The sequence below is a fragment of the Juglans microcarpa x Juglans regia genome, chromosome 3D (assembly GCF_004785595.1).
Source record: "Juglans microcarpa x Juglans regia isolate MS1-56 chromosome 3D, Jm3101_v1.0, whole genome shotgun sequence".
In the NCBI taxonomy this organism is placed as follows: Eukaryota; Viridiplantae; Streptophyta; class Magnoliopsida; order Fagales; family Juglandaceae; genus Juglans; species Juglans microcarpa x Juglans regia.
In genome coordinates, this window is record NC_054598.1 from 6,753,785 (window position 1) to 6,959,044 (window position 205,260).

The 205,260-nt window shown below is 35.8% G+C and overlaps 25 protein-coding genes and 3 pseudogenes across 31 annotated transcripts; 15 read left to right on the top strand and 13 right to left on the bottom strand.

The window, feature by feature from the left end:
* Positions 1 to 8,827: 8,827 nt before the first annotated feature.
* Positions 8,828 to 13,339, top strand: LOC121255329 (coiled-coil domain-containing protein 124). Its single transcript, XM_041155591.1, has 3 exons — positions 8,828 to 9,627; positions 12,649 to 12,768; positions 13,023 to 13,339. The coding sequence occupies exons 1-3, from the start codon at positions 9,070 to 9,072 to the stop codon at positions 13,032 to 13,034; spliced, it is 690 nt and encodes a 229-aa protein (XP_041011525.1). The 5' UTR covers positions 8,828 to 9,069; the 3' UTR covers positions 13,035 to 13,339.
* Positions 13,340 to 14,284: 945 nt separating this feature from the next.
* Positions 14,285 to 17,278, top strand: LOC121256230 (annotated as a pseudogene).
* A 2,505-nt stretch (positions 17,279 to 19,783) lies between these two features.
* Positions 19,784 to 23,690, bottom strand: LOC121256315 (L-ascorbate oxidase homolog). The gene is made up of 8 exons (XM_041157075.1): positions 23,442 to 23,690; positions 23,211 to 23,320; positions 21,709 to 21,979; positions 21,484 to 21,586; positions 21,027 to 21,372; positions 20,501 to 20,866; positions 20,336 to 20,414; positions 19,784 to 20,235 (listed from the first exon to the last, which is right to left on the bottom strand). Exons 1-8 carry the CDS (start codon positions 23,589 to 23,591, stop codon positions 20,023 to 20,025), a joined length of 1,638 nt encoding a protein of 545 aa, XP_041013009.1. The 5' UTR covers positions 23,592 to 23,690; the 3' UTR covers positions 19,784 to 20,022.
* A 2,427-nt stretch (positions 23,691 to 26,117) lies between these two features.
* On the top strand, positions 26,118 to 27,716 carry LOC121255697 (signal recognition particle 43 kDa protein, chloroplastic). Its single transcript, XM_041156182.1, has one exon. It carries the CDS (start codon positions 26,517 to 26,519, stop codon positions 27,615 to 27,617), a length of 1,101 nt encoding a protein of 366 aa, XP_041012116.1. The 5' UTR covers positions 26,118 to 26,516; the 3' UTR covers positions 27,618 to 27,716.
* Positions 27,717 to 35,323: 7,607 nt separating this feature from the next.
* Positions 35,324 to 37,639, top strand: LOC121256575. Its single transcript, XM_041157422.1, has 3 exons — positions 35,324 to 35,948; positions 36,230 to 36,415; positions 37,201 to 37,639. Exons 1-3 carry the CDS (start codon positions 35,493 to 35,495, stop codon positions 37,486 to 37,488), a joined length of 930 nt encoding a protein of 309 aa, XP_041013356.1. The 5' UTR covers positions 35,324 to 35,492; the 3' UTR covers positions 37,489 to 37,639.
* Positions 37,640 to 38,538: 899 nt separating this feature from the next.
* LOC121256576 (phosphoprotein ECPP44-like) lies at positions 38,539 to 39,501 on the bottom strand. The gene is made up of 2 exons (XM_041157423.1): positions 39,262 to 39,501; positions 38,539 to 39,111 (listed from the first exon to the last, which is right to left on the bottom strand). Exons 1-2 carry the CDS (start codon positions 39,469 to 39,471, stop codon positions 38,752 to 38,754), a joined length of 570 nt encoding a protein of 189 aa, XP_041013357.1. The 5' UTR covers positions 39,472 to 39,501; the 3' UTR covers positions 38,539 to 38,751.
* Positions 39,502 to 40,718: 1,217 nt separating this feature from the next.
* On the bottom strand, positions 40,719 to 45,108 carry LOC121253881 (lysine histidine transporter-like 8). 2 transcript variants are annotated; one of them, XM_041153807.1, is made up of 6 exons: positions 44,828 to 45,108; positions 44,604 to 44,737; positions 42,920 to 43,056; positions 41,923 to 42,359; positions 41,675 to 41,806; positions 40,719 to 41,506 (listed from the first exon to the last, which is right to left on the bottom strand). In XM_041153807.1, exons 1-6 carry the CDS (start codon positions 44,933 to 44,935, stop codon positions 41,021 to 41,023), a joined length of 1,434 nt encoding a protein of 477 aa, XP_041009741.1. In that variant the 5' UTR covers positions 44,936 to 45,108; the 3' UTR covers positions 40,719 to 41,020. The 2 variants fall into 2 exon arrangements, with proteins under 2 accessions (XP_041009741.1, XP_041009740.1); XM_041153806.1 differs by having other exon boundaries at positions 44,604 to 45,108.
* A 13,696-nt stretch (positions 45,109 to 58,804) lies between these two features.
* LOC121255882 (lysine histidine transporter-like 8) lies at positions 58,805 to 61,646 on the bottom strand. The gene is made up of 5 exons (XM_041156430.1): positions 61,165 to 61,646; positions 60,895 to 61,031; positions 60,335 to 60,765; positions 59,732 to 59,863; positions 58,805 to 59,625 (listed from the first exon to the last, which is right to left on the bottom strand). Exons 1-5 carry the CDS (start codon positions 61,560 to 61,562, stop codon positions 59,140 to 59,142), a joined length of 1,584 nt encoding a protein of 527 aa, XP_041012364.1. The 5' UTR covers positions 61,563 to 61,646; the 3' UTR covers positions 58,805 to 59,139.
* A 4,047-nt stretch (positions 61,647 to 65,693) lies between these two features.
* Positions 65,694 to 66,450, bottom strand: LOC121255854 (auxin-responsive protein SAUR68-like). The gene has a single exon (XM_041156390.1). It carries the CDS (start codon positions 66,233 to 66,235, stop codon positions 65,780 to 65,782), a length of 456 nt encoding a protein of 151 aa, XP_041012324.1. The 5' UTR covers positions 66,236 to 66,450; the 3' UTR covers positions 65,694 to 65,779.
* Positions 66,451 to 68,252: 1,802 nt separating this feature from the next.
* On the bottom strand, positions 68,253 to 68,663 carry LOC121254355 (auxin-responsive protein SAUR61-like). The gene has a single exon (XM_041154354.1). The coding sequence runs from the start codon at positions 68,661 to 68,663 to the stop codon at positions 68,253 to 68,255; it is 411 nt and encodes a 136-aa protein (XP_041010288.1).
* Positions 68,664 to 69,902: 1,239 nt separating this feature from the next.
* LOC121254361 (auxin-responsive protein SAUR61-like) lies at positions 69,903 to 70,298 on the bottom strand. Its single transcript, XM_041154368.1, has one exon. It carries the CDS (start codon positions 70,296 to 70,298, stop codon positions 69,903 to 69,905), a length of 396 nt encoding a protein of 131 aa, XP_041010302.1.
* A 1,238-nt stretch (positions 70,299 to 71,536) lies between these two features.
* LOC121254362 (auxin-responsive protein SAUR66-like) lies at positions 71,537 to 71,977 on the bottom strand. The gene has a single exon (XM_041154369.1). The coding sequence runs from the start codon at positions 71,975 to 71,977 to the stop codon at positions 71,537 to 71,539; it is 441 nt and encodes a 146-aa protein (XP_041010303.1).
* Positions 71,978 to 73,022: 1,045 nt separating this feature from the next.
* Positions 73,023 to 79,072, bottom strand: LOC121255692 (protein LAZ1-like). Of its 4 annotated transcripts, XM_041156173.1 has the most exons (9): positions 78,997 to 79,072; positions 77,942 to 78,197; positions 77,781 to 77,837; positions 77,313 to 77,421; positions 76,923 to 77,107; positions 76,738 to 76,826; positions 75,421 to 75,682; positions 74,938 to 75,189; positions 73,023 to 74,039 (listed from the first exon to the last, which is right to left on the bottom strand). In XM_041156173.1, exons 2-9 carry the CDS (start codon positions 78,077 to 78,079, stop codon positions 73,683 to 73,685), a joined length of 1,449 nt encoding a protein of 482 aa, XP_041012107.1. In that variant the 5' UTR covers positions 78,080 to 78,197; positions 78,997 to 79,072; the 3' UTR covers positions 73,023 to 73,682. The 4 variants fall into 4 exon arrangements, with proteins under 4 accessions (XP_041012107.1, XP_041012108.1, XP_041012109.1 ...); XM_041156174.1 differs by lacking the exon at positions 78,997 to 79,072 and having other exon boundaries at positions 74,938 to 75,194; positions 75,525 to 75,682; positions 77,942 to 78,990; XM_041156175.1 differs by lacking the exons at positions 74,938 to 75,189; positions 78,997 to 79,072 and having other exon boundaries at positions 77,942 to 78,990.
* Positions 79,073 to 81,104: 2,032 nt separating this feature from the next.
* LOC121254363 lies at positions 81,105 to 84,888 on the bottom strand (annotated as a pseudogene).
* On the top strand, positions 84,834 to 87,529 carry LOC121255582 (SEC1 family transport protein SLY1-like). Its single transcript, XM_041155957.1, has 2 exons — positions 84,834 to 84,959; positions 85,303 to 87,529. The coding sequence occupies exons 1-2, from the start codon at positions 84,929 to 84,931 to the stop codon at positions 87,111 to 87,113; spliced, it is 1,842 nt and encodes a 613-aa protein (XP_041011891.1). The 5' UTR covers positions 84,834 to 84,928; the 3' UTR covers positions 87,114 to 87,529.
* Positions 87,530 to 90,241: 2,712 nt separating this feature from the next.
* LOC121255563 (isocitrate dehydrogenase [NAD] regulatory subunit 1, mitochondrial) lies at positions 90,242 to 97,176 on the top strand. Its single transcript, XM_041155933.1, has 4 exons — positions 90,242 to 90,921; positions 91,289 to 91,528; positions 96,335 to 96,413; positions 96,728 to 97,176. Exons 1-4 carry the CDS (start codon positions 90,421 to 90,423, stop codon positions 97,000 to 97,002), a joined length of 1,095 nt encoding a protein of 364 aa, XP_041011867.1. The 5' UTR covers positions 90,242 to 90,420; the 3' UTR covers positions 97,003 to 97,176.
* A 1,940-nt stretch (positions 97,177 to 99,116) lies between these two features.
* Positions 99,117 to 102,106, top strand: LOC121256401 (cucurbitadienol 11-hydroxylase-like). Its single transcript, XM_041157196.1, has 9 exons — positions 99,117 to 99,410; positions 99,642 to 99,972; positions 100,081 to 100,230; positions 100,333 to 100,581; positions 100,672 to 100,761; positions 100,858 to 100,936; positions 101,033 to 101,139; positions 101,259 to 101,386; positions 101,852 to 102,106. Exons 1-9 carry the CDS (start codon positions 99,208 to 99,210, stop codon positions 101,943 to 101,945), a joined length of 1,431 nt encoding a protein of 476 aa, XP_041013130.1. The 5' UTR covers positions 99,117 to 99,207; the 3' UTR covers positions 101,946 to 102,106.
* Positions 102,107 to 115,827: 13,721 nt separating this feature from the next.
* On the top strand, positions 115,828 to 118,867 carry LOC121256402 (cucurbitadienol 11-hydroxylase-like). Its single transcript, XM_041157197.1, has 9 exons — positions 115,828 to 116,080; positions 116,338 to 116,668; positions 116,761 to 116,910; positions 117,000 to 117,248; positions 117,340 to 117,429; positions 117,791 to 117,869; positions 117,972 to 118,078; positions 118,181 to 118,308; positions 118,774 to 118,867. Exons 1-9 carry the CDS (start codon positions 115,881 to 115,883, stop codon positions 118,865 to 118,867), a joined length of 1,428 nt encoding a protein of 475 aa, XP_041013131.1. The 5' UTR covers positions 115,828 to 115,880.
* Positions 118,868 to 121,827: 2,960 nt separating this feature from the next.
* Positions 121,828 to 124,288, top strand: LOC121254364 (annotated as a pseudogene).
* An 8,811-nt stretch (positions 124,289 to 133,099) lies between these two features.
* On the top strand, positions 133,100 to 135,945 carry LOC121255818 (probable flavin-containing monooxygenase 1). The gene is made up of 5 exons (XM_041156349.1): positions 133,100 to 133,583; positions 134,293 to 134,530; positions 134,611 to 134,786; positions 134,891 to 135,249; positions 135,377 to 135,945. Exons 1-5 carry the CDS (start codon positions 133,146 to 133,148, stop codon positions 135,717 to 135,719), a joined length of 1,554 nt encoding a protein of 517 aa, XP_041012283.1. The 5' UTR covers positions 133,100 to 133,145; the 3' UTR covers positions 135,720 to 135,945.
* Positions 135,946 to 136,616: 671 nt separating this feature from the next.
* On the bottom strand, positions 136,617 to 139,186 carry LOC121255894 (lysM domain-containing GPI-anchored protein 2). The gene is made up of 5 exons (XM_041156444.1): positions 139,069 to 139,186; positions 138,123 to 138,896; positions 137,393 to 137,516; positions 137,104 to 137,294; positions 136,617 to 136,865 (listed from the first exon to the last, which is right to left on the bottom strand). Exons 1-5 carry the CDS (start codon positions 139,073 to 139,075, stop codon positions 136,762 to 136,764), a joined length of 1,200 nt encoding a protein of 399 aa, XP_041012378.1. The 5' UTR covers positions 139,076 to 139,186; the 3' UTR covers positions 136,617 to 136,761.
* Positions 139,187 to 140,216: 1,030 nt separating this feature from the next.
* On the bottom strand, positions 140,217 to 145,337 carry LOC121255727 (glycerol-3-phosphate acyltransferase 9-like). The gene is made up of 12 exons (XM_041156215.1): positions 145,063 to 145,337; positions 144,819 to 144,876; positions 144,556 to 144,674; positions 144,173 to 144,272; positions 142,944 to 143,039; positions 142,726 to 142,822; positions 141,727 to 141,814; positions 141,548 to 141,644; positions 141,359 to 141,444; positions 140,909 to 141,028; positions 140,658 to 140,756; positions 140,217 to 140,423 (listed from the first exon to the last, which is right to left on the bottom strand). Exons 1-12 carry the CDS (start codon positions 145,179 to 145,181, stop codon positions 140,375 to 140,377), a joined length of 1,128 nt encoding a protein of 375 aa, XP_041012149.1. The 5' UTR covers positions 145,182 to 145,337; the 3' UTR covers positions 140,217 to 140,374.
* Positions 145,028 to 159,598, top strand: LOC121255726 (protein HIGH CHLOROPHYLL FLUORESCENCE PHENOTYPE 244, chloroplastic). The gene is made up of 9 exons (XM_041156214.1): positions 145,028 to 145,051; positions 155,462 to 155,660; positions 155,822 to 156,057; positions 156,793 to 156,891; positions 157,712 to 157,906; positions 158,304 to 158,396; positions 158,492 to 158,587; positions 159,010 to 159,150; positions 159,280 to 159,598. Exons 2-9 carry the CDS (start codon positions 155,489 to 155,491, stop codon positions 159,454 to 159,456), a joined length of 1,209 nt encoding a protein of 402 aa, XP_041012148.1. The 5' UTR covers positions 145,028 to 145,051; positions 155,462 to 155,488; the 3' UTR covers positions 159,457 to 159,598.
* LOC121255725 (protein ROOT HAIR SPECIFIC 17-like) lies at positions 149,719 to 155,048 on the top strand. 2 transcript variants are annotated; one of them, XM_041156212.1, is made up of 10 exons: positions 149,719 to 150,238; positions 150,356 to 150,415; positions 150,498 to 150,588; positions 150,747 to 150,826; positions 151,403 to 151,491; positions 151,569 to 151,752; positions 152,493 to 152,674; positions 153,083 to 153,185; positions 153,282 to 153,613; positions 154,020 to 155,048. In XM_041156212.1, the coding sequence occupies exons 1-10, from the start codon at positions 149,864 to 149,866 to the stop codon at positions 154,459 to 154,461; spliced, it is 1,938 nt and encodes a 645-aa protein (XP_041012146.1). In that variant the 5' UTR covers positions 149,719 to 149,863; the 3' UTR covers positions 154,462 to 155,048. The 2 variants fall into 2 exon arrangements, with proteins under 2 accessions (XP_041012146.1, XP_041012147.1); XM_041156213.1 differs by having other exon boundaries at positions 149,724 to 150,238; positions 150,750 to 150,826; positions 154,020 to 155,047.
* Positions 159,599 to 178,370: 18,772 nt separating the features above from the next.
* Positions 178,371 to 185,000, top strand: LOC121254337 (nitrate regulatory gene2 protein-like). Of its 2 annotated transcripts, XR_005938606.1 has the most exons (5): positions 178,371 to 179,984; positions 180,231 to 180,445; positions 180,576 to 180,799; positions 183,220 to 184,446; positions 184,641 to 185,000. XR_005938606.1 is itself a non-coding variant. In XM_041154333.1 (4 exons), the coding sequence occupies exons 1-4, from the start codon at positions 178,697 to 178,699 to the stop codon at positions 183,962 to 183,964; spliced, it is 2,472 nt and encodes an 823-aa protein (XP_041010267.1). In that variant the 5' UTR covers positions 178,371 to 178,696; the 3' UTR covers positions 183,965 to 185,000. The 2 variants fall into 2 exon arrangements, 1 of the variants encoding a protein (XP_041010267.1); XM_041154333.1 differs by having other exon boundaries at positions 183,220 to 185,000.
* Positions 185,001 to 188,091: 3,091 nt separating this feature from the next.
* Positions 188,092 to 193,677, top strand: LOC121256170 (serine/threonine-protein kinase BSK1). Its single transcript, XM_041156839.1, is given in 10 exon segments — positions 188,092 to 188,592; positions 188,595 to 188,692; positions 188,806 to 188,941; positions 189,356 to 189,489; positions 189,602 to 189,707; positions 190,684 to 190,769; positions 191,488 to 191,676; positions 192,584 to 192,766; positions 192,854 to 192,967; positions 193,273 to 193,677. Coding segments are annotated over 10 exon segments (1,521 nt in total). The 5' UTR covers positions 188,092 to 188,372; the 3' UTR covers positions 193,528 to 193,677.
* Positions 193,678 to 196,927: 3,250 nt separating this feature from the next.
* On the bottom strand, positions 196,928 to 197,824 carry LOC121254368. The gene has a single exon (XM_041154373.1). It carries the CDS (start codon positions 197,822 to 197,824, stop codon positions 196,961 to 196,963), a length of 864 nt encoding a protein of 287 aa, XP_041010307.1. The 3' UTR covers positions 196,928 to 196,960.
* Positions 197,825 to 202,919: 5,095 nt separating this feature from the next.
* LOC121254369 lies at positions 202,920 to 203,810 on the top strand. Its single transcript, XM_041154374.1, has one exon. The coding sequence runs from the start codon at positions 202,920 to 202,922 to the stop codon at positions 203,808 to 203,810; it is 891 nt and encodes a 296-aa protein (XP_041010308.1).
* The last annotated feature ends 1,450 nt before the right edge of the window (positions 203,811 to 205,260 follow it).

Sequence of the window (205,260 nt, forward strand, 5' to 3'; positions counted from 1 at the left end):
CTGGAATTAAATACCGGTTTTAATTAGAGTAATAATTACACTCTGTTGACTGATACAAATAATTTAAATACCTTAATCCCCGTGCCGAATTATGGGACCCATTGCACGTGAATAAGGTGGAAAGAATATAGTAAAGAGAATCGGCGCTTGGGAGAGTAGGCGAGGATGAGGACCACCGTGGAACTTCATGCACGTGATGAACCAGACGGCTCAAACCTGCTTTTTATTACCGTAGGTCGTCTGGTCGGATGGACGATGTGTGGACTGTGGAGCATAAACCGGATGAAAAATTCTGATCCTAATCTATTTTTTTATCATTTATTTTCTCATCACCTTCTCATTATTTTATAATGTATCATTATATAATTAAAAATTATTTATTATATTTTATTTATAAATTTATTATTTAATATCACATTATAAAATAATAAAAAAATAATAAAAATTAAGATAATAAGAAACATTACTCTTAAACAGATAGAGCGATAGGATTAGAATTTTCGGTTTCAATGCTATATATCTTACAACAGCCTTAAAAAGTGTCATTTTGCATGTAGAAGTAAATGTAAATAATGACATTATTTTGGGTGGTGGTACCACAGTAGATGAGGAGAGTGAATAGGTCTTTATTGGATTGGATGAGAACAAATGTGTTTCAATGTGGTGTCCACTCAAAGTGAGGCATAGAGCTTTATTTCCCATAGTATATTTATTTGAGCATTCTTTCAGTTATTATTTTCCATCATACTACAAAGTACAACCACACAGCACATAGACAGACTTCATTCTAATTTGACTTGACTGAATCGAATGGGAAATGCACACGAGGCTTCCCAGCGCGGGTTGAAGCCCAATAATAAACCGAGGAAAAGCCTAATTTATACGAGAAGACACGCCACTAACATAGGCCGAATACCCATTAGCCCTATTTAAAAAAAAATAAAAAGTACCCATTAGCCCCAAAATCAACCGACCAGTTACAACATCTTACAAGTTTTAGGTTGCTCGCAAATGCTAGATACACCAGGTGTATACACGGCAAGTTTTGTGCACTTTTTTTTAAAATAAAATATGATTTATTATTAAAAAAATAATTTTTTTTATATAAATTTTATATTTACTTATTTTTTTTAAAAAAGTAGGCAGTGCTCGCATACCTTAAAATTACAGATATTATTTCTCATTATTCAATTTTTTCCTTTTAGTCATGCTTAATATACTATTGCGCATAAATTCTTTTACAGATATGTACACGCACACTCAATAAAAGTTGTCCACATAAAAATCAATTTATAAGACATGTCAAGATATATAAGTTTATACGTATACTTTTATAAAATATGCGTAAGTTAAGCATCTCTCTAGTAGGCTTGCAACCCGATCAGGGAAAATTGGATTTGGGATCGACCCGACCCGGCCGTGAGGCAAACCGACCCGATCAGACCCGTAACTTTCAGGTCGGGTCCTTATCCCCTCTCTCTCTCTCTCTCTCTCTCTAAATATGTGCTAATAAATCTTGAAATATCACATGTAGAAGATTAGCTTAGTCTAGATCCCCACATACCGCAAAAAGTGAAAATCTTATTCACAAATTGTGCACCTCAGTGGGACCGGCACTTCTTACCATCACATGAAGCTAAAAAGTACCTAATGAAGAAATTCATACAGTACTAATCAGGCAGCATATGGTCCATGCCAAAGTGTTTCATATGTACAAAAACAATCTATTTCTTCCGCAAGAACTTGCATAAATTGTTGACTGTTTCTCATACTTTTTCTAACATAAGAGCAGCACTTCACACACTTTACACAAGCAGACATGCATCAAAACTGGCAGAAAGAAAGGGCGTGCAACAACTACAAATTTAGCATATTATTAATGTTATGAATGTTTTCAAAAAAATATTCTGCAGATTCTCAGAAACATCCAAAAAGAGTTTTGGGAAAGCTTGTCAAAATGAAGTCCATGTTGCAGCGGAGTTGTTTAAACAATCTTGAAGGAAGGATGAGCTAGCCGTGAGTGCCATAGTGACTTAGAGGATAGTGTGCTGGAATGAGCTTGAGGAGGTGGCAAAGAAAAAGTGTAAAGGCCATTATTGGTTGTCCTTTGAAGTAGAGTTTTCCTGGTGGTACAATCCTTGACACAGAAACGATCATAAAAGAATTGAAAATAAGCAGTGTTATCTAAACAAAATTGGCGAATTGAGATAAGATTTTTGATAAACAGGAGAACACATAAAAGTTTAGTTAAAATAAAATGAGAGGAGGGAGAGGGAAAAGTGGCAGAACCAATGTGAGAAATTTGTGCTTGAGATCCATCACCAACTTTGAGTTGTTCATCACCATGATGTTCGACAGTCTGTAAATTTAGATTTGCTAACTCACTTGTAACATGGTTTGTATTTGCTGTGTCAGAATACCAGGCACCATCAAAGGATGGAGTAGAAGAACTATAGTTGGCTGAAGGAGGAGCTGAAGCTGTGTATGCTTGATTGAAGCGATAGAGGCATGTAAGAGCAATGTGACCCATTTTGTTACACACTTGGCAGACGGGTCGATTGTCAGTGAAATTGTTGGAAGAAACAGGGAAGGGATTACCTGAGTATCCAGAGGTACTGCGACCACAATTGTTGTGTGTTCAACCTCCACGATTTCTGTTGCCATTATGGCGTCCGCGGAAACCACGATTGTGACCAGAGGAACCTCGAGCAGAGTAGTTTGCTGATGGTTCAGGTGAAGAGAACAGAGCAGCATTGTTTGCATGGTGCTGCAGTCAGGATTCATGCGCATGAAGATGACCAAGTAGTTCCTCAGTGGAGACGGGTTCCATGCGAGCAGTTATAATTGTAACCAAGGCATCATAATCTGGTCCAAGATCAGCTAGAAGATAAGGAGTAAATTCAGAAGAAGATAAGGGATGTCCAACTGCAGCCATGGTATCTGCAAGGAGTTTGGCTCTCTGATAATATACTTGAATAGAATCTGCGCCATTTTTCGACGAGACGAGTTGTAGTTGGTTCTGAATCAACCTAGCTTGAGAAGCTAAGGCATAGGTAAATTCCAGAGATAACCAGACCTGGTGAGCAAAGAAACATCCGATGACTTGCGCAATGATAGTTTCAGAGAGGAAAGAGATAAGTGCAGACATGACAAATTGATCATGTTGAAACCAGACTTCATACTCAGGGTTTGGTTCGTTATTGGTAAGTTTGGTGGGAGGAGGTGGGCGACTGCCGTCTACGTATTTGAGTAAACGTTGTCCACGAAGATAAGGAACAACTTGAGTTTTCTAGATAAGATAGTTATCAGGGGAAAATTTTACTGAGACAATGTGGAAGAATGTGGGTGAAGGGAGGGAGGAAGAAGAAGAAGAAGACATGTTGGACAGCTAGTCCTTTTTACGGCTTTGATGCCATGCTAAAAGTATTCTTTGTATTGTAATTTCCCTTGTCCTTTACACAAAGGTTATACCTCCTTTATATACAAGTATGATAGAATATTCCTTTACTAAAAGAATTGTCTAGATGGCAATATATAGTGCGTAAGTTACAAATGGTGATTTGTGGAGACTGCTCTAGAAGGTGCTGGTGAGTGTGAGTGTGCATGCACGATATCGTTATGAGGAGAATCTTTAGCAGCTGAGGATGAGGACGTAGCACCACTATGGGCAGCGTTGCATGCATGAGTATTGCGTGTTATTCTGACACTTAAGCATATTAATGAATTCAAAATGTTTTCATCAATAAAATATTGAAGTTCAAACGTATCCTCTGAAAAAAAGATCAACTTACCAGACATCAAATTGACATGAATATTCCCATATTGGTTTGACATCGGCAAATAGATCAAGAACTATCATTTTTCCATATGGAATAGAATGTAAAAATGCCTACAGATATTGACAAGTTGAAAGCTGTTAATTATCAAGATTGAACAAAATAAGAAAAATAATAAATATGTGTGCAGCAAAAACCATTAGCAATTAGCTTAGTGCAAATAAAAATATGAGTTGTACCATAAATACATAACACTTAGAGACCAAAAGTTTGAATTAAAACTAAAGAAGTTGGGCAACAAATCGATCTCATAAATGAAGGAGAATAGGATTATTAGATACAATTGCCTAATCATTATATAAAAAACTTGTTGCTCTGGCACCTTACTTCAAATATAATATCAACAATTCAACATGGTGCCTTTTAGGTGGAAGGTTGTTCTCCTATTATTTCCATTAAAACCAAAAGCCCTCTTTACTCTAGTGCAACCACAAAAATGACACCCCTTCTATTCCATACTTAAGGTAGCATATGAAAACTTACTTAAAATTTCTAGGATTAAGGCAGGAAAGAACTCTATAGTCTTTTGGCATGCACGTTGATTACATAGCAAGAGTACCAAAGCTAGTTGTTAATGTCATGTTTCGTACACTCTTGGATCGGATTTTAGTAACTCGGGCCTTTATCCTCGTACTTGCACACTTGAAAAAATAGAGAGAGAGAGAGAGAGAGAGAGAGAGAGAGGCCTTGGTGGAGGCCAGTGAGTCTCTGATGCTTCAGTTAATATTTCTCCTTAATAGTTTGTGCGAGAGCTTAGTCAACTTAGAGAGAGTTCTTAGTACTTGGGGTCGACTTTTATACTGGATTTTTGGGTGGGGACAACCCATACTTTACCTTAGGGAGCTAATGTCACCTTAATTGTTTGCTTAGTCTGAATCATTTAATGTAATGTGGCTCTTACGATGACATCATTAATGTGACGTAACTCCTTGACTTCACTTTAGCCTGCAAATGATCATTGTTAAGTCTCTCCATGCCTGTTGTTAGGAGATCAAGAGTCTCCCGCATCTCTCACCCACCTGCTTGCAAAGGTTCCCAAGGGCTAAGTGTCATTGGGGAGTGTCAAGGTGGCGAGTCTCATCGATCCCTACTTTCTGTCTTTCTCACGTGAGGGTTGCTTATTGGGTTGGCTTTGCTCACAGACTGAGTACTTTGTAAAGGTCCAATGACCCATTTTAGAGGAGTGTTGTTGGGCCTGGCTGAGCTTTCTCCCTCTCACCCTGAGGTCCCTTATAGGCTTGCTACATGGACCAACATGAGGTAAAATCCCCTTACACTAGTAATTATTAGTTGTTAAATTTGTCACCGTCATTAGTGTATCATAGTAAAATAGAATGATGTTGTATTTGGAATTGAATTGTGCCCCGTATAAACCTAAACGCTCAACACTTAAATGCACTAATATCTATAAAACTCAGGTGCATGCTACTCTTATTCAAACACAATTATCACGAAAAAGTCAAATCTCCATTCTCCAAACAATAGTTCTCGTCAAAATGTCTAACTATTGGCACCAGAAATACTATTTATAGTTAAATGGAACATACATAACTCAATTGACCAATTCATTATCAAATACCAAACTTAAACAATTGAGAAAAATGAGAATTTTTATTTGCACAAAAAGAAAATATTAAATGAAATTTCAAATATTGCTTTTATAGATCCCTCGTGAGAGGTTGCGTACATTAGAATCAGTGGTTTCGAGAGCCCCAAGTACCTTAGGAGAAACAACTTTAGGCACAATAGAGAACCTACATAAGTGAGTCCAAACCCATTAAAATTGAAGATGAAAAAAATACTTGAAATTGAAGTTCAAAATTAAAATTGAAGATGGACAAACTGAGAGCTTGAGGATCTAAGCCAAACAATGGCGACGATAAACAGAAAGGGCGAACGATGATAATGAACGGTGGTTAAGGTTTGAGGTGAAGAGAAAATGAAGAGAGAAAGAGATAGAGTAGAACAAAGACGACATATGAAAATGAATAACTGTGACGATGAACAAAGATGACAAATGAAGGCGATGAAAAGGAGTTGTTGTGTGTTTGGTTTGCATTGTTGGTTGTTGTTATGGCATTGTTCATGTACATGGCATATTGCACGCATGATCATGTTTGTAAAGGAAATTAGGTTTTCGTGTACATGCATTCATGTTTATGTGTTTCATGAAAACTAGGTTTTCATGTGTTAAAAGATTTTGGGTGCGTGTGTATCACGTCCCCAAGCTGAGATGGGGTATTATCTCGGTGGAGCTCATTTGGTCACTGGGGAGCGGAATATACTGAGTGACGTCCCATGGGTTGTCGCCGGGCGACAACGGGATCGAACGAGATGGTCTTGTGCCGACTCCGTGGCCCCTTGCTGGCGGGGGCTAGAGGATGCTTGGCCACGAACGCGCTGGACGCGGAACTGGGCATCGCTCGTTGCGTAGTGGGTGCTTGGCCACGAACGCCCTAGGCGCGGAACTGGGCATCGCTACGAAGCCAGGACGTGCGGATGGTCCCTAGGGGAGATTATGGTGCATATGGTTAATGGATTGATGGGCTATTTTCTGGGAAAATAACGTGTGTTGAATAAAAGGATTTGTATGTGATTCATGTTTTAGGAAAATGATGTTTTATTGATTTTGGTCATTTTCTGGAAAAATGACGGATTACTATTTTTGGGCCAAAATGGAATTTTGGCGTGTGTTGGAAAATATCAATTTTCGGGAAAAATGATATTTTGGATTTGATGCATATTTCATCATATGCATGCATGTTGGTTGTATCAATATGTTTTTATCTCGAGGTTGTTTGATTTATACTTACCTGCGGTACCGTTCTATGGTAACGCAGATTTTGATGCAGAGGAGGATGAGGGTGAGCCTGAGGATTCAGCTCCGCCCGAGGAGTGATGATGATCACTCGTTTATGGTTTGAGACTTGTATATATTTTATTTGGGATGACTGTATAACTTTTTAAAGATGCTTTGTTTTGAATATTTGTATTAAAATTATAGTACTTAGTTGACTTGTTAAATTTATCCGCTAAGTTGTTTATTGTATACTGTTGCATGTACACACACTTGGCACTATCGTTGGGATGCGTGACCGTATTGTCATCATCCTGACGTCACGATTCCAGTATTTTTTGTACATGGGAGCGTCACAAGTGGGTTTGAGGAGAAGACACTCATGTCAAATTGTTTTCCTCGGTGATCGGTTTTGATCAATAATAGGGTATAACAAACCCGATATTGGGCTTGATCCGATGAACCCGACTTTGGTCGGGTGGGCCCATGATACCTTTTATGCACAAGCCTACTCTTTAATACAGAAGTACAATCTATTTAAAATAGAGTTATGTGATTGGATATATCTGTGTGTGTGTTTGCTTCTTGTTTCTTAAGCAATGCTATTCCTTATTTTAATTGCTATCATTCTCAGTCACACACAACGATGACTTATATCAAACATTTAAATGCCATCCATTTGAAATCTACCACTTCATCAAATGAGACTGAAAATGATAAGAATTAAGATGAAAAAAGTAGGGGTGTAGTTAGTCCGGCTCAGTCTGATTTTGGACAAATTTGAAAACCGAACTGGTATACACTGGTTTTGAATTTTAAAGAACCAATATTGTACTGGTTACAACCCTAAATAGGTACTTCCGATTTTACCGATTTCAGTCCGATTTTAATGATCTGCTTTAAAAAGAACTATCATAAAAAAATCCTACCATATAAAAAATCTGCCACATAAAAAATTTGCTATAAAAATATAAAATCTATTGTGATAATAATTAATATGCTAGTGGTTAGATATATGCTAGTGATAATATATTATATAATTGTTACATACGCTTTTTATATGAGTGTATATGATCAAATATACAGAAATGTATTTATGAAAAAAATATATTATAATTTATTATGCCATAAAATGTATTTATCCTTGATATATATATATATATATATAGTTCATATTAATAACATATAATCAATTAAATGTTCATGTCTAAGATTTAAAACTTTGTGTTATATTCATTTTATGTTATAAAATTTAAATTTTTAATGTTATATCAAGGTTTATAACATTAGTTATTTTATTATTATGAGTAATAGAATTTTAAAATTTAGTCTTATGTTAATTAGCAATTTAACATATAATATAAAATTATTTTATATATAATTATATATATTATATAAAAATTATATATAATATAAAAATCATATAAAAATATTTTATATAACATATATATATACACAAACCAGTCCGGTCTAGTGCTAGAGGGAACGAGACTGGTTTTAGCCGATTTTTCAAAAGATGAAATAGATACCAGACCGAATCAACAGGTTCAACCTGGTTCACCAATTTACCCCTTTTTATTTCCACCCTTAGAAAAAAGTATGGAAATTTAGCATACTATATTTTTATCTTACTTCTATCACATTATGATGATGTGGTATTATTTATCAACCTTTGAGTTTTATTTTAATAAAAGTAAAGATTGATTTAATGATGATTTTTGAATGATTTAATGGTGATAAAATCATAAGATGAATGCTTTAGTTATAAATATATTTCATAAAAGTAAATTTTTAAAATTGAAATGGCTTGATATGATATGTTAAATTGTAAATATATTTTTATTATAAAATATCTAACGTATCATATAAAGTTATGTTAGGTGCGACTATAATACTTCTCAAATCATAGAAATGACACATCTAACTAGTGGGATGAAAGTGTAATTTGTAAACTTACTCAAAATATATGAATAGTGCTACATCTACGTATAATTTTATGCATAATATTATATATATCGAATATATGTTCCATTTTACCATTTTTTAACTTAAATTATGAATTTCGAATTTCTTTATTATTTCAATAATTGACACATTATTTGGATACGCGAGTAAATAGTAATTTTTTTAAAAATAAAGAGTAAATACTAAAATTATAAATGTAGACAACATTTTTTCAAAGAAGTATCTCTATTATAATCGTAATTGAAATTAGATAAAACCCTTCAACTCCCAACCGGTAAAAGTAAAACGGATGCAATCGGCACCCTTGAACCGCGACCGCCTCTTGTTTTACCAGTCGGTGACCGCTCACATAATACGCGGGCAGCGTTCTCAAGTATCAATCCCCAAAGATCACAATCGATTACCGTTAATCAGAGATTGTTATCCCTGACGACGTCGTAGCTCGGTCGAAACCCCAAAGAGAGCGACGCGATGCCGAAGAAGATGGGCGTCAACAGCAAAGCCGAGGTGGCTAGGGCTCGCAAGAGCGCCACCGAATTTGAGCGCAAGGACCGCGAGGCGCGGGAGAAGGAGGAGCAGTACTGGCGCGAAGCTGAGGGAGCCAAGCCGCGCGCCGCCAAGAAGCGCGAGGAGGAGGCCGAGAAGCGGGCCGAGGCCGCCGCTCGGAAAGCCGAAGCCCGCCGCCTGGCCGAGATGGAGGAGAAGGAGCTCGAGAAGGCCGGTAAGAAGCCCGACAAGAAGGCGAATCGGGTTTCTATCCCAGTTCCCAAGGTGAACGAGGTAGATCTGAGGCGTCGGCGCGAGGAGGAGGAAGCCGAGCTCCAACGGAAGTCTGACGAGGCCAAAAAGCGGCAGAGCCGGACCGCAGCGGAGGAGGAGTACGAAAGGATGGTGCTGGTGACGAATACGAATCGCGACGAATCGCTAATCGAGGCGAGGACCCTGGAGGATGCGATCGCTCAAATGACTGTCGCTGATAGTTTGCCGGTTGATCGCCACCCGGAAAAGCGGCTCAAAGCCTCGTTTAAGGTGCAATTTGTTGAGAATTGTGAATGTTCTGGTGGATTTCGAATATTTTGGAGAGTTGGGATTTTTTTTGTTCTGTTAATTGTGTTGAGCTCGATAAACATATTAGTCACACTGATATATATAACTTTTTGATCGGTAACATCGTTCACACACACACACACACACACACAAACACGTGTATGTGTGTGCTTATATATTATGTTTGAATCTAAATCTGTTATCTTTCCTTGGTGTAATGAAGTTTATCTTACTTTTGAGGGGACGATTGTTGTTATTGTTATTGTCGTTGAGAACTAATTCTTATTCAGAAATGTATTTTGTGCATGGTAGGGGGCTAGATACTTTAGATTATCAAGGGCATGAGTTATCTATTTCAATCGATGGGGTTTTTGTGCCCTGAGATGCAGATGGTAAACTAGATGATGTTAAGTTAGTTTATGTTAATAACTTTGTGTACATTGAGTAGAGTTGAGGAGTAACTATCTTTCTACCTATGTACCTGGGCTTTGCCTATTTCTATGAATATAACTTCTTGATTACCAATAAAAAAAAAGGGTAGAGTTGAGGAGTGATAGATGCTGATTGTAAATTTGGCTAAGATGGTATGTCACAAAGACTGTATTAATAGGAATTGTTAAAGGGAATTGAACTCTCGTGGTATAAATTGCATTTGGTGAATTGGGCTACGGTTTGTACTCCGACACACGAAGGAGGGTTGGGAATTTGGAACTTGTGGGTTTTCAATAAGGCCTTATTGGGTAAGTGGCTGTGGAGATACCAAAAAGAGAGGGGAGCTTTGTGGAGGGTTTTAATAGATCTAAAATATGGTGGATATTGGGGAGGATGGTGCTCGAAAGAGGTGAGTGGATCACATAGGGTAGGGCTTTGGAAACACATAAGAGGATGGACAATCTTCTCTTGATGCATATGCTTTGCATTTGGGGATGGTTCCGGTATAAAATTCTGGCATGAATTATGGTGTAGTGATCGAACCTTAAAGGAAGCTGACCCAGCGATCTACGGTATTGCACGGAGATAGGCGAGGCTTCAATTGCAGACCTTATGGATCTATCTAGTGGTTCCGCTCAATGGAATGCCATCTTCCTTGAAGTTGCACAAGATTGAGAAATTGACACATTTACAGATTTTTTCAATCTTTTGTATACTTGTAGAGTGAATGGGGGAGAGCTGACAAGATCTTTTGGTATCCATCCAAGAAGGGGAGATTCATTGTTTATTTGTTCTACAAGACCCTTATGATGCAAAATACAAATCCATTCCCATGGCAGAACATATGGAAGACTAAGGCCCCCCTAAAAGTTTTTTTATTTTTTTTGTATGGTCAGCTTCATTAGGAAAGATCCTCACCTTAGATAACCTAAGGAAACGCTGAATCATTGTGTTGGATTGGTGCTATATGTGCAAAAAAATAAGAGGAGTCCATGGACCTCCTATTATTGCATGATGTAGTTATGAACTTATGGAATGATTTCTTTGCTAGAGTGGGGCTCCATTGGGTGATGCCACGAAGGGTGGTTGATTTATTGGCAAGTTGGAGAGGCATCCAAGGTAACAAATGGCAACTATGTGAAGATGGTCTTGATTTGTTTATGGTGGTGCATATGGATGGAGAGGAATGGTCGGAGTTTTGAGGATGGCGAATGGACAATGGATGAGCTTAGAATGCTTTTTATTAATACCTTATTCCATTGGTCGATTGTAATAGATTTTACTGGCATGAACGTTCATGATTTCCTTGTATCTTTAGACATTCATGCATAGGTGTTGCTCTTGTATATGTCCTGTGTACTTGAGTATGCCTTTTTTTATAAAGTTCTTACTAATAAAAAAATTGCGATCAAATGGCAAGGATGCGCTGTGGATGAATGGGAATGTTATTAAGTTGGTTAGGGAGTGGTTGATATAAATCATATTTGCATTGTGGGAAGATAGATGAGAATGGTTTATGATAGGGAATTTGTTGATGATCTATGAAATTTTAAAAGTTTTTACTGGCTTATAGAGGATGCCAATCTGATTTAGGAAATTTGATGAAGGCTGGAGATGCCAATTGAAAATATTCCATGGTTTGTAACCTTTATAACCATCTGTTGACTTTTTGCTGTTATTTTCTTGAATTGGCGAGACTGATATAGTGTGAAGCTTAAGGGGAGCTAAAACAGGTAAAGAGAATGATGCACCTTGAAAGCATGAATTAGAGGAGCGACATTCTTCTCTCTTGGTCTCTTTTGCGTGCTTGCACATACACACGTCTTTTAAGTGTGCCGTGCTGATAATTTTTCTCTCTCCTACTGAAAGCTTGCATCCCTAAAAACAAATAATGCCTATCCCCAAGAAAAGAAAATATAATTTCTTTCTTTCTTTCTTTTTTGTGTGCACATGCCCACTCAAAGTTTCATATATTTTATTTTTGTACAGTGTATACACCAAAGGTAAGAATTGAATGTAGCAATTTTGAATTGAATGTAGCAATTGTCTGGATGGGTTTTGGGCATTACAAGATTGGAAATTAGTCTTTCGAAAGCAGGAGATTATCTCTTTGTGATTTATCTCATTGATCATTCTTTTATGGAATTGATGCTGCTGCTGCTGCGGCTGCGGCTGCGGCTGCGGCTGCCGCCACTTCTATGATATAACTGCTACTGTTGATCTCTTCTTATGAAATTGCGCTTTGGAGTTTGTAGTTAGAGGTCCCAACTTCCCTTTATTATTGATGAATTGGATGAAATTATGAAACTAATTTTAGGTGTTTCCGCTTGTATACTTCCTGTATATTTGGGTTATGCCTATCTACTTGCATTAATAAAATCTCTTATTACTTATAAAAAAAAAATTATGAAACTAATTTAACTATTTAAGGGTCACTTGGTGACTGCCAATCTACTTTATTGAGTTGGATGTTCTACTCCAATGCATTTGCTCCTTCCAGTATTACGTGGTCCTATTTTGGCCACCGAAAATTGTCTTCTTCCTCTCGTGAATTCTTTCTGTTACTTGCAGGCCTTTGAGGAAGCTGAGCTCCCCAAGCTGAAGGAAGAGAAACCAGGCCTTACTCACAATCAATACAAGGACATGATATGGAAGCTATGGAAGAAATCTCCAGACAATCCTCTTAACCAGGTGATTCCCAACCAAGGCCTTTAAGGACGATCCAAATGTTTGTAATCTTGTCGTGTTTTTCTTTTATCATAGATTAGGTAGAATGTAGTCTACATTTTTTTGCTTTTACAAGCTTAGTTCTACGTGAAAACTGATCAAGATTCACCTCTATTTTAACATCATATTGTCATGTCTTTCCATAACATACGGTCCGCAGTCTTTTCATAAGTTATTTTTCCTGCTTTTGTAACCATGGTTTTTTTCTGCTCGTGCAGATTGCTGAATGAGTGATCACAGCTGCATCTTCAACCTAAAACAGCAGGCAGGTTTTCATTGGGGCTGGTTGAGGAGAACTGCATTTTGACGAATGGTGGAGCATTAGTAGTTTATATACTATGTGGTTTCTGGTCTATCTATGTCTCTCTTACACAATAAGATAGATTGAGAAAAATAATGGTCGCTGTAAACTCTTAGTCCATTGAATCTGTGGTAATTGGTACAGTTGTCAATAATTTTTCCCCCTTCAAGTAGTTGACTGTTGTATATGCAGAGAAATGGTATTTGACATGAAAATCAGAGAGTTGCTATTTCCTTCAATGCAGAACATGGAATATGCCTGATTGGTTTTTTTGGAGGATGTGTTCTCTTTCTTCCATATGTGGAAGGAAAATGATAAAATTTCAACTCTTTTTATATCTCTATTTCAAATTGTCTGGTATAGATCATAAAACTCTGGGAGTAGGTTTTAGATTAAGCCGATAAATGCCGAGTAATGGCTCTCTTTGATCGGCAAATGCTAATTTCAACGTGGTGGTTGTAAGCATAGAGCCCTGGCCTGCCAAAGGCTGCTGCTTTGTTACTACAAGATCACCCATCAGTTTTCATATCCCCAGCAATATCCCAACAATTCCCTTTTGCTTCTTTATTGGAGGGTAGCTCTTGTTGAAGCGTAAAGATAGAGAGCCCGTATCTCTGGGCCACATTGGTTGGGAAATTTCTCTTTATTAAAAAGATGCGCTACCCATCTTGACACCTCATTTGATACTGTCGGTAGATCTCACGTCCAGCATTAGTTATGGACTGCTTTCTCCTCATTGTCAAATAACATAATGTCAACGCGGTTGAATTTTCTCTCTGAGTAATGCTAGAAACAAATTTTAAATTTTAAATAAATAAGTTTCGTTCAAATTTTTTTATAAAAAAATAGATTCTACTAAAAAATAATAGATGTTTTTTTTTTCACAGTGGAATTCGTTTTTTAACAAAAGGAATGTGTGAGGCTAAGACTTGTCTATTTCAAACTTATATAAATCATTACTATTTTTCTACGTATCTTTGCACCCTAATGCAACAGTACCAGCTAGATTTTGTAACTATTCATGAGTGATGGACCATAGTGGGGATAATCTTGGCCAACTCAACATAGAGGATCATAGTGGCAATTAGCTAGTCCGCATAGGACCTAAGACATTTCTTAAAAGTAAAATACTTTAGTCATAAAAAGATTACACAAAAGTAAACCCATAAATTTATATAGCTTGATGTAGTATGTCTAAATATAAAATTACTTTATTATAAAGTAGATCTAACATATTTCATAAAGCTACATCAGTTTGTAGAATTACTTTGTGTAATCTATTTGTGTATGCAGTAGTTTTCTTTTATAAAATAGGACTATGGAATGTGGCCTTGAATACAGTAATTGCTCTCAACTGCTTCACAAGATCGGTAGTTTTCAAAGTCATTTACTCTTGTTAAATACAAACATTTCGAGTTATTGGAGGAGGTGAAAGGCAGGGGAAACCCCGCGAGTCTATATTATCAGTTGAGCAACTTGTTGCAACTGCTTCCCTCTTTTGGCTGTTTTGGAGTCTTGAAGCTATTAATTTGTCATAAGTACTGACCAACTATCAGTAAATGCTAAAACCGATCAACTAGTGTTGCAGTTTATGAAATAAATTTTATGTTTCATGAAATCAGGTGTGGAAAAAGCACTTGGAAATGAAACATAACTCCTCGGGTCTCCATTGGGATAGTGCCTGTAAGATCAAGCATCCATATGGTTTATGTTGATTGGAATTGACATCCGAATGTCAGCGCTCTTCAGGTCTAAGACAGGGAAGAGGAGGAGGACAATCATTGTAGGCTTGAAATCAAACAACTGCAGTAGAAAGATGCTTCTTCAATTACTCATTTCGGTTGTCAAGAGAGGGGATAATTTGCTGGCTATTCACGTTCAGGCTGTAGATGATGCTTTTGATCCAAACACTTTCCACCTCCATGAAGATCTTTGCAAGTCAAAGCAGGTAAGGTATTCCCATATTTTCTGTGGAATGAAAAAATTATGGAGGCAGGAGATTGGATCAGATTAGTGTCGAACGTTGTTGCTTATTTAGTGGCTTGGCTTATCATGCAGGTGGATTTCCAAGTTAAGGTTTGTATAGGAGACTCGTACATTTCTGAACTAACACATCAAGTAACAGTCAACTGCGCAACGACCCTTGCACTTGGATGCAGCCCTACAGGGTACTGAAACCAATAACCATCTCTCTCTGTCTGTCTCTCTGTGTCTGTGTCTCTCATATGGTTATTTGTTATGCAGGCCCAAACAAGCAGTAGTCACTGCTTGTCTGAAAAGTTTGCCTCCCACTTGCTCTCTTCTGGTTTTGGATAAAATAGGAAGAATCCTAATCCACAGGCAAGGAACTTCCCAACAAGGCTCTTCAAGGGTAGTCCTCCAATCTTCTTCATCATCTCCATCATATCATACTTTCTTTCATCAATAAATTCCCGCCTGGCTTTTTCGAAAGTCGTTAACCGTACCATACCTATCGTCTTTGATGACACAACAAATATACGCTGAAGGACTGAGGAAAGTAAAAAATGCGGCGCAGGTTCCTGACTTTGTCACCCAGCAACTATTTCAGAGATTGGGACTCCTAGAAGTGGAAGGATCTATCACACATTTCACATCAGAAGAGCTTAGTTGCGCAACTAATAACTTTAGCCCTGCAATGGTGATTGGAGAAGGTGGCCAAAGTACTGTGTACAGAGCAAACCTCGAGGATGGTCGTGATGCAGCAGTGAAAGTCCTTAAAAACACACATTGGTCAGCAGATGATCTTCTCCGAGAAGTAGACCTGTTGTCTGGAATAAAACATGACCACATCGTACAGATGATTGGATACTGTAATAACAAGGACATGCATGCAATCGTGTATAGTCTACTAAAGGGAAGCCTTAAGCAGAATTTGAGACAACTCAAGTGGAATGAGAGAATGGGGATCGCAATTGGTGCGGCAAAGGCATTGCAATACCTTCATCATTCTTGCAACCCTTCTATCATTCACAGAGATGTGAAATCATCAAACATTCTCCTCTCTGACCATTGCCAACCACACGTAAGTTCATGCCCAAAGTATCAAACATCCACTAATGCTAATTGGTGATGTTTATCTTTTCATGAGACAGCCTGCTGTTGAAAATTGCCCCCAATGAAACTGAATCTAAGAGTCAAAGTCAGATGATCTGACCTTGTTAATTAATCAGAAATAGTATGTCTAATATTATTTCTTCTATTGATATAACTCGGCAATATATATTAAAATTACCTCAAGTTTCTATTTTGACCTTGTTATTTGTACGAGTCTTCTTGGTATGAAAGGGAAGCATCTTCCCAACATCTGATAACTTACTTTCATGTTTAATTTGTGCCTATGAGATGGTATTATATTACTGCATTTCATCCTGAATATGATTTTATCTCTGCATTCTATGTAAGCTTCCACATCAACTGATTATTTTGGTTTTCATTCTCAGCTATCAGATTTTGGAGGAGCAATGGTACTTCAGAAATCTCAGCAAACCTCAGAAAATGCGAAGTCATTAAATGTTGTTGGCACTTTCGGATACTTGGCTCCCGAGTACGTGATGTATGGGACATTTGATGAGAAGCCAGATGTGTACTCCTTTAGGGTTGTGCTTCTGGAACTCATCACTGGAAAAGAGGCAATTCAGACCAACCAGGAAAACCACGAAAGCTTAGTTCTCTGGGTAATGGAACAGAATACTTGGCTTCGGTAATCCTTAAAAAACCAGATTTCTTAAGATATTGAGCAATTAAATGTGCTGGCTTGACATGTATGCAGGCGAGGTCTTTACTCGGCTGCGGCGTATGCGAACGTCTTATAGACCCTTACCTGCACGAAGACTACAACAAGGAGGACATGGAAGCAATGATGGTTGCAGCACGCCTCTGCCTCTTGGATACATCTTCTAAAAGGCCAATAATGAAAATGGTAACTTTGTTTTACAGAAAAGAATATCCTCTAACTCTTAAGACATTCTCACTTCGCACTCTGAAATATAAAAACTTAAATATCACACTCTCAAACTTATTCTTCATCCATTTTAACGGTAAAAAATTGATCAGGGTACTGTTTGCTAGTTTTTTTTTATAGCTTCAGGGTGTAATGTGCCAATTCTAGAGATGCTGTGTTATTTTGTTTCGCAGATACTGAGGTTATTGGAGGAGCCGGACTACAGGCAAAAGATGCGGAGGGATATAGATGAGTCCCCGCATGAAAACAGTTCGAAAGGTGAAAGAGGCCCGTGGACACATGATGTCAGTCATTGATAAACCTATGGGTGATTGTACAGATTCTCTTGCTTTTTAGCCACTTATTTGTAGGAAAAGTTATCTGAAAAATGCAAGCTCAATGAGCTATCAGTGAACATTTCCCAAACTCTATACAAAGTCCAAACAACTTTTCATAAAAGATTTGGGATTTGGATTACTTAGGCTCCCTTTGAAACTTAATTCAATCTAATTTTAATTTAAATTTAATATTCAAATATCTAATTCTCAAATTATTAAACTCATCACAATTCAAAACTTCTTTACACATTAAACGTATAATTTTTTTCAATTCAATATATCTTTACATGCAGGACCTACACTATTTTTCAATTTTCTATAAATACATCTAAACTCATCTTAACGTTTAAATACATCTAAACTAAACTAATCTTAAGTGGGTTTTATAAAATTCACTTCATCATCTCAACTCACTATTATTTATAAAAAATACAACTCATCTCAACGTCTAACGAAGCCTTAGAGTGAGAGAGAGATACATGCATAAAATGATTCTTACAATGTTTATCAATATTCAACGATTCTTGGGAAATTCACGCAGGCAGCCATAAATTCTGTGTGACCCACTTTATATATCTATTTTTCTTTAACTCTAGACTCTAAAAAATCTATATCCAAAAGAGTTAAATGTACCGTTTCTTAATAATTGTTAAGTTAAATAGCTGCTCATTATGTTTATTAGAAGAACAAGACGTGTAACGGAGAGGGCATATGCTTTTCAGCCTTCTAGTTGTCAAAGCCTGCATATTGGTATTGGGATTCATAATTTGGGTCCCCAGGAATTTAAGACATTGATGAATTATTATTAGCTAAAATCTAAGAATAAAACTAAACTTTTTCTGATTAATTAAATGAATATTTGACAAAGAAACTGAATTTTCAGAATACAATAAAGATTTGTCAGTTTTTAAATAAAAACCTATGAAGCTAATAAAGAGTAATAAACCGATAATTATTCAAGAAACGGTACATTGGACCCATATGCTAAGAGTAGGGACTAGCGAGGAGATCAGAGCGGTTCTCGCCCATTGATTCTCCTGTTATGCCCAAAATCCCAGACCCTCCAAAGGCGAAGTTTTTATACGTTTGAAGCTTTTGCTTTACTTAAAACAGATGAGCTGTTTTCAAGTGAAAGAAACGGGTGGTGGACTGCTCTCGTAACCCAAAAGCTTTGCTGACCAAGAAACTATAATCAAGAGAGAGAAGGGGCGAAATTTGAATAACGCCATTAGCTGTTTTGTTCACAAATGCATGGAACCATCATTAAAAGAGGGGGGAAAGACACTGTGAATAATGCCACCAGCTATTGATTCAAACAGATGCATGCATTTTATGGAAAAAGGTAGTGTTTGAAACTACAGGCCTGATTTTCCGGAAAGCATATAATTAAGCCCTGTAGATTTTCCCATAAATTGAGTTAGAATGTGCTAGAAATATACCAACCATGAAATTCAGAACTATTAAGCCACTTTCCAGTGATGAACCATTTAAGATCTTTCTTCAAGTGTTTATATATAAAGCGGCCATTTTCCAGCAAGAATGCATACATGCGAAAGAACGGTGGCCAAAGCCATTTCTTGGTCGGATTGTCTTAAGAGGGTTTTCCAAGGCCCGGTTGACCATGACATAAATCAGTCATTACTGAATGAATGAATGGCCAAAAACAAAATGCAATTAGGACGAGCAATAGCTGAATTTCGACACCAGATGCTGCTGTTAGGACAGCTAAAGTATGCGCACTTGCCTAGTTTAATGTGTTCCAGTGGATTTTAGCTTAGTGAAAGATTAAAAGAAAAGCAATATGAACAAATTGAGTTAGAATTATTCTGCTAAAACTTTTGATAAAGGTAAAAGTAGAAACTTAATTGACATTGCAATATGCCATAAAGTGAAAGTGGTTGGCCATCTTTTGTATTACTGTCATATCTGTGTTCAAAAAATTGGTTGTTGGAGCTGTAAATCATTTCATGGGGACATGTAAAAGCCAAATTCCTTGCCAAAAGCAGGTCAGAGGCCGGTTGTCTTTTGTCATCTCGTGGGGTTATTTATAAAGTTTCCAGTAAGAGGAAATTATTTCATTAATAAATCAGTGAAAGACATAAGATAAGAAAGGGATGAAAATCTAAGAAAAGTCCAAGAAGGGCTTATTGCAATAAGTAGTGTTACATGTACTTACACTTTTACTTATAAGATTCATTTTGTTAGTTTGCTTTTGAAATTCAAATTTTGAATTTCAAATTTCATGATTTTCAGCATATCATTAACTGACACGTGGATAAGTAAACTTTTTAAAGTTTTTCTTAAGTACATTTAGTATTTTTCTATTGCAATATACTCCACTCCACACCACACCACTCATCAACATGATTGAAAAAATGGTTAGAGGAAATCACAAGAATTTTTATTAAGCAAAAATTAAATTGAAGTATCCAATCAAATGCTAAACAAATTCTAATGCAGAAATTTACTGCTAAAACTTCAAGGTTTACACAACTAAAAACCAAGCATAACTCTTCAAAGCAAAGAATGGGAACCTCGAGTTGAGGTCAATTATATATATATATATACTCGTAACGGCTAATACTCTTATCCTCTCCAGCTTTTATTTTGTTTTTTTTTTAAAGAGGTCTTGTTTGTCTGCCTACAGCCCTGCCACAGAGAAGGGCATTCACTGGAATGGGGTATTCATCTCTGATAGATTTCACTGGTGAGTATACGCGCAGATAAAATTGCTGTCCAAGGTACTGGCGTGCCCAAAACTCAGTTCTCACATTCCACATTCCCACATTATCAAGTGCCATGTAAATAGCAGTCCACGACTTGGGATACACCTGTGCCACCACCAATTTACAGTTCAGTTCCATATTCCAATCCATTGTTTAAATTTGACGACTTTGATGAATGAAACCAGAACAAAAATCACCCACTAACCTGTGTGGTGCAACGTGAAACTGCATCTCTTAGATTGTACTGGTTTCTTCTTGCTGGCGTCCACACTCCTCCATCCATTCTGTTTCACAACATATATCCCGAAATTAGCAATGCACGAGGTACATTGGGAATGCTAAGGTTGAAGGTTTTTGTTCATGTTCTTACCCAACCACCCAGAATGAGTATCCATCGATGTGCCAGCTCTGAACTATGTCCTCATGGTTCTGGAACACGATCTCTACAAAGGCTCTAAAGTCGGCTCCCATGACTGATGTGTCAAGGTACATCTTTTTGCCAGTAGGATTATCGGAGATGCTTCCAACACGAAAAACACCATCAATGTCGAAGTAGTCTGCAATCTTGAGCGGTGTGTCAGCAGGGACAAAAGATACGCTATTGACTGCATATCTTTGCTTGTTATTAACTTGAGCAGCAGAGCTCTCTAGCTTGATACTCCTTGTTATGTTGATTAGACCATAGTGGTATGAGCCCTGTGGGTTTGGTCTTGGTCCACTTGCAGTAAGGTTAGTCCTGAAATACACAGAATTTGGACCATTTCTTAGTTGTTATGATTCATAACTGACTAATATGCCAAGCTGCTAAAAACTCTGGAGTCCTGATAATGTCTTTTGGGTAAGTAACTTTTAACTCCCGAGAATCATGGGAAGAAATTTGAACTCATTAGAAGTACCTGATTGAACGAGCCTGATTAAGAGACCAATCAATTTCGGTGGTTGGTCCACCGGGAATTGGGCCAGAAACTGGACGTTTGGAGTTGCTGTAGTGAAGGGTGGCTGTAGTAGTGAGTACTGGTTTGGTGAACCGGGTTGAGACTGCAACGAAGTAGTCCTGAGCTGGCTGATCTGCTGTGATTAGGACTGAGTAAGATTGACCGGCATGGATGTCAAGCTCTGAATAGGTGGTTTGGATAGTGTGGGTGCCCTCAACTTCAACAAGTTTCATCTTGTGGCCCTGAATTCTGAAGTTGAGTGAATGTTGAAGACCCACATTCGATATCCTGAGTCTGTATGTTTTTCCTGCAATGTTAAGATGAATACACGTCGTTATTGACTATAGACAACCTGTTTGTTACACACAGTACTAAGACTTACGCGACAAAAAAATAGAAAGGGCTTTGGATAAGTTACCTTGTTCAACAGTGAAAGATGTACCATTTGGTCCCTGACCATTGATTAGAATACCATCAGGGAAAGGAAGCCTATGACCACGGTCTAAGATAGCCTTCAATTTCTGAAGTATATAGCAACATAAGAATGTGAATATATATGTTACATGAATGGATAGAATTATGCAACAAGTCTGCAAAACACCATGTAGCTAGCTCATTGAGAATGAAACCATTAATTTCATACCGTGTGATTAGTCTTGTACCAATCTCCAATGAGAAGAGAGTAATCTCCAGCGGGTTCCGGGAATGGGACGGGAATTCTAGGCCTGCTGAGGACTTTGATGGCTCCAAAACCACCAGCTGCCTTGTGGAATGCAAGTGATGGGAAGTAGAAGAAGCTGCCGATCTGATCTTTCATCTGTAGTGTGTAAGTGAAGTTCTTGCCTGGAGGGATGGGGCATGTGGTTCCATACACTCCATCTTGGTAAGAATTCTTCCTTTGCTGAACCCCATTCCTGTCATGTTTTTCCATTCAATTTAGTTTGATACCAACTTATTTCCTACATTTTCAATTCCAAGCTAGAAAACTGAAAAATGCAAATTTTCTTTTTTGGTGGGATCTATTTATTTATTTTTTATTTTTTATTTTGAAACAAGCATCAGATTCATATATTACAGCTAAAATGTTCACAGAGTACCACATTAAACCTTAGATGCTTCCAAAAATACTTTTGAATGGTTCCCTTTGTGCAATTTCATGCGTGTTCTCGGTGTATTTTGGTGGGATCTATTTATTTCTAAAGGACTTGCCCCAACCGAGCTTTCACGCCTAAGAAATGTCCAAATCTAAAGAGTCACTCACGTAAGGCTCAAACATAAAGTGGACCCCATTTGGGTCCTTGTGTTTGATGTTTTCTTTCTTGGAGCTAATTCAACAAATTAGCAATGCTGTGAGTGTATGCCAACTGTAAATTCGGTATAATTAGTTAAACACGACTCTAGAAAATCATTAAAAAAAACTAAAACAAAGAATATATATAAGTGGATGGCAACATTTGTATTTCACCCACACAGGTAGATTACTGGTTGTGATCAACTAATCTAGACCGTATCCATATCAATATTTATACGAGGTCGTATTAATGCTTGATGCAACCAGTTTATTTTATTTTATTTTATTTTTTTTAAAAAATAATTATTTTAATAAACATCAATCTGTCACCAAGAAAGTAGAGTTTGGTACGGGAAAGGAGAAAAACTGGTTACTTTATATGCAGATTATAAAGATTAATCCCGGAGCATTTTTTTTAACATATCGTGATCATCCACGTGGAACGATAATTACGATATTTTATTGGCTATTTTATTGCTTTAGGAATAAATATCGGATTTTATTTTATTTAGTGCTAAGTACGTACGTAGGACAATATTATCCAGGATCTCTAATTTATATTAGATTGGAATAGCAGCTGAATACGTGTTTCGGATACAGAAAAAGGAGGGGACAAAAGTATTCTTGTTTACTCATCAATGTAGTACATTATAAGGAGTTATAAAATGTTGTAAAAAACTGGTTGTTGGTATCTGACTCAGGACCCATATGGTACCCATTAACACTGTAATATAATGTTGTTCATTGGCATCAAGAGCTCATGAAGTACTTGAGAAGAAGCAAAGAGATTCAACACAAAGATTTGCAAAAAGAAAGCGAAATGGAAGAGCAAATAGAGATCGTTTAATTCTGACCATGATAAGAGGAAAGGTTCTGGCAAACTGTTGTGCACATTTATGATCAAGTTGTCATTGGTAACAGCGTATATCTCGGGCCCCGGAAACTGGCCATTTATAAGAATTCCCTGCAACAACGACCCAAAAGATCTATAGATCAGAATCATGACGACGTACGACATGAATTAATACTGATCATTCTCCCTCAGATCAAACGTGATTAATTAAAGCAACCATATATCTACTAACCTGTTGACGAACGCCGAGGGGATATATATCTCCATAGGTAACATTCCAGTTGAAGAACCTGTAAGGATCTTCTGCAGTTACGATGCTGATCAAAGCCAGAAAAATGGCACACAACCGCCATGCAAAAAGTCCTGCTTGTTTTAGCAGCATGTTGCAGCAGCAGAAGCACAAAGCAAGTATGGATGAAGAAGAGAGACACTGATCAGAAAGAGACAGAGATAGACAGAAAGAGAGAGACCAGAGAGAGAGAGAGAGAGAGAGAGAGAGAGAGAGAGGGAGATCGAGTGTTTTGGGTTTAAGAGGAGATCACACCTGATATTATATATATATATATATGGCTGTAGATCAGGTAACTCTTGAGTAAAAGAGTAAGGTTTTATTTATTTAAATCGGGTTACATGCAAAGGGGAGGGAAGCCACAGTGCCAAAAAGGAGGAATAACTATGGCTTATTCCACACAAACCATCAAAAAGAAATGATCAATTTGGCGTCGGTTGGACGTCAGTTCTGGACACCATATTAAAATGTATAACATGGTTTGTTTAGTGGGGTAGAATAAAGCGGTGGGTGGGTCCAACTCTACAAAACTATTCATTTTTTCTCCATTCTCCACCGTGGATTATGTAAACCTGTTAGATCCTAACAAGTGTACAAAACTGGGTTCCCATTTTCTATTTTGATGACAAGAATATCCTTGCTATTTTAGGTGTCACAAGTCTGGGATAGAAACTCCGCACAAACGCGTAGGCTATTAGGTTGATTGCTTCTTTTCAATGATGGGCTGGACAATCGTGTAATACCCGTGATTTCTGACGCGACACACGGCATTCTCATGTGCCTCATTTTCCCGCCTCCCAAACACGGCACTGAAGCTTCCCAGGTGGGGCTCGTCAACGGTGCATGTTGTTTCTCTTGTTGGGTCCACTGAGAATGGAGGGTCGGGATGGGGATGATGGGCTCAATGTACAGATCACATACATAAATGGGAACTGTGAGTTTGAAAATTTAAGTATGGAAAGCTTAAAAAAAGAAAAACAAATTATACGCGGAAACCAACCAAGATTGGCTTCTGGGACAGTCTCATACTTTTTGCCTGTTGCCAGAAGAATATTAATGAATCAGGATTTGTGTTCTTTTTCTTGGAAAGGAAAGGCCGCGTACGTTGAATACTGTAACCTAATCAACTTTGACTTGTTATTACGGGCAAAAGATAAATGCATTTTTTATATCCAAGGATATGATCTTACACATCAATCATCATCATTACATGTTAATTTTTCTATTCTGCTGGCGTAGTATTATTTATTATTTTAAAAAAAATATTGATTTGATTATTAATATACTGTATCTCATTAACATGAATTTGAACAAAAATTCAGATAAATTAATGTAGTATACATTAGAATTCTAAAACGTGTGAATACAGAGTCTAGAGACCGAGTTGGCTGGACTCACTCTTGGCAAGTGTTTTTTTTGTTTTCCTCACAGAAATGCGTAAGGCATGCATGACGGCCGAAAACTAATGGGAAAAATAGCCGTGACGCTTTCGTTTTCCTGTCAATATGATGTGTGAATATGGGACATGTCACATGCAAATATTTCTTGTACAGCTAACATGCAATGATAGCTAATCTTGAGTCTTGACAAATGACAAAGACACAATATCCTTAGATCATCATGAATCAATGGCATTGTCATGCGTATGAGCTTACACTATAATATCACTTTAAATTCCCTGTCGTATGTCCTTCCAATAAACTTAGATAAGTTAAGATCTGTTCCGTTGATGTAAAGGCAACTTGATCATGAGTTACTACTAGTCCGTTTCCACCTTTAATTCGTTTTTTGAAAGAAAAACTCCCCCCCCCCCCCCCCCCCCCCCCCCCCCCCCCCCCCCCCCAAAACTCCAGTTTCTCCATTCTAATTAATTTCTTACTCCACCCTCTTTTAATCCAGGCCAAGACCCCTTTCCCTTTCCTCTCCTACTTTTTCTTTACCTTTTCCTCAAGTTTTGCAAGGCTAGATCTACTGTTTTTCAGTTCGATATGCCTATTCCAATAAAATTGGAATTGTCACGTTTCTAACATTCAACCGATCAACCCAACGATCGGGAGGCCATTTGAAGTATGGCTGCCATCATGCAATGTTGCGCGCAGTACCACACACCACGTACTTCTGTCGGGGATGCTCTTTACCTTTATTATTTTCCTCGTATCAAAAACGCCTTTTGTTTTAAAAAATAAGATAAATTGAAATTAAAGTTAAAAAATTAAATAAAATATTATTAAAATATATTTTTTAATATTATTTTTATTTTGTAATTTGAAAAAGTTGAGTTGATTTTATTTTATATGAAAATTTGAAAAAATTATAATAATGAGATGAAAGGTTTTCAAAATTTTTAAAGTTTTAAATTTTAATCTTAATTGTTCCTCAACTAAATTTTCTACAGTTTTTTTTTTTTCCCATTTTCCTCCCCGTCTTTCATCAGAAGAAAAAAAATGTCACGATCTTCTACATTTTACCTACCATCAATTGCCACGAACCATCCAAGCTGGGCTAGCCCACCCTTTGATCCACTATATTTGTGGGGTGTTTGTAAATACTTTTCAGCCTTTGCCTTCATTTATCTCTCTCTTTTTAAATGCAATGTCACTAATAAGATATTAAAAAAAAAAAAACAAATTGGGCCTGCTAGGCCTATGCTCATCTTACAACGAGGTCAATCTACAAGAAAACAAATGGGAAGGCCCATTCTCATCCCACAGACAAGGCTAAGCAATTGATATCCAAATGGGCTTCGACAATGTTTTACAGACCAACCAGAGAGAGAGCTCATGGCAATTGCCGTTTGGCCAGGAAAAAATAAACAAATAATAAATAACTAAGGGGTGAAAAATAAATAAAAAGAATGGCAGAAACACCACCATCGTCCTGAGAGTGGATGTGGTTCCTTATCCTAAGCCACTCGCTCCCAAGATTACACTTGCACCCACCGATGACAGTTCAGTTCCTTCTCTAACCCACCCATCCCCAGCCACCAAAACCCACAAACACTACACGATCACACCACCTATGGACGCTCTAACCCTCAACCAATCTCTCTCCAGACTCAAACTCCCCACCATCCCTTCTTCATTTCCTTCCCAACAACATATCACCCTCAAACCTAGCTGCTGCACTACTCGTAGCTTCATTGTGTTTGCCGTCCAAAACCAAGATTCCCAGAAAACTCTTGCCAGAAATACCAATGAGGACGAGTCCTACGGCGAAGTCAACAAAATCATTGGTAGCAGAGCATTGGAAGGTGGGACCGGGATGGAGTACTTGATCGAGTGGAAAGACGGCCATTCCCCATCATGGGTCCCCTCCGATTTCATAGCCAAAGATGTGGTGGCCGAGTACGAGACTCCCTGGTGGACCGCTGCAAAGAAAGCGGACGAGGCGGCCTTCCAACGGCTCATCTCCGCCGAGGAAGAACTGCGAGACGTGGACGCAGTGGACCCAGACGGACGCACAGCGCTTATTTTCGTCGCCGGGCTCGGCTCTGAGCCGTGCGTAAAGCTCCTGGCCGAAGCCGGCGCGAACATCGACCATCGCGACAACAGCGGCGGGTTGACGGCTCTTCACATGGCGGCCGGGTACGTTCAGCCCGGCGTGGTGAAGCAGTTACTGGAGCTCGGCGCGGATCCGGAGGTCGAAGACGATAAGAGACGGACGCCGTTGGATTTGGCGAAGGAGATATTGAGGGTGACGCCGAAAGGGAACCCGGTCCAATTTGCTCGGAGATTGGCGCTGGAGAGGGTGATTAAAGTGTTGGAGGAGGCAGTGTTCGAGTACGCGGAGGTTGAGGAGATCATGGAGAAGAGGGGGAAGGGAGATCATGTGGAGTATTTGGTGAAATGGAAGGACGGTGGAGATAACGAGTGGGTCAAAACTGGTCTAATCGGGGAGGACCTGGTGAGGGACTACGAGGCCGGTCTCGAATACGCAGTAGCCGAGGGAGTGGTGGGGAAGAGAGTTGGGGATGATGGGAAAATGGAATATTTGGTGAAATGGACGGATATGGAGGACGCCACGTGGGAACCTGAGGAGAATGTTGATTCTGATCTGATCAAAGAGTTCGAGGACGCCAAGACCCAGGCCCAGGCCCAATTGAGTACGGATGGGCCATGAAAACACTTGGGCCTTTGGGAATTGGGTGTTGTGTTCATTTCTGTTGTAATTTTTTTTCCCTGTACCTCTCTAATTATAAGATTGTGTGGATTATGAGTATGGACAATCCTAATTGGTGTCAGGAGTAATTTTATATATAATTATAAAGTACGTAAATATTATATAATTATTTTAAAAAAAAGTAAAGTTTATTATTAAAGTTTTAATTTTTTTCACGTGAGATTACTTGTTTTATTATATTTTTTAAAGCGATTATGTCCCAGCTGTATAATTAGGATTGCAAATATATTTTTCCGCTGGGTAATTGACTTTTTGTATATGTAGACAAAGACTCACGGGCAAATAACTAAATTCAAACGGCGTGGTCGCATGGGCGCCTAGATCACCATAGACCATGGAATTTTTGAGAGGAAAGATTCTATTATCTCTTAATTATTTTTTGATGTGATGTCAAATACTAATTGATTTTTAAAAATTCATTTAATAATAACAAAAATATGATGATAAATAATAATTCAGATTATATCAAATATATTAACAAAAATGGTATAACAAATGTAAGTAATATACACGAAAAAGAGAAAATAAATATTTGAGACAAATATGTCTTATGAGTAATGTCCGCGTGAGAGGCCCACCATAGAATAAATGCCTGAATTCCTCACTTACCTACAGTAATAGACCTGTACCTTTCCCACTCATTGGGTTGGGGGACACGGGCGTTACTTTATTTTGAATAATGTTAGATGAGTAATGATACACGACTAGTCGAGTGAGTAAGTTATGCATAAATTTTTTTTAAAAAAAATTATTATTTTTTTCTCAAAATGAATCGAATATTTATTTATTTTTTTAATAATTATATTATATTTATACACTTTAAGATTATAAATATTATTTTTTATATTAAATATAGTTATGAGGTGTTATCGTCCATTCTTTAAAAGAAATTATTACTAAAAATTTAATTTTTAATATGTTTATGCTATTTATTCACTTTATTTTAAATATTATTTATCTTTTATTTTTATTTTAAAAATTAAAAATTATTACTTTCATAAATTGGGAAACAATAATATATCTGTCTTGAAAAAAGTAATTGCACTTGGAATAGCCAATACGAGGTGAATCCCAAGGAATCCGCCAGTCCGGTTGTAATTTTGGAAAGAGAGTGAGTCAGGTGGGTCTACATGTCGTCCCTGGATTACTGTGTCCTTGCCTTCATTCTCTCTCCCAATTTCACCCTCGAAAATAAAATCGATGAGAAATTGGTTCCAAATTTTCCAATCAAACCAAAACCCATCTGCCAAGTTTCACCTATGGACTTGTATTTCGCCAATTTTGTGTAATCATATCGTATAGATATTTAAGAGTTGTATTTATTATTATTGTCTAAATATTATAAATAATATTTTTGTACACTTCCATTAATAGAGATGATGAAGAAGCTAAGGTATTATCATGGCGATATCCAGAAAACAGAGTTAAAGCTGACACTACTAAGCGAGAAAATATGGTAATGACAGCTAGCACTTGATTGTCACGTACCTTCTGTTATCTCTATCAATTGCAGGGGACTCTTTGAATTTTGAAAGTCTATCGAATGAATGACTCCATGATTTCCACAAAATTAAAAACAAAAACAAATTTGGAAAAGGAAGCAAAAAGTCTATCAATTACGAGCATGGCATGGGTCCCCAACTGTCAAACTATCCAAACACCAACATTCACGCCGTTGATAGGCAAATGCCATCAAACATGATCTCGTGGACTCTAGTCCGCATTTTGTTCTCGAAAATTACATATGTTAATGCCTTAGGAAAATTACATATGTTAATGACTTATTTTTGCACAACAAACTAGAATAAAGAAAAAAATAATCTCTAGCCTACGATGATAGTCCTACAAATTGCATAGTATCTAAATAGCTACTCCCGGTATTACCCACCCCTCAGAGAGTTTATAAACAATTACAAATCTTTGGGAACGTCGATATGAGGCTATTCATATTTATTCATAAAATAAATAATAAATAAATAAATAAAAATAAATAAAGAGATACACAAATATTTAAGTAGTTTGGCATAATTCATACGTCCATGAGTTGTTTAGATGTGAAATCCATTATGATTTGTGCAAAAATAAGACATTAAAAATTGGCACCGTTTGTGGGATTGACGAAATCTTCTGCACCGAAATTAGGAGAATGATATTCTTCGACTCACAAGATCGTCTTCAAAAAACCAGATAAGATCTCCTCAATTTGACTATTTCCTATTATTTATTCTCTTAACATTGCAACGAATGGAAAAAAAAAAATCACTCGACAGCAACACAACCTCAGTCAAGGAATAGTTGAACGTAGCAACCAAATTACTCTACTCCTTGAGGTTCCACTAGAAAACTAATGGTGGGCATCCCGTGTCCTCATCAGAATTGATCGTTTGGTATCGCAGGCATCTTGTGTCCTTATTGTTGCCAAAACACGGTTACCAACACCCATGTGTCACCAACCTTCACCACACTCAAGAAATATGTTTCAGGTTTGCAAATCTCAACTCGTGATTTAGATTAGTTAAACTAACCTATTTGGTTTTTATCTTGGTACAATTGAGCTCTAGCTCCCACCACAGAGTGTGGTTGCACGTTGTCTCCCACTACAACGAAGCAGTTGAGCTCAATTTTAACATCAACACGGTCAAGGTATCCTCCCACTATGCTTTCATCGCTAGAGTTACGCAGTCAAGACATCCTCTCGCTATGCTTTCATTGCCAGAGTTACGCAATCGAGACATCCCCTCGCCATGCTTTCATCGCTAGAGTTACGTGGTCGAGGCATCCTCCCGCTTTGCTTTCATCGCCAGAGTTACATGGTCGAGGCATCCTCCCGCTTTGCTTTCATCGCCAGAGTTACGCAGTTGAAGCATCCTCCCACTACACTCTTATTGTCGGGATTAGGCGGTCGAGGCATCCTCCGGCTACACTCTGATCGCTGGGGTTACAGGATCGAGGCATCTTCCTGCTACACTCTAATCTTCGAGGTTACGCGGTTGAGGTATCATCCCGTTACACTCTAATCGTCGAGGTTACACGGTCGAAGCATCCTCCTACTACGCTCTCATCGCCATAGTTATGCAGTCGAGACATCCTCTCATTACACTCGCATCCCTAGGGTTACGCGGTCGAGACATCCTCCCATTACACTCGCATTGTAAGGATTACGCGGTTGAGGAGTCCTCTTGCTACACTCGCATCCCCAGGGTTACGTGGTCAAGGCATCCTCCTACTACACTCATATTGTCAGCATTACTTGGTCGAGGCATCCTCCCTCTAAACGCAAGCCAAGTGTCTCCACTCGCCACAACCACCACCAGCGAGTTACCTTAGGAAACGAGCCTCTGAGCTCTACAACCGCCTCACGTAAGTGTCATTCGGGAACGAATCGACGAGCTCAACAACCGCTTAAGATAGATCCAAGGGGTCGATGGACTCCCTGACCACTTAAGCGTGGTTTATTACAAACAAACTTTTACATTTACATCAAAACGGAAACATTAAACATTAAATACCAACAGAAAATCGCGGCATAGGGTATAATCTATTGAAGCCACCAAGAACAAAAAATAATCACCGAGTACGGAAACATGTGCACTTCACTAGCTGTCACATGCAATCATCAATACACTAAATTATCACGCATATGTTCTTACAAACAAACTTCACAGAAACCCATCCTCGAAGGCTCTTACAACAAAGTTCAAAAATTCTTCTTGAGGACCACTCATGGAGATCACTATTGCATTGCATAACAGTGACAAACTATGAACCAGTTTCTAGAATTGTTTTTTTTTTGCAGTTTCTTACAGGTTACCTCATCGTGATTGACTTGAAGATTCTCAAGGACTTCTTGATAAACAAGTCGACCTTAAGAATCGCAGGCATCTGTTAGGGAATAAATTGATTAGGTCCAGCCCTTTAAAAACCTATCACTAATAATAAGGGAAGAGATAAAGCCAAGAGATACGACAATGAAGAGATAAACTAAAAAAAGTTGGTTTAGACTTCTAAAAGGAAAATGTTTCACAAGGCAAGTTGGAGTTTATCACTCTAAGGAAGAAATCAGATCTCTACAAATGAAGAGAGGACTCTTGATAGGCTCAGGATGACTTCTCTACGCCTAGACTAAAGTCTTCCATTGTATTGAATGATATGTGAGGTCATGAGAGATTATAAAATCACCAATCATAATGGATTTTGCCCCAAACAACTCGTGGATGTAGGCTTTTATGCTGAACGACGTAAATTTTTGTATCTCTTTATATTTATTTCTATTTGCTTATTTATTATTATCTTATAGATAAACGTGAAGAGTATCGTATCGAAACTCAAATCACCATTGTAGGCAGGGGATAATTCTTTTCTCCGTTTCGATATGTTTTGCGACTTTAGGCATGAACAACATAATATTATATTACTATAGTTGATGCGTGTTTTGTCGCCGCCACATAAGTTGTGATTCCCTACCTTCCATCTGAAGGTTGGTAGGAGCTGGAAAGCCGCCGATGCCAAAGTCTGTGAAGTCCACTTTTGTCATGCCTAAAGTTTGAGAGTCTGAGTTCCTTAATTGTTTCCTGTCACCTTTTTTCTCGTTTTAAACCATTGCCTTTTCTCTGTTTCTTGCTTTGCTCCTCATAAAAACTACCTGTCATGATCATCTCCCCCTTTTAGGATGACAGGGGGAGGTAGCATTTAATGTGACCATCAGCAACAGGCATCAAGCCCAGCTCTGGGGAAGACAACTCTAAGGTGCATTTAATGTGGTTGATTCCTTGGGGGCTAGCCCTAAGCGGTCTTAATCTCATTTAATGCGCTGAGATCGGGAAATGGGACAAGCTGTTGATTTAGCGTCTTCCCTTCCCTCGGTGGTTGTCGCCTGGGCCCAACTCCTTTGAACTTCTTGAACTCATCCGCTTCTGGCACTATAGGCCTTGTGAAGTGGCACGAGCCCGACCCAAAGCGCATAAATCCCTCTTCCAAAGATAGAAGAAAATTTATGAGAGACAGATATTGTATTTATGATAAAATCAACGACTAAAACCAATAATAGAACGACCAACATATTTAATGAAGATCCTTTTCTAATACGGACTAAAATGTACAAAATCAACAATTAATTCTAAAACAATTACCATTTATACATACTGTAGGCCTGTTACCCGCTCGACGCCCAATGCGGGTGGGCATGCAGTCATCTCAATCCCCACACCCGTTTGGGTTGATGGTCCATTTTCATTTGCTCTACCACTCTTATGGAGGTAGGTGGTCCTATTTGGCTGGACATGAGGGGATATTGACCTATAGGTCATCCAACCACCCTAGATAGAGATCAAGAGAATGATAGAGAGTGAGATAGAGAAAATGACTCATAATTAGGGGTGTAAGTTTACCGGTCCGAATCGAAAAACCTATCGGACCGAATGGTTCCGGTCGATCTGAACCGAATAGATAGCACAAATGGTCCAGTCTAGATGCATTAGTTTGCAAAAGTTCAATTTTCGATCCAGTTTCTGGTTATGTTTTTTTAGACCAGACCATACCAACCGATCTTATCTAGTATTTTATATAGTAGTTGTATAACTTAATTATGTAACTTTCATCTAAACTGCGATCATTGACCATCTGTGTTTAAATATAATACTATATGCAATGCTATATATTGTAGCTACCTAATATCTACAACAAATTAAAATAGTCAGGTACATTAATGTAATATACCTAAGTTACAAGTATGAAATATCTCTGGATCAATTGTTCATTAGCCAGCACCAAATGGATTGACTGGATCGAGAGATAACAGTTTGTGGTTTATTGGTGTTATCGATCCGGTCTTAGGGTGAAGAATAGGTGGGGTGTATCGAAATTTTTGACCTGAACCAAAAAGCCTCCCCATGGACTGACCGAACTTGACTGATTACACCCATACCCACATCTACGAAAACGGAGAGAGTGATCGGTTTCTTATCATATCCACAACCATGCCATGGTCGTGGGTCATTGAGAATGGTTTTTAAAAATGGAGGAAAATATGAAGAAGAAATAAAAAAGAATCCAAGGAATGGATGAAGAAAAAGAAGGGGAGAAGATGAGAAGGGAAGAGATGATCCACCTCAGTTATCTCAAGCAATAAATGGAGCATGAAGTTTGGGTCTTTTCTATATACCTTATATTTTCATCATCCTAACTACACTTATTAATAAGGTTGTGCATCTGGATCCACATCCATATTTTTGAAATCGGGCGAATACCCATCCAAGTAAAATCGATTACAGTCTGACAAGGTATCCGATTTTAGATTCTAAACAAAATTCGGTTTAAACCCAGCACTCATAATCAAACTTTAAACACAGAAATGCAAAAGTTACAATACAAATTGACACTCACATTCAAAACTGAGAGAGAGGAACATACTGATGATAGTGAGAAAATGCTAGTGATTTTATGATGTTAAAGGACGGTGACCTCTCGCCAGTGGTGATTGATTGATAGGGATGCTATTTGATAGGATTTCAGGAACTTGAGAGAAAGATAGAGCAAAGTGTAGAGAGAGAGAGAGAGAGAGAGAGAGAGAGAGAAAGAGATGCGCAACTATACGTGTAGAGGTAGGGCAAGCTGGGGAAGTAATTAGTATTACAAAACGTCGTTTTGTAACTGAAATGATTGTTTTTTATAAAAAGATTTGGTTACAAATAACTGAAGGAATAAACGGCATCTGTAACTGTATCCGAATGGATAATTGTCCGAATTCACTTAGATTTATGGGTTTTGGACTGGATTGAAAAAATATTTGACCTGAATGCACAGTCTTACTTACTAATAATTCTTATTTCAAGAACCCTAATATCAATTAACTTTGAAATATTACGAGAGACTTGAGTTTTGGGTGTTTCTTCCATTGCTCTATATGAGGAGTCAAAGAATAAACTGAGATTCCATTTGAATAGTGAATTGAGATGAGATGAGTTGAGGTGAAAGTTAAAAGTTAAACAAAATATTGTTAAAATATTATTTTTGTAATATTACTATTGTTTTATGATTTGAAAAAATTGAATTGTTTACTATATTTTGTGTGAAAATTTTAAAAAATTATCATAATGAGATGAGATAAAATACTTCTTATATTCAAACAGTCTGAATAATTTGATATCCCGATAATCAATATTGAAAAATGATACTTTGCCCACTCAACTTGTCCCTTCATTTTGATATTTCATGTATTTTAATTTTTTTTTCTTGACTTAATAATTAAAAAAGTGACTATTTGTGTATTGATATTTATATATATAGATTTAAAATATCTTAAAATAATAAAAAACTATAAATTAATAAAATTAATAAAAATAAAAGGATAATTTTTAACTAACGGTAAGTTGCAGTGAGCGGGAGAGTAGCACCGATCATCAGTATTTAAGGAACTCTGAAATGTTTATTAATAGGAAAACTCCAAAGCCACCCTAGTCCTAGGAACGGAAACGAGATACACGAACGAACAAACATTGATCCTCGCAATTTAAAAACTTCCATTTAGAAAGTCTCGTTATTTGCCGTTTTAATAGTAAATATATTAGTTTTATAAAATTTTAAATTTTTATATAAAATATAATATTAAAAAATAATATTTGAAACTCTCTCATCTATCTATCAAACCGCACCTGTATATCTCTTGCACCTTCGTGCTCTGCATTATCTGTCAGACTGCCACTTCCTTTGTTGGATATATAACAAATAAAAATACAGAAAATATAACCCTCAGGCACAAGGTCATATTCCCTATCTTCCTTAATCCTTCACTGTGTCTCTGTGTCCGCGTGTGTTTTTATGGCGATGGCAATGCACGCGAAGTCAGACTCGGAGGTGACGAGCATGGACCAGGGTTTGTCACCGCCGCGCTCTCCTCGGAGGCCCGTCTACTTCGTCCAGAGCCCCTCGAACCACGACGTCGAGAAAATGTCTTACGGTTCGAGCCCCATGGGCTCCCCCCACCACTACTACCACTGCTCGCCGATCCACCACTCTCGCGAGTCCTCCACCTCGCGGTTCTCCGCGTCCCTCAAGAACCCCAGAAACCCATCCGCCTGGAAGAAGATACAGAAAGAGCCAGAGTCTGACGACGACTGCGACGATGACGACCACGAAGGTGGAGTCTTCGAGGGTCCGTGCCGCAAAGTGAGGCTGTACTTCTTCTTCGTTTTTCTCTTCCTGCTGCTTTTCACGATCTTCTCATTGATTCTGTGGGGTGCGAGCAAGAGTTACGAGCCTAAAGTATTCGTTAAGGTAGAGTCCCTTTGTTTTCATTCATTTCCTTCTCTCCCCGGTATTGATCATCCTTTCTGAGTTCAATGGTACAATAGGCTCGACTCAGTTTTTCGGTTCATGGTTGCGTTTACCCCTGAAATCGGGGGATCATATGCCGTTTCGTTGTACAAATTATTCCTTGAATCCCGCAAACATTTAGCTTTTTGCTTGTTTGTTTGCTGCATTGTTGCCTTTTAAATATTACTTAGAGATAAAGCAGATAAAAAGAAGCGTGTCTTTTGGTTTTTGTCTTTGGGCAGAACCTAGTGTTCGAGAACTTCAACATACAGGCGGGGAATGATCACTCAGGGGTTCCAACAGATATGCTGTCGTTGAATTCGACGGTCAAACTCTTGTACAGAAACCCAGCCACGTTCTTCGGCGTCCATGTCACGGCCACCCCTTTCGAACTTCACTATTACCGGCTCCAACTTGCCTCGGGAGAGGTCTGTACAATTTGCATGCTTAATTGCGCTTTTAACCGTGCTAGATTAGGTTTACAAGCTCGGAAAGTCTTTTTTACCCCTTTTTAACATTTCATTCTTATTGTATACATGGGTAGTATGGTCATTTAGAAGGTCTTCTTGGAGTGGGGTCAGACTGTTCTTGGTTTTGTCATGTTGGGAGGTGGGACGCAGCAGAGGAAATTGTATTTGATTGGTACTTTCTTTATTATATTGCCTGGAAAAGCCTGTTGTAAGGCTGCACACGAAACAGAGCCCCAGCCCAGCTGTTTATCAAAAGAACACCAGGGTTAGGGTCCATTATGTTGTATTTACTTGGCTTGTCCTTTAGGGTCTCGTGTTCTTGCCCCCTTGGAAACTTCCTGCGTTTGTCCGCATGGAAAATCAATGGTCTTTAATCCATGATGGGAACTGATGTAGACTAGAACGGTTGGAAGTTGAGTCCTACTTCAGCGAATAAAAAGTAAAATCCAGATGAAGAAAGCATCTTGCCAGGCAACTTTAGGAGAGGAAGGGTTTAGAAGTTTAAACGAGGGGTCATAATCGTGCTAAAAGATATTTATGAACAAGTATCGATTCAACTCATCTCTATCGGCAGTCCTTATTCCCTGATAATTATTAGGGGTCATGTCTTCATTACCCTCTCTAATAGCATAGTGTTTCCATAAGGATATACTGGACATGCTGTTGGTTCGCTCTATTCCCTATTGATAATGTTTTCATCTTTTTTTATTTTTTTATTTTTGGGTGACGGATCGATGAAATAGATGAAAAAGTTCTATCAGCCAAGGAAGAGTCAGCGAGCCGCGGTGACAGTGGTTCTAGGGCATCAAGTGCCACTCTATGGTGGGATTTCGGCAATCCCAAGCGTGAGAGACCACCATGAGAAAGTAGCCATTCCTATGAACTTGACATTTGTGATGAGGTCGAGGGCCTACATTCTGGGTAGACTAGTAAAGTCTAAGTTTTATACAAGAGTCCGATGCTCTGTAACTCTTAGAGGCAGTAAACTGGGCAAACCCCATAATTTGACACATTCATGTGTCTATCATTGAATGGCCTACACCGTCTTGTCTTAGCAATTTATATGAATTGTCTCAGTGAGTAATTACTTCTCAATTTTCAGCCTGTAGATGATTTTTGTCATTCTTATTCGTAAAAATTTGATGTACTAAGTATATTTCAATCTAGGCCTCAGTTTTTTGGATGTTTTTGACTTAAAAAATGGATGATGGGACTCAAGAGCAGATTTTCACTTTGTTTTCCAATGTAAATCTCATTAGTTCTATGTAAGATACATTATCTAAAGTAGGAGCTGCTGGCCACTGATTCTGTGGGAGGCATTTCCCATGAAGTGTCTATCATTTTTTATTGTTGAATCTAGAATCCCTCAGGAAGGTTGGTTTTTGTATGTGATAGTTGGACATCTGGATTCATATTGTTACTGTTATGTAAAATGCATATCACAGTTAGAAATTTGCACCAATTGCAAAGAATCTCGGTTCAGTCATACAATTGGCATAGCTGGAATTTTAGAGGTGGTTATTTTTGTTGTTGATAATTGTCATGACTCATGACATATTTAATTGAAAAATAGGATATCTTTAGGCTTCATTGACGTCTGCAGAACATCGGCTCACTGTGCTAAGGCCTGTATATGCTGATGTCATATATGTTCCTTATTCCTTTGAGGAAGATTGTAGAAGCTTAGAAATACCTACTTAGGAGAGAGGAAACAACTCTTACAAGTCTTTTAGTTTGTTGCTAATGTGATGAACATACTTACTATTCAGTAAAACATCGACACATATTTAAATGCTTGTGCTGTAAATCTTGCGCGGGGTTTAGTGATATTGTTTGCAGCTTCTTAGAATCCAGTTTTATAATTTTCTATTGTAATCAACAGCACATATATATATATATGTATGTATGTATGTATGTAGGTATGTACGTACGTATATATATATCTGTTCCTTCTGTTGTTTTTGTATCTGTGAACACAGAAGGACCCTGTGATTTGATAGCAGTCAACTCAGGCATTAGACTTCAAAGAAGTAGCTTCCCTGACGAGAAGCAGAAACTAAACAAGAGTTCCCGTTCCCATCTCAAATTTTCAGTTGAAGGCTAACCAGATGAAAATTTTAGCCCGCAAAAGAGAGCCTTCATGAGCCATTAAGCAAAACACAACGTCTACAGAGTGCGGAAAAAGAAAACTACATCTAAAAAACCAGAAATCACCAAATCAAGACTCATGCATACATATTTGAAGCAAGCTGCACGGGAAATGCGCTCGAGAAAATTCCTTTCTAGGTTCCATTTTAGTCCTCCTTCTCTTCATTCCTCTGGCACCCAGGCAGCTTCTCCTTAATTTTCTCCAAGATTCCTTTCTTCTCCTTTGGTTCACCTTCAGGGGAATGCTGCTTATTTGCTTCACACCCTTCGGAAGCACCTTCTCCCGGCTTCTTGTGCTGTCCTGGAAGTTTTTCTTTGATTTTCTCTATAAACCCTTTTTTTTCCTCTGGGCGTGTTGCTTGTTCATGTGCTTTTTCATCATTGTCAGCTGGAATGAATGTTTCGTTGTGCTTGGTATCTTCCTCTTCTTTTTGGCCTGATATTTTTTCCTTCAACCCATTCATCTTGTTCTTTTTCTTCTCTCCTCCATCGTCTTCATCGCTAGACTGCACATTTCCGAAGCAAGCCGGATATTCTTAGTTAATAATGATGACAAAATCGACTTGTGCTTATAGAGCAATCTACGGTCGGTTACTTTCTCCTAGTTACGCTATCCTATCGACGGGCTGGCTTAATAATCAAATTATATAGCTTACCGAGCCGGACTTGCTTTCAGACTGGCGGAGCTCTTCCAAGAGATTGGGCTTCTCTTCCTCTTCCATTGGTTCGGCATCTGTCACGGCCACATCCTCTTGAGGTTTCTTGTCTTCTTTCTTTTCTAAAAACATCCCAGTACGATACACTGATTCTCCGGCCGTCTTTGGGGCTGCCTCATCTTCCTGGGCTTTAGAATGCTGATCTGCCATGGTTATAACGTTAGCAATTAAAATGGACAATAAATGATAATGATAATTACTAACACTGCTGGGGTTTTACAGTAGGAAGGTGCTATTTATAGGAGAAGCCAAGGTTAGTCCAACTCAAGTTGAGAGAACATAGCTGATGAGGCATTCTATTTTACTGCGCTGGTTCAATAAAAGAAAGAAAAATATGCTCAAAAGTGCTTGTTAACGCGCTCTAACAATGCATGATTTAGAATCAATGCGAATAATTCGAGACGGACATGACCTTTCCTTTTAAATGTGTGCTGCACGAAAGTTGAAAATGTGTGATGCAGCATTCAAGGCATTGCTTGCAACTGGGTACGGTTTGCATTGAACAGGGCATGCATGGCTCTCCTGTTGGCCATGGGGAAGACAAAAGACAAAGCGAACGGGGGGTCGGTGTAGTCGGTCCACTCTTTCCAAGAGGTTCCCCTCCTCATGGTTGCCAATGGGGGAGGTTCCAAGGTAAGGAACTTGTAAACGTTAAAATGATTTCACTCTGTTTTGTGACTTTTGAGTAACTCAACATTGAGTTACAAAACACGCACGATATATTAGATTTAGACAAATCTTGATTCCTTCGAACTTAGTAGTGATTATATATAAAGAACTTCGAAGGCTCAAGAAACATTTCAGAGCCGTATCAATCAGTAATTTCATGGTAAGAAACCAACAAGCACGTGGATTTACTGTTAGGCCTTTAAAAATCTATGCTACGCTCCTAATTAAACTCGAAGCATCTCCATTTTCATTTAAATTCTGCTCACGTTCTCTGTAATCTGATAGTATGCTTGCATAGTTAGAACTTGGTTATGTTCCGTGTTCTATGGTTCAGCCTATTTCAGCTTCTTATGTTTGCTCTACAATGCATCTTTTTTCGCCAAATAAATGCATGATCTAGAAGCTTGATGCTAAGATGACATGGTCCATCTGATTCCCATATCATAAAACAGAAAAAGATTCATTGAAAGCAATTCTTCTTGTTGGCATAAAATTTGTCAATCATATAATTAATCCAGAACCCTAACAACTATATACTTTTACATGATTTGACATCCTGTTGCTTTATTCAGGATGGTCCAGGCCTTCCCAAGTTCCCATGCATGGTCAACTCACAGATGAAGCAAATGCCGCACTTCCTAGCAATTTTCTTAGCCGTATCACATGGGCTCATAAACATTATTATCGACGGAGATCCTTAGTTTGTAATATCCACAATAAACAGCACCTTCCTAAACAGAGTATCATTTGCCCATCAGATCCATCTGTGACACATGATTTCTCTGTTTCGAAGGCATCTAAAGTCCATACAGCAGCAAATGACACACAACACTTCTGTCACAATGCTATTTCTCTGTCAATATGATTGGCGCAATCCCCGTATCATCCATACCTCATTAATATCATACTGCTATAATCTGATATGAGTTCCCCCAGCATTTTTATCTTTTGCCTTGAGAGAAGAAAAAAAAGGAAAAAGAGAATATGTAAATTACATTCTTTAAATTACATTCAAGATGATCTCTTTTTGTCAAGGCTTGAGGAAATTGGCATTTAAGCCTTTGTCAGCTAAAGTCCAGGCGGCTGCAACAGCTAAAAGAACACTAAAAACAACGCCGAAGCAACCGAGCCCCAAGTTTAGACACCACACGAAACCATTCGGGCGCGGTTTCTTAATGGAAAGCCACATGAAACAGGGATAAGCAAGCGTCAAAGGCAACGTGATACCTCCAATCAGAGGAACTAAGCTTCCCAAGAATGGAAAAGCCACTGCTGCAAAGAAAACCAGCCCTCCAAAGAACAGCCGGATCTCTATGCGAACCCACCTTGGGCAGCGCTGCTTCTTCTTGGATGTGTACCTGGCTTCCAAGTTGTCAAAAGCTGGCATGGCGTAGACTTGGAATGTACATAAGCAGTTCGCCAAAAATAGTATGTAGATTATGCCCATCGTGTACTTCGAGGTGTTGGGTCCGTGGACTTGCGAAAAGGCAGTCAGCAATCCTCCATTATAAGGAACCTGGAATAATTCAGAGTAAACATGCACATTCTCATCAAGTAGGAATACTATTGTTTCTCCCCAACTTGTGGCGAGAACAGAAGGCATGGCTTGTCCATGTCCTACAACGGGGACAAGAGTAGACAAATCTCATGATTCACTAAATTAAAAGAGAAGAAATTTTCTTGCCTTGTTTCCATAAGCCCAAAATCCAGCGATTGCAAGGGGAAGTTGGCACACGGCGATTATTAGATAAGATACTGCCACTCCTTTGCACATTGGCTTATGTGATGAGTGTTTTGGACTCGAAGGCAATGTTCCCTGCAACAGTACATACAAGTTTAATACAACATGGAAATTTGAGGTATTCTTGCCAAGCTCTAAGATTAGATTATGACCGACCTCAAGTTTAATAAAAAAGGTAGGGAATGCTCTACCTGTATCTCAAGAACAAGATTATGACCTCTGAAAGCAAGAGCAATGATCCCAAGAGCATTGAGAATACTGCTTATTTTGCTCATGTCAGAGTTGGCAATCTCTGGGGGACTGTAGGAGACGCCACTGGGCTTTCCCTCGTAGATGGAGAGAACCCAAATCGTAGTAGAATAGAGGACGGCAGTGATGGCCCCGATCAGAGATAGGCCGGTCAGAGAGTTGAGGTTTGGAAACTGGGCTATAAGAATTGCCATGCACGTAAACACCAAGAACCACTCTGCACCGCTCAATGACTTGGCAAGACACGTGGCCTCACCATCACACATGGTTTTGAACAAGAGCTTCAGGGTCCCACCACCAGTTATGATCAGCACGGCACAAGTGCCCCCAGATAAATACATCGTCGGGAATAGGGCGAGCAATTTCCCTAGCTTTGCACCTAAATATATATACATACGCCCATATGTCTTCTTAGTCAAGACGTGTACAATAGGGCTGGATAAAATTCTTCAGGTAAATACATTCGGTTTTCTTGAAAAACTCTTGTATAAAAAACCAATCGAAATAAATTTTTAGCATCTTTTGCCTTATTAATAGATTCTAACATACTTTTCATCAAAATCTATTAATTAATTAAAGCTTTTGTCTTTAGAAAATGTCCAATCTTGTATTAAAATTAGTACTGATGGTTAAGGCACATACTTCGTATCGGCTTGTAAATAGAATTGAGATTTATTATTCATAAGTTATTATTTATTCTTACACTCTATATTTATAACTATTTTATATAGTATATGAGTATTTTTTTTATAGAATATAGAGGTGTTTTTCATAGAACATAAAGTGTGAGATAGTAAATAGTAACTAATGAGAATAATTTCTCAATTGAATAACATCTTGCCAAATTTTGAAAACTTGAAAAGATTGTTAAAATTGCAAGCTTTTATAGATCTTAAAGAAAAGAAAATATTATATAAAACTCGCGGTGTATATACTAACCGAATGCAGCAATAGCAAGTTGGAGGTATCTGCTGTAGCGGACTGATCCAGGGAGTGGTTGGTGGAGGCGGACGAGGAGACATATGGTGTAGAGCTGCCACACGTATGCTAGTAACCAACATGTGACGCCCCATGCCCTGCAGCCGATCAAAATAGAAAACATGAAGATATTAGAGAATTATCTTCGAGATAAAGGCAAAATTGGGACGGAGACTCTTGAAGCGCGCAATTTATGGCCATCATCTTCTTAGCAAGAGTAGTGGACCCCACACAAATACGCACGTACGTAACCGTTATGTAATCGTTTTGAAAAAAATAAATAAAATATAAGATCTACATAAAAAAAATTAATTTTTTAATAATAGATCTCACTTTTTTTCAAAGCGATTACGCGACGTTTATGCACTTTATGGTTATATGTAGAATTACTATGTCTGATATATATAGAGAAATACTTTAGTCATAAAATTTTTTGTATAAAACTAAACTCACAAACTGGTGTGATTTGATGCAGTACGTCATATTGTAAAATTATTTTTATTGTAAAATAGATCTAACGGATCACATAAAAATACATTAATTTGTGAATTTATTTTTATATATTCTCTTTGTATATATAGCACTTCTCATATATATAAGTGCGGTTTGAATATTGAGATGAGATTAGATAATTTTATATGAAAGCTGAATACAATATTAATAGAACATTATTATTTTTTAATTCAAATTTCAATACATAATATAATAAATAATTCAACTTTTTTAAATTTTAAAATAATAATAATATTAAAAAATAATATTTTAAAAATATTTTATCATTTCAACTTAATTCAATTTAACGTACAAACTCAACTCTCTATTATGCATTACTCTAAAGTCTAACCACCATATACAACTCGGAGGACTTGAGAAAGCCGACTGGGTAGCTAGGTGGTCCAGTACGAGGACTTGACTGGGCCGAGTCAAGTGGGAAATTAATATAACACAAAACATTTAATTCCGTAAACATATAATCTGAATCGATGTAAAAATCTGGTAAAGAAAAATGAATACACTCTTCATTCTTTAATTACTTATTTAGATTTGTATTTGAATATTGTTTGAGAAAGAAAATGAGATAGATAAAATGAAATAGTATGAGTACTTGGCCTGGTAATCACCAATAAAATGATCTTGTGCTTCGCACTACACCAGATTTTTGGATGAACTTCGAATCTAGCTAGAAACGTTGAGGGGGTCGATATATATAGACTTCATTAATTAGATCCACGTCTTATGGAGTCAACTGGGAAGCTTCTGGCCTGGAGGCCGGAACGCAGTTTCCAGCAAGTCTCAACAAGTTGATGGATCACCCTTTGTTATTCTCTAAAATGAAATACACATGTTAAAAAAAGCACATTGCCAACCTAGACTTTGAAAGTCTGTCATTAGAGCCACCTCGCAGTCAGCAAATTCATACTCTTGTTTAGAACAGTTTTGGTTTCACTGATATCGATCCATTTCACGTGAAATAAAAGCATTGCCTTTCTATCTCGTCGACCGAGTTTATTAATAATGGCATAAACAAACAAATTTGAGTAGTTGAATCTAACAAATTAAATCATGGGCCGGATTGAAAAGCTTGTATATAGTTTTCCGAAGGAAATCTCTCGCAGAAGGAAAAGAAAAAGGAAAGAAAACTTACCATCCAAGTGTGCCAAATGCAACAGGAAGCAAAAGGGCCTGCATTCCAAACCCAGAGCAGAGTAAATGAAAGGTGACAGAAAAGGTGTTGCCATTCCTGGATTCGGTGATGGGAAGCCAAGCTTCTTGTTCGTTCTGCTCGTAACCTTGCCAATCTTTAGATCCAGTACGAGAAATCTCTCTCGAGACTAGACCATCTGTAATATTGATGTTACTGGTATTTACCTGCAACACCAGATGATCTCCTAGGCTTTTGGTACCATTGGAAGGGTGGATAGGCAATATGTCTGCAGGTCCGTAATTATAATTTGCTTCCAAAACCAGCTCTCCCATGGCTGTCTTTCACTAGCTATTCTGAAGTAATTGGTATAGACTTCAGAAAGCCACGCTCCTAAATATATCTATGCAGGCAACTCAGTTGAACATTTCGAAGAGGGTGTCGCAATTTAAAGCGTTCATGGTTGGTGGGGGAATACAGTGACTGCCTGATCAATGGTGGAGTAGTGTGGTCCCTGTGCCGGGACGGCTCAATACAAATTGAGCTGCAAAACTTAAGTCATCCATTCGTAAAAATATAAATTATTATAAGAAATAATTTTTAATAAAATAAGATTTTATTTAAAATTTTGAAATAAATTTTTTTGAATTTATATTTAATACAACAATAATATAAAATGAAGCTTCAATGCAAATTTTATATCTCAATTTAGCAAGATCTTAAAAAAAATTAAATAATTTATTGTATTAAATATTAGATTTAGTATTACGAGGTCTTGCAAATTAAAAAATATAAAAAATATTTAAAATTTTATTTAATAAAATGGTTTTTAATTTTATTATTTTTTTAAATATTTAAAAAAAATATCTTCTTTTTATTTTTAAAAGCCTTACATAAAGTGAGACTTAAACAATGACCTAAATGGCGTTGCCATTGAGCCGGCTGGCTGTGCCTGTGGAGCAGTCGGTATGTATATATTTCATACCAATTCCAAATTAATTAGAATTTCTAAAAGACTGGAAGAAATTATATATCATGCATGTTGTCTTGGCCTTGGGACATTTGGTGGGTGGTCATGATGCTGAGTAGGTTTGCATGAAAGCGTCTATATGTATATGACTTGGATTATTCGTCAAGAGTGACATCATGGTACTGATATAATCCTGTGACGTAATAAAAGTACTACTGCCCACATGACCTTTATCATTTCCATTTTTTTCTTTCCGTGTATACGGGGCATTAATTTTATTCAATTTTATATATAAAAAAAGGACCACGCAAGATACATGCCGAATATTAAAATTGTATATGATATTTTATTTTGTTATATATAATAATCATTCCATTTTCGAGCATTAATTAGGTTTGTTTATCCGATTCCAGTTTGAAAATTCGGATATACCCAAACTAAAATCCGGATTTTAAATACAGATCAAAACTGATTAGCCTGGTTCAGACTCGGACATAAACCCTGATGAAATTCCAGCTTCCTGGTTCACTTTTTTTTTTTTTTTTATTAAATGTTTCAGACGTACAGCTTATCTCCTAGGTCATGTCCATCGTCTCAAGTGAAAAGCTGAAAACGTTCGATTCTGCAAACTCTCTGCCCCAAGAATATTGGCCTCCTTTAATGACTCTTGAATGCAGAGAGTAAAGTAATAACTCTTGGATCTTAATGGCCTCTCGTAGTAGGTCAGACGATTCAGACCAATTAAAAATCTTTATTTCACTTTCATCCGACCTGTATTGAATAATCTTGATTCCAAACCATTGGATATTGGAATTAAAGACTACAGGCATGATCGTAACCAATGGACCATCACTCTTCATATCATCAGTATTCTGTTTGACAGTGCCCAGATCAAACATAGATCAAACATAAACATCAAGTAAAAAGAAAATGCAATGAGCCTGAATTTATTTTTTATTTTAATTGTTTATGTATTTAATTTTTTAATTTAATAATTAAAAAATATATTTTAATGTATTAGTATATTTTTTTTTACTTTTAAAAATATTTCAATATATTAAAAATATATAAAAAAAAGATAAAAATAAAAAAAATAATTTTGTGCTGGCGAGCACGCCCAGCGATCAAAGCTTAGACGGCATGCTAGCACTACTCTAAACATCAAAGTTCAGCAAATTTTGTGACCATGTGGATATTATTTTAACATAATTAATATTGGTTTTAAAATATATTCAAACTAAAAAGAAAATAAATCAAATTTCGGATTTAAAACCTAGTATCCAAATCGGTTACTCGAATTTTGCAACCTAGGTTCACATCTAGATTTGTTTCGAGCCAGAACCCAAAACCGAAATCCAATTTCCATGCCAAATTGGGCCGGGTTTTGAGTCGATAAAAAATCCGATCTAAATGAATAGCCCTAATAAATATATATGATTAGTTGTAGTTGATAATGATATCTCTTCATATGAATTATTTTATTAATTAAAATGTGATTACAAATTTAAAAGAAAAAAAGAAAAATCCAATTAAATTGGGTTATTGAGTTATATATATATATATACAATAATAATTGAAATGTTCAAGATTAATCTGAGGTTACGTACTTATTTTGGTTTGAACCTCTAGGTAGGAAATTGATAATTAAGGAGATCAGGAAAATAACGATCATGACAGGAATTTAATTAGGAAAATATTATCAATTCCATTGGATTGGGAAAAAAGCTATCACAATATTTGAACACGTGCAGCTTGATCTTCAGGCCGCCGTTGACGTACGTTTGGTAATTAAACTGTGCAAGTCTTCCATCTCCCCTTTAAATCACATTACACTTGCTTTTACTTTTTAAAACTTTTTATTTTTTTTAAATTTTATTTGATTTTATTCTCCTTAAAATAACTGAATTATTATTCTCATTATCTATATAATACACATTTAATAAGAGAAAAAAAATTAAAATATAATATGTGTTGTGTGAGGCTAATGAATATAAGTTTTGTTTTAGATAAAGCATCCAAACTTGGACTTTTTCGGATTCTACAAATGACGTGACACAATCAATATGTATATATAAATTAACTAAGAATAATGCTAGAGCCACAGCTCGGGGCTCTCGTTGGACTCTAATATGTGTTTTTTATGTGTTTTTTTAGTTCTTTTTTTTATATAGATTCTTTTAATAATTTTAAATATTTTGAAAAAAGAAAAAAATTCACAACATCATTAAAAAATATTTCCTTAATTACGAAGTAAAATATAAAATCATAAAAAAATATTTTTTATTTTACTTTGTGATTAAGAAAGTATTTTCTTTAATTTTTTTTTTACTTTTTGATTAAGGAAGTGTTTTTTTAATAATGTTCTAAATTTATTTTATTTTTTAAAATATTTAAAAGTGTTAAAAAATTCTATGTAAAAAATAACTTAAAAAAACACATGAAAAAACACATGTTAGAGCCAGCAGGAGCCCTAAGCGGTGGCTCTAGCATTGTCCATTAACTAAAGCAACATTAAGATCCGTTTAGATAGTGAGATGAGATGAGACGTTCTTAAATGAAAGTAAAATATTGAATAAAATATTATTAGAATATTATTTTTTAATTTTATTATTGTTTTTAGATTTGATAAAGTTGAATTATTTATTATATTTTGTATAAAAATTTAGAAAAACTGTAATGATGAAATGGGTTGAGATAAGATGAGATGAAATGAAACACTTTCACTATCTAAAATGGGCCTAATTTATTCACACATTTTATAGAATTTTTTAATAAAGTAATAATTTTATTTAACACTACTTTTGACTATTACTTTAATTTTTTTTTATATAAAAAAGGTACTACTTTATTTATATAAAGTTGTGAATTTGATGTAAATAGATCGTGATTAATGTCCGCGCGTATCAAGGTTATATACTTTAGAATACGCAACATCAGGGAAGCACGCTAGGCACGTGAAAACCTAGGCACGTGAAAAGAGTCATGCTTGGGTATCACGAAAAGGGGTTGTCTGGTCCACGCGTGCGGTAGAGTGCTTTTCTCTGCAAGAAAAATTGAAAATTATACCACTTTTATCATGAAAATTACAGCATGCATGCAGGTGGGTTTTCTGTACATTAGTTGACATGAGTTGTCTATATATTATAAGATTAGTGCTAGCTACCGCTCAATTTTAACTGCTGGACGTGACGTTAGCATAAATGTAGGTTTTTATTATTTTATTATTTATTTTTTAATATTTTTTAAAAATAAAAAAATACATCAATATATTAAAAATTATTTTCTTAATCATTAAATAAAAAAAAATTAAAAAAAAAATTTGTGAGAGGGCAATGTGAGGAGACAAACTAGCATTTCCCATATTATAAACTCATAACTCAATAAATATTTTGTATTCATATAATATATATCATGTATATATATCCTCTTTCATTAATCTGTCATCAGGTCGGCCATGAATATACGAAAGTCTAAATACTGTACATACACAAATCAGCATGAAGCGCGCATCATGATCACGAACATGATGATGTTTAAATTAAGAATTATGGATTTGCCACCTTTTTTTTTTAGAGAATAATCGGTAGCCACCCACGTAGCAGACCCGTCTCAATTTTATTAATAAGATCTTACTTGATTAGGCAGGTTTGCTAGATCTTGTATATATATACACCTTATTGAAATCAAAATGCCACTTAAGAAAATGCATGCACTCAACATGATTCAACAATCTTTTTATTAATGGCACGTTTGGTTGTTTGCCATTACTTAGAAAAGTACCGAGCAATCGCCTCATGCAAATCATTATATTTTTATTCAATCGATTACTCCAACTTTCTCAGCGACAACACTCATCAACAGGGTCAAAAAAGACACTCCAATATACGTTGCAGTGGTTACTTAAATATATATAATTTGTTTTTAATTTATTTAATTGTTTCATTATTCAACAAAAAATATAAACTATATATAAAGTTGAATACATTAATAAATAAGACTAGTACATATATATACATGGGTCAATGGAAATTACGTCACATCAAGCTTTATATAAGAATAAAAGTATAACTAAAACTTAAAACATGATACTTGATAGTCAAAAGTGCCGAGGAAAACAATAATATGAATTGAGTCACTTTAATGTTGCTTTCTGCTGGTGCATCATATTAATTTGGGAATGTACACATCAATCCACAAGGTACAGAACAAAAAAACATAACGTAAAAAGAAAAGGAATTTGAAGCACGTACGTGTTTGCATGGAAGGTATATTTGCATGCAAGATACATATAAGAGGAAAAGTACTGCATCCTCACTTCCGTAGCTTATCTTCTTCTTCTTCTTCTTCTTCTTTAGATAGCCTCCCTTGATATATATGAACATCGATGGATGGAAATCTTGTTCGAATATTATTAGAGTAGATCATTCTTCAATCCTATTGATCATTTTTTCAAAATACCGGGAACGTATGCATCATTAACCCTATTAATTAAGGTCTCATGCAAATTGCAGACAAGATCACTACGTACTTGAATTGTTCTCTTGGATCACATGATGGCCGGCGACGATATTTAAACATAATGTACAAAGCAAATTAATGCCCGGCCAGAAGCAGACGGCCTGAATTTAATGAGCGACATTAATTAATATATATTCCTTTTGCATTGTCAATGTTAGATAATATGTTAAAACTGATTATACGCAATTGCATGCGTGAATCTGGTCCACTTTTACCTACCTATTTAAAAAACAGACAATTTATAAATTAACAAGCGAATTGGGTTATTTGCAGTTCTAGCCGGCCCGCCATTAATAGTACGATCATCGTGATGATCGATGCACGTGTGTGTGTGTATATATATATATATATATATTGGTGTCAGGTTCATGAAATTAGTGATCAGCTTAACCCTATTGTTCGATCATAAAGCATTTAATTGTTTTTTTCAAATTTGCTACATTAATTAAATCCAATGATACTCCTGATCTCATGATACGTCCAACTTCTACACTAGCTAAATATTAAAACTCATCATGTTGTCTTCCAACTGATCACACAATTAAGTTTATATATATATATATATATATATATATATATTTATTTATATTGTTGACCTTCATATATTTATATAAATTAAACCACATCTACTTTCTCTTTTCACCGACATTAATATATATAGAACTACTACATCTACGTACTACTGTTTCGAATCTCGTACCGTACCGGCTGGTAGGCCAATATTTTTCTTACCGGCCAAACGGTAGGCCAATATTTTTCTTACCGACCGTTTGGCCGGTACATGTATCATATCTGTTTCGTACCGACTTCAATTTCGGCTTATACCGTCCGATATTTCGGCTTTTATTTTTTATTTTTTTATTTTTTAAATTATAAATTTATTTTTTAACCTCTAATTTAGACTAGACTATTTATAATTTATATATATATGTATTTATATATAATTTATTCATATATAGACTATTATTTTAGAATATAATTTATATACTTATTTATATATATAATTTATTTATATATCGACTATTTTAAAATGGTACACAAAATAATATCGATATTAAAATATTTCGTATCGATATTCAAAATATTGCAACGTACTACTGATTCTTACATTGAATTAAAGTGGTATTGCGCTAGCTAGCTTTTTTCCATTCCGCCAAATTAGAAACCTTTTCACGATATTGATCCACGTCCTGCTCTCACTTAATTTTGCACTTTGTTTAGGGGTTAAAATTATTCTCTGTGACGTCCTCATCAACTAAAGATCATGCACTACTCGACTCGTGGATCATGACCAATCGTGCAATATCAATATATAAATTCATGAATTCGAGCAGAATCTCATGAACTTCTTGATCCATTAATGTCTTGACTTTGCCATCGTACGCCGATCTTTGTTTATTGCTTTGGCGCAGCTCACGGGATCAGCTCTGCTGCCCATTGGGAGCACAAGTACGATAACATGATGATCTTTAGGATTATATATCATGATCGATCGATCGATCGATGATGGTCACAACTGTTTGTTGTGGACAGTGAAATAACATCATTTCTATATTTATTATATATTTATATATATTTGCTAGGATTAATATATAATATATACACTTGGTGACTTTAGCATGCATAATATCGTACGGTAGTTATGATTAAATATTGATATATACTCATTCTTTTTTAACATAATTATTAATGCTGGCCTACCCGGCCCCCATTGTTTTCTTTTTTCCCTAGAAAAAACCAGATATATATATAGCTCTTAAATTCACAACGGATGACGTTAGAATACATTGAGTAGTCGTTAATGGAGACTTCATTTCGTATGTAATATTTAATATTTGTAGTAAATTATTTTATTGTTCTAACTTGCAAATTTATATTAGGAAAATCATGACTCGTATAATTATAGATCATGGTGCAAGACGTGCTTGTTCATTTTAAAAAAAGTGAACAAATCTGATACCAACATGAAAAATTTATATTTGAGGACGGCTAGAGACAAATGGATTCCACACACTAATAGTGCTGCCATGTGTCCTTTTTTTTCCTCTTATTTCTCTCTTTTCTTAGGCATCTCCTTTTTTTTTTCTTTATTTATTTATTTTTTAATTTCTTCTTCTTCTTCTTCTTCTTTTTTTTTTTTTTTTTTTTTTTTTTTCTCTTTTTTTCTTCCCTCTCCCCTCCTCTCCCCCTTTCCCTTACGACGGGCCCTCTCCGCTACTCTCCCCTCCCTCTTTGTTGATTCTCGCAAAGAAGCCCCCTCCTCCACCACTCTCCTCACTGCCAGCCCCTAATGGCGGCCCTCCCAAAGCCACCGACGAGATTCTCTACCTAGTATCGTCGCCAACGTCTTTCTGGCGACAACCCAATACCACTGACGACGGATTGTGATTTGACTGTGTGTTTGTGGTAGGCAATGGAGAGGATGGTGGGTGTCGGAGATGGTGGACATCGAGTTTGAGAGTGAGTTTCATTGTGATTTTGAATAGATTGTGATTTGATTGTGGGTTTGTGTTAGACGACGGAGAGGATGGTGGGTGTCGGAGCTAAGGGGGTGGGGAGGGGTTGGAAAAGGGAGAGGGAAATGGGGAGGAGGAGAGAGGCATAGGGAGGGGGAAGAAAAGAGAAGAAAAAAAAAAGAATAAGAAGAAGAAGAAGTGGAGACGTGGCACACATTAATGTGTGGGATCCTTTTGTATTTATAGTATTTTTTTTTATATTTTAATAGTAGATTTCTTTTTTTCTTTTTTCTTTTTTAAATATACAACACTTTAAAATTATATCTAATATTATTCTTTTTGTATTATTATATATAATCCATTTCGAAATTTCTTTTTTTTTTTTAGACACGTCACATTCGGTTACACAAGCAATTGAATTCATTAATGGGGAAAGACGAAGGCTTGTGTGCAAATTAAATGACCACGATCTAAAGCTAATTTTGAAAAGTGTTTTGGAATTGGTTGTTAATGTGGCAGAGAGAAAATAATGCCTGCCAATATGCTATTTGCCAACAATGACCTAACTTAGCAAAAGCTGGTAGGAAAGCGTGTGGTGTGAAGAATATAGGAAGGATTGTGAGGTACACGAAAATTAACCCTTTGTTCTTTGTTTTTTGTTTTATCCTTTCTTTTTCATTTTCTTATAACATCTATATATTCATTTTATGTATAATTTTTTTAATATTTATTTTAAAAGAAAAAGTAAGATATACCGTTTAAAAATCAAATTTTTTTACATAATTTTAAAATTTATCTATTTTTTTTTTAAGGAGTACACAAAAACGGAAGTTACATTTCTCATCTCCCTTGCCAATAGAATTTCAACAGGAAACAAGGCTCCTTTTTATGCGCTGATATCATCTATACGTGAACTATTTGCTGCTAAGCACCCTGATATCATGATCCTCGATCTGCCACGTACAAATGATTACGTGACATGTATATATATATATATATATATATATTTATCGTGAAAAATGATATATGGTGGGTGTCTAAAAATGATATTAGCTAGGAAGCAAAGATATTTGGATGGTGAAGTATACGTACATAACAAAAGGAATATAAGTATATGGCATTACTTTCCTTGGATGTGACATTAATATCGCGTCACTGGATGAGGTCAAATGTAAGAATTGTTTGGATATTATTGGATAGCAAAAGTATGGATTCCATGAGTTATATATACAATGCAGGTACGGTCCATCGATCCGATATTCCAATTTCCAATTATATATCATTTTTATGAATTATCAAAATTATAAATTATGTTCATGACTATAAACTATCAAACTTCGATTATTTTCATTTTAATTGATATTCGATCATCAGGAATGTATTTTTATGTCGCATGCTTTATTTTTTTTAAAATCTTTTTGTACAGATTTTACCAGAGTGAAAATTGTTAAATTTTGACTGTTATAACAAGTGATTGAATTCTCAATTTTATGGTGTCAATTGAAAAATAAATGATAGTCTTTCGGTAAATTTTAATTTCTCCTATATCTCATATTAAAAGCCTCTATTGGCATATGAACATGAATGAAAAGTAATTTCATTTGACACTTTTTTATTCCACTTATGTCCTTGTATGACGAGTGCTATTACGCTTGTGCAGCTGTGTTTTGGTTTATCTATGTTTTAATGTATTTAAATATTTTTAAAAAATAAAAAATAGCAAAATACATTAATACATTTAAAATCACTTCTATAATCATTCGGTAAAAAAAAATAAAAAAAAAAAATTCACGGAGCGGTACATTTGGGACGGCAGAATAGCGTTTTTCTTTGTAAATTGTTTGGTCCCTACAGTGAACTCGTCCCTAGTTGATCGAGTATGGATTCTATTCCTTGTGTTTTTCGTTCTGTCTGGGTTGTTTATTTTGTTCAGGACTGGATTTGGTTCTTGTTTGATTGCCTTCCACATGACATCGAGTTCGTTGTACAGTACGCGTGGTGGGACGTTGTCAGGACGAGGGAATGTTTTAGCCTGTTGATATGAGGGCCAAGGTTCATGGAAACAGCTTCCACCTTGCTAGCCCATCAACCCACCTCACCGACATTGCTAAGGCCCAGCTGTGTCTACCACGCTGTTTATAACGAACAATGGATGTGAAGGAAGCAGCTTTCGGCCCTCATTTCATGGCTTTCTGAACAATAATTCCATTTGCAATCTTTGCTGAAAATAGGCCATAAAAAGTCTATAGTTGACTAAGATTATCACAAATACTGACTAAGATTATTACAGTTTTAATACCAATGTCTTTATGTTGTATGTAATGAACACTTTTTTAATTAATTTGTGTTATTATCTGCTTCTACAGTGAACTTTTATATTTAGGTAAATCTTTTTTTTTTTTCTTTTTTTCAAATTGACAAACGTGCCTTTCCCATTGAGCCACTGCTAATATATCTACTCTCTTTAATAAGTAGATATCTAACTAATGAATAGTAATTTTTGTTGTTTTCCGTTAACTTTTTCATATTTTACCGTTGAATTCCGTTAACTTTTCACTGTGAGCCACAAAGCCACAACACAGATTTTTCCGATAGCATTTCCTCCTATCCAAACTCCTCATAGCATCTACCCTCCCTTGTGAATGCTCGGCAACACCACTTCAAGTAACCACAACCCAGCCACGACAGTCCTAGCGCAGCACCTCTGTCCCACTCCTCACAGCCATTGTCCCCACAGAAAGGCCTGCCCAGACCTCACCGCGATAGCCAGCTATGATGATTTGGAATAGTTGAAGAAATGATACTAAGGATAATATTTTGAGTACGGAATATGTTCTAACCGTTAGTGTCTTTTTTTTTTCACCAAGACATTTTGTCATCAACCAATCAGGAACAGGAGTATAAGGCTAAGCACAGCGAAAATCACCTTCAAGACGCGAGATCTGAAATCCTAGAGCCGCCAATATTATCCTCATGAATCGAGTCTAATTTCAGGAACGAAGCGATGAAGTTCCTAGATCTGGATCAAGGTCAGCCTTCATAGAATCGCGAGGTTCTTCATGCGAATGGGATATCTGAGGTTTTCGTTGGGTTAGATCGGACGAATTCTCACACGATGTCAGATCTGGTGGGGAGAACAAAGGTAGACACGGACGAAAATCGAAGATTTGTGAAAATGAGAGGGTTGTATTAACGAAGGGGCGGAAAATTCTTTTACACGACGTCGTGTATAAAGCACAGGCTCTCTTTGCTATCTATACTGAGCACTCCCAATTGCTTTTATATTATACAAAAAATATAAATAATTTGAAGAATTATTCTAAAAAGAAGTTCTATCCGATTATGTAAAATGAACTGTAAAATACATTTAGCTACAGTATCTCACTATATGTAGCGAGTACTGTTTATCCTGTAAAAAATTTTTTATTGTTGATATTTTATTTACTCCCGCATTTTTATTTATTTTGATTTTTATCATATAAGCAAATTCTTTTTATTGTTCATCATTTAAAACACATATATTTCATTTTCTTCTAAAAAATATATTAGAATTATTTTTTAACCAATTTTTTCATATTTGATTTTCTTTTAAATTTTTATTTGGCTTATATATTTTTGTTTTACGTGTAAAAGACTGAATTATTTTACATTGTATATAAAAATAAATTGCAAATATAAAAAAATATATGGAGATTGTAAATTTATTGGTAGAAATTAAATTTTTAAAAAGAATAAAAAAAGAATATTTAAATGATATAGAAAAAAAATAGATAAGCTGATGGATGACATATTATAAAAATCAGTATGTAAAATAGAAAAAGTGAGTTTTGATAATGTATTTTAAAGAATAAGATAAAGAATTCATTGTGAGTGCTCTTACAATATTATTTACATAATCATAACTCTTGATGTCTAAAATATAATTAGTATGTATTTACTTTATTATTTTCTTTGTATAATATTTACAATATAATTTTACAATCTAATATATTAAATCAAACCGTGTCAATATGTATATTTACTTTTATAAAATCTCTTTATAACTAAAATATTTTCTCCATATAATATTTTTAATATAAAATTATAAGTTAGTGTGGCACTACTCATTACTTTGAAAGAAAAATATATATATAGTATACTATAATTTAATGAATGAATTTATTACAGAAAAATTTTTAGTTCATAAAGATGTATTAATATTTTACGCCGAAGGTAATATATTGGTTGGATGCAGCAAATACCCTGCAGGTAACATTTAAGAATAAATCTACACTCACCAAGGATCCATCCCGAGATGTGTCCTAATGCAAATTTTTTTATTTTTTATTTTTTTTTATAGAAGGAGAGCTCACCGAAAAACCTCTGTTTTTACATCTCAAAGCAGAGCATTTCATCTCGTGCGGTGCCACCAGCCACGATAAGGGAAGCCCAACGACACCGACGCCCCAACCACTCCGTGATCTCCTGCTTCCCAACCACTTTTTTGCCGCCGCATTGCTGCCCTCTCAATGAGTATCCAGTGCGTTCTCTATCTCTCTCTCACGGCTTACTGATCTTTTTTCTCTCTGTGTTTACTCTCTCGTCACACTCTCTCCCTCATATGTTTTTCCCACATCATCGACCACCCAAGACCACCGCCTAGCCCTGGTCCCTCCGCTCGCTGCCTCTCCCTCTGAGCGAGTCTCTCTCTCGTTAGGGGGCTCTCTCTTTGTAAGCTAAAATAAGCTTTGTATTTTCTTTACGTAAAGCTTCGTGCGCAGGAGGAGTCGAAGTTTTATTTTATGATTTTACAATTTTGCCCTTTAGTTAATATTGCAAATATTTTTGTCCTCAAAGTTATAAGCACGATGGGTTTAAACTGTATATTTGAGATTACTCTCGAAAGAAACCCTGCATGTTATGGTTAATTTAAAAAAAAAAAAAACCCAAAAAAACTGGATGTTATGATTAGAGCGTATCCAGTTTACACACATGGGACTCTTTTTTATCTCCGCTGGATATATGATATCTCTCTCCTCTGCCCCTAGTATAAAGTTATTCGTTACTTGGCCTTTGAGAAAATGGAGGAAAAGTGGAATTTCAGATTTCTATTATTTTCCCGTTCTGCTGGTTAGGATTCCAAAACGAGGGTAAGATGATTGCAATTTGAGCCCAAGGGGTTGAGTTAAAAGAAAGTAATTTTGTTTTTACTTTCCTGCATTTTTCAACAACTAAAATGTACCTTCAGTGTGAATGTTTCTCTGATAATTTGTATTATCTACGGAAATGTGACATGGACTTTAGGTTGCTGCAGTATACATAGCTAAATATGAATTCTGCAAGCCAATTGATATGGAATGCAGTTAATATTGTCAGGGTTAAGATAAATTGCATGATTGAATGCCGTCGGCACACTTAGAGCATTCACATTGGTCTATACATATATATATAAAGTCATATTTACATAATATAACCCTAAAATCCTCTACATTGACTTATACATATCCAAATATTTAACTAATTATGAACAGTACTTATCTAAATTTTGATAACTACTATTTATTCTACAAAATATATTTTAATAATTATTTCTCTCTCCTCCCACTCTCTCTCTCACAATCTTTTCTTTTTCTCTCTCCTTCAACAACACAACAAACATTCACATGCACATTCATTTTATTATTATAATATATTATTTTTTTTCATTTTATTATATTTTTAATATAATATATAAAAAAATTATATGTTTTATTATTACATTTGTATTATTAATGTCAAATGTATGTAGTGGATGCTAATTACAAACTATATATAAAAAAATTGTTTTTAGCAAAAAATTAATAATAATAAAATAATAATATTTTTATTATTATTTTGTCTCAAATATACATAAGTCAATATGAAAATTTTGGTTGAATGATAAAGTGGTTATGTAAAAGAGATGATTTTATATATACATATACATAGATCAATACTAATGCTCTAAAAATATTTTATAGAATATGGGTTGGGCTGCTTAGGTTCTCGGCCCACAGAAAGACAGTTGGAATTAGAGACATGCTCACTCTCACACCTAATTATATCTGAGTTGAAAAAGATCTTTGTTATTTGTAAGTTTCATACAGTACATACTATAATTTTTTTTTTAATTTCTTAAAAAATTTTGGTTTTATTTTTTTTAAAATTATTATATTCATCTATTCATCATTTATATATCACATATTTGATAAAAAAAATAATTAAAAAAATAACAAAAAGGATAATATGCGGTATATGAAGTATATGAATAGAATTTTTATTTGACTCAAATCATCCTTACGTTACTTTGGAGTCTGGATCCCATTTGGAGGGAGGTCCCCGAGGCCGGACGCGGCGCTGTAATTGGATTTACACTCTCCAAATAAAAAGATGACACATGTTCAGCCTATACAATACGCTAACTTTGACAAGTCTCAGAAAAAGGTTAATTAAAAAAAAATCAACTAAAACAAACAAGTGACTTGGGAAATCAATTTTGTAGGATAACAAAATTACACAAACACGTATGCTACACATGATGAATTAAGTCTTGAACATAAAATCAACCCTACCCTTTATTAATCCCTACATGACTATATCAAGGCTTGAAGAATTGCACTTCAATTCCGGTTTCGATTATAACATATATTCCGGCTGCTGTCAGAAACCCGCTTAGAGTCATTCCAAGAATACCTAATCCCCAATTAAGACACCACATGAGACTGTACATCTTCGGCTTCTTAATCTTGACCCACATAAAACATGGATAAGCTAAAGTTATTGGTAATGCAATTCCTCCGACTAGGCCCGCTAAGGTGCTCAAGAATGGCGTTGCCACCGCTGCAAAGAAGCACAAGTATCCAACAACTGTTCGGAATCCTGCCCGAAGCCACCACGAGCACGGCTGCTTCTTCCGCTTAACATACCAAGACTCCATAAAATCGAAAAGTGTCATGCCATAGATTTGGAATGAGCTCAAAGAACTAATTATAACAAATAAGCTCGTTAATCCAAGTATAAATCGCGAGGTATCTCTTGTATGGAATGTGTACAAGGCTGTTAGCATGCCTCCATTTGGTGGTATCTGCGAGTGAGATGATCAGAACAAAATGTTAATTTTGAATTTAATACAACACATGAATTATTTTGAAATTCAGATATATTAAATTAGGGAAATAAAAGTAACATACCATTTGACCGTATGCCCAATAACCTCCTATTGTGATGGGGAATATGCACATTGCTACAAGTATATATGCTAATGTGACCCCCTTCCTCATCGGGACCCGTGATGGATGCTTTTCGCTTGAAGGCATGGTGCCCTGCCAGACGAATTAACAACATGCATTAATTAGAACTCAGGCAGGCCAGCCGTGCCGGGGGGGAAAAAGATTTTCCATAAATTCAGGTACATTTATAAAGTCAACATCTTCTGTTTTAAAGATTTATACAGTAATGCAATTTGATCAATGGTCAACTTTTCTTTTTTTTTTCTTTTTCTATAAAATATAGATACTAACGTGGAGAATCATCAAGGTTAAAACCCGAGCAAACATGATAAATTGTTCACATGGGATGTTCTGACACGTAAAACAAAATAAAATATTTTTCAAATCATGACAACCAAATTGCTTGTGCTCCAAGGCACTGGAATTAGTAAAAGTAAGCTTTATCTTATTGTTCATAATTTTTATGGAAAAAAAAAAAAAAAAAACTTTTTTTGTCTTATATGTCCATCAGTAACAGCTAGCTATAGCTATGAATGTATTTTGTCCTATATCTGTATAAGATACCTGTATCTCGAGTATGAGATTATGGCCTCTGAAGGCAAAAGAAACGATCCCCAGTGCGTTTAGGACACCAAAAACCTGAGCAATTTGCGTCTTTTCTTTCACCGGCTTGTAAGAGACACCGGGAAGCCTTCCCTCGGCGACTGACACCACCCATATCAGAGTGCAATACCCGATAGCGGTGATTGCACCTATCAATGACACCCCAGCAACGGAGTTCAAGTTTGGTAGCTGAGACAACACGACTGCGGCGGTTGTAAACACCAAGAACCACTCCACTGATGTCAGTGGCTGATGTGCTGCGCACGTTGCCCCACAGACAATATCGTAGAACATCTTCGATGTGGAGCCTCCGATGATGATCAAGGCAACGCATGTTCCTGCTGATAGATCCATGATTGGAAGTCCTGCTAACAACACCGCTAGCCTGTCACCTGAGAAAACATAAGGTCAGGACGGCAAAATTGATTAATCCTGCTCAATTTAAGACCTTGTCGTTGTTGTGATGAGTTCGTTGTTTAATTAGATTTTGGATTCAGCAGAACTATCGAAAGCATATCTACCAAAAGCTTCGCTGCAAAGTTGCATGTATCTGCTGTAGCGCAGGCCGGTTTCAGTTGATTCATGTAGTTCCACCAGCAAGTAGAGGGTGTAAAGTTGCCATATGAATGCTAAAGTCAAGCTTATGATTCCCCATGTCCTGCAAAAACCAAACAGTACTGAATAATTAACCAGCCTGTTCAACCTTGTCACACTAAATACGTCATATATATATATATATGGAAAACAAAGAAAGTTCCATGTATATATATATATATATATATATAACTTACCACCCTAGAATGGTGAGGGCAACAGGAAGCACTAAGGCTTGAATCCCTATTCCAGAACATAGAGTGTGGAAGGCAGCGTAGTATGCGTTCCCGTTTCTGGACTCGGTGAGTGGAAGCCAAGCATCTCGAGGGTCGAGCCTCGTGAGGTGGAGAGCCCTCCTGATTGGGCTCCCCAAAGGAGTGAATCGTGGAGTTCGAAAGGCTTTTGGGGTTGAGGATTTCGGGGTTTTGTTTGTGATTTCAGTTTGTGCAAGGTCTTCGGTGGAGAGGAATGGCGAACGAGTCAGAGACGGGGAGTGAATCTGTGAGGGAGGAGCTGAGATTGGCGGGGATGAAACAGAAGCAGGCCGTCTAGGTGACGTTGTTGGAGTTGAGCTTATGTCCACAACTTCATCCATTTTCTCTTTGCAAAGTGCGCGCTAGATCTCCTCTTCAGAGTCTAGATGCGTTCCCGGCCTTCTTTGCCCACAAATTCACTGGCTGGAATCAAACTATCAAAAGTGTATTTATAACCCGAGCATGCAGGAAATTCGTATTCAATTCTTTTTGTTATTAAATTGCGACCCCACCTTGAAACATAAGAAAAGGTCGAATATATATCATGATTCTTGGTTCTTATTTCACTCAATATAAATAATTTTTTTTATTATATTAAACATGAGACATTTAAATTATATATATCTTGCTTTTAAAAAGCAATAAATCAACAAGTAAAATGACCAAAGCATGCACTTCGTATTTTTACCAAATAGGTATATATTATTCATTTTACATGAAATATAGAGAAATTAATTAAGGTGCTAAAAATTCATCATATATTCAACAACAGCACACACATTCATGAAAACCATTGGCTTATCATCCATAAAAAGGTATGCCATTAATGATTACCGCTGGCCGTCGCAAGCTAGTCATCTACATCTAGTTTTTGGTCAGATACAAGCCCTTCTGATCTTCTCAACATAGGCCTGTATATCTTTTTTATTTTATTTTTGAATCTTGACTTGGGAGTTTGTTCTTATCTTTTTGCTCTTGACTTGGAAGTTTTCCCTTAATCTTTTTTTCTCGTGACTTGGACCAAATCCTAATTGTCCTGGGACGTACGCAACTAGGAACAGATCGAAAATATACTGGTGATGCCAGTTTATCAGAATTTACAAGATTAGTATGTATTGATAAGCCAGGTGCATTAAGACAGCGCGTAGCAGCATAGGGAACAGCAACGAGATCAGTTCAAGGAATGTAGCTGTAATTTGTTGTGTGTCATCCCACGAGGTCAACAAGATCAGGGTGAAAGGCTTCCCCTGTACGTGTTTTCAGTAAAGATCGATTACAGAAGAATTTCCCATTGAAAAGAGCCGGCCAAAAGGTGCAACCGTCAGATAAACAGGCTTTGTCATGTGGGCAAATTAATTAATATTGATTCATGTATGCAGGTAACCTAACGTGATGCATGCATAAAAGGGTGGATACACCATATAATATCACCTCATCGTCAAGTTCCCTATAGAGGCCATCATGAGATGGGGTTTACATAATTTTATCTTTTTAAATTGCAATTATAAATATTATAAGATTCATTTTATAAAAGAAAATAATCAAGTTAAAACTATTTTATAATTTTATATGAAATGGACGGTATTTTTATAGATATAAAATTAATTTTTAATTAAATGTCATGATTGGTTGTAAAATGAAATATAAATAAGTGTCAGTATATCATTACTATATTTATCGATACGAGTATTAATACTACGTACTACATTTTCATTTCACATATAAAGTGTGACATATTTATATATAATCTTTGGACCAGTATTTATTTATTTTTTAAAAAATCAAAAGTTGATGGACAATATCACTTCATTATAGTGATCAAGATAAAAGTGAGATGTTATTTTCTTATCTATATTTTATTTTAAAAACTTTGATTAGGACAAAATTAAACTTAAGATCATAGTGATCTTTATTGGAGATTCAATGTCAAACAAAAATTTAAATAATGAGAATCTATTTTATGTTATTAATTGTCGTCGTACTAATTTGAATGGGAAGATGATGATCAGTCGCCGGGAGATGACCCGCAAATTCAAGTTCAGTGTGTATGCAATCAAAGATAATTTACATAACACACTCACTCACATATATATAATATATATAAAGCGTATAAGGAATACATAATACGTGTCTTGGCTCTGTTGGCTGAGCTAGCTCTGAGATTTCTCTACATAATTTTCTAATTTCCTTTTGGACTGATTCTACGCAAATAATTTTTTTAAAAAAAAGCAATAAATTAAGGGAATTGGTTGCAATGAATTCCCATTAGGAGGACAAGTAATTGAAGAAGATCAGACGAGCTTCTACGTTCATACACTAGTTAAAGATTAATAATTTGTCTAGAGTAGTACTGCTCAACCTCTTGCCAGATTTGATTAAACAACATCATCCTCGATCATTCCTGTCCTACTCTATTAATATTCTCTCTCTCTCTCTCTCTCTCTCTCTCTCTCTCAAAGTTGTAATTATCTCCAAATCCATTTGACTGGATCGATCCATGCATGGTGTTGTTAACTCGATCGTAACTCACTTGTAAGACATGGCTAGCTATAGTGAGATCGATCATATTGGCCGGTCACTTCATGAGTTTGTGAAATTTGAAGGCGATTTTGCCAGCTTAATTCTAATCCACTACCCAATTAATAGCTAATTTTAAGGGTTAATTTAAGTCTGAAAACGTGAGTACTTTACATTAATATATGTTAAATTCGTGTGATTTTTAGTTTTTTTTTTTTTTTTGTGATACTTTTAAGTTTTATCACTTCTTATCGTGATTGTTATCAAGTATTATAGCCTGTATATATAGGACCCAGTTACTGATCACATAACCTTATGGCACATTGCTTGAGAACAATGGGAAATTTAGAAAAAAATAAAAATAGAGAGAGAGAGAGAGAGAGAGAGAGAGAGAGAGAGAGAGAGAGATTTATAAAGGAAGCCTTGATTGACCAATACTTTAAGTTGAACCACTCATACCAGTCCAACCCAACATTAATCCAAAAAATATACTAAAGATCAGAAAAAATAGAAAAACAAAATCAGAAAAAATGGGAGAAATATTATTCCGGCTACCTAGCAGCTATGGTTGTTCCCATTAGTTGACCGAACAAAGTAAATGTAATTCAAATTGACGAATGATTTGAACCAGTCCTCTCTCACAAATATATATATATATATATATGTTTTACGTGCGTATATACATCATTTTGATTTTGACATTAATTTAATTTATGATTCCATTTATATATAATCAAGTATTCAGCTTTGCAGTCATCCTTCTGAATTTTCCATATTCCCTAGCTAGCTTTTACATAAAACCAATGGGAAACAAAGTCAGCTGGCAAATGATTCGGGTGATCACAAGCCTCTGCATATAATTTTAAGGCTCTCTCTACCTTACACAAACATGGGCGGTTTGTAGCTTTCTTCTCCCAAAGAATATTGCATGAGTCTTACTATCATGAATCTTCAAGCATTATTCGAATCTGTCAAACTCCATGGTCAATTAGTAATGGAACAAGCAATACGCACACGCTAGCTATACGTTCCTAATGTTGTTGTTGTTGTTGTTTATATATATATATATATATATATATATATTTGAAGAAATCCACGTAAGGATCAGTTCTATGCTTACATCTAGATTTAGATCAAGCTAACACAGTATATTTGACCAGCCTCCAGGATTATTTTTTTAATATTCCTGATTACTAATTTTTTGAATCGCAAGTTGCTTGCTTAATTAATGCAATGAAATATATATTATTAATGCTAGTTGCAGCTGCCATGCATATTTCGGACAAGGACTCCTGGCTTTGGTAAACACCAGGCCTTGCTACCGCTGAATACGCTTTTATTTTGCCACCATTCACGGTAAGCAAAACCACGTGATATTGACGGTATATAGGAAAATGACACATCAACCGAATTACCGAAGCATGCATGGTTGTACTTGATAGTTAATTCTTTTTATAATATGGAGTCGGACCCTCCTGGTCGTGTCTCGGATGAGAATCAATGTTCACAATACGAACCGATGCAGTACTCCATTTTACAATGACATCAAAACCTATCTGTGTCGCTAAGTCGGTAATTAGGTGATAATAGGGTTAGCTGATTGCATGACCGCCTTAAAAGTTTAAGCTGATTGAAAGAAGTACTCTTATTTCATTTAAATTTATGTATGACGCGGGGTATGTAACCATACATTGATCATTTCTAACAAGAATAATTGTTTATCCAATGTAATTATTTTGTAATGTTAGTTCTTAATTCGGTTTTTAAATCAGTTCAATGGGATACCTGGATTTCAAAAAAGGGATATTCTCCTATGCAACAATTTTTATCCATGGTCAGCACGGTACCCCTAACTTTTTTGACCTGAATTTTAACCTGTGATCATATCAAGATTTTTTTAGATAGAAGTGATACACCTGATTAATTTTGTGGGTTGTAATCAAATGCAACGAAGATTAAATAATTAATGGTCGAAGAATTTAATAATAGAGTATCATATGTACATGATGTCAGTCAATTGCAGAACAAAATTCAATTTGCTTCAGAAGATGCAGATCTGCAGGATTTGTTGGTTCGATATTGGTAGATGTGGTGGGAGATATGAAGATGATGGACAGCATTCAGTAGCTATGGCTATGGCCAATGCTTTCTCCAGATTTTTGGCTGTATTCTGTTGGATCATTGCAACTACATACTCCACACACGCTGCATCACATGGCAACGTGATAGGCCCATTTCTTGGCAGACCAAATTCTTCTTCTGCCATTCTAAAGAGCTCCTTGAAGATTTCCTTGTTAAGATATTCCAAAGGAAGAACAAAGCGTCTTTCGTCGGCATTGTATACAACGAAATGACCCTTATCAGCCACCGCTGAAGTGTTGCAACTGCCTGCAATCTCACTTCCAGTGGCTTTTGGGAGTGTAATTCTTTTTCCTTTGATGCTAGCCAGCTTTTGCCACTTCCTTGCCATTTTCAGGAGCTTCTTCGCGCTGATCATATTGTCAGTAAGGTGGTAAGGAATACGAGACTGAAGAAGAAAGGAGGTCTGTTGTTGTGCTGGATAGAAGGCAATGGATATTGGCTATTTATTCACAAGGGAAGAGACGGTCCTTTTCTCATGCAGGGATCCATGAGGAGCAATTCCATGTGATAATTAATTTATAGGACTACTTGGAAGGTGGCATGTTTTCCTATGTCCGAAAATTAGAGCATCAAAATGGAGAACAGAGGAGATATCATATCCATTTCTTTCTGCCATGTGATTTAAGAACAAGAGGGACCAAATGCCGGTTGATCTTTTGGCCACAACTCACAAGGGACTTTGTGAGCCACATAAATAAGATTAATTGGCAGGATCGATTAAAGTTAAGGAAGTTGCGCTTGTTTCATTCTGTACAACTATATTAAGGAAAGACAAGGCCTGTTGGACCCAAATGTCCATGAGCTGCCTAGCAAAAGAACTTGTGGTTCATATATCTCTACCTGTGTGATATTTAAGATTATTACAATTAAGAAAGGTGGAAAGAAAAAAAAAAAGGAGAGAGAGACACACCCCCTTGAAATTTACATTTGGGTTTTGTGTTGTCTACAGGCAACGTACTCTGTATACGTCTCTGCTTCTATTTCTTGCAATTAATTAATCAGTGCTCTATACCTGCTGGGTCCTTAGAGTTTTAATGGCACATAGTGGAATAGTTATCAAGGCCAGTAAGGGTTGTGTAACGCCCCAATGGAAGGCCCAAACCACATGGCCTATACTCCAAAAGGACTAGTCAATGATACAATTGGAGCTCCACTAGAACCTTATAAAGAGCAAAAACTTTTCCTTCTCAAGCAATGTGGGATCCCATACACCACCTACCCTTATCCATATCATATGGGGTATCACAATCTACCCCCTTTAAATTCCCAACGTCCTCGTCGGGCCTGTCCATTGTAGGTGGCACGGCTCAAGTCCCACATTTCTGGTTGGGATAGGCTCTGATACCATTTGTAACGCCCCAATGGAAGGCCCAAACCACATGGCCTATACTCTAAAAGGACTAGTCAATGATACAATTGGAGCTCCACTAGAACCTTATAAAGAGCAAGAACTTCTCCTTCCCAAGCAATGTGGGATCCCATACACCACCTACCCTTATCCATATCATATGGGGTATCACAGGTTGTCTGTGGCCTGAATTTGACATGTAAAAAGTAAAAAACAGCCCTATATTCTTGCAGGCCTAGTTAAACTCATGCTGTGACATTTTACCTCCCCTTGACAACTACTTCTCAGGAGAACTTTATAGTGTCCTTATCTGGTTAGTTTCAGTTTTCAGTGATGACAATTTGCTGTGTCATGCAACCAGCTATCCTTGTACAGTTATTTTCTAACCTTATCTTTTACAATTTCAAAATTCTCATTGATCAGGTTCATTCTAAAGGTCATGCAAAGCAGGCTACTAGGTGATGGGAGAAGTTGGTGAGAACACAATGGCAATATTGATTAAACATTTTTTTTCTCTCTTGCAAGAATATACGTACTCTTTTGTGGTCAAATTACAATATAATAGTTTCGGATGTCAGATACTCAGAGTAGATAATGGAATTAGCCCATATCTCCTTCTATAATGCAAAGGTATATGCCGTTTCTAACAGGCAGAACTGGTTTATCCAAGGAAAATATTTTGTACGTTAGTTATTTGGATTTCATGTCATCAGTATCTGATTCACTTTAAAATTAGACGAACATATCATTTATATAAAAACATGATTTGTAACTTAGAAACGTTTATATTTTCCATGTGGCCTTTATTAACTATAATCAGCACCTGCTATTATGGACTCTGAACATATGACCTATGGTGCTTTCTAGACTTTTACAGATCGAAAAGCCTGCTGATTTCGTGGGCTAGAAATGGTAATTACACAATTTCAAGGGAAAGATAACTGAGCATAGAACAGTGGCTGAAAAAATTTCATTGAAGTATCATTATGTACATGTTAATCATTTCCAAAACAGTCACTTTGCTTCAGAAGCTGCAGATTAGCATTTGTTGGTTGGGTGTACATAGATGTGGAGGGAGATATGAAGATGATGGACAGCAACGAGTGGCTATGGCTATGACCAATGCTTTCTCCAGATTTTTGACTATATTCTGTTGGATCATAGCAATTACATACTCCAGAGCAATGTGATGCAGCCCATATCTTGGCAGACCAAATTCTTCTTCTGCTAGTCTAAAGAGCTCCGTGAAGATTTCTTCTTTGAGATATTCCAAAGGAAGCACAAAGCGTCTTTGGTCCGAAGTGTACACAACAAAGTGACCCTTAGCGGCAACCAATGATGCGTTGCAATTATCTGCATCAGCACCTCCAGTGGCTTTTGAGAATGCTATTCTTTTTCTCTTGATATTAGTCAGTTTTTGCCACTTCCTTGCCATTGTGATGAGCTTTTTGGCACTGATCAACTTGTCACTCACGGTGGTTGGAAATCTGAGGCTGAAGAAGAAAGGAGGTCTGTTTTTGTGCTGAGTAAAAGGGAGTGTAGGTTGATTATATATGCACAAGAAAAGAGACAATCTCTTAGGGAGACTTTTTCTGTGCAGATATCCATGGGGAACAAAACCATGTGATACTTAATTTCAGTGTTGTTTGGGAGTTTTGATGTTTTCCTATGGTTGAAATCAGCACATGGAGTGTGATATCTTTTGCTTTCTGTCAGGTGGTTTGAAAACAAGATGGACCAATTGCCCGTTGCTCCTTCCATCACAATTCACAAGGGACTTTGTGGATCACAAAAAACGAAAAAAAAAAACATAAAATTAAATGCCAATCTACTTCTGACGCTTTAATTCATATTTTTCATTCTGTACAACCATGTCTTGGAAGACTAGCCTGTTGGACCCAACATGCCCATGAACTGCCTAACAGAAGAACTTGTGGTTAATTGATCTCTACCTTTGTGATATTTGTCATCACCTGGAATTTTTTATTCAAAAAAGAAAAAAGAAAAAAACAGAACTACACATAGGCCTGCAAGAATATGCATCTGTGTATACGGGTCAACTATACTGTGCTTATCTGGTTGGTTTTCATTTGCAGTAATGTCAATTTGCTGTAGCATCTAACAAGTTATCCTAGTAAAATGATCATCAAATCCCAGATTTTATGTTTTAAAACTAGTCAATGATCAGGTTAAAATTTCCACAAGTCATCCATACAGTTGTTACTTCTCAGTCATCTCCTGAAATTGGAATCTCTTACTGCATATGCAATGCAAGTCTTGTTTATATTCCTTTTTGTTTTGGCATTAAACTCTTGCTGCTCATTGCCATATTCAACCTAAGCAACGAACATACCTCAGCACTCTCGGTGAACTATTGCTGTTTAAATCTATACAACATATCACTTGCCTCTGTTTTCAACGGTTCTGTCTAACATTATTCTCGGGATAAAAGAAATTAAGGAAAGAGAAGAATGAAAATTAGGCTCTTCATTCTTTGGTTATAAGAGGGAAAAAACCAAGAAAATAAAGAGGCAGAGAGAGTAACAGAAGATTCATATTTTTCACATGTCAAAACTGTACCCCTCGAGCTCTATTAAAAATTTCTGTGAAGATGTACACGTAATATATATACACTTTTGTAGATTATTTACAAATTGATCCATATATGAATGATTCAGCAGACAGAAACAAGTAAATTTTGGACTGCATATCCTTGTTGGGAAGCAGAAATTGAGCAGCGTCTTATAGTAATGGAATTAAGCAAAACTTTCTCAAAATCTTTAGCTGCACCGTTTTGGATGAGCAAGAGCACATAATCCATGAAGACTGCATCACATGGCAATGTGATTGGCCCATCACTTGATAGTCCAAACTCTTCTTCTGACTTTTTGAAGAGCTCTAGGAAGATGGGGTGGTTCAGATACCCCAAGGGCACCTTAAAACGCCCCTCATCGGCTGTGTAGAAAACAAAATAGCCTTTTTTTGACACGGTTGAGGCATTGCTGCCGTCCACTTGATGATGTACTCTCTTCCTCCCTACGGCAACTCTCTCCCTCCACTTTCTCGCCATCTTGACGAGCTTCTTGGGGCTGATCATGCTTAAGTACTGTATGTATATATAGATGGAAGATTTTGAGCAAGAAGAGAGGAAATACTGCTTCTGTGTCTATTGAAAGGCAATGATCAAAGGGGCTTACTTTTTATATTCAAAAAGCTGGGAACACTCCTGTTTATGCAGCTATCCTTATGTTGGGATTTCAGAAGGAAAGCATGTGGTTAGTCATGTAGAATAGGTACAGGCAAGATGGGAGTTATCATCCATGTTTCGTTGCCAACGCATCGCGGAGCCAACAATTTGAGGATACTTTCTCACGTTTGCTGTCTGATGTCTTCGGGTTCAAGGACACAGAAGGTCCTACGCAATTTATGAAAAATACTATTCTCACCGCTCATTTCTACCCCTCTATTCTATCATTTTTTTTTTAACTTTTTTTTATTTAATGAATAAGTAAGTATTTCTTTAATAAAAAATAATTCTACGCATCAGTGACAGCACACTAAACATTTTTTTTTTTTTTTTAACCGCAGCACACTCAGTATTATGGGTTGATACGAATAATTTTTTTTAATAATATAATAATTTTTTATTTTTTTAAAAAAAATTAAAAATATATGAATGAAAAAGTTAAAAAAAAAAATCCAATAACTAACTGTTGCTCCCACGGGAGCGGTGGCTGCAGTGCCACTCGTAATTTATATAGCTTTTTTTGGACAAAAGCATTGCTTCTGTTTTATGGCACTTCGTTAATGTTTTGTCCTCTTTCTTTTACAGCACTTAAGCCTTTTTTTCCCCTATATATCTAATTTATTATAATTAGTAATCAAATAAAAGACACATTAAAAAAAATCACAATTAAGTTATAAATATAAGTTAAAAAATCACAATTATGTAGATGTGCGACTAGTATAGCTAATTTGGGGCCCAACCTTCATCTTCCTCTGCCACTGAGGGTACTTGAAGCGTTTTAACAAAAAAAACTCACAAACTGACGTGATTTCATCTAATATGTTAGATCTATTTTATATTATTTTATAATAAAAATAATTTTACAATCTGACAAATCACATCAAGTTACATCAGTTTATAAGATTATTTTTGTGTAATCATTTTGTGACTATAATATTTTCTATTTAATATTGTCCAAAAAATTTACGCGGTTAACAATAAATATTGTGGACCTATTTTATGTATATTTCTCTAAATTTTCGAGTTTTTATCGAAGTAAACATATATATATATATATATGTTCAAAAACCACAAACAAGAAGCTGCTCGCTTGTACATGGATCAGGGGCCAGCGAGCAGCGAGAGATGTTGATGGAGTTGATCAAAGCTTTCTCTAAATCTTTGGTCGCACCCTTTTGGATGAGTAAGACTACGTAGCTCATGAAGACTGAATCGCACGGCAATGTGATAGGTCTCGAACTTGACAGCCCAAACTCTTCTTCAGACATCTTGAAGAGCTCTTGAAAGATGTTGGTGTAGAGATAAGCTAAGGGCATCTCAAAACGCTTCTCATCAATGGTGTAGACAACAAAATGGCCTCTCTCGGCCACAGTGGATGGATTACAAGGGCTTCGATTCATATCAGCATCGTCACTTCTGAGAAAATGAATTCTTTTCCTCCCTATAGAAGATAATTTGCGCCACTTCCTTGCAATTCTTATGAGCTTTTTTGCGCTGATCATCTTCTTTTAATTGCTCCTGGAGCTGGAAAATGGAAGCAGAACTGATTCTTGAAATTCTAAAGCCGAATCCACCTACTGTGTGTTGGGTGGAGAATGGAGGAGGTTTGCTCGTGTGTGTATATATATATATTTATATATATATGTTGAATCCATGTTATACAGGCTAGTTTTTGTGCATGGCGTGATTACTGATGCAGAAGCTAAGAACTATGTGATTCCTTTACATTGGTATAGATGTTTCGCTTAATTTGTGGCGCAGTTATCTAGACCAATGCATGATCATAATGGCTGTAGCGAGAGCGACTTCGAGGAGGGTCTGTCATGTTCAGAATCTGACAAAGTTGACAGCAGAGTTTTGTCTTGATATCAGATGTCTTCCTGGAATGTACCAAAGTTAGAATAAAATTATGGGAGTGTAGATTTGAATGTGCTTGGAAAATGGTACTTGGGATGCCTTTTCTTTGACTGCGCTTGGCCAATAACATTTAAGTTGCGTTTAGATGTTAAAGTGAGTTGAGTTGAAGTGAGTTGAGATGATAAAATATTATTAAAATATTATTTTTTAATATTATTATTATTTTAGAATTTGAAAAAGTTGAATTGTTTATTATATCTTATGTTGAAATTTGAAAAAGTTGTAATGATGAGTTGAAATAAATTGATGATCTAAACGAAGCCTTAGGATTTGGATTTTGTTTTGTTGCTACCTGCTGGATATATCCATTGATTGACAAACTTGTTTCTCTCCTAGTGTTTGTTTATATTTGCAGTCTGACAACATTTGGATAAGTTTAGATCCAACCAAAACAAAGTTCTTAATTAACACACAAGTAATGGGTGCACTTTCAATGCTAGAAATAACTTTTAAGGATAATGACCAAAACCCATGCCTTGGTACTGTACTACTCATAAGTGATTTTGGTGGGTTTTGCTACGTTCAGAATATCCTCACCGTAGTATACAGAATATATGGCTAGAAAGGTAGAAATATAGCAACTGTTATCACTTGTAATGGTAAAATAAAGTGGTGTGTTCTCCATAACAATAATTGAAAACTCAAGTTGATCCTTTGATCCAATCAAATCTACAAATGTACATTGGTTTTGTGTTCGCATTCCTTTTGGAATAAACTTCTTTGGCTCATCGAATTGAGTCCAGGTTGGGCCAGTTGAATGCCGATGATGATCCTGCATGGCAGGGTAATCAAGACTTGAGACCTGTCATTACTTGAAACGGGTAATCAAGATACAAAGGATAACATTGTTTTGGTCTCGTGGTGTAGAAATGGTCACCTTTTTTTTTTCTGCTTCTTTAATTAACACACAGATAAGAAGCTGCATTTTGGTCTAACCACTCCCGTGATACGAAATCACTTATCAGGAGGCCAGATCCCTATCCTATGAAAACTATATCCAACTAACAAGTGAAGAACCTCCATACAACACATTGAAAGCCCATTGTACATCATAAATGTACAAATCACTCTTCCAGCCTGAAAAACATGGCATCTGATTTAAAAAGATCCACATTGCTGATCTCCACGGCATCTTGCGAAGCAAAACATCATGCCCCAATGTATATGTACCAAGTAGCCAGGCTGTGAGCCACACTTCGATGACTGAATGACACAATGATAGATTTATGGTTGATATCTAAGCCATCCTTTTCTTTTCTTTTTACAAGCTGGTACAATTGTTCCTCTTAACTAATCTTTGGTAACCCATCTTCCACCTCTGATCTGATATCCACCATAGCTTTGATCGCTGCTGCTCTCTCCCCCACTTTCGGCACTAGTGTATCCTGATTTTTGGCGGTGCTTCTTTGCTCTTGAGAACCCACTATCACTAATGCTCCCGTATAATAAGGGATCATCTATCCCCCGAATAACCTTCCGTGCAGGTGATGAGGTGGCAATGCAACTGTCATCTTTTGTTCTTCTTCTATCCTTGTCATGCCTCTTAATGTTTTGAGAGATCTTATGTAGCTTCTCACCAAACTTTGTGATCCCCTTCTCCACAGGTTCCACTGCTTGGGTTACTGTGAACTTCAGGTCATTCACAATCTGTGTCAGAGACAAACAACAGATTCAGCAGTGAAGACAAGCAGGCAAATAACACACAATTTATCCAGCATGTGCAAGCATGCAAAAAAAGTTTAACTTGAAAAGGCTACTAAGGAAGAGAAAATCAGGGTAACTAAAAATTATGATCCATCTTCCCCAACGTTTCTTAGTGTCTGCCATATACAAACACAGAAACCAATTAGCTTTTGCTTGCTTGGTTTGGGTAGTGAGAATACCTGATAAGTGTTGAGAATGTTTGTGAATAGTAGTGAAAAAGTAATGAAAAAGTAATAATAAAATATTAAAAAGTAGGTGAAAAGTAATGAATAGTAGAAAAGTAGGTAAAAAGTAATAATAAAGTAAAGAATAGTAGTGAGAGTACCTCAAGTACTCTCACTTGCCAAACACACAGTGTTATCGGTCCAAAGACTGACTGAAAACAGGAGTAGCCCTCCCCTTGTCCCTAAACCCTACCAAGCCCGAGTGAACACAGGATTCAATCCCAAGTTCCTCATGTGACTGCCAATTAGTTTTTCTTTTTCCTCCAAATAACTATCAATCCTTATCTTTTCAAAATCACTTAGTTCCATTCCTTCATGAATGCTGCCCCCCATCACAACCATCAACAAAATCACCTTAACCACTATACTGAATGAAACCACCAAACCACAAACTTCATCTTCTCAACTGACACAGCTATCTTTACAACCAATGCCTTAAACATAAATGATGCCATCGAATAACTACTTAATATCTTGTTAGTTATAATTTACAGTATAACACATACTAAACCTGTCAGAATTTTAAGTTCTTAAGCTCTTATTCATCTGTAATGATTGGATCCAGAAGTGCAGTAGAGCTAAGATTGTACTATTTAGTGAGATTCGAGAAAACCTACATGTCCCCCACCACCAAGAACAACATCCCGAACACTTTCTCTGATAGTCATTCCACTCCTGACCTCAATGTCTGGCTGTGGAAGGTGTAGTTTAGTGGGGCGCTCACTGTCCCTAACCTCATCAGGATCCAAAGGACAGTCAGCAGATGCATAGTCTCCAAGAACTGAAATACTTCCAGTGAAATGGTCTCCCATTAGCGCATAAGGTTTTGCAGGAAATACATATAAGTGAACAATGGAAGCAATGCCCATCTGTGCTGGATGAATATATAGACATGTTAAACTTCAAAATTCTGCTAATAAGTCTATATAACATGTCTGAAATAGGAATCATTTGTATAGACATATTCCTAACCAATCCAATCTACCTCTATACAAATGGTTTCTGGTATAACATGTTAAACCAGACCTACTGCTAGTCTGCTACAATAACTAATATCACTTGCCAAAGAAACAAAGAAGCCTGTGGAAGACACCATCTACCTCTATACAAATGATGAAATCTTGAACACTTGACTTAAACTGTAAAGCTTGAGCTATAGGACTTTTGAACAAACCAAGGGCATAGAGAATAGCAATTGCCACACCTTGCCACCAAGTCAAGAATACAATTGATTTAAATGTCAGAAACTTAGCCAATGGCTTTATGTGCGCCAATGCATCCTTTGTAGCGGTATAAAATTGAACAAGACAGTACAAAGCCCACGACTGACTGAAATTTAGAACCACTGCAATATAAGGGTACCTACAACAACACAGAAATTATGACCGTTAGATATAACTCGAGATTCCTTGTCTTCAACTACAAATTAAGATTTCCAATTCAAGTGAGAGACAAGAATTATCAAGGAATATTAACAAGAGGGTAAATGAAAACTAATAAAGCAGAACATAAAGATCACACACCATCATATACATATTTTTTTACGAGCAAAACATTCAACATAAGTCAATCCTATCGCACTTTTTGCAGCATCAAAAAGCTGCAGAAGCAGTTGAGAACATTGAATTTATGTCGTGCAACGGCCTCTGATTAAATGGCCAACATGGCTCTCAATTACTTTACTACATGAAAAGTTCATTCAAGATAACAAGGCACTTTTTGCTACCACCACCTGGTCGTTAAACTTGGTTACTTTTCCAACTCTATGTCAACCATAATAGTAGGTCTAACAGGCAATATTTATCAAATGTTTATAACAGTACTGAAACAACCGAGGTTAATCATCTCTAAATACAAACTATCTATCTCATATTGGGAACAAGTCTGCTGCTCTTGATCAAACAAGAAATTTCATAAGAAAGCCCAAAATTGAAAGAACCCAGAATACAGAGATGATAGAATTACAAACACCCACTAAACCCACAAATTCATTCGGCAAAAGAGTACACACTATCCACTGATGGTGAAAGGCTGCTTAGCTAACACTCACCCACCCCAAACACCAAAACTGATAAAAAAAAAAAAAAACCCAAAACTTACGCTCATATACATGAGTGCCATCTAAGCTGTCATCTAAAAACGAGATTCCAGAGAAAAAACATGTAACAAAACAATAAGAATTCATGTGATTAACTGCAAAGGCAAGAAAATTAATATATGACGGGTTTTCAAAACTAAGTGAACATTTTTTTCTAGTCCTACTAAGTACAATAGGTAAAAGGGATAGATTCATAATTAGCAAGAAAAGAATTATCATTGGCAAAACGTAAAAACCAATTAACCATGAACAGTTACTACAATGTGAGAAATGATTAGGAACTAATACATTCAGTAACAATGATTCAAGAATATCTTACCCACATCCCCATTTGAATTCTCCTTCACAATATACACTGAATGCTTCAAGGATCACAGCTAAGATAGCACTTAGAGACTTTATCATCATCTGTCAGGGAAAAAATAATTTGATTTTGTTTAAATGACAGGGACTGAAGGACAACTATCAGCAAACAATAAACATCTGAGAGACAGCAAAACATACATACTGAACAATTCCGATTTTGATAATTTGGTAAAACCATTGGCCTAGTCTCCATGGCTTCAAGAAATAGTTCATTGGAAAAGGATGCTTTACAGTTCCTTTTTCAGAACTGTGTTCTAACAGTGGCGTCTTAGAACTTGCACGTCCCTCTCTTTCCATAAACTCAATTGTCCTCTCTTCCCCACCTTAAAAGGAGAAAAGAAAAAATAAAAAAAGATCTAAATAATGACCAAGAATATGAAGATAGAAACTAAGATCTGGACCTGTCAGCAAGAAAAAACACCAAAGCATGGCACTAAGGAATCTAGAATCTAGAATTACCTAACATTCACCAAACTAATGATTAAAAAAAATATATAAATTCTTCATCAAAGTGTTAGAGAGACATACCCAAGCATGCAACAAGGTATCTCCCAAAGCAATACATAGCAAAGGACTCATAGCAATCCCGTAGTATCTCACAATCAACGCTAATCGATGGGTTCACCAACGATACAAGCTGTAAATAAAAACCCAAGTTATAAAAGGTGACAAAATATACATGCAAATAAAGGCAAAGGAACATCATATAAATGCTCAGCACATACCATGTTCAAATGAAATTCCAGGTGTGCCAAAACATAAATAGCTAGTACCAACATCGTAAATTTCACAAATCATTAAAGCTTTAACGAGGGACAGAAAGAGGGCATCTTTTATAAAAACAAGTTTGAGGAAGGCACTGGAGTTCTGAATTCCAGAACTTGAAGAAAGACATATCAATGTTCACTATTAGCAGAAGGAACATTTATTAAGAAATATAACTTCTACCCAGAAATTCATTATAAGATATCATATGGCTTTGTGTAGAGAACTCACCGATTCTATTGCATAACATGGTACCATTAGGATAACTCCAATCAAAAATTTTTGCTCCTGGGAAAACGGGCAAATAAAACCAAGGCAAAAATTCAACCAAGTTACAAACATACATATGGCAGGTAATACAAGAAAGAATTCCAACACTTGTAGAGGCGAACCTCAGGATTCTTGTATGCAGACAGATGCTCGAATAGAAGGTATATTGAAAGGACTAGAGTGACAAGTACAAAGGAGCCGGCAACTAGACTTGCCCATGTAGGCGCTACGTAGCCCAACAGATAAGATGTTGTCTTCATCAGCTATAATGACTTCCAACTGGCCTATATTTTCAGAAATAACCAGCATAATGGAACTATATCGACTTGTCGACTTGCATGAGGTGACATATCGACTGAGCCAAAGCAAACACAAGACCTATCAACATGCACCACGAATGATAAGCATATTCCAGAGTAGGAACGCACAGGTTTAAAGAAAATAATGTATCTTTTCTACATGCATCCATTGCGACCCCACTTTTCATTTTTGTCATTGAAACCCACATTTATCAGCATTCAAAACCACTTTCGACTTATAAAAAACTTGGGATGCCATTGTCAAAAGCTAATTCAGAAGCGCAAAACGGGAGAAAACCACTGTATACATGAAAGTATACAAAGACTCGAGCCCTAACAAGATAGGGAGAGAAGAGAAGAAGCACTCAGAAAACATTCTCAGAAACACTTTCCACTCTTCAAACTCTGGTTTTCAAAAAAAACCAACCACGGACAACAAATTCAAAAGACCAAAGTTCGCACAAAGTAAGCTCATAGATATCGGCTGTTTCTATAAAAAATAAAAATTATACAGTTCAATATTTCTTTGATATAAGCATGCAATCTATTTGAGAGAGACCGAAAAACACGAACATAGAAAATAATCGGAGCCAATTCAGACCAATTTCTAGTTTTGTTTCTTACAAAAAAATAAAAATAAAAAAGGATAAGAATCAGTATCAATCTATTGGATGAGTTAGGTACAAATAAGCAAATGAAAGTGTATCATCGTCCATTGAGAATGAAAATCCTGAAAATTGAAAAACTGTAGTTCATTGTTTTTTCCTACACTTTGCCGACAATTATATAGAGAATTCATAAACCACACAGAGTAAAGAGAAAATCACCAAAGAAATCACTTTTAATTCAAAAGAGAGATGGGCAAAAGAAACAATTACAGGGCTTCGTCGAAGTTTGCTAGAGGGAGAGGGGAGGAAGAAACAATTTCGTTCAAAAGTTCAGAACATATACCCCCAAAAAGATCGGTAAATATGGCATCTAAAACTTCACACGGACGCGGCGCGTGATTCAGCTGATCTGGCACAGTGGACTGACACGTGGCTGCATATATTGGGACAAGCTCAGTGTGAAATATGAAATCTCCTTGTAATTTTTTTAGGACAAATAATTTCTTACTAACTAAAACCCCTTTTATTTTTATAAAATTTTTCAACTCATTTCATTTCATCTAATTATTATAATTATTTTAAATTTTTACACAAAATAATATAAACAATTCAACTTTTTCAAATAAAAAAATAAAAATAATATTAATAAAATATTTTAAAAATATTTTTATTCAAATTTTAAATTTTATTTTAACTTATTTGATCTCATTTACGAAAACAAACGAGGCCTTACTTAATGTAAGGGGATAATCCCTCCCCATCTTTCTATAGGCACAAATAACGAGTCCATAAGGGACCTTAGGAAAAAGGGAGAGGTCTAGGAAAGTCCAACCCGGCACAATGATCCTCCTATAAGAGAAGCCATTGGTCCTCTGCAGGGAGCTCGCCCCATAAGCAAAACCAACCCGAGAAGCAACCCTCGCGTGGAAAAGACAAACGATAGAGACAAATGAGATTCGTTGCCCTGATACATCCCAGTAACGCCTAGCTCTTGGGAACCTATACAGGCAGGTGGACGAATAATACGGAGGACCCTCAATCTCTTAACAGCAAGTCAGTAGTAACCATTCGCAGGTAGAAGTTCAGTTAGGAAGCCAATCGCATTAATGGCGCTGTTCCTCGGACTTTACGCTACATTATTGACGCTACCCCAAGAGCCACGCTGCATTTAAGGATTCTGACCAAACAACAGTCGAGGCGATGTAAGCCCCATAAGACAAGGTACGAGGTGTCCTCACCCAAAACCCTCATATAAAAGCTTACCTCCAGGTATGAAGAACTTTCTCAAATTTTTGGAAGCTCTCGCACAAACTATTAATGAGATATACTAACTTAAGCATCGAATACTCCCGGTCTCCACCAAGGCTCCCTCTCTCTCTGTTTTTTTAAGTGTGCAAGTGTGAAAATCAATACCCAAATTGCTAGAACTTAACTCAAATGTATACGAAACACAACGTTAACAGTTTAGGTTTTTTTAAATTATGATAGTTGTTGGAGTAATGCAATCAATTGATTGTTTTAAATTATATTGTAAGAAGTTCTCGTAATAAGAGGGTAGACATTGAGTGACCTTGATTGTATTGAGTTCTAATCCTACATTTGTATGAATATTATTAGTTGAAGGTTCGTACATTATCCATCATTCATATCACATAATTTGATTTATAAAATTTAAATTTTAAAAGTCATTTATTCAAAAAAATAAAAATACAAATGAGCTTTCAAAAATAAAGAGGAAATTGCACATCTAAAAAATCACAGTACAAAATTGCTTTGAGGTTATAAAAGAAACAAATAAAACAAAATCTGCTTGTCATTTCATGTATAAAACTAGTAATTTTTTCTTTCTTTGTATAAATGGATATTACTCTTATTTACAACCATATATTCTTTAAATTAAAGAAACGTAAAAGAGCCCCCCCAACTGATAAAATATCTCCAAAAAGCCTTTTTTTTATATATAAAAAAAATCAGCTAATCAAAAATTTAATTTCTCTTAATTATTTAATTTCTCAATAAACAGCCTAATGGTTCCTTTATTGATTTCTCTATTTTTTTTTTTTAAATATTTAGCAAAACTTCTCGAAATCATCCAAAAAGTTTTGCATGCTTTTTGTCAAGAAACCTGGAAAATCTTTAAATAATCTTTGTTTTATACAGAAAATCACCCAAACAAGGAGAGTATTTTGCTTCAGAATTTACACACCTGTTGTATAGCTTTCTATTGAATAAACTCCTGAAGAAAGCACGAGTTCAAGGCAAAAAATGGAAAAATATGTAATGTACAATAATTTTCCCAGGAATCTGACTCTCGCAATAATCTATTGTATATCCAGTCAAGGTCCATAGCCATGGCTCCAAGGCTAGTATTTCCAAATTCATATAACTGCACGGAGCTCTCCAGTGAGGAGGGCAAATTTCCGGTGCTGTGTGACAAGATAGAAGGCACTCTAACTGCTTCAACTCTCTCTGCCAAGTCATTACCACTGGATGCCAAGCTCTGCGTAACCGCATTGAGGAGTAGTGTCTGCAGGATTTGTAGAGTATCCCCATGGCTGACAATTAACACTGCGCATCTGCAGAATGAACATTATGCAATCATTTACACATGAGGAACATTTACATTTCCTTTCTTGGAAAGAAAATTAATAAGAACGCCATTTAAAGCTGGGGCAGAATTTGTTACAGTTACACTTAGACGAACGTGGTAATTGCACTGGACTGATTGTTACTCCAGGGATTTTGAAACAGCCATAGCCTACTTATAGCAAGTAGCCTCACAAAAGAGAAGCAGAGCTTCCAGCACAGAGAATAATGGTAGAATTGTTTATCCTGGCAAGTAGGATATTAATAGAATTATTGTAGACAGAATAATAATATCATCGAAAGCAAGCTGCAAACATGAAAGTAATGCAAGTAACGAAATGGTGATAGATATAATAATTACCCCAGAAATTCTGACTCCATAGTTGCCATAGCTTTTGAAAGCCTAGAAGCAACATCATTAACACTTTCCCCACCATCCGGCCGCATGAAGGGATCTTTTTCATCAAGAGCCCATATCTCTTGATACTGTTAGCAAGAGCAAACAGAAGTTTACGAAATCACTAATTGGAAATGGCATAAAAAGTATATACTTTAGCATTGGGTATATTGTGGAGTAAACCCAAATACTGATCCTACTACAGCATTAATGATTCTATACACTATAGTTCCATATTGTTTTTGTTCCTTTTAGCAAGTCATTGCAATTGTATTTATATCAGACCCAAGATCCCTCAATCTGCCATCCTCCCTTTGGCAAAAACTATGTGTCAAGCACCACCAATAGTCACTTACTTTATCATGTGACGTAAGTTCTAGTGAAGGACCAAAGAAGCGTTCTCGAAGATCTTCCATTGCCTGTCCAGCAAAATCTATTCAATCAGCGCAGAGAAAAATATAAGGTGAGGGGTGAAAAAGCTTGCTACGTTTTGAAGAGAAAAATTGGCGATTAGAGCGAGAACAAGTTTCAAATAACTCTTGTTCTTAAACTTGGACCTAGAACCTGCCCAAACCCCATGCCACTACGACGTGAGCAATGCACATGGCCGACATTGTTTTAAAGATATTGCGAGTAAAATTTCTTTGTATCATATAATCTCTTTCATTTATGCTTAACAAATGCTTAGAAACCTTGATATATTACACATATAGGAGGGTGGAATAACCTACCTTACATTGAGGACCTTCAAATGGAAGATTCAACATGGATGCAACAACCTTAGAAGTGTGAATTGTTCTTGAAAAGGGAGAGTAAGAAATGCGGACATTTTCAAGCGGCATGTTATTTGCCTTTAGTGCCTGCAAGATTCAAAATTAAATTTTATTTTATTTTTTTCAAATAACTATAGTGCATAGAATGATACATCAAGGAATGGGCAAAGTGAAGGTGAACAGAGTAAATGCAAAATGCCAATCCCCACCAGAGCTATGTAGAACCATTTCTTTATCTCCATATGTCAATTGGTATGCTAAAGTAAATTGCATTTAACACTCTGACTACCACATTTTTTTTTTAAATGCTCTTATTGCTAGTGTTAACCACCTGTGTCATAACCTAAGGATGTGCTAGTCACATCTGTAAGACACCCTTACAAGATTTAGTTAAATTTAAGAAAACAGCATTTAACATTCTTCTGACCACCAATTTTTTTTATCTACACCCTAAACTATCAAAAATACCAATTGCATCCTAAACAATGGAATTTTGGCAGTCTGTACCTTCAATTAACATTTGAGTTTTATGATTGTGTCATGCGTCTTATTTATTTTTCATCGATATTATCAAATCTTGACTGAGTGTGCGAATAACCAAAATTCGGTGGTTAAGGATGCAATTTTTTTTTTATTTTTTGATTGGCACCGGGTGTTTAGAAACAGCGCCTCGACTAATCTCGGGAGTGCACAGGCCCTCGGCAAGGAGTTTCCCGCAAGTGCACCTCGAGTAATTCAAGGGGAAAGTCCCCCAATCTGATGGCACCTAGAGATTGTTTGCACTCAATGAGATTTGAACCTTAGACCTGGGGGAGCATACCCCCAAGCCCAAGGCCTTTACCACTTGAGCCAACCTCAAGGGGTTAAGGATGCAAATTAATGGTTTTGATAGTTTATGATGCAGTTTGAAAAAATTATGTAGTTTGAGGGTGAAAAATGCAGCTTCCCATTGAAATTAAAACTCTCCACAATTTTTTATATAGCTCAAATAAACTCAGTAGATAATAGTACAAGCTTCAACATCTAAAGGATCTATAGCTATTATAGGATGATAATGATTTCATAAGTTTTATCAACTAGTCAGTAAAGAGACACTCAAATATATAATATATATATATATATTCATATATATATATATTCATATATATATTCATGCACACATCAGCCACTAACAAAAACCCATAGGATAGTTTGGAACCTAACAAATTTAGTAAAAAGGGATTGCAGTCATATTGGATGAAAGGCAGAATGGAGCATGAGATGGATTAAAGATAGACTTCAAACCGAAAATCATGAATCATAAACAACCACCTTTAGAAATAACTCTCCAGCCAATTCCGCTTGCTGAACCCCTTCAGATGCCAATTGAAATTCAGCACGCGTACCATTTTCCTGTTAGTATGCTAGCCACCGGTTAATAACTTGATGTGGACTCCAAATTCTGTGAACAAATGTAATTTCTAAGATCATATCCCCCAAAAATGCGTCCTAAGATCTAGGAACACTGGTGACAAAACCAGTCATAACATAAAGAAATCTACTTTCTTACAAAAGATAAAACTAAATGAACCAAGCCTCATTGTTGACTACAATGAATGAACTAAATGAATGGCTTTTTGGCAGGTTTTGCTGTGTCTATCCGAATATCTCCCAAATATAATTCCTTTTTTCTTTATAGAAAGAGAAAAACAAGATTAACGCTTGAAAACAGCCTTCTCAAGAAAGTTGGGCAATACCAGTTAAAAATCGAATAGCTAATCCCCCATTTATGCGGAATTCATATCTTGTTTTGGACTGGGGAAATTACATATGAAGCTCAGTATACATTATACAAACATCCACAAAATCTGCAATTTTGTTTATTGCAGAATATAACAAGAAATACTTTTTAATAAAAAAAAAAGAACGAAAATTCGAAAGAGACGAACCATGGATGAGACAATAAGGCCTTTCTCGTTTGGAATGCTCTTGCTGTGCCTCAGAACCCAGTATCTGTTGCGCACGTCGCCAAATTCCACAGCTCTCTTCCTATTGTTCCCAAGCTCCGAGTTCCCACTCACAACCTGGTCATCTACGAGTCTGTATAATGAGAAACTGTATTTGAGTATTGAGCGGGGACTGTCTGTGCTGTCAACGAAGATAAAAAAGAAAATACGTATCATTTTAAAAAAAAATATTATTATAATTTTTTTTTTTTTTTTTAACATATAGTTTGTATGAGTCCCATTTTTTTTTTCTCTATTTTTTTTCTTCCTCTAATTTTCTTGATTTATGACGTGGAAAGATATTACTGGATGTTAGAAGGTACTGTAATAAATTCACCGCAGAGGAACATTTTCTTCCTTCTGCAATCTCAGACGCCGAGCCCCTCGAATTGCAGCGCTCAGGAATCCATTTTACTTGCATAGAAAGCTAAAATCAATCGCGCGGAACAGATTTTACATTCATGGCTCTCAATCTTCGTCAAAAGCACACAGGTATCTCTCTCTGGATCCTATTCTTGATTTAGATCTTTGCTCCTTCAAATAAAAGCCTAAATTGTAACTCCAACAATTAATCGAAAACCCATTTTGTTTCTTTGATTTTTAGCCCGTATTCGCCTAATTTCATCTATTATTTCGTATAGCTTAGAATAAAAGAGGAACCCAAATGGGATATATTGGTTAGGATTTTTATTCTCGTAATTAAACAATAACCCATGTATTATCGGTGTGCATCTTCCCTATCAAAAAAAAAAAAAAAAGAAAAGAAAAGAAAAATTGTGTGAGTTTTGTGCGTATATGTTCGTGAATTTGGATATCTATGGCTTTTTGTGTTCAGAATGTATTGCTCGAATGTTGAATCTGAACCAACCAGTGAACGCAACGGGCACCGCAAATGAAGAAGTTTACAAGATCTTAATCTACGATAAGTTTTGCCAAAACATTCTTTCCCCATTGATCCACGTTAAGGACCTTCGGAAACACGGCGTGACCCTCTACTTTCTTATCGATAAGGATAGAAAGCCAGTCCATGGAGTGCCCGCAGTATATTTTGTCCAACCAAATCAAGCCAATATTCAGCGGGTCATTGCTGACGCGTCCCGGTCACTCTATGATAGTTTCCATCTCAATTTCTCCTCCTCTATTCCTCGCCCGCTTCTTGAAGAACTTGCATCTGGGACTTTGAATTCAGATTCGATAAATCAGATTTCGAAGGTGCATGATCAATATTTGGAGTTTGTGACGTTGGAGGATAGCTTGTTTTCATTGGCCCAGAAGTCCAGTTATGTGCAATTAAATCATCCGTCTGCTGGGGATCGTGAGATTGAAGAGATTGTGGAGAGGATTGTTACTGGGTTATTCTGTGTTTTGGCTACCCTAGCCGTGGTTCCGATAATCAGGTGCCCACGTGGTGGGCCGGCTGAAATGGTTGCTTCTGCATTGGATCAGAGACTGCGGGACCATTTGTTGTCAAAGAACAATTTGTTTACAGAAGGTGGGAGTTTTATGAGCTCTTTCCAGAGACCAATTTTGTGTATATTTGATAGGAATTTTGAATTGTCAGTCGGGATACAGCACGATTTTAGGTACCGAGCTCTTGTTCATGATGTTCTTGGATTGAGGCTCAATAGGTTAAGTGTTCAAGGTGAGAAGGGTGGGATGAGGTCATATGAGTTGGATAGTTCAGATCCCTTTTGGGTGGTAAATGGGTCACTTGAATTTCCTGAAGTTGCAGTGGAGATTGAGTCTCAATTGAATAAGTATAAGAAAGATGTTGATGAAGTGAATAAAAGGACTGGTGGGACTGATGGGGCTGAGTTTGATGGGACAGACTTAATGGGGAACACAAAGCATTTGATGAATGCAGTGAACTCACTGCCTGAGTTAACAGAGCGGAAGCAGGTTATAGATAAGCACACCAATATTGCAACTGTTTTGTTGGGTGAGATCAAGGAGAGGTCGCTTGATTCTTATGCGAAAAAGGAGAATGACATGCTGGTCCGAGGGAATATTGATCGGAATGAGCTGCTTGGTGTGCTCAGAGGGAAAGGGACAAAGATGGATAAGCTGCGGTTTGCTGTCATGTATCTGATCTCTTCAGAAAACATTAATCAGTCAGAAGTAGAATCAGTGGAAGTTGCACTTAGAGAGTTCGAGGTTGATACTAGTGCATTTCAGTATGTGAAAAAATTGAAGTCGTTGAATGCCTCAATGGCAACAACAAATTCAGCTAGCAGAAATAACATTGTAGACTGGGCTGAGAAATTCTATGCTGTGACAGCAGGTGTGAAGAATCTGTTATCTAGCGATAGGCAACTGGCATTGACAAGGACAGTGGAACTCTTGATGGACGGGAAACCTAACCCTGAAATTGATAGTTACCTAGTATTTGATCCCCGTGCTCCCAAGTCAAGTTCTGGTGCTAGTCATATAAGAGGACCATTTAAGGAAGCTATTGTCTTCATGATTGGTGGTGGTAATTATGTTGAGTATGGGAGCTTGCAAGAGTTTGCACAGCGTCAGCAACCTGTCAAGCATGTTATATATGGAGCAACAGAAATTCTCACAGGAGTGGAGTTTGTTGAGCAGCTTACACTGCTGGGGCATAAGATGGGATTTGGGAGTAATGCTGCTGCTCCAACTCAGTGATACAGATGTGTGTTATTGGTCGTTAAAGATTGCTGTCTGACAGTTTATGGATATGACACAGGCTATGTACGAAGTTGAGGACATAGTGTGGAGAATTGAATATATATTTGAATCTGGTTGTCTCAGAATTGATGCAGAGATTGTTGTGCAATCCATGTCTTTTTTTTTTTTTTTCCTATTCTGAGGCATTCATGCTAATCTTCAAACGAGACTTGAATCGACTGTCTTTGAGGATCTCGAACTTGAAGTGTATGCCATTTTTTACCTTTCATCATAGCATTTAGGTTTCCACCATTGAAAAGCCATATTTGTGTTTATTAGTATCTGTTTGTTAGAAAATTTTCTGTTTCTACTGTTCTTTGCTGTACTTGAGAACTAAACTTTTGAGAATCATATCAATTCATTCCATGCATTAATATGAGCGCCACCTTATTGTTGATTAACATTTGCCAGTGAAAGGTATTTCACTGTATAGGATAATTTCAATTTGTTTGGAAGATTCATTTCTGCATCCACAACTTTATAAGTTAAATTTGTGGATGGTTGATACTTTCTATAGGCCAGTACGAGTGTAATTTGACCAGAGCTTATACAAGTAGGTCTGGGCCACTTGCTCGTATACAATGTACACATTAATGGTGGTGGGATTGAGCATTCATTTTTTTGGGGTTGAAGACTAGTTTGTGGAGGAGTTAGACATAATTATACCCAATGTTGGCGTTTTTGGTGGCAGATGTAGGCTTTCGATGGTAGTGATGGTATCAGATACGTGAGTGAGAAAGTTATTGAGCTGTTGGTTGGTAATGCTTTGATGGGGATGCGGTGCTTTCTCTGTTTCTCATCGTAAAACTTAAAAGCCAAAAGGTTATTGACTAATCTAGCTTTCAAAACAATCTGCAATAGAATATGTATCTATCTGTTGGCTCTTGAGAGGTAGAGAATATTAGGAAACTGAGTATTTTTTATTAAGAGTTCTGTTCTCACAAAAGTTTGAGAACACAAGGGTTTGTTATGTTTACTTAGGAAGCAGGGGAATACGAAATTTATGCTGGCAAAGAAGGGAAGTGCAGTTTGGTTGCTGGAAATTTAGTTGGAGCTCGAGTTCTTGTAGCTGGTAACTATCATCTGTACGCGCACTTGACACGGTTGGTCGTTCATGCTGAAGTGCCTTCAAAACTTATTCTTTCGTGTTTCCTGCAAGTTTGGACCAAATTGAGGTACTATTCACGAAGATTGTGCCAGGTTGGCTGTTCATCCGACCCGATAAACAGTATTCTTGACCCGACCCGACCCGACCCGACCCGACCAGCCATTTCTTATTAAACGTTTGAATTGTTATCCGATTACCCGACCCGGAAAACGGGTATTCCGACCCAATAAGCTCTGTTTCCGATTGCTCGTCTCCTCAACCAGTTATCAATGAATTATAATTAGAGATTATAACTTTATTAATGTTCACAGGCAACATTATAATTTTTATTATCGTCTTCTTGTGCTGCAAATGGTTCTAAGTTGTGTTTGGAACAGAGACATTCTGTCTGCGATCGATGTTGTAGGCAACCATTCTTTAGCTAGGGTAAGGATGCTTTCTACGTCTCAGAATCATATTGTAGAGTTTTTTACTTCTCAGAATCAGATTGTAGGAAACAACTAGCATGATCCACTCCATTTAGAGAGGTTTTACCTCATTGTAAAACCAAACTTGGAAAAAACCTATCAATATATTAGAAAATATTCAGTATAGTTAATTCCTTCATAAAAAAAAATACTCCAATACCCATAAACCCACGACTAACGAATTCGCAAACTAATCTCTTGCAAGGGAGCAAGATTCTGTTTTCCAACCATCCAAACACCCATAAACCCACGAAAATGTAGCCCTATTTAGCCACCAGAACACCCATGAATAACCAACTGACAAAGCAACGTCCTAAATTATGCAAAGAAGAAAAACTTTAATTTCAAGTCCTAGATCCAAACCAAACGACAATATTTTGTTCTAATAACCAAACGACAAACCATTGACCTTGATTATGAGTTGTGATGGAGAGAGTGAGAGTTGCAAGAGTCAGTTGCGATGGAGAAAGTGAGGCTGCAAGGAGAAGAGCAACTGCTGTGAACCTGCAACTCTACAAGGGAGAGAGTGAGTGTCGAGCAGGAGAAAAAAGAGGAGGGCTGAGAGTCTCAAACGTGATTTGGTGAAAGAAAAAGCGACTGCGTTTTAGACTAAATTGGATAAATGGGTATTACCCATTTAAAAAAGAATCGGGTAACGAGTATTCAATTTTCGTTTCGGAACACAAGCGGAGCGGGTGGGGTCAGGTCGGCGGCCTTTTCGTTCACCCCTACCTACACCTATAGGTTTTTCATAGTGTGTGGTGTTTTTCATAGAATATAAGGGTGTTTTCATAGGACATGAGGTTTGGGATGGTAAACAGTTATTGATAAGAATAATTTTTCTTATCCAAACATGTCCTAAATTCATATCGTGACTATTATTAAGGTTGTAAAAAGTCCAAACTGGGCAACACAAAACATGCATAAGCCTCAGTTTATTGTACCATCCCCGAATTCCACACAAATTACAATATGAAATAATAGATTAGCTTGGGAATGGGGACTGATTCTTTTAATAAAATGGGTTAGAATTTAGATTAAGATTGTGTGTATATATATATATAATGATATAATTCAAACTTTATTTGATACAATTTTAAATTGACTGGTTAGATTAGACTAGGAATTTTTATTACAATTTGTGAATTCGACATTAATTATATAATTTATATTAAAAATTAAAGTTATTCTATTTTTACATCGGTGTATAGAATATACTATTCACATTACTTAAATTATAAAATTTAGTTTTTAAAATTTAAAATTTATCTTTAATAAATTTTTTATACACTGTCTTTATACTGAATTGCAAAAATAATTTTCTTTTAAAAAATAGAATAGCTATAGCAGATTTAATAAAAATAAATTTATTAATTATCTTAATTTTATAAGATACCCGTTAAATTTAGTTTAACAATAAAAATAAAACACAATCGCTAAACATTTCTCATTTCCAAAACTTAATTCAATTTATCAATCCAACCTCTAATTAAGTTCACAAAAAGGAGGGACAGAATCGAAAAAAGTCGTAAAAAGAGGGGCATAACTGCAAAACGGGAAAAGGTACCAAGCTGATCAATCAATCAATCCACGCGCTTCGCCTCTACAACGTCTCGTACCCAGTCTCCAAAAAGTCCAGTGGCTTAACCTAACCCCTGAACATTCACATTAATCTTCCCTTCCGCTACACATGGCCCGCCGAGCCCTCCCTATCCTGAAGCGGCTAACCGCCCCGCGCCCCACATGGAGTCGATCCGTGACCTACATGCCCCGACCGGGCGACGGGGAGCCACGCCCGGTGACGTTGATCCCGGGGGACGGCGTGGGCCCGCTGGTGACGAACGCGGTGGAGCAGGTGATGGAGGCGATGCACGCGCCGGTGTACTTCGAGCGGTACGACGTGCACGGCGACATGAACCGGGTCCCGCAGGAGGTGATCGATTCGATTCGGAAGAACAATGTTTGCTTGAAGGGGGGGCTGAGGACACCGGTCGGCGGTGGAGTGAGCTCGCTCAATGTTCAGCTTCGGAAGGAGCTCGACCTCTACGCCTCGCTTGTGAATTGCTTTAATCTCCCTGGCCTTCCCACACGGCACGAGAACGTGGATATCGTTGTGATTAGGGAGAACACCGAGGGGGAGTACTCGGGGCTCGAGCACGAGGTGGTCCCCGGCGTCGTCGAAAGCCTCAAGGTAAAGTCTAAGAATTAGGACTTTTTAAAATTTATCTGATAGCTAATGGTTCAGAATTTGAATCTCAGATAATTGTTTTTTTTTTTTTTAATAAATTAAGTCTCAGATAATTGTATTTCATAATATGCTTAAATTTTCTATCTTTCACGTTGAAGTTTCATAATACGAGTCATTTGATGAAAAACTATGATATATCTTTGTTTTGAGTTATTTGGCTTGTGTTGGATCATATATTGATTATCAAGGGAATTTTCCATTGTAGTCTTGACACATTGGTTTGTACACATTCGTCAAATAGGGAAAAAAAGTTGTTTTAGTTCATATCCTAGGGACGGTTTTCCTTGCTAAACGATCCTATTTGGCTTAGGTGATAACAAAGTTCTGCTCAGAACGTATTGCAAAATACGCCTTTGAGTATGCATACCTAAACAACAGGAAACAGGTGACGGCTGTCCACAAAGCCAACATTATGAAACTTGCAGATGGTTTGTTTCTAGAGTCTTGCCGGGAGGTTGCTACCAAATATCCCAGTATCAATTACAATGAGATTATTGTGGACAACTGCTGCATGCAACTGGTTTCGAAGCCCGAGCAATTTGATGTTATGGTATGTGACTCGTGAAAACTTCTTCTTTTCAGTTCTAATATGGAAGCTCTCATTTATTTTAGGTGGACTTTTTTTTTTTTATAAGTATTTATTTTAGGTGGACTTCATATTACACGATGAAATTTTTGAGGACCAATGCATTTCTATATTAAACTGACTCTGAAGTATAGTTGTATAAGATGAGGTTTATAAAAAAAATGGTTACCAATGATGTAACAAGGTACAAATACTTTTGTGGTTGATATTAGAGATGGCCTTTCTCTTTGATTTCTCATGGCTGTCAAGTTGATGAGCATGGATAGATATAGGGTTCTAGTTTTAGATGGGCTCTGCCTTTTATATAGTGAAAAACTGTGTGGACATGACCACGATGTGAAGTGTTGGATTGATTTTACTATAGTCACTACTCACATAAAAAAGATGAAAGTTGAGGCCCGGTTTGGATGCACAAAACCATCTCATCTCATCATTACAATTTTTCCAAACTCCCACACAAAATATAATAGACAATTCAACTTTTCCAAATCCCAAAATAAAAATAATATTAAAAAATTATATTCTAACAATATTTTATTCAACTTTCAACAAAACATCTCATCTCGTCTGAACTGCGTAACCAAAGGACGCCTAAGTGTATTCATGGATTGGATTTTTTGAAGTGGTAATCATATTATTTTTTGGTACCGGATTAAAAGAGAAAAAAGTTGGACGAGAGATACAAACCTGTTGAGCTGCATGTATTAACTTTGGCTTGGCTTGTGGAGAATCTCATACAAATCCATATGCTCACAAAAGAAACTATCATCCCTTGTGCCTTAGTTTTTCTTTGTTCTTTTTTCTTTCCAAAGGTAACTAGGGCTGGAGTTTTAAGTTAGGAAGCTGAGCACCAGAAACACTCTAATTGGCTCAACTCCACTGAATATTTTATGTAGGTGTGTTTTTTGTACTGTGAGACCCTTTCAACTTAAATTAAGACGATAGGATATAGAAAAGTGCGAGAGTGGTTGAGCCAGTGAGATTCTGGAGTATACTGTAGTACCGTATAGATGTGCTCTAACGGGGGTGGAAACCTAAAAACAAAAATGCTTGATGATGGAATGCTTAAGATGGACCTAGCTTGAATCGCATTGTTGTGCTCCAGTGCCAAATAATCTGCTTATATTGACTTATTTGGAGAATATGTAAGCTAAGATTTTGTTGGTTTGATGATATCAAAATGTTGTTCTTCTGTAGTTTAACTGATATGTGTTTTACACTTTACACTCAAAATACCCACACCAACAAATTGGATCCCTCCAACCATAGAAAACTGGCAGATAACACTCATCCAGTTCTGTGTGTTACAATGAATGAAAAATGGGTGATGTAGCACAATCTTGACTGTCAGATCTTAACAGAGGGTGTGCGTTGAAACTTTTTGGTTATTGTTGTTATTTTTTTTTAATTTATTTATTTTTTTTTAAGTAAGAAGTAAATTTTATTGATGGGAATGAAATAAGCATAGCCTGTGTACACAGGAGGTATACAAAAGAACACCTAAATACATTCTAGGATCGATAGATTAAAGACAAGAAGTCATGAGCATTGTTTCCATTAAGCACAATGGTTGAAAACCAAAGCAATAATGTGTGTACAAAAAAATTTTGAAGCTCCACCATTGTGTGCTCCCTATCTTCAAAGCACCGCTCATTCATTTCCAACCAAGTACACCACATAATGCACAACAGAAACATCTTCCACACTGCTGCCACTTGAGGACAGCCTTGAATCTCCTTCCAACAAGCCAGTAAATCAACCACCCTCAATGGCGTTACCCAAGTGACATTAACTCTTCTAAAGATCTCATCCCACAACACCCTTGTCACCTCCCAATGCAATAGTAAGTGATCCACTGATTCTCCATGCTTTTTACACAAATAGCTCCAATCCATTACAATGAGCCCTCTCTTCCTCAAGTTGTCCGTGGTCAAAATCTTCCCAAGAGCAGCAGTCCATACGAAGAAAACTACTTTAGAAGGCACACGAGACCTCCAAATATTCTTCCAAGGGAAGGGAACATTACCTTGTGATGCCAATTATTTTGTAATATGTCATGACTGAACACTTCTTGCTGCCATTAGGCCTCCACTGCATCCTATCTCCCCTGTGCTGTAGTGTTTCTTGTGGAGTATATCAACCTGAAAAATTTTGAAACAGTGTGCAATTCCCAATCATGAATATCCCTATTAAATAGGACATTCCACTGGTGAGAACTTTGATAAAATACTCGCAATACAATAGAGAAGAAGCATCCCTGTTAGCTGAAATACAATAGAGAGCTGGAAAGGCCATCAAGTGTGCGATCTCCACACTAAACATTATGCCAAAACCTGATTCTGGTACCCTCTCTAGCCACAAAACGGATATGATTTTCAAAACTCTGCCATCTCCTCCTAATAAATTTCCTTAAGCCCACGCCATACTCCCCTCCCCCCCCCCCCCCCAAAAAAAAAAAAAAAAAACACAAAATGCCCGAAATAATTTCTCAATCCTATTCGCCACCCCTGTAGGTAAAGGAAATAGAGATAAAAAATAGGTGGGGAGGTTAGTTAAAGTGCTCTTAATTGATGTGAGTCGACCCCCTTTCGATAAATACAACAATTTCCAACCAGCTAGCTTTTTTTCTACTTTCTCCACAACCCCATCCCAAATAGCTCTAGCCTTAAAAGTCGCTCCCAACGGGAGGCCCAAATATTTCATAGGCAAAGAAGACACTTTACGATCTAGAAGGTAGCTAGGGTGTTGTGGGATGAGACTTTTCAAAGGGTTGATGTTGCTTGGGTTATGCCTAGGAGGGTGGTGGATTCGTTGGGGGTTGTTGGAGAAAGTTGCAAGGCTGTCATCAAGTGGTTGCAATGTGGAAGATGATTCCGTTGTGCATTATGTGGTGCATTTGGACAGAAAGGAATGCGCGATGCTTCGAAGATAAGGAACGCACAATGGCCGAGTTGAAGAATTTTTTTCTCCACTTTAATGTGCTGGTTTTCCGCTATTGTATTGCATGTGGATAATGTTCATGATTTCTTGTCTTTAATTTATCGCTTTTAGAATGTAATTAGGGGTCTTTGTATACTTCATGTGTACAAGGGCTATGTCTACTTCTTTCATATATATAATATTCATCTCTTACTTATAAAAAAAAAAAAAAAAAAAAAGGCTCGCCAGTCTGTTGATATTGGGCACCATGCTCACCGCAACCATCTTAGACTTACCAAGGTTCACCTTAAGTCCCAACACGGTTCAAAACATAACAAAAGTGCTCGTAAAGTTTGAATCTGGCCATAAACCGCTTCACAAAAAATGACAGTATCATCTGTGAATAAGAGATGTAAGATTATGATAGAGCCATTAGTACCATTACCCACCGAAAATCCAGATAGAAAACCTCCTCCAACAGCATCCTTCACCATCCGGCCAAGTGCCTCCATAACAATAACAAAAAGAAGAGGCGACAATGGATCCCTTTGCCTCAATCCACGAGAACTGTTAAAAAATCCAGCAGGGGTGCCATTAACTAGCACTGAGAAGCGAGCGGTAGAAGCACAATGTCGAATTCATGAAATCCACCTATCACCAAAGCCACACCTCTCGAGCAAGTTTAAAAGAAATTCCCAATTCACTTGATTGTATGCTTTTTCCATGTCAAGCTTGCATAGAATATCTGGAACTCCCTCTCGCAACCTATGATCCAAGCACTTATTGGCAATGAGAACCGAATCAAGGATTTGTCTCTCCCGAACAAATGCATTTTGAGGCGTAGAAATAATTTGGTCCAATATCGGACTTAGCCGATTAGCAAAAACCTTTGAAATGATCTTGTATACTCCACTCACAAGGCTTATGAGGCGAAAATCCTCAATTGTTGTAGCCCCATGTTTCTTCGGTATGAGAGCAATGAACATCGTATTGAGACATTTCTCAAACTTCTTGGAAGAGTGGAATTCGAGGAAAACTTGCATAACATCACATTTCACAATATCCCAACAAGCTTGAAACAATCTCGTTGAAAAGCCATCCAAACCCGGCGCTTTGTCCTTGGCCATACCACGAATGACCTTATAAATCTTGTCTTCTTTAAAAGGTATTTCCAACCAACTCGTACTCTGCGAATCAATAGACTCAAATAACAAATCATTAAGCTTTGGCCTCTAACAAGCCGGTTCTGTGAGGAGGTTCTCGTAATAATGCACAATATGGTTTTCTAATTCAGAGGGGGAATAGAGCACTTGAGTACCTGAGTGAAGTGTCTCAATAGTGTTGATGCACCCATATGAATTAGCCACTTTATGGAAGAACTTCGTACATTTATGTGTGCACAAAAATTTGCGTATCCCAATAATGTGTTTACAAAAAAATTCTGAAGCTCCACCATTTTGTTTGTTTGAGAGTGGAATGTGTCATTATTGGTTGTTTGGGATGCAAAGTGTAAAATGCCTATTAGTTGGAGGATGAAAAGTTTATTTACGCTTTTTTTCCCCCCTCAATCATGTTCTTTCTGCTCTAATTGATGGTTCAATCGCCTTGGGTATTTATTGAATTATCAATACATTCCTTTCTTTCAAGGGTTTTGGCTCATTATTCTCATTACTGTTTGGCCTGCTGGGGACATAACTGAAGTCATATATCTAGCATCCTATATATCTCAAGTGTTTCTTCTTCTACTTCTCAGTTAGTCCAATGACGTTTTGTGTGCATTAAAGCTTTAATTAATAACTCGTCAATCTCCACGTTCTGGCTAACTGATGGAGTCTGGTTTTTGTTTTGTAGGTGACTCCTAATCTTTATGGCAATCTAGTGGCGAACACAGCAGCTGGTATTGCTGGAGGAACTGGTGTCATGCCGGGAGGTACTAACTCTAATCATATTCATAGCCTTACAAGTTCTAGTTTTTGCTGTGCTTTTCTGAGTTATTAGATTTTGGATCTCATAAAGTTAAGATACTAACTTAGCCTCTTCATGGCATGAATCTGATCGAGAGGGGGTGATAATTTTTTTTTTTAAAAAAAAAAAAAAAAAAAAAACCTTCTTTGTGTCTGCTTGAAGCATATATGATCAGAAAAATGAAAAAAAAAGAGAGTAAAAAGACAAAAAAAATCATCTTAACTATTTTTTAATCTTCCGATCATTTCTTGTATCTCATTTGGTCTTTGCTGGCTACAGGCAATGCTGGGGCTGATCATGCTGTGTTTGAGCAAGGTGCTTCAGCGGGAAACGTGGGAAAGGATAAGGTAGTGCAGCAAAATAAGGCCAATCCTGTGGCTTTGCTCCTCTCATCAGCCATGATGCTCAGGCACCTTCAGTTTCCTTCATTTGCTGACCGGCTCGAGACTGCTGTGAAACGTGTAATCTATGAGGGCAAGTACCGTACAAAAGATCTTGGTGGAGACAGCACTACCCAGGAGGTGGTGGATGCTGTCATTGCTAATCTGGACTGATTGATTAGGAATTGCCACCTTATTCTCAGCTATCACCTGTTCCCGTTGATTCCTCCTGACGATTCCCCCGTGGTTCCAGTTCCATATCATTGTTATTATCCTGCTTTTCGGAAGGTGTGATTTTTTTTTTTGAAGTAACATGAGTACACACTAAAATCTTGAGGGTTGTAATAAAGGGGGAAAAAAAAAAAAAAAAACTCATGCGATATATTCTTGTTTTTATTTTCGTTTTACAATTTCTGAATTAGAAAAAAAAAGGGGCATTGTTTCTACTTTCCTACAAATGTTGTCCACTATAACTCAATTTTGTTTGTGTTCTGTAATAACACCTAAGATATTTCACATTGAAATAAAAAGAAGTGTATTTAGCGTTCCTAATCCTTGTTATGTTTTATGTAGCGATAGAGCAGTGTAATATTGGTTTACTCTTGTTTGACAGAATTCAATTGGTACAACTTAAATTTGAGAACAGACCTGAAGAACTCCATGAGTAGGTACTATAACCTGTATCTAATGTTACTAAATAATTAAGATCTTCCCAAATTATTATCCGAATTATGGAAAGAGATACCTCAAATTACGTCAAAATTCTTGAAGAGGCAGTCGTTGTTATGTAAGCCATCCATATTCATGAATTTTGAACACAAACACGCTTGGGTAATGTTCCTGTCCAAAAAAAAAAAAAAAAAAAAGGGAAATGTAGATGAGAATTACTACAAATATAAAAAGATTATACAAAGTAAACTTAAAAACTGACGAAGCATTATAGAATCCGTTAAATTTATTTTATAATAAAAATAATTTTACAATCTACGTACTAAATCAAATTACATAAATTTGAATGTTTACTTCTCTTTTTGAATCCTTTTGTCACTAAACTATTTTTCAACGTACATTCCTCCGTTCCGTTGAGCAAGTGGCTTTCTGGGGCTTTGTTTGACTGTCTGGAAGACGAAAATGTGGTTCAGAGTTGCAATCATAATAATTGAATGTTTGGATTATTCTGATATATTATGATTCGAGGCCACTTTAATGCTTTATCCTCTTGTTCATTCTCTTTAATGTCAGCCACACTTTTGGTAGATATCTTTGAATAAGATATTTTAACACCACCAATCCAATCCAGCTTTCATTGATTTCTTCACAGAGCTCTTTCCTGGTCCCCCATTCATTCATTAATTTTTCCTTTTATGAAGAAAATTCCATTATTTTAGCATTTTTTTTCTTCTAAAGAAAATACAAATCTCTTTTAAACTATCAATCAATCAAAAAAAAAAAGTTCTTTTTATTGATATGTTTATCGTTTCAATGAATAAACCGGTATGATTCTTATACATTAATTAAGAATAATGCTAGCCCACCGCTCTCCGCTATCGCTCGCATTTTTTTTTTTTTTACTTTGTGATTAAGAAAGTATTTTTTTAATATTATAAATTTTTAAAAAAATATATTTAAAATTGTTAAAAAAAGACATAAAAAAAGCAAAAAAAAAAAAAACACCAAAGTAACTAACTAGCAGTGGAGCTACCGGCGGTGGCTATAGTGTCTTATTTTTCTGTAATCTTTTAAGAAAAATGATACTCTCATCACTGATTTTTACTGCTTGGTGTTATTGTTGAAATTTTTTATTTTTATTTTTACTTAATGATTAAGGAAGTATTTTTTGATAATATTATATTTTTTTATTTTTTTTAAATATTTAAAAGTATTAAAAATTACATATAAAAAAACAACAAAATAAAAAAGACCAATTATGTAGCTCCCACTCCCGGGAGTGGGAGCAGTGGACGTAGCATCGTCCAGTAATTAATCATTAAAATCTTTATATCTATATTTATACTCCGACTTATAAATAGTAAAGTTTTTAGTTAATAATCATAACTATTAGTTAGTTTTTTTTTTTTTTTGGTCATTTATCTCCGCATGAGTTTTACTACTTGTAAGTTTAGTATCTCAACATAGTATTTGTTAAGCAAGTTTTTAAGGTTATAAAAAAATAAAGCTCTAGTACTTCGAAAATAAATTTCGTTTTTTATCCCCAGGTATGGCTTCCTGACTCCGGTGGTAAGCTCCGTAAGCCTCCACTTCTTATATCACATCCACTTTCTGGATTTGGGAAAGTGAGCTCTCCATCCGCAAACCGCTCTATAAACGGTAGGAAAAAATCATCAGAAGATCAAAAAAAAAAAAAAAAAGTGATAAAAAATGTGGACAGTTTTTGGATTGTGTGTTGTTGGATTGATTGTAGTATGGTTTACTCACTGGATAAACAAATGGAGAAACCCAAAGTGCAATGGAGTACTCCCTCCTGGTTCCATGGGACCTCCTCTTATCGGAGAATCCCTTCAGTTGATCGTTCCCAGTTATTCTCTAGACCTCCACCCTTTCATCAGAAAGAGAGTTGAAAGGTATCATACGTATAATATATATGCATGCGTATGTTTTTTAATCTATGATCTCTCAACCTTATTTAGAAACGTCCTTTCTCATGTTGACACCGATGATCCCCTAATTTCTCTTCTTTATCTCTTCACCGGGATCAAGACGTTTTCTCACTAATTGGGTGCAAATTTCATTACTCAGATGGCTAATTAGATGAGCCATCAATATGTAATCCACTTTTTTTTTTCTTCTTCCAGATATGGACCCATATTTCGAACAAGCGTGGCTGGTCGGCCTATTATAGTATCAACAGATGTTGAGTTCAACCATTACTTAGCTAAACAAGAAGGCAGGTTGGTTGAACTATGGTACTTGGATTCATTTGCAGAGCTCTTCAACCAAGATGGTGAAAGTAAGACTAATGCCATTGGTCTTGTCCACAAGTACGTAAGAAGTATTACATTGAATCACTTTGGTATTGACAACCTCAAGGAAACGTTGCTTTCTCAAATCGAAGAATATGTTAACAAAACCCTACAAACATGGTCAAGTCTGCCTTCTGTTGAAGTGAAGCATGCCGCCTCAGCCGTAAGTTCCATTTTCTCCCCCATTATACGCTTTTCTTTTATAGCCTAGACTCTGAAGGCATTAATGGTATAATATGTCTTTCGATGGACTGGACATGATTAATTGCAGATGACATTTGATCTCACTGCCAAGCTGTTATTTGGTTATGATGCTGAAAAATCGCCTGTGAAGATGAGTGAGAAGCTTGCAAATACCTTAGATGGTCTTATGTCATTTCCCTTGAATATCCCTGGTACTACGTACCACAAATGTTTGAAGGTAATTCAAAATGATGAGAAAAGGATAAACTTCTTAGGAAGAAGAATTTGTTTGAGATTATTTAGATACGTTTTGTTTTAAACATTCTCGCGTTTCATTCAGGACCAAAAGGAAGCATTGAATATGCTAAGGAACACGGTAAAAGAGAGGATGATTTCACCCGAGAAACGTGGAGGAGATTTCCTTGATCAGGCTGTTGATGACATGAAAAAGGAGAGTTACTTAACAGAAGATTTTCTCGTCTATTTGTTGTTTGGGATCTTATTTGCAAGCTTTGAGTCGGTTTCATCATCATTATCATTGACTCTCAAGTTACTTGCGGAGCATCCTGCTGTTCTACAACAGATGACGGTATGTATACACAAAACATATTCTAGCCGAGCCTGCAATCTTTTCGATGTGCATAGCAATGGTGTAGCACTGATGTTTGGTTTTTATCAGGCCGAGCACGAGGCAATTCTCCAAAACAGAGAGGATCCAAATCCCACACTAAATTGGGATGAGTACAAGTCAATGACTTTGACCCTTGGAGTCAGTTCTACAATCTCAACATGCTCTCTTTTCATGGTATTATGATAGTATCCCAATTTTCTTACAAACGTTCTGGTGTGTGGTAATTGATTGCAGGTGATTAATGAAACTCTTAGGTTGGCAAATGTTGCTCCTGGTTTACTACGAAGAGCATTGAAAGATATAGAATTTAAAGGTATATAATACATATATATTGCTCTTGAGCATATTTTGGGTAAGGTTATATAGGGTTACCAAGTGTAAATGCAAGATTGGCAAAATGCTTACCCAGGATATACAATTCCGGCTGGTTGGACCATCATGCTTGCTAATTCTGCTATCCAACTGAACCCAAACACATACAAGGATCCACTTGCTTTCAATCCAAGGCGTTGGCAGGTGTGTACACGTGTGTTATTATATACACTTCTATTTGTTATATCATTTGCTGTTTGTTGGTGGCAGTCGTATTCTTTGATACCTATTCTTTCTCTTGTTATTTGAATGAATGGAAATAGGACCTCGAGCCACATGTTGTATCTAAGAATTTCATGCCATTCGGAGGAGGAATTAGACAGTGCGCAGGGGCAGAGTATAGCAAAACTTTCATGGCTACCTTTCTGCATGTCTTGGTCACTAAATATAGGTAAAAATGATGCTCCTTGTATTCTATTACTCGTGCCATTGCTGTAACAACTTGTTTGCTGCCATGTTTGTTGTAACATAGTAGTGGTCATCTCTTAAAATCTTTTATTGGAATGCGGTTACAGAAATCAGCCATAAAAGAACGGAAATTATTTTCTTGACCACATATTGTCATGAACTATTTTCAACTTTGCATCCTAAAATTTCATTTTACACCTAAACCATCAATAGGATTCACTATCCGACATCCATTGAAATCTGATCGTTGGTCATGTCATGTGGCCAATTCTCATTTATTTCAACAGTACTTAGATCTTATTTTAGTTTGCAAATTGAAAGTATAGGTCATATAGGATGTAAATTGAGACTTTTTTGTGCTTTAGATTGTGAAGCCAAAAATAAATGAAGGTTTATGGATGCACAATGTAATCAGCCCCTTTTTGTGTTTTCATTTTATTTTTTACAGGTGGACAAAAGTCAAGGGAGGAAAGATTTCTCGAAGTCCTGTTCTAGGATTTGTAGATGGCATCCACATTAATTTCGTGGAGAAACATAGTTAATATTTCCATATTAAAAAAAAAAAAAAAAATCCATTTAAACTTTTTTCTAAACTTGAGGGCCTCAAAAAGAGTAAGACACATAAAACTTGAACTTTGTACGAAATAATTTCATATTCATGGACACGAGGCATTACTATATATTACAAAAAATAATTGGATACTGATACAGATCGAGATGTAATTGGATACTCTCTCTCCCTCCCCTTAGTTTCTGGTTGTTAAGGAAGAAGAAAAGGGTCATATTAAATCTGTCAAGGAAGAAGAAAAGGGTCATAACAGAGCACATAACAAAGGTACCATAGCAGCGCATAACAAAAGCATCACAGCAGGAGGCATCATGCATGCACAGCAGAAATGCATCACAGCAGACATGGTACAAGCACAACAGATAAATAGGGAATCTTCTAGAATTGTAAATATCGTACAGGTGTCAAATAATCCTACCTCCATGTAATTCTGTTAGCTGAAATTCTTGTCTATATATAGCCTGTAAATTCATGCGAGAATGTAAGAAACCAGTGAATGAAAATATAGTTTAGTCTCCTGGGTATTTCGTCGAACGCCTGAAATTCATTCTGGAAATTCATTCCATTATGGTATCCAGAGCTTCTTAAGACCACTGTCTTTTTTTTTTTTTTTTTTTAACACAAGCCAAATGGCCTCGGATGACTCCTCTCTATCTCCACTACACAAAATCCATCTTCCCAACCCATCCCCACAATACTCAACTCTGTGAGTCACTTTGTTACTGTAAAACCCACTATCGACAACTTTCTCTTCTGGAAAGCTCATATGCTTCCCTTTCTAAAGGGCCATCAATTGTTTGATCATGTGGATGGTTCGGTTCCCACACCTCCCACCATGATCAACGGCCAACCCAACACTGAATACAATCAGTGGCTGTTGTTGGACCAACGAATTTTGTTTGTTATAAACTCTTCTTTATCCGAACCTGTCCTCGCACAGGTCCTTGAGTGTGCCACTGCTCGTAAAGTCTCTCTCTACGTTTGGTGCGGCTTGTCAGCCATTATCCTCATCTGATTTTTCAATTTATCTACTTGCAGGACTCGATACTGAGTATGATGCTTTGGTAACTTCTCTAACCCCTCGTGCCGATCCTCTTTCCCCACAACAAATTTATAGTTTTCTTTTAAATCATGAGTCTCGGCTACAACATCAAACCAATACTCTCCTCAATGGTCCTTCATTTGCTGCCCATCTCACTACTTCCAAACCGACGTCACCCTCTCACACTTCTAATCATGGGAGAGGTGCTAGGGGATTTCGTGGTCGACGTGGAGGAGGTCGGACGAATTCTACCTCCTCCTCCATTGGCCAGATAATCGCCCTCATTGTCAAGTTTGTAACAAACCTGGGCACACTGCCCTTTCATGCTATCATAGGTTTAACCACGATTATCAGTCAGCACCTCCCCCTTCATTATCAGCCAATTGTACCACCACGGCTTCCCTTCCTCCTTTATTAATTCTTGGTTTCCCAATACTGCTGCAACTCACCATTTTACTTCTGATTTCAATAACCTCAACTTGGATTCATCATCATATCAGAGCTTCGACCAAGTGAGCATTGGAGATGGCTCAACCATGCCCATACAACACTCTGGTTCAGCACAACTTCACACTCATTCCGGTAATTTTCTTCTTTCTAAACTTTTGCATGTTACTTTAATAACAAAAAATTTGCTATATGTACGTCAGTTTTGTTCTGATAATTCGGTCTATTTTGAATTTTACTCTGATTGTTTTCTTGTGATGGATTTACAAATACAGAGGGTTCTACTTCAAGGCACCGTTAACAATGGTTTGTACGTCTTACCTGCGGAGGCCACTACTTCATCTTTAAAATCGGTGTCTCCCCAAGGTTTCATAGGTGAACGAACCTCCCCTTTTCAATGGCATCTTCGACTAGGACATATGTCTCAATGCATCACGACCTTTGTTATTTGTAGTTTTAATTTACGTACTAGCTCACATGCACCTGTCCATCATTGCATTGCTTGTTTACAAGCTAAAACTCATGCACTCCCACATCTTTTAACTCCTTCAAGGTCCACAAAACTTTTGGAGTGGCTTTTTTTAGATGTGTGGGGTCCAGCCCCAACTTTATCCACAAATAGTTGTAGGTTTTATCTTTCCATTGTTGATGACTACTCTAAATACATTTGGTTTTTTCCCATTCAATCAAAATCGGATGTTTGTCATAGTTTTATTGTTTTTTTGCATTATGTTTGTAATTGATTTTCTTTAAATGTAATGGATGTGCAATCTGACTTGGCAATGAATTCCGACATCTTAAAAAAATTCTTCACTCTTTTGGTATTGTACATCGCATTACATGTTCCTATTCACATGAACAAAATGGAACTATTGAGCCTCGTCACAAGCATATAGTGGAGACTGGCTTATCGCTTTTAGCTCAAGCCTCCATGCCTTCCCAATATTGGTCAGACTTGTTTCAACCATCTATTATTTTAATTAATCGGATGCCTACACCTGTTTTAAAAAATAAATCTCATTTTCAAATCCTTTAAAAAAATCATGACTATACTTTTCTTTTATTGGCCAAATTTATGACCTTATAATAAACACAAAATGAACCTTTGATCCACTCTTGTATTCATGGGCTATAGCCCCGATCACAAGGGGTACAAGTGTCTTTATCTTCCATTGGGCTGGCTCACACGTCTAGGGATGTCATCTTTAATGAAAATCAATTTCCCTTTGCAACCTAGCCTGACTCCTCAATTCCAAACCAACCCACTATTTTACCTATTTTAACTTCCAATAGGCCACCACGCACGTCATCTTTACACCGACCTACTCAAGCCCATCCACACACATCCACCATCACTCCATTCTCTCCTAGTAGAAACTATGCAAATTCGTCCCAGCTTGCACTTGTTAACTCTTGGCCCATCTTTCCACCGAATTCACAAAGCCCACCTACTCTCAATACTCTTACCTCGGTTTCCCTTCCCGATATAGATTCATCCCCAAATTATAACGCCCCAATCCCTAGCTTCCGTTAGTTCAGATGCTCCTGTAACCACATCTTCATCTCTTCCAGCTGAGGTGGTTCCAACTTCCAACTTGCATCCCATGAGCACTCGTGTAAAGGTAAGCTCTCTGAAACCTCTCATTCGCACAGATGGAACTGTGCCATGGCCCACGCGAAAACCTTCTGTAATGCCCCAATAGAATACCTAAACCACATGGCCTATACTCCAAAAGGACTAATCAATTATACAATTTGAGCCCCATTGGAACCTTATAAAAAGCAAGAACTTCTCATTCCCAAGCAATGTGAGATTTCATACACCACCTACCCTTATTCATATCATATGGGGTATCACAATCTACCCCCCTTAAATTTCCGATGTCCTCGTTGGGCCTGTCTATTGTATGTGGTATGGCTCAAGTCTCACATTTCTAGTTGAAATAGTCTCTAATACCATTTGTAATGTCTCAATGGAAGGCCCAAACCACATGGCCTATACTCTAAAATGATTAGTCAATGATACAATTGGAGCCCCATTGGAACCTTATAAAAAGCAAGAACTTCTCATTTCCAAGCAATGTAGGATCTCATACACCACCTACCCTTATTCATATCATATAGGGTATCACACATTCACTCTCACTCACAGTTTCTGTACCTACATCAGTTCCTGATGAACCCATCACCTACACTAAGGCATCTCAGTTTCCTGAATGGCAAGAAGCCATGCAATCCGAATTTCATGCCCTTCTTCACAATCACACATGTGACTTAGTTCCCTCATCAGAATCTTTTAATGTTTTGGGACCCAAATGCATCATCAAAACAAAATGGAATGCTGATGGTACTCTTCATAGGCGTAAAGCACGCCTAGTAGCTAAAACTTTTCACCAACAAGGTAGGGTTGACTACAATGAGACTTTCTCACCTGCAATCAAACTAACCACCATTTAGATCATACTCTCCTTAGCAGTTTCTTTCAATAGGCCACTACAACAGTTAGACATAAAAAATGCATTCTTACATGGTGAACCGGAGGAAGCAGTCTATATGCAACAACCCTAAGATTTTGTTCATTCTGACTTTCCCCTCCATGTGTGTAAATTGAAAAAGGCCATTTATGGCCTAAAACAGGCCTATCGGGCCTAGTTTTCCAAACTCAACACAAAACTTTTTTCCTTTAGTTTTCAAGAGTCGAGATCTTATACTTCTCTCTTTATTTACCGTAATGCATCTCATATTATTTTTGTTTTGATATATGTGGATGACATTATTGTAACTGGTTCTAGCCTTCAGTTAATTTCTGATCTTGGCATGTCATTTCCTGTTAAAGATTTAGGAAAACTTCATTATTTCTTAGAGATTGAGATTTCTAGAAATAATAAAGCTTTGTACTTATGTTAGTCCAAATATGTGTCAAATCTTCTCAAGCGAACAAATATGCACAATGCAAAACCCATCTCAACTCCAATGTCCTCATCTCTTGAACTTTTAGCTTCTGAAGGAAACTCCTTTGAGAATTCTCATCTCTACCATGGTGTAGTTGGTAGCTTGAAATACTTGTCTTTCACTCGTCCTAACATTTCCTTTGCTGTCAACAAAGTTTGTCAATTTATGCATAGTCCAAAAATTTCGTATTGGCAAGCTGTCAAACGTATTCTTCGATATCTTAGACAAACTCCTAACTTTGGTCTTCATTTCTCTCCATCTTCCAAATGAACACTTTAAGCCTTTTCGTTCTGATGATAAAAAATTTCACAGGTGGGTTCTTTGTTTTCTTTGGCTCTCACCTGGTCTCGTGGGGCTCCAAAAAGCAACCCACGATTGGCCGATCTTCCATTGGAGCAGAATATAAAATTGTGGCAAATATCACTTGTAAGTTTCTTTGGATTCAAAATCTATTAATGGAACTTGGCATCTTTTTGGAAAAACCACCAACACTATAGTGTGATAACATGGGAGCAACCTATTTGTCGGTAAATCCAGTTCTATATGCTCGCACCAAACATGTAGAATTAGATTACTACTTTGTCGGGAATCAGGTTGCCGCCAAAACCCTTATTGTTTCGTTTGTTTCCAGCAAAGATCAGCTGGCTGATATCCTCACCAAACCGTTACCTATAGCTTGGTTTCTTTTTCTATGATCAAGCCTCAATGTTTCACACGTGCCGCTTGCATCAAGGGCGTTGTTAAACAAGAAGAAAAATGGCCATATAAAATCTGTCAAGGAAGAAGAAATGGTCATAACAGAGAACATAACAAAGGTACCACATCAGCGCATAACAAAAGCATCACGGCAAAAGGTATCACGCATGCACAGTAGAAATGCATCACAGCAGACACAGTGCAAGCATAGCTGAGAAATAAGAAATCTTCTAGAATTGTAAATATAAGACATGTGTCAAATAATCCTACCTCCATGTAATTTTGTTAGCAGAAATTCTTGTCTATATATAGCCTGTAAATTCATGCGAGAACGTAAGAAACCAATGAATGAAAATATAGTTTTATCTCCTAGGTATTTCGTTGAACGCCAGATATTCATTCTGGAAATTCATTGAATTACCGGTTACCAATGATTTTGGTGTGCTTTATTGCGAGGGTGAGGTGAGGAAGCGTATGTGTTGTAATATTATTCGTCATTACCTAAGTTTTTGTTTGAGTATCCACATCCGGTTCGCTATAAAATTTCTTAAATTTTAACTAAGATACACTATTCCTTAAATTTGATCCTAAATTTTACCTATCTTTAAAAAACTTCCTATATTCAATTCCCTATCTTTTTTCTATTCTATAAAAATAACTTTTCCTATTATTTCTTTATTACTTTTTTCTCTCACTTCCATTTCCATTCTTAACTACTAACTCTTTTGTCTTCTTTTATCTTGTTTTCAAAAATCATATTCTACTATATTTTGTAAACACTTTATACGATTTTTACCCGGATACAATAATACATTTTAAATTAATAAATTATTACAAATAATAATATTTTCTTAAATATGTGCGATTTTCAACGCGATAATATTTTTTAATATATTTTTGTCCGCTTATATAATGGTAATATTTTATTTTTATTGTGTAACGATAACAATTTTTGTCCTTCATTCAATGTTTAATTCTTTTTATCCTTCAGCCAACGGTAACATTTGTTGTATTTTCTCCAACGATAACATTTATTGTCTTTTCTCTAACGGTAACATTTTGTTAGTCATTTCCCTAATGGTAACTTTTTTGTCTTCTCACTAAGGGTAACATTTTTTTGTCCTATTGTAACGGTAACTTTTTCTGTTTTGTATAAATAGGCTTTTTGGTTCGAGTCACATTCTCACATTCTCTTGAACCTAAGTCTGATTTCATCTTAGAAATTTTCAATTTCAGACCTTATCTTCCACTCTCTTCATCAAATGGTTCGTTCATTCTTCCACAAATTGTTGCTTAACTTATCATCTGAAGATGAGATGAAGGTTGCTCTTAATGATGATGAAGGATCAACATCAAGGCATCGTCGCAATCACCAACGTCGTAAGTATATTCAGCGTGATTATATTCGAGGGCATGAATAACTATTTCACGACTATTTTGCAGAATCACCAGTATATCCCTCGAATCACTTTCGAATGAGTCGTCCATTATTTCTTCTTATTCAACATGACGTTGAGGCTTACGAACCCTACTTCATCCAAAGAAAAGATAATGCTGGAAGACTTAGTTTCTTTTCTATGCAAAATATAACCACTGCCATTAAAATGGTTGCATATGGAGTAACTGGTGATTTTATGGATGAATATATACAGATTGGACAAAGTACTGTAATGGAGAGCCTCAAAAAATTTGTGAAGATAATTGTAATTGTTTTTTCTAATGAATATTTGTTGTCTCCAAATGCTAATGATATTGCTCAATTACTGATTGGTAAACAATGTAAATTCTCAGGGATGCTCGGAAGCATTGATTGCATGCATTGAAAGTGAAAAAATTGTCCTGCTGCTTGGAAATGTATATACACCAACCACTGTCGTGAACCAACAATTATTGTAGAAACAAATATTTCGTATGATCTTTGAATATGACAAGCATTTTTTGGATTCGCTGGTTCATTTAATGATATAAATGTGCTAGAGAGATTTTTTATTTTCATGGAACTGGCCCAAGGTCGTGCTCCTCCAGTAATTTACTCAATCAATGTCAATGACACTACGGGGTACTACCTTGTCGATGACATTTATCCAAAGTGGTCAACTTTTGTGAAAACAATTTCATCTCCACAAGGGAATAACAAAAAAACATTTTGCAGCAGCATAAGAATCAGTATGAAATGATGTAGAGCGTGCATTTTGGTCATTCATTAACGATTTGCAATCGTTCGTGGACCTTCACAAATATTCAAGATCAAGGATCTAACAAATGTAATGAAAGCATATGTTATTCTACACAACATGATCATCGAAGACGAGTGTGATGATAATCAGGTTTCGAACATCGAGTTTGATCAAATTGACGAAGATATTCCGAAACTGTAGCGCAATCATACAACCGAACTTATGGACTTTATTCAGCATCATCATAAAATTAAAGACAGCTTGGCACATCATCAGCTCTAAGCAAATCTAATTGAAAATGACAATTCTATTCCCAACAATAGACTAATAACATAATATTTGTGTTATCTTCTAATTAGTAGTGACTATATTCCTCCTTTTTCAATTTTCATTCCCTAAACATGTTTTATTCAAGAACATGCAAATTATTTGCTGTAATATCAGGGGGTAATTTGTAATAGTTTGAGTAGTTGTAATGGCCAATTTCATTTTTCATAATATCTATGTACACAATCCATAAAACAACATCTTTAAAAGCTTCTAGCATAGATGGTTAACCGCGTTAAAAAAATTCTCAATCTCAGTCTCAATGACATCCAACCTCATTCTCAGTCTAAATAATAAATACTACAAATGATAAAAATTGTACTTTCCCTCAATAAAGTAATACATTTAATAAAAAAAAAAAATCAATCTTCTTCAGCATTGCGTCTCACCAGATTTCCCTTTGACGTTGCTCGAAATATATCTAATGTATCCAAGCAAGGTACTTACTTTGTTCATTATCGATCATCATTATTCGCTCCTCTCTCTCCTACCACTCTCTCCTCTGCTTTCTTTCAGGCGAATTCTAGTTTCTCTGCCTCCAACCCCATTCTCTCATCCTCTTGTCGAATTTTATTTCCCTGTCTTTCCCGATCATATTCCATCTTCTCAGCCTTGAGGCGAAAAAACTTTCTCCTGAGAACGTGACTCCTCCAAAAGAGTATACTTTAGCTTTCTCAAAGCAACAATCTCCTCTACTAACCTATCTTGGGCCTTATGTTTTCCTTTCTCAGCTTTTATTTCCATTGGCTACTCTAAGTCGATGACATCATTGTCCAGAACATTCTCCACCTTGAGATCACAAACTGAATCAATAGTAGCCCCCAAATATCGAGTCGAGGTTGGGGACGGGGACATCGTCGACCTTCGCTTTGAACCCTCATTTGTACAACGTTGAATCTATTTGGGTTGATCCTTCAACAGGTGCCAACAATACTCGAACTAAATAGAACTTTTTTCTAGCGATTGATACATGATCTTTGATTTGTCGAACTTGCATTTAAAAAAAAAAGACAAAATTAATGAGAAGGCAAATAACGAAAACATTCATTATAAAAAATAAAATGCAAAAAGCATTTAAAAGTATCATTATTCTACCTTGTCTTGTTTGGTCATGCCACTTTGATTCAACCCTTCAACCTGGGCTAGTTTCGCACTAAATTTGTTGGTCGCATTTTGAATAGACGACCACCGATGTATTACGGACTTCATGCTCCGCTCAGTTGTGATTTCTTTAAACTGATTAAAGTATTAAAAAAAGTTCTCAAAGTTGGGAGTGTTTTTCGTCTATTCCCTGGACAACATCAAGGTTACAATTAAGTTATGCTGAGACAAATAACTTATCTTCTTCGAGGGTGAAGTTCCCACCATTGGCTGATTTCCTTTCGACGAGATGATCATTATGGGGTAGGGGTGGAGAGTCATCAATAGTCATAGTAGAGTGTCCACTTTGACCACTATAAGTGGGGTTGAGTTGAGAATCTTGATTTAGGAGGTTGGTGAAGTACATATGTTCATGGTCTTGTGAGTCCATCTCTAAAAACTTATAGATAGACAACAACTAGTAGACATTAGACACGTAAGAACAAAGTTTGGGATGATTTTGTAAGTCGACTCAGGAATCGAATGGTAACATGTACGAAATTTGGCACCCTCCAATGGCTATAACAACCGGTGTTCACCCCAAACCATCAAATACAATTCACAACGTAGAGCAATTCACAGCACAGAGCAATTCATAGCATAGAGCAATGAAACAACACAGAACATTGAACTGCATAAAGTAATGAAACTGCACAGAGCAATGGAACATCATGGTCGCAATGGAACATCACAAAGCAATGAAAGAGCACATAGCAATTAAACAACAAGTTTGCAATGAAACAACACAGAGTAATGAAACTGCATAGAACAATGAAACAACATGGTTACAATGGAACACCACAAACTAATGAAACAACACAAAGTAATGAAACAGCACAAAGCAATTAAACATCACAACACAATGAAACTGCACAGAGTAATGAAACAGCGCATAGCAATTCACAACACAGAACAATGAAACAACATAGGGCAATGAAACTGTACAGAGTATTAAAACTACACAGATCAATAAAAAACACAAAGCAATGAAACTGCATAGAGCAATGAAATAGCACAGACCAATCCGACATCACTGAGCAATTGAACAACACAGATCAATCCAACAACAGGCGAAAATATCTAGGGTTTTTTTTTCATAATTTGCAATATATAGATCAGTGAAAAATAGCTCCAAATCTAAGCATAAAAAATGGCAATCTCAGCACATGGAGGAATAAATTGCTCAGAAAAATCTAGGGTTTTTTTCTCCTAAATTCCAATTCACAAATCAGTGGAAAATAGTCCCAAATCTAAGCATAGAAAATAATTATCACAACAATGGTGTGAAATACACTGCAACAAAAATCTGAGAAAAGCATTTATTCGAAGGAGATCTGAAAACCTGAAGGAAATATAGGGTTTTTAGTCAAAACGTTGGATCTGAAAATCCAACCTTGGAGGAACCTTATTCTCAGTGAAATGGGATAGAAGCTCGGTGCAAACAACCATGGAGGATCCCGAATAGATGAAATTCCAAAACCGCATGAAGCTGAATCGCCTCAACTCAAAATACTCGAACTTGAGCTCGAGTCCGAACTCAAGATTTTTTTTTATTCTTTGTTCGAACTCAACTCGATAAGCTAAACTTTCAACTCGAGCTCGTCTTACAAACGAGTTCAAGTCGAGTCGAGCTCGAGCTCGAGCTCAATTTGTTTATTTTTTAATTTTTTGAATAAGATTTAATCATTAATAAATAAATAAAATCTAATATTGAATTTATACAACTAACAAGTAGAACATCTATTGAATTATAAAATCTTAAAAAATTTATAAATAATTAATATCTAACTAGTTGATATTTATTCAAAATATTAATATATTATATGCATACATATATTATTAATACATACACTTAATATGATAGCATATATATATATATTTCATATATGGTTCACACATACTAGTATATGAAATTATTAAATTTTATCGACTAATTATTATACAAATTATAAAATATACTTATGAAGTATATTCACTATATAAACATAAGTAATTAGATTACATATTATATATTTAATTATAAAAGTGGTATGTTTTTATTATTAGTTAATACATATATATGTATATGTATATACACATAGGTGTATATATATATATTTATCAATATATGAATGAATTTTAATCGAGTCGAACTAACGAGTCGACTCGAGTATAAACGAGCAGATCTTAACGAGTCTTAGCCGAGTCGAGTCGAGTTTTGTCGGATATGCGTCATTTACAATTCGAGCAGGTATCTGTTTTTACGAACGAGTTTTTTTTTTTTTCACGATTCGAGTTTAACCGAGCAAGCTATCAAACTGACTGGTTCATTTACAGCTCTAAGGGCGATAGTGCCTTGAAAACTAGCTAGTGTGCTGCTGGCACTCATACAATTAATTGTATTTGACCGAAATATTTTTAACCATTTGGGGACAATAGACATATCACTAATACTGTGGATACCATCTCTCTTTTAAAATTGTCAAAACGATCATCGATCGACCTTCCATGCATAACTAATGCATGCATTCATGGACTTTCTAATAAAGTCAAATGCTATTCTTTTAAACGTAGTTTGCGTCTGATTTAATTTAAATCCTCACCTTGATTAAATGTAGGTGTGCAATATTGGACTTAATATCGACTCAAATTTCAACAATAACTAATAAAATCCTTTATTCTTACTGGCAAGCTTGATCGTAATTCTCAATTAACAATCATCTAACCACCTATCATGACCTAATTACTATAATTTTCTCAAATTTTTAAATAAAATATAAAAAAATACAACTTTGAATTTTCAAATTTTAAGATAAAAATTATATTTAAACTATTTTTTAACTTCATAATATTTTTATTCAACTTTTTATTTATTTTTAAAAATTTAATAAAATATCTTAACTCAAATTATTTCACTATTATTTTCAAAATATTTATCTTATTTGATTACCCAAACTAGCCTTGTAAACTAGCTAGTGTGCTGCTGGCCCTCGTACAATTAATTGTGTTTGACCTAAATATTTTCAACCATTTGGAAATGAATAGATCTCTCTCTCTAATACTGTGGATACCATCTCTCTCTCTGAAATCTGAATTGTCAAAAATGTTTTAATCATACTTAAAAACAATCAAAGTCAGTCCTTTCTTTTCTAGATAACACTTTGAATACTCTCTCTCTCAAGAATTGTCAAAAGAGTCGGACTCCTCTTCCATTTAGGCTACGTTTAGATGTTAAATTAAATTGAGTTGAGTTTAGTTAAGATAATAAAATATTATTAGAATATTATTTTTTAATATTATTATTATTTTAAAATTTGAAAAAGTTGAATTATTTATTAAATTTTGTGTTAAAATTTAAAAAAATTATAATGATGAGTTGAGATGAATTTAACTTCCAAACAAAGCCTTAAAGTAGCCTATTTAAGTTTACCCTTTTTGGTTTTTTGTTTTTGGTTTTTTTTTTTTTTTCCTTTTCATATTTTTTTATATATTTAAATATTTTAGAAAAATAAAAAAAATATCTTAATACATTTAAAATTACTTCCTTAATCATTAAGTAAAAAAAAAAATTATCATGCGATCAAATAGAGCAGTATAATTGAGAGGGCAAAGTAATTTTTTCTTTGTCAAAAATGTTTAAATCATAGCTAGAAAATAATCAAAGTCATTACTTTCATTTCTAGATCAACAGAAAATGAAAATATAGTTTAGCTTGTGGAAATATATTATCACAAAGTGACATGGTAATAGATATAGATATAAAGAGATTATATAAAAGTAAACTTATAAAATAACGCGACTTTATATGATCTGTTGATAAAAATAATTTTACAATCTAATATTCAAATACGTACTAATATTTAGGATCAGAAATGGGGTTAATTTTCAAGACTTTGTTGGTAGGATCAGATCTAAATGTTTGAAAAGCAAATGTTTCAGTTTATCAAACTCTTAAAAAGTCCAGCAGAATCTGCATGGGTTGTTATTATCACGAGGACCAAAATGATCGACCTTCCATGCATAATTAATGCTTGCATTCATGGACTTTCTAATAAAGTCAAATTATGCTATTCTTTTAAACGCAGTTTGCGTCTGATTTAATTTAAATCCTCATCTTGATTAAATGTAGGGTGGTGTGTAATAATGAAGTACTTAATATCGCCTCGAATTTCAACAATAACCAATCCAATCCTTTATTCTTATTGGCAAGCTTGCACGTTAACGTTCTCAATTTACAATCATCTAACCACCTATTAATTTTTTTATTTTTGATAATTTTAGGAGCAATTTTGTCCTTTTATGGAAAAGTTGAAATACATTACAATTTCTTGATAGTTTATAGGGTGATTGATCAAGAAATTGATAATTTGGGATTAATTGAAAGTTATGCGATAGTTTGAGAGAGTTTGTGTTTTTCCAAAAGACAATCTTTGTTTCGCTTGGAAGAAATCAAAAGAAATATCAATGTCACAACCAAAAACCTATAATAACCATCTATATTAGGAAAAGTCTTAAACCATGTTTATTCAAATTCTTAAAATATTTGAATTTTTATCAAAACTTAAATTTAGACTCAAAAAATTTTTTACAGTCACAAAAAATCATTTTCTAAACCTCATATATAATATTTTTCACGATCATCACTTGAGTCCATTTCATCTATATATATATCTTGCTCTTGTTTGCCATGCATGCATCTCTAAATTGATCCGCATCGATAATTTTTTATTTTTGTCTTGAAGCACCTCGCTGATTTTATTTTGTATTATAAAAAAAATTACTTATTAAAATATTGGCCCATTTGGATACAGAGATGAGATAAAATCATCTCATCTTATCTAATTTTAACTAATAATCTCACTACTATTCACAAACTATCTCAACTCATCTCATCTCATCTTACAATCCAAACGGGCCCTAAGTCAGCGTCCTAAATTTCGTTTTCCTGACTCCAATATTCGTAATAATTTTCATATGTAGTAAAATATATAAAATTAAAATAATATTAATTCAGTCACCCTATTACTCTTGAATCCAATTTACCCCCCCCCCCCCCCCCCCCACTTCTATATATATGTATCACATGAATCATTGGAGAATGAGATCTGATCTATCAGCAAAGTAGCTACTAATTAAAAGGTGATACAAAATGTGGAAAGTTGGATTATGTGTTGTGGGAGTGATTGTGGTGTGGTTTACTCGATGGATAAACAAATGGAGGAACCCAAAGTGCAATGGAATACTCCCTCCCGGTTCCATGGGACCTCCTCTTATCGGAGAGTCCCTTCAATTGATCATTCCCAGTTACTCTCTAGACCTCCATCCATTCATCAAGAAGAGAGTTCAGAGGTATCATATATATATGCTACTCTTTTATCTATTTATTTAATCCCTTGTAGATAAATTGAGTGATTTAAACTATATATTGACAGCAAATTAGTATAATATATATATATATATATATACACACTCTATAGTGTATATATAGATATATATTTACACTGAAAGTATTGGATAAGCAATTTTACACATGAGATCGGTAATTAGATAGCCAATCATTATGCAATCCTCTGATTTTCTTCTTCTTCTTGTACATGCTTATTCAGATATGGACCCATATTTCGAACAAGCGTGGCAGGCCAGCCTATGGTAGTATCAACAGATGTAGAGTTCAACCATTACTTAGCTAAACAAGAAGGGAGGTTGGTTCACATCTGGTATTTGGATTCATTTGCAGAGATCTTCAACCTAGAAGATGAAAATACTATTTCTAGAGCTGGTCACATTCACAAGTACGCCAGAAGTATTATATTGAATCACTTTGGTACTGACAGCCTCAAGGAAAAGTTGCTTTCTCAAATCGAAGAATTTGTCAACAAAACCCTTCAAACATGGTCAAGTCTGCCTTCTGTCGAAGTGAAACATGCCTCCTCAGTTGTGAGTTCCATTTTCTTCCCCATTATACACCTTCTCTGATAGCTTAGAATCTGAAAACACGCATTAATCGGATATAATTATATGTCTTTCAGATGACATTTGATCTCTTTGCCAAGCAATGTTTCGATTACGATGTTGAAAACTCAGCTGTGAAGATAAGTGAGAAGTTCTTATATACCTTGGACAGTCTAATATCATTTCCCTTGAATATCCCTGGCACTGCGTACCATAAATGCTTGAAGGTAATCAAAGTTATAATTAGAAAATGATAGACTTCTTATTTGAGATGATTTTGATACGTTTGTTTTAAAGATTCTTGGATTCTGTTCAGGACAAAAAAGAAGCATTGAATATGCTAAGGGATATAGTAAAAGAGAGGATGAAGTCGCCCGAGAAATATCGCGGAGATTTCCTTGATCAGATTACTGCTGACATGAATAAGGAGAGTTTCTTGACACAAGATTTTATCATATACTTATTGTATGGGCTATTATTTGCAAGCTTCGAGTCTATTTCTGCATCATTGTCCTTGACTCTCAAGCTACTTGCGGAGCATCCTGCTGTTCTACTACAGCTGACTGTAAGTAGACATAACGAATTCTAAGCCTGCAATCTTTACTTTCAATGTGCACGACAATGGTGTACCGGTACTGATGTTTTGTGTTTATCAGGCTGAGCATGAGGCCATTCTCAAAAATAGAGAGGATCCAAAATCCACGCTCACTTGGCATGAATATAAGTCGATGACTTTTACCTTTCAAGTCAGTCTCATCATGCTCTTTCTCTATGGTTGTTGGATTAAAATCTCTTATAATTTTGTCACCACATTAAATATTAGTAACTACATATTTTCCAATCTAAGGGATTGACCTAAGTGGTGAAGGTCTTGATCTTAAGATATCACTCTCTTTAAGATTCAAGGTTTAACACCTCATATGTGCAAACAGTCTTTTAGGCCACAACTTTGGTAAAAAGTCAGCGATTTAACCAGTTTCGTGTAGGAAAACTTCTGATAGTACGGTACACAAGACCGGAGTTCCCTGACATAAAAACAAAAAAACAAAACAAAAAACATATTCTACATCCTAATTTTCTTATAAACGTGTGGAAAATTGATTGCAGGTGATAAATGAAGCTCTTAGGTTGGGAAATGTTATTCCTGGTTTACTAAGAAGAGCATTGAAAGACATTGAATTCAAAGGTAATATAATACATATATATGTATTAATGCTGTCGACGAGAATATTTTGAATAAGGGTTACAAAGTGTAATTAATGCATGATTGGGGTTAATGGTTATCCAGGATATACAATTCCGGCCGGTTGGACCATCATGCTTGCTAATACTGCTATCCAACTGAACCCAAACACGTACGAGGATCCACTTGCTTTTAATCCATGGCGTTGGCAGGTGGGTATGTGTCATATCTTAATCCAGTTGCTGTTTGTTGGTTGGAATCAGATTGTTTGACATGAGATACTTTCTTTTTATCTTTAAAAATGATGGAAGCAGGATCTGGAACCACAAATTGTATCTAAGAACTTCATGCCTTTCGGAGGAGGAATTAGACAATGTGCAGGGGCAGAGTATTCCAAAACTTTCTTGGCTACCTTTTTACACGTCTTGGTCACCAAATATAGGTAAAAATGCTCCTTCTAATACTCACCCTTCAAACTTTTGAGGAATGATAATATTCATAAACTATTTTATAATTCATTTTGCAATATTTCAATGAGATGTATCCCTTCATAAAAAAAATAAAAAAAAATTACAAGTGCTACAGCTACAAAAATAAATTTATAAATTCACATGATTTCATATGATACGTTAGATCTACTTTATAATAAAAATTTATGATCAAATATATCATATCAAGTCACATCAGTTTATGAGTTTATTTTTATAAAATATTTTCGTGACTAAAGCATTTTTGTAAAAAAAAAATACCAAAGTTTCTTTTATTTAAATTCTATTTTGCAAATTGAAGTTGAAAAATATAGGAAATTTGAAATTTTCTGTAATTTAAAGTGCAAAGAGAAAAATAAATTAATGATAGTTTATGGATGAAAAACGTAATAATCCATTTTATTTTTTATTTTTTATAGGTGGACAAAAGTGAAGGGGGGAAAGATGGCTCGAAATCCTATCCTTTGGTTTGCAGACGGCATCCACATTAATTTCTCATTGCAAAATAATTAAGATTACGTAAAAGTAATTTTAAAAATTGACGTGATTTCATATAATTTATTAAATTTTACTTTATACTAAAAATAATTTTATAATATAATAAATCACATCAAAATAATATTGTTAATAATACTGTTAAGTGAGTTAGAGGTAGAAATATGTGACACGACCCGTTAATCAAACACGAACACGACACGATAAAAACGGATTTGAATTTGGCCTTAACGGGTTCAGGTTAAAACGGGTAAAGCTGTTATGACCAGCTAAGAAAGTTGATTTTACATTTATATCATATTTAGGATTGTAACATTAATATTTTACAATGTGTGTTTATCATATTTGGGATTGTAACTTTAATATTATTACAATATATATTTGTCATATTTGTGTAATTATGTGTTTATCATATTTGGTACTGTTGAAATTTGAATGTCGTATTTTTATTGTTTAGATTGTAATTTTAGACTTGTTGTTAGTTTTTTTTTTTTTTTTTTATACATGTTGTTTATATTTTAATATTTATATAAAACCAATCAAGTCAAATAGATTGAAACGGGTCTGTTCAACATATTAACATAAACGGGTTGAAACGGGTTGGGTCAGCTCAGATCGTGTCATGTCGTATCATATCGTGTCAATCTATTTTGTATTCAGTAACAGGTCGTGTTAAGGTTTGAGATTTTGACACGAATTTTTTAACGGATGTTCAGATTGACTTATTAAGTATAATGTACATGTCTTGACACGACACGAACACGACCTATTTGCACATATTGGTTAGGTGGAAATGTGTAATGTAAGGTTTTTTTTTAGCATTTCTAGTCCTTATGTAATATGATTAAATCTTCTTTATAATTTAAAACATCATATCAAGTCATGTTAATTTATAAATTTATTTTACAATATTTCTTTGTAAACCATGTGTTTTTCATCTTTTGGAGGCTTAATTGCTTCCACGTAAGGTCTAGATGATGGTATCCTTTTGGTTTGCCATTTTTCTTTATTTTGCTGTATTTGGTTTTCTCCCGTCACAGTGGATATTGATACAAATGAATGAAAGTGTTCTCTTTTTGTTTAAAGGAGAGAAAAAAAATGAAAAAGAGAGAGATGCCGACATTAATCAAAGTGATTACTTTCATCTTTAGCGTTGAAAATGAGCATGTTAGCATGTCAAAGATTATGTTTGGTTTTCCCCTTTAATGTCAACTATTGGTGAACTGATTCATAACTTGAAAGATTTAGGTCTCGTTTGGATAGCGATATAAGATAAAATGATTTTAGATAAAAATTAAAAATTAAATAAAATATTATTAAAATATTATTATTATTTTAAGATTTAAAAAAATTAAAGTATTTATTTTATTTTATATGAGAATTTAAAAAAATTATAATAATGAGATGATATGAAATGAGATGAAACCGTTTCTGTATCTAAACGAGACCTTATTATCATTTTTCAAATACTAAATCATTGCTTTGATATCATATTAAGTCATCAATAATTATAAAATCTAAATAACAAGTAGACATGAAAAAAAAAAAAACACTAATTATTAAATTGATATTCTATAAAAATGACTAACTGATTCAAAATCAAGAAAAGAAAATGGTAAAATGGCCCGGGCCCCATGTTTCTTAGCAAAGCTATTTAGGGGACAACATTAAACAATTTGATATCGTACAATAAATGGATGAAAGGTCGTTGTTAAAGGCACATTTGGATTCTCACTTCCGCTACTTCCGTGTCCTCGTTCAACACATGAACTGAACGGTTGTGGTCAAAGGCATAACCGAGGCACTAGAAGCAACCATTTTGTCGCGATCCCTGACAATTTTTTTTTTAATTTTTTTTTACTTAATAATTAAGAAAATATTTTTTTTAATGATATTATAAATTTTTATTTTTTTTAAATGTTTAAGGGTATAAAAAAATGAATGGTAAAAATAAAAAATAAAAAATAAACTTTTTTGACCTTATCGATACCCAACCTCGATAGGTACAGCCGTACAGCACTACTGATCTTACCTTTCAATAAAACTAGAATTATAGTCGGATGTCTTGAGTCGAAATAGCAAGATTGTTGGCCGTTCAAAAAAATAATAAATTTTTAAAATTTCTTTTACATCATTTTTTTAACACTTTCAAATATTTTTAAAAAATAAAAAAATTCATAATATTATTAAATAATATTTTTTTAATCACTGAGTTAAAAAAAAAAAAAAAACTAAAAAAAAAATGGAGCAAAACATGTAGCGGGATCCCAAGCATTGTCCCACATATATATCCTTGATAAAGAAACTGAAATGTTAAGAATTTAAAACTATAAAAATAAAAATAAAAATAAAAAAAACCCAGAAATTGTAAAAGTTTAAAATAATTTTTTAATATTAAAAAAATTAAGAAAAAAGAAAATTGTGTTTTTTTTAAATTAGAACAAGTAATCTGAGAAAGAAGCAAAATTCTGTGCGTTGTCTTTTTTTTTCTTTTTCTTTTGTTTTGAAACAATAGGAGTAAATTAAACAAGCGTAAAATGTTCTCTTACTCAATACTTCGACATTGAGAATGGTGACTGAAATGGGGATTCGTGTTGTTGTCTTTGTATTTTAGGAGTGATTTGATTCGGAGATAACGTCAGATAAATTGAAATAGTTTGTAAATAGTAAAATAAAAATTAAATTATTTATTATATTTTATATAAAAATTTAAAAAAATTATTTTAAAATTTAAAAAATTTATTATATTTTATGTATGAATTTAAAAAAATTATAATAATAAAATAAAATAAGCTAAGGAGAATTTTGACCGCAATAAGGCCCAAGTCTTGCAGTCCAAGTCAATGCTAATCAATAGGAATATTCCAATCAATAATTTTAAATACCCTCTCTCGATTAGTGCTCCCAGGTTCCAAGTGGTTTTCCGTATGCTTTTATTTCAGTTATACTCCATCTCGTTTTTTGTCCCGGGACTTGTCATGGCCGTTGGCAAGGATTTTTATTCCTATTTTTGTTATCTCATTTGCCCCACTACTGCACAAAGTTTTATTCTTGTTAATCCTCTCTGGTCTTTTAAGAACCTTCACTTGCATTATCATTTCATAAGCAGTTTGTTCTCACTCTTATATCTACATCCACCAGCTTCATTGTTTCCATATTCACAAAGACTGATCAGCAATATCCACTGCAGGATTGTGTGTTGTAGCATTGCTTCTAATCTGCATCACTCACTGGTTATTAAAGCGGAGGAGTCCCAAGATTGATGGAATCCTCCCTCCTGGTTCCATGGGCCTCCCTCTCATTGGAGAGACCCTTCAGTTGATAATTCCAAGTTATTCCTTAGATGTTTCCCCTTTCATTAAAAAGAGATTGCAAAGGTACGTGCAGCAAGAAAGTACCATTAATTCCAGTTCTGCTTTAAATGGCAAAAAATGACCATCGTTTGTTATCAATATTGTTCAGATTTGGGCCAGTGTTTCGAACTAGTGTCGCAGGACGGCCTGTTGTGGTTTCAGCGGACCCCGAATTCAACCATTTCGTCTTACAGCAAGAAGGGAAGTTGGTTGAATCATGGTACTTGGATTTGTTTGCAAAGGTCTTTAAACAAGGTGAGAATAGGCCAGATGGTGCCTACACTCACAAGTATATGAGAAACTTAGCTTTGGGCCACTTTGGTGCTGAGAGCCTCAGAACAAGGTTGCTATCTCAGTTGGAAGAACTGGTTACCGACACACTACGAACTTGGTCAAGTCAGGAATCCATAGAAGTGAAACGCGTTGCTGCAGCTGTAAACTTCTTTCTCTTTACTTCCTATGCTAAATTGCACATAGGTTTATAATTTCTACAAATGCAATATGCATGCATGTTGTTCTTTAGCCATGACTAAAACATCTCACTTTGGTCACAAAAAACGGATAGCTCTTCATTTTGGTGCAAAGCAGATGTTTAGTTATGACCCTGAAGAGTCTTCAGTAGACTTACCTGAGAAGTATATCAACTTCTCAAAGGGTCTTCTCTCCTTCCCAGTCAACATTCCCGGTACTGCTTACCATAAATGTTTAGAGGTAATTAAAATTTTGAAACACTCACAGTATTCTACAATTCATGATATATCATATGTGACTATAATTGGACCTCTTAAGCTTATTTAGGACCATGAGAAGGCATTGAACGTCATGCTGGATGTACTAAACAAGAGGCGCGCTTCATCTGAAGAGACGAATCATCGAGACGTGCTTGATCATCTCATCGAAGACATGAAAGTTGAGAGCTTCCTAACCGATGATTTTGTGGTTCAACTAATGTTTGGGCTACTTTTTGTTAGTTTTGATTCACTTTCATCAGCACTAATATTAGCTTTCAAGCTGCTCGCTGAGAACCCAACTGTGTTAGAGGACTTGACTGTACGTGACAGATATATATCTTTTACAAACTTTGAACAGTACCATGCATGTTTACAAAAAAATACATGTTTTTCACATTTGAGTTCAATAATCAGGCTGAGCATGAGGCAATTCTCGAAAGGAAAGCAAATTGGGATTCCCCAATCACATGGGAAGAATACAAATCGATGACTTACACACTATATGTCAGTTACTTCTACAGACCACTCATAATATTCCATATAATGGACGTTGGCATTTACCAAGTTTTTTTACCAGTATTGCAGGTTATAAATGAAACTCTTAGGCTGGGAAGTGTGGCACCCGGACTGATGCGAAGAGCAAAAAAAGATCTCCAAGTGAATGGTAATTAAACATGATCATACAAATAATATATATATATATATATACAGTGTTCCATCGATTCTATCGGAAAGTACATGATTTTAAGTGTAATGAAATGTTTATAAATTTTCTTCTGCCGGATATACAATTCCAGCAGGCTGGACTATCCTGGCTGTTACATCTGCACTTCAATTGAACCCCGAGACATTCGAGGATCCTCTAGCTTTCAACCCATAGCGTTGGAAGGTGCTTGATGATCAATTACTCATAGTGAACATTAACATTGACTGTTTCCATTTATCTCATTCTTTTTATATTTGCAATATCATATAAAAATATAGGACCTCAAGGCAAATGTGGTCTCAAAGCATTTCATGCCTTTTGGTGGGGGAATGAAACAGTGTGCTGGCGCAGAGTACTGCAGGGTGTTCCTTTGCCTTTTCTTCCATGTCTTGGTTACTAAATACAGGTAAAATATACCAGATTTGTGCTTGATATGCATGAAAGTACGTACCAACTGCCGGGACCTAATTTGTGGTGGTGGCATGACAAAGGTACTTGTTCTTATTTTAATACCCTTTTTTGTTTTCTCTCTTTTTTGTTAATTGGTTATAGGTGGACAAAGATTGATGGAGGAGACATTGTCCGGACTCCCATCTTGAAGTTTAGGAAAGCCCTGAGAATAAAGAACTCAGAGAAGCATGCAGCTTGATCAGCAGTACTACTACTGCACTAAATTTACAGCAATCAGATTGCTGATCAAACAAACACATGCAAATTAGTGGTTTTATTCTCAATAAATTATTTAAGCAATATGTATCTTACTTTGAAGAGTCCCTAGCTAGAGGACTCTTTTTATTTTTTTTGACAATGGAGGTGGGGGTTCGAATCAGGTTTTGTATTTGGAGACTAGTCGGGCTATATAGCATCAAGCCATCAGGCTCCCTAGAGGACTTAAAGAGCCGTTTGGTTGTGGGTTTATATGTTTCATATGCTTTTCAATTTCATTTAATTTCATCTGTTATTTATATGTTGTAATTTTTTTGGATATATACATCAATGAAATGTCTATTAAAGTTCTTAATTTGGGCTTAATTCGTTTGTTTGGACTGATAGTAAAGATTCATATGCTTCTTCGTTGACAATCACGAAGATTGAATATCTTATATATAATATATAATTGGCTGTATTCAATTCAGCGAGTCAGTTGGCAGTATTAAATATTGGTCCACGTACGGCCGCCTCCTAATCCGATTGATTTCATGATCTTATCATTTAAATAATAATAATAATAATTACAAAAAAGAAGAACGTGGTTCGAAACACATCATCCAAATACTGGACCACCGCCTTGTCGAAATTGATTTCATCTTATAATTTAGCAACCTTTATCCTACTTTTTTTTCCCTCCTTTCACATTTCTTTGCTAGCTATCAGCCTATCCATCTGGCAAGGGAAGTACTTACATAACAGGAATAATATTTATAGTCATAAAGTATATAAATATCATATATTTATTTTAAAAAAAATATATATATATGAGACCACATAAAGAAATAATTTTTTAATAATTTTTTTTTTAAATAAAAGTCACATATCCAAAAATGACATCTATCTAATTTTATTAAAAAAATTTCACTTATGACTGAGGAATATCACGCAATTCCAAGAGGACTTACAAAAAAACTTCCCAAATAACCAAAGCCCAATTGTCCAAAATCTGAAAAAAAATAAATATAAATAAATAAAAAACAACAACAACCAAAACCAACAAAAGACCCACCAAAACCAGAAAACTATTAACATCTAATATAAGACAATTAAAGCCTGACATACGGTAGTCCAATCTTATCTAGTCAAAGTTAGAGATGGTAAAATGTGATACGACTCGTTAATCTAACACGAACACGACACGATAAAAGCGGATTAAGGTTTAGTCTTAACGGGTTCGGATCAAAACGAATTGACCCATTAAGACACGATTGCTTAACGGTTTGATAACGGATCAACCCGTTATGACCCGTTATGAAAATTAATGTTACAATTATACCCTTATACCTAAAAATAAAATTATTGAAATTTTAATTTTAATATTTTTATTATTTTGATTGTAATTTTAGACTTGTAGTTAGTTTTATATTTTTTTTATAGATATTGAGATTTTAAAATTTATATAAAATTATGTTAAACTTAACTAGATCAAACAAGTTAATTTCGGGTATGTTCAACAGATTTACATAAACGGGTTGACACGACATGACCCGTTATGTTAACAGGTCGTGTTAGGGTTTGAGATTTTGACACGATAAGCTTAACGGGTCGGGTTAGGGTTGACATATATAGTATAATATATATATTTTGACATGACACGAACATGATCCATTAACACGATTTGTCACCCCTGGTCAAAGCACTCTCTTAATCTTGGAGGGAAGAGAAGTATTTCCTAAATATCTGAGAGTGTGATTCCATTTTTCCCTTGTCTTGCTAGAAAATCCGCTGCCTGATTCACCTCCCTAAATTGATGCGAAATGTTAAAATTCATACTTGTGAGTGATTCCTGTAACACCTCCCAAAAGTTCCACAAATACCAGACAGTGCAACACCTTTGCATAACCCAATTGACAACCACAACAGAGTCGCTTTATATCTCAACATTATGGAAACCCAGCGATTTACAAAATCTAACACCTATGGACAAAGCTCTTAACTAGATTCATTATTGGTTCCAAAACCATAGAATTATGAGAAAACATCTATCAAACTACCAGTAGAATCTCGAATGACCTCAGCCCCGCCACAATTTTTAGGATTCCCTCGGCAACTCCCATTAATATTCAATTTAACCCAACCTGCGGCTGGCTTCACCCACTTGATTAACCTCAGAGGTCTCTGTTTTATGGAAACAATGGGCACATCCAACTCATTGAGCAATTTTCGGTCTGTAGAAGACAACCTGGTTATCTTTGAAATATTTTTCGAGACATGGCGTACCCAGAATTTAATCTTCATCCATACCGAATCAATCGAAGAGTGAACCCCTTCATACGGGCTTTACACTGCCGTGCCCATAACCTCCACGTAATAAGGCTCAGAACTAGCCCGTTTAAAACTCCCCTCTATGATGACCGCTTCACACAACTAAACCACGTTGTTACCCGAGCCCACCATGAGCAACACTCCATGCACCGAACCCTCAATCCAAAGCAGCTTTCTTCCAAATTGCCTGCACAAACTCACTAGTGCAGAAAATATGGTCTAAAGTTTCTCTACTCTTAGACTCGCAACAATCACACCAAGATACCAGAGGAATGCCAATCGAACAAATACGACTGTCTACAGGTAAACAATTAAACCTGGCCTTCCACATACAAACAACGTCTTTCCTGGGTAGATGCTTCTGCCAAATCCAGTCTAACCATGGAAGCTTCTCCCTTCTCACTCTAATTATGTCCCAAGCACTAGCCGAAGAGAATAAACCATTACCATTCGGCTTCCATATAATTACATCCGCACCTTCACGTCTCCCGTCTACCTCATGAATAATCTCCCAAGCTTTGACTTGTCCTACCAGATCTTCAAGCAAATCTTCATCCCATTTACCATTCAACCAGCAGTCTTTTATTTGAAGATTAGGATTCTCAATGTTCAACATAGTGACACTCAGCGGACCACTACCCAACCTCTGATCAAACCAAAACGAAGCCGTGCCTTCACGAACCCGCACCTACATGTTATCCACCACTTCGGGAAGGACGTCCAGCAACGATTTTCATAACCTAGACTTCGTGCTCTTCCTTTCACTCAGCACCATGTGACCATTCTTGCCATATTTAGCTTTGAATAATTGGGACCATAAATTATTGGTAGCAAGAAAACGCCAAGCAAACTTCATATGCAATGCTCTCTGAAACTCAGCAAAATCTCTCAGCCCTATCCCACCCTCGATGAAAGAAGTGCACATTTTAGCCCACGCATACCATTTTCTTCTAAGTTGCATTTGATTCACCCAAAAAAATACAAATAAAAAATAGAATTGATCTTAGATAAAGTTATACCAAGCACCTTCAAAACAGCAAGTGGAATCACCATACTTGAAAGCACATGTCGAAGGAGAATGAGACGCCCTCCTTGAGATAACAACTTTAAACACCAACCCACCACCTTCTTTCTTATTTTTGAAACCGAAGGCTCAAGAATTCGAGCTGTAAGTTTAGATGCCTACAAAATTTACATAACTCATCATTTTATCTAGCATTACCAAACACTACAATAAAGTGCAAAGCACCAATAATATAAGCCATTGGAGGATTTGAGTTTAGATTTTAATTCTATAGCTAGATTGAAATGTCAATGTTTCAATTTAAGTCTCACATTATTTAAGAATAACTATTATATTATCTTAACTTCTTATATAAAAATTAAATCAATCCAGTGATTTGAATATAATTTTAAATTTTTAATAAATTATATATATTTATATATAATATATTTATTTATATATTAATATATATAAATAAAATATATATATATATATGGAGTGGGCCCCCCGCCCCGCTAAATCCTCTCCTCGCCTCGCATGGACGGAGCGGGATAGCCTGCCTCTTATCAACCTATCACTTCTCCCAATGAATATCTACTGACACGTGATACCTTCTCCGATTGAATATCTACCGGCATGTGATAGCTGATTAATGGATGGGCCAGGGAGGCGGCCTGCAGACACGATCACTTCTTTCGTAATACATAATTAGGGTTTTCATTTTTGATATTTTTGTTTGTTTATTTTTTTATATTGTGTTTTTTTATTTAAATAAATACACAAAATGATTTTTCCTTTTATGGGGTGTCGACTTCCGAAACAGGATCGGCTTGTCGACTTCCGAAAGCAGCAATCAAAAAATAGGAACAAAAGTCAGTCGGACTGGCGTCGCAATCGCATCATAGTTATTGTTTGTTCCGTGTACGTTTTCATTTTTATTTTTTGGGGTATATTAAAAGGTTGAATATCACGCCGTATCCATAAATGTCAGCTTTCAATTCAACGATATAATCAAATCAGTTCATGTTCGAATATAACAAATGTTTAGCAATATGATGACAGATATGCTAAAAATAGAAAGGTTTCTTTATATTTTGGATAATATTTAGAAATGAAGTTACGCCAAAAGTTCATAAATATTAAAAAAAAATTAAAAATTCTTGATTTGTGGAGCATGGCCCAAGGCTTCGTTGGAGAACCTTATGAGAAAACTATAAGCAAACATTATTTTTCATTGTTTAATCTTGTTTTTATTTTTGTTTTTTGTGAGCACTCGTTCTGCACGTTCTCACGACTAACGAGTTTTTTCCAGTTTGCCGACACAAAAATTAAAGAATAACAGACATTTGTATAATTATTTTTTATAATTTTTAAAGAATTATGTGTTAAAATAAAGATATTTATGTAAAGTAATTTTATTTTTATAACTATATTCTTAATTTAAAATATAATTATATAAAAATTATAAAAAATAATTGTAACTATAATTATATATTAGTTAGTGATAAGATTAGGACCGAGTTCATTCAATCCAGTCCACAGTCCAGAATTTTTCGAACCGGACCAGATCAGATTGGACTGAATGTAAATAAAATATATATATATAATTAATTAAATAATTTTCATCTAACCTAATCCTATCACTAACTAATATATAAGTATACTATATTATAATTATAAATTAAGTATAGACTATATAGTTATACAGTTATACTAATTTTACTAATATATAGCTATACTATATTACTAATAGTCTAATACTTTACACTAATACTATTATATAGTTATACTAATCATGATTCATAATAACTAATCACAATAAGTCTATAACTATATATATTTACTATTTAGTATCAATGTATTAATATATTCTTTAATGTATTACTAATACTATTAAGTATTAAGAGTTATAGTATAAATTATAATATATGTATAATCTATAAATTTATAATTGTATGTTAAGTATGTATTTTTCTCAATTATGCATGTAATATGTATGGATAATTAAATTATTTATGCTTATTGCTTCATTTACAAAATGTTAAAAATTGAATATGGCTCAAATTCAATGGCTCATTATGCATTAACATACTTTAAATTAGTAATAAAGTAATAATTAACATCGTCAATATAATTATAACTAAACTAAATCACTATAGTCTATAACTATAATTATAAATTATAACTAAATCACTATAAGTCTATAAGTCTACTGTATTTATACAGTATTAAATTATTAATATAGTATATAGTAATAATAGTATTAGTAATAATTTATATCAATGTATTATTATATAATATATAGTATTAGTATCACTATATCATTATAATATATATATATATACACACACACTATAAGTTTATATGTAGTAGTAACAGTAACGCTATAGTCTATAATAGTATAATATATAGTATTAGTATATATTAATATATCATAAGAGTTTTAGGATTATAGCATAATGTATGTATAATAGTATAGTATTAATATCACTATAAGTTATAACTATATATACCTAATAGGCTTATAGGCTAATACAATGATTTATTAATCATATTACAAATTTATTGTTTTCTTTTATCATTGTATTTTTCAAGATCAAGTTTTTTTTTTTTTTTAGTATTTTTAGCTAAAAAATTAACAAAATTTGAAGTGGGCTGAAAATAATTGAAATTGGGCAAAAAAAAAAAACCAGATTTAGATGGGCTAAATAGCTCATTTGGGGCATGTCCAGACCGAATGGACCAACCCTGGACCGGACCAAATTGAAATGGATCGAACTAGACCGGTCCTATATATACTCGATCCGGTCCAAGGTGGAAAATCCCTGGACCGAATAGGTCCGGTCCTGTCCATAAAACTGCTTAAGATTGGACCGGACCGATATCACCCCTATTTACGTCTAAATTTTTCATATATCGTAATTAAAATGTAAGGTTGAATTATGGAAACAATCTATATAAGATTTTTTTTTTTTAAAGTTAATATATATGTAGAAGGATTCCCTCCCCCCTCCCCCCCCACCCAAAAAAAAAAGGCCTAGAAGCCACAAATCCGGCCCACTAGGAGAATTCTCTGTATCTAACCTGTAAGAAGGATGGCATAGCAAGGGATGAGACTTGTTAGCCTGAGGTCTCTCGAGTAGTGTCTAGTCATCAAGTGCCCGCCCACACGCCAGGCGTAACATGTGGAGAGTCATTAATCTACTGACAAATTAAGCATAAACGAACTAGAAGAAAGACAGAGTGAAAAGAGAAGGATGGAGAACCATGCTGCATTAATGGCTCTGCCACCCGGACAGCACTTCACATTAATAAAGCCGTCACAAAGCCACGCCATATTAATAGGGCCGTTACAGAGCCACTCCACATTTAAAGATTGTGACAAAATGAATAGCACAAGGAACCCGAACTGCATAGTAGCAGGCATGATTTATTCTTCAAATCTGTGATATAAATAGTTGATCTCAAATACGAGAAAACTCTCTCTAATCTCTAGACTTTCTTACTTATTTACTAAACTCCAAAAACACTTACTTACTTTGACATCAAAGGTTCTCTAGTCCCGAGACCGCCCTCTCAAAGCCGCATTATATTATCCTCTATGCAGGGCACGCTGTAGAAGACCTTAGTTGATGGAATTTAGTCCAAATGTGTGTAAAACACAACGTTAACAATATGTAAATCATAAATTAAGTTTTGTATTTCACTAAATAATGTAAACCATAACTAAGCAAGGTGTCATAGAATTTACCTTTCCCCAGCACCTTCAACCTCGTTCTTCTCAACGAACACCATGCATGCAATGTCAACATTATGTCGTGGGTGCACATGGCCTCACGTGCTGCCTTATCCAATATGATAGTTTGCACGAATCATCCATTTAATTATAGGGGTGGCAATATGTGACATGACCCGTTAACCTAACACGAACACGATACGATAAAAACGGGTTAGGGTTTACTCTTAACGGGTTCGGGTCAAAACAAGTTGACCCGTTAAGACACAATAGCTTAACGGGTCAACCCATTATGACCCGTTATAACTCGTTATGACCCGTTAAGAAAGTTAAAGTTACAATTATACCCTTATACCTAAATATAAAATTGTTGAGATTTTAATTTCGATATTTTTATTGTTTGGATTGTAATTTTAGACTTGTAGTTAGTTTTATATTTTTTATAGATATTGTGATTTTAACATTTATATAAAATTATCCTAAATTTAACTAGATCAAAGAGGTTAATTTTGGGTCTGTTTCAATTCATTTACATAAACAGGTCAAAATGGGTTGACACGACACGACCCGTTATGTTAATGTGTCGTGTTAGGGTTTGAGATTTTGACACGATAAGCTTAACGGGTCGGGTTAGGATTAACCTATATAGTATAATATACATGTCTTGACACGATACGAATATGACCCGTTAACACAATTTGACACCCCTATTTAATCACCATCCTTTTTTATCCCTAATATTCATATAAACAACCGCAACCAAACTAAAGTATCAATTTGACTTGTAATATAACTTCAATGTCATTTAATGCTAACCCTAATTTCCACATCAACATTGTCTCGTACACTTACCAATCGTGTTTATTGATCTAGGATCGGTTACTTTGAACTTGCAACTCATATTAGTTAGAGAATCCTAGGTTAGAATAATTTAGTCATATTATTAAAGAAGAGGGTTGCTAAAGACACATAGGTATCACACACACTAATGTAACACATTATTAGTGTCACGTCTTCCTTTTTTTACTTTTTCTTTTTTGTTTTTTTTTTCACTTTTTCTCCCCCCTCTCCCGTGCCTCTCACATCCTCCCCATTTCGCTCTCTCTTTCTTCCTCTTGGGATGGTTCTCGACCACCACAGACGGCCAAAAAACGTCGACCACGCAAGCCATCAGCTCAGATCCCGACCACCACAGAAGGCCAAAGGATGGCAACCGTCCACCACGCAAGTCGTCGACTCAGTGCTCGGCCACACAGCGGTCAACCACGCATACAATGTGAAAAATGTGCCCCAACGTGCACGGCGAGCTACCGTGAGCTCCATGCAGGCAGTGCCACTTGGACCGACAACATCTTTTACCCATCCTGAGGTAGTTCCCAATCACCATGGCCGACATGGAGAGAGAGTACAGAGAGAGGGCAGGGGTGGTGGGCATGAGAGAGGGGAGAAAAAAAAAAGAGAAAAAAAAGAGGAGAGACATGGTACGCTAATAGTCACATCAATGTGTGAAATGTGTTTGAGAAATTCCTTTGTTTTTACAGTATTTTTTTTTTGGAAAAATCTGATTGTAAGCGATTCTGTGCACTAATACGCGCATCAATTCAATATAATTGGTTAAAAAGTAGATTTTATTGAAAATAGTGCTAATTTAAATTTAAAATATAAAGGTAACAACATTAATACGCAGATTAATATGCAAACTTGTTTGTACATAACAAAACTCTTTTTCCTTTCGAAAATATATATATCTCCGTTTGCTCTGGGGAAAGAAAGACACTAAGCACAAAAGCAATGGAGAGGCTGGTGGCCATCATCGGTGCCGGCACCAGTGGCCTCCTGGCTTGCAAGTACACCTTGTCAAAGGGTTTCCATCCCATCGTTTTCGAAGCCAAAAGCAGCATCGGAGGAGTTTGGATAAAGACCGTGGAAACCACCAAGCTCCAAACTCCGAAATCAGCATATCAGTTCTCAGATTTTCCATGGCCTTCCTCTGTGAAAGAAGATTTTCCTGACCAACATCAAGTTTTGGATTATATTCAATCTTATGCTCGCCATTTTGATTTGCTTCGGCATGTTAAGTTCAACACCAAAGTTGTCAGCATCGAGTATGAAGGCCCTTCCGAGGAAGAGATGCATTCATGGAGCATGTGGAGTAGTGCTGGTGAGCCATTCAGCTCTAAAGGGAAATGGAAAATTGTAGCAGGAGATGCTCTTGGCCTTTCAACTGAGGTTTGTATACATAAATCTATCATGTAAAGTATCAGAGTTTCAGGTTTTTTCATGATTCTATTATATAATTAATTATAGCCCACTTGAACTTGAGGTTGAGGCCGAGATTTAATGGGAACAGAGACCAATTAATTCGATTCTACCATTTTTAACTTGAAAAGTACAGATCTGCTTGTCTTCTAAGGCCAAGCGCAGGTTCTCATTGACATTCACGACAAGGATTGTAACTTGGGACGAACTGTCAATTGATCTGGTCAGGACTCCGACCGAATCTGAAGTCAACCCTATGAATATTTGATTACTAATATCCAAAATAAGTACAAAAACTCACAAATCAAGAGTATGAAATGACGAGGTCACTGCAACGAAATCCATGTATCAATTAGTGACACTCACAATAACAAGTTCTTGGAAACGGATTTCGAAATCTGAATGTTTTGCTTTGGCACTTTTTATTTTCCTAAATTTGAAAGCTCGTTTGTTTTCGCAGGATGATGAATTGAAATTAAAATTAAAAAATTGAATAAAATATTGTTAGAATATATTTTTTAATATTATTTTTATTTTAAAATATGAAAAAATTAAATTGTTTATTTTATTTTGTATTGAAAGTTGAGAAAGTTGTAATGATTAAATGAGATGAGATATTTTCTAAAAATAAATAAAGGGAAACTTGCAATCTATGCGTTCATGATTATGTACTCTTCAGGTGTACCAAGTTGACTTTGTGATCCTCTGCATCGGACGATTCAGTGACATTCCAAACATCCCAGAATTCCCCGACAACCAAGGTCCAGAAGTATTTCATGGGAAGGTAATCCACTCCATGGAGTACGCTGCCATGGATTATCAAAGAGCAGCTGAATTTGTCAAAGGGAAGCAAGTCACTGTTGTGGGGTTGCAAAAATCTGCCTTGGACATTGCTATGGAGTGCTCAATAGCAAATGGTAAGAAGCTTGAGTCTCACTTATTTTACAACCTAAATAAGGTCAAATGGTAAGATTTATTTATCGTGCTTGATCTGCAGGCAGGGAACATCCTTGTACTGTTTTATACAAGACTGAGCATTGGAGTGTCCCTGATTATCTTCCATGGGGTGTGCCTCTTGGTTATTTATATCTCAACCGCTTCTCGGAGTTATTGGTTCATAAGCCTGGAGAAGGCTTCCTGCTAAGTCTCCTGGCAACAATCCTTTCTCCTGTGGTAAATAGCCTTGAACTGATTGCCTTTTGTCTCTCTTTCTCTTCACCTTTATACGCGACTCTCATCATAAGGATGAAGCTCAGAGATCTTCTGTTGTGGAACAGAGATGGGCATTTTCTAAATTCGTTGAAAGCTATATAAAAAAGAAGCTTCGGTTGGCAAAGTTTGGAATGGTACCAAAACATAGCTTCCTTCAAGAAATCAGTTCTTGTCTGATCTCCACAGTGCCAGAGAAGTTCTATGACAAAGTCGAAGAAGGAAGCATCATTCTGAAAAAAGCTACTAACTTCAGCTTCTGCAAGCAGGGTGTTTTGGTTAATGGCGACACACATCCTCTGGCTATTGATTTGGTTATTTTGGCTACTGGATACAGAGGTGATAAAAAACTCAAGGACATATTTGTCTCCTCCACCTTTAAAGACTATATTGCCGGATCCCCTAATACAACAGTTCCCCTCTACAGGTTTGTTCCTTTTTTTAAACTAAACATCATAATTCAATGATAGACAAAACAAGATGTAAATCTAAAACACTCGTGCATTGAGAAGGTAACAATTGAAAATAAGGAAATGATAGTTGCAATGTATCAGGGAATGCATTCATCCAAGAATTCCACAACTAGCAGTAATTGGGTTCTCAGAGAGTGTTTCAAACTTGTATACCTCGGAGATGAGATGCCGATGGCTAGCCGAGCTTCTTGACGGCACATTCAGATTGCCCAGCATCAAAGATATGGAGAAAGATGTGGCAGAGTGGCAAGAATACATGAAGACATACTCGGGGCAATACTACAAGAGATCCTGCATTGGTGCTCTTCATATATGGTACAATGATCAGCTGTGCAATGATATGGGATGGAACCCCAAAAGAAAGAAAGGATTCATTGCTGAGTTGTTTGAGCCTTATGGTCCAATGGACTATGCAGCCTCTTGAAGTGATGAGGTTCCTGAACCCTGAGTTGCCAGTTATCTTGGTTCGTGCGTGCATGCATGCTTTTGGAATCATTGGATTCACTGTCACTGCTGAGAATTTCCATGCTTTTCATGTTTATTCATTCAAAAGAATTCGTGTTTGTGTTTAAAATAAAATCAATAATTTCATCACTTTGGTTGTGGATCAACTGTGGTTGTATTTCTGGTAATAATATGAACAATAAATCCGATTAAGGCTACGCATTTTCTTTGGACATGCCTTTAATCAATCTTAAATGTAATTTCTCCTTAATTCTTTATATTTTCAATTCCCAACTGTTACTTTCTAATTAAATAATTAGTATTTTGACCAATCAAGAGTCCAGACTCATCACTGCAAAGATATTCTTAATTTTTATCTTAATACATCGCAATCGTATGTAATAAATCGATCAGGATCCACTCTAACCTTAGGGGGTACTGTGGTGGTCTTAAAGCAAACCATATAAAACCGGACATCATAGATTTAAAATTTCGCATTCGGATTGAAGATTTTTTTTTTTTTTTTTTTTTTTTTTTTAATTATCCGAGATGCATTGTGTTTGTGCGACCTGTGATTATTTCGGACTTTGTCGGGACATCGGAAATTCGGATGCCGATTAAAAAAAAAAACAAAAGATAAGTATCCTCTCTTTCACTTGAAGTGTATAATCTCGAACTCACAATGACAGTAGTAACGAAACATCATTTTACCAGAATTATGACCAATACTAGCATCCTTAGATATTTATCTAGTATCTGTAATCACGAAAATTGTGACAATCACGAGTTGCTAATTAACACGTATTCAACGCATATTTAAGTAAAACTTAAAGCTAATTTTATTAAAAAATATATTATAAGAGACAACTCTCCAATCGGAAAATACTTCAATTATCTGCTGCCTGATGGAATATGTTTATTCTAATACACCAAAATTCAGCCAAAACAGGTACTCCACATTACAATTGTATGCTTATATACTCGTACAGGAAGTTGATGAAAGCGTAGACAATACATACATCTTACTGAGAAAGATGAAGAGAAAGGAAGATCAATTGAATTGAGATGAGAAGGAAGAAGTTCCATCCCAAACCTTGAAAACCAATCTTCCAAGCAGCAGAAGGAGCTGTTTTGCCAACAATGAAAAGCAAAAGAGTCTTAGTTGAATGTTATAATTCTATACAAGTGGAAAGAATTGCATATGACAAAAAAGAACCGCATGTAAGCATTTCCATTTGACAAGGTTAGCGGATTAAACATGTCAGAATCATGAATTTAACCTAGCCTGCATGGTAGGATCATGCACTAATCTTGGGACAAAAAAAAAAAAAAATAGTGCAACAGAGTTAGAGAATTGCACCAACCTGGACAAATGGACTCTGTGACAAGGGATGTCAAAATGGCTTGGCTAGTGAAACCCGAATAGACGCAGCTTGTTTGGTTACAACCGGAAGATGTTTTGTTACCGATGGATAGACTGTCTGCACCTTCACATTGCATGGCAGGGCATGTAGTCCAGTTGGTTGGTTTGAGTCCAGAAGGCTCGCATTGCAGTCTAACAAGCGAAATAAGAGGAACTTAGAAACTGGAAAATCCACCAAGAAGAGGGGGAAAAACACAACATGATGAAGAACCATTGAGTTTTGAACTTACGTATAGTTGTTGGCTGAGTCACATTTGCACTTCACACAGTTGTAAGCAGTGTAGACATAAGTGCCATTTGCAAGCTGAAGGAAGGGGTAGTCCAAGGAGCTACTGTTTACATTAGATGAACAAGCTGCAAACAAACATTTGAGCATCAGCTTTATTGCAATGACTACAATATCAAATAAAGTTGAGGAAAAATCAATAAAGAAATGAGAGTGAGTGGTAAAGTTTTATTAGTTGGATAAAAAGGAGCATCTCCAGGCAGGAAAAGTTGTTACACACGGAGTTTCCCAAAACATAGAAGTGATTCCGATGAAACCAATCCTCAAAATAGATGGATAAGAAACATCCTCTAAAGATAGTTGAACCCACCCACGTCGTCTTAGGTAACAACAATTTAAGGGCAACAGTAGATAGATGTGTGGACCGTGTCGGCCTACTGAACTGACTATAGTCTAGCTGTACTCACTTCCGTGTACGTATATCCCCCAGCGTGGGCCGTGCGAGTACGACTTCTTAAAATTGGGCTTTTTCTTTATTTATTTATTTTAAAGCACCGATCCGGCGATCCCTACACGGTGAATAAAAGGTACTAATTATCCCTGATTTTTTTAATCTCATAATTTTATGTTCTTTATCCCAGTCATCATTATGTTTGCAGTTTTTTTTTCACAATAATCAACAAATGGTAAATGTATATCTAAAACCTAATCTTTATTTGGTAAAAAAAAGGAACCTGGGAGAGGAATGTCAAGGACTTGGCCGGCCAGAAGCTGCTTGGGATCAGTCATGTTATTGAGTGTCAAAAGTGTAGCCGGAGTGGTCCCGTACTGCTCCGCTATCGCCTCCACCGTGTTTCCTTTATCCACCACCATTCCATAATGTACGACCTTAGCCCCGTTCACTTCATCGCAGCTGCACGGCAGTGGGATCCACAGCTCCTGGCCCGGATTAATCAGGCTCGCATCCGGCAACCTATTGACGTCCGCTATTTGCTGGGACGATACCAGACCCGAGAACACGTTAGCGGCGATATGGTACATGATGTCGCCTTTTTGCACCTTGTATACCGGTTTTCGATTCGACACGCCCGTCCCGTTGGCGCACAGGCAGGTGAAGGGGATTCGGATCTTCTCCTTCGCGGTCACATTTCTGTAGGATGGGGTGGAGGTGGGAAAGTTGTTTGCGCCGAGGACGTTCCGGAACTTCTTCACTTGGAAGAGTGATTGGATGGCGGCGATGTTGGTATTGTTCGGGGACACGTAGTCGATCAGGGCAGTACACGTAGCGCCTGCTTTACTGCACTTGAGTTTCGTCTCTGCCGTCGACGTGGCCGCCAGAGCAGTGACTAAAAGCACGCCCAGAAGCACCTTAGCATAACCCATCTCTCCCTCTCTCTCTCTCTCTCTCCAGCTCTGAGCTTTCTTGTACGGTAGCAGAAAAGAAAGAAGATCACGAGGAGGAAGAGGTGGGGTTTGTCCGGTATTTGTGGTGGGAAAGAGAGAGAGCGCTCCCATCAGAGTAATGCCAAAGAGAAGTTTTGTAGCAGTGTATATTTTGTATTGACTGATTTTAAATTTTTATTTTTTTATTTTAAATTTAAAAAATATGTAGTCTAGATCATGTTATATTATATGCGTAAAATAATTATTCTCAACAGTAATTTTTATCCATATTTATTCCTCCCATAAATGCAGACACTTGTTTGACCGAATTGGAAGACTTGCAAAATTGCAAGTGGGACAAGTCGCCTTTTTGCACTCGGAATTGCGTCACAGACTTGATTACAGACTTGATTCCTACTACGTTCGTTTGACGTGCACTAAGGGTTGGGTTCTAACATCTAAAGTCATGTTGATCCCAAAAACACTGTTTCTGCATCATCTTTTAGACATAATTTTTCATGATTTTATAAGTTGGTCTTAAAAAATTATTTATTATATTCGTAATTATCTTATTACATCCAAAGATAATAAAATGTTCAAATTATCATTTATTGTTTTAAAAAACTTCAAATTAATGTGAAATTCCTACCGGAAGCGTTAGACTTGGAAGTCAGTCAAGATTCAAAAGTGCGACTGAGCTATAGACGTGGTCTTGGCTGGCGCCGGGAGTTGAGGTTGGACGGGAGTGGTAACAATGGAAGTAATTGTGTAAATATAATATGAGAAGGTTGGGTGGGTAGTGCCAGAACAGCCTCGGTCGGTTTTTGACTCGAGTGGAAGAGTAGTGATTGAGACATCACTGCATCATTCATTCCATTGGTTGCGGAAAAAAGAAATGTGAACAATGAATGAAAAATAAATAAAATAAAACCAAAAGGACCACGACCCAAGAAGCATTAAGCATGTGAACACCAGGACTTGATGATTCCTTAATGAATTGGCCTTTCCCATGGCAACGTTTGAAATAGTCGGTCAACGCTTTTGTTTCCTGGAAATTCATTCGCCAACAATTGGCTACTTCTTTCTTTCATGCTGGAAAACAAGCAACTCCTTCTATGCCAATATTTGATGTTATAATCTTCCAAATTGTTAGTATGTTTGATATTCAATAAGCCAACTTGCTAAGTGGAATGTTTGACAATTCTAGATGCTTCACTCCTATTTTCTTTATGATTAGAGATCCAACACAATTGAGGTAATAATGAAATAGCTATATAATTTATGACATTTTCCAAAGAAGCAAAATCAAAGAAACCCTTTCCCTTTGACATTTAAACTCTAGTTTTGACTAGAAGAAGAAAACTTAGAAATTCCATGTAAGAAAGGAAAAAAAGAAATAAAGGTCCAGGTAGAATCAGATGGTGAAAAGTATGTTTGGAAAAAAAAGAACACAAGATATTACTGAGCTTTCTCATCACTTTAAACTCTTAACGCCTCTGGGCTCATCTGTTGGGTGCAACTGCTTTATAGGAAATCGACTTCAGATTAGCAACTCAGCACTAAGAACGAGCTACAAGAATTAATATATATATACATACACACATCATTTCTCCTCCAAACGCCGCAACATTGACTCAGCAAAGCTCTGTTGCCTGCAAAGGCAACAAAAATAATTTTGAAAATGTGATTATCTTCTGGTCTGACCAAAAAAAATGTAATCTCTCAAAGTTTTTTTTTTTTTTTTTTTAAGGATGGGAATGGCTCAGCAACACCATAAGGAAAACATCAAACAAAAAGGTCAAGGCCACTCAGACCAACAAGCTTGCCAGGGAACACTACGATGAGTTCAGTCCTAAGTATCACCTTAATTTGGTCAACAAACTTACTTCTGTTCTCTATGTTTTGGGCTAGGGCGAGAATACTTTAGATATCCATCCCAAGGAACCTTTTTGAGCCCTGCTCTAACAGAGATTATGTCCCTTACCCTGCATAAGAGCATTAATATTTAACAGAAGCTATTAATAAATAAGAGATGGTTCTAACTTCTAACCCCAATCTATGAGATTCCAAAAATACAGAAAAAGTGTGCTGCATGCCATCATTTTAACTCATTCCAACTAAGCAGATGATTGCTTACCTCTCTGCAAACTCAATGGGTGTCTCTCCGGGTTTCAGATTTTGGGGCTCCAGGTACCAAACATCACAAACAACAGCCCAGGATGTCATGAGCTGCAGTAGATGCATCGTGAAGGATTGCCTGCAAAATAACGCACATAGTCCAAGAATTACTCTCTAATTTCATTACAAAAATAAGTAAATATCTGAAACACGAGATAAGGTGAACGCAATACATCTAGATCCTAGCCCCAATATGGAATTTGTGTCATTCTAACATAAAACACAGCATGAATATCGTATGGTTGTTCAGATATTTTTTTATTTGTTAAAAAATAAATAAAGATTCAGATGGCTTGATCTTTGTCAAAACCTTGCTTCAGATAAATGGAGTTCCTCACCACCCTGTCAAAATGGCAGGGATACTTTTATCCACACACACAAACTTAGTGAGCTCTATGCATCTACTTACTTCCGGCTGTTCCAAAAAGCATCAACAAATATTTTGTTGTACTTAATTGCAATTGGACAAACAGTGCAGCCAAGTTCAAATGCACCCTACATTGCATTAAAAAATATGAGTTAGAGAATTAAAGAGGAAACTTAAGAGAACCAAATTAAAGTTTGTATTCTCATCAACAAGAGAAGAAAATACATGTACCTTCTTGAACATAACTGTATAGTGATTATTTACACAAGTTCCCTCTGGAAATATTAGAAGAGGGTTATTGTCAGTTCCCTGGACGTGTTCCCTCAACCTGAGGTATAAAAGTCCAGATAGTCATAACATCGATAATCTTCTGACATAATTAATTTCTACATTTTTTTATTTCAACTTACTTCCTTGCTACTATTTCACGATCCTTTGCCTCTGCACGATTGAACCAGATACATCCTACACTCTCCAATATGGTCTTTTGCAAGAGTCCTACACAGATATAAATAAATAAATAATCCTTCCTTTCCATTCTTTTAAGAATAATTGTGGCTTTCACGCTAAAAAAATTCAAATCGTCCAGTGCGAAGTGTTGACTAAATGCAAATGATATTATAAATATTAAATCTACAGAATATCATAAAGGCCAAAATTTACTTATTTTCGCTTATATTACACTACAACTCAAGATAAGAAATGTGGACAATGCCAAGGACTTAAGAATGCACCTTTTCTAATCAGACAGGTATCCCACTGAACCCATTCATGAAGTTATTCATGATAAATCTTTTTTGATGGGGAACATGATACTAATCCACAAAAGTGGATATATATGTTATTGATGCAGTGGCAAAGCCAGTACTCGTGTGAGAAGACATTTGTAAATACTACAAACGAAAAAGTTGTTATTGTCCATGTACATATTGCAATCAAATCGTGAAACTTAATTACACCCAGGGCGAGTTGGGAAAGCAAATAATTCTTATAAAAACAGATTACCCTAGTGACACAATAACTACATATTTCCAACCAAAATATAAAACAAAATTGTAATCAAATCCCAGAATATTGACTTCCATCAAATTCCACGTTCCAACCAGTTGGAGCATTTTACACATTATTACAATACATGGGAACTTCATTAACGTGCTACAGAGTACAGATCTTTCTATCACCACTGGATCTGCTTAAGAAAAGTAAAGTCCTAATTGAAACTTCTGGATAAAAACTATTCAAGAATAATCAGTAATACTTTGTGAGAAACGCACACTCAGTAACCAGAAATCATTAATGAGACTGTGTTACCTTTTCTTTCGGGGTGGGTGGGTGGGTGGGTGAGATCTTTCTATCATGTCAACTATATAAAGTTATTTTAAGCATGAATATTGGCACTAAACACTTACCAACCCATCCAGGATGCTTCTGCATAATAACGGCAAATGCAGTCATCTGCTCTAAGATGATGAAATCAATCATGGAAGTATGATTGGCTACAAAAACCTGTTAAACCCATAAACAGAAGCAAAAATATTTCAATAACTAAATAAACATGCAAAAGCTTGAAAATTACTAAAATACACTGTTCAAAACACATCAGATGACATCCAAAAGACGGTTATACCTGCTTAGGCCGCATGCTAGGCCGTGGCCCATGGTATTTTACCACCCCCGTCCATGACGCCACAAAGAAGCTGCATATTAATTCCACCAAAGACCTCTGGAAATGCATTGCACAAAACAGAATAAGTTAAATCCAATGCACAACAAGATTTTTAAGAAGCTCGTGGTAGAGAACAAAAAGGCAAGAAGAAGGCACATTGAGGTAGGGCCTTTTATTCAATCTATGTTACAATAAAAATCAAATATCTGTTGCTGCATCCACTCCCTTGAATTCCCCATAGCTAACTCATCAAAAAAGCTCTAAAAATTTATAAAAACAGATCAAAGAATAACGTTATAAATAAGAGAAAACCAATTCTCCCAAAAGAAGAATTGGGGCAGCGGAGACTGAAAACCATAACGCTTTACTGCCTTTGATAAATTAAGCATATCCTGAATGTGCTTGCAGAGTTTCCGTTTGCGGTCTACAGTTCATGGGAAGGAGGAAAACAAAAAAATTTTAGTCCATTGTGCAGATTATCAACAATGTGTGACAACTGGTTTCTGTTTTCCTATTTGATAATTAAGTAAATGTATGGAAAATGGTTCTATACCTATGAAAAAATAGAGTGTCACAGGTTCCTTCCACGGATTTCCATATGAACATGGAATCTTCTGTGTATACAAATAGTTTCTTTGGCCTGACAATAAAGAGCATGGGGGGGGATCCTTCCACAATTTCCACACCATGTTCCATCATGCAATAATATTATAGTGTATCATGATCCCTTCCAAAGAATTCATATGACCGTGGATTCTTTTGTATTCTCCTCTACCTTAATATAATGTGTGTCCTATTAGTAGGTTGCAATGGGTGATTTATCTAACCCTAATCAATCTTTAAATATAACAATGTATAATCTTTCTACTACAAAAGGGTTCTACCGCATAACAATATTACCAACTAGAACGTAGAGTATGTCAAAGAAAATTCAAACAATTGATTTTTACATTACTTTTCATTTGATGAACATATATACAAGAGAGAACTTTAAATTAACATAATACTTAAAGAACTACGCAAGTCACCATAACAAGCTCACGTAAAAGCATTCAAACTCAAAGACAGGCTGTTCAAAGTTGCCATTTCCAATATATGATAAATAGACATAAACAAAAGAACAATTAATTTATTTAAAAGAAGATAAGCAATGATTAGATGAAAATTTAAGAGCAAGTTGCACTTCGCACCTCGAGCTTTTTCCTCAGACTGTCATGACCTTTGAGCAGAAAATGCACCGGAATAAAAGACGACAGGAATATTATCCATCCCACTGTTAATACCATAACCCTGCATATTCAATTGGGACCAAATCACATGCGTAAGGAAAAAAAAAAAAAAAAAAAAAAGCGAACCCCATTAATAGGGCAAACAGAAAAATCCTCCATTGGCATATTATTTATGATCAAATCGCAGACTTTCCCAGAACCCCAGTTGCTTTAAAACACCTTCCCAGCAACTTGTAAAAGTTGTAGCATGCATCTATATTGAGTGAGAAATCCAAGGCCATTTGCGTCACGCATAAGATCAAGCAGCTCCACCATTGAGTACTAGTAGTTATAGTAAGGCTAACCTCCCAGGAAATAGGATCAAATATCGAACTACGACCCCGCAACACCAGAGCGGAAACAAATACACATTCCAGTTCCATGGCTCCGGCGGATTCGACTTGAAACATCGTGTGAATGAATCCTGCCCATTCATTAAAAAGCAATTAAATAAACAAACAAAAATCCAAATCTCTTAACTTACAAAAATGGGTTTAAAAATAATGAAATGTATTGCATAACTGTTTATTAAAAACAAAAAACGAAAACGCACGAAAACATAGCTTACATCGACAATGGCACCAGCAGCCTCAGTTAGGGCAGGGGAAATGTCAAGCAAATCACGCCTGCAAAAGAAAAAAAATTAAATAACGGAACAATTGATCAAATTCGTTTCCGAGAAAATGACTTTTGGAATCTCGCAACAGCCACATTCTTTTTTCTCCATGCTTTCTTTTTCCACTATTGCTAAGCAAACCAAACAAGCCGAGAGAGAGAGAGAGAGAGAGAGAGAGAGAGAGAATTTTATCTACAGGCGGAGCTTGCCGTGAGGCTCTTGGATGGAGGATCCGGAAGGGAGGTAATCCTCGAGGTTGGGTCGATCCAAGTCCAACTCGGAGCTTAACGAGGTTAGCTTCTCACTGCCACTCATCTCTGTATCTGTATGTGTGGAGTTTCTCAATCTGGGTGGCAGCGAATCCTTGGTGCTTTGGTCCTTTTCTTCTGCTTCTGTTTGTACGTACAAGTCATGGTTTTCATTTCTGGTAATTACAGATAATTATGGACCAGAGACTGAGTTCCTTTCCTTCATTAAATTATCTATTTTTCCTTTTATTAATATTATAAAATTCATAAATTATGTCTCATAGTCTGATTTTTGAATAGAAGTTGGCTGTTTGTCATTAATATTGTCCCACCCAACCACCAAGCAAATTGCCCGTACGTGCGGCGGCCGCCTTTATAAACGTTAATCCAGCAGCAACTGCATGTCATCAAAACTTGGATCCTGTCTACTCTGATCTCTGATGGAATCATAATGTACAATGGATATGGAGGAAACTTCCCCACTGTATTCAGCACTAGTTATAATCCTGTTTATTAAAAAAAAAAAAACTTAGATCCTGTCTACCAATGCATCTCCAACTGTCTTCACCAGATTGGTCTGAATTTCGTGCCTACATATCTCCTCAACTCATATAAAACTTCAAGGCAACCAGTCTATTGGCAGTAGGTTGTGGCGCTTCGTACCAACTAACTTCTTTGTCCAAGGTTGTTGAACACCATACTCACTTTTTTTTTTAATCAACGTAACTTTTTATATTACAATTCTGCTACAGGGTGTCTGGCGTTGCATATCTACTGAGAAATCGGTTGACGTTGTACCATTTCAAGTAAATCATGTCAGTTGATATTATTAGGAAAAAAAAAAAACGATTTAAAGCAAATCAAACCAACCATTTCAGAAAGTGACAAAATGAGATCTATAGGCAAATCTTTCACCCAAAAATAAGTTGTTATTTGTAAGTTTTATTTTTTTTTCTTTTTTATTATCTTCTATGATCTAATATTTAAAACTACATGAAGTCAAGACAAGAAACAGCCCCGCAGGCAAGCGCTGCTTTTCCATCCAGACAATAACAAGTTCCTGTAACAATGTTTGGTTGCCAAGAAAACAGAGGGAAATAAAACAATAGTCCGTAATAATCAGTTTGGTTGTCGAGAAAATAGATAAAAATCACAATAAAATATCCTACAAATATGATATCCGATACAACTGTGCATCTCTGCTCGTCGGCTTCGTGTGGGTGTTTTCATATACATGTGGTTGGAAAAAAAATGGATGAAATAAAAACAATGAAATAAAAGAATATTTTCAAAAATATGAAGGTGAAAGATAGAAGGGGAAAGAGAAGATGGAAGTGAGCTCTTGGGAGAAAGGGGGATTTGAGTGGGAAGGTGGAAGACGAAAAAAATTCTGAAATAGAAGAAAAGGGAAAGACAAAGAGAAAAAGAGTAAATTTTTACACGTGAATGGACATGTACTCGGAAGGTTTCCAACCACGGGTGCAAGTAGAATTATTGTTTATATTAAGGGTTGGTTTGATACAGAAATCATTTCAATTCATCTTATCTTATTATTATAATTTTTTAAATTTTTATATAAAATATAATAAATAATTTAACTTTTTTAAATCTTAAAGTAATAATAATATTAAAAAAAATATTTTTATAATATTTATTCAACTCATCTAAAATTATTTCATTTCATTTTACTATCCAAACGAGTCTTAAATTCTATATTTTTTGTCATATTTCTTAATATAATAAATTTTAAATATTTTTTTATATCAATAATTTAGATAAAGTAGATTTATAACAAAAAATAACATTTCTCTCTCATCTTTTTGTTTCCCTTTTTTATAGGAACAACAATATAGATCCAAAATGATCTTGGCCCACTAAAATTGTGTGATGATTTTAAATAATTTGAATTAATATGTAAATAGTAATATTTTATAAATCTCATTAAAATATTTTTAAATGTAAATAAGTTAAAATATGTGTTTAAATAAATTTAACTTTTCATGAAAAATTAAAAAAATAATAAGTATTGTCAATGATCGATTTAAAATGGATTGAACTAATCTTGACAGTCAAACATAACTGAAAGTCCATTATGGCACCAACTGGTTCCATCAACAAGCATTCTCGGTCCAACTTTACTACAACTTATTGCATTGAATCTTAAGATGGGTCTCGGCCCAAATATCTAGCAAGCCCGGATTACATGACATTTTTTTGGAGCTGCAATATCAACAAGGCTGCTGAGTGCTGAGATGTGGGTTTGATTATTTCAAAGACTTCTCTTCAGTTCAGCTCCGACGACAACCGACGATCTTTGCTGAGGATTCGGTTGATTCTGCTTATTTCACGCCCTCTTAAGATGTTGATTTGCCTAAATGTTCGGTTGAGATATATACTCGATCAATGATGTAATAATTCTATACAATCATGTCAATGTTAGTACGCGATTTGGTTTATACCTAACAAGGCTCTTCGAATAAAAACTGTACACCAAGATGATAGTGCTATGCTCCATTTGGCATACAAAGCTCATGAACTGGATTTAAAGAAAAAAAATGTTTATTTCATTGGTTTTGGAGTTTGATAGCTAACAAATCACTGTTCATGAATTAACTAAATAATAGAGTAGTCAGGAATTTTGACCCAAAACGAACAAAATAAAATAAAATAGAGAGGGTCTAAATGTGCTTTCCTTAGGCCGGCAATTCCTGGTTGGCTCCATACCCAGATGATGATTTTCATGATTAATAAATAAACCAAGAAAGCAAGAAGGGAAAATCATTGAAAAAGTCATCTATTATTTAATGCCTCGGACGTTATCTCTGTCCGTCCTTTAAATGAATATGATAATTCACCATGCATGCATGACCTTGTCTCTCCATTCTCATCCATTACGTGACTTCAAAGTTCAAACCCCCAATCTTTACACAATTTCCATAATCAGCTCTCTTTCATTTTCCAAGACACAGAGTGTCACCATCTCTCTCGTTGAAAATTTCTCCTTCTCTCATCTTCTTTCCAACAACCCCCAGGCCCCGGCCACCGCATTAGGTGCATGGCCCAATTTTCTATACTCCACACCTATTCATTGCCCCTCTATCTTCTACAAAATAATTACACAAAAATAATCTTATAAAATTTTATTATAACTCGTCATATTATAAAATAGAGTTAAGTGATCATATATTTAAAATTATATCAATTTATAAAATTATTTTTATATAAAAGCAATGCTAGATATAGTCGTGGTCTCATGGAATACGAAAGCACTATATAATCTTTTTAAAAAAAAATAAATCTATTATTAAAAAATTAATTTTTTTCACGTGAATCTCATATTCATTTATTTAATTTAAAAAGATTAGATGATACTTACACATTTACAATTACAAATATCATTTTTATTTAATTTGTGTAAGTTGACTTGCAATATCTATAGCAAATTAATTTTGGCGGTTAATTGGAAGATAAGATTGGTAATTGTGATTAAGATGGGTATTAAAAGCTGTTATAGTAATGGATGAGCTTAGTTGGTTGCTAAGTTGTTAAGCTCCATAATCCTTGATTAGAAAGGTAATTAACGATGTGGACGATGCGTTACAATGAAAAGAAGATAAAAGTTAAAAACCGTGGGCTCTTTCGAAACGTTTATTGGACGGCTAGCCTCCGAGACAAAAGAGCTGGCGCCTAATCACATTGTAAAAGCGTTATTAACGAGCCCCCCCAAAACGACAAATGGACGTACTAAGCATAAGAACGAACGTCGTTCCACGCGCTCTCTAATTGGACACAATCGTTTTAACGGTGATTTGGGCCTTTACCAGGATGGGTCAGTTAGCGCACGCGCCTTTGTCTGTAGGAGATGGAATGGGGAATAACTGATTTCTTGTCAGAGTTAAAAATTTGGAAAAGGTTACCTAAACACGTGAGATACACGTGAAGCGGGAAAGCGCAACAAAGATCTTTCCCCGGGAAGAGTTTGTGCACATCCACTCAGACCGTCCTTTCCAACACTGTCTTGCTTTTTCTTAATTTCTATTCTATATATGCTATGCATATTAATTATTACATATCTATTTTTAAATTAGTTAAATATTTTTAAAAACTATATAATATATGAGGTACAATTATTATTGAGTAATGTCACTTATTATTTATTATTTTTATTATTTTATAATATAATATTATATAATTAAAAATTATTTATTATTTATAAACTTATCATTTAATGATATATAATGAGATGATAAGAAAAGAGATACTCTTATCTTATTTTAATTATATTAAGTAATATGTGATACATTTATCATTATTATATGATAAAAAAATATGTAATAAATAATTATTTAATAATAATAAATATATAGCATCATATTTAATGAGATAATAATATAACATACAGAATTTTTCATAAAAAAAATGATGAGGCGTAGAATTTTTCATTATCATCTATCTTCACTTGTATATTTGAAAATGGAGAGTGCGAACAAATTTTCGAAAACAATTATTATCTTCACTTGTATCGTAACAGCCAGTCAAAGAGGGCTTGGGTTTCGGACGTGGAGGTTCGAATCGCTTGAATTTAATGACAGGTGTATGTACACGTCAGGTCCGAGTAATCACACCCAAGCGGATCCACCACTAGACTGGGGATTTTTGCTCTTTTTTTAATTTATTAAAATAGTTATGTAATTACGCAGCAGTATTCTTCTTTGAATCGTTCGTGTTATTTTCTGGCGGAAAGCTTATATGGAAACGCGGTCGTCCGCTTCATCGTCACCATCGCACAGAGAAGGCGACCACCGCCATGTCCTCCTTTTCATAGCTCAACCTACCCAATGCTCCCTTCCTTCCAATACTATGACGACGGCGCCGACGACAATAACGGCCATGAAGATGAAGAAGAAGAAGCTGAACCTGGATACTGCTAACAGCAAGAAGGGCCTAGCGAGTCGGAGTGGCCTTCACGGCGTGATCGTCGCGGGCCTCATCCACCAGCTCCGGAGACGCCGTATCCTACACCAACGCCACGTTTTCCCTCTCATCTCTGCTCTCTCTGGTTGCCTCCTCCTCCTCTTCGCTGCCTCCTCCCTTCCCGTTATCCAGCACCAGAGCCACTTCTCGGTACCTATTCTTTTTAACTCTCATTCTGTCGGCCTCTTTATTAATCTCAGACGTCGTATTTTCATTCACTTTTGTGTTCTGCATTTTCTCTGTGCTTGTTTCTTTTTGGGAGCTCAGTTCGGCAATGCGGTCGAGGTTGGATCGGGCTCTGATGCGGGAACGTCGTTTATTGTGCCGGTACGGAAGGTTTCGTCGCCCGTTTCGATTCTGGCTCAATTGGTTTTGTGGTTGATTTGCGTTTGTTGAATTTGTTGTTTAGGCAAGTGGAGGGAGTTTAAGCCGTGACTTGTGGGTGTCGACGCTGTCCAAGCTGTACCACGGTTGCAGTAATGCTAGCGATAAGTTTGCGAGTACGTATCAAAATCCACAATCTTCATTTCCTAAGACGGCAAAATCCGTTTCACTTTTTCGAACATTAATGAGATTTTTTTGGAGTCTCTGATTTTGAACAAATATTTCTCAATTATTTGGAGTGTCTAATTAATAATTTATTTGTGATGTTTGATAGCAGGGGCTGATGCGAAAACGCATCCGAATCGGCACTTGTTGATTGCTACTAGTGGAGGCTTGAATCAACAAAGAACAGGGGTAAGCTTCTTGAGCCGTGCTTTTTTTTTTTCTTTTTTTTTTTTCCCGGTGTGTTTTTCTGTTTTGGAGTAGCTTTTTGTCAATATGTATCGAGCGTATTTGGTCGTCGAATATGGAAACGTAGCCTTTGAGCTGGAATTGATCTCACACCGTGACTCTGGGGGTTATAATCTTTTTTATTTTCTAGGTCACTCTTTCAAAATCGTAGTCAAATCTGTGACCCTGCATTTAACGTGACTCTGCTTAATGTTTTCCAATTATATTCTCTTAAATGCGGATCATGACTTCACTTGGGCAGCTGAATGCAAATAGATGTTAATACCCAGTAACTCAGATAAGAATCTTGTTTTAGTTCGTTATGAGTTTCTTCAACGAATAGCTCAAAATACACGGGATAAAGTAGCCATTTTATTGGTGGGTGTTAATTTGGGTGTTAGTAAAAATAGCTAGACGGGGAACGGTATTTTCTTGTGCCTTTTATAAATGATTCCTGAAAAACGTTGGTCCATGACTTAAGATGGTCTACCCTTACAATGGGCGTGTTGCTGAAATAATTCGATTCCTACCTTGCTGCAGATAACAGATGCGGTTGTTGCAGCTTACATTTTGAATGCTACTCTTGTTGTACCAAAGCTGGATCAGAACTCCTTTTGGAAGGATACCAGGTTTGTTTAATATCTGATTCCTCGAATAGGAAAATTTATTCTCTTTATGTTGTAATGAATTCTGGTGTTTTCTGCAGCAACTTTGCTGAGATCTTTGATGTGGCCCAATTTATCTCATTTCTTTCAAAAGATGTTAAAATCATCAAAGAGCTTCCAACAAACGGAGGGAAAGCCGTGACACCATATACCATGCGCGTTCCAAGGAAATGTAATCCAAAATGCTACGAGAAACGTGTTCTACCTGTCCTTAACAAAAAGCATGTAAGTGTTCAGTTGCTTACAGAAAATTGTGAATCTTATAATCAACTTGAATGTCATTTCCATGCTTTATGTTCTAGATTTTCCTATTTCATGTTATGGTTCCATCATCATGAACATTAGGTATTTTACTTATCAAACAATAATAAACAAAAGAAAAGCATAAACAAAAGATATTATAGTGATTACCTTTGAATCCTTAAATGGAGGGTAATATTTCTTCCTGTGTCATTTGTTTTGCTTTTATAGAGTCCATGGTAAAAGTCTATTTAATAGCCTAAGCCATGGGGCTGATTGTTCTAGTGTTGCAACTACCATGGATGCAAATGTTAAGCACCACTGATTGTTTTGGATGTTCCTCTCCTTCATTTTCAGTTTTTTTTTTTTTTTTTTTTTCATTTTGCATCCTCAGTTAAGATCTAACAGTTGAGAGCATGCAACTTGACCAATTTTTCGTCCATCCTAACAATCAGATCTGAACCAACAGCTGCAAATTGAAAATATAGGTTGTTTACAGTACAAATAGAAAATCAAGCTGTGGTTTGTGGGTGAAAAGTGTAATTCCTCTCAGATTTTATAGTTATGTGATTTTATGTAAGGTGGTTTACTCAATGCTTTGGAAATGTTTGAGGTATGAAATAATATATTGTTATTCTCGAAAGAGTTATTTGATTTGCTGCTGGTCTTGAATGAGTTGTTGGATTCCGCAGTTGATCTTGTTGGTTTCCCTTTTGATGGTGCAGGCTGTCCAGCTCACTAAATTTGATTACAGGCTTTCAAATCGGTTGACTGCTGATTTACAAAAACTTAGATGCAGAGTTAACTACCATGCTCTGAAATTTACTGATTCTATTCTCGAAATGGGTAAAAGGTTGGTCCAGAGGATGAGGATGAAAAGCAAGCATTTCATTGCACTGCATTTGAGGTAAAGTACCAACAATGCTTTTGTTAAATATTTCTTTACTCTTTGAAATAGTACAGTCAGTTACATTGTTAACATGATTTTAGTTGCTAGTTGTCAGACTACCTTGAACAGAGTACAATTTTTAACTGTTTGAGTTCATATTAACTTATCAAAAAAACTGTTCGAGTTCATATCAACAGGTTACTCGAGGAATGAGACTGTTTATTCTCATTTACTTGTAGAAAAGAGCATTGCATTGGTAAAGGTTTCTAGATGAAATATAATATGCGAGTGCACTTTTTTTATGGCAACAAAACCTGGAGTTATGATATTTTAATGGATTGAAATAAAGTTTTCACAATTTTTTTTTTTAGAAAATTGAAGTATATTGGGAAGAGTCGTTAATGCGAATTGGTTTATCATGTCTAGGTTTGAACCAGATATGCTTGCATTTTCTGGATGCTATTTTGGTGGGGGAGAAAATGAAAAAGGAGAACTCGGTACAATACGAAAGAGGTGGAAAAACTTACATGTGAGGCTCCACTAGACCTTAGAAAAGATTATTCAACCTCAACAGCAGGTTAGGACTGTCTGAATATTGAGATGTTTATTTTTGTATGACGTGCAGGCAAGCGACCCTGAAAAAGTACTAAGGCATGGAAGATGCCCACTTACTCCGGAGGAAGTTGGTCTCATGCTAAGAGCATTGGGCTTTGGAAGTGATGTTCATCTATATGTGGCATCAGGTGAAGTATATGGAGGTGAAGAGACATTGGCACCCCTCAAAGCTCTCTTCCCAAATTTTCATTCGAAAGAGACTATAGCTAGCAAGGAGGAGTTGGCATCATTTTCATCATTTTCTTCTCGCATGGCTGCACTAGACTTCATTGTTTGTGATGAAAGCGATGTTTTTGTCACCAACAACAATGGCAATATGGCTAGAATGTTGGCTGGACGAAGGTATGTCATTATTGTTAAGGTGCTTGGAAGCAATCTTAAGAATGACTTTAATACCTCTGGAGTGGTTTTTTTTTTTTTAAAAAAGGTTCAATTAGTTTTAAAAATTGAAATTGTCTTTAGAAATCGCAAGTAATTTTCACAACGATTGAAGTACCACCAGTTTAATAAGGAAAGGTAGTTTTGTGGGTTGAGAGAAAATATATGGTTGAAGTTTCTGTGTATAGGGCCATCTCCTTTCTAACTTTAATAGCATTGAAAACGTTCTGGCTAGGGTCAGTCCAGTTGCTGTTAGAGGTCATTCTTATGGCTGCTTCCAGACACCTTTAATATTTTTTATGAGAAAGGTAATTCAACTCAATCTGTTAACCGGGTATGCATAATAGCATAAACATGCTTGTCTATGCAGAAGATACTTTGGGCACAAACCAACCATTCGTCCAAATGCTAAGAAACTGTACCGCTTGTTCATGACTCGAAATAACATGACATGGGAAGAATTTGCCTCCAGAGTTCGAAGTAATCAGATTGGGTTCATGGGAGAGCCAAATGAGGTGAAGCCTGGTAGGGGTGAATTTCACGAGAATCCAACATCCTGCATATGTGAGAAGTCCAAAGAAAAGGCAGGGGGAGTTTTGTTTCCTCGGAATCAAACCAATAATCTCGATAGAAGTGGTAAGGAGGATAGCATAAATAAGGATAGCAGTGATTTGACAGATGAGCAGTTAACTGAGGATGAGCAAGAACAGTCAGATATGGATTATGCGAATGGAACACTAACAACATCAGATCGCAATCCTTTGCTTAAACACGAGCAATCAGAACTGGAGGAAGAGTTGTTTTCAGACTAAAATCAGGGAGGCTGCATACAATCAATTCCCCCATTGAAAGATTGTAGGCCATACCTAACCCAATTTTTCAAGAGTTTCTTTCGGGTCCTGTTGCTACATTCTTATTTGTTTCATTGGAGTTTCTTTAACCGAGAAGGCAGTGACAACAAAGTACTTTGTACATAAAGCTATGCATTGGCAGTCCACCAGATTGAGTTTCCAGTTTCTGTACATCATTCAGATTTTGATGCTTCTTGTACATAATAAACCGCTAGGATTTGTGGCTTGGGACAGAATCTTTTGCTCTCTTTGAGGGTGGTGGCCGTAAGACAAGGCAGGGGAGGGGGGACATGGAAATAGGGGTGGTTTATGATTTGATTTAGAATGTAGGCTTTTACTTTTTCTCTTTCCTTTTCTTTAGTTTTATTTCTATTTTTAAAACATCTTTTTCCCGTATCTATCTTTTGCAAGATTAAAGCGTTATATTGTCAAACTGTCTGGTTCAGAAATTTTCAAGTAATTGCAACATAAAAGCATATTCTGCATTTGATATCATTCTTTTCGTAGTTTCGTGACTGCACTCAAAATTTTTGATATAAAATTAGGAGACCATAGATAACGGAGTCGGACAACTCTCCCTTTGAGAATAGTCCGCTCAAGTTGATTGATTGTGTATTTTTATTTTTTCATATTTTTTAATATATTTAAATATTTAAAAAAAAAATCAATACACTTAAAATCACTTCTCTAATTACTAAATAAAAAAGTTAATAAAATTCTGTTGGAGCGGTAAATTAGAGAGACACAGTAATTTTATTCTGGATAACGTGGCTTTGGCATCCACGGATTGGTCTGTGACTGTGCTTGACTGACAACACTACTTACTGGAAGTTACAGGTACACGTCATAAAAATCGTAATCCAGTTAGAGACTACGTGGCCACACTGGAGTCTATTGTTCCCCTTTCTTCATCCCCTTTCCACCTCTCCTCTCTTCCTCTCATTGCCAAAGTATCTTTTTAGAGAGAGAGAGAGCTCTAAAGGCAACAATGGCGTTGAGGCTGCCAACACACCTGGCCACACCTGCTAAACTCAATCATCATCATCATCATTACCATCGCCACGGCGGACTGTCATGGCGGCGCACTTTAGCAGCCGACGCTCTCATCTCTTCCTCGGTTTCTTCTTCTTCATCATCGATTTCTCCATCTTCGGCCGCCGGTACTTCGTTTTCTTCCCTAATCTCTCTCTCTCTCTCTCTCTCTCTCGGCGCATGATTTCCTCTCCACTATTGGATGACTCTTTCGGGAGCCAATTTGAAGACTTGCTGATTGTTTATAATAACAGTAACTGTATTTTGTGACTGTTTATTTGTTCAAAAGGAAAATTCAATGTGGTGAAGTGCACTTCTGCTCCGACGGCAGCAGCAGGTGCAGTGAATCTAGGGCCAGGGACGCCAGTGAGGCCGACGAGCATACTAGTTGTTGGTGCCACTGGTACTCTTGGAAGGCAGGTTGTGAGGCGGGCACTTGACGAAGGCTATGATGTCAGATGCCTCGTCAGGCCTAGACCTGCCCCTGCCGACTTTCTTCGTGATTGGGGCGCTACCGTTGTCAATGTACGTCACTCCCTCCTCTCAATCCCGCTTACTCGTTTCTTCTTTCTTGTTGATGTCCAATTATACATATTGGGTTTGTTTGTATTTCCTCGGAAGCATTCATTTTTGCCATGTGTTCTGACGAGGGCATTTGGTAGTAATTTTTTGTTTTGCTTTGTTTTGTTTTGGAGATTGATACGTGCAGATATGATGTCTTTGTTAATTATATCGAATTCTTTTGTGCTGTGGAAACTAGTTTAGTCATGACGAGCTTCTTTATTAGTAAGGTTTTCCCTGAATAATTAGATGAATTTGGCTCTTGCTAATCTTTTTGAGGAGGCTTTCTCTTGAATATGAACCCATCAGCAAAATTCCCTTAAAAAGATGTGATTCTTTTGTTTACCCACGAGGCCACGAATATATTTTACCTCGCGTTGTTTTATCGTTCCACTTGTGGAACCTTGTTAACCGAGGACGCTGGTTAAATTTGCTATCTTACTTTGAGGTATATTCCATAAATTAGTTTTTTTTTTTTCCTTGATAGGTATAGATGCTTCTCGTTGTATTCTATCTATTCACTGCCAGATTTCTGGTTGAAGTCTTCAGTGTGAATTTTCCTGCCTGATTTATGTAAGAACGTGTTTGGAAAAACATTACTTGAGAAGAAGCTTGTTGCTGCGTGTGGGTTGTTGCATGTTGCTCAGTATCTGATATTTGCTCTATCAAGGGACTGAATGTGAAGAATTTACTGAACAGGCAGACCTTAGCAAACCGGAGACCATACCAGCAACATTGGTTGGTATTCATACGATCATCGATTGTGCCACGGGACGTCCAGAGGAGCCCATTAAGACAGTGAGTTTTTTCTTTAATATTGATTTGCTTATGTCATCATGTTTCTCATGACAATCAAATTGGCCTAGATATTTTCATGGAAATTGATGCATCCATTTGACTAGTAAGGCTGCAAGGTTCTTGGATGTATCAATGAAGAAGACTTTCCTCTAGAATTCCTCTGTGCTGCTTAAGCTTTATGTAGTTTTTCAGGTTTCCAGCGCAGCTGTAAAGATACATATCTTTTTTTCTTTTTCTTTTTCTTTTTTTGCCTTTTTTTCCTCTATATTTTTAAAGTTGCTTCCTTGCTCATTTTTTTTAACTGTAAAAATTCTTTAAGGGTATTGTGCCGTGCCATCAGTCCTGTCTTCCAACTGATCAAACTCATGGAGTGACAATGGTTGATAGAGTCCTCCAATTTTTTGTCCGAGTTAGATGATATAATTTAAAGAGATAGACATAGCATATCGACCTGATAGTATTCTCTGATGCCTGTATGGGGATTCCAAGCAATGTGGACCAACATGGACATGTAATTCTGTGTTTTTTCTCTTTGAATTAGACCATTCAACTTGGACAAAAATTGGAGATGATAGTTCAGAAGTGGTCACCGTACATGTATCCCATGGGATATAGTGCCTTCCGGGTATTAGTGAACAGAAAGGGGAACATTTGTGTGATGATTACCTTCCAATAGATCATTCCAAGAGATTTACATATCCATTTTGATCATAGAACTCCTCTCTAAAATTTAAAATGATACTACATGTTGCAATCATGACTTCCCTTTTGATAGTGTTGTATTGTTGCTGGCCTTATCTAATCCCTTTTTTCTGTTTAGGTAGACTGGGAAGGAAAAGTTGCTCTTATACAATGTGCAAAAGCAATGGGAATCCAGAAATATGTATTCTTTTCCATCCACAACTGTGACAAGCATCCTGAAGTTCCACTTATGGAGATAAAGTACTGCACCGAGAAGTTTCTTCAGGACTCAGGCCTAAATCACATCATAATCCGGTTATGTGGTTTCATGCAAGTAATTATCCTAAATGAAATTTCAACAAGCTCTTCCATGATACCATCACTGGCATAGTTAGATTTTTGGTTTACCTCTGTGCTTGATGTTTCTGTTTAGACACTTATTCTTCTGATCATTATCCTGATGTGACAGTCCTTCCTTCCCCTACGTATATATCTTATTCCTCTCAAAAATTATGTTAAAAAAGAACAATTACTAAGTTTATATCTAAGTATTGAACACGCCAAACTGACTGAAGCCAAGGAATTGATTATAGGAAACGGTTGGTTATTACTGTGTGGATTTTTTTTCTTTTTTCCTGTTTACAAGTTTCCTGTGTTTGGCTTCAAATCTTTTTTTTTTCCCCCCTTTTAAAATACCCTACCAAGTGAATGGGTCTCGCCAATTTTTCCAGGGCCTCATCGGGCAGTATGCAGTACCCATACTAGAAGAAAAATCTGTTTGGGGGACGGATGCCCCAACAAGAATTGCTTACATGGACACCCAGGTAACTTTTGCATAAATTATTTACCTGATTTCAAGAAGACCACTTCATAAATAATAACTCCATAGTTCCTAAATATGATTTCATTTATGTTCTAGGATATAGCTCGCTTGACATTTATAGCTTTACGCAATGAGACAATTAACGGGAAGCTTCTCACTTTTGCCGGTCCTCGTGCATGGACAACCCAAGAGGTAAAGAAAAAACTTAACAACTTAACTTTGTTAAAGACCAAAATATTTTTCATAGGGTTATTTCTATTGATATCCATAAACCTTGATCACACTCTTGATATATCTGTTTGATTGCTAAGAAATACATGGGGAGGGAAATGGCAACTAAGAACCTCGTGACAGAATATCATCAGAGTTAGCTTCTCATTTATTTTTGAAGAAATTGTGTTTGACCTGATCTTAATCTTCAGTAACAGCATTGCTTCTCTGCCCTTTGTCAAGGAGTAAATTATTCACAGCATGGCCTCCTAGAGAGAGTAATTGATTAGTGGCTTTGGATACAAGTGAATATCACAATCTTTAATATTATTATTCTATGTTGAACCGATCAAAAAAAAAAAAAAAAAATTATTCTATGTTGAAATGTGCCTTCTGGATCTTAGGTGATAACATTGTGCGAGAGGCTTGCCGGGCAAGATGCGAACGTTACTACAGTCCCTGTCACTGTCTTGAGATTGACTCGCCAGCTGACTCGGTTTTTTGAGTGGACAAATGATGTCGCTGATAGATTGGCATTTTCAGAGGTAATAGATTCTTATATTTACACCTTTAGCATAATCCTTCACTTTGCAACATCTCAATTGAAAGACGCATTTCTTTTGTTAACGCCGCAAGTATGAGATGAGTAATGCCCTTATTTGGTGCATTGGTAGGTCCTTACAAGTGACATTGTTTTCTCTACTCCGATGAACGATACATATCAACTTCTTGGTGTGGAAGCAAAAGATATAGTTACCCTAGAGAAGTATTTGCAAGATTATTTCACAAACATATTGAAAAAGTTGAAAGATCTCAAGGCACAGTCCAAGCAAACTGACATATACTTCTGAATGAAGACCATTTTGTAATTGTAAATGACGCCATGTATTTATTTATTTATTTATTTTACACGGTTGATGATACCTGATAACTTTCCTCTAATAGGAATGAATGTCATCCACCCGCCCCCCGGCCCTCTCTTTTTCTCCCCAATTTCTAATCTTCTGCCTCTCAAACTTGAAATTTGACAGAACTAGGCTGGTAGTATATGGGTCTGATTAAAGTTGAACCAAACTAAAACCCAAGGCAAGAACAGAGTGTTTCACAGGCCTAAGCAAAGCCCAACTGTGACCAATATCCAAATATAAATAAACCCTTTCACATTATCTTTTGGGTGGTTAGTGGAACCGATTATGGAAGAAGGAAAGAATAATAATAATGATTGGTCTGTCTTTTTTACAACTCGATGCAATCCCTTTATTGAAGATTTGAGATGCTATTGACTCTGTAGCTTGTTTTTTGTCCTACCTGTATGTATATGTAATGATGAGACTGGGAGACCAAAAGACCCATTGAGGTGAGCAATTTAGGTGGTGGTGGTGGTGAAATCTTACCCATGAAAACTTCCCCAATGGATTAAAGGTGAAGTGACAATTACTAGGTGGGCCAGCTCAACCACCATACACAACCAATGTGCCTCTCTCTCTCTCTCTCTCTCTATCACACAAAGGAAATTCTTAGGTTGGACGGACCCTTTTGTGATTGCTTGTATCAATTATCAATTCTTGAAATAATAATGTCATTTCACCTGTCTTTGCTCCTTCTATCCTTGCTACCTATTTACTCCCAAGATTTTCCCAAAACGATGATGAAACCCTTATGTCATAGATGCGATGGGAGAAGAAAAAAAGAAGGCGACTTAATGATTTAACAATTTGAATATACGATTAAACCATCATAACACATAATATTTATGATGCAATTATGCATCAACAATGAGCAGAGCCAAGTGTTATAGTACGGTCAGGTAGGTCCTACAATCAGCCCAGTGATCACAATAATCATTATCAAGTTTGATCTCTGATTGCTTCCAACGATAGCCCTACTGGTGTTGATGATTATGTCATGCACTAAATGTTGGGTTCGAAAATATTTGCGCAGCTTCGGTTTTATATCGATTCTACTCTGCAATATGTATACGTAATTTATAATTCGGCTTGGTCCTCCTCAAAAGAGCCCCAACATTCTCTCTCTCTCTCTCTCTCTCTCTCTCCCCGCTCACCAGCGTTTTAACTCTCTTTTCCTTTTGAATTGGGAATGTTTGGTAAGAATTGGAGAAAACTTTTACAGGGTTTCCAGAACTCGCTTAACCCACAAACACTCAAGAAAAGAAAAGACTAATATATATATATATATATATATAGAGAGAGAGAGAGAGAGAGAGAGAGACAGTGACTGTACGTTCATGACTGCTGGTTCTTGTTCAAGTGTTACTCTGTACGTTTTCTTTCTATCTAAACTTGTGCCATCACCCGATTCACCTTCTCAACCAATCCACCAGTCAGACAAAAGATAAAAGAGCCAAACACCTTTTTTTCTGTTTCTTTGGTTTCGAGAAATGATCCAAGTCATGTGGGTGTGTTTTCGATTTTGTAATCCCAATTCGAAGTTAGTACTTTCTTCAATCTTTTAATTTCCAAATTACTTGAGTTGTACACAATCAAAATTAAAATAAAATAAAAAGGCATGAATTCAATGGCTCAAGCATTCCAGATTTCAATAATATACATGCACAGAGGTCTCAAAGCAAACCAACTTTTTCAAGTTTCCAATACAGTTTGTTTGGTTCATTTCAAATAATCATGGCCGAGTGGGTTCCATTTTGAAGAAGATGCAATTGTGTTCACAAGGCACCACTCAAAGCAATGTCCTTTCCCCAATCACTGTACTCTGTCTCAAATAATTTCAGGTGGTATAAAAGGAAAAGGACAAACAATTATAGAGCTGGGGATCAGGTGGCCTGTCTTATTCTCATTTCCCCTTTTTACTTCTGGAATTTAATTTAGATCCAAGTATGGTATGGCGCCATGGAAGAATTCATGGTCTCCTGTTCCTTTTATTGTCTGCTTTTGTTCACTGACCGCCTCAGAAATCTCGAGAATGATTCGTTTAACCGCAACTACACTCACAAAACAACATTGTGGCCATGAACCATAGCCTCTGTTAGAACAGTCTCAGTCAAATGATCAAACCTTTTCAAATATCATCATTTCATCACACTTGTCATCAGCTGTACACCACGTGAAAATGCGTCACTTCTAGGGCTTATTTAGTAGTCTGGGGAACTTGGCTGCCTAGATATATACGTGATAAACAGTACATCCACGAGATTGAATGATATTAGTTTTTTTTTCTCCCCAATCTTTATCGAGATTCAAGATGGGTAATCATATTACATGATGCATGGATCTGATTTTAGGTCTTTTAAATGGAAGATTAGCTCGACTATGGTCAAATGTATATAGAATATGTTTAGATATTGAAGTGAGTTGAGTTAAGTTGAGTAGAGTTGAGTTAAGATAATAAAATATTGTTAGAATATTATTTTTTAATATTATTATTATTTTGAGATTTGAAAAAGTTGAATTGTTTATTATATTTTGTGTTGGAATTTGAAAAAATTGTAATGATAAGTTGAGATGAGTTGAAAGTAGTTGAAGATCCAAATTAAATTATACATCAAAAGTTTTTTTTTTTTTAAGTAACTGGTGATTTCATGGTTAATAATGTAAATTTTTTCATTATAATAAGTATTAAAATTATAAAGAGATCTTACAAAAGTAAATATACAGATTTATATGATTTCATATGTTATATTAGATTTACTTTATAATAAAAGTATTTTTATAATCTAACGTATCGTATTATATTATGTTAGTTTATAAATTTTTTTTTGTAGAATATCTAAATGGTTAAAACATTTCTCTATTATTAGAAAAATAGGAAGGACAGAAAAAGTAGTAACTGAAAATATTGAAAACAAAATAGACTAACTGTGTGTGTTAAAGAAATTAGAGATTCCTTGGAGATAAAGATAGGCATTTTTTCTTTGAAAGATATCTTAAACAGAAAAAATAAATAAATTCTGATGTATAAAGAAAGGTCCATATATACTCTATAGTAACCCTCACACAGGTTTGATGGGTAAAAAGTCATAAACTCCAATTTTCTCATTATTACAATATTCTTGCCGTATGTCAATTGATAACTATAAACGACAAGATGGAGAAATATGCCAAACCCATTTCACAGCCTATTAATCACATGAGTAATTTGTGTACTTTTGTGGATTTCAAAATTGAATAGCTCACATGATGTGTACGAAAACTTGGCGAAGTTACAAGAAATCGATAAAAAAAAACTCTTCCTCGAAATACGCATGAGAGACCAAAGAAAAGGAAAAAACAGAACAAAAGACTTATCGAGGCAAAAACATCAACCTCATTTCATTCAAGTGGGTCCAACTCTAAAGTTAGTCTCATTTTGCTTTGCTTTACACATGAGCAGGACCCATATATTCAGGTGCACTATTCTTGAAATATGGGTTTTTTCAAAATTTTCCAGGTTCAATAATCTGGATTGATATACTTTGCTAAAACTTTCCCACATTCCCATAAGAGCATTATGATTGAAATTCTTCATGGCCATCTGTTGAGTGTAAGAAAAGAAGATCCCTATTCAGGATTCTGCAAAAAGTCCTTACCCAATGCTTTAAAAACTCCATAAAGAATGGTATATATGGAGATCTCTGGATATTCTAAAAACTGATACTTCATTTGACTTTAATATTCACTTGTTCTTGGGTTTTGCTAATTTAACCTAGGTAGCTAGCCCAGAATGCATGTTATATTGGCATATATATCGTACCAAAATAGTAATGTGGGATTTCGTGTCCCTTCTTAAGTGCATGTTTTTGGGGAATATGCTCACACTGACTCTTGTGCTTGACAGATACATATATATATATATATATCATTAACTCAATATTCCTGTTGAAGTTAACTATCTGAGAACTTCTAGTTAAGGGCAGCTTCATGCTCATCTGAAATATATTTACTTTTGCTCTTGCCTTGCCCCCTGATTGGCTGGGTGGCTATAAGTTGCTGTATTATGTAGATCCCAGCTAAAGTTGGCAAAAACCTAAAATACTTTCCAACAAAACTTGATGATGATGGAAGTTTGTAAGCCATGCAGTTTGAAGCTGAAGGGTAAGTTGTAAGTAGTTGTGTTTAGGGTTGCAGAGGTATCAGAGAAAGTGAAAGTGACTGTTAAGAAATCAGTCTGGTCTGACTTTGCTTTTTGTCAAACTGATGGCTTTTTGCTTAAAAGAAGATATCAGTTTATGCGTTAGTACGTGCTTTTTCACATGCCTACATTACCACTGGATCAGGACCCTATCACTACCCTATTTGCACTGTGCTTGCTGCTTCCCATGCTTTAGTACTACTTGACCAATCTTGAACCCTCCACCTCCTCCTCAGAGATCAGAGAGATGACAAGTCCGCCGAATGCAAGCTTAGGGTTAAAGTTGCTTGATTTTCAAATGATAAATTATATTTTCAGTACTAGAACATGCTTAGGGTTGAAAAATGTAATTAAATTAGGGATTTATATAAAAAAATTATTCTTTAATAATAAACTTTACTTTTTTTCAAAAAAAAATATATAGGACTTGTATATCTTAAAACTGTATTTAACATTACTCTTTTATAATATCTAACCACAAAGATGACATTTTTAGACTTATAAAGCTCAAAGTCTGTAACAATCCGGCCTAATAATTATAAGGTTGGAATATTGATAATTTTTATCGAACTTAAATTATATTTAATAGATCGTATTGGATAAACCAACTATCGATAAATTATTGAAGTTGATTATGAGTTTTAATTAAACTCAATAACTAGATTAAATCTCATTTATTATTTATTGAATAAGTTAGACTCTTTTTAAAATTTAAAGACCAATCATTAAAAATTTATTTCAATTTAAAACCATCACTGATTGAAGTCTCCTACGTAGTTTTAATCACTGTCAATCCTACATTGAATGAATTACTAGATTATGTTTTTAAATTGAAACTCTCTTCTTGAATGATCGCGACCGAGTCCAACTCAAAATCAAACTCATAGGCACTTTTTCCCAAATCTCTTTAAAAATATATTCCCTTCCATGAGTTATTTGGAAAAAATCATTAACTTTCGTAATTGCAACGGTCAAACCCAAGATACCCAGTCCAACATCGTGTGTATGCCACGTTTACCACGCCAATAGCCGACTGCCTCATTCCTCTCACAATATCCGTCATGTTTTCTCTCATTTCAGTTCACGTGATCGATTTCATTCCGGAAATATTGGATTAACGTTATGAGGTAAGTAGTTTGATCATAAATTAGGACTATCATACGTTAGCTAGTTATATATATTATTATTAAAGCTAGTTCTTTGTAAGTCAGTATTTACATACCACGTCATGATATTTGCAACCACATCATTCATCATGTTTTATTTTGCATTGTTAAAGCCCAAAAACAGCGCAGCCCAGAAGGGAAGAAAGATCCATTCCCGGGACGTGCTGAGGTGGGCTCGGCCTCGATTGGTGTTGTTTGGAGCTCTCAGTAGTGATCCAGTGCTGTTGTACGGTGTTGGTGAGTACATCCATGACAATTAACAGTTTTTAAATGCAGATAAAATAAGAAGAGATGAATACACAAATTTACGTGGTTCAACACTAAGCTTACGTCCACGGGGTTTTGGGGAGAGGAGATTCTACTATAATATATTTATTTACAGTCTCTCGTAGCCTCTCATTTCTCATTGTACAATGGGAGCTGGAGATTTATTTGCTGAAAGAATATGTTTTCTGTGAAGCTCTCTATCCTGAAGTTGAAAAAAAAGTCAAAGTCAAAAAGAAAAGTCACTGAAACCATAGGCACCTTGCCCATTTTATCTAACCATCTTCTTGTGTGCACCTTAGTAGTAATAAGAGATGTTTGCTTTGCGTGTCTAACCCCCTCTCCCTTTCCCACTTTCTCCTGACATCTTCATACCTCCCGACACACTTACCCCTTTGTCCCTTCTTGTCCCATTTCCCTATATCTTCCTTTGTTTTATAGTGATGTCCCATTGATATGCTAGACCTTAAGAATCATTTTGGGCCTAGTAAGTAGCTTGTTTATAAATTAGGATTATTATACGTTAGTTAGTTAGTTAGTTAGTTAGTTAGTTATATTATTATTATAACCAGTTATTTGGAAGCCAGTGTTTACGTACCACGCATATTATGATATTTGCAAGCACATTATTCATCATGTTTCATTTTGTATATTATAGTTATGTATGTATCTTACGTTGTATAAGACACGTAAACTTCCATAAAATCAAGTATAAGATAAGCTCAAAACAATTAATCATATGATCATTCAGATACATGGTACAAGTGCGATTTATGGGTGAATGTGCAAGTCACAGAGCTAAGCGTAGTCCACCATAGTATGCTAGAATACTATTAGCGGCTCCCCTTGCCGCCGCGGGATAGGGACTGGTACACAACCTTGCACACAAGATTAAGTATGTAGGTCAATATGATAATTAAGATAAGTCAGATAAGCCAAGATAAGTCATGCATGTTATAGCATACCTATAAATGATCAAGATTTTAAGTTCTCAACATGATTTTTTTTTTTTAATGAAAAAGCTTACGTTAAGTATGTTTACGTTATAATTGATTTCTTACTGAGTTATTGACTCACTTTAGTTTGTTTTTATGTTTTTAAACCACCTCATGTCAGAATATTTATAAAAATATAGCTACAGGACGAGACTTGGTCTAAGGAGACGTGACAATGGCCTAGATCATGTAGAGAGATTTTAAGTTATGATTTTGATGGCACAACTTTTGATAAATTTTAATAAATGAACTCTCATTTATGATTTCACTATTTTTTTTTATGAAGAACAATTTTATATAATCTTAGTATTTGGCGCAATTATAAGAAAATATTTTTAACTCAAGTTCAGTAGTAGTTCTTTGACTTCTTCGAGAATTTTTAAAATTGATCTTATTCTTAAACTTGGGAGCGGGGTGTTACAAAATCCCTATTGAATTCAAAGTTAGGGTTGATTACTAAAATAAATTGCGAAGATCACATGAAAGATGTTACTTGATTTTGTTAGCTAGCAAGATTTTCGGTACAAGTCTTAAATATACAAGTTTCATGCAAGTTCTTTGTAAAACAGGTAATGCTAAATACAACTCTAGGGTATGCAACTCTCGTGCACTCATTTAAAAAAGAGTACTGTAGTCTACCATTAAAAAATTAATTTGTTTTCATATGTGTGCCATATTTATTTACTTTGGGAGTGGCGGTGTTTGCACATTCTAAAACTATAAATATCATTTCTCTTATAAAAAAGTGGGTCCCATTAAAAATATTTATATTTTTTTATGAGAAATTATATTTACAATCATAGAGCGTGCAAGCGTCGCACACTTCTTTAAAAAATGAGTATATATGAGATTCGCATAAAAATAATAATTTGTTAATAGTGAACTCTACTATTTTTCAAAAAGAATGCACGACGCTTGCATAGCCCATAACTATATCTAGCATTATATTTTTTTTTTATACTTTTTGAGGCGAGATTCACTTTTTTACAAAGAGATTCTGCAAAATTTATCTATTTGAGTCTTATATAAATCATTTTTCTTTTAATAGTAAACCCACATTTTTTTAAATATCAGAGTATGTAAAACTTGTACATTTTAAAATTATATTTAACATTACTAAAAACAAAATAAATTGAAGGATAATATAAGCTATTCAAGCCAAGGGGAACGGTAATGGAATGGGGTCTTTTTTTATATATAATTTTATAATTCATATTTTTGTGTTGGGGTCTAGAATAAAGTTCACATGCTATCTATATCTATTTATATGTAAATTGTAGAAAATATTTAAATTATAAAATTACAAAAAATAAAAACATTAAAAAAAATATCGTGCATGTGAGGAATAAATTAGATGGGAGGATGATCATAGAAATATGATATATATCAAACAGATGGATAACAATGATGAATGCATTTGATTGCTGACAAGTTTTTCAGAAATGATTTTGTAGAGAGAATCAACGCAGCTTATAATTATAAAGATGGAAAATGATTTATCTATAATATTTTATATAATATATTATATAATAATTATATTAAATGAGAGATATTTTTATAAAATTATGTTATTTTTATAAAATATATTATAAAAATATCTTTTATTTAATATATTATTATATAATATATTGTATAAAATATTATAGATATATTATTATTTTATAAAAAAAAGCCTCGGTAGTAGTGTTAAAATTGGTAAACATAGATTAATGATCAAGTGAGACGAGGTATCTTAATATCTATGAGCTCAGCTGGCCTGGCCCTGTCCCAACCCATTAATATATAATTCTGCAACTGGGTTCAACAATATCTTGTAAGATTTCATCTCCTGCTAGCTTTATTGATTTCAGGTCCAAATCAACCTCATTTTTGCACAGGAAAAGTCAGGGATCGATCATTCATTTCCATCTCATTTTTAACGACTCTACCGAATGATTTCCGTTTTGCAGTACCACGTCCTCCCATCATCATTCTTTAATATTTTTTAAAAAAATTATGAATTAACGGATGAATAATATTACATATAATCATAAAATGTATAAATAATGTGTAATCGTTTTAAAAATTAGTAAAATTTATTATTAAAAAAGTTAATTTCTTTTTATATAGAATTTATATTTATTCATTTATTTTAAAATAATTATACAATATTTACATATTTATGATTATAACTATCATTTACACATGATACGTACCGAAATCTTCAGCTAATTTGAATTGATTGCCATCTCTTATGGCAATAATAAACAAAATGATTGATTGGCCAAAGATCATAATTTCATTAATATGTTGGTTGGCATCTATTTTTATTGCAATGCTATTCAGTGTACGTTAATGTGTTGAGCCCAATAATATTATTATTACCACTTTTTAATGAATGCTAGCTATCGATTAATTTCCACCCATACACCTACTGTACGTACGTTGCCTGCTGAACCCAGTCATTTTGTCTTTTCCTTGATTCAAACTCCATCTTCATTTCCTATTAATTAATTCCACCGCTACCAATTAATATGTGTTTTACATGACAGCTGTAACTTGCCATTTTAATTTGTCTAATATTGATAGATAGATGTATACCTATTTTTATAATTAATATGTTTTAAATTGAGGATTTTTTGTGAAATGATAGACGTTATTTTATAAAAATATTCTTAATTTAAAATATAATTATGTAAAATATTATAGAAATTATTGTATACATATCATTTTCCTTTTAATTTTTGCATTGCAAAGTACTTGTACGTATAACCGGCCTCGCATCCATGAAAAAGAAAAAAAAAAAAGGTTGTGGTCCTTGAGTTTCAAGATTGGCCGACGGTTGAGCTTGGAATAATCATTCTGTCCACCTTTACCTATCACTTTATTTTGACATAATCTTAATAGTTGAATTTTGATAGATTCGTGACTCTATTTGAATCTTAAATTGAGTTGAGATGAGTTAATTTTTTTATAAATAATAATAAATTAAAATAGTGAAATAAGTTTTATGAAACTCATTTAAGATAAGTTTAGATGTAATTAAATGTTAAAATGAGTTTAGATATATTTATGAACATTTAAAAAAATTATAGGTCTCACGTGTAAAAAGTTGTTGAATTAAAAAAGAATATAAGTCTCACATGTAAAGAAGTTTTGAATTAAGATAAGTTTAGTGATTTGAAAGTTGAGTATTTGGATGTTAGATTCAACTTAAAATTAGACTGAACTGAGTTGATCTCAGTGCAATCCAACAACAATTGGGGCCCTTAGTTTGAATCTAATCCTTGCAAGTTCGTTTGGATAGTGAGATGAGATAAAATGATTTCAGACAAATTGAATAAAATATTGTTAGAATATTAATTTTTAATAATATTATTATTTTGAAATTTCAAAAAATTGAATTGTTTATTATATTTTGTGTGTGAATTTAAAAAAATTATAATGATGAGATGAGATGAGGTAAGATAGTTTCTGTATCTAAACGAGCCGTCTCTCTTTGTAGTGATCACATGAGTCCCTCCCACACAAACTTATAAATTAAGAATTCTCACAACAACAAAATCTACTCGAAGTGAACTAGGAATTAATGAAAAATTTCAAAGGAATCCTTACAAAAAAATTATCAACTAATATTAATACTTAGAATTGAATTGAATTAGAGAATTGATATGGAATAACAAATTACTTAGTTCAAGGGACATCAATTATAAAACCGAAAGGAGTATCAACTTTTTGACAACCTACTTATGAAACATTGCCATTGAAGGAAAAAAAAAAAAAGGTGAAAGCGACGTGAAATTATGGCATTTAATTATTGGTTGGTGCAATTGTTTTTTTTCCTGGGTGGCTCTACAGCCACCGATGACCTAGTTCATTTTGCTCTTTTTTTTTTTTAAATATATATATATATATAATACTTTTAAATATATTTTCAAAAAAAATCACAATATTATTAAAAAAATATTTATTTAATCATTAAGTAAAAGAATAAAAAAATAAAAATCCAACGGGAAGAGTAGTATTTTTCTTTTTTCTTTACTAATATAAGAAAATAATTGTCAAAATTGGCATGTTGCAGTTGATCTTCTGTGGAGTTGGTGATGGAGAGATGAGATCAATTAGGAAAATTATTCGACCATCATCTCGAAGAGGCTAGATGAAATCAATGTACTGTAGGCTTGGTCATCGAGAGTACAGTAGTGTCTCATGCACGCACCAATATTCTTGCTGCATATAGGTGAATAACATGTCGAATGTGGGTGGAAAAAAAAAAATGGATTAAATGTGAACACTTACAATAAATTGAAAAGATACAGGCACAACAACATGATCCTGTAGATCTTATGACATTAAATGCTGAGATCTACATTATTTATAGACAGTATTTAATGAAATAAAATTTACTTGATGTATCACTTTTTTTTCGCGTCGATCAAGAAATTGCCGTGAATAATTAGTTATTGCGGCAATATTGTTTTCAGGAGATCATAAATCGTCGCCATAGAGCCATTTTCTTGGGATTAATCGAAAAGCAAGAAATGATCACGTGAAGATGTTTTGCGAAAGGTCCATTTGGAGAGGATGGTACATGAGTTGCAATCAAGGCATTTCATCTTATTTTTCCCATGCATTCTTGATGGCCTGAGGTGGGATATTACAGCAGTCTGGGAAATTACTCTGCAATATCTTATTTTCTTTACAAAATAATACATTTAACGTTTGAATAATGCTACTTGTCCTGACAAATGGGTCCCGGCATGGGTTCTGACAATTTATTTTTTATTTTTTATTTTTATCTAATGATTAAAGAAGTATTTTTTATTGATATTGTATTTTTTTTTTTAAAAAAAAAATATGTAATGGTATAAAAATAAAATAAAATAAAGTAATCGGACCCATCCTCAGACCACTGCACCCTCAATGGGCGTATCAAGACTCTTAACCTTTTACTTTACAGAATCACTGAAGTACAAAGGATGAATTTTTTGAGGTTGGTGATGATGATCATTAACTTGGGCATATCCTATGCCAGTGGATTGGCTTCTATTTTTTTATGTGCTTGTTTTCTCAAAATCAGATAGGAAACTTTAATTCATATTTGGTGGGATCCCCACAAGATTAAAACATGAAGAGAATTCCAAAGCTTTATTTCTTGTTTTCTCAAACTCTCTTTAGTATAATTACAAGTAAGTGGGGCTCACATCATTTTCCTTTTCCCCATTTTAGGAATTAGATGTAATTAATATAATCAAGTGAGATTCTGCAAGTCTTGGCTATTGGTTTAGCTTTTTAGAAACTAGAGAAGATCAGATGGTAATAGAAGGAAAAAAAGGAGCCATAGTAGATTAACTACCACATAAAGTTCATCCATAGCTTGTTCTAGTAAAATTTCTCTAGTATTTGGAAATGTCTTTTATGTTGAACCACTCTTGAATATTACATGTTATTTGTAATTAGATTTTTTTTTTTTTATAAAAAAAGTGTGTTAAGTCACAAAGAGATTTAATAAAAATAAACTTACAAACAGACGTGTCATCATGCGATACATTAGATCTAGTTTATAATATATATAACTTTATAATCTTACAAATCATGTCAATTTATAAATTTATTTATATAAAACTGTTGTGATTAATTTATTTATTTTTCCCTTTCCTTATCCAACTTATGCATACTGCTTAACTTGGACAGATGACATCAATACTAATCATATTAATATTGAAAAATAGATAAATATGCTTATCTACAATGCAAATGATATGCCTCTATTGTTTGAGGGATGTGGACATAAAGTTCAGGGGTGAGTCATTTGAAAAACCCGGCCATGTTGAGAAAAAACAGTGAAGAAAACCCAAGCTGCCAATTTTAATTGGTCAGATGGGATTGAAATCTCCCCCCAAATCTCTTCCACTGTTTCCTATCATTCAATTATTGGAGAATATAATAAGTGCCAATGTCATGTCTTTGTAGGACCTTAATTTGTTCAAAGTTCCTCAATCATAATTTTTAAAAGGGCAAAAAAGTTTGACTGTTTTGTATGGTTAGCGATTAAACTTTGAGATTCTAGAATTATACCCAATTACTGCAAGTTTAAGCAACTAGTTCCCAACTTCATATGAATATGGCTGCAGGTACGTACGTTTAACCAATTAATTAATTATGAGAATTTCTATTTGCAGTCCTCATTTGAGAACTGCATGTGCAAGTATTTTATTAAATGAAAAAAAGTACTATTTTGATAAGGATATTATTATAATTTTGAAAAAATTTAAAGATAAAATTAACTAAACTTGTAATGCAGTCCCCATTTGGAGACTCTATGTAGCATTGTTCATTAATTATATATGTTTACACGTGTATTGATGTTGATGCATGCAAATTAAGGTACCTATCATGGCTCATGCAAATAATACTTAGTTTACAAGCAAATTAAATAAAATACTGTTAACTACGTACGTGTGTGTATATATATATATATGAATCAAGTTGATAATTATATAAATTAAGTAGTATATAAGCACAAATGGGAGAGAGTCAGCATGATTAGAGCAAAAGAAATGTGGAGTGACGTGGTGCATGTTATCGATCTTAATCTTTTCAATTGGGTTGCATATTTAAAAAACAAAAATTTTATGTTTAATCACTTTTACTTACATTTTGTACACTTCACTAATGTGATTGGCAGCGTCACTTATTTTTAATATAAAATATCTATTTTGACTAATCATATCAATGCAAGAAGTATACAAAAATAACTGTATATAATATAACTCTTTAAAAAAAACTTAGAGAATATTTTAATACAAGATGGCCTTTAAGATGAACAATATTATATATTGTATTTGAAATTGGGTCAGAACCCTTAATGGATTGATTGCTGATCAATAATGCAATAACATCCCAAATTGGGATTGTGAGTGCGTGCATGCATGGAAAATTAAGATTAGGTTAATTAATGCAACATTAACACATCTATCTCCTCAATTTTCTTTTTCTAATTAGAAGACGACGATGACGACAATGACTTCTCCACCACGTGTACGTGCTCTTGGAAAATTGAATATGACTCGTGACCCAATTTCCGTATCGGCCTCCAGCTTGTGCTTGCTTCCAATACTTTTCTAACATGCATGCAGCTAGCGTCCACTTTCTGATTGATTAGGATTATAGAAATTATTTTATATATTTTATCTTATTATTATAATTTTTTTAAATTTTTACATAAAATATAATAAATATTTAACTTTTTTAAATCTTAAAATAATAATAATATTAAAAAATAATATTATAATAATATTTTATTCAACTAATCTAAAACTATATATTCTCATCTCATCTAAATTTTGAAATTAAATAAATATAATTACGTAAGTTATAATTTTCATACTTTTGGTCTAAATTATTTCTTACCAAATAGATTTAATAAATGCATGAAATATTTAATTAGATAGAGGTAAAATATAGCGAAAAAAAAATCCAATATATACCTGTCCAAATATTAAAATCGATGAAAAAGATATAAATTGAATTATTTAAATTATATTCCAGTTGAAGAGTCCGACTTGAGTTGATGTCACGTCGAGCCACGAGATACGTCCAAATTTGCCATGCATGCAGTTTCGTATATGGAAAGTGATAGGATCCCGCTCATTTTGATCCCCTTCCCAATTTTTTTTTTTTAGTTTTGTAGATAATAATTAAGAAAATATTTTTTAATAATATACAATATTTTATAATTTTTTAACACTTTTAAATATTTTTTTTAAAAAAATTCATAATATTATTAAATAATATTTTTTTAATCACAACGTAAAAAAAAATTAAAAATAAAATAAATATGAACGGAAAAATTAAGGGATCCCAGCGGGATCACTAGCATTACCCTTCGTATATACGTCAGAACGAGGAATTAGCTAGGGAAGAAATTTGGAGGAGGAAAAGCAGGAAGCGATTTTGGGACAGGAAAGCGGCGCCGACAACTCTGTTGCGGCCAAAGACTCAAACGCCGTCTTACAGAGAGAGAGAGCGAGAGCAGCAGAAAAGTTCGTACGTACACGTAATCTCGAATAAATAAATACACACACAGAGCCAGAATGAGAAGATGGGTCAAATGGATGATTGCGACTTTGGAAATGTTGACATACTCTATTTCTTTTTTAAAAAAAAGTAATTAAAAAACTCGTATTAGACTTTATGATCTAGCATTACTTACTCTCAAAATATGATCGAATTATATATCTCTATGATCCCTATTCCAAATTCCTATCTAAATTGGCCAATTTCGTGATTGAGTCCATTGGTTTAAATGTTCCTATAGTCAAAAAAGATAATGAAAATGAACTTTCTTTTTAATGAAGTTATTTGTGGATACATTTCCATTTAGAGAAAAGTAGTGTTATATATAATTATGAGTTGTATAAGTTTTGCATACTTCTTTTAAAAAATAGTGAGATCATTGATTAAAAATTTAAAATTTTTATATAAATCTCATATTTAATAATTTTTTTTATAAGGTAGTGCGCGACGTTTGCATACTCTCTGACTATAAATATAATTAATTTTTAAAAAATAAGTGCCACTATTTTATTAATATATATATATAAGAGGATATTGTCCTAGTTAAAGTAATATCTTACTTGGATGCGATAATATTATATATATCAACAATTACTTGTTATTATTATGATTATTATCAGATATGAGATATGTAATTAATCACATGCAACCAATACTCTAATATATATGAAAATTATGGTGAAATTTCGAACACTCTCTAGAAAAACTCTCCAACTTCTCTCTAGAAAAATACCTCTTCCAATTCCGAATCTTGTTTTGAGGGGGTGGGAGCTGACCCCCCCTTCCTTTGTCCATTTTTTTTTGTCCATTTGTTTTGTTTGTGTGTATTTTTCAGATTTGTTTAGGTGAACACTCAGGTATTTTTTGTGTGTTTTTCAGATCTAGTTTTTGTTCATCTTATTCTTTTCAGTGTTTTTTTCATCTTCTTCATTTCTGGAAAACCCTTTTTTCGTTTATCATTTTTTCCCTTTGACTCGAGTGAGGTTGAGTCACCAAGACGGTGCTACTGGGGCAGGTGCTGGTCGAAAGGGGTGGGGGATGCTCTAGCCGTGCGAGAGCTGGGTGCTCTAGCCGCTTGAACTCGTGATGTCGGTGCTTGTGGTGGGCGGCGATAGCAGCGAAGGGGACGGTTTTAGGGAGAGAGCAACAGAGGGGGGAGGCGGCAACGCAGAAACCGTATGAAGAATTATAAGAAGAAAGAAAGAAAAGAGAAATAGAAGAAGGAAAATAAAATAAAGTGGAAAGGAAGAGGCAGCAGGTTTGGATGAGATGAAACCCTAAGCCCACTTGTAGTTTTTTATTGTGTTTTTGTTTTTATTATGTATCTATTGGCAGTTTTTGTTTTTAGTTATTAATAATAATAATAAAAAGAAATAGGTTATTGGACTTAATGTCTATAGTAGAAAAGTTCTGTACTCCTCCTCTCTGAGAAAACGGAAGGGGTCAGTACTTCTCTTCTTTAAAAGAGGGATTGTTTAGTTCTGCTTTTACAGAACGCTTTATCTGTTAGGAGAAAGTTTTATAAAAGTTGAGATAATGTCTGTCACAAAAGAATTTGTGTGCGGGGTACCCCAGAGCAGATGCGTCGTTTGACTTGTAATTCGAGTTTTTTTTGTATTAATAAGTCACAACTGTAACTTCGATTCATTAAATGAAATTAAGTCTGTTTCAAATATATATATATATATATACTCTAATATATATATTTTGGTTTTGTCGTTCAACGCTCACATGTTGTCATCCTCCTCTTGGCCGGCTGGAGGATCTAGCACAAACGGCCCCTAAAATATATATATATATATATATATATATATATATATATAATGGCAACAACAAATAAATTAATTGCCTTATCTCCTGAAGTGGGTGCATAACTTTCAAGTACCCGATGATCTCCATTATAATTAATTTATTAGTCTATATATAAAAAACTCATTTGCAATTGATCATTCACTAGTGATAAGATTAGTTATCTTAATAGATATACCATTATTTAGATGCTTTAATGAAAATAATATCTTTCTTTTTGTAAATAAATATTAATATTGATCAAGATTGTCTACTTAATTTTGTCAATTGGATAAATTTATAAATAGATTATTCTCCCCAACTCGTAGTACAATAAATCAAGACTTTTTCAACGCTCAAAGAGTATGTATTTTTTCTTTTAAAAAAAAAAACAAAACCATAACTTTCAAGTTTAATTCAACTTAGATTTTTGAATTTTTTTTTTTAATAAAGGGTTTTTTCTGTTAAATGCAGCAAATTGCAATATTTCTCTTTTGGTGTGCAAGTTACTCTTTTTGCTAGCCAGCCAGCTAAAGAAAAAGTTGCATGGTCTTGTTGCCAATGTTTTGGAAGGTCCTGGAATTCTCCTAGCTACATGGTCCCTGTCCTCTTTAGTTTTCATCTTTATCTACCTTTCAACCTTTTACTATCCATCTGCTATATTCTGAGAAGAGATGCCTACTTCTTTTCTTTTCTTCAATCTCCTTTTGCCTCATTTCATAATGATTGATTTCAAGCTGGAGATGATCGATTCATACTGCGCGCGATCTATTATTTTTACATTTTGGAATCAATTTGATGTTGCAATGATTTCTTTAAAGAAACCACCTTTTGGTTCTAAGAAATTCCAACATATAGATAACAATGATATCTACATTCATTATAAAAAAACTGTTTATTTGTAACAAGTTATTTTATGTTAAAACGAGTCTGTTTTTATTACAAATAATCTATCATAAATACTTATTTTTCTTGTAATAATATAGTAGCACCAAACATGGCTTCATGAAACCAATTGCTTAGAATGTTTGGAAGGAAAAAAACAACATGTATGTTAGAGTAGTAAAATCATGTAACAGTTTTGAAAGCTTTAAATCGAGAGATCATGCAATTGTCATTCAATCAAAAGCAAAACTAAATATTTTCAATATTGCTTGATCACGTTAAAGGCATGGGAATTGGGAACTGATCTGCATTAAATTATTGTGAGAAAAATGCATTCATACTCCTATATATAATAGGACAAATAAATAAACATTAATAATTTTAAAAAATTAGTAAGATTTATTCATTGGTGAAAATAGCATATATATTGCTGTTTCCAGGTAATAAAATTTGATGGGATCATATATTAGTGAATGTCAGATAGTTGGGACCAATGGATCCCAAATAACATGCCTATTCATTAAATAAACAGTAATTGGAAAAAATAGCATTAAATTATTTTTAGATAAAATGAGTAATTTATGGGTTTGTTTTTATTGACCTATCACGATCTCCTCCTCCTTTTCTTATTTGGGTCTTTAGCCAATCAGCAAGAAAATCAAGGGAGAATTTCTTAGAAAGTGGAGAGTTTTGTTTGTACTCTATGAAATTTCATAACCCAAAGACCCCAAAAAAATATTGGTCCGTCATGGTATTTCCAAGCAACAACATGGATGCTTTAATCCTAATCACAAACCAAAACACTTCAATCCTATCAAGAGAAGATATGATGCATATATGGCATTTAATTACAAGAAAAATCTCTCACATTTAATTTAAAAGATATTTGAATTGATATTAATATTTTATGATATAACGAGAGTATTGTAACATTTATATCCCAACAGTGCGTTATATAATTTTAGAAAAAATACCTAAATATCGAGTCTTCCAATTTCTTATAGAAAAAACAATGAATAATTCCTACAAAAAAAAAAAATGGTTGACACCATCCAAGAATTTGATATAAATTCAATAAAAAGATTAAATTAGTTAAATAAAATAAAAATTGACTTCATAAGACCAAATCTAATGCGAGAGAAGCGTTACCAACTCATGGAGAAGTTTGGTACATCAAAGTAATTAAAAAATAAAAATAATAAGAAAAAGATAGGGAAAATAAGAAAGGGGCAATTATGTAATGACACAAGCAGGGATTAGACAGAGAAAATTCGGCAGAGGCCGTAGCCCGTAGGCGTCAAACTTTCCGTCAAACCAAACAACCTTCGAAGCTCTTTACTTCCCGTTGAACCGAGTAAACTATTTTATTTTTATTTTTAAATTATAATTAAAATTAAAAAGGGAGAAGTCCGTTAAAAGTACACACAGCCTAAATACTATACAAAATAAATAATATTAAAAAAAAAGAAGAATATATTAATTAATTAATTTAATACCGACGCAGCACAGAAGAAGAGTCTTCCACTCTCGCTTCTTCAGCTTACAAACAAACCGACGACAAACTCCGCGCTGTCAAAAGATTCTCTCTCTCTCTCTCTCGCTCTGAGTCTGTCCTTTCTTTGCTTTTTCCTTATCTTCTTCGTTCTTCATCTTTCCTCTACCCTCGCAAACCCTAATTATTCATTTTTCCTTGGAAACAAACACACACCCTGGCCTAATCAGCTGCTACCACGCTGTCGCAGTCATCCATCATGCCCCGTTCTCTCTCTCCATAACCTTCAAAATCTGTTCACTTTTTTTTTTTTTTTTTGGGGTACTTTCCACTGAGTTCTTTTATTCTTAAATTTTGAATGGGGTGTTCGACCTCCAAGGTGGACGATCTCCCGGCGGTGGCACTCTGCCGGGACCGGATGACCTACCTGGACGAGGCAATCCACCAGCGCTACGCTCTGGCCGAGGCCCACCTCGCTTATATTCGCTCCCTCAAAGGAATCGGCCGCTCCCTCCACGGTTTCATCGATGATTTAACTCATTCCGTCGCTTTGCCTGTTTCCCCCGAGCTCAATCTCCCGCCTCACAGAAAGGGCGACCCCGTCCATCATCGTCGCGATGACTCCGGTCACATCGATTTCAACTCCGGCTCGGACTCCGACGACGACGATTTGGGTTCGCTCCACCACGACTCGGGTCACTCATCGCCTCTTCACCAACATGGTGATATTGAATACATGGATACGGATCAATTTGAAGATGGGAACGGACAGCTGGGTTCGTATCAGTTTCAAGGTTTCTTTCCTGGCGACAGAGGAGAACGTGGAGGCGGCGGCGGGCTTATGCACATGAATTATATGAAGAATAAAGCGACGCCTTCGGTGGTCTACGAGCAGAGGCCGGTGAGTTCAGAGAAGGTGTATATGGGTGAATCTTCTCCTGCTTATTCTGCTTATCCTCATTCTTATTATGGAAATACTAATCCCAGTTCTAGTGCTTCTGCGTATTATGGGTCTGCTTCCCCCCCCAATCCCAATTATAGTAACTATGGTTCTGGTTACTATACTAATTCCCCGAGCCAAATGGATACGTCTTCGAAGAAGCCACCGCCCCCTCCGCCCTCGCCTCCGCAAGCTTCGGCATGGGATTTCTTGAACCCATTCGAGGGTTACGACAGATATTATGCGGCGTACACTCCGAGTAGGAACTCGAAAGACCTGAGGGAAGAAGAGGGGATTCCCGACTTGGAAGACGAGGATTACCAGCACGAGGTGGTGAAGGAAGTTCATGGGGAGGAGAAGTTTGTCGCTGATGGGGGAAGAAGCGGTGGTGATGGGAGTGGGATGCGTTCCAAGGCTGTGGTGGACGACATTGAGGCCTCAACGTCGCTATACGAGATTAGGCCTAGTTCTGCAATAGAGAATGATAGGATGGGGTATGATGGACATACGGTGGAGAAGAAAGTTGTTGATAATCAGGAGAGATCCGAAGAGACTAGGGCCAGGTTTAAGGGTCCTCTGAGTGTGTCTCAAGTGGTACAGGAAGTTGAGGTTCAGTTTGACAGAGCTTCCGAGTCGGGGAATGAGGTCGCGAGAATGCTTGAGGTCGGAAAGCTTCCTTATAACCGTAAACACGGTGTTTATCAGGGTAACAATTTTTCTTTACTAAATTTATTTGATTCGTTGGATTGTTCAATTATTATTGAGCTCGCTTGATCTGTAAATTATTCCTCGTTTTGGGGCTGAATCAGAGTGGTTCGATAATTTATGGATCATGATAAAAAAATCTTCTCCTTATGTATGAGATGGGTTTCTATTTTGTTCAGCTTGAATGAGTTGGACTTCATTTAGCTGCTCTTTTTAACTATCAATTTAATGAATCTTCGCAAAGCAGTTTCTTCCAAGATGTTGCACGTTGCTCCTTCAATGCCCATGGTATCCGCACAGCCTTCTACTTCTAAGGGTGCCGAGTCATCGTCAGCCTCTGACAAGGCGGGTCCGGCTCAATTGTACGTGGATGAAGATGTGGTGTGGTTGGGATCTACAAATCTTTCGTCTACTCTACAAAAGCTGTATCTTTGGGAGAAGAAACTCTATAACGAAGTTAAGGTATGCTGTATCATGTTATTCTGCTATTAAGTCTGGATCACTTCCTAATTCTTATCCTTTATTGAGTTCTAAATTAGACTAATTGTCTTTGTGTTCTTCGCTGAGTTGTTAAAATTGTGTTGTTGGGCAGGCTGAGGAAAAGATGCGGGTGGACCATGACAGGAAGGTAGATAAGCTAAAGCGCTTAGATAAAAGGGGTGCTGAGGCTCACAAAGTTGATGCTACTCGTACTTTAATAAGGAGCCTGTCAACGAGAATAAGAATGGCAATTCAAGTTGTTGATAAGATATCTGTGACGATTAATAAGATTCGGGATGAAGAGCTTTGGCCACAACTAAATGAATTAATTCAAGGGTATGTTGACTATTAATCTCATAATTGCATTTTCCAGCTTTCTATCCCTCTTATTTGTGTAATATTGCGCTTCGACTTTTCTTCTCCTAGATAGGCGTACTTCTTGTATGCTTCCTCTGTACTTCAATTATGCCTTTTAATGAAGCCTCATTTATTTTAAAAAATATTATAGTTAATATTACTTTTGTTCGCATAGTTCCTATCACTTGCTTTGTTTCTACCCGAATGGACAGAATTTGAAGATTTCTTTCTCGGCACTCTTCTCCTATAGAATGCACCTACAGATTTTTAATGGACTTAGCCTACCTGATTTTTCAGTATATTTTTCTTCATCTACCTGTATATTTGGTTTGCGTCTTTTGCGCTTATTAATAAAAACTTCTTATCAAGAGTGTGGTGAATCTTTTGGCCTGTTGGAGGGGATTCAAGGAAATCGTCAAATAGCGGCTGTTTGGAAGATGGTTCATTTGTGTCTTATGTGGTGTATTTGGAATGGGAGAAGTGGTCGCTGTTTTGACAATAGAGAATGTTTGGTTGATGGGATTAGAGCTTTCTTTTTTCATACTTTGTTGCTTTGGGCTTCGGTTATTGTGATGGATGGGTTCAGTCCCAATGACTTTCGTGCTGTTTTTCAGCTTTAGCTTGTAATTAGGTGTTTTCTTTTGTATACTTCCTGTGTACTCTGACTGTACCTAATTACGTGGTTTTAATAAATTTCTTACTTGTAAAAAAACTAAAAAATAAAAACTTCTTATCAAAACAACAAATATCACGTTTGTCGTACTGATATTTGAATCCCAGCCCAAATGGCCATTTCAAATTTGATATATCACGATCAATATTCTTCAGTAACCTCCTACCCCTGTGGACATTTATTTGTTGGGTCAGGGGAGGTGTTGAAGTCAGACTCATAGGTGTGTTTGTAAATGCCGAAAAAAACTTTATTCATATCCTGAGTTTGATTTGATGCTCATGCTTGATATTTGACATGCTGATGTACTGTTACTTTTTTTTTAGCTCCATGGCCTTGGTAGAATCATTGGTTACTGTTTCACATTGTTTGAGGGATGTGACTTAGGAACTTTTGATGCTTTGAAACACCCTTATTACTTGCGGGTTTTTTTTTTTACGGGTGAATAATAAAAAGAACTGATGAATTGTAGGCTTAGGATGTATAATGACTACTAGCACATAGATGAAGAATAGTGCATAGTTAGGTAAAAGAATCATGCAAATTAAGCTTTCACCTGATTTGGAAAGTGATGGCCTTTTTAGTATACCTTAGGTTTCATTAAAGTACATTAGTTGTTAGGTTCTTTACTTTTTCTAGTTGGTCGTCTCGGTCTTCGTCTTCTACATTACTTATCAAAAAAAAAAAAAGCTTTACTTTTTCTTATCTTAGGACATCATGGTTCTTCATCGGAGTTGACATTTATTCAGTAAGATTGTCCCTGCTTGGCCTGCCCTTCAGTGAATTATTTACTTGCTAAAGAACAAGTTGGAAAAGTGGAACCAAGCAGTTAATGGGTCCTATTTCAAGGTCTTGTTCAAAATGCTTGACAGTGTATGCTTTTTTTTTTTTTTTTTATAATTGCGTATGCTAAGATAGAAGTGCGTGTTTCTACCTATCAAAAAAAAAAAAAAAAGAAGAAGATAGAAGTGTTTTTCTTTCCTTTTTAATTGTATTTTTCACTTCTGTTTTGAGTTTCTACACTATTTCTGATTGTCAATTATATGTTATACTCCAATGTGTCATCTACTTTGATGTGTTTGAGGAGAGGGATATATTCATTTAAGTATTTATTTAAGTCATCTGATGGATAGGACCATGTAGAAATATGTGACCCATTCTCTGTTCCTAGTTGTTGAGAACCAGTTACCCATAAAAAAAAAAGTTATTGAGAGCCAGTTGGTTAGTTTTGGAACTTTTGTTCATTGAGCTAGTTATGAATCATACTACTATAGAATGATATTGAGGGAAGTTCTCTAAGAATATTATGATTTAAACTAATTTCTGATGTTTTAGGATGAAACTTTCAATAGTTGATCACATTCAAAAGATTGGAGGAGGGTTCAGATAATTTTATTAGGTGAGATTTTACTTGCTCCAGCCAGGAGCGAAGAGGCCAAAGAAAGTGGTGTATACACTTTTATATGTGAGAAGAAAATGTGTTCTTGATATTTAAAATTCTATGATGATTAGGGAAGTTGAGAGACTACATGATGAAGGCTCTTCTTCTCTAGATATTGACATCAATGTCATCGTTTTTGCTTGTCTTTATGTATGTATATGCTATTCACGCATCTCGTTTTCTTGATGGTTGCTAGCTTGGAATTTATGTTTCTGTCATGGACATTGATATATGGTTAACGTCTATGCTTTGCATAGTCCTTGTTGTTAATGTGGAATACTTCTTCAGGTTAACCAGAATGTGGAAAAGTATGCTTGAATGCCATCGTAGTCAGTGCCAGGCAATCAGAGAAGCCAAAGGTTTAGGTTTGATTGGATCGGGCAAAAAGCTTAGTGATGATCATAGTAGAGCCACTTCGGAACTTGTGCATGAGCTTATTAGGTGGAATGTTGCTTTTTGTCATTGGATAAGTTGCCAGAAGGGATATGTGAGAGCCTTGAATAATTGGCTTCTTAGATGTATACTGTATGAACCTGAGGAAACAGACGACGGGGTAGCTCCTTTCTCACCCAGTAGAGTAGGTGCACCGCCTGTGTTTGTAATCTGTAATCAGTGGTCGCAAACTTTGGAAAGAATATCCGAGAAGGAAGTGGTTGTTTCTATGCGCGGTTTTACCATGAGTGTGGTTCATATCTGGGATCAAGATATGCTGGAAATGCGCCAGATGGGTATGGCAAACAAGGATCTGGAGAAGAAAGTTAAAAATTTGGAAAGAGAGGACCAAAAAATACAGAAGGAGATCCAGGCATTAGACAAGAACCTTCTGGTCTATGGGGATGGTAACAGCCTATCAGTTGGAGAGGTTGTATATCCTAGTGACACTCACAATAGAAGTCTACAGGCAAGTCTGCAGCTAATTTTTGAGGCCATGGAGAGATTCACGGCCAATTCTATGAGAGCTTATGAGGAGCTTTTGCAACGCAGTGAGGAGGAAAGGGTTCGCCAAGAGCATGGAAGCGTTTCACAGGGCTGAGCGAGTAGTTAACAGAAATGTCGATGCTTTTGCATTGTTAATTTGTGGCTCGGGAAAGGGTTTTGGTATCTGCAGCTCGCAGCCCTTGCATAAAATCTTTTGAAGATCAGGATCTTCGTGGAGTTGAATGAATTCCTTCTATTAACTTTGGATATCATTGACTCACTCCATTGGTTGTGGCCCTCAATGGACTGTTTCAGTCGGTTGCTCATGTCACCAAGAGTAAATCCTCATAATTTTTTTTGCCTAGATTTGGGAGGCTTGCATCGCCAATAATGCTGGGTCCTATACCAGCTGTTCTAATCATAATCACGGACCACTGCAATTGGGTGGTACTTACATCAGTAGAGATGAGGGCAAGGCTAAGCTACAATCCTACAAGAGTACAAGGCAAGTTCGTGCTGACCTGAAAACGACTCTATGCCACTGCAATTGTTTTGACAACACAGAGAACCTCTAAAGCCTGCTGCCGGGCCAAGTGGGTGCGTTGTCTGCCAATTTCTCTTGCTCATATTACTTCCTAACGAGCTATATTCTCACTTTGTACTATGTACAGCAACAAGCAGTACTCTCATTTATACGCATCCTATGAGCAATTGTCCCATCGCGTACCAGCATTTCATTTCATGGAAAGATGGTTAATGCTGATGGGGGCCATGATTTTATTTTTTTGAAGGAAAGGGTGGATGGGACACGCACAACCAAGGCCAGATTTACCCAGGCAGGGGAATCTCAATCTCCCTCCAGTTTTGTACGAGGATTAATGTTTTTAAGCATAGGCAAATTGGGCTGCCTAGGGTTGACGCAAGTCACGGAGGAGGATAAGCCCTTTCAAAAGTTGTTTGATAAATCTTCTTTCTTTCTTTTTCCCTTTCAAATTTTCCTCTTCACAGGAATTTATTATTGTATAGACGACTTCGGAAACCCAGCAAGCTTCCAGCACCTTCTAATAAAAGAGCTTGTCTTGGAATTATTAATTATCCAAATGAATTTTGTTTTAAGATTGATAATGATAAATCCTTATCTAGCTAGCTGCCGCAAATCATTTATTTGATTTTGCTTAGAAATTCAACGTTTTTGTTTTATTGGCATCTAAAATCTTCTTCTTTGCGCTGACAAGTGAGAAAATTTGTATGTGATTAACTCGATCGGCAGAAAATCCAAAAAAGTAGACATCAAATTCCCCCACCTATGTTTTCACAATTATTTTTATCTCATTTCATCTACAGTAAAAAAATTCATGTTAGACTTGAGGAGGCCATGGCCCTCACAAAATTTTTTGAAAACACAAAATACCCTCTAGATTTTATACATAATTCTATAGATATAGAAAATGGCCCCCCCAAAAAATATAATCTTCATGAACTTTCTAAAACTTTCTAAAATTTCAATATACCTAAAAATGCCTCTCACTACTTTTTTTTCTTATACCCAAAATTCTATTTAATTTTTATATATTATTTATTTTCAAGGATGTGGCCTCTTCAAAATTAAACTTAAAATTAAGTTTAAGAGAAATAATAAGCTTATTAATATGAATCCCAAAAATTTTTGTTATACAATATTGAGCTTCTTAATATGGAATCCAAAGTGATGAAAATATAAGAAAAATAATATAAGGCCGATGATCTATATGAAAAATAGTTACGAGATTTTATCCTCTAGACTTCATTGAGTAAGAAAATAATTTATTTAAACTTTCAATTATAGCATTGTATATTTAATGTGATACGAAAATATCTAGATTTTGCATGAAATGTGATAAAGTAGCTTACATACTAGAATAAAAGATGACATTCTGAAATATCTCTTGATAGTTTATACGAAGAAAATAAATTCTAAATATTTCATTACAAAAATAACAGCGGATAAATATTATTCCACGAAACATTATCGTTAGAATCTGAAACATATATTAAGTTGTGTTTTTATAATTTTATTTCTGCATGTACGTAGCAAATTACCGATATACTTTTATATGTAATTATGTTTTTATGATTTTTCAATCTCTTTTAAATTTACATAAGAGAAATTATGTTCGCAGTCCTAAGATGTGTAAGTCCTACCTACTATCTTTGAAAAAAGAAGGTAAATCTATAATTCACATAAAAAAAATTATTTTTTAATTGTGAACCTCGCTCTTTTTTTAAAGAAAGTGTGTAGTGCTTGCACACTTACAACTATATCTATTATTACTCTTTACATAAATCACACAGCAGAAAAGTTGGCCCCCCAACACAATTATTGTTTCCATCACTGTTTATCTAATTATTATAATTTTTCTAAATTTTCATATAAAATAAAATAAATAATTTAACTTTTTCAAATCTCAAAATAAAAATAATATTAAAAAAATATTTTATAATAATATTTTTTTTAATTTTTAACTTTTATCTCAACTCATCTAATCTCATATGTCAAAAAGATTTTAGTATTTATTTATTTTTTTGACATCTGGCCTTAGTGCTTTTTTTGACATCTGGCCTTAGTATTTATAATCAGCTTGCTATGATTTCCATTTTATATATTGTGTTCATACGATTATAAGAGAGTCCAAAAACAAGAGTTCGGTTCGATCTCAAGCCACCTTCACAGAAGTCACGTATGGACCATGATCTATTTATTTTTTGAGTAATTATATGTACAATCGTAAAGTATGTAAAAGTCACGTAATTATTTTAAAAAAAAATAGAGTCTATTATTAAAAATTAATTTTTTTCATGTGAGTTATATTTTATTCATTTTTTTTAAAGCGATTACGTAACGATTGTATAATTCACAGTTATAAATATCTTTTTTTTTTTTTTTTTTTGTTTGTTTTCCTTACTGATGAATGAAAACGTTGAACGTTGCCTACCCATGAATCTTTTGCTTTTATTGAAAAAAAGAAAAGAAAGAAGAAGAATAACGTTATCATCATCTTTATTATTGATGAAATTAGGGTGGTTGGATGATGACAAGTGGCACATCATGCACTGTAACGAAATAAAATAGGACACCCATTGGTAAGAATCAAGATAATATATGCCCTTCCATCCTCGATCAGATTTACATCTAATTAGGCCTTAAGATACCCATTTTATATATATATATATATATATATATATATAAACGAATCCAACTAGCGAATGGGCATGTGGTTTGATCGGCATAATTTATAGTCTCTAAAATAGAACTATGAACTTCGATAACCTCTACTCCAAATAAAAAAAAAAAAAAAACCGATCAGGCTATATGTCTTTTGGAAATAATAATAAAAAAAAAAAACACTAGCCAATGACAAGAATTCAGTCCAAAAATAGGAGGAAAATATGGCAGAGGATGCCAAGTATCAAAATCAAATGCCTTTTATTTAAAGTTGTAATTTTTTTGGTTTTTGGTTTCAACGTGAGCTCAAATTTTGGGGTCAAGAGCAAACCAATACCACAAATTACATTAGAGACACGATGCCCCCGTCTGTCTCTCCCAAGACCAAGAGTAATAATGATGGCTTAAACTAGCATGCACTAAACACGTTGTCAACCGTCTTAATTCATTTGTGGGTTTGAAAGATGCGAACAGAACGTATCCAACCTTTGTCAAGAAAAATGTCAAAAGGTTTTTTTTTTTTTTTTTTGACCCAAAAATAGATAAGAATCAAATGCAAAGACCACCGAATTAGACTCCAGATTCGTGTTTATTTCATCTGTTAAATAATACGTGTCATACGTATATTTCTCTCGAATTAAAATCTTTCAATCCCAAACGAACATTTATAGAAAAAAAAATAGAGAATAATTACTAGACTCAGCTCTAAGTGGGAAAAACAAAATAGGACACAAGCTGTTGTTTGATGACATATGATTCGGTTTTTCAAATGTAAAATTTATGTCCGAAACCTTCACCCCTTATATTAAAAAAAAAGAAAAAAACAAAATAGGTTACAAACATGCGTGTTTTTGTATAGTATGTGAAGGCAAGTGGATAATTTATTGCAAGCTGCATTTTTAAATGGAACTACTTCAAGATCAAGGTGGGTTTAAAGTAACTTTGGCATAATACATACGTACTTAAAATACTCTTTTATGTCTTTTAAGTGTTGTGATAAGGCTCATCCTATACTTTTGACCATATTTTTGATCATCTAATACAAAAAATTATAATATAATATGCATATGTATGGATTAACAACAGAGAAAGAAAGAACTGAGAGAAACAGCTAGAGAACCTTTGAACCCCACTACCAAATTTACAGACAGACTGAAAGAAAAGAAGAAGGAAACAAAACATACCCATTCTCTCCAAAAGCTAAACCATACCCACCCCTCCCCTCGTGTTTTCTCTGCTTTCTCTACTCCTGTGACACCAAGCTTTGGTTTACAAACTCAAAAACCAATACCGAAAACCAAAAACTAAAACCACAGAGATCATGGGTTGCTGCCAGTCCTCGTTTTTAACAGAGACCCACCCAGAGAAGGAGCAGCATCAAGTCCAGCTCCAAACCCAGACCTACCCACCTTCCATTGGACTCGACCCAGTACCCGGCGGCGGAGGAGAAGTCCTATCCTTCTCCGAGTTCTCCTTCGTGGACCTCAGGGCCGCCACCAACAACTTTAGCTCCGACTTCATCGTCTCCGAGAGCGGCGAAAAGGCCCCAATCTCGTCTACAAGGGCCGCCTCCGCAACCGCCGCTGGATTGCTGTGAAAAAGTTCACCAAGTTGGCCTGGCCTGATCCCAAACAGTTTGCGGTAAAGCTATTTGCTTTGCTTTCATTTTGTGCTCTTTTTTAGTTCCGTATTGGTGCTCTGATAGATAGTGACGAACTTGGGTATGTGGGAAATTTTTTGTATGTGGGTTGTAGGAGGAGGCGCGGGGAGTAGGGCAGATGAGGCATCCGAGGCTGGCCAATTTGATTGGGTATTGCTGTGATGGAGATGAGAGGCTGCTGGTTGCTGAGTACATGCCAAATGATACTCTTGCCAAGCATTTGTTTCACTGTATGTGCGGTTTCTAGCATGGGTTCTTCATTTTAATTCTTGCTTTATTGTTTTAGCTATGGCATGTGTATCCAAGAAGACATTCTTATTAGTTCTTAGGTTGCTCTGATTCAGATGGTCTCTTAAGCTTGTCCTTTGTATTTTAAGAGTTTCTTTGAATCTTGGATATAACTGGCATTGACTTGAAAGTTGACATTTGATTTACTTTATAAGCTGGGATAGTTATTGTTTGATAAATGTTAATAATTGCATTTCTCTTCCTCTGCACCAAGGTTAATGGGTTATTGTATTCTTTTGTTGCTATTATTTTTCTTGAATTTTGCATGCGGGATGCATTTGAATTGTTATTTCTTCCCTCTATCATATTGAGAAGTTGGTGAATTTCTGTTTATCTAAATTCTGGGTCCTTGGCAGGGGAAAAGCAAACCATTGAATGGGCCATGCGTTTGAGAGTAGCTCTTTATATTGCTGAAGCCTTGGATTATTGCAGCACTGAGGGACGTCCACTGTACCATGATTTGAATGCTTATAGGGTTCTCTTTCATGAGGTATGTTTATTTATTTATTTATTTTTGCTTTTATTGCACGTACTAATGCTATTTAGTTATTCAATATTTGCTATCATCGAGATGGCTGTCTTATATCTGTATCCATTTGTAGGATGGTGATCCTCGGCTCTCATGTTTTGGCTTGATGAAAAATAGTAGGGATGGGAAAAGTTACAGCACAAACCTTGCCTACACACCTCCCGAATATTTAAGAAATGGTAATAAATTCTCCACTCTGTATAAGTTGGATGATTGGTATTCTACTTCTTTATGTTAAAGGATTTGCCTGCTTTCAGTATCTCTGGAACTTTCAGTAAACTGATTCCTCCCCCGCCCCCCCCCCCCCCCCCCCCCCCCCCCCCCCCCCCCCCCCCCCCCAAAAAAAAAAAAAAAAAAACAAAAAAAAAAAAAGAGAATAAAAGAATCAATTATTGTCTTTAAATTCTTGGGCTTTATTCAAGTGGGTGCGAAGATATCTTGATGCAGCTGTTGCATGATTGAAGTGGAGTTTTTGCTCTGACAGCGTATGGCAGCAACTCTTTTACCAGGAAATATTCCTCAAACATCATATTTGTGGTGGTGGCCCGTGGGACTCTAGGAACTATATCAACTTTTCCGTCCTTTCAAAGGGAATGAAAATATTTTTCTATAAGGCTATCTTGTTCAAAGTGCAAAGGGATGTGACCCAAGTATACAATAGGAAGCACCCATTAAGGGATGAAGAAAAGGAAAATTGTCTAGGAAGCTAGAGAGCGGAAACCATTGTAGACAGCCATCCAAACATAGAGGGAATTAAACATAACGGCTCTAATTCTAACACCGCCCACTCACATTCTTTGAAGGTCCAAACATTATGTTCCCCCAAAATACACCGCATCAGAAACACAAAGGAAGGTATGTGGTATGAGAATGCAAAAATTAACCGAGGAACGAGAGCAAAGTTTGAACCACTAAAATCCTTTTAGTTAAAAAAAGGTTCTACTTTATGCATGTTGTTCACTTATGTAAACTATTATTCTCTTTCTTTTTGAATATTGATGAAAAATTTGTAACGTCTGATTTGCAATTCAAGTCAAATTGTTTATATGGTGCTATGTTGTATGAATTACGAGATTCATTTTATTATATTTAACTTCATGAATATTTTTCTTGGTATACTTGACTAATTTTCATTGCCATAATTTGTAATTTTAGGAAGGGTCACTGCTGAAAGTGTAATTTACAGCTTTGGCACTGTCCTTCTGGATCTGCTAAGTGGAAAACACATCCCCCCTAGCCATGTAAGTTACATATGTTGTAATGAAAATTTAGTAATGTTTATGCCTTCTTTCTTTGTCAGGCTACATGTTTAATATACAGCCTCTTTGTCAGGCTACATGTTTAATATACAACCTACAAAGTCATGATCGTTATCAAGTGTCACCAGAACTTGCAACTCAAAAGTTGCCTAAAATGGACTCTAATATGTAGAAAATGGAAATTTTTAGTTCTTTGATTCTTTTTGTACTTCACATTTAGGATGTGAACAGAACTCTCTCTCTCTCTCTCTCAACTAATGCAAATCTTGAAATCATGCTTGTTTCTACAATAATTATGCTTCTTTTTCCACGTCCCAAACCATGGTAATATGCAACACAAAGGCATTTTAAAGAAGCCTTTCATCAATGAAAATCCATGCTAATTTTTTTTTTAAAATATTCTCTTATTGATTAACTGACCTAGGTTCGTATAGCATCAGGTTGGATCATCAAGGAGCATATACTGCTGTTCTTCTTCTTTTTATTTTATTTTATTTATTTATTTATTTTTTTAACATCAATTTTTTTTACTCATACACAAATTAGTTAATCAATGAATGAGATAGGTTAAAGTAACTTAATGCCAGTCATTTCAACAGTATGCTGTCTTTCTATTAGAAATTAATATGTACTGTCTACGAGTTTAGGAAGTTTGACTGTGTTTTATGTGCTTTTATGTTGTCTACACTAATATGTGCAGGCTCTTGACATTATACGGGGAAAAAATATCATCAGCTTAATGGATTCACATTTGGAGGGAAAATTTTCTACAGAAGAAGCAACAGTTGTGGTTAATCTTGCCTCTCAGTGTTTGCAATATGAACCTAGGGAGCGGCCTAATACAAAGGATCTTGTTGCAACTCTAGCTCAACTACAAACCAAACCTGATGTAAGGAATGTTGCTTTAACTGATTTAATGCTTTAACTAAAAACCAAATGGGGACAATGTTCATGATTTCTTGTCTTTAATTTATCGCTCTTAGAATGTATTTAGGTGTTTTTCTATATACTTCCTGTGTATACGGGCTATGCCTACTTCATTCATATCAATAATATTTAATAATTTATCTCTTACTTATAAAAAAAAAAAAAATTTAATCATCAGTTCTACTATTACTTATAAAACAAAAAAAAAAAGTCAGCAGTTCTACCATTACTGTCAGTCAAGCAGTCTGAATTTAAGCATATATTCCATTTTTCAAATTGATTTTTGGACCTGTGACATTTTATACACCCATTGTTTAAAATTGGACAACCTTGTGTGATTTCTACAATTTCTTTGAATGTTCAACGAGGTTGGATGCAAATAGGAGTTTCTTTATATTATATGCAACAATGATGGAGATGTATGCAAACATAAAGACCAATATGAGTGGAAATCTTGGGATATTAGAACTTTGAAGGTTTAACATCAATGTTGTTTGATAAGTAGGTATAACATCAATGTTAGTCAACATACCCGATGATAAGTTTATTTTTTCCTTTAAAAAGACCTATAAAAATTTTTCCTTTGAAGTTAACCCGGTAAAATTGCAAAATAATGTACAAACAAACTTTAGTTTGCATTAAAACATTTGCTCTTGGCCTTCCTTTTCCTTTGCCTTGCTGCCTTCAACCTGCTCGAGGAGATTCGCCTGAAATGCATCTAGAGATTTTTCTGAGGCTTCAGTCTGTCATAACATGTCTAAAGACTACCACACCAAGTACCATTTAGTGGCTGTGGTCTCAAGAAGATCAAATGAGCAGTGATTTTTGTGAAGAACCTGACTGCCTCTTACCTCTGTTCTGGATTGCAGGTTCCATCTCATGTCATGCTTGGGATTCCAAAGCATGAGGAAGCCCCATCAACCCTGCAGCCCCCATCAACCCCGCAACGCCCTCTTTCAGCAATGGGTGAGGCCTGTTCAAGAATGGATCTCACAGCCATCCATCAGATTTTAGTTATGACACATTACAGGGATGATGAAGGAACTAATGAGGTAATTGGCTTGTAAAAGAGGGACTTGCATGTCAGCATATTCTTATATTTGACGCTGATTTGTTTATTTAAATTTGGAGCGAGTCAGTTATCTTTCCAAGAGTGGACCCAAGAAATGAGAGATATGCTGGAGGCAAGGAAGCGTGGGGACTTTGCATTCCGTGAGAAGGATTCCAAAACTGCCATCGACTGTTATTCCCAGGTATGATTTTCTATTTCTTCTGCCAACACACATAAAGTTCTTAGGCTACAATTATACACTGAAATTGCGTGGTAATGAATTTACCCAGTTTTGCATGGACCATTCCACCAGTAGGCCTTGATGTAAGAGTAAGCAAGTGGGTTTGAATCCAATAATGTTAAATATCAACTAGTTGGTCTTATCACTATAACTTAATATGGCACTATAACTGTATCATTTGGACAATTCGTGCATGGATATTAAGCAGGTTACTGATTAAACGTGGTTTTGATGCTTGCTTGATGTTCGTTCTGGTTCTCTTGCAGTTCATAGATGTTGGAATCATGGTCTCTCCAACTGTTTTTGCTAGGCGCAGTCTGTGTTATCTGTTAAATGATCAACCAGATGCTGCCCTTCGAGATGCAATGCAAGCACAATGCGTGTATCCAGAGTGGCCCACTGCCTTCTACATGCAATCAGTTGCGCTGGCCAAGCTGGACATGAACAAGGATGCTGCTGACATGTTAAGTGAAGCAACTGCACTAGAAGAGAAGAGGCAACGAGGTGGGAGAGCATCATAAAAAAACAACCCTGTAATGAGTTATAATCGGTTCATCACTACCCATTGGCAATTGTTGTTGAGGCTACCCCAAATTTGTACAAAATTTGAGCTGGGAATCATTAGTGTATTCTAAAATGAAAATGTAATGTAGAAAACTTTGTTGTATCAATGCTTGTGTGCTTCAAATCATTATTTATGCAACGGTGTTCTCAAAATCGTGTCAGAACAAGATTTAATTGTCTGGAAAATGAACAAAGATTGGTGGGAAGAAATGCCAGGCTTTCGAGAGATGAGGGTACATTTGGACATTTGACTTTGCGTTGGTTGTTACTGAAATTAACCAAGTACTCCTGTAACGCAGCAGAAATATCTACCAATTCACTCAACAAATTGGTTAGTTGTCAAGCATGCAATTAATTTGATAAACAATCAAATACATAAAATAAATAAATTGCATAACACTAAGATTGGTATCGAAGGGAAACTCTTTAAAGAACTCTTTAAACGTAAAACCCTACGGGACAACCAAACTCAGGAAAATCAATTTTATTATTTGAAAATCAATTACAACTACTCATCAATTACAAAACCTTTGCAACTTGACTCTCTTACTTGCCCAGACAAACGACCCGTTTGTCTTCTACGCGGTAACAACCAGAACCTCTGGCGATCTTCAAATATTGTCTTTCCTCCTAGAACTCTAGGGGCTGAAATCCAATCACATGATCCTTCACGCACGAAACACAATCACACTCAAAGAGAGATCACAAATATGAAAATTCACTAAGGAATTTTCTCACTAAAATAATGCACTAGAAAGTGCTCTAGAAAATATGTAGATCTGAATCTCTATGGATCCTAACTAGTAAGATCTTTTAAATAAACAATCTGAAAAGAGTTTCAGTTTCAGTAGGATTCTGCTGACGGATAGAATCTGTCGCGAAGACGTCTCTTGACGGATTGCTGACATGTTGCGATAACTCTTCTTTGTAGTTACTGAATTGTATTCAACTTTTGTTCTGGATAATTGCAGATCTTTTTGAATTCGAGTTTCATGTTGCTCACTTATCTAACCAACCTTAAAGACTCCTAAATAAACTTAATGTTATTTAAAATAAAGTCAACAATTATTTTACATTCATTCAAATTCAAACTTATTGATAAGATAAACTCTATCATTTTAGTCACATAATCCTATACAAACTTATCAACTTAGTCACCTAGTCTTAGCCAAACTTTACATCTACAGTTACAGCTCTCCAATCTGATTGTACTCCTTTGCCATTGTTGGATTAAAGAGGAGCTGCAAAACAGAAAATAGTAAGAGAAACGTTTACTTCAAGGTGCATTACAATGTGGCTTTCCTTAAGACAATATTCACCTCTACCAATAACCGTATGCACACGGATTGCAAGCGAATTTGTCTCCAAGATACAATGAAGTTCAGAACAAGTCTGTTTATCTAACTGTGTTATGCACACATGAAATTAGACTCCGAATGCCCTTAGATTTTACTATTCAACTAAGAGATTATAAATATGTTCTCTATAGAATAAACATATCCTAAAAACAAGTTTTAAAGAAATGAAACTTTTGAGAGAGAGAATTTCGAAATTGCATTCTTTCCAATATGTAATCTATATTAAGTTCGTAGGTCAATGGGTCTATTTATAGATAACCAAAGGATGTGAATGAAAAGTTATTTTTCTGTAATCTGATCCGAACGTGTATATGTATTATACCTGTTACCAATTGACACAAAGGTTGGACTTAGTCCAATGGTCACCACGCTTCTCCATCATCTGGCTAGTACCGATTGATGCGTTCCTCCTATTATAATTTTTACATCAATTTCTTGGAAGCCTGGACTCGTGGGCCGCACGCCTATGGGGCTATTGTTGGCCTTGCGCCTTGGGCTGGACCCAGGCCAGTGAGGAGGTCACCCTCTCAATAAAGGATTAAGAGTGGTTTGGATTTAAAGATGAGTTGAGATGAGTTAAGATGATTTGTGAATAGTAGAATAAAAATTGAATTATTTAATATATTTTGTGTGAGAATTTGAGAAAGTTGTAATGATGAGATGAGATGAGATGAGTTGAGGTAAATTTTGAATGCAAACGAGATAACTCCTTTCTTGTATAGGGTGTGGTTTACCTTGTCTTTGGACTAACCAAAGTCATCAATACCACCAAGTCAATGAATGACTTGCGTTATACACAAGGAAACATTTTATTATAACCATAAGCAATAACTTATAAATTTTCCTTAATTTTTCTCTTTTCAAAATAATTCATAATTTCCAAAATCAACTCCAAAATAATACAAATAATAAATATAGTATATACTTATTTTGAAAAAAAAATTATTTACATTAACCGCATAAGCCGCGGCACACCGTGTTGAAGAAGCAAAAAAAAAAAAAAAAAATTCTAACATCACGTTGAGTATGCATAGAATGTGATTGATGCATATCATTAATCTTTTTTGAAAATATTTCGAACATCCACTGAGTGGCTTTAGGAGAGAGAGGTACGGGATCGATTGGAACCTTTGCCTTTGCCCAGGACCTCTCGGCATTCCTTTCCGTACATCTCTAATTCCAGTTCCCTGTCATCACTACTAATGGCCAGGGAACCGAATCCATGTTCCAGCACCCATTGCTCAAGCTCTTAAATTATCAATGCATTGATTCATCAAAAAATAAAGAGAGAAAAAAGAACTCAGCTACCCACGCTTGTGCGAGTAATTTATTCATCTAACTGAAACGTTGTTCTTTCATGTCCAATTCTGCATAACCGATGAAATTGATCTATTTCTGCAGTCGGATTTAATACTCTTAAGAATAGAGCAGTGGAGATTTCCCAAGAAATGAGTTTTATACTGCTGGAATCAAATATGTGCATGTACCAAGTCATGAACAAGCGGAGTGAATTTACAGGCCGCCTCCGCTTGAAAAAATTGATGCCCATCACGAATGTTGGAGAAGGGTAACTCTCGCTTTGATCAGACTCCTACACAGACATTCAAGCCCTTGTTCAAAACCTTAACGCTGTTGGAGAGACTACTTCGAGACAAATGGTATCTTGACAGCTTTTCAAAAAATTAAATTTCACAAACCCCTCATACGATGCCTAGCCCGGAGAGAAGCGATTGAGGGAAAATGAAAAGGTTTGAATGGCATAAACCTTTGAAGAACTGATAATGGCACATCGTGTACCAATATTTCTGATTTTCATATCCAGTATATTGCATTTGCATGCTTCGTTATCAATCCGTTTTTAGGAAAAGTAACAAATCCTCTAGAAGATAAAAGTTAAGTAGCCAGGATCATGAATTTAGTATATTTATATAGAATCAGAAGAGAAAGTACACCATAATCTCTTTCATGTACAAGTATGAACAATAAATCTTGAGGCCTTCTTTACAAAAATGGATGCCCGTGCCTTTCTGGGCTAGTGATTGAAGATGTTAAGAAGGGAAACTCTGGTTTTTATTAGACGCCTAAATAGACATTCAAGCTCTTCTTCAAGATTTTGAATGCTGGGCTCCAATTTCCCCAGCAAGTTCTGCGCATTCTCTATATGCACGAGATCATCAGATTTGCTGGTCCTGAGGAGAGATTGTAATGCTGCATCCACCTTCTCAAGTTTTGTTTCTTCATCCTCGCATGAAACTCTTTTAGGATGCAGCAGCTTGGATACCAAAAACCAGCCACTTGACTTTGTTGGCAACTTTGGTCCAGTTACAAATGACAACAGGGATTCAAACACAGATAGAGTGACTGCTTCTACTTCTCTTAACATGTTAACCATGGCCACAGTCTCAATGGTTTTGTTATTGCACTTGCTTTCCATGCCCTTAAGGGTCTTGTGGATTGCCTTTTTAATACTCTTCCTTGAGACCAAGTAATTCCTAACCTCCCTTGCAAACTCTGCATCACCTCCCCGTCTTCTGCGCATAAAGGATTGAATTTCATTGGTGCATTCCTTTGTCTGTAACAAGACATCCTTGGCTACGCCACACACATCCAGGAGCCTAACAGATCCATTCAGAAGTTCTTCGACCCATTGTGCATGCTGCTCTTGGGCCAAGGTTTGTTGAGTGAGCGGCAATTGAAGTAACTTGTCAACATGATCGTGTAAATCTTGAAGGCCGCCTAGTTTCTGGCTTATTGACGATGTTGATGATGTGGCTTCAGAAGCCCTCAACCTGCTCAATTGCTCTTCAACCTCTGAAATGAGCGGGTGTGTCCTAGAGGGCAAGCTGTTAGAGCGAACATGGTAATGGGACTTTGGGTTCAAAGGAGAGGCAGCCATGTTTCCTTGACAAACAGAAAGTCTTGCAGTTGAACTTAAGAATTGGTCCAGCAGTTTGCCTTCATTGGTTTGGAATCTGCTCAATATATACAATGGAGTGAGGGGAACATAAAGAATCTCATCATCTCATCATTTTCAAATATCAATCAGTCATAACATGATTTCGATCCAGATCTAAATGCCATCTCGGCGATGTTTTTGCAATGTCTCCCTCTAGACAGTTCTCCAACTGGTTATTAATTATTTCTATATTAAAAAAAAAAATCATCGGAGCATCTTTTCAGAAGATAATATATATACTGCATGCATGTTGCACAAAAATGTATAAGATATGCAGCACACGAGTGGCATGGCACCATCTTCCTTGACACAAAACGGTACCTGCCTGCCTGCCTTCTAGGAAGATAAGAAGCTTTCATCACTTTGTAAACATACGAGTATCATTAATTTACTAGCCAAGGCAGATATGCATTAATTACAATCAGGTGGCCATACTTATCATCTGCTACACCTTCCCCAGTGCATCAGAATAGCTTTTTCTTGGGCCTGCTTTTTTTTTTTTTTTTTTTCCTCTTTTCTGGTCCAAAAACTTTTATGCTTACAAGATAAAATTAATGATGATGAATGAGATAATCTTATTGTAATTAGTGTGACACATGTGTGCACGAGTGACACGGCCCTCTTGTCTCCCAGAGAGGCTGGCTGAACTGCATAGATTGGCTAATGCCATTGTTGTATTGGACGAGATGGTGTCAACACTCGTGCGTTGCATATTTTATATACCGGGACACAAGTTTTTATGTGATATAAACCTTAAGTTAAGCAACTAATCTGATTTTGCAGGTCTATATATATATTTATATATATATATATAATCGGGGAGACATTGCATAAACATAGCTGATATAGCATTTAGATCCAGATTAAAATCATGTTGCCACTCATTGAGTTTTGAAAAGGATGAGATTCGAATCCCAAGTCGTGATGTATACAGCAGATGCCAACAGGAGGATGGCAAGTAATTTCTAGACTAATTTTTACATTCAACTCACAGAGTTTTTCTGAATTAAGTGGAAGGCCCACCAGAGGTTTTTGGTGCAATACAACTTGATATCAAAGTTGTCAAGTTCCAATCTCAAGTCTCAAAAGCAGATAGTTTCAACGTTGGTTGAGAAATAAAGATATATACGTATATGTTCCATAAATAAGAACTGCATTGTAAACTTTGCAGTAAGATGCATGGTCGAAGATAGAGAATAGGATGTATTTGTGAAATTACTACCTGTCCCAAAAACTTAAGTTGATGAGAAGAGGTAGATTTTATTATTTATATTATATTCTTACTACTCTCCCTCATATGTGGGCCTGTCTCTTTCTCAATGAATAGTCCCAACACTTGAAATATTTAATTAAATGGATAGAGTGTAGAGTTAGGGTTCGAACTCAGGATCTCTGTCTTGATACAATGTGATATTACCACTTGTCCCAAAAACTTAAGCTTATGGAAAGAGATAGATTTTATTATTTATATTATATTCTTAACAGCATCTTCTTACGACAATTGATTTCCTGATTTGTCACCCTAATCTATTTTTGTGAGAGGCACACTCGTGCGCTACGATATTAAATTAATCTATAGAGTGGAAAGTAAATATATGCATGTCATATAATAATTTAGAAAAACATATCAATTTACGAGGCCATTGTACATTTGGGGCGGGCGGCGACTTTTGTTGCCTCCATTACTCTATGAAAAATGTGTTGGCCTTCTTCCTGACTGGGAGACAGTCTGATCTATCCAGCCTTACGAGTCACACATGCCAAGTTTACATATTATTTGTCGGCATATTCATGCAGCATGCAGATCTTGCCTGCTTTTTGCACAATAATCATGCACAATGTGTTTGATTTATAAATGGACACATCTCATTTTGCTTGCATGTGCACGTGTACAAAGGCGTGTGACAAGGGAGGGACAGAAGCGATTTATAAGAACACTCGATCGTTTTTCAATATTTTATTTAGTACTGACATTATAGCAACCTTTGAGTAGCCTTTTCAACAGATGTAGTGCTGGTGGGAGTGAGACATTGCAAAAACATCGCCTTTTGATGAGGTTTGGAGACAGATCAAGAATATGTTGTCGCTCATTGATAGAAGAAAGGACAAGATTCCTCGTGTCACTCTCAATCTGTAATATATAAACTTGCTCTGCAAAATGTACATGATTCAACTGCAGCTAACAGCCTGCCTTTTAGAACACACACCCGCTTGCCCCACAATTCGATGTGCAACCTCTACAGAATGCTGCTCAGTTTCATCCTCAACAATATTCAACAAAATAAATGGCCTTGCAGATTTGTATGACAGGGTCGATAAGTTGTTTTTCTTGCTGCTCTGCTCTTTCAACAAGCCTTAGCTCAAGAGAAGAATGGAAGTGGGCAGGAGCTGCGGGATGGATCATTTAGGCTCTTGGATATGGTCAGCATAGCCAAAGATATCCAGTTTCGAAGAAAAGAATGTCTGCATGTACTTCAATCGATTATGCACATAAGATGGCGAAGTGAAACCGGGCTTGCAAGTGAGGTAAACAAATGCTTGGTCTCCAGGAAGGGGGTGGAAAAGACTCCTTGTAACCAGTTTAGCACGCTGATTCCCAGATTTCCTTTATATCTAGACCAAGTTGTAACGATCCAAGGAAGCTGAGCTTATGATCCAAAAGCAATTTTCGAAGTTAGAATTAGAGCTCCTTAAAATAGTTATAAAGGTCATGAACTTTTCCCTCCCAGATCCAACCAACCAAGCTCTTCCAATCACTACCCTCTGATATATGTGGAGTGTTACAATCTTCCTCTTTAAGTCATTGACATCCTTGTCAAGTCATTCCATAGTGACATGGTAAAAGTCTCACACTTGGCTAATATTGGATTTTGAGATAATTCGTAATAATCCGAGGAAAGCTCATGCTACATTTGGGTTCGTACTTCAAAAATACTAGTCAGAATTATAAATGGAATCCCTTCGAATCAATATGAAGGCCAAGAAATTTCTACTCCTAGGCAATGGAGATTTCATTCACCAAGCTCCCCATTAACTACCCTCCCATAAATGTGAGGTGTTCCACAAGCCATGTTGAAGCTACGTGATCATTCATTTCAAATCATCTGTACAAAGAGTAGCATGAAAGGAAGGAAGCAGGAACTAACACAGATGAATTTTCAAAGTCCAGTTGCAATCCATCAATTGTCACTGGACAAGCAAATATGATGACATCCTGAAGAATGGACTGAGCTATCAGGAAAAATCGGATTCGTGCATCCAAGATACCAACGAAGTAGAATGCCTGTTCAGGTGTTTGATAGAAGCCAGAGTTTCTCTTCTTAACAGCCTTAACCACTTGCTGAGAAAATTAAGATGCAGTTATAGGATTTAGATGTTCATGCTTGTAAATGGAAAAGACAGACAGGCAGACATGTAACTTCATAAAATATCTGATAAGGTCTTCTACAAAATTCTGCACAGATATATTTACTTCTTTCCATAGCATTCAGATTTAACTTCCATGAGATTAAGATAAAAAAATAAAGTTCATATTGAAACAGTCAGTCTAAGAAGGATAATTCAGAAAAAAAAAAAAAAAAAAAACACTATAGAGATCAAAGACAAAACAAAAACTCAGATCGAATGATATTGAATTCTTGGTGATTTTATAATAAATAAACCTTTGTTGATGTGAAAATGAAAAATAAAAATAAAAAATAAATCATTTCACAACAAGAGTATTTTTTCTTTGTAAACTATTGGGCCACACGAGGAATTCATGCAATTTAATTGAATATCATATCTGTTTGTGTTTTGGTGGGGAGTCTGATTAATCTAACCTGCCTATTAGTCAGCCTCATAGGCTGATACCATTTTATGTACCATGGAAACACATGACGTAGTCATGCATGCAGATCTTGCTTGCTGCTTGCACGACAATTATGTTAAAGGACTACACCACTTGATAGACGATTACCAACACATTACTTGATTACCTAATGGTGTCTCTGAGTGCAATTGTTAATTGTGCATGTGTGGGCAAGAGCAAATGTAGCCCTCATGGGGAGGCAGGCCAAGCTGGAAATGGCTACTGCCCCCCTGTTCTTGTATCAGTAGAGATGGCCTAACACCATTCATGCGATGAATATATTATAGCCACCGGCCAATTGTGAAATATGTTATATCGTATTTCATTATGAATACTTCATGTTTCAACCAATAATGGGCCACTTGAAGACTTTATGCAATTCAAATCAAATCACATCTGTTAGGGAGACAGACTGATTAATCTATCCTGCTCTAGCCAGCCTCATAGGCTTATATACTCTTTTTCTATATTTCATGGAAATATGTGGCATATTCTTTTACTAGACCATGCCATTTGCTTGCAGAGCAATGAAGTTAGGGGCCTGCTCCACTATATTAATTATTAGTAAAAAAATGGAGTCTCTCGTTGTGCTTCTGTGCGCGTCGATGGGAACATTGGAACCTGATTGAACAACCCTTGCTAGTTGCTGCTTAGATGAATTATACTTAAAAATATAAAACCTTCGAAGTCATGATTCAGCAAACAATTTCTCATGCTTGAAGTACAATATATTTCATTACATATAGCAGTTCTGGACATAGTACAGATACTTTAATCGTGCATGTGTAAGCAAGAGCAATGTATCCCTCATAGGGAGGCAGGCCAAGCTGGACATACAGATGGCTATTGTCACCGTTCTTGTATCAGTGGAGACGGTCTAACACCATTCGTGCGTTGAATGTATCATAGCCATTGTGAATATCTTATGTTGTGATACAGAAATTGAATATTATCGACAATGAGTTGGAGACCTAGTGATGAGGAGACATTGCTTAATCAATACTGACATGGTGGTTACAATTCAATCGAAATCATGTTGTTACTAACAATTTGCACGAGGATGAGATTCCTCTTGTCTCCCTTTCCCTGAAAAATATAACGAGCAGATGCCAAGGAAGGAAGGCAGATTGCTTGGCTAATTCACTCTGACAAAAGATAGGTCTTCTCTTTTCTGAGAAAGGAAAAATGGATTCCTCTGCTTCAAACCCAAAAACCTCTTACCATGCTCGCTCTAACAGCTTACCTTCCAGTCCACACCCTCTCATTGCACAAGTTAATGAATATCTATGCAGATTGAGGGCTTCTGAAGCTACTTCATCATCATCATCATCTATGAGCCACAACATAGTTGGCCTTCAAGATTTGCATGATTGCGTGGACAAGTTGCTTCTGTTGCCACTCAGTACACAATCTTTAGCCCAGCAGCAGCATGAGAAATGGGTGAACGAGCTATTAGATGGATCTCTTCGGCTCTTGGATTTGTGTAACACTGCTAAGGATGCCTTGTTGCAAACAAAGGAATGTACACAAGAACTTCAATCAATTATGCGAAGAAGACGAGGAGAAAGTATGCTTGGGAGTGAGGTTCGGAAATTCTTGAACTCTAGGAAGGTGGTGAAGAAGGCAATCAACAAGGCCTTGAGGAACTTGAAGGGTTCAAAAGACAAATGCACCTTCTCTCCCTCCGGGGCAGAGAATGAGGTTGTGGCCTTGTTTAGCATCTTGAGAGAGGCGGAAGCTTTCACTGTCACCGTGTTCGAGTCTTTGCTGTCCTTTATATCTGGACGAAATGCACAATCAAAGCCATGCAGATGGTCTTTGGTTTCCAAGCTAATGCACAGCAAGAGGGTTGCTTGTGAGGAAGAAGAAACTCATGCAAACGAATTCAGCAAGGTGGATGCAGCCTTACTTTCAGTTTTCATGACAAGTAAATTCGATAACAAGCATGTTGAGAACTTGCAAAATCAGCTCGAACACTTGGAGATGTGCACGCAAGATTTTGAAGATGGACTTGAGTGCCTGTTTAGGCGTTTGATAAAAACCAGAGTTTCTCTTCTCAACGTCCTCAACCACTAGATACTAGCTCTTCATACTTGTACATGAAAGAAATATACATGTTTATGTCTTTTCAATACAAAATTCGGTGCCTGTTGCATAAATTATCGACCCTTATTACTCCTTTTCACTTGAAAATGAAACCAATGTTCCATACACATGCAATTTTCCAGTTTCCGATTCTGAGTCATAGACCATACATGAAATCGCCACAGGAGACAGGAAAGAACAGCCAAAGGAAATAACCATACACGTTAAATTATCTAAATGATAAAAACAATTCATAGCAGTCTTGGACAAGATGAGCAATGGACATTGGTAGATGGTTGGACCAGATTAAGAGATAGCAAAGCCTGACCACTGAACAGTAGTTGACCCCAAAATAATTACATGTTTTAGTAATCATGAAAATTAGCTGTGCTAACTCACTAATGCAGTAAACACGGTTTGGAATTCGTCGGTTTTTTTTTTTTTTTGAAGTAATTTTAAATTTACACCAAAGCTGTCAAGATTCGATTTGTCTTCATTGACAGTACTATTAGCACGTACACAAAAATTATTGAAAAAAATAAACTAATGACAATCACATCTCTGTATGCGTAATGGAGAGACAACTGACTGGATTAGCACGCTCCCTTGCTAATCTCATTGTTTTCCTACATCATGGAGGAGAGACATGGCCACCGCTTGAAAGAATCTGGGTTCTACACGATGCTCACGTTGGCCATGGCTGCCAGCCCGTTTATTATTGGCCTGAATCATCCGGGCTTGTGTGGGCTCTGACGTGCATATGGAATAAATGAAAAATTTTCATTTTACACCTTCATATAATTAATTATCACTTTTTTTTTTAAATTGCGTTTTAAATTACTAAATCTAATAATTTGGTTTATCAAATTACTTATCTTTTTTTTTTTTCTTTTTCAATTTTCACCTGGTCGTTCAATTTTGCTCTTGAAAAGAAAGCCACCATGTCTTTGCCGTCTCTCATAGGGTGGCTCGACCTATTCCACTCAAAGGGCATCTGCTAGTGCTAAGAGCATCGGTTATGTAAAATCCATATTTTTATAAATTTTAAAGAAACCAGCTCAAAAGTCCCGTCTAATGGCCTTTGTATTTTGAGAAAGGATTTATACAAGTTTTAAATAGATAAATTTTATATAAATTTTTATAAAATAGTAGATCTTATTTTAAAAAAGTATAAAAAAAATTATTCTTTATTAATAAGACTTATTATTTTATAAAAAATTTGCATGAGACTTGTCTATTTAGAACTTATATTTAACATTACTCTTATATTTTATCTATAATTTCTAATTTGCTACAGTTTAACGTGCACTTTTCAGAATTGTATATATTTTTAATTCATTTCTCTCTTCGTGTACTTTCTTTTCTACTATCGAATTTCACTTTATTTCATTTCAGCCCCTTCCAGCATTTGTTTATTTCCCGCATCTTCCCTTCCTCAACA

Coding starts and splice junctions, on each gene's coding strand:
- LOC121255329 (XM_041155591.1), top strand. CDS start 9,070: ATGCCGAAGAAGATGGGCGTCAACAGCAAAGCCGAGGTGGCTAGGGCT. Junction 9,628..12,648: donor GGCTCAAAGCCTCGTTTAAG/GTGCAATTTGTT, acceptor TGTTACTTGCAG/GCCTTTGAGGAAGCTGAGCT.
- LOC121256315 (XM_041157075.1), bottom strand. CDS start 23,591: ATGCTGCTAAAACAAGCAGGACTTTTTGCATGGCGGTTGTGTGCCATT. Junction 21,587..21,708: donor GGTACAAGACTAATCACACG/GTATGAAATTAA, acceptor TATATACTTCAG/AAATTGAAGGCTATCTTAGA. Junction 20,415..20,500: donor TACTCATTCTGGGTGGTTGG/GTAAGAACATGA, acceptor GTTGTGAAACAG/AATGGATGGAGGAGTGTGGA.
- LOC121255697 (XM_041156182.1), top strand. CDS start 26,517: ATGGACGCTCTAACCCTCAACCAATCTCTCTCCAGACTCAAACTCCCC.
- LOC121256575 (XM_041157422.1), top strand. CDS start 35,493: ATGGCGATGGCAATGCACGCGAAGTCAGACTCGGAGGTGACGAGCATG. Junction 35,949..36,229: donor AGCCTAAAGTATTCGTTAAG/GTAGAGTCCCTT, acceptor GTCTTTGGGCAG/AACCTAGTGTTCGAGAACTT. Junction 36,416..37,200: donor TCCAACTTGCCTCGGGAGAG/GTCTGTACAATT, acceptor TCGATGAAATAG/ATGAAAAAGTTCTATCAGCC.
- LOC121256576 (XM_041157423.1), bottom strand. CDS start 39,471: ATGGCAGATCAGCATTCTAAAGCCCAGGAAGATGAGGCAGCCCCAAAG. Junction 39,112..39,261: donor CTGAAAGCAAGTCCGGCTCG/GTAAGCTATATA, acceptor GGAAATGTGCAG/TCTAGCGATGAAGACGATGG.
- LOC121253881 (XM_041153806.1), bottom strand. CDS start 44,935: ATGGGAGAGCTGGTTTTGGAAGCAAATTATAATTACGGACCTGCAGAC. Junction 43,057..44,603: donor GCATTTGGCACACTTGGATG/GTAAGTTTTCTT, acceptor GATCGGCTGCAG/GGCATGGGGCGTCACATGTT. Junction 42,360..42,919: donor ACTTGCTATTGCTGCATTCG/GTTAGTATATAC, acceptor ATATATATTTAG/GTGCAAAGCTAGGGAAATTG.
- LOC121255882 (XM_041156430.1), bottom strand. CDS start 61,562: ATGGATGAAGTTGTGGACATAAGCTCAACTCCAACAACGTCACCTAGA. Junction 61,032..61,164: donor GCCCTCACCATTCTAGGGTG/GTAAGTTATATA, acceptor TGGTTTTTGCAG/GACATGGGGAATCATAAGCT. Junction 59,626..59,731: donor ATTGGGCATACGGTCAAATG/GTATGTTACTTT, acceptor TCTCACTCGCAG/ATACCACCAAATGGAGGCAT.
- LOC121255854 (XM_041156390.1), bottom strand. CDS start 66,235: ATGATCAGCGCGAAGAAGCTCCTGAAAATGGCAAGGAAGTGGCAAAAG.
- LOC121254355 (XM_041154354.1), bottom strand. CDS start 68,663: ATGGCAAGGAAGTGGCAAAAACTGACTAATATCAAGAGAAAAAGAATA.
- LOC121254361 (XM_041154368.1), bottom strand. CDS start 70,298: ATGGCGAGAAAGTGGAGGGAGAGAGTTGCCGTAGGGAGGAAGAGAGTA.
- LOC121254362 (XM_041154369.1), bottom strand. CDS start 71,977: ATGATCAGCGCAAAAAAGCTCATAAGAATTGCAAGGAAGTGGCGCAAA.
- LOC121255692 (XM_041156173.1), bottom strand. CDS start 78,079: ATGAAGACAACATCTTATCTGTTGGGCTACGTAGCGCCTACATGGGCA. Junction 77,838..77,941: donor CTGCATACAAGAATCCTGAG/GTTCGCCTCTAC, acceptor CCGTTTTCCCAG/GAGCAAAAATTTTTGATTGG. Junction 75,683..76,737: donor GAATTCAAATGGGGATGTGG/GTAAGATATTCT, acceptor GTGTTGTTGTAG/GTACCCTTATATTGCAGTGG.
- LOC121255582 (XM_041155957.1), top strand. CDS start 84,929: ATGGCTCTCAATCTTCGTCAAAAGCACACAG. Junction 84,960..85,302: donor TCTTCGTCAAAAGCACACAG/GTATCTCTCTCT, acceptor TTTTGTGTTCAG/AATGTATTGCTCGAATGTTG.
- LOC121255563 (XM_041155933.1), top strand. CDS start 90,421: ATGGCCCGCCGAGCCCTCCCTATCCTGAAGCGGCTAACCGCCCCGCGC. Junction 90,922..91,288: donor GCGTCGTCGAAAGCCTCAAG/GTAAAGTCTAAG, acceptor TATTTGGCTTAG/GTGATAACAAAGTTCTGCTC. Junction 91,529..96,334: donor CCGAGCAATTTGATGTTATG/GTATGTGACTCG, acceptor TTTGTTTTGTAG/GTGACTCCTAATCTTTATGG.
- LOC121256401 (XM_041157196.1), top strand. CDS start 99,208: ATGTGGACAGTTTTTGGATTGTGTGTTGTTGGATTGATTGTAGTATGG. Junction 100,582..100,671: donor CTGTTCTACAACAGATGACG/GTATGTATACAC, acceptor GGTTTTTATCAG/GCCGAGCACGAGGCAATTCT. Junction 100,937..101,032: donor GAAAGATATAGAATTTAAAG/GTATATAATACA, acceptor ATGCTTACCCAG/GATATACAATTCCGGCTGGT.
- LOC121256402 (XM_041157197.1), top strand. CDS start 115,881: ATGTGGAAAGTTGGATTATGTGTTGTGGGAGTGATTGTGGTGTGGTTT. Junction 116,081..116,337: donor ATCAAGAAGAGAGTTCAGAG/GTATCATATATA, acceptor ATGCTTATTCAG/ATATGGACCCATATTTCGAA. Junction 117,430..117,790: donor CGATGACTTTTACCTTTCAA/GTCAGTCTCATC, acceptor AATTGATTGCAG/GTGATAAATGAAGCTCTTAG.
- LOC121255818 (XM_041156349.1), top strand. CDS start 133,146: ATGGAGAGGCTGGTGGCCATCATCGGTGCCGGCACCAGTGGCCTCCTG. Junction 134,531..134,610: donor GGAGTGCTCAATAGCAAATG/GTAAGAAGCTTG, acceptor CTTGATCTGCAG/GCAGGGAACATCCTTGTACT. Junction 135,250..135,376: donor ACAACAGTTCCCCTCTACAG/GTTTGTTCCTTT, acceptor GCAATGTATCAG/GGAATGCATTCATCCAAGAA.
- LOC121255894 (XM_041156444.1), bottom strand. Junction 137,517..138,122: donor CCTTGACATTCCTCTCCCAG/GTTCCTTTTTTT, acceptor GTTTGTTTGCAG/CTTGTTCATCTAATGTAAAC. Junction 136,866..137,103: donor CACAGAGTCCATTTGTCCAG/GTTGGTGCAATT, acceptor TTGGCAAAACAG/CTCCTTCTGCTGCTTGGAAG.
- LOC121255727 (XM_041156215.1), bottom strand. CDS start 145,181: ATGAGTGGCAGTGAGAAGCTAACCTCGTTAAGCTCCGAGTTGGACTTG. Junction 144,877..145,062: donor CCTCACGGCAAGCTCCGCCT/GTAGATAAAATT, acceptor TTTCTTTTGCAG/GCGTGATTTGCTTGACATTT. Junction 141,645..141,726: donor CGTGAAATAGTAGCAAGGAA/GTAAGTTGAAAT, acceptor TTTATACCTCAG/GTTGAGGGAACACGTCCAGG.
- LOC121255725 (XM_041156212.1), top strand. CDS start 149,864: ATGGAAACGCGGTCGTCCGCTTCATCGTCACCATCGCACAGAGAAGGC. Junction 150,589..150,746: donor TGCTAGCGATAAGTTTGCGA/GTACGTATCAAA, acceptor GATGTTTGATAG/CAGGGGCTGATGCGAAAACG. Junction 153,186..153,281: donor AGAGGTGGAAAAACTTACAT/GTGAGGCTCCAC, acceptor TATGACGTGCAG/GCAAGCGACCCTGAAAAAGT.
- LOC121255726 (XM_041156214.1), top strand. CDS start 155,489: ATGGCGTTGAGGCTGCCAACACACCTGGCCACACCTGCTAAACTCAAT. Junction 156,058..156,792: donor GGGGCGCTACCGTTGTCAAT/GTACGTCACTCC, acceptor TTTACTGAACAG/GCAGACCTTAGCAAACCGGA. Junction 159,151..159,279: donor ATAGATTGGCATTTTCAGAG/GTAATAGATTCT, acceptor GTGCATTGGTAG/GTCCTTACAAGTGACATTGT.
- LOC121254337 (XM_041154333.1), top strand. CDS start 178,697: ATGGGGTGTTCGACCTCCAAGGTGGACGATCTCCCGGCGGTGGCACTC. Junction 179,985..180,230: donor TAAACACGGTGTTTATCAGG/GTAACAATTTTT, acceptor TTCGCAAAGCAG/TTTCTTCCAAGATGTTGCAC. Junction 180,446..180,575: donor AACTCTATAACGAAGTTAAG/GTATGCTGTATC, acceptor GTTGTTGGGCAG/GCTGAGGAAAAGATGCGGGT.
- LOC121254368 (XM_041154373.1), bottom strand. CDS start 197,824: ATGGCTGCCTCTCCTTTGAACCCAAAGTCCCATTACCATGTTCGCTCT.
- LOC121254369 (XM_041154374.1), top strand. CDS start 202,920: ATGGATTCCTCTGCTTCAAACCCAAAAACCTCTTACCATGCTCGCTCT.